The following is a 276,198-nucleotide window of genomic DNA, read 5'->3' as shown; positions in this document are numbered from 1 at the left end:
AACTGGGAAGTACTGGAGTACAGCTTAAGAACATGTTTTAGATTAAGACAGACCTAGATATGAGTCCCTGTAGTACAATCTGATTAGCTTTCTGGTACTGATCAAGTAACTTCTCTAGGTATCAATTTCTCTGTCAGTAAAATTAGGATGAAATATTATCAAATCTCAAAGTTATTGTGAAAAACAGGAGTTCCCGTTCGTGGCTCAGTGGTTAACGAATCTGACTAGGAACCATGAGGTTTCGGGTTCGATCCCTGGCCTCGCTTAGTGGGTTAAGGATCCAGTGTTGCCGTGAGCTGTGGCGTAGGCCGGCAGCTACAGCTCCAATTAGACCCCTAGCCTGGGAACCTCCATATGCCACAGGAGCAGCCCTAGAAAAGGCAAAAATACAAACAAAACAAAACAAACAAAAAAAAAGTTATTGTGAAAAACAAATGAAATAATATATGTAAGGTGCTTAGCATAGTATCTGTCACATAGCAAACATTTACCCCATCGCAGCTGCTACCATTAGGAAAATACTTTGTGGGAAAACCAAAGCGAGAAATCATGGAATAAGATATACACCAATATTTTGTTTAATCATTCCACCTTTAAAATTATGTATTGAGAGTTCTCCTGTGGTATAGTGGGTTAAGGACCTGGTATTGTCACTGCAATGGCTTGGGTCACTGCCGTGGCACAGGTTCAATCTCTGGCCTGGAAACTTCCACATGCCATGGATGCCACAAAAAAACAAACAAACAAACAAAAAAAAAAACAAACAAACAGAAAAACCCCTGTAACTGAGGAGTTCCCGTCATGGTTCAGTGGTTAACAAATCTGACTAGTATCCATGAGGATGCAGGTTTGATCCCTGGCTTTGCTCGGTAGGTTAAGGATCCAGGTGTTACTGTGAGCTATGGTGTAGGTCACAGACACGGCTTGGACTGGACCCCCAGTCTGGGAACCTCCAACATATGCCAAGAGTGCGGCCCTAAAAAAAAAAAAAAAACCAAAACAAACGATCAAACAAACACAAAAACCAAAAACCAAAAAACTCTGAGTGGAAACTCCCCCTAGTGGGGATGGAGAATTTATCATCTAAAAGAAGCCCAAATAGCTTAGCAGACAAGACAGGATGCTAGTTAGTATTGCCAGTGGTTACATAACAAAAACTACCTTCAGAAATTTATGAAAACGTAGATTCAGCTATGTTAACAGGTTTTTAGAAACAAGACAAAACTGTGGTGTATATAAGCAAGTAATTTTCTTTGATTTATTTTCCAAGCTAATCTATTAAAATTTGAGAAGCAATTTATTAATTCCTGAAGTTCTCACTTATCCCAACTGGATTGAGACAAACCCACCTCCATTTTTATGGAAACATTCAGAGTAACATTCAGGATAGATATAATTCAGTAAATAGGACGACAAAGAAATATAAGACATCAGGACTACTAAAATTAAATTTCTAACCGTATTTCAAATTCTTATGGTCAAAATTTCTATCTTCAGGGAGTTCCCGTCTTGGCACAGCGGAAACGAATCTGATTAGGAACCATGAGGTTGCAGGTTTGATCCCTGGCCTTGCTCAGTGAGTTAAGGATCTGGCATTGCTGTGAGTTGTGGTGTAGGTCGCAGACACAGCTCGGATCTGGTGTTGCTGTGGCTCTGGTGTAGGCCGGCAGCAACAGTTCCGATTTGACCCCTAGCCTGGGAACCTCCATATGCCATGGGTGCAGCCCTAAAAAGACAAAAGACCAAAAAAAAAAAGTGTGTAACTGCCATAGACCCCCAAGATGGCACCCCCAAGATGATTTCAATTTTTTTAATAATATGAAAACTGAGAATTGGGTTAGAGAAAATGAACAATATTGAATTTTATTTAACAAAAAGGAGAGAGAAAATGTCAACAAAGCATGAACTTCAGACCAGAATCTCTTTCCGGTCTCTTAATAACAGTTTTAGAAAAAGAACAACTTCATCTTAAAATGTAGGACTGGTTAAGCAATGAAATAAATTAAAGATTTTCCTTTCCATGATTAAAATAACTAGCAAACCAAAGGCACAGTTTAATAACAGTCTTGCTGAACCCAGTGGTTGCCTCTAGCATCAGTTTCTGAAATAGCTATGGCAGTTACACACTTTTTTAGTTTCCTCAAAGTGAAGAAGTGTGCTGAAGTCATGAACTTTCAAGACCACCACATGGTAACTCAAACATCCTATTATTCTCCGAGAAAAACTTGGGTAATACTAAAATAAGATGAAATAACTTTTTCAGTAACTTTCAAAAAGGTGGTTACCATACACTTCTCTACTCTGAAGTGATTTTGGGAACATTTTGTTCTTTAATTCATTAAATATTGATACAGTAAGACTGAATTTTAAACTATACCTATATTAAGCACACACTGGGTTTTCTGAATATGTTTCATTTTATAAAACAGATATAATTCAAAGAAGTGTATCTAAAGCCACCAAGGGAGTTCCCGTCATGGCTCAGTGGTTAATGAATCCAACTAGGGACCAGGGGTTGCGGGTTCGATCCCTGGCCTCGCTCAGTGGGTTGAGGATCTGGCGATGCCATGAGCGCAGATGCGGCTTGGATCTGGCGTTGCTGTGGCTCTGTTGTAGGCCAGCAGCTGTAGCTCTGATTAGACCCCTAGCCTGGGAACCTCCATATGCCACGGGTATGGCCCTAAAAAAGACAAAAAAAAAAAAAAAAAAAAAAAAAAAAGAAAAGAAAAAGAAAAAATTAAACAAATTAAAAATTAAAGCCACAAAGTACTTGTGTGTTTTCAGCTATATTGAAACAGAATACATGAGGAACAGGCTATCCAGAATATGGCCTTAAATCAAGAAATAAAAATCTTGGAGTACCTGTTGTTGTGCATTAGAAATGAATCAGACTAGGAACCATGAGGATGTGGGTTTGATCCCTGGCCTTGCTCAGTAGGTTAAGGATCTGGCACTACTGTGAGCTGTGGTGTAGGTCACAGAGGCAGTGGTGTAGGTCACAGAGGCAGCTGGATCCCACACTGCTGTGGCTGTAGTGTAGGCCAGTGGCTACAGCTCCAATTAGACCCCTAGCCTAGGAACCTCCATGTGCCGAGGGTACAGCCCTAAAAAGCAAAAGTCTCTAGTAACAGAAACTGATGGTTCATAACACTTCATATTTTTAAATAATAATAATATCATTAATCTGGTTTCCCAGTACAAAGTGAATTAGAGGTAGTAAATTAGAAAAAAAGGAATAGAAGAACTGTACCTTTAACGGCACAAAAACTGACAAGTGGATACATGGCCCACAAATTCATCCCTACATTGACTATCGGCTTTATCTCCATTTCCTCATACTTATCAGCTAAGAGTAGAACCCCTTCCCAGTTTTGGTTACTGTTCTAGATGTTTCTCCAGTGAATACCTGTTGGTGATTTAGATTCACCTGTATTCGGGTCCATCAGAAGTCTTGCAAGGCCTGCCTTCCCTCTGCTTCCTTCCCTTCACAACTGCCAATAAATACAGATCTTACACTTTGTTCCCACCATTTTATAGTTCATTGTAGAATTTTTGGTTTTGCTGTCCTAATTTCTCTAGTTATTGTAATTTTTTGTTCTAGAACACTTTTCGATTTATAGAAACGTAAAGATAGAAAGTCCTTTTATATTCTTTTTTTTTTTTTTTTTTTTTTTTGTCTTTTTAGAGCTGCACCTGTGGCATATGGAGGTTCTCAGACTAGGGGTCAAATTGGAGCTGTAGCCAGCTGCCAGCCTACACCACAGCCACAGCAACACCAGATCCGAGCCACATCTGCAACCTACACCACAGCTCACGGCAATGCTGGATCCATCACCCACTAAGTGAGACCAGGGATGGAACCTGTGTGCTCATGGATACTAGTCAGGTTCATTAATCAATGAGTCATGACAGGAACTCCAAAAACTCTTATATATTCTTCATCCAGCTTTCCTTAACGTCAACTTCTTATACAACTAAGGTACATTAGTCAAAACCAATAAATTAACATTGGTACAGTAGTGGTAATTAAACTACAGACTTTTGGGAGTTCCCTTCATGGCTCAGCGGTTAACGAACCCAACTAGGATCCATGAGGATGCGGCTTTGATTCCTGGCCTCACCCAGTATTGCCACGAGCTGTGGTGTAGGTCACAGATGCAGCTCTTATCCCATGTTGCTGCAGCTGTGGTGTAGGCTGGCAGCTGTAGCTCTGATTCAACCCCTAGCCTGGGAACTTCCATATGCGGTGGCCGTGGCCCTAAAAAGAAAAAGAAAAAAAAAAAACAAAACGACAAAAAAAAACCTACAGACTTTTGAGTTTCATCAGTTTTTCACTAACGTCCTTACTCTCTTCCAGGACCTCATCCATGATGCCAAGTTGCATTTAGGCCCCTCCCATCTGTGATAGTGTCTCAGCCTTGACAGTTTGTTGTTGTTATTGTTGTTTTGCTTTATAGGGTTGTACCTGCAGCATATGGAGTTCCCAGGCTAGGGGCCCAATTGGAGCTGCAGCTGCTGGCCTATACCACAGCCACAGCAATGCAGGATCCATGCCCTATCAGTGACCCACGCCACAGTTCACAGCAACGCCAGATCCTTAACCCACTGAGCAAGGCCAGGTATCAAACCTGCAACCTCATGGTTCCTAGTCAGATTCGTTAACCATTGAGCCATGACCACCAATGTCTTTTTTTTTCTTTTTTCTTTTTTTTTAGGGCTGCACTCGAGGAACATGGAGATTCCCAGGCTAGGGGTCAAATTGAAGCTGTAGCTGCTGGCCTATGCCACAGCCACGCCAGATCTAAGCTGTGTTTGCAACCTACATCACAGCTCACAGCAATGTTGGATCCTTAACCCACTGAGCAAGGCCAGGGATCGAACCTGCATCCTCATGGATACTAGGTATCTAGTCAGATTCGTTTCTGCTGAGCCATGACGGGAATTCTGAATGTCCCACAATTTAGATTTGTTTGATGTTTTCTCATTAGACTAGAGTTATGGGTTTTGAAGAATAACATAAATGAAACGCCCTTCTTATCATGCATTTTATGAAGAGTTACTTGGTATCAACATACTCTATTTTTAGGAGGGCGATCTAGGAAGATTTAAAAAGACTGGCTGCCACAATTATTTTACCACAGTTTTCAGCAAATAATTTTTTGAAAGCTTTTTTTTTTTTTTCATTTTTGTCCACACCCGTGGGATATGAAAGTTTCTGAGCCAGGCACTGAATCAAGCTGGAGCTGAAACCTCCACCACAGATGCACCACTGGATCCTTAACCCACTGCCCTGGGCTGGGGATCAAACAGGCGCTTCCAGAGATAAGCTGGATCATTAACCCACTGCACCGCAGCAGGAAATCCCTGAAAGTTTTAAAATAAAGATTAGGTCATCCAAAGTAATTATTTAGGTGGACTCCTCATTCTCTGTGTTTGTATCAGTGGTATGTGTATGTACGTGCATTAAGCTATGATGCTCAACAGCAGATCCTAATTCTTGTTCCCAGTTTTCATTCTTTCTGCCTAAAAGCTATCTGATTTTTGGTCAGGGTAACATGTGCCAGGTTAAAAATATTCTCATTCCCAGATTCCCTTGCAGATAAGAGCAACCAAGTAAAAGGTCTTGGCCAATCAGGTCTAAAACAAAATTGTTGGATAAGACTTTAGAGAAAGCTCTTTAATTGGGAATCATAAGGTTTGCTTCCTCCTCCAGCCTGTCAGGAAAGAGGTCACAATGACCAAAGGTGGAGTGGCTATCTTGCAAGCATGGCAACTGTCCTATACCTAGTAAGCCAAAAGTAAACATGGCTGGGATTCCTACTGTTACCTAGAGCTGCCACACCAACTGTGGACTCACTACCTCCAGACTTCATGTTATGTGAGAACAACAAACCCCTACCAGGTTAAACCACTGCAATAGATTTTCTAGTATATACAGCTATACAGCTAATTGCATTCCTTAACAAAAAAAAAAAAGAAAAAAAGAAAAAAAGAAAGAAAGAAAAGAAAAAAGGAATTATGTCTTTTTTTTTTTTTTTTTGTCTTTTTGCCATTTCTTGGGCTGCTCCTGCGGCATATGGAGCTTCCCAGGCTAGGGGTCGAATTGGAGCTGTAGCCACCGGCCTATGCCAGAGCCACAGCAGCGCAGGATCCAAGCTGCGTCTGCGACCTACACCACAGCTCACAGCAACGCTGGGTCCTTAACCCACTGAGCAAGGGCAGGGACCCAACCCGCAACCTCATGGTTCCTAGTCGGATTCATTAACCACTGCGCCACGACGGGAACTCCAGGAATTATGTCTTCTTAAAGTGAGTCATGACTATACTGGGCATACAAATTTTTCTTGCCTGCAGTCTATGGCTCAGTATGTTCTACCAGTATTTTGTGTCACTATTTTTTGTGTGTGTCAAATTTATGAGAGTCTTTAATTTTTTTTGTCCAACTCCCAGAATTATAAGTGGCTAATAGGCATGTAACAAAAAATCCTGACGATAATTTTACATTAAATTAGACCACACAAGAATAGTGAATAGGCACCAGAAATTGTATTTCCTGCTGCTCCAGAATGCAAGCCCTTGCCAATTCATCAGTGAGTTGTGCTCTACACAAATCCGAATATATACCTTGCTTTTTTCTTTTTCTTTTTTTGACCTGTTGGGGCTGCACCCAGGATATATGGAGGTTCCCAGGCTAGGGGTCGAATCGGAGCTGTAGCTGCTGGCCACCAGACCCGAGCCACGTCTGCGACCTACACACAGCTCATGGCAACGCCAGATCCTTAACCCACTGAGCGAGGCCAGGGATCAAACCCGCAACCTCATGGTTCCTAGTCGGATTCGTTTCTACTGAGCCACGACAGGAACTCCTATACCTTGCTTCTAAACTTATTTCTTCTACATTAAATCTTTCCTGTTATAGATTACCACAGCCAGGCTTGCTTCCTAAAAGAACTGAGATTTGGGCCAAACTTTAAATAATACCTAGGAATTAGCCAGGTGAAGAATGTTGGCAAGGGAAGGGCATCCCAGGCAGAAGGAAGAGTATGATCAGCATAAAGAAATGTAGTGCAGTGTGGGATGATGGTGGAGTAGAAGGAGAAGACGTAGGTGGAGAGATGAACTTCAAAACAGATTATACTATTAGATGCAAGACAGATATTTAAATGACTGATTTTTTAAAAAAGTGATAGTAGAAAGAGTATGGAGCGATGAGCACTTTCATACAACTCCCAGTAGTGTAAGTGCACAAAAGCATATGTCAGGGAAGCAGCATGGCGTGTGTGGGCATGCTGGCAATGTACATTAACTCTTTAAGATGTGACTATTTTTAACCCAGCAAGTATACCTCTAGGAATAAGGACATATGCCAGATACTGTCTTATACTCTGGGGACAGGGGATAGTTGGATATAACTTGGCCATTACAGAGTTTCCTGGGTTCATTATCTCACTAGGAAGACCCAAAATAAAATCAATGAGTATACTATCTGCCCAACAGTTTGTATAATAAAATACAAACAAAAGATTCTAATAAGAGAAGCATAAGAGTTGGGAGGGGAAGTATTAGAAGAAAAAAAATTGAAATATTCTGAGTTATTCCATTAGACAATAGAGATAATAAAAGTCTAAAGGAGGGCAGTGGTTTCCAGGAAAGAGAAAAGCATGGATAAAAAAGCATTTAGGAATTTTAAAAGGCAGGATTTGGTGGCTGAATACAGGCAACTTCAAAAGTTCCTGGGATATAACCAAAACAGCAAGACCACCAGAAATAAGAACAAAAAAGAAGAAATGAATATTTTAAAAAATTTTCAAAGACAGACTAAGGAATTTGCTAAAATTGAATCTAATCCAGCTACTCCACTCCTAGGTATGTAACAAAGAGAACTAAAAACATACATCCACACAAAAACTTGTGCACAAATGCACAAAGCAGCATTAGTCATAATAGCCAAAAAGGAGAAATAACTCAAACGTGTATCAACTGATAAACAGATAAAAAGAATATGGTATACTCACAAAACGAAATGTTTTTTGGCAATAAAAAAGAACGAAGTACTGATACATGCTACAACATGGCTAAACCTTGAAAATATTACGTTAAGTGAAAGAAGCCAACCCCCAAAGACCATATATTGTATGATTCCATTTATAAAAAATGCTCAGAACTGGCAAATCCTTAAAGATGGCAAGTAGATTAGTGGTTATCTTGGACTGGAGATGAGGAGTAAGAATAGGGAATGACGGCTAATGGGCCAAGTGGTGTTTCTTTTTTGGGGTGACGAAAATGTTGTTTGTCTGTTTTTTTAGAGCCACACCTGCAGCCTATGGAAGTTCCCAGGTTAGGGTTAGAATCAGAATTGCAGCTGTTGGCCTACACTACAGCCACAGCCACGTCAGATCCAAGCCAAGTCTGTGACCTACACTGCAGCTCACAGCAATGCCAGATCCTTAATGCACTGAGCAAGGCCAGGGATAAAACCAGAGTCCTCATGGATACTAGTTGGATTCATTACCACTGAGCTACGATGGGAACTCCTTGATGAAATGTCTTTAAATTCGAAGTGTGGTAGTTACACAATTTAGTTTAGTTACAAATATACTAAAATTCCCTAGACTGTACATTTTATTTTTTTGTCTTTTTGCCTTTTCTAGGGCCACTCCCACGGCATATGGAGGTTCCCAGGCTAGGGGTCTAATTGGAACTGTAGCCATAGGCCTATGCCACAGCCACAGCAACGCCAGATCCGAGCCGTGTCTGCAACCTACATCACAGCTCACAGCAACGCCAGATCCTTAACCCACTGAGCAAGGCCAGGGATCAAACCCGCAACCTCATGGTTCCTAGTCGGATTTGTTAACCACTGCGCCAGGACAGGAACTCCCAACTGTACATTTTAAAAGAGTGAATTATAGCGTATATGAACTGTCGCTCAAAAAAGCTGTTTAACAAAGCAAACTATGTGAGTTCTCATCATGGCTCAGCAGTAACAAACCCGACTAGTATCCATGAGTAGGTGGGTTTGATCTCTGGCCTTGCTCAGTGGGTTAAGTAAAGATCTGGTGTTGCTGTGGTGTAGGCAAGCAGCAGCTGCAGCTGATTCGATTCAACCCCTAGCTTGGGAACTTTCATATGCCAAAGGTACAGGCCTATAAAACAAAAGACAAAACAAAACAAAAAAGACCAAACACCAAGCAAACTATAGTTTAAAAAAAGAGACAGAAGGAAAAAAGAAAAGATTTGAAGATGACAATTGGAAAAAAAAAAAAAAAAAAAGGAAACCTACAATGCCAGGAGTAAGAGGAATACAAGAGGAATAGGGAGAAGGAAAATATTTAATTTCATTTATTTATTTTTATTTTTTGCTTTTTAGGGCCGCAGGTGTGGTATATGGAAGTTCCCAGGCTTGGGGTCGAATCAGAGCTGTAGCTGCCAGCCTACACCACAGCCACAGCAACTTGGGATCCAAGCTGCATTTGCAACCTACACAGCTCACTGCAAGGCCAGATCCCCTACCCACTGAGCAAGGACAGCGATTGAACCTACATTCTCATGGATACCAGCTGGATTCATGTGTGCTGTGCCACAACAGGAACTCCCTCTATTTTTATTTTATTTAAATCCCTTTATTTTTTAATGGTCGTGTTTGTGGCATGCAAAAGTTCCCAGGACAGTGATCCCACGCTACAGCATGACAATGCTAGATCCCCAACCACTAGGCCGATAGGGAACTACAATATTTTTATTACTGTACTTACTTATTTTATTATTATATTTTCTTTCTTTCTTTTTTTTTTTTTGTCTTTTTGCCATTTCTAGGGCCGCTCCCGCGGCATATGGAGGTTCCCAGGCTAGGGGTCGAATCGGAGCTGTAGCCTCCCGCCTATGCCAGAGGCACAGCAACAAGGGATCCGAGCCGCGTCTGCAACCTACACCACAGCTCACGGCAACGCCGGGTCATTGACTCACTGAGCAAGGGCAGGGACCGAACCCGCAACCTCATGGTTCCTAGTCGGATTCGTTAACCACTGCGCCATGATGGGAACGCCTATATTTTCTTTTTAAGGCTGCACCTGTGGCATAAGGAAGTTCCCAGGCTGAGTCGAATTGGAGCTGCACATGCTGGCCTATGCCACAGCCATGCCAGATCGCAGCTGCAGCTTGCACTAAAGCCAGGGTCCTCAACCCACTGAGCGAAGCCAGGGATCGATTCCACATCCTCTTGGATGCTAGTCAGATTCTTAACCTGCTGAGCCACTCCCTATTATTTTAATACAAGAAATTTTTATTGCACCTATGTTGTATGCCAAACACTAATATTAGGTGCTAAAGTCAAGGAGCCAAACTCTAGTGAGATAGCATACAAGAGAGAAAAAGGATTTCCAATTGCCTGTGTTTCTGTGGGGGGCATAGGTTTAATCCCCAGCCCCGTGCAGTGAGTTAAGGATCTGGTATTGCTGCAGCCATGGCGTAAACTGCAGCTGCAGCTCAGATTCAATCCCTGGCCCAGGAGCTTCCATATGCCACGGGTGCAGCCATTAAAAAAAGGACATAACAAAAGAAAAGGTCAACTCATTTAACATATAAAAATGAAGTTTCTGTATTAGAAAAAGCTGGCAAGAGCTTCTGAAGTTATTTTCAGCTAATTTTTTAAAAAATTAATTTCTTGGAGTTCCCGTCGTGGCACAGTGGTTAACGAATCCGACTAGGAACCATGAGGTTGCGGGTTCGATCCCTGCCCTTGCTCAGTGGGTTAACGATCCGGCGTTGCCATGAGCTGTGGTGTAGGTTGCAGACGCGGCTCGGATCCCGCGTTGCTGTGGCTCTGGCGTAGGCCGGTGGCTACAGCTCCGATTCGACCCCTAGCCTGGGAACCTCCATATGCCGCGGGAGCGGCCCAAGAAATAGCAACAATAACAACAACAACAACAACAACAAAAAAGACAAAAGACAAAAAATTAATTTCTTTATTTTTTAAAAAAGAGCCCAAGCAACTTCGTAAGAATACTATCATGGAGTAGCCACATAAACTGATAGAAGTTGTAAAAAAGCAGAAGGAAAAATATTCAACTTCACAAATAAGCAAAAATAACATTCATTTGGGGAAAGATGAGAGTCCATAACATGTTCATCATTGAAAAAAATCCAACTACGGAAAAAGTTATTTGAATAGGCATTCATAAAATCATTTACAATAGCAATACAAGAAATAGATTAAAATGTAAATAAAGAAATTGTTAAAGTAAAGCACATGAAAAAATGCTCAACATCACTGATTATGAAAGAAATGCAAAGCAAAACTACCATGAGATACCACCTCTCACCAGTCAGAACGGCCATCATTAATAAGTCCACAAATAACAAATGCTGGAGAGGGTGTGGAGAAAAGGGAACCCTCCTGTACTCTTAGTGGGAAGGTAAACTGGTACAACCACTATGGAAAACAGTGTGGAGGTACCTTAGAAAACTATACATAGAACTACCACATGACCCAGCAATCCCACTCTTGGGCATATATCCAGACAAAACTTTCCTTGAAAAAGACACATGTACCTGTATGTTCACTGCAGCACTATTCACAACAGCCAAGACATGGAAACAACCTAAATGTCCATCGACAGATGAATGGATTAAGAAGATGTGGTACACACACACACACACACACACACACACACAAAATGGAATACTACTCAGCCATAAAAAAGAATGAAATAATGCCATTTGCAGCAACATGGATGGAACTAGAGACTCTCATACTAAGTGAAGTAAGTCAGAAAGAGAAAGACAAATACCATATGATAGCACTTATGTCTGGAATCTAAAATATGGCACAAATGAACCTTTCCACAGAAAAGAAAATCATGGACATAGAGAACAGACTTGTGGTTGCCAAGGGGGAAGGGGAGAGAGTGGGACGGACTGGGAATTTGGGGTTAATAGATGCAAACTACTGCCTTTGGAATGGATAAGCAATGAGATCCTGCTGTATAGCCCTGGGAACTATACCTAGGCACTTATGATGGAGCATGATAATGTGAGAAAAAAGAATGTATTCATGTATGTGTGACTAGGACACCTTGCTGTACAGTAGAAAATTGGCAGAACACTGTAAACCAGTTATAATGGAAAAAAATCATTAAAAGAAAAAAATAAATAAAATTAAAATGTCCTTGGAAACAGGAAAAAAAAAATTGTTAAAGTAACCTGATGGACTAGGCAGTTGTTAAAATTCATGATTAACCGAACTATAATGACTTGGCAAAAAAACACTCATGCTATATTACTGAACAAATTGAGAAACACATTACATATATACTAAGAACAAAGCTATGCTAAAGAAATGCATACATTAAAATTTATATAAAGTAGAAAAAACACCAAATTGCTAACTATATAATTGAGAGTTCTCTAAGTTTTGTTTTTCCCCTTTCTCATAGTTTTCTTTTTTCTTTTTTTTTTGGTCTTTTTGCCTTTTTAGGGCCCCACTTGTGGCATATGGAGGTTCCCAGGCTAGGGGTCCAACCAGAGTTGCAGCCACCAGCCTACACCACAGCCACAGCAACGCCGGATCCTTAACCCACTGAGTGATGTCAGGGATCAAACCTGTGTCCTCATGGATGCTAGGTGGGTTCATTAACCACTGAAACACGATGGAAACTCCTCTATTTTCTAGTGTAATTATTTCACTTTAATCATTAAAAACATCTACATAGAAAGAAAAAAAAAAAAACACAGCCTATGCATCTCCCCACTTTTTGGTATATTAACATCGTTTCACAGATTTAAGAACTGGCTCCTGGGGAGTTCCCATATGGTGTGGCGGGTTAATGATATGGCTCTGCCTCCTTGGTGGCACAGATTCAATCCCCAGCCTGGCGCAGTGGGTTAAGGATCTGGTGTTGCCACAGCTGTGATGTAGGGCACAGCTGCAGCCGAAAAAGAAAAAAAACAAAAAAACAAAAAAAAAACTGGTTCTTCACGTATCAGAAAGCGGGTAGTAGTCTTCCTAAGTATAGGGCAATCAACACAATGATGGCAAAGGCTCTCACCAGGAGGTGTCACTGTAACTAAGTGATAAATAGATGTTTTAAAAGCTCACCCTACCAAGGAAGAAGTTTAAGCAGAAAAAAAGGGGCAAGAGTTGTTGGCATAAATTTTTAATAATTTTAAATAATTCAGACTGTCTCTCCATCAAAACTTCTTCCCCCCCCCCCCCGCCCCCGGTTTTGGTAATGTTTCCTTACTGAACACTCTCCAGTTTCATATTATTATGAATCCAAAGTTATAGGATTCCCGTTGTGGCACAGTGGAAACGAACCCAATAGGAACCATGAGGTTGTGGGTTTGATCCCTGGCCTCGCTCAGTGGGTTAAGGATCTGGCATTGCTATAAAGCTGTGGTGTGGGTTGCAGACGAGGCTCAGATCTGATGTTGCTGTGGCTTTGGCATAGGGCCGGCAGTCACAGCTCCAGTTAGACCCCTAGCCTGGGAACCTCCCTCCATATGCTGAGGGTGCAGCCCTAAAAAGACAAAAGACAAAAAAAAAAAAACTCACAAAGATACAGATTTCCCTATTTTCCATATCTAAGAAAAGTAAGGATTTGAAAATTTGATCACTATTAGTAACATACCACAATTCTCTCTCTCTCTCTCTCTCTTTTTTTTTTTTTTTTTTGTCTTTTTCTAGGGCTGCACCTGTGGCACATGGAGGTTCCCAGGCTAGGGGCCCAATTGGAGCTGTAGCCTCTGGCCCATGCCACAGCCACAGCAACATGGGATCCGAGCTGCGTCTTTAACCTACACCACAGCTCATGGCAACGCTGGATCCTTAACCCACTGAGTGAGGCCAGGGATTGAACCTGAAACCTCATGGTTCCTAGTCGGATTCGTTAACCATTGAGCCATGACGGGAACTCCCATACCACAATGCTTATAAATTCCAAGACTTTTATTACGTACTTCCCATTTCTGTCAACATCATTCCATAGTGAAAATTGTTTTTAAGACAGAGAAATGAATTAGAATTGTCTTAGCTTTTCCCCCAGCTCTCACCAAACTGATGATTTCCTGAGAAAGGGACTCACTTTAACATCACTCCCAAGCTAGCTATAATTACCTATTATTATTTAGACTGGTATGATTTAAAGTCCTTTTAAAATAGATGATATATACCAGAGGAAAGCTGTAGGGGAGGAGCATAAAGGTGAAGAGAATATAGTCATTTGGTTTAACAAGAACAGTAAAGTATAAAACAGGAGAATAATAAAAATGAATTTTGGGAGAGAGGATTAAGATGGCAGAATAGAAGGACTGGAGCTCAACTTCTCTCCTAAAATCAACAAAATTCACAATTAACAGCTGAGCACTCTACACCAAAAAATGAATTTTGGACTTATTTCATGTCTCCATCACCTCCCTGATTAATGGAGAGGTGAATACAATTAATTTTCCCCCTCACAGGTTTTAAATCAAGTTCTTTTGACTGAATTTCAAACTGTTCATATCCAACTGATTTTTTTTTTTTTTTGAAATTTCTTTTTGAGCCATACCATCGGCATATGGAAGTTCCTGGGATGGGGATCCAATCGGAGCTGCAGCTGCCAGCCTACGCCACAGCCATAACAACTCAGGATCCAAGCCTCATCTGCAACCCACACCACAGCTCACAGCAATGCCAGATCCTTAGACCACTGAGTGAGGTCAGGGATCAAACCGCATCCTCATGGGTACTAGCTGGATTTGTTTCCACAGAGCCACAATGGGAACTTCCCAACAACTGACACTTTAAATTACTGAGAGCCTCTGATGATTAAAATTAATAAGGACCATTAGATACACTGTAATGCACTATAATGGTGCAACTGGACAAACCTAGGTATGAATCCTGGTTTCACAACTTACTGGCCAAGGAATTTCTCTAGGAGTTATTTTCCTTACTGGCAAAAAGGTTTCTGGGCTATGTAATAAAAATTAATATACAGCATACCTAGCATTATTTCTGGCACTTAGGTGTACTTAGTAAATCACTGTATATTAGGGAAATAAAAGAAGGGCTGATGTGACTTTTAATTTTTTTTCTCCCATCTATACATGTACCCTTACTACGAACAGTATATTCTTTCGAATTTATCTAGAGGAGTTGTAACATCAAATTCAATCATTAATGTCTAAAACAGCAGCAATAAAAGAATACTGTAAAACAAAGAATAAAATGCACAGTAGTCTAACATTTTGTTTCTAACCACTGGATTTATCATTGAAAAAGAATAAGCACATTCAAGTCTTCAATTATACGTAATTCCTATTAAAAATAGCTTGAGGGTGATTAGCAATGCAGAAATAACTGTTCTGAATGCAGTGTAGTTTTGAAAAGAGAAAGAAAGAGTGTGGATAAGATCTCATGTTTTCAGAAAATTTCCTGGATAAAGTACAACAAGGAGATGCTGTGTGATGATAAAAGCACGCAAGAATGCTGAAGCAAAGTAGAGATGTACATAGGAAAGATAAGGGCCTTAAACTCAAGTATCCTAGAGACTGTCTTTTACTAATAAGACCAAATTAATTTCTCTAGTAGAGCCTGAAGAAAAATGAATAGTATCCATCTATCATATTCTATAAGATTCTAAAAAATATTTATAGTACTATTAATAATGGAAACCAAAAAGGGAATGAAAATATCCAAAATCCTACCATCCCAAGAAGTTAACCATTATCACTTTTTCATCTTCCCCTCAATCACTATTTATCTACACAAAATAAACTTTACCTATTTGTAATCAGAATACAATAAAATTAAGCATAAAAATCTGAATATTAAAGAAGTAACTCTTCAGGAGTTCCCATCGTGGTGCAGCAGAAACAATCCAACTAGGAACCATGAGGTTGTGGGTTCGATCCGTAGCTTTGCTCAGTGGGTTAAGGATCTGGTGTTGCCATGAGCTGTAGTGTAGGTCACAGATGCGGCTCGGATACTGTGTTGCTGTGGCAAAGGCCGGCAACTGTAGCTCCAACTGGACCCCTTGCCTGGGAACCTCCATATGCCTTGGGTGCAGCCTTAAATATATATAAAAAAAGTAACTCTTCAGATCCATACTAGCCTGAGATCCCTGATGTGATCATGTTAAATAGGCACTTACATGTTGGGTATCTTTTAATAACAGGGTTCTCTAAATTTATGCATGAGTAATGCCCCTAGTACAATTACATAATCTGATACAGTAATCTGATATTTTAACTCCTCCCTAAGCATAAACTCCAAGGTAACTTTTTTTTTTTTTAGGGTTGCACCCACAGGGCACATGGAAGTTCCCAGGCTAAGGGTTGAAGTTCCCAGCCACAGCAATGCAGGATCCGAACCACCTCTGTGACCTACACTGCAGCTCACTGCAACACCGGATCCTTAACCCTCTGAGTAAGGCCAGGAATCAAACCTGGATCCTCACGGACACTAGAAGGATTCGTTTCTGCTGCGCCACAGTGGGAACTCCTCCAAGGTAACTTTTTAATATAAAAACTAGACTTCCCATTGTCAGAATTTGTTCAGATTATAGATAAATACTAAAAGCGGATACTCCCATTTATATCTAGTATTATGAAACACCATAGCTTTAAACTGCCAACAACAATATGATAAAAGGATAAAAGATGGAAATGTTATGCCATGAAAATATAAAGGTGCTCATCTATGCATCTGCGTACTCTTTTCCCTAAACTGGTTTCCTTCAACTTTTGCCTTAATATGGTAATGACAAATTCAAATATATGCAATGTATTTAATGTATTTTGAGATTTCTGTTCTTTTTTTGTTTTTGTTTTGTAAATAGTTTATCTGTTGGTTTCCTATTCTTTTAATATTGATTATGCAATGAATGTTAAGACAGTTAAGACAGCCACTATAAAAATTACTGCATGGAGTTCCTGCTGTGGCACAATGGGTTAAGAATACAGTATTGCTACAGCAGTAGCAGAGGTCCCAGCTTCAGTTCAGATCTGATCCCTGGCCCAGGAATTTCCATATGCTGCGGGTGCAGCCAAAAGAAAAAAAAAAAAGAACTAATGCACGTAAGTCGATAGGTTTCCTACATACAAATAAGAGCCAGTTAGAAGTAAAATGGAAGAAAACTATAATATACATATTTAAAAAAAAAGAAATAAAATGGAAAAAAGATTCTATTTGCAATAGCAACAAAAACTATAAAATACTAAGTTTAAACTTAGCAAGAAATGCGTAGGATCAATAAGAAAATAATGCAAATACAGTAGGAGTCAATCAAAATTAAAATTCCAGGAGCTCCCTTGGATCCGGCTGTGTCACTGCAGCGGCTCAGGTCACTGTTGTGGCGTGAGTTCGATCTCTGGTCTAGGAATTTCCACATGCCATGGGAACCGCCAAAAAAACCCAAAAAATAATTCCAGAAAAATTTACCAGGGGAAACTGACAAAATGTGTCCAATTCATCTGTAAGAATATGAGGATAATCAGGAAAAAATTTTTCAAGTAGTAATGAGGGAAAATATTAAAAGTTTCATAAAGGAAAAGATAATAAAACAAAGTATCAAAAATAATAAAATAAAAACAGGCAACTCACAAGAGAAAACAAAAGCAAATTTAAAAAAGATATTTAATTCTCTAATAATCAGACAAGGCTAATTAAACCAAGAATCTTTTTTCCACATCATATTGGTAAAGATTAATATCAATGGAAGAATAAATTGCTAGCTTTTTGAAATCCAGTTTAGTTGTAAATATCAAAACACAAAGGTATAAAAACCACACCACAGCTCATGACAACACCGGATCCATAACCCACTAAGCAGGACCAGGAATTGAACCCCAATCCTCATAGATACCAGTCAGGTTTGCTATTACTGAGCCACAATGGGAACTCCTCAAAAACCTATTTTAAAGTACACAATTCATTGGCACTCAGTGCCTTCACAGTATTGGGCAACTACCACTTCCCTCTATTTTCAAAACTTTCATCACCTCTGAAAAACTCCTATACCCATTAAAGAATCACTCCTCATTCTCCCCTCACTCCACTTCCTGGCAACCACTACTATATGGATCTTCCTATTTTAGGTATAACATGTAAATAGAATCATACAATATGTGACCTTTTTTGGTCTGGTTTCTTTAACTTAGCAGAAGGTTTTCCAGGTTCACTCATACTGTAGGATGTACCACTACTTCATTTCTTTTTATGAAATGGATATATCACTTTTGTTTATCTATTGGACATTTAGGTTACTTCCACCTTTTGGCTATTATGAATTGTGCTGCTACAAACATCTGTGTATAAGATTCTGCATGGACATATGTTTTCATTTCTCTTAGAAATACACCTAAGGAGTTCCCACCATGGCTCAGTAGAAAAAAATCTCACTAGTAACCATGAGGATACAGGTTCAATCCCTGGCCTTGCTCAGTGGGTTAAGGATCTGGTGTGCCATAAGCTGTGGTAAAGATCACAGAAGTGGCCTGGATCCTGTGTTGCTGTGGCTGTGGCACTGGCTGACAGCTGTAGCTCCTATTTGATTCCTAGCCTGGAAACTTCCCTATGCTGCAGGAGCAGCCCTGAAAAAAGGAAAAATACACTCAGGAGTAGAATTATTCACTTACAGAATTTTAATCTAAAAAGTATGAACAAGGATGTTCACCAAAGCATTGCTTATAACACTGAAGAGGAAAAAAAAAAGTACCATTAGTAGGGTTAAGTATACCCTAGTTCAAACATACTATGGAATTCCCAATCATTTAAAGTGATGATGCAGATGTATACTTATCATTATTTATGGAAAAGATTTTTATAGTGTTCAGTAAAAATAAGATTATGGCCCATTGTTGCGAGTTCCCAGCTCTGATTCTACCCCTAGCCTGGGAACTTCCATATGCTGCACGTGCGGCCCTAAAAAGCAAATAAATAAATAAATAAAGTCTCAAACACATCAGAAAAAAAAACAAGAAGGGAGGAGTCCCCATCGTGGCTCAGTGGAAACAAATCTGACTAGCATCCATAAGGACTAAAGTTCCGATCCCTGGCCTCACTCAGTGGGTTAAGGATCTGGCCTTGCTGTGGCTGTGGTGTAGGCCAGCAGCTACAGCTCTGATTTGACCCCTAGCCTGGGAACCTCCATATGCCTTGGGTGCAGCCCTAAAAAGACCAAAAAAAAACAAAAAAGAAAGGAACGGTCAGGGAAATAGATCACATCTTCCTGATTGTAGGGAAAAAAAAAGAAAGAAGGGAGAGTAATACCCCTCCACCCCAATGACACAGCTGACTTTCATGTTTTCAACAGCGAATACTTATGTGTCGGATTCCTTTGTCATTTTGCTCCTTCCTTTCTAATGTACTGATCATATCATTTACAATTCATTTAATTACAGATTAAATTCAAATTAACTGATCTGGTTACAACAAATTCTGATTCATAACTAAGTTTATAAAGAGGATAATTAACCATGCCTTTTACTTCTTTTTTCCCTACTATTTGTCTTAAGTTACAAATTTAACTGAACTAGGTCAAAAACATTATTTTCAGACTTGAGAAAAGTTCTAACAAAAGAAAGTAGGAACATACCTTAACATAATAAAAGCTATTTACAACAAACCCACAGCAAATACAATACTCAGTGGAGAAAAGCTGAAAGCTTTCCCACTAAAATCGAACAAGACAAGGATGCCCATTCTCATCACTGTTATTCAACATAGTATTGCAAGTCCTAGCCACAATAATCAGACAAACAAAAGAAATAAAAGGTATCCAAACTAGAAGAGGTAAAATTGTCACTGTATGCAGATGACATGATACTATATACAGAAAACCCAAAGTACTCAACCCCAAAACTACTCAAACTGATCAATAAATTCCGCAAAGTAGCAGGATATTAACATGCAGAAATCAGTTGCATTTCTGTATACTAACAATGAAATATTAGAAATATACAATACCTTTTGAAATTGCACCCAAAAAAATCAAATACTTGGGAATAAACCTGACCAAGGAGGTGAAAGACATATGCTGAAAACTATAAAATACTAATCAAGGAAATTTTTTTTTTTTTTTAGGGCCACACCCATGGCACACAGAGGTTCCCAGGCTAGGGGTTGAATGGGAGCTGTAGCCTCCAGCCTATGCCAGAGCCAGAGCCACGCCAGATTCAAACCACATCTGCAACCTACACCACAGCTCACGGGGACACCAGATCCTTAACCCACTGAGCAAGGCCAGGGATAGAACCTGCAACCTCATGGTTCCCAGTCGGATTCGATTCCATCGCGCCACGACGGAAACTCCCTGAGGAAGTTAAAGAGGAATCAAAGAAATGGAAAGATACTCCATGCTTCTGGGTTGGAAAAATTAATATTTTAAAAATGGCCATACTACTCAAAGCAATCTACAGATTCAATGCAATCCCTATCAAATTATCCATGTTATTTTTTTCACAGAACTAGAACAAACAATCCAAAAATTTATATGGAACCACAAAAGACCCAGAGTTGCCAAAGCAATCCTGAGGAACAAAAACCAAGAGGAGGCATAACTCTCCCAGACTTCAGGCAATATTACAAAGCCACAGTAATCAAGACAGTGTGGTACTGGTACCAAAACAGACATACAGACCAACGGAACAGAAAAGAGAACCCAGAAATAAACCCAGATACCTATGGCCAATTAATCTTGACAAAGGAGGCAAGGCTATAAAATGGGAAAAAACACAGTCTTTTCATCAGGTGGTGCTGGGAAAACTGGACAGTCGCATGTAAATCAATGAAACTGGAACACACCCTCACACCATTCACAAAAATAAACTCAAAATGGCTTAAAGACTTAAAAGACAAGACACTATTAAACTCCTAGAAGAAAATATAGGCAAACATTCTCTGGTATCAACATTACAAATGTTTTCTCACGTCATTCTCCCAAAGCAACAGAAATAAAAGCAAAAATAGGAGTTCCCGTCATGGCACAGCAGAATCAATCTGACTAGGAACCATGAGGTTACAGGGTCGATCCCTGGCCTCCCTCAGTGTGTTAAGGATCCAGCATTGCTGTGGGCTGTGCTGTAGGTTGCTGACGAGGCTCGGATCCCAAGTTGCTGTGGCTCTGGCGTAGGCCGGCAACCACAGCTCCGATTAGACCCCTAGCCTGGGAACCTCTGTATGCCACGGGTGGCCCCTAAAAGGTCAAAAGACAAAAAAAAAAAAAAGCCAAAATAAACCAATGGGAACTAATCAAGCTGACAAGCTTTTGCACAGCAAAGGAAACCATTAAAAAAAAAAACAAAAAGACAACTTAAAGAATGGGAGAAAATAGTTTCAAATGATGCAACTGACAAGGGCTTAATCTCTAAAATATACAAACAACTTATACAACAACAGCAAAACAGCCAACAACCCAATGGAAAAATGGCAAAAGACCTTAATAGACATTTCTCCCAAAGAAGATATACAGATGGCCAACAAGCACATGAAAAAATGCTCAACATCACTGATTATGAAAGAAATGCAAAGCAAAACTACCATGAGATACCACCTCTCACCAGTCAGAACGGCCATCATTAATAAGTCCACAAATAACAAATGCTGGAGAGGGTGTGGAGAAAAGGGAACCCTCCTGTACTCTTAGTGGGAAGGTAAACTGGTACAACCACTATGGAAAACAGTGTGGAGGTACCTTAGAAAACTATACATAGAACTACCACATGACCCAGCAATCCCACTCTTGGGCATATATCCAGACAAAACTTTCCTTGAAAAAGACACATGTACCTGTATGTTCACTGCAGCACTATTCACAACAGCCAAGACATGGAAACAACCTAAATGTCCATCGACAGATGAATGGATTAAGAAGATGTGGTACACACACACACACACACACACACACACACACACACACACACAAAATGGAATACTACTCAGCCATAAAAAAGAATGAAATAATGCCATTTGCAGCAACATGGATGGAACTAGAGACTCTCATACTAAGTGAAGTAAGTCAGAAAGAGAAAGACAAATACCATATGATAGCACTTATGTCTGGAATCTAAAATATGGCACAAATGAACCTTTCCACAGAAAAGAAAATCATGGACATAGAGAACAGACTTGTGGTTGCCAAGGGGGAAGGGGAGAGAGTGGGACGGACTGGGAATTTGGGGTTAATAGATGCAAACTACTGCCTTTGGAATGGATAAGCAATGAGATCCTGCTGTATAGCCCTGGGAACTATACCTAGGCACTTATGATGGAGCATGATAATGTGAGAAAAAAGAATGTATTCATGTATGTGTGACTAGGACACCTTGCTGTACAGTAGAAAATTGGCAGAACACTGTAAACCAGCTATAATGGAAAAAATAAAAATCATTACCAAAAAAAAGATATAGTAGTATAGTGGAAAGGATACTTACTCATCTGAAGTCAAAAGATAGTCACTTTGTAAATTTTGTCAGTGACCTCTGGCAAGTCACCTAATCTTTCTACACCTGAGGTTGTCAAAAGGATTAGAGGGGATGAGAGTTTCCAGCTCCAGCAACCTGCAGTTTAACCGCTAGTAGAATTGATAGTTTGGTTTAACTATTTTTTTTTTTTTTTGGCCACACCCATAGCATATGAATGTTCCTGGGCCAGGGAAGGAATCTGAGCTGCAGGGACCTATGTTACAGCTGTAGCAACACCGGATCCTTAACCTGCTGCACCTTGGTGGGAACTAACTGTTTTACATTTGCGAAGAGCTGCAGCTTCCGAGCCCACAAGGCCAAGTCAATGAAGAACAAATGGAATAATCTGAAAAGATACATCTCAATAGCATTTAACCTTATTTATATTATCTGCAACAAACTTTCCTTTTCTCCCCACTATAGGGCGGCATCCTTGGGATATGGAAGCTTAGGGGTCAAACATGAGCTACAGCTTCAGGCATACACCACAGCCACAGCAACACCAAATCCAAGCCACACCTGTTACCCTTACACCTCAGCATGCAGCATCGCTGGATCCCACTGAGCAAGGCCAGGGATTGAACCTGCATCCTCATGGATACTAGTCAGGTTCTTAACCCACTGAGCCACAACAGGAACTTCTATTTGCAGCAAATATTTATCATTTAAAATTTTTTTTCAGAGATTTAGATTTTCTAGGATTTTTGTTTTTTGGGTTTTTTTTTTGGTTTTGGGGTTTTTTTTTTTTTTTTTGTCTTTTTAGGGCTGCACCCGCAGCATATGGAAGTCCCAGGCTAGAGGTCAAATCGAAGCTGTAGCCGCCAGTCTATACCACAGCTCAGAGCAATGCCAGATCCTTTAACCCACTGAGCGAGACCAGGGATAGAACCCCATTTCTCATGGATACTAGTCAGGTTCGTTACTGCTGAGCCACAACAGGAACTTCAGAGATTTAGATTTTTAACTGTTTTCTCATCTTGTAAAGGGCAAGTCTTTGTTCTTGACCCCTTCTTCAAAATCAATAAATTATTATTTATTTTGTACATATATATAGGGTGAGAAGGATTCACAGTAAATTAGACAGGCACATCCAAACTTATGAAACAAGTAATACTGCTTGGTTTCCATAACCCATTCAGTTTTAAAACACTGGAGAGAAGTACACATTCAAATTACTACCAAGATTTGCAAACTTTCCTCAAAAATTTTTTCAGGGTCCACCTTCTGCAGCTCCATACCAAAAAAACAAACAACCCCATCAAAAAATGGGCGGAAGATCTAAACAGACAGTTCTCCAAAGAAGACACACAGATGGCTAAAAAACATATGAAAAGATGTTCAACATCACTCATAATCAGAGAAATGCAAATCAAAACCACCATGGGGTACCACCTTACACCAGCCAGAATGGCCATCATCAAAAAGTCTACAAACAATAAGTGCTGGAGAGGGTGTGGAAAAAAAGGAACCCTAGTACACTGTTGGTGGGATTGCAAATTGGTGCAACCACTGTGGAAAACAGTATGGACATTCCTCAGAAAACTAAAGATAGAACTACCATTTGATCCAGCAATCTCACTCCTGGGCAACTATCCAGAGAAAACCACGACTTGCAAAGACACATGTACTCCAATGTTCATTGCAGCACTATTTTCAATAGCCAAGATGTGGAAACAACTTATGTGTCCATCGACAGAGGAGTGGATCAAGAAGATGTGGTACATCAGACACAACTTAGAATAGATATACAAGGAGATCCTGCTGAATAGCATTGAGAACTTTGTTTAGATACTCATGTTGCAACAGAACAAAGGGTGGGGGAAAAAAATGTAATTGTAATGTATACATGTAAGGATAACCTGACCCCCTTCCTGTACAGTGGGAAAAAAAAAAATTAAAAAAAAAAAAAACTAAGACACCCCCTGTGCCTTTAGCTCTATACCTAAAAAAGGAAATGATGAATTCACACATTTGTGTTGTCAATAAAGCATACTGCTAAAAAAAAAAAAAAAAAAAAAAAAAATGTGGTACATATACACAATGGAGTATTACTCAGCCATTAAAATGAACGAAATACCAGCATTTTTAGCAACATGGATGGACCTAGAAATTATCATGCTAAGTGAAGTCAGCCATACGATGAGACACCAACATCAAATGCTTTCAGTGACATGCGGAATCTGAGAAAAGGACAGACTTGAACTTCTTTGCAGAACAGATACTGACTCACAGACATTGAAGAACTTATGGTCTCCAGAGGAGACAGTTTGGGGGTGGGGGATGTGCTTGGGTTATGGGATGGAAATCCTGTGAAATTGGATTGTTATGATCATTACACAACTACAGATGTGATAACTCCATTTGAGTAATAAAAAAAATTTTTTTTTCAGGGTCTTCTACGGGTACCAATTCTTAAAATCCAGCATAGTATTAACAATGTAGGCATAGTGTGGACCTATATCTTTTAAAATAATGCTTTGATGGGGGAGTTCCCATTGTGGTGCAGTGGTTAACGAATCCGACTAGGAACCATGAGGTTGTGGGATCGTTCCCTGACCTCCCTCAGCAGGTTAAGGATCTGGCATTGCTGTGAGCTGTGGTGTAGGTCACAGATGTGGCTCGGATCCTGCATTGCTGTGGCTCTGGCGTAGGCCAGCGGCTACAGCTCCGATTAGACCCCAAGCCTGGGAACCTCCATACTCCTCGGGAGCGGCCCCAGAAGAAAAAAAATTAAAATAAAATAATGCTTTCGGCGGTAGGGGGATTCACTGAGGGTATGGGATGGAACTGCTAAGAAATTTGGTTGTGATGATTGTTGTACACCTGTAAATGTAATAAAACTCACTAATAAAAGAAAATAATGCTTCAGAACACCAAGGCTTCTGTAATAGTGCTAAATGTTAGAAAAAGGAATTAGTACTATTGCAACAAACCTTCTGTAAGAAATATGAAAAATGCTTGTTTTTCAATTAAACAGCAAATTGACAATTTTTAACTATTAATGTTTACAGACACCCAATCAGTAACTCATAAAGCATTATGTAATAAGTCTTTTCTACGAATGTTCATCTTACATTTTAAAACATTTTCAGGGAGGGAAATGTTTTAAAACAATTAGAAGGAATGAGCAGAACTAAATTTTTAGTAGCAAGATTTACACACTGCTTTACAAAGAACACTTAAAGGGAAAGGGAGATAGGAGAACAGATCAGATACTAAATTTTTCTGCAACACTAGTCATTCTTGTGCTCTTGTTATTTAATTAAGAACTAAAATGGCCACATTACACAATGCAACGTGATTTTTGCAATGACGTCATTGACAGAAAGCCACTGGAATGAATAAATAGGAGCAGTTGAAAAGGTCTGAAGACTGCCTTTTCAGTCTTCAAATCAATCAAGGCATCTTAAGTTTTAAAGGAGACCTTTTCTACTTAAACTGAACTCATTCAAAAAACACATAAAATCATGCTAAGAAGCAAATACAATATTAAAGAAAGCAAATGATGCAGAAACATTTGTTATATTTAATAAAAGTATGTTATTTTAAAATAGAAAATTCTCTTATGTGATCTTTTTGCACTAGAATGATAATTTTGAACATTTAAATCATCTAAACTTACTTATCACTAATGTTCAAATGCACTAACTAGTCTAAAATACAACTTTTTTAACAAATTAGAACTCAGCAATCTGACCCCAAGTTTAGTGACACTGCTGGCAAACCAACTCTGGTATCACATTCAACCTAACTTCTAAGAGACACTCTCCTGACCTCGATAAAACCAAGCAGATGTGAAATTTTTATTTTTAGTGCTTGAAATTTGCTTCTTGAGTGAATTATAGCCATCAAGGAAATATGTTCTATTCTCCTGCCAAAGCCAAGCCCTGCACTCTTTATTAGGCAGAACTCCCACTAAGTCTTCCAAACTCAGTCTTTCAAAGTCACTGCCCCCACCCCCCCAACCTGGGGGAAAAGTTTTCTGGATCTAGCAGTGGCTGAAAAAAAAAATCTGAAGCTTTAAACTTAAAAAAAAACTACAAGAGTACAACACCAAAATGAGAGGAAAAGGTGCTGATAAAGGAGAAAAGATATTGATTAAAAAAAAAAGAAAGAAAGAAAAAGCTGCTAACTTAACAACAACAAAAACTAAGAGCCCATAGATCATTTCACTGTCTGGAAACTAAACTCAGTTTACTGGGTGGTCCTTTCTTCACTAACACTCACCCGGGGCAGAGCCAAGAAAAACAGGAATAGAGATGGCTGGCTTATTTTGGTTCTAAATTTGGGCCTTTACCTGTATATTCAGCAAACAAGTAAAAAAAAGTGAAAGTCAACAGGAGAGCTTAGAAGATTTGTATTTACTTATTTGTTTGTTTGGGGGTTTTTTGTTGTTTTGTTTTTGTTTTTGGCCGCACATGGGGGATGTGGAAGTTCTGGGCCAGGGACTCAATCTGAGCCACATCTACAACCTATATGCCACAGCAGTGGCAATGCTGGATCCTTAACCCACTGCACCACAGCAGGAACTGCTTAGAAGATTTTTATTTTTTTAATTAATTTTTTAATTTTTTTTTGTCTTTTTGCCTTTTCTAGGGCCAATCCTGTGGCATATGGAGGTTCCCAGGCTAGGAGTCTAATCGGAGCTGTAGCCACTGGCCTACGCCAGAGCCACAGCAACACAGGATCCGAGTCTGCAACCTACACCTCAACTCACGGCAATGCCAGATCTTTAACCCACTGAGCAAGGCCAGGGCTCGAACCCACAACCTCATGGTTCCTAGTCAGGTTCGTTAACCACTGTGCCATGACGGGAACTCCTGGAAGATTTTTAAAAGATGATTTTTAAAAATAAATGTAGAAGAGTTCTCTGGTGGTGCAGCAGCTTAAAGATCCAGCATGGTGGCTTATGTGGCTCAAGTTTGGTCCCCGGCCCAGGAACTTTCACATGCTGTGGCCCAAAATAAAACAAAATAAAAATAAATAAATGTAAACAAAGTAAACACCATGGAAGCTGCAGTCTTCCACACCATGTAATAACCAAGCCTCACTTTGTAGAGTACTCTCTACCTATCTATATCTTACAACATGACTTCACATCTAAGGCTCTTGCCAGTAGGTTGAGTTCTTCCAATAAAATGACTATATACTAGAAAAGGGGATAAAATGAGATGCTTTGTAGCAGCCAGGCAACAACTTAAGAGCACTAAGCTTCCAGGAAATGACTGTATTATCTTTTATTAAGGATGAAGTCAGATCAATTGAAAGGGGGAAAAAAAACACTCCACAACTATAATTAACCAGAAAGGAGGAAATTTTTACCTTCAGAATCTACTACTGATGAAGCAAACAATCTCAACTCTCACAAAATGGCCTTTTAGAGCCTCATTCTCTCCTTCATGAACATCAAGCTGTTGTTAGCTTATAGAAAGGCATGCGTTTTCTAGACCATCAATAACAGGTAAGTAGCCCTATCCCATGACATATTAAATAGCAGACTTCCCAGTGCATGATTTAGCAATGAGTGTCTCATGATTGTTCTTTAGAGCTTAAGTTATAAACCTTTTAAAAATTGCAAGGATCCAAATTATTACTAACTAGCACAATCTCAGCTTTGCTATCCACTGAAGAGTAAAATTGCTAGATACAACAACCTAAAACCAAAACGGAAACCAACACACAATGTAGATTACCCAGTGTCTTATTTTCCAGGCTGTTGCATTTAGTTTTTATTAAACTTACTCCATTTCTACTCTCATAATTTTTAACCTATAAAACACTTGCCAGTTCTAGAACATTAAATTTCAAAGAACACAGATATCTTTTCTAAGACATTTTTAACAATCTAAAGGATCTCTCATGTCCCAAGTTAAAACAGGTAATTCCTCAGACGAGAACTAACAGCAAGTAGTTTCATCACTTAAATGCTTCTCAGTATCTCAAAATCCTCATCTAGAAAATAAGACAGTTGTATGGAGAGATTCCTCAGGTCCCTTCTAGCTCTAACTTTCTATCCCAAGATCTTCAATTCACTAAGAAAATTACTGTCTGTTAAGGCTCAAATGTAATCGTTTTAAATATACTACAAAGAATCTAAGAAATTTAGGGAATTTGAGCAGACCTCCCCACCAGAGATCTTCCTAAACTGCAGGAGGCAGGAAATAATGGTTGCCTATTTGTTATCCTCTCTTACATAATAACCAGTCTAAATGGGATGAGAACTCCATAATAAAAGTAAAAAATAAGCCCACACATATTCAAAAAAAAAAAGTTTAAGTTCAGTGGTATTAAATTATTTCCCATTATAAACTGCATATATCATGCCTTAGTATAAAAGTGTATACACACAGATATATATCTTTATTGTGCTTTATTAAAGATTAGCTACATCACGACAGAATTTAAGGTGATAAATTCTAAATAACTTCCATCTTTTTATAAACAGATGTTTTAAATTTCAAATTAACCAATAGTGAACGTAGTTCAAAATAAATGACTGAATAGTAACATCAACAGATACATATATACCTCTTTCCAGACTTTTGCCCCCTTGCCCCCTTATTCCCAACTCCTCTCACTTCTACCTCCCCACTTCATTCCAGGCCCCATTCCCTTTTTCTCCCTTCCTTGCACTATACTACTTTCGAAGCAGTCCAGGAAATGGTTCTCTTATCTAGGAAATATCAAAATCACCTAGGAAGCGTATTAAAACTACACATTAGCACAGGGAACTATGTCTAGTCACTCATGATGGAGCATGATTATGTGAGAAAAAAGAACGTATACATGTATGTGTAACTGGGTCACCACGCTGTACAGTAGAAAATTGACAGATCACCATAAACCAGCTATAATGGAAAAAAGTAACAATCATTTTGTAAAAAAACAAAAATAAACATTAGTACTTTCAGGGTAAGTAAGACTTGAAAAAATTAAACCCTGATTAACCAGCTTGCTCAGAAGGTAGGCTATTCTGGTTGACTAAAGATTAACTAGGAAAGTTATTTTGTTGAAAAATCCTTTGGAATCCATTATCATCACTTTTCCCTTGCTTACGGTTCATGAGAAATACCTGATGACTTAACAACCTTAAGTTTATAATCGATTCCTCTCCACAGGAATGAGCCCTCAGGCCAAGTAAAGCCCTCAAGATAAGAATGACTTTACCTTCTTTTTAAAGGATTATAAACAAACAAAAAAGTACATGTAACTGAGACTATAAGTGGCCCGCAACGCCTTAAATATTTACCATCTGGGCCTTTGTAGAAAAAGTTTGCCAATCCTTGCTCTAGAGCATCAAAAGCACTGGAAGTATAGAGACTCCAAGGACACTGCCTAGAAGTGCTCCTTTCTCATCAGATTAACTGAAGGGGAAAAGTTTCCATTAAGTCAGTTCCAAATGATTTAAAGAAAATCATTGCTACTTCTCTGACTTGCCCTCAAGAAAGTGTTACCCTCAAAAGGTTCTACTTCGTTCTTTAGACTCAATAGTTTCAGCTGAGATGCTAGGTAGCTCTGGAAATAAATGCAAAAGATCTGAACTCTTACCTGAGGCATTTGCTATAGCCAAGGGCAGGCTTGGAAGCTGGTGCACCTGGATTCCCGAAGCACCCAATGCACTGAGGTTAATGGTCTGGAGGCCAGGCATGGAGGAGAGTTGAGCAGCATTCACAGTGACTGTGCCAGCAGGGATGGAGGCAGCTGAGGCAATGGGTGTAAGGGTGGTACTGCTGCTGCTGGTCTGCCCCAAGGAAACACCCTGCATTGGGGCCAAGGTGATTGTCTGGGCCTGTGGGTTCTGAACTTGGAGGTTCTGCAGCTGAAGAGTCTGCCAACTGACCTGTCCATTGGGCCCCACTGTTGGTGTCCGGATGATGATGGGGCCAGAGTTTGGAACGGCCTGAAGCTGAAGGTTCTGGAGGGTTTCCTGGGAGATAGCTTGAGTTGTGAAGGTCTGCCCTGACAATGGCGTTGCTTGGAGAGCCTGGAGGGCCTGTCCACCTTGAACTAACTGAGGCTGGATAAGAATTTGTTGTTGTTGCTGGGTCTGCTGGTTTTGCTCTCCCTCTTTTTGCTGACTTGCTTGCAGTGAGCCTCCAGATGTCTGGTTCTGCTGGATGTTCAGAGCATCAGACCCCTGTAGCCCACTGACCCTCTGTGGTGTCTGGCCTTGAGAGTTGGTCCCTGTTGATCCGCTGGTGGTAAAGTTCATAATTCCCATGTTGCTGGTGGTAGTAGTTGTTGAGTAGCTATTGGCATTGGTGAAAAAGGAGCTGGAACTGGCTTGTGATGATACCAAACTGGCAGAACTGATGGCAGTCCCGGAGGTGACAGGCTGTGAGCCACTCTCTTGGGACCCGGAGCTGCTAATCGTGACTGCCTGAGAACTAGGAGTCAAGGTAGCTGCAGAAACGCTGTTGACAGGTAGCAAGGTAATATTACCATTCAGGGCCACTGGTACATTGGTCACATACTGAGTCTGTCCTGAGAGTACATTATTAGCTAGGCCTTGGAGGGGGACAGCCTGCTGGAGTAGATTTGGCATAGCAGCAATGATGTTGCCTCCACTTCCTCGATTTGTGATGATCTGTTGGTTTGCACCTGGTATGATCTGTATCTGACCTGAACCATCCTGCTGTACTTGGGCCCCAGTGGCAGCAAACTGCAGCTGTTGCCCATCAACCGTCTGGAACTGTGGGATTACTTGATACTGAATATTAGGCATCACTCCAGGCAGTCCTGTTAGGACTTGCTGGTTCTGCAGGTTGGATGTGGCAGCCACGACATACTGCCCACCAGAGACAGTGCGATTCTTGGAAGACTCACCACCATTGTTGCCATTGGTACTGCTGCCACTTTGTTCCTTCGAGGTAGGGGTAGCCCCAGAGGAGGAAGAGATGATCTGCCAGCCATTGGCACTCTGGGAGAGCTGTGTGGCTGTGAGGTCAAGCTCACCTGTGCTCCCGGACTGGCCTGGGCCCTGGGAGTTGTTACTGTTTTCATTGGGTGACTCAATTCTGCTGCAGGTTGCTGCCAGCAGAGCCAAAGGGGATGGCTGGGACTCCTGGCCAAAAATAAGGGAGAGGAAAGAGATTAGTTTAGTGACACCAGCTGCCAGCCCTGGGGGCAGTAGAAAAAAATAAACAGTAAAAAAAACCCAAAATAAATAAATAAACAGCAAAACAGTGCCCCCCCCAAGCAAACAAAAAGCCAACCTATCTACACTGCTGAAATTTGAAATTCTCATCTTTGGGGATCTCCAAGTCACTTGTCTCTGTACTTACTTCCCTATCTGTAAATTAGCCCTTTCCTAAAAATTTTTTTGTGAAAAGACAATCATCTAAGAATATTTACATCCTCTCAACACGATGCCCACTCTGTCCAGATGATCACCTACCTGCCCTCCTCCTCCTCCACCGCTGCTGCTACTGCCTGTGCTGCTGCTTCGAGCCTGAGAAAAGGCACCACCATTACCACTGCCCCCATTATTGCCACCAACTCCTTTTTCAATCTTCACCACAGCTGTCATTTCATCCATGGAGTGATCTTGGTCTAAAAAGAATTAAAAGATAACTTAAAGTTGGGGAAAGAAAAAAGATAAAATGAAGAAGGGTAAGGAAGACTAGGATGAAACAAAAATGACTAACAGGAAGGTGAAAGTCCCAGTATTTAAACAAACAAACAAAAAAGGATTGGGGAAGAAGAGACAGCTGTAGGGCTAGGAAGACCTGAACTGGGCCCCTTGGTGCCAAAACTGGGCCGCAGTTCTCCCTCGTACAAAATTAAACTCAGAAAACAATGAAAAGGTGCTTTTGGTATAGACAATGTAAGGGTCCGTGGACATGTTGAAGGAGTTTAAAAGTATCCTGCGGGGAAAAAAAGGAGAAATATAGATAAGGCATAAAACATGTGGGTGGATGGAAAGCTTGCTCAAATTAGGGTCAAAGGAGATGGAGAAAGGGAAGAATTCAAGTGTAGAAAGTCACAAGGGGAAAGGAAGGGGAAGGAGAAAAGATGAGATAAAAAGTTTTGTAGGGGGGAACATTTGTGAATAGTAGAAAGGGGCTAAAGAGGTCCAGGGGTTAGAAATCAGGAGTTTCGGGGCGGACAGAGGGCGGGCCCTAGAAGGAAAGGGCGGTTTCGGGGTGAGGGGCGTGGAAAGGGCGGGACGGTAGGGGGAGGGGTAATCTACGGGGGGGAGGGGTAACCTTCGGGGGGGGTTGGGGGAGGAGGGCCTTGGGGCCGGCGGCGACCAGAGGGCGGACCAGGGAGGCGGTTGGCCCGGGCGGGGCCTGCACTGCTCGGGCCGCCCCCGCGGCTCCAGCCCCCGGCAGGAGGAGCCTCAGGCGGGCGGCCGAGTAGTGGGGGGTAAGGCCCGTCCCCCGTGGCCGGGGCGGGCAGGGGGCGGGCGAGGCCACGCTGCCCCCTCCCCCGGGGCGGGCGGCCCATCCCCCTCCTCCTCCGAGGCCCCGCCACTGCCCCTTCTCCCTCCCTTCCCTCCGCCCCGGGCGGGACCAAGGCCGCCGCCGCCGCCTCCCGCCCGCCCCCCCTCACGGCGGGGACCGCCCGGTCGGCCCTCGCGCGCGCCCCCTCACTCCCCTCCCACCCCTAAGCTTGGAGTGGACTCATCCTTACCGCTCATGGTGGCAGCTGAGGGACGAGCTCAAGGGGGTCCTGTCCGGGGGGGTTGGGGGGGGCCAGGAAAAACGCGGACGCTGACGAGGCAAGCGAACCCGGACCGGACAGGGAGGGGGGGGGTAAAGAGGAGGGAGCAGCGCGCCACAAGCCCGGCCTAGGCCCCGCCCCTCCACTGCTGCCCCGCCCAATAAGGGAGGGTGAAAGGAGGGACTTGCAAAAGAAAGACAGGCAAATTACCCAATGGCGAGACTCGTTTGCTCTCTAAGGCGTGTAAGACAAAGTTGCGTGCGTGGTGTCCGCCCAAAAAGGGCGCCCTCTCAGTTTTAAAAGCCAATGAAAGGTGCAGGAAGTGAAGATAGGCGGGATTTAGAGATGATAGGCTTGGAGAGAAACCAGTCAACTGCCAGGCGGGCTCGCTGAGACGTAGGGATAGGAAGGGTTTTCATTGGAATGACAGAACAGCGACCAACCAAAACCCTGGGCAAGCCTGGGCAAAGTCCTGGTGGGAGGTGGTAAAAAGTAGACAGGAATGGGATAGGATGAAGCTTATCAAAACCAATCAGAAATCAGGCGGGCGGCCAGGAAAATTATGATTGGATTAACACTGAAAAGAGACGCGCTAGGACACAAATTGACGTGAATAAAAGCCAATTGAATGCTGCTTAAACTGTGAGGGCGGGAACCTGGAGTAGGCAGGGGAGAATTGGCGGCTGCTTCAGTCACTCAGCCCAATGAGGCAGCGAGGGAAGCCAGGCACCGCCTCCGGCTTGGCCAATGGGCGTTACTAGAGGCGCCAGTTGTCGGGGAGGTAACAGGGCTGTGCCAAGAGGAGTCCGTCGCCATTTTGGCCCTCCTCTGGGGACGTCTTTACCGTGATTAGGTGGCAAGGCTTCAGCAGAGCCCTGCAATTCAACAAGTGTCAGGGCCGAGCCCCGCGGCGCGTCGCATTTCTTCCTCGACATCAGGGCTTGTTTGAGTCTTCACTTAACCGCTTTTAAAAGTACCTCTCAGGTCTCCCCCCTCCGCGGTGGGCGGACTGGCAGGCGGATGCCTCAGAATATGGTGTAAGCCCTGTGGGTGCTGGCGCAACGAGATCTGGCGAGGGCGCTCATACAGTAGGTTAATAACGCACTGACCAATTTGCAAGGTCTTTGTGAGACTCCAGCAAACGCCATTTTACTAAATTCCCCCAAAGTTGATAGCTACTTAAGGCCGGTTAACTCTTCGAGAGCTTGCTTTTGAGGCTAAAGAGTGTTGGAGGACTTCCTGGAGTTCGAGGTCCTGTAAGCTGCTACCCCACCCCCGCCCCTGCCTCTACCCCGTAATTGTAAATACCGTTTAAACATAAAGCAAGTAGCCAGATAGAGTGCCTGCTTTTTGCAACTGCAAAGGTTAGAGGTGATTTTTCCCGAAACACCTGAATTTCTGGCTACTCATTCTGCCTCTCCTTTACCCTAGTTTTGGTGGAGGCAGCCTGCGTGGCCTGTCAATAACATAAAGCCATTCTCTTTCGCCCTTGTAGGTTCTATGTTGCCACTTCATTATCTACAACTCGGCACTTCTCCATATTACTATCATGTCTTAAAGTATGGATTCCCGAAAACTGAGGCCTCTACTGCTTTGGGCAAAGCCTGAAGAAGGTGAATGTTGGAATTCCCATTGTGGCTCAGTGGGTTATGAAACTGACTAGGATCCATGGGGACGCGGGTTCATTCCCTACCTCGCTCGGTGGGTAAAGGATCCGATCGCGCTTTGCCATGAGCTGTGGTACAGTCACAGACATGGCTTGGATCCCACGTTGCTGTGGCTTTGGCCTAGGCTGGCAGCTGCAACTTCGATTTGACCCCTAGCCTAGGAACTTCCATGTGCAGCAAGTTAGGCCCTAAGAAGCAAAAAAAAAAAAAAAAAGGTGAATTCCTACAGCGTTAGGTACCTAGGGCATCTAGGCATCTTGGCATTCCTTATGTCATTCTCTTAAGGAAGATGTTAGTATTAGAGACAGTATGTATTTTGTAAATGAAGATATGGAGGCTAAGAAGTAACTTGTTCAGGATCACAAGCTGAGATGTAGTGTCAGATTCCAAGCCAGAATAGGCCCACAAAAAGTCTTCTATGAATCCTTAAGTCAATAAAACAATGCCTTGTATAACCATTTATAAAAATGAGCTTAAGGAGTTCCCGTCGTGGCGCAGTGGTTAACGAATCCGACTAGGAACCATGAGGTTGTGGGTTCGGTCCCTGCCCTTGCTCAGTGGGTTAACGATCCGGTGTTGCCGTGAGCTGTGGTGTAGGTCGCAGACGCGGCTCGGATCCCGAGTTGCTGTGGCTCTGGCGTAGGCCGGTGGCTACAGCTCCGATTCAACCCCTAGCCTGGGAACCTCCATATGCCACGGGAGCGGCCCAAGAAATAGCAACAACAACAACAACAACAAAAAGACAAAAGACAAAAAAAAAAAAAAAAAAAAAGAGCTTAATAAAAAGATTTTTATTAAAAAAAAAACTTGGAGTTCCCGTCGTGGCGCAGTGGTTAACGAATCCGACTAGAAACCATGAGGTTGCGGGTTCGGTCCCTGCCCTTGCTCAGTGGGTTAACGATCCGGCGTTGCCGTGAGCTGTGGTGTAGGTTGCAGACGTGGCTCGGATCCCGCGTTGCTGTGCCTCTGGTGTAGGCCGGTGGCTACAGCTCCGATTCAACCCCTAGCCTGGGAACCTCCATATGCCGCAGGAGCGGCCCAAGAAATGGAAAAAAAAAAAAAAAAAACTTATTGTTACCTTCTAGGTCATGAAAGAAAAAAATCCTGCCCATACTTCCAAGACAGCTCAAATAGCATAATCCTCTGGTATGACTTTATTATAAAACATCTCATTACATTTCAATTAATAGCATCTCTCCCTATATGAAAGTTTCTCATAATATCAGGATATCTATCCTATCCTCTGGGTTGCCTTATTATTTATTCATTAATTTTGGCCCCTGCATAAATTCCCCACCTGGGATGGAACCCAAGCCATAGCAGTGGCAACACTGAATCCTTAATGGCCAGGCCACCAGGAAGCTCCAGGCTGCTTTTTTTTTTTTTTTTTTTTTTAAAGTAGATCCCCAGACCCTGTCTCAGACCTAATAAATTAGATTCTCTGGGCTAGGGCTTGAGAATATGCATTTTTCAGTAGCTATTCAAGGGATTGGTCCTGAAATTAAGAGTTTAAGAAACACTAAGGGGAGAAACTGGAGTGAAGAAACTTCCAGAAGGAAAGAAACTTCCTGGAGGGAAGAAGCTGCATTACTCATCTTTGTAAACCAAGCTCTGGAGATTCCAACAGCTGTTTAGTGTATTTAGCAAAAGGCCACACCCAGGCTGGGGGGAAGGGAGGAGGAACTAATACTGTGGAGCAGTCCTCTGAACAAGGCTTTTGTATGTCTAACTTAATCCTTTCAACCAATTTAAGAAATTGTGGCTGTGGTGTAACCAGCAGGGCCCTAAAAAGTGAGAAACATAGCTTGTTTATTGATAGTTTCTGAGAGAAAACGGACATCACCCATCTTGTCCAATTCATCTGGGAAAACCTGAACTAATTTTCTTTAGGCTAAGCAAAAAACAATGAATAAACTTATTTTAAGTCAGTCTTTGTAACCATTTGTGAAATCATTTAAGTAACTCCTAATGACTGTGTTTAAAAGCAATGTGGATTATTTGACAGTCTCCTTCTAAACCACTCATAAGAATATATGCACTTGGAGTTCCCCTTGTGGGGAAATGAGTCCAACTTGTATCCATGGGAATTCAGATTCGATCTTAATTTGTGTGTCGGGGATCCAGTGTTGCTGTGAGCTGTTGTGAAGGTTGCAGTCATGCCTTAGTCCATATGCCACAAGTGTGGTCCTAAAAAGCAAAAAAAAAAAAAAAAAAAAAAAAAAAAAAGGAAGCATATATGCACTGGAGTTCCTGCTGTGACTGCAGTGGGTTAAGAATCTGACTTCATTGGCTAGGGTCACTGCAGAGGCACGGGTTTTATCCTCAGCACAGAGCACTGGATTAAAGGATCTGGTGTTGCCACAGCAGTGGCTTAGGTAGCAGCTGCAGCTCAGATGCAATCCCTGGCCTGGAAACTTCCACATACAGTGGGCCTAAGAAAACAAAACAAAACAAAAAACTAAAAATCACATCTTCAACCAGACAAAGCAGCCTGAGGGCCAGAACAATGCCTTTCCACTTTGTATCCTCAAGGCCTGGAATAAACACTTGATAAATGGAAGAGGAAGCCTGCCTAGTCCCAAAAATCCTGATTAGGTCTCCAGATATTATAATGCCAAAGACTGACTCTTAGCCTTCAATTGGTTGCCTTTTACAAGTTAACCTGATTTTGAAGCTACTCTTTGATCTTAGCAATTTCCCACATAGCAATCTGGTAACTGGAACATTTTACAAATTAAAATACACAAATGATTTGAAACTCTGCTCTTATTAAAAAGAACAAAATAATGCCATTTGCAGCAACATGGATGGAACTAGAGATCATCATAGTAAGTTAGAGAAAGACAAATGCCTTATGATCTCCCATACATGTGGATTCTAAAATATGACACAGGATGGAGTTCTCATCCAGGCACAGTAGAAACAAATCTGACTAGGAACCATGAGGTTTCGGGTTCGATCCCTGGCCTTGCTCAGTGGGTTAAGGATCCAGCATTGCAATGAGCTGTGGTATAGGTCGAAGACACGGCTTGGATCTGGTGTTGCTGTGGCTGTGGTGTAGACTGGCAGCTGTAGCTCCAATTAGACCTCTAAACTGGGAACCTCCATATGCCTCAGGTGCAACCCTAAAAAGACAAAATACAAAAAAAATTTTAAAAATATGACACAGGAGTTCCTGTCATGGCTCAGTGGTTAGAGAATCCAACTAGTATCCATGAGGACAAAGGTTTGATCCCTGGCCTCACTCAGTGGATTAAAGATCTGGTGTCGCCATGAGCCGTGGTGTAGGGCAGACGCGGCTCAGATCCCACTTAATGTAGGCCGGCAGCTACAACTCTGATTCAACCCCTAGCCTGGGAACTTTCATATGCTGAAGGTGTGGCCCTGAAAAGACTAAAATAAATAAATAAGATAAAACATGACACAGGAAGGGTTCCCATTGTGGCTCAGTGGTAACAAATCTAACTAGAATCCATGAGGATGCCAAGTTCGATCCCTGGCCTTGCTCAGTGGGTTAAGGATCAGGTGTTGCCATGAGCTGTGGTATAAGTCACAGACGAGGCTCACTGTGGTGTAGGCTGGCAGCTGTAGCTACTATTTGACCCCTATCCTGGGAACTGTCATGTGCCACCAGTGGGGCCCTAAAAAGACAAAATAAATAAATAAAATAAAATATGACACAGGAGTTCCTTGGTGGCTCAGTGGGTTAAGGAGCCAACATTGTCACTGCTATGGTTCAATTCCTGGCCCTGGAACTTCTGTGCCATGGTACAGCCAAAAAACCAACAAGGGCCTACTGAATAGCATAGGGAACTATATTCAACACGTGAGATGAGCCATAGTGGAAAAGAATATTTAAAAAATGGGAGTTCCCTTTGTGGCTCAGCAGAAATGAACCTGACTAGTATCGATGAGAATGCGGGTTCAATCCCTGGCCTCACTCAGTAGAATAAGTGCTGTGAGCTTGTGGTGTAGGTTACAGACTCAGCTTGGATCTGGTGTTGCTGCGGCTGTAGTGAAGGCCGTCAGGAAGCTGCAGCTCTGTTTGGACTCCTAGCCTGGAAACTTCCATATGCTATGGGTTTAGCCCTTAAAAAAAAAAAAAAGGATGAAAAGTTATGTATAACGAAATCACTTTGTTGTACAGCAGAAGTGAACACATTGTAAATCAACTATATTACAATCAAAAAGAAAACCTGAAAAAAATAATTCTTTTAACTTTAAGATTTTTTAAATGTCCAAAATTTATATCATTCCCTGATAATCATTTCACGATGTATGTAAGTCAAATCATTATGCTGTAATCTTAAACTTGTACAGTGCTGTATGTCAATTATAACTGGATGAAACTGGAAGGTAAAAAGAAAAAACCCCAAATTCTCCTTTTATACCATCATTGTAAACTTCCCATCCAGTAAGCTTTCAACTACAGCTGACTAAAATTTTGTTTACCTGTCCTCTCTCTCTAGGATAAAGGAGCCTAGGAAGAAAAAAATAGTCCCTGACAAAAAAATAATGTCTCAGCAGTCTAATACACTTTCTAGTACTCTGAACAAGAAAACAAACCTAGATTTTTCACATCGTGCAGGCTCAGGTCATTTGAAGGGCAATGGTGACTGGAGAAGCTAAATAGAGCATCACACATCCCTCAAACTTTTCAGGATCCTGGAAGGCAAGAAACTAAGAAAAGAACTCTAACAAGTCAGGTTTCTTTCTGTTTGAAAAGCCCAGGGAGTTTCCATTGTGGCTCAGCACGTTCCGAACCCCACTCATACCCATGAGGATTCGGGTTTGATCCCTGGCCTCACGCTGGGGGTTTAGGATCCTGTAGCTCCAGTTTGACCCCTCAGCCTGGGAAAGTCCATATGCAACAGGTGGGGGCCCTAAAAAGAAAAATAAAAAAGAGGAAGAAGGAAGAGAAGAAGAAGAAACGCCCAGAACCTGTTGATAAGGAAGGATTCCTAATCTTGGAAGGGTTAGATATTTTCTGCACCCACTCCCTGCTGCTGTCCCCTCAGATATTCTGTCCCCTGGCAGAAGTTCCCAGGCCTGGGATAGAACCCTGGCCACAGCAGTAATCAGAGCCCCAGCAGTGACAACAAGGGATCCTTAACCCAGGGAGGTATGGGGGAGCTTCCAGATATTCTTTGCTGCTATTATTACTATAATTATTTAAGATGATTCATTCTGTATTATCTTTGCCAGCTTCGTTTCCTTCACGGAGAAGCACCGCGGTTCATCCCAGCCTAGACGGTACCTGGAAGGAAGGCCTTCTTCCATTTGGTGGCTCTGGTGGTCATGAAGGTGCTGCAGGAGGAAGAAAGCCTGGGAGACATGGGAGGCAGGGTCAAGAACACCATTTGATTATTATTTGAGCTGACCTCGGGCCCAGCCTTCCTGAATATTCTCTTTTCTGAAGAGGCCTGCAAGAAGACAGGCCTGACTATAAACCCAAATGAGCCCCTGCAGCCTGAAGACCCTCCGGCAAAGAAAAGCAGAGGTGATTTGAGGCCTGGTGGGGAAGAGAAAGAAACTGCTGAGAGACTAAATGCCGAGGTCCATCCGCATTCTTGGAAGCCAGAGGAAGCAGGCTGGAGACACCCAGGAGGCCCAGAGAGGAGTCTGGACCCCACAGTGAACCAGCTGAGGGCTTCACGGAACCTTTCATCAGACCCCCAGGGACTCCAGCTCGAAACAAACACATAATCAAAACGTTTCCCTCCCTTCCAAATATCCAAAGCCCTTAGGCTCCTCAGCTCCCCAGACCTGGAAGGAAGCCGGGCGCTTACTGCCAAGGTACCGTCTCCAGTCACCCCCACCCCCACCTGCACCCGGAACTTTGTACCCCAAGGGAGTGCAGCCTTTAAAAAAAAAAAGAAAGTTCCTGTTTTAACCAAAAATGAAGCAGTTGCTCTTTCTCCTTCCTCCCCTGGGACAAGAAGCCCTTGAGTCCCCTCCAGAGTCCAGATGCAAGGAGAGCGCTACTCCACCCCCAGTTTCCAACTCCCAGCAAGGCGAATGGCCCCGACCGGCTCAACAGGTCCCTGGAAAGGACTTGCCCTCCCCAGGCATCCACAGCTGAGGCCGGAGGAAGGAAGGGGAGGGGTGGGCAGGGGGGCTGGCCTGCTTTCCCCCTCCCACAACACTGGGGCCACCCTGAGGGCGGGCAGAGGGCCGGTCTGGAGGAGGAGGGAGCTGGATTCATAAACAAACCCGCCAGGGCCACGAGGTGCCCAGAGGAGCGGGTGGGGTTTGCTGGCCTCTGAGGCCCAGCCTGGAGCTGGGAGACTAGTGTGGGCCGGGCTGGGGCCTCTCCACCCCCAGTTTCCGTCTAGGGGTGGACCATCTGACTCGCCCCAACCACAAACCCCTCCTTCCTGCTTTGCCCTTCCTCCCGGGGAGCCTGAGAAGCCAGCTGAAGTTCATAGAAGACACCTGACTTCTCTCTTCTTCCGGAAGTTTTCACTGTCGCCCAGCCCAGGCGAGTGGGTGGTTCCTGTTGGGGAAAGGCCCTGGAACACCCTGTTTGTGCCTTCTTGGGGTGCTCAGGGAGATGAGAGAGGGCAGGAGCTTCACAGACTTTTGCCTCCAAGAGGGCTTTTCCCAGCACTGCTCTGATGCTGATATCTGGCCTGGTGATGACCTCTTAGCAGGCTCTTCTCTTCTCTCTGCTCTCCCTTCCCCCACCCCTGTAGGTGATCAGAGCTGTCTGGACAAAGGTCCCTGGGCGTCTTCCAGGAAGAACTTACCTTTAGTCACTCACAGCAAGACTGGTAACTAATACCTATAGATAATATGGTGTCTCTTTCTTACTGATTGGGAAATAAACTTAGAACTTGAGGAGTTCCCCTTGTGGCTCAGCTGTAAAGAACCCAACTAGTATCCATGGGGACTCGGTTCAATCCCTGGCCTTGTTCAGTGGGTTAAGGATCCTGCGTTGCCATCACAGACGAGACTCAGATATGGTGTTGCTGTGGCTGTGGTATAGGCCGGCAGTTGCAGCTCCAATTTGAGCCCTGCTGTGGGTTCAGCCCTAAAAGGAAAAAAAAGTTTAAGATCAATCAAGAGTTTTTAAGGCAGACACTGGAAGCCAGAGAACAAGAAAACTGAACTAGAAGAATCAGGAATTTTCTCTGAGCCATACCACCTGGCTCACCACCAAAGGGGCCCAGAGAAGAAGAGGAAGGCTTCCTGCTGTCCACAGTGGAGAGTAAAGGATAAGATGAACAGGTCTTGGAATAGTTAGTCTCCCCCAAGTCTTGGGGAATTGCCTGGTTGGTCTCCTCACTCCTGCAAGGTGCACACAGCAGGGCTGAAGCAACGCACTGCGGCCGTGTGGTATCTCTGTCTAGGACCCTCTGCTCAATCCTGCCCAAGGACTGAGCCAGTCCAAGCTGCCAACATCAAGCTGATGCTTCTCTGAATGCCTCCTCCCCGCCCTCACCCCACACGGTGCTGCTAAGGCCAGCAGCCACGGGGGCTTGGGTCCAGTTGGAGCTTAGCTTCCAGGTCCAGTGGTGGTTGACTGCCTAGACCCCTCAGGCTTAGCCTCCTCCGGGAACTTCAGAAAACACTGAAATAGACCTCCAGCCATGTGCATTATGTGGCCTTGATGGAAGGCAATGTGACGATCACCTAACAAATATTCTTTCCAAGAATGTTGAACCTGAACCTGAGGAAGTCTTTCAATCTCATCTCCAGTTGGCAGAAAATAGAGGGGCTGGAGGAACAAGGTAAGTGAAAACAAAGAAACAAACCAGAAAAATCCAAAAGATAGAACATTCGACAGGGCAGCTGACTCTTTCTTCACAAACCAGTGGCCTGGAAACGGAGGAGGAGGAGCTGCTTCTGCCAAACAGACCCTTAAGAGGCAAAACATGATTCTATTTTGTTTTGATTTTTGCTTTTTAGGGCTGCACCTGCGGCATATGGAGGTTCCCAGGCTAAGTGGGTTAAGGGTCCAACTTTGCCATGAGCTTTGGTCTAGGTTGAAGACATGGCTCAGATCCCACGTTGCTGTGGCTGTGGTGTAGGCCGGTGGCTGCAGCTCTAATTCGACTCCTAGCCTGGGAAACTCCATATGCCGCAGGAGCAGCCTGAAAAAGACAAAAAAATACAATAAAAGGCCCACTAGCTGCTTTCTCCTTTCACATCCCAAGTCTCAGGCCCATGGCCTCCTTTCCTTTCTGCTGGAGTTCTTACCTTCCCTGCTATTCTGTCCTCATTCCCTTGCCATATCAGCCATGGCTCATGCCAAAGGCATGCCACCGCTTGCCATACATCTCAAGGTTTGGTGATTTGTTGAAGAATGGCAGCAAAAGTCTGAGGTTTCTCTCTCTCTTTTTCTTTCTTTCTTTCTTTTTTTTTTTTTTTTTTTTTTGAACTTTTTAGAGCTGCACCCACAGCATATGGAGGTTCCCAGGTTAGGGGTCCAATCAGAGCTACATCTGCTCTCCTACGCCACAGCCACAGCCACATGGGATCCGAGTCTCGCCTGCGACCTACACCACAGCTCATGGCAATGCCAGATCCTTAACCCTGACCGAGGCCAGGGATCAAACCCACAACCTCATGGTTCCTAATTGGATTTGTTTTCGCTGCGCCACGGTGGAAACGCCCCTGAGGCTTCTCTAATGGTACCTTTTTAGAATCTGGGTGGTGGTAGTAGAATTTGGGGGAGAAACTGTTCCCCACACTGAAGCCGTCAGCCTCTGTCACATGGTGTGGCTAGCCCAGAGAAGGAAAGCACTCAGGTCATATGGGAGCAAACTCCCCAGCGACAGACTTCTGACCAAGGCTTCTGATCAAGAGGAGGGAGGCCGTAGGCTGGAGAACTTTCTGCCTCCCAACTACGTGGTTTATTTATCCCCCACCATTCCCTGCTCCCCAACCCGACCCCAGACCAAAGCCGTTGAACACGTTGAACACGTTCTGAAAAAAGCACATCCATGAACGTGTCCGTGTCGAGCATGTTCTGTGTAAGAGGGGGCTCCAGACACTAGACACTGGAGACGAGGAGAGGAGGAAGACACAGTCCTGCCTCAGGAAACTCATGGATGAGCAGAGGAGGCTGACTCATACTCAGCAATGGTAATATCCTGTCTTACAAGCAGTGAAGGAGATACATACACAAGCAGTCCTTTTTTTTTTTTTTTTTTTGGTCTTTTTGTCTTTTCTAGGGCTGCACCCTTGGCATATGGAGGTTCCCAGGCTAGCGGTCTAATCGGAGCTGTAGCCGCTGGCCTATGCCACAGCCACAGCAGCGCGGGATCCGAGCTGCGTCTGTGACCTGCGCCACAGCTCACTGCAATGCCAGATCCTCAACCCACTGAGCAAGGCCAGGGATTGAACCTGCAACGTCGTGCTTCCTAGTCAGATTCTTTAACCACTGAGCCACGATGGGAACCTTCCACCCAGTTTTCCCCCCAACAAATTTATAGCCTCTTCAAACCCTTACCATCTCCACTCATAGCAGTAAGCAGTCAAGTCCAATCAATCTTATTCCATGAATATCTTTCACTTATTTATTTATTTGGGCCACACCCACGGTGTACAGAAGTTCCCAGGCTAGGAGTCTAATTGGAGCTGCAGCTGCTGGCCTGTGCCACAGCCACAGCAATGCCAGATCCGAGTCGAGTCTGCAAATTACACCACAGCTCATGGCAACACCAGATCCTTAACCCACTGAGCAGGGGCAGGGATCAAACCCTCATTCTCATGGATGCTGGTCGGGTTTGTTACCCCTGAGCCACAATGGGAACTCCAAAGATCTTTCAGATTCATCCCTTCCTCCGTCTCCTTATCCCCAGCCATTCTTAGTCAGGAATCCCCTTTTCATTCTTTATTTAATGATGTTACTATAGATAGTGGGTTCTTTGTCTTCAGGTTGATAGTCTTCAAAATAGGCTCCAGGGAGTCTTATCTCATTGATAAGACATAGCTCATCATCTGGTACAAATCAAAAGAAATCTCTCCGGATCCTCCCTTTCACCCAGAGACATAAACAAAGCTCCAGCCTTGCCCACTCAGCTACTTATCCTTCATAAAATAGGCCAAATTATTTCCTCTGGAGTGGAAATAAATGCCTGAAGTGCTCTTACCCTGCAGTAGTTCAAGAACTCATTTTTCGGAGTTCCCTTTTTGGTGCAGCAGGTTAAGAATTTGGCATTGTCACTGCAGTGATTCTGGTCACTGCTGTGGCTCAGGTTCAATCCACATGCCTCGGGCACAATCTGAGCGGCAGCCGAGACCTACACTGCAGCTGCCGGCACCAATGTTGCATCCTTGAACCCACTGTGCCAGGCAAAGGATCAAACCTGCACCCCTGCAGAGACCCGAGTTGCTGCAGTCAGATTCTTAACACACTGTACCACAGTTGGAACTCCTTATCTGTACATTTATAAACACAGTGGAGGGAAGTAGCCCTGGGTCATGGAGCCACAGGTCAAAGTTCACATACAGGCTTAGAAACTGTATAACTTGGAGTTCTCATCATGGTGCAGTGGAAAGAAATCCAAGTAGGAACCATGAGGTTGGGAGTTCAATTCCCGGCCTCGATCAGTAGGTTAAGGATCTGGCATTGCAGCTCTGATTCAGCCCAAAGCCTGGGAACCTCCATATGCCACAGGTGCGGCCCTAAAAAGCAAAATAAGAAAAGAAAAACTGTGCAACTTGAGGCAACTTAACCTCTCTGAGCCTTAGTTGCCTCAACTGAAAAATGAGAATATTGGGAGTTCCCGTCATGGCGCAGTGGTTAACGAATCCGACTAGGAACCATGAGGTTGCGGGTTCGGTCCCTGCCTTTGCTCAGTGGGTTGACGATCCGGTGTTGCCGTGAGCTGTGGTGTAGGTTGCAGATGCGGCTCGGATCCCGCATTGCTGTGGCTCTGGCGTAGGCCGGCAGCTACAGCTCCGATTGGACCCCTAGCCTGGGAACCTCCATATGCCTCGGGAGCGGCCCAAGAAATAGCAAAAAGACCAAAAAATTAAAAAAAATAAAAAATGAGAATATTATTACTTATAAGGAAGGGTTGTAGAGAAATTAAATGGAAATGTCAGTCGTTTTTTGCTTCTGCTGTGGGTTTTTGGGTTTTTTGTTTTGTTTTTTTTGCCTTTTTAGGGCTGCACTCGTGGCATATGAAGGTTCCCAGGCTAGGGGTCCAGTTGGAGCTGTAGCCACTGGCCTATGCAACAGCCACAGCCATGAGGGATCCTTAACTCACTGACCGAGTCCAGGAATCAAACCTGCATCCTCATGGATCCTAGTCGGGTTTGTTAACCGCTGAGCCATGAAGGAAACTCCCTGCTTTGGATTTTTTAAAAAAATCTGTTTGGTTTTTTGTTGTTACTACCCCAATAACAGGAACATCATGTCAAGATTTGAAACGGTCAGAAGTTTAGTGAGTATATGCACATCTCCCATCATTAACCCCCCCCTACACACACACCATTCTCTCTTCTTCCAAGGTAGGGAGCCGCCTTCACCAGTTGACAATTGGTTTGTGGTTTTTCAGTCCCTTTATTTATTTATTTATTTTTTGGTCTTTTTGCCATTTTTAGGGCCGCTCTCGTGGCATATGGAGGTTCCCAGGCTAGGGGTCTAATTGGAGCTGCAGCCGCTGGCCTATGCCAGAGCCACAGCAATGTGGGATCCAAGCCTCGTCTGCAACCTACACCACAGCTCACGGCAACGCCAGATCCTTAACCCACTGAGCAAGGCCAGGGATTGAACCCACAACCTCATGGTTCCTAGTTGGATTCGTTAACCACTGAGCCACAACAGGAACTCCGCCTTTTATTTTATTTTTTATCTTTTTCTTATTTTTCTTTTTTTCCCTTTTTTTTTTCAGTCCCTTTTCTATGCATTTACATATATCTATATACATCCAACAGATATTTACTCAACGTCTACTCTACGCCGGGCACTGACTGTTCTGGTGTGACGATAAAGACACAAGGAACAAAATTGAAAAAAACTTCAGGTGTTCTCTTGTGGCACAGGGGGGTTAAGGATCAGGTGGCTTGGGCTGCTGCTGTGGCCTGCAGGTTCTATCCCTCGCCCAGGGAACTTCCACATACCTCAGTGCAGCCAAAAAAAGAAAAAAAACTTTTTTTCTCCTTCTTTTTCTTCCGCATCCTCAGCATAAGGAGGTTACCAGGTCATGGATTGACACTAAGCTGAAGTTGCAACCTACCCAACACCGGATCCTTAACCCACTCTTCCATAGCAGGAACTCCAAGAAAAAAAAAGGTTGGTCTTTTGAGCTTCCTTGCTATGTTCACACACATTCCTCTTCTTTTTTTCTTTTCTTTTTTTTTTTTTTTGGCCACAGGAGTTCTCAAGGACTTGAGCCACTGCAATGACAACACCAGATCCTTAACCCACACCGCAAGGGAACTTCAATATTTTGGTATTTTTTTATGCAAGTAGGTATTGTAAGTATTATTGTTTGTTTGACTTTAAAAAATTGTGCTGCAGATCTTTTCATTAGTTTATTTCATTCTTTCTTAACTTTTCAAACTCTTCCATAGCAAATATCTTTTTTTTTTTTTTTTTTGTCTTTTTGCCTTTTTTACGGCTGCACCCACGGCATCTGGAGGTTCCCAGACTAGGGGTCTAATCGGAGCAGTAGCCGCCGGCCTACACCACAGCCACAGCAACGCGAGATCTGAGCCGAGTCTTCGACCTGCACCACAGCTCACGGCAGCACTGGATCCTTAATCCACTGAGCAAGGCCGGGGATCGAACCCACAACCTCATGGTTCCTAGTTGGATTCGTTAACCACTGTGCTATGATGGGATCTCCGCAAATATCTTTTTTTTTCCCTATCTTTTTAGGACCACTCCCTTGACATATGGAGGTTCCCAGGCTAGGGGTCGAACCGGAGGATCTGCGCTCTTAACCACTATGCTACATAGCTCTCCACGGTCTCCTAAATGCAATTCACGGCTGCAAGTGTACAAATACAAAAATTTTCTGACCTATGCCACAGCCATAGCAACACCAGATCCGAGCCTCGCCTGGGACCTACACCACAGCTCACAGAAACATCAGATCCTTAACTCACTGAGCAAGGTCAGGGAAACCTGAAACCTCATAGTTCCTAGTCGGATTTGTTCTGCTGTGCCACTATGGGAACTGCTGTATTATTATTTTTTTTTCACTTTTTTTTTTTAGGGCTGCACCTATGGAATATAGAAGTTCCCAGGCTAGGGGTCAAATTAGAGCTACAGCTACCAGCCTACACCACAGCCACAGCAACGGCGGTCCAAACTTCACCTTCAATCTACACCACAGCCCATGGCAAGACCGGAGCCTTAACCCACTGAATGAGGCCAGGCATCGAACCCGCATCCACAGGGATACTAGTTGGATTCCTGTCTGCTGTGCCATAACAGGAACTCCTGTCTTTGTATTTATATATTTATAGCCATGGATGGCATTTAGGAGACAGTGGAGGGCTGTGTAGCATAGTGGTTAAGAGCCCAGATGCTGGAGATAGGTTGGGAATCTTGGCTCTGTCACCTTCTAGGTATATGACCTTGGGCAAGTCATTTAACGTCCTTTCCTTACTTAGCTTATCTATAAAATGAGGAAATAAGAGTATCTACTGGGTGGAAGAGTTGAGGTGTGGTAGGAATCCCAGCACAGTTAAGTACATATCAGTATTATTGGCCTTGATTCTTAGATGGAATTTCAGAGTAAACATTATATACTTTTAGGACTTCCCATTGTGGCTCAGAGGTAGCAAATCTGACTAGTACCCTTGAGTGTGCAGGTTCAATCCCTAGCCTTTCTCAGTGGACTAAGGATCCAGCATTGATGTGAGCTGTGGTGTAGGTCGCAGATTCGGCTTGGATCCTGTATAGCTGTGGCTGTGGCGTCGGCCAGCAGTTGTTGCTTGGATTTGACCCCTACTGAAAACTTCCATATGCTGTGGGTGTGGCCATAAAAAGGAAAAAGAAAAATACAACAACAAATTTTACACATATAAAATTTTGATAAATCGTCAAATTGTCTTCCAAAATGTGTATTATGTGTATTAGATATTAATTCTTTGTCGAAATATGTCATATATTTTCGGTGTTCCCGTTGTGGTGCAGCGGAAACAAATCCAACTATTACTCATGAGGACATATGTTTGATTCCTGGCCGCACTCGGGTTAAGGATCCAGCATTGCTGTCAGCTGTGGTGTAGGTCGCAGGTGCAGCTCAGATCCTGTGTTGCTATGGCTGTGGCATAGCCAGCAGCCAGCGCTCCCCTTAGACCCCTAGCCTGGGAACTTCCATATGCCGAGAGTTTGGCCCTAAAAAGACAAAAAAAAAAAAAAAAAAAAAAAAAAAAAGGTATAGAGTATTACCCTCAAAGGATCACTGTGTCTGTGAGGACACCGATTCCATCCCTGGCCTCGATCAGTGTGTTAAGGATCTGACACTGCCAGAATGGATGCAGCTCCAATTTGACCCCTAGCCCAGCAACTTCCATATGCCACAGGTACAGCCATAAAAGGAAAAAGAAAAAAATCCATGCCAAGACCTTCCCTACTTCAGCCCCCAGGCAGCCACTGACCTGCTTTCTGCTTTCTAGCTTTCGTTCTAGAAAAGAGGGGGAGTTCCCTCTGTAGCACAGCATGTTAAGGACCTGGTATTGTCTCTGCAGCAGCTTGGGTCTGATCTCTGGCCCAGCATAGTGGGTTAAGGATCTGGCATTGTGACTGCTGTGGTTCAGGTTACTGCCGTTGCTTGTGTCCAATCCCTAGCCCAGGAACTTCCACATGCCAAAGACGCTGGATTAATAATCCACTGCACCACATCAGGAACTCCTTACTTTTTTTTTTTTTTTTTTTTTAGGGCTGAACCCTAGGCATATGGATGTTCCCAGGCTAGGGGTCGAATCGGAGCTAAAGCTGCTGGACTACACCACAACTCATGGCAACGCCAGATCTATTCAATAGATTTTTTTTTTTTTTGTAATGGCTGCACCAAAGGCATATGGAAGTTCGCAGGGCCAGGGATCTATTCCCAGCTACAGCTGTGACCTACACCATAGCTGTGACATGCCCGGATCTTTTAACTCACTGTACCAGGGGATTAAACTTATTTTTTAAAGATCAAATCTTTCTTTTTGTACCTTGAGTTGGGCCTTAGTTGCCTTCCTCTCCCCAGAAGCTGGACATGTACCAGGCACAAAATACCACCTCAGTGAGTGTTTATTGAAACCCAACAACAGTGTGGAATTCCCTAGGAGTTTGTAAATGGGGTCACATTCTGATCACTTAGAGAACACAACTAGTAACTGGAAATGAATTTAACCATCAGTAAAACTCCAAAATGTTATCTGCAAAGGAGAGGCTGATGAGATTTGGAAACATTCAAATCCAATTTTTGCTCCACTGTGTACTTACAGAGAGCCTTCTTTAAAGAGCTCATCTGGGAGTTCCCATCTTTTGGCTCAGCAGTAACAACTAGTATCCATGAGAACACGGTTCGATCCCTGGCCTTGCTCAGTGGGTTAAGGAGCCAACGTTGCCATGAACTGTGGTGTAGGTTGCAAATGCACCTCAGATCTGGCGTTGCTGTGGCTGTGGTATAGGCCCGCAGCTGCAGCTCAGATTCCACCTCTAGCCTGGGAACTTCCATATGCTGTGGGTGTGGTCCTAAAGAAAATGAATAAGTAAATGAAATAACAAGCTCAACTGCTGAGTTCCTGTTGTTTTTCAGTGGAAACAAATCCAACTAATATCCATGAGGACTAGGGTTCAATCCCTGGCCTCGATCAGTGGGTTAAGGATCCAGCATTGCCATGAGCCATTCAGATCACAAGTTTCTGTGGCTGTGGTGTATGCCGGCAGCTGCAGCTCTGATTCAACTGCTAGCCTGGAAACTTCCATATGCCGCGGATGCCGCCCTGAAAGGCAAAAAAAGCCTGCCTCATAATAGACATTTGATAAAGTCTGAATGGATGAATGCATTAAAGGTAAGCCAGGAGTAGGAGGAATTATATGATTCATTAAGAAGTCTGGATTTTATCTTGGGGGTAAAGGAAACCATTAAAAGATTTGAAGCAGAAGAATAAAATATAAAAGACTCAATCAATCCCACTAGGCTGAGATGAACTGTTCAGATAATTGGACAATATAAATTGCACAGTGATAGAATAAAAACATAAGGGGACCATAATCCAGCCTGGAAATACCTGAACTGAGTAGGAGATCATGGTTCTTTTTTTTTTTTAATTAAAGTATAGTTGATTTACAATGTCATATTAGTTTCAGGTTGTACACAGTGATTCAGATTTTATATATACATACTGTATATTATAATTATTATATTATATAGTATATATATAATTTTTCAGTTTCTTTTCCCTTATAGGTTATTACAAAATATTGAGTATAGTTCCCTGGGCTTTACGGTAGATACTTGTTAATTATCTTTTTTTTTTTTTCGGTCTTTTGTCTTTTTAGGGCCGCACCACAGCACATGGAGGCTCCCAGGCTAGGGGTCCAGTCAGAGCTATTGCTGCGGGCCAGAGCCACAACAACTCTGGATCCAAGCCACATCTGCGAGCTACACCACAGCTCATGGCAATGCCAGATCCTTAACCCTTTGAGCAAGGCCAGGGATTGAACCTGCAACCTCATGGTTCCTAGTTGGATTTGTTTCCAGCTGCCGCTACATGGGAACTCCCATTTGTTGGTTATCTATTTAATATATAGTGTGTGTATGTTAATCCCATCCTCCAAATTAATCCCTTCCCCCAGGAGATTATGATTCTTAACCTACTTGGGGATCTTTTAAAAAGTACTCATACAGGAATTCTCTGGTGGTACAGTGGGTTAGGGGTCCAGCGCTGTAACTGCTGTGGCAGGAATTCCATCCCTGGAACTTCCACATGCCTCAGATGCAGCCAAAAATAAATAAAATTTTAAAGTAAATAAATAGGAGTTCCCGTCGTGGCTCAGTGGTTAACGAACCTGACTAGGAACCATGAGGTTGTGGGTTCGATCCTTGGCCTTGCTCAGTGGGTTAAGGATCCGGCGTTGACATGAGCTATGGTGTAGGTCGCAGACGTGGCTCGGATCCTGTGTTGCTATAGGCCAGAAGCTACAACTCTGATTCGACCCCTAGCTTGGGAACCTCCATATGTCACGGGTGCAGCCCTAGAAAAGACCAAAAAAAAAAAAAAATTTAAATAAATAAATGTTAAAAATAATTAAAAAAAGGAGTTCCCGTCGTGGCGCAGTGGTTAACGAATCCGACTAGGAACCATGAGGTTGCGGGTTCGGTCCCTGCCTTTGCTCAGTGGGTTAACGATCCGGTGTTGCCGTGAGCTGTGGTGTAGGTTGCAGATGCGGCTCGGATCCCATGTTGCTGTGGCTCTGGTGTAGGCCGGTGGCTACAGCTCCGATTTGACCCCTAGCCTGGGAACCTCCATATGCCGCGGGAGCGGCCCAAGAAATAGCAAAAAAAAAAAAAACCTGCTCCAGTCCAATTAAATCAGTGCCTCTGGGTTTTTTGTTTTGTCTTTTTTTGGTGTTTTTTTTTTTTTTTGCTTTTCAGGGCTGCACCCAAGGCATATTGAGGTTCCCAGGCTAAGGGTAGAATCAGAGCTACAGCTGCCAGCCTACACCACAGCAACACCAGATCCAAGCCATGTCTTCAACCTATGCCACAGCTCACAGCATCACTGGCTCCTTAACCCACAGAGTGAGGCAAAGGATCAAACCCACAACCTCATTGTTCCTAGTTGGGTACGTTTCTGCTGCGCCATAATGGGAACTCCAATACCTCAGGGATTGATTGACATGCATATATTTTTCAAAATTATTTGTTTGTTTGTTTGTTTTTCAGGGCCGCACTCGCGGCATATGGAAGTTCCCAGGCTAGGGCTCTAACCAGAGATATACCTGCCAGCCTACACCGCAGCCACTGCAATGCAGGATCTGAGCCGTGTCTGCGAGCTTACACCACAGCTTCATGACAACGCCGGATCGCCCACCCACTGAACGAGGTCAGGGATCAAACCCATATCCTCATGGATACTGGTCAGGTTCATTACTGGTAAGCCACAATGGGAATTTCCCATTTTTCGAAATTATTATAAAATATTGACTATATGCATTACAACTCCATGACTATATTTATTTATTTATTTTTTGCCAAGATCAAGACATGTGGAAGTTCTTGGTCCAGGGAATCAGATCCATACCACGGCGTGATCCAAGCCACAGCAGTGACAATGCCTGATCCTTAACCCACTGAACCACAAGGGAACTCCCGTGACTTATTTATTATATAACTGATAATTTGAACCTCTTAGTCTCCTTCACCTGTTTCACCCCTCCCCCCAAACCCTTTCTCCTCTGGTAATCAATAGTTTGTTCTCCATATCTGTGAGTCTGTTTCTGTTTTGTTATATTTGTTTTGTTTTTTAGATTTCACATATAAGTGAAAACATACAGTATTTGTGTTTCTCTGCATCTATGCATTTTTAAAGCTCGTAAAGTCATTCCAGAGTTGAAAAACCACTAAGTTACAAGGATATTCCAGACAGAGAGCAAAGGCAAAACAGCTAAATATTGATGGTCATGAGTTATAGACACAGAGAACCTGGGACTTTATCTTCTAGGTGATGGAAAACATTTAAGGACTTTTTTTTTTTTTGGTCTTTTCAGGGCTGTACCTCCCCATATGGAGGCTCCCAGGCTAGGGGTGGAATCAGAACTGTAACCGCTGGCCTACACCACAGCCACAGCTACGCTAGATCCAAGCCGTGTCTCTGACCTACACCACAGGTCACCACAACACCAGATCCTTAACCCACTAAGCAAGGCCAGGGATTGAACCTGCGTCCTCATGGATGCTAGTCAGATTTGTTTCCACTGAGCCACAATGCGAACTCCTTTTTCCATTTTTTTTGAAGTATTTTAAATAAAGAAATGAGGAATTTTTTTCCAATCCAGGTGCAAAGAGTCATTAAGTTAATCTTATTCTTTGCTTCACAGTATTCTGTTGTGAAAATTAATAAAGAGAAATCTCATCCAAAATGGAGCTGGGAAGGAGTTCCCGTTGTGGCATAGTGGTTAACAAATCTGACTAGGAATCATGAGGTTGCAGGTTTGATCCCTGGCCTTGTTCAGTGGGTTAAGGATCTGGCGTTGCTGTGAGCTGTGGTGTAGGTCGCAGACACGACTCAGATCTGGTGTTGCTGTGGCTGTGGTGTAGGCCGGTGGCTACAGCTCTAATTTGACCCCGGGAACCTCCATATGCCGGAGATGGGACCCTAAAGAGACAAAAAGACCAAAAAAAAAAAAAAGAAAGAAAAGCCCCTGCACTTTGAACTCCCAGGTTCCCTCAATAGACTGTTTGTAAAGCCCCTCTCAACTGTCCCTTCTTTATAAAAGAGGGAGCCTCTTCTTTCTTCTCTGGACTGTGGTTTACCATAGATTGCCTGTCCACCACTGCAATTCTTTGCTCTTCTATAAGAAACCCATTTTGCTGGTAAAATACTGGCTTTTGTTTTAGGTTTATACTGTCATCATTTGAGTTCATAAAAGACCCCTCTCTAGTTTTTTTTCCCCCTCTTCATCCCTAAGCCCTTCCTCTCCTCCCTAAAAGCACCACTCTAATGTGTTTATTTGTCCCTGAATATATACACACTTGTTTTGTGGGTTCAATCTCTGTTGTGTTTAATTTGCCTGCAGAATTTAATTGTGCCATAAGTATAATCGTTTTACTTTCTTTCACAGAACACTTTTTTTTTTTTACCTTTTAGGGCTGCACCTGCAGCATATTAAATTTAATCCCAGGCTGGGCGTCAAATTGGAGCTCCACCTGCCCGCCTGCTTCACAGCCGTAGCCACTCAAGATCCAAGCTGCATTTGCAACCTGCACCACAGCTCATGGCAACGCCGGATCCTTAACCCACTGAATGAGGCCAGGGTTTGAACCCGAATCCTCACAGTTACTAGTCCAATTTGTTAACGCTGAGCCACAATGGGAACTCCCTATTTTTTTTTTTTTTTTTTTTTTTTTTGTCTTTTCTAGGGCCACTCCCTCGGCATATGGAGGTTCCCAGGCTAGGGGTCGAATCGGAGCTGTAGCCACTGGCCTACACCACAGCCATAGCAGCTCAGGATCTGAGCTGCGTCTTGGACCTACACCACAGCTCAAGGCAACGCCGGATCCTTAACCCACTGAGCAAGGCCAGGTATTGAACCTGCAACCTCATGGTTCCTAGTCAGATTCGTTAACCACCACGCCACGAAGGGAACTCCAGGCACTCCCTATTTTTATCTTTTTAAATTGAACTATGGTTGATTTACAATGTTGTGTTAGTTTCTGGTTAGCTAGCAGTGATTCAGATATATATTTTTTCCATTATAGTTTATTACAATATATTGAATATAGCTCCCTGTTCTATACAGTAGGATCTTATTTATCTATTTTATATACGGTAGTTTGTGTCTGCTAATCCCAAACTTCTAATTTATTCCTTCCTCTTCCCTCTGCCCTTTGGTAACCATAAATTTGTTTACTATGTCTATGAGTCTGTTTCTGTTTTGCAAATAAGTTCATTTGTATCATTTTTTTTTAGATCTCATATATAAGCGGTATCATGTGATATTTGTCTTTCTCTTCCTTTTAGGAAGTAAGTTTTTTTTTTGCTTTTAGGGCCACACCCACTGCATATAGAGGTTCCCAGGCTAGGGGTCAGATCTGCGCTCTAGCCACAGCAATGCTGGATCCTTAACCTGCTGAGCGAGGCCAGGGATTGAACCCACAAACTCATGGTTCATAGTTGGATTTTCTGCTGAGCCACGATGGGAACTCCTAGGCAGTAAGTTTTTATGTAATTTTTTTTTTTCATCTTCTATGAGAGTTGTTTACCCCCATTTTTTAGACAAGGAAGTTGAGGCCTACAGAATTTGCACATATAGCAAGTGGCGGAGCTTGAATTCACACCTTAGTCTAACTTTCAAGACAGTGCATTTTACTACTCCAAACAGCCTCTATGTCATAAAAGCATGGCTGTTTACCAGGCTCTCTTCCACCAGATTGCACACTTCTTGTTAAATGCTATTTTGGACACTTCTGGCACATACCTGGCACAGCAGATGCTCAGGAAATGTCCGTGAAAGGCTGATAGGCAGGTGCGTGGGGCAGAAAATAGACCCTTGCTTGCTGAATTCCGGCCTGGCAGTCTGGATACTTTTGGAACTTTGACAAAGGTCTTGCCTTCTCTGAGTCAAGACTGGGGAAAGGTGCAGAATTAATACCATAACCCTCTGAGGCTTCTTCCCGCCCCAGCCCTTGCCTCAGCGCTGGCAGCTTTGCCATTGTTACCTTCAAAACGTGCCAACCCTCTGGCCCCAAGAACAAGCTCTGGAGAGCAGGTTCATTGGCGCAGCGGTTGGGTAGCTCACTCCTGCCACCTGGTGGTACTTCGAAGCTTTGCTCCCTCTTCTTTCAGGGTCCCGGATCTAAGAAGGTGTTACCTGAAAAAGTCTAGAAGCTATTTGCACACTGCCCTTCCCTCCAAGAACTTTTCTCTGGAATCCCTTCCCATTTGCAGAACATAGTGAGCTGAGCTGGATGGCGTTAAGACCTTTAAAGATTCTGAGCTCTGAGAAGATTGTGTGTACAAAAATATTTTCTTTTTTTTAAGTCCCCCTGCTTTGCTTCCCTGTGTACTAAGCATCACTGGATATGGACACCACGGACCCGGCTTTGGAGAAGAGAAGCTTCCTAATTTAAGCCTATGGACCACTTGAGAGCAAAGGTTGTTGTGTTTTATAAACATTTGTCTTTCTGGGGACCCCACAGTGCCTGGGAGGTAAGAGGAGATAATCAATGTCCGTTTTTCGGTCTTTACCTGAAATGTAACCCTGGCTGGCCTGTTGTTAGGACCCTTGGAGACCACCTCTGCTTTATCACCACCTTGCAGGGGTGCCTAATGCCTATCTGCCTATCTCTCGCTCTCTTTTTTTTTTTTTTTTGTCTTTTTGCCATTGTTTGGGCCGCTCCCGCGGCATATGGAGGTTCCCAGGTTAGGGGTCTAATCGGAGCTGTAGCCACCAGCCTACGCCACAGCCACAGCAACGCCAGATCTGAGCCGCATCTGCGACCTATACCACAGCTCACAGCAACGCCGGATTCTTTTAACCCACTGATTAAGGCCAGGGATCGAACCCACAACCTCATGGTTCCTAGTCAGATTCGTTAACCTCTAAGCCATGATGGGAACTCCTCGGCCTATCTCTTTGCATCTTTAGTTTTCCTCTTTGCAAGTCTGAACCCTCTCCCCCTGCCCTCCCCTGCTCCAAGAAACCTGATTTTGTTTCCAAGAAAGGATCTCACAACCATAGAACTTTAGAGATGAAAGCAGCCAAAATACTAAGAATCTCTACCATTTGTTGAATCCTATTTTTTTTTAAGTGGCCTTTATTAAGGATAGCCATTTTAGGGGTTCCCTCAAGGCTCAGTGAATTAAGGATCTGGTGTTGTCACTGCTGCCGCTTGGGTTGCTGCTGTGACATGGGTTTGATCCCCGGCCCTGGAACTTCTGATTGATGCAGCCAAAAATGAAGAATAGGCGTTTTTGGAGTTCCCAGCATGGCGCAGGAGGAACAAATCTGATTAGGAACTATGAGGTTGTAGGTTCAAACCCTGGCCTTGATCAGTGAGTTAAGGATCCAGTGTTGCTGTGAGCTGTGGTGTGGCTCCCAGACGCAGCTCAGATCCGGTGTTGCTGTGGCTCCAATTAGACCCCTAGCCTGGGAACCTCCATATGCCACAGGTGTGGCGCAAAAAAAAAAAAAAAAAAAAAAGAATAGGCACTTTCGATTTTGGCAATTATCTTCTTAGAATCTATTAAATTGAAGATGTGACTTTTCTTGTTTGGGGACATATTAATATGCTCTTTATTAATGACATCAATGATTAAAAACCTATTCCAGCATTGCTGAGATAAATTAGAAAGGAACCTTAGCACTCATCAAAGTCAGGGGTTCTCAATTAGATGTAGCCAAATTCGTTTCTTTTCAGATGAAGAAAAGGAGGCAGTGAGCCGGAAAGTGGGTGATCTATGCTTTCAAATATGGCCCCTCACTTTTTCATGTATCTTTTTCCCTTACCCAGATTGCTACAATCCTAAAAAAGCAAGCATTGAAGGTCCTATGTAGCATTTCTACAATATTTCAATCAAGGGACCACTCAATAAATCCTAGTGACTACTAAATTGACGAGTAGCTTTTATACCGGAGCTAGAGTGAGAAGTGGCAGGCTCAATAGGTGGCTGGAAGATGATAAGTATACTAGATAGAGGGCTTCTAGACAGATGGAAGGTAAATCATTAAAAAGTGAAAAGGGAGTTCCCATCATGGCTCAGCAGAAACAAATCTAACTAGTATCCATGAGGATGTAAGTTCGATCCCTAACCTCACTCAGGAGTTAAGGATCAGGCGTTGCCGTGAGCTGTGGTGTAGTTTGCAGACACAGCTCAGATCTGGCATTGCTGTGGCTGTGGAAGCCCTAGTCTGGGAACTTCCATATGCCACAGGTGCGGCTATAAAAAAAAAAAAAGGAAAAAAAGATGAGGCTTGAGGCATCCCCTCCTCTGTGAGCTTGAGATGTGAAAGAGGAGGGTCTGCCTTTTAACTAGGCCACAGGACTGAGGAAAGGACACAGTGATTTTTGACCAGGCTGATTACTTTGTTTTTGGTTTGTTTGTTTGTTTTGTCTTTTTGAGGGTCATACCCTCGGCATATGGAGGTTCCCAAGCTAGGGATCTAATCAGAGCTCTATCTGCTGGCCTCCAGCACACCCACAGCAACGCCAGATCTGAGCCACATCTGCAACCTACACCACAGCTCTGAGCGATGCTGGATTCTTAACCCACTGAGCAAGGCCAGGGATCCAACCTGCAACCTCATGATTATTCCTAGTCGGATTCATTTCTGATGCGCCACGACGGGAATTCCTGATTAGCTTTGGTTCTTTTTTTTTTTTTTTTTTTTTTTTTTTTTGCTATTTCTTGGGCTGCTCCCTCGGCATATGGAGGTTCCCAGGCTAGGGGTTGAATCGAAGCTGCAGCCACCGGCCTACACCAGAGCCACAGCAGCACTGGATCCGAGCCGGGTCTGCAACCTACACCACAGCTCACGGCAATGCCAGGTCCTTAACCCACTGAGCAAGGGCAGGAACTGAACCCGCAACCTCATGGTTCCTAGTCAGATTTGTTAACCACTGAGCCACAACGGGAACTCCAGCTTTGTTTGGTTCTTCGTATGATTCCCTCATCCTTCCACCGTGACCTGGTATCTTAGATCTTCTGGAACTTTACAGCTTCAGATATCTCCTTTAAACCAGTGAGATATTCCAGAAAAGAGCAGACTGCATATCTCCTCCTCCTCAGCTTTTCCTTCCCCTTTTTCTTTCTTTCTTTTTTTTTTTTTTTTGGCCACACCTGCCACATGCGGAAGTTCCCAGGTCAGGGATTGAACTGATGCCACAGCAGCGATCTGAGCCACCACAGTGACAACTTGGGATCCTTAACCTGCTGCACTACAAGAGAACTCCTATCCTCAGCGTTTCCAATACTCTGTCCCATGTTGTATCCATGCCCAAATCTGAACCTTCCCAGCAAAAGACACATAGGCAGGATATAAGAATTAAGCCCCAGAACTTCAAAGGCAGTGGGCAGAATAGGATTAGATTAAAGAGTGGGGAGTTCCCAGTGTGGCTCAGCAGAAATGAATCTGGCTAGCATCTGTGAGGATGCAGGTTCGATCCCTGGCTTTGCTCAGTGGGTTAAGGATCCGGCCTTGCTGTGAGCTGTGGTGTCGGTTGTAGACTCTGCTCAGATCCCAGCTTGCTATAGCTGCGGCCTAGGCTGGTGGCTACAGCTCTGATTCAACCTCTAGCCTGGGAACCTCCATATGCCGCAGGTGTGGCCCTAAAAAAAAAGAATTAAAAAAAAAAAAAAAGAGAGTAAAGAATGGGCTGAGCTGAATATAACAAAAAAAGAAACAGACTCACAGATATAGAGAACAATCTAGTGGTTACCGGGGGGAGAGAGGCACTATAGGGGTAGGAGATTAAGAGCTACAAACTATTATGTATAAAGATACAAAGATATATCTTTGTATATATCTTTGTATATAGGGAATATAGCCAATATTTTACAATGACTATAAATGGAATGTAACCTTTTGGTGAGTCACCAAACTGTTCACCTGAAACTTACATAATATTGGACATCAACTATACTTTCATAAGGACAAAAAAGGAGTTGAGCTAGGGGTACAATTCTCATGCTCTTCTTCTCCACCTGGCTGAGAGAAAAGGGATTGGGGGATCAGAGGTGGGGGGTGGAGGGTCACCAATGAGCCCCAGGTCCCCAGGCTCCTGTGGCGGCCAAAACTGGGTCCACTGGACACCCTATACTTCTTCTGTAGGAATTTGGAATTAACTAGAACATGCTCTGAGAGTAGCACTGAGGAGGAGAATTGCAGACCTCCTCTACCCCAGTCCCCAGAATCTTGGAGAGATGGATCAGGCCTGAGAACCAAGCAGAAATGGACTGGGGTGGTGGGTGCTGTCTGGCAAGGCACAGACAGCCCTAGATGGCTCAGGCTGTCACCTCACCCATTGTTAAGTAGGGCCTGCCCGCTGTCCTATCCCATCCCGTATTCTTGGATTCCTAATGTCTCATTATTGGCAGGGAAGGCCCAGGGCTCAGGGACACTTTCCAGGGGTAAGGGACAGGGTAGAGAAAGAGTGTGGTCATCCCTGTGTGTTGAATGTACTTACTTGACTTCTATGTATGTCTCCTTCTAAGACCTGGCCCCTGCTGCTGTCAGCGTCGTCACCATGAATGCCCATGGGTGTGCAATGGTGGCATGTGGTGCGTGCCTTTGTGTGTCAGGGCAGGGGCTCCCTGTGGTGTGCATGTGTGTTGGGAGGAGGTGATGGCGAGAGCCTGGCTCCCTCTCCTCCTCCCCCAACCCTGCTCCCATCTGGCCTTGATCAGCCGGTCCCTGGGGAGGGAGCCGCGGTTTCGGATACAGGAAAATGTTCCAGGAAGCGGCCACTGTGCTGGGCCCTGCTCAGGCTCCCCCAGCGGAAATTGTTTCAGGAGGGAGGAGGAGAGTGTTGAGATAGGATTAAGGGAGGAGGGGGTGGCTCTTGGCTCCCCTCTCTCCCGGATAAAGTAGGATACGTTGATGGGAAGCTCAGGTCAGCCAGGAACCTGGGGATGCTGCTACCTAACTCACCTAATGTAGGAAAACTGAGAGCCAGCGAAAGAGGATTCCCTTTCTTATCTGGTTCCTTTTCTAGTGACGTTTAAGAATTGGGATCTGGGTGGCCCCTGGGGGTCCTTTTTCTGGCTCTGCTGGCCGTGTACCCAGGCTGAGGACCAGGACACCTGGGTCTTGTCTGAAAGTGGTGTGACTTGATGGGGCTGGGGAGTGGGGGTGGGAGGGGGCATAGGATTCAGCCTCCTCTTCTCCCCACTGAGGGGGCTTTGAAGCTTGGATCCAGGACTGGGAGGGCTGCCTAATTGGGATAATGGAGGTTAATGGGGCGCCTGGAGGGGGTGGCCACGCTCCTAGATCAAAGAGGCCCGCTCTTCCCAACCACCACAGCTGGAGGTCACAGCTGGAGGGGGAGGGGCAGGGGCTTCGGGCCAGCCAGCAGGGGGTGCTCTGGCCCCTGAATGCCCGTCCTCTCGAATCTCTGACCCCTTCTTCGCTTGGAACTACTTTTACCTAGAGAGTGCTGGTGGGGAACGGGGGATAGCGGAATGGGGGGTATCCTGAGATTCAGACTCTTCTTTGTGTGGGTTGATGCCGAAGAGAAAGGGCACGAGAGGCGGGCAGCCTGGGCTCGACGGCATGTTAGCGCCTTTGGGACCTCGGGCACGGCAGGGTCCCGAGGAGAACGCCTGGGATCCAGGTCTCGGGATGGCCGGGGCTGGGGAGGCCGGACTCCAGTCCCAGGTTCAGGCGGTGGAGAAAGGCCTGGGCGGGGCAGCTGGGGGCGCTGGCTCGGGCGGAGGGGAAAGGGGCACACAGAGCTCCCCGCCGCCGCCTACTCCCCCCTCCCCCCGGTTGGCGCTCCCTCTCGGGCTCTAATCGGCGCGGCGGCCGCAGCGGGCAGAGTCAGCGCCGCCAGTCTCCGGGACGCGACTCCCAGCAATTGTGGTCGGGACCGCAGATATGCAGCTGCCTCCTGCCCGGGCGCCCGGCCCGGCCGGCCCCGCCCCCCCGGCCGACCCCGCCCCTCCGCCTCCCGGCCGCGCGCGCGCGCGCGCGCGGGGACACTGAGGCACAGCCGGGAGGCGACGTCTCCTGCCGCCCTGAACCCAGACCTTTGTGCGAGAGCCGGCTGGGGACGCCCTTGGCGTCTCCCTGCAACTCCAGACCTCACGATCTGCTCGTCCTGGGCCACCTATCCCCGGAGTTGCGGGAGCTGGGACTGAGACCACCAGTCTTGCCTTAGCTTAACCGCTGGCCGGGCCTCAAACCTCCAGGCCAAGAAAGTCAAGCAGTGCTTGCTTTGAGATCCAGCGGGGAGCGTCCGACTGAGGGTGTGTGCGGAGGACATGGTAGTGGTGATGGCTGGGTCCCAAGAACCCTCGTTAACCTGGGCAGTGGAAAAAGGCAGGATGGAGAGGGGTGGCCCCTGCTGACTCTGAACCTACAAAGAATTCCTTCCTAGGAGAGGAGAGTGGAGGCGGGGGTGGGGTGGGGTAGGCAGAGTGTGTGTTTTGGGGTTCTCCTGGAAGGCTGGAGGCCAGGCCCTCGGATGCAGCAGGGCCCTTCACTCTGTTGACCAGTCCCAGGGGCTGGCTGTCAAGGGCCATTCTCAGGGAGTTCCCATTGTGGTACAGCGGAAACCAATACCGACTAGCATCCATGAGGATGCAGGTTCTATCCCTGGCCTCGCTCAGTTTAAGGATCCGTCCTTGCAGTGAACTGTGGTGTAGGTTACAGACTCAGCTTGGATCTGGTGTTGCTGTGGCTGTGGTGTAGGCCAGCAGCTGCAGCTCCGATTCAACTCCTAGCCTGGAAACCTCCATATGCCGAGGGTGCGGCCCTAAAAAGTGCGCGTGCGTGTGCGCATGAACACACACACACACACACACACACACACACAAGGCCATTCTCAGAACTGAACAGATGCCTCTAACGTGTGTGTCCCTCTGCACGTGCAAACACCAACACACATATCAAGGGAAGTCATATTTGACTGCTCTGTCTGGCTCACTTCTCACAACCACTCAGTCGCCAAGTCCTCCCTATAGCACCTCCTAAACAGCACCTTTCCAGGGACTCTTCCTCCTCGCCTCTGCTGCTACAGGTCCCATCTTCTCACCTCTTGCCTGGACTGCTGCTGTAAACTGGTCTTGCCTCCAACAATACTAATAAGCACCATTTATGGAACAACTACCAAGTGCCAAACTCTGTGGTAAGAGTTCCACATGTATTATTCCTAATCCTTATAACAACCCTGGGAGGTTGCTGTATTATGTTTCCCCTTTCTAAAGAAGAAGCCTCCAAGGCATCAAAGGTTAAACAGCCTGCCCAACCTTACACCATAGTAAACAGCTGACTTGCCCAGAACTGCCTGGCTCTCACTCCCTATTCCATTCTCTTTTCTGCAGCCAGGGTCATCTTTCTAATATACAAATATTCACATTCGCTGCCCTGAGGGTCAGGTTCAGATGCCTTGCACAGCTGATCAGACCTTCTCCATCAGCCTCTCTGTGCTTTAGTCTCACTCAAATTTCAGCACCTCAGAATGTCAATATTCCCTCAGACCTCTGGGCCTTTCCATACACTCTCCCCCTGCCTACAACACTCTTCTTCTCTTCCCCTGGCAGACTCTTAATTATCCTTCCATTTCTTTACCTAGTCATCCCTTCTTCCAGGAAGCCTTCCTTGATTCCCCCAGCACTGGCTTAGAATCACTTTTCTGTTATTGTTGTTGTTGGTCTTTTCTAGGGCTTCACGGGCGGCATATGGAGGTTCCCAGGCTAGGGGTCGAATCAGAGCTGTAGCCGCTGGCCTGTACCACAGCCACAGCAACATGGGATCGGAGCCACATCTGCGACCTACATCACAGCTCACAGCAACGCAGATCCTTAACCCACTGAGCAAGGTCAGGGATTGAACCTGCAACCTTATGGTTCCTAGTGGGATTCATTTCCGCTGCACCATGACGGGAACTCCCACTTTTTTTTTCTTTTTATGGCCACACCTGTGGCATATGAACGTCCAGTGGGAATTGCAGCTGCCAGCCTACACCACAGCCACAGTAACACGAGATCTGAGCCACATATGCAATCTACACTGCAGCTCGTGGCAACACCAGATCCTTAACCCACGGAGTGAGGCCAGGGATCGAACCCACATCCTCACAGAGACTAGTCAGATTCTTAACAACTGAGCCACAATGGGAACTCCTACATTCACTTTTTTTTTTATCTCCAGTATTTACTCTCTTAAGATACTTCGTGCTCTTTGTGCTGGTTACTGGGTCTGTCTTGTTCACGGTTGTATGCCCGAGCCTAGCCCTGTGTGTGTGGCACAAAGTAGGTGTTTGCTGAGCATTTGTTGAATGAAAGAATGTGCCTCTGGTTCCGTCTGCAGCTTAAAAAAAGCTGTGCTCCCAAGAAGAATCTAAGCAGGTCAGGGGGCGTGGGGTGGAGTATGTCTAAGATTTTGAAGGACCATTGCCTTTGGCTGTTCAGCCCCATTCATTGCTAAGGACAGAAAATGTGAGAGGACCCTATCACCCAAGTTCTCTTTGTTTAAAGAGTAGTATATTTCATGTATCAGATTCCAGGGTATCATTCTTACAAAGAGGCACTTGCTGGAGCTGGCCAAGATGACCAGGGTTTTAATGCCATGCCGACCCTTTTGAGACACTCACCCAGCGCAGGCTCCTCTGTTCCCGGATCAGGCCTCCTGGTCTTTCCTTTCCCTCCATTTTCCTCCTTGTCCCCTGCCATCCTGGCTCCTTCCTCTGCCTCCCAGAGCTCTTCTCCTTCTGATTCTGATCTGCCTCCCCTGGAACTGCTATATTATTTCAGGGCTCAAATGTCAACTAAGGAGACTGAGGCTCAGGGCAGAGGGGTGCCAGGGCCAGCACCACGAGTGGAGTCCTGCCTTGTAGCCCTGGCACTGGGGGGTGGGGTAGGGGGTGACCCAGCGGAGAGGGAGGGAGCCAAGCTATGCACAGACGTGTAAATGTGCACGTGTGGATGTTGCAGCGGGGACCTCCTTTTTCTTTCTTTCTTTCTTTCTTTTTTTTTTTTTTTTTTGCTTTTTAGGGCTGCACCCAAGGCGTATGTGGAGGTTCCCAAGCCAAGGGGTCCAATCGAGCTATAGCTGCTGGCCTACGCCACAGGCGCAGCAACATCAGATCCGAGCCACATCTGTGACCTACACCACAGCTCATGGCAACGCCTGATCCTTAACCCACTGAGCAAGGCCAGGGATCAAACCCACAACCTCACGGTTCCTAGTTGGATTCGTTTCCACTGCGCCCCAATGGGAACTCCGGGAGCTCCTTTTTCAAGCCATCCTAGGCAGAGGTTGCTGGCCCCCTAAAAGCTTCTCTTCTTTCCCGTGTCCTCAGTTTTGCCTCCCAGAATGGGACTCTCTTCCCTAGGCTCCCTGAGCCTCGGCTCAAAATGTCAAGGCACTGGGCAGGGGCCACATCCCAAGGTCATGAGCGGATCTTCCCTCCACCCAAGGAGCCAGTTTCCCTCTTTGCCAGCCCGGTGGCTTTTGGAGGACCCTCCCAGATGAGCAGCTGTCCCTCGAGGTCTCTCCTCTGTGTCCCCCCATCTCAGTTCCCTCTGATGTCTCTCCCTTTGTCTTTCCGTTTCCCTGTCTCGGGGTGCCTTCTTCGTTCCTGTCCCCTCTGTGTTCTCTGTCACTCGTGTCTCCACTGGAGACAAGGGTTGGGCCTGGGTGCCTGGAGGGGTAGTGTGGCCAGAGCAGGGGCCCGGGACATGAGCGCAACTTTCCAAGCTCCTCTTCCAGGCCCCTGTGGTTGGGGAGCTCCACAGAGGGAGAGATGAGTCAGCAGGGCCGCAGCGCAGGGGGGGTCTGGGTGGGGGTGGGGATGCCGGGGTTCCCCAGGGCCGGGGAGTTTGCTGGGGCCATCTGGGTCTCTGAACCCAGGGTGAATATGGGGAGGAAAGATCAGCGAGTCCCCTAAAGGTGCCCTGTAGGTTCCTACACCAGTAGGAATTTCAGGTAGCGCTTTGTAGGACTGGCAGCGCCCTCCACAGCACCCCTATGTCCAGATTCTTTAGGAGGAAGGGTCCCTAAATCCTCTCTGGGAAACCTCAGGGATTCCTGGAGCTGTAACCTTGTCATGATTGACCTGTGTGTATGTGTGTGACATTTGCCATATATGTAAATGTGTGTGATGATGTGGGGCTCTTTGAGTCCCTGCAGGGGGCATTGTAGGTGACCGTGGGTCTATCCGCATGCATGTCTGCTGGTGTGGTCCTTTGGGCGATGGGAGGTTAGGGTGGGCGTCTTGGTATGAGCGTCCTCTGTATAATATCAGTATCTCTACCAGTGTGTGTCCGTGCGTTCATAATTCAGCACGTGTACGAGGGTGCCTCTGAAAGTGTGTCACTCACGAGGTGCGTATTAGGGACGTGTTGATCTGGATCTCAGGGGCTCTGCTGGCTATTCACTCTGTGTCTCTCTCTAGGGTAGCCAAACCCATAACAACAACAAAGGAAGGGTTAGCAGTCCCTTTGGAGCGAGGCTCTCAGAGGAAGCCCAGCCTAGGAGGGTGGGCGGAGGGCAGTGGGGTGGAAGGAGGCGGCTTCCCCGAGGAGAAGGGAGGTAGAAGTCACTTTCCCCAGGGTTCAGTCTCTCCGCCCCCACTGACCTGTCCAGAAAGAGCTAAAGAGGACTGAGGCAGGGTCCAGATTCAACCCCCTCTAACCTAGAAATCCCACCCTGATTCTCCTAGGGGAGGGAGGAGGGAGGGAAGGGAGCGGTCCCTGTGGTTCAGCCCCGTCCTGGGGTTGAAAGATCAGAATGGCACCATCCCACCCCTTCCTTCAGGGGCGTCCATCTCTGGAGCTCAGCGTCTGGGTGGCCATGGGCGGAGGCTGAGGGGCCCCCAGGGTGGTGGGGGGTGGTGGATAGAAACCAGATGCCTAGGGGGTTTATACTGGAAGGACCAGAGCCGCAGCCTCTACCCGCCCTGCCACATGGCGCCTCTGCCTGCACTGCCCCACCCCCTGGGAGGCTGGGCTGAGGGAGGCCTGTGAGGGTGGAGGCAGGTCCTTGGTCAGGGCTCCCAGTTGCTGACCCCAGGCCCTCCCCCCCCGGGGGGGGGTGCTGGGAAGGGGTGGGGGAACAGTGGGGCTTCAGCTGGGCTGCAGGACGATCTTAAAAAAGGGTGTGGAAGAAGTCGGAACCCAGGGTCTTGCAGGAGAGGTCTGGGGGCTGCAGGCAGCCCGTCTGCCCTTGGTGGGGGGGGCTCTGTGTCCAGGACTGTTGTCCCTGGGTTGACACATCAGGGGCCCTGGCTCCCATCTTCCTGGGGACTCTGCCCCTTCCTTGTCTTTCCCTGACACCGCATCCCTTCCCAGGTAGGATGAGGGGTCCAGGTCCCCAGAGGAAGTGAGCAAGGCTGACCTTTCCTACCCTGTCTCCTCTCTCAGCCCCGCATCTCCTTTCATGCTGCCTCCTTTCCTTTCAGCTTCTTCCTTTCCTGCCCCATCTCGTTGGAGCCCCAGCCCCTCTCGCACCCGCCCTCTCTTCTCTTTTCTCCTCTGCCTCAGTGGTCCACCTGATCTAAAAGCAGCTGGCTTTTCCGCTGGCCGCGCCGTCCTTTCTCCACAGCTTCCCCTTTTTCTTCCCAAACTCTGACTGCGGAGGGGGGAGGCGGGGCAGAAATCCATCTGGCAGCTCAGGCTCAGAAGCACCCCCCCACCTGGGGGAGACTTCGAGGTCATGGGACACCCCACCATGGGCACTTCCTCTTGGGCAGACGGGCGGGGTGGCCCTTGTAATCATCGGACACAATTACGCACTATTTATACTCCATCCCCGCCCCCCACCTGCCTGGCCGCTCACCCTCTGCCACTGCTGGACCTGGCCAGGCCTCCGGCTAGTCTCCCTGTCCTGTCCTTCAGAAGCCATTGTCGCCTCATCTTTGTTCCTCTGGGCCAGTTTCTTTTCCTTTTTCATTTTTTCTGCTCTGTTTTCTTTTTTTTTCAAAGCCACATACTAGTCTTCTGTTTTCCTCTCTTCTCTCCCTGTATATCCCATAGCTTCTCTTCTGATTCTCTTAGATTATTTCATTGTTTCTTTGGCTGTGGAGGCCTCTCAATCTTTCTGGGTTTCCTCTTCTTCTTCTTCTTCTTCTTCTTTTTTTTTTTTTTTTTTTGCTTTTTAGGGGCGCACCCGCGGCATATGGAGGTTCCCAGGCTAGGGGTCGATTTGGAGCTGCAGCTGCCGGACTATGCCACACAGCCACAGCAACACAGGATCCAAGCCACGTCTGCAACCTACACCACAGCTCATGCAATGATGGATCCTTCACCCATTGAGTGAGGCTGGGGATTGAACCTGCGCCCTCATGGATGCCAGTCAGATTCGTGAACCGCTGAGCCATGATGGGAACTCCTCTGCGTTTCTTCTTTTGCTGCTTTGCCTTTGACGGCCAGCCACCTTGGCTCCCTAACCCGCTCCTCAAAAACTGGGCCTAAAGGGTTCCTTGAGAGAAGTCAAATCGTGGGGCTGGAATCCCAATACCCCCACCCCATCCTCCCATGAACTTTGATTCTGCCTGCCGGTTAAATGGAAGTTAACTCTCCCTGGACTTCCAGCATCTCCTGCTCCCTCTCTATCTTTTCCTTGGAGAGGTGGGAGAGCAAAAGGAGCCAGAAGTGGGCACCCAGGAAGAGAAAGTGAGGGGACTGGCTGGGGAGTGAGGGAGTGGGGACGGACCAGGCTCCATTCCTCTGACGGGCAGGGCTGGGAGCGGGGAGAGGGGTGTGTTGGGGAATAACTTGCAAAACAACCCCAGCTAGCTGGGCCCCTCACATGCTGGTTCTACCACTCAGCTGCCCTGTACTCTCTTTCCCATAAACTCACCTCAGGGCCCAGGTTTCAGTTAATAGACTTTTTGGATCTCCCTCTTCCAATTGGTTGGCTTTCTTTATCTTCGTCTTCGTTTTGATGAGAAGTCAAAGTTGGGAAGTCCTGCCTAAGCTCTAACTTCAGTTCTCCTTGCTGCAGAGGGAATTAATGCATGGCAAATGAGAAAGGGAAACAGGCCCTCCCTCCCGGGAAAGCAGACCACTCATGAGAAGAACTATCCGTCAAAGGACAGAGATTTGCTATGTGGCCGAGAAGGGCTGAGGAAAGGTAACCAGCAAGGAGTGATGGAGGCTGGGGCCTATCTTTTGGGAAGACGTAATTCAGAGAGGCTAGGATCAGGCATGGAGCAGTTGACCCAATGTTCTTCTACCCCCACCCTCATTCCTGCCTGCCTTAGATGTTCTCAGAGCCAGAAGATCTAGTTTCTGCCCCACAAAGTGAGGTCGGCCCAGGTGTCACTTCCCAAGAATGAAACTGAGGCATTGGAAGAAAGACTGGGGAGCCCCAAGCCTGTGCCAAACCCTCCCCTGCTTCTCTGGCCCTGCCTCAGGGCCTTGCTCTGGAACCTACCTCGGTGACCCTAAAAGCTTGGGCAGCAGAAGCCTCCCCTCCCCACCCCCCCGCCCCTGCCCAGAGCACACCCCCCTCCTGGCTTTCACAACACACGTACACACTGTGCTCCTGATCTAGGGGCGGATGACTGGGGAAGCAAGCATCTCTGTGGTCAGCTCGGGTGTGTGTGTGTGGTGTGTGTGCCTCCAGCCATGTCACTGTGATCATCTGTGTGCGAGTTTGTCTCTGTTCATTCATGACAGCGGCTGTGCCCGTGTGGGTAGCACTGTGTGTGTGGACGTGTGCCTGTATCCTCCTGTGTCTGTCCATGAGTGTGTATGTCATGTCAGTGTGTTCCAGTCTCTCTGTGTGAGTGTCGTCCCCAATCCCCCATCCCCCCCCCTGGATCTCTAATTAGTGGTTTGGGGTTTGTTCCTTTTCCCTCCTGTTCCTTCCCTCAGCAGCAGCGGCGGCGGCAGCAGGAGCAGCAGGAGCAGCAGGAGCAGCAGCAGCAGCCGCCGCCGCCACCGCTGCCGCCGCCGCCGGCCGCCGACCCAGCAGCCAGGACTCTGGAGTCAGAGTAGGATTGGAGGATCAGAGCCTGAGAGGCAGCAGGAGTGGAGCTGGCCTAGGAGAGGAGCGGAGCCCTCCCAGGACCCTCGGGCGACCCCTGGCCAGCACTCCCAGGGCCAGACCTCCAGAGAGGCGAGACCCAGGACACCCAGCCCCAGGCCCCCAGGTACAGGACACAGGAGGGGCTCCCGCAGATGCTAAGGGATGGCCGGGGGCAGGGTGTGGGACACCTGGGCCCACTGTCCCTTCGGCCCTTGGCCTCAGCGGCCCCCAGCGTGCCCTGACAACTTGCCCTGTCCCCACCCCCTCTTGCTTCCACCCCTTCCCTGGGAGCCCCGTTTCTCCTCTCCCGCCCAGAACCCTTCTTTGGGGAGCTCAGCAAATGGAGCAGGAAATTTGGACCCTCTGCCTCCCTCTCTCGCCCTGCTCATTGGATCCGGAGCCTTCTCCGCTGGGAAAGCTGTAATTAGAGGGTGGATCCCTACAGACAGAGAGCAGCCCCCCCACCCCCCACCCCCCAGTCCCTTCTAACTTTAGATCTCTTCTCTCCCATTCTCCCATTCTCCCTCCCTCTCCCTCTCCCTCTCTCTCTCCGGCTCAGCTCTCTCCATCTGCCAGGCTCCTTGGGACCCGTTCCCCAGCCTCAGGATGGCGTCCTCCCTGCTTGAGGTAACTGCCCCCTCCTCCCCCCAGGACACCAGCCACGATCTTAACAGTCCCAATCCCTGTCCACCTCCCACCTCCCAACTCAGGCAGACAGTTGCTGCTGTGCTGCTTGTCACTTCCAGGGGGCAGAGGAAGGGGGGGCAGGGGGCAGGGGAGGAGAGAGCAGGGCCAGGGGTCAGAGAGCAGTCAAAGGAGGACAAGAGAGGGGATTAGGATAGAAGGCAGGGACCCCTAAGGTCAGCCAAGCCCGGCAACTCTGAGGAGTGGAAAAGGGATGGAGAGAGGAGGGAGGGGAGGGGGGCGTGAGGACGGAGGAGTGGGGGACAGATAAGCTGGTGGCAGACAGGGGGAGAGAAAGAAGGCTGGGGACTGGCTGAGCGGCACGGAGTAGCCATGAGTACATGGCTCCCTGGGGGTCCTGGCTCTCGGGGCTCTGAGCCTGAGCAGTATCTTGCCTGGTTTGTAGGTGGGGAGGGGGCTGGGCCTCCAGGCTGGGGCTGGCATGTGCTGGAGAGGAGGTGGGCACTGAGGGAAGGGAGGGGGCTGTCTGTGCGTGGAGGGGGGGGGCTGACCAGAGGAACTGGGCTCAGGCCTGAGAGGCAACCAAGGAGGAGGGCCAGGGTCTGAGGCCGCCTGCCCGGCTCACAAATATTTAGCTTTCAGCCAAAGACAAACTCAGCTCTATTTTGGGAGTGGGAGGCTCCAGGGCGGACTGGGCCACTTCCCCTCCAGGCTGGGACCCCGGCATCCCTTGCCTCTGGCACTGGGGATGGAATGAACTAGGGTACCATGGGGGTCAGGGGTGGGGACTTGGGGGATTCATGGCACGTAGCTGGAAAGGGGGGCTCGGCCACTCAGAGCCTGTTTGAATGTCCTGGGTTCTCCTTGCTTCTGGGTTTCTGACTCTGTCTCTGTCACCACTTTCTGTTCTCTGGGTCCCTCAGCAAGAATTTGGGACCCGAGAGCCCTCCCTTAAGCTCCACTCCCATCAGTAGCCTTGACCGTCTGTGTTTTGGGGCCTCTCCGAAGGCCCCATCTCTGCTCCCAGGGCACTAGCTCAGGTCCAAGAGGTGACAGACCAAACAGGAAGCCGACTCAGCCTGCAGCAAAGGTGTGTGTGAGATGGAGCGGGAGTTTTTTAACACCTGTGTTCATTGGCCTGCGTGTGTCAGAATGAAAGCAGCACACCTGCACGCGTGGCTGGCTTTGGGGGAGCACAGGTGTGTGTGCGTGTGTAAGCTGAGTCACCTGAGTATCTGTTAGTCTAAGTGGGGGATGGCATGTGTAAGGACAGCAAGTTTGCGGTGGAGTTTGAGGGAATGGCATGCCAGCTGAGGTGGATACTGTGACCCAGAGGAAGTCCCCAGGTGCTATGCTCCTACCCCCTGCTGCAAGGAGGGCAGATCGTTCACCCCGCCATCTCCCCAGATTGAGCCATCATCGAAACACTGTGCTTGGTCTTGAGGAAGCTGGAGAACTAAGGTGCATCCTGGGTCCACCCCAGGGACGGGCAGTGTCAGTGGGCGTGGGCTTCATGCCAGAGTTGCCAGCGTGGCGCTGGTGCCTGTGGGAGCGGCTGGGCCAGAGGCCTGCTGGAATGACACGGGATCGGGGTAGCACTTGGCAAGAGGCGTGTGTCGTGGAAACCGGCCTTTCATGTCCCTTGCTTCCCATGAGCCAGAGATGCCCCCAACACCAAGGCTTCCAGGCTCTGTCTCTCTCACCTACTTTTGAGGGGACACCTGGGCCCTCAAGCTTCTTCCCCCACCCCCACCAGGAAGCCCTCCTTGGCAATGAGAAGAACTTGGGGGTTCAGAGAGGGAAGCTTGCTGGGAGGCTCTGCCTGGGCTGAGTTCGGTGCAGAGAAACAGGGGGGAGGGAGAAAGGGGAGTGGGGGCCCCATGGAGATGGAGGCTTGGAAGTTGGGAGAACTAAACTGAGAGCGGAGATCTGGAAAGTGGGGCCTTGGGAGCCTAGAGCCTATGGCAAGTCAGCCCTCCGCAGTGTCCAGCGAGCATTCCAGTGGGAGATCAGCAGAAAGAGGGGGCTCCCCTCCCTGTCTGGGCACAAGAGCTGGGACAGCTCCTTATCTGGTTCCTTCTCTAGAGATTCCCCCTTCGGTCCTTAGAGCCTGTTTTGTGGTGGTGGTGGTTGTTTTTAACGGATGGTGGGTGGAAGTAGGAGGAAAAACAGCTCAAAGGTGGGCTTCTGGGCCCCCGGAAATGTGATACATTTGCCCAGGTACGGGGGCGCGTATTTAGAGCCCTTCCGCAGGACCCCCCTCCCCCGTTCTCTGGAGACCCCAAGCAGCAAGAGAAGGAAACTGAGGCTGTGGCGAAACCTAGCCAGGTGGCCAGCTCTTGGCCTCCAGAACCATCTCAGTGGGTCTGGTGTCCTGTTCCCCCTGTCCCTGCCCTCGGGGGACCCTGGGGATCTCTGCTCCCCAGGGCTGGGGTCTTCTGTTGGCCTGGGGCTGCTTGCCTTCTTTCACCCCTCCTTCCCTCCCCACCGCTGGGTGGGGTCCCTGGGCTTGGCTGAGGCCCCTGTGGCCACAGTGTGAGGGCCGGGCGGGGGGGACGGCGTCGGCGTTTTTAAAAATAAACCGACCGCAGGGAAACCAACGGAGCCGGGCGGGCAGGCAGAGGGGGAGGGGGTGGTCAGGGGGAGAGGGAGGGGGGAGTGGCCTGGTCTGGGGGTTTTCTGGGGCCCAACAGCATGGGGATTTTCTTGTAGGTAGGAATCTGCCTTCCTCCTCCCTCTCCCCCTTCTCTTTTTTCGCCCTTCTTTCTTTTCCTCTGTTTTCCTGTGTCTTCTTTGCCCGTCTCTTTCCATCCCCGCTTTCTTTGTTTATTCTACTTTCCTCTTTTCCTCCTTTTTGTCATCTTTCCCTCCCTTCTCTTTTGGGTCCCTGCCCACTTCTGCCCATTCAGGCCAGCTCCCTCTCTGGTCTCGCTTTCCCCCCGGGGGGCTTTTAGGTCAGGTCTTCCCGCTGTAGGGTCCTTTGCTCAGGAGTCTCCTTGGCACTCCAGGTTTCTGCCTCCTTTCTGCTAGGATTTGCCTCCTGCCCCATCAGCTTCCTTGCCTCACCCACCCCCCCTGCCTGGCTCCAGGGAAGGGTCCAGGGCTTTTACCATGGCCAGATTTGAGGAAACTTGCAGTGGCTCAAACTTGGGGGTATGTGGGGGTCAACAGGACCTCAGAGAGAGGTATCTGGGCAGGGGGAGCAGCAGATTTGCATCTGGAGAGCCATGCAAGACCGATCACTGCACATACTCCTCACTGCAACCCTTAGATCCCAGACCTACCTCTAGGATTCATGTCACAGGCACATACTACCCATACCGCATCGTAGGAGCTGGCAGGCAGGTCTGAGAACCCTGGATTCTTGGGTTCTTTTTCAGTTTTGCCCAGAAGTCACCAGGTGGATGGTTTTCTGAGGACCCCCAGTCAAGAAATTGTACATGCACGGTCGGTTTTTTTTTTTTTTTTTGGTCTTTTTGCTATTTCCTGGGTTGCTCCCGTGGCATATGGAGGTTCCCAGGCTAGGGTCCAATCGGAGCCTACACCAGAGCCACAGCAACTCAGGATCCGAGCCTCGTCTGCAACCTACACCACAGCTCATGGCAACGCTGGATCCTTAACCCACTGAGCAAGGGCAGGGACCGAACCCACAACCTCATGGTTCCTAGTCGGATTCATTAACCACTGCTCCACGACGGGAACTCCTGCACGGTCAGCTTTTGAGGGCATCTTTTTTTTTTTTTTTTTTTTTTTTTAATTTATGGCCATACCCACAGCATATGGAAGTTCCTGGTCCAGGGACTGAATCCGAGCTGCAGCTGAGACCTGTGCCACAGCTGAGATCCTTAATGCACTGCGCCGAGCCAGGGATCGAACCTGTGCTTCCACAGCAACCCAAGCTGATGCATTTGGATTCTTAACCCATTGTGCCAGAGCGGCAACTCCTAGGGCATCTTTTTTCAGTGGGATTCTTAGCAATGGATGTTTGTCTATGCCACCCAGGGATCGAGGAGGGCATCTCCTTGTGGGATGTCCCAAGGCTGACTCAGGGAAGGGTACCATGAGCTCCTGAGGGATGATGATCTCAGGGTGGTTTGGCTTGGTAGCAGCAGCATGATGGGCATGAAGGGAATTTTGTGTTTCTAAAAGACCCCCATGCCCCGCATGTGGTCTCTACATGCTAGGGGATGCTGAGGCACAGAGGAGGGTGGCTGGGAGCCAGGATCTTAGCCACCCCAATTTCCTGCCCCAGAGAGGCACGAGGACCTCGGGCTCCCTGAGCCCTCCCAAAGGGGTCCCAGCTGGCTCCACAAAGCACGAGGTACCCAGTACCCGCTTGAAAGACATTCTTGCCTCAGCCACAGTCCTGGCTTGGCGGCAGCCCTGTTCCCTCTCAATGTCCCAGTGTCTCTGCTGTCGCTTCCTCTTGCTCCCCAGCCCCAGGGTCCCTGCCAAGAGAAAGAGTTTCCTTACCAGGGACATGAGGACGCGGCTTCTGGGAGACCAGGCCACTGCCTGAGTCAGGAGATGAAGCAGAGACAGGAAGTGAATAAGGGGTCAAGCTGGGGAAATCTGGAATGGGGGCAACTACGGTCCCCTAAGACTTGGCCTTCTCTGCCGCCTTCTTTTCGTGCTCTTTCAGCCTCATCTTTCCTCTCCCAGTCCCAGCCATGGCTTCTCCCCACCCACTTCCAGGGATCAGGAGCCCTAATTCTTACCACACCCAGATGCTGCTTCTATCTCTAGTTCTTCTCAAGGCTATTTAAGAAGCATCCCCAGAGTTGCCATTGTGGCTCAGCTGTAATGAATCTGACTAGTATCCATGAGGATGCAGGTTCAATCCCTGGCCTCACTCAGTGGGTTAAGGATCCAGCATTGCTGTGAGCTGTGGTGCAGGTCGCAGGCGTGGTTTGGATCTAGCATTGCTGTGGCTGTGGTGCAGGCTGGCAGCTGCAGCTCCAATTTGACCCCTAGCCTGGGAACATCCTTATGCCACATGTGTGGCCCTGAAAAGAAAGAAAAAAAAAAAAAAGCCAAAAAAGAAGAAGAAGCCTGTCTCATACCTCAGAGAACACCACAGGGAGCCCTGCTCTGCTTCCTGCCTCCTCGGTTGGGTATTAGGCTGCTGTCTTGGTCCTCTGCTCTCCCCCCCACCCCGCCCCATCTTTTTGCCTTTTCTAGGGCTGCTTCCCACAGCATATGGAGGTTCCCAGGCTAGGGGTCTAATCAGAGCTGTAGCCCGCCAGAGCCACAGCAACGCTGGATCTGAGCTGGGTCTGCGACCTACACCACAGCTCACGGCAACACCAGATCCTTAACCCACTGAGCAAGGCCAGGGATGGAACCCCGAAACCTCATGGTTCCTAGTCGGACTCCTTAACCACTGCGCCATGACGGGAACTCCTGGTCCTCTGCTCTTTTTCCAGACTCCTTCTGAGCGTTGTCCTGGGCGCCAGTCCTGCTCCTCCCCCCACCCCCTTCCCTCTGGTTCCCCATCCACTTCAACCTTTCCTTGACCCCTTTGCTCGGTTCTCCAGGTCTCTGGGTTCCGGTCCTGCGCGTTTCCTCCTCTGCTCCTAAGCAATGCTCCCCTCTCTCCACAGGAGGAAGCTCACTATGGCTCCAGTCCCCTGGCCATGCTGACGGCGGCGTGCAGCAAATTTGGTGGCTCCAGCCCTCTGCGGGACTCAACGACTCTGGGCAAAGCAGGCACAAAGAAGCCATACTCTGTGGGCAGTGACCTTTCGGCCCCCAAAACCATGGGGGATGCCTACCCAGCCCCCTTTTCAAGCACCAATGGGCTCCTGTCACCTGCAGGCAGTCCTCCAGCACCCACCTCGGGCTATGCCAATGACTACCCTCCCTTTTCCCACTCATTCCCTGGGCCCACGGGCAGCCAGGACCCTGGGCTACTAGTGCCCAAGGGGCACAGCTCTTCTGACTGCCTGCCCAGTGTCTACACCTCCCTGGACATGGCACACCCCTATGGCTCCTGGTACAAGGCAGGCATCCACGCAGGCATCTCACCAGGCCCAGGCAATGCACCCACGCCTTGGTGGGACATGCACCCTGGGGGCAACTGGCTAGGTGGAGGGCAAGGCCAGGGTGATGGGCTTCAAGGGACACTGCCCACAGGCCCTGCTCAGCCTCCACTGAATCCCCAGCTGCCCACCTACCCTTCCGACTTCGCCCCCCTCAATCCAGCCCCCTACCCAGCTCCCCACCTCCTGCAGCCGGGACCCCAGCATGTCTTGCCCCAAGATGTCTATAAACCCAAGGCGGTGGGCAACAGCGGGCAGCTGGAGGGTAGTGGTGGAGCCAAACCCCCTCGCGGTGCAGGCACAGGGGGCAGTGCTGGCTACGGCGGCAGTGGAGCCGGGCGCTCCTCCTGCGACTGCCCCAACTGCCAGGAGCTAGAGCGCCTGGGGGCGGCAGCGGCCGGGCTGCGGAAGAAGCCGATCCACAGCTGCCACATCCCCGGCTGCGGCAAGGTGTACGGCAAGGCCTCGCATCTGAAGGCCCACTTGCGCTGGCACACGGGCGAGAGGCCCTTCGTCTGCAACTGGCTCTTCTGCGGCAAAAGGTTCACGCGTTCGGACGAGCTGGAGCGCCACGTGCGCACTCATACCCGGGAGAAGAAGTTCACCTGCCTTCTCTGCTCCAAGCGCTTTACCCGAAGCGACCACCTGAGCAAACACCAACGCACCCACGGCGAGCCGGGCCCAGGCCCCCCTCCCAGCGGCCCCAAGGAGCTGGGCGAGGGCCGCAGCGCCGCCGGGGAAGAGGAGGCCAGCCAGACGCCCCGACCTGCGGCCTCGCCGGCACCCCCAGAGAAAGCCCCTGAAGGCAGCCCAGATCAGAGTAACCTGCTGGAGATCTGAGCCCGGTGGAGGTCTCCAGCCCCCCGGGCTGCCTTGCCAGCCCCTCCTGGCTCTGTGGACCACTGCTTGCCCCTCATCTCCTCTGCCCCACGCATGCTGCCCCTCAGGACTCTCTCTGCCTCTTCTCTGGCCCTTTTGGGCCTGGGGGTCTCCCTGCACGCTGCCCCAGCTCACTTCCTCCCCTTGCCCCGAGCCCATTCCGCAGTTCCGCAAACTGCTCTCAGGCCCTCACCTCGTGCCTTCCCAAGCTCTTTCCCCATCGCCACTCTTTCTCTCTCCTCTGCTCTGACCACACCAAGTCACCTTCCCTCCATTTGGGCTCCCAACGGTTTCTTTCTCCATCTCACGAACTCCTTAACCCGCATCCTTTTTGTTTCCCAGGCTTATTTACCACTATCCCTTAGCTTCCAGGCTCCACTCTTCCCAACTTCGAAGTCCACTGCCTTCCATGCTCCAGAGCGTTCTTCCTTTTTTCAAACACAATGATGATGATGATGATAATTTATTGCCCCCTGGTGGCCTCTTCATTAGGGACCAGAGTTGGGGGATTGGGGTAAGTGACCTGGCAGGGAGCAGGGTGCCAAGAGGGGGGCAGACCAGTGGGGATCTGATCCCAAAGATGGGGTGACCCCAGGGTCAGGGAGGCTGCCCCCAGGCCTGTATATTTAACCCCTATATTCCAAGAGAAATGAATAGTAATAATAATAATTCTATTTATCATAAGTTATGATGACAGGTCAGGTAGAGTGAGCTGGGGAGGGAAGGGGGTCCATTTCTGCTATGGAAATTTTAACCAAATGCATCTCTGTCTAGAAAAAGTGATAGTGGAGATCCTGTTAATAGCATTTCTATCTTCAGGGTCTCAGTTAATGGTGTTTCTCTTAATGGAATCTCTGCTAATAGGTTTGATTAGCTAGATCTCTGTTAAAGAGTTGATGGAGTATCTCCCACTTAAGGGATCCCTAAATATTTCTAGCCCCGCCCAGAAGCTGTGAAACCTCAAGTCCTATGGAGGGGAGGACTGGAATGTACCCCAGCTCCCTTGACCCCAGAGCAGGTTCTTCCACTGCCCCTCCCCTGACACCGTGACCCCATCAGGCTAATCCCTCGTTGCCATGGTAACGGAGAGCTTGCAGCTGCCATTTTAGAAATGCTCTTTGGGGAAGCCCACCTAACCGGAGGAGGACATTGGCTTGGAGGTGCCTCTCCTGAAGAATAGGTGGGGAAGGCTGTCTCTGGGATCAGGTCAAGTAAATCAAGTATTTATTGAGCGCCTACTCTGTGCAAGGCACTGTGTTAGGCTGGTGCCTAGAAGCCATGAGAAAGAAGAATTTAGTCAGCTAGAGGTCCCCAAGCTGACTTGGGGGTGCGTCCACAGGCCCCCAACCTGGGACTTATGATGCTTCCAACTCCACCTCCAGTGACTTTTAAAGCCGCTTCGTGCCTTTGAATGCCTTTCCTGTGACTTTGGATCCTCCTTTTCTATCTCTTCCTCCCTAAAGGCCCCAAGTTAAAGGGTTAAGGCCGCTGGAGCTTGGGGAGAGGGTAAAGTGGTGGAAGGGAAGGGATCATGCCCTCATGGAGTCTTTTTTTGTTTTATTTAATAAATAAAAGTTCGATTTTAAATTTTAACCTGGTGAGAAAAGAGGAAGAGGAGGGGAGAAGGGTCAGCCACAGGATTTCTCCTTGGCAAACTGGGGAGTCCCCGCGGGCATTGCGTCGCGCCGGTTTGCATCTTATGCCGCGGGTAGAAAACTTGGGCAGCCCGGTCCCGCGGCGGAGTTCAGTATTTGACAGCCCAGAGCTCTCTGCGAGGGTAGGGAGGTTTCTTCCCCGGCTCTTCCTCGGGCTCGGTACCTGCGGACCTGGCCGGGGCAGCGGAAGGGCCGACCGCGGACCCCGCTGTCGCCGTGCGGACCACCGCGCCGCCCGGGCCGGGCGAGGTGCGGCTCCCGCGGGCAGACCCTCCTGGCACGTAACCCGCCCCCGGCCCCGGGCCTGCAATCAGTCGTGCCCGCCACGGAGTTAGCAGAGGAACAAAAGCCACTCTGTGGCGGCCAGCCCCCAGCCACAATAGGGCTTTGTGCGGCCCCCGCCCCCTAGGGCTCCCCCGCCGGGCGGAGGGGCGCACGGGCTGCTCCCTTAGCCTGGGCCCGACTGCAGGCGGCGCCCGGGTCCGCCGGTGCCCCTCGCGGGCTCGGCGGAGGCGCTGGAGCGGGGGAGGGGTCAGCGGGTCCCTGGCGGCCCCCTCCCCCACCCGCCCCGCTCCAGGTGCGAAACCGCCTGCCCTCCCGCGGGGCGCGGGGCTTCAAAGGTGCTTTGAAGAAGGATCCGAGTTCCGAGGACTCTCAGGCTGGCCGGGGGCCGCGGCGGAAGAGGGACTGGGAGAGGGCGGGGGACGCCGGGGAGCTGGGCTTCGAGTGGGGGCGGCCCGAAGTGGACCCCCGGGCTCGGCCGCCGTCCCGCGGGGCCGGCTCCCCGGGACCCCCCAGGGCCTAGCCCTCTCGCCTCCCGGGTCTCCGCCTGTCCGGTGCCAGTTCCCGCCCGCCGCAGCCTCGCAGTCCCCCACCTCCCCCGCCCCTCGGTCCCTTTCATCTTCTCTAGACTCCGCTTGGGGTTTTGCTGGTTTCTGGGAGATAAAAACCGCCTCAAATAGCGGCGGCGCGCTGCCAGGACAAACAGGGCCGGGCGGGCCATGTGCGCCTGGTTACGGGCCCCGGGCTGGGGCGCCGGGCTTCGGCGCGCCCGGGAAGGGGCGGCGGGCCAAGGTCCAGGCACCCAGGCTCCCGCGATCCTCCCGCCTTCCAAAGTGGGGCATCCACTGGAAAGTTTCAGAGAGCGTCCTGAGCACTGCCTCGGTTTCCTGCCCAGGTCGTAGGGAGGGGCCCCAGTGGAGACCGCCCGCTAAGAGCTCTGCGCCCCCGGGGCGTTGGGTCACAGTCACTGTGTCACTGGGGCCGCCGCGCCCCCTGGTGAAGTTAGTGGGGAGTGCGCTAGGCCCGGACTTAAGTCTCCCAAGAATCTGCCAATTGTGAAAAACCGTTCGGCAAATGTTAAATAAGCTGTACGGGGGAGGCGGAGTATGAATACACAGAGAACTGTTCCTTCTGTCCAGGTGACATTACAGGGTAAGAGGCAGACCCCTAACTGATAATTATAACACGATCTGATGATGAAAATCAGGCTTTTTTTTTTTTTTTTTTTTTAATCTCTCCTGGGGCCACACGAGATTCCCAGGCTAGGGGTCTAATCGGAGCTGTAGCTGCCAGCCTACGCCAGAGCCACAGCAACGCGGGATCTGAGCCGTGTCTGCAACCTACACCACAGCTCAGGGCAACGCTGGATCCTTAACCCACTGAGGGAGGCCAGGGATCAAACCCTCAGCCTCATGGTTCCTAGTCGTTTTCCTTAACCACTGAGCCATGACGGGAACTCCCTGAAAATCAGGCTTTATTGAAGGGAGGGAGGAAGCTGCAGGCCCAGGCTATAATGAGCTCTTGGGGTATCAGTTTGGATGGTTTCATGGCTAAGATACAAACAAAATGGAGTTCCCAGTATGGCTCAGTGGAAATGAATCTGACCAGTATCCATGAGAACAAAGGTTCATCCCTGGCCTCACTCAGTGGGTTAAGTATCCAGTGAGCTGGAGTTCCCATTGTGGCTGAGTGGTTAACAAATCCGACTAGGAACCATGAGGTTTCAGGGTTCAATCCCTGGCCTCGCTCAGTGGGTTAAAGATCCGGCGTTGCCCTGAGCTGTGGTGTAGGTCGCAGACGCGGCTCGGATCCCTCGTTGCTGTGGCTGTGGCCTAGGCCAGCGGCTACAGCTCTGATTAAACTCCTAGCCTGGGAACTTCCATATGCAGCAGGTGCGATGCTAAAAAGACAAAATAAATTTTTTTAATAAATAAAAGAGAATTTCACGTTGTAGCACAGCAGATGTGAATCCGACTAGGAACCACAGGTTTGATTCCTGGCCAGTGGCAACAGCTCTGATTAGACCCGTAGCCTGGGAACCTCCATATGCTGTGGGTGCGGCCCTAAAAAGATAAAAATACAAAATAAATAAATAAATAAATAAAAGATACAAACAAAGAATTTGTGAGTGGCTTTCACTGCACTCCATCAATCTGTCAGAGTTACGGACAACCACTTTTCCTTGAAACCTCTACTGCTTCTCCCTCTCAAGGAGAATTTTCCCAGCCAATTTCTCCAAACTACCCCCAGTTTTTACATTCTGCTTTCTTTTTCTCTTTCTCCCTTTTGTTTTTTTTACGGCCACAGGTGTGTCATATGGAAGTTCCCAGTCCAAGAGTCAAATGGGAGCTGTAGCTGCTGGCCAGATCCGAGCAGTGTCTGTGACCTTCAGGACAGCTCATGGCAGCGACGGATCCTTTAACCCAATGAGCAAGGCCGGGGATCAAACCAGCATTCTCATGGATCCTAGTCAGGTTTGTGACCACTGAACCACGACGGGAACTCCCTCCCTCTCTTTCTTGCTGTGCCCATGGCATGAGGAAACTCCCAGGCCAAGGATCAAACCTGCCCCACAGCAGTGACCAGAGCCACAGCAGTGACGAGGTCAGATCCATAGCTCGCTGAGCCACACAGGAATTCCACTGCTTTTTAAGTTTTCTGTGAATTCCCAAGTGACAGTGAGCTATTTAAGCGGGGGAGATACTCAGTGTTGTCTGTGCAGTATCACCTGGGTCTTTTTGGAAACACAGCCTCAGAGCTCTGCCCCCAAATTTGCATTTTAACAAGTTTCTCAGGTGAATCTTCTGTCCATTAACATTCTGGAGCCCCTTGTTTTCTGACCCAGGAATAATTCTCTTGGAGGGAACGTTTCAGGTAGAAAGGTGGAGCAGACACAGAACTCCTGGGGAGTTCCCCTCGTGGCTCAGTGGTTAACGAACCTGATTAGGAACCTTGAGGCTGCGGGTTCGATCCCTGGCCTCGATCAGTCAGTTGAGGATCCGGTGTTGCCATGAGTGACCTGTGGTGTAGGTTGCAGATGGGGCTCAAATCCCATGTGGCTGTGGCTGTAGGCTGGCAGCTACACTTCTGATTCAACCCCTAGTCTGTCTGGGAACTTCCATATGCTGTGGTGTGGGTGTGGCCCTAAAAAGCAAAAAAAAAAAAAAAAAGTCTCCTGGATTATCCAATGAGACTGGCTGCTTTTGGGAGTGGGGACTGTGCCTTATGCAGTTCTGTGTTCTCAGAACTTGGTCCTTGGAATTGCTCATTAAAATTTGTTAAATGAGTGAACCAATGCCCATGGTCACCTAGTTCATGGCAGAGTTATGGCTAATCCTCACCGATATCTGTTTCGCACTTTACAATTTATTAAATGGCTTCATTTCCATTATTTTTACGGGAAACAACCATGTGTAATAACTAGGACACTGCAAGGGAGGGAGCTGAGGTCCAAAGAATTCAATGATTTTTCTGAAGTTATACAGCTGTAAGAAGAGGACCCCCCCCCCAGGCATTCTCTTGTGGCGCAGCAGGTTAAGGAACTGCCATTGTCACTGCAGTGGCTTAGGTCACTGTTGTGGAGCAGGTTCGATCCCTGGTCTGGGAATGGCCATATGCCTCTGACACGACCAAAGGAAGAAAAGGAAGAGGAGTCTTCATTCTGTATTAGACTCTCCAATTCTAGTTCCATTCTTTGTAGCTACAGTAGGATCAATCTCACTTTTTTTTTTTTTTTTTTTGGAGGGGGGGTGCTGCTGGTGGTTTAGGCACAAGTTCCTGGGCCAGAGACTGAATGTGCAGCACAGTAGCAACCCAAGCCACAGCAGTGACAACACAAGATCCTTAACCTGCTGAATCACAGGAAACTCCAATCTCACTTTTTAAAATATGAGTTTCAGGAGTTCCCGTCATAGCTCAGTGGTTAACGAATCCGACTAGTAACCATGAGGCTGCGGGTACGATCCCTGGCCTTGCTCAGCAGGTTGAGGATCCAGCGTTGCCTGAGCTGTGGTGTAGGTCGCAGACAAGGCTCAGATCCCACGTGGCTGTGGCTGTGGTGTAGCCTGGCAGCTACAGTTCCGATTCAACCCCTAGCCTGGGAACCTCCATATGCTGTGGGTGCAGCCGTCAAAAGACAAAAGACCAAAAAAAAGCACCTAGTTTTGGTATTTTTTGGTCAGATCTCCCTGTGCCTCACTTTCCTCATGGTGACAGAACAGTACCCACCTCATGGGGTTGTTACAAAGATTATACAAGCACTTATAATAAGTGCTCAGGAAATGTTAAGTTTCCCAGCTGTTCCCACTTTTCCTTCCAGGAGGCTTAACTCTCTGGGCTCTAGTTTCGGGCGAGCGCAACACTCTCCCTCCCAAGGCGCTCCACCTGACCTTCCTTCAGCTTTCCAGCCAGCTAGCTGCCCGTAACACAGCGGGTATTTTCCTCTGGGCGATCCACAGTCCTAGGAGGGTTTAATTAGGTACTTCCCTGAACGTGGCTTATTTTGGGCTTTCCGAGAGCTGAGAGTGAGTGGGGGACGGTGTTTGGGAATTCGGAACTGGGAAAAACAGCAGTCTCATAGGAAAAAAAGAAAACAAAGCAAACCAACACTCCGACCTTCAACTAGGGGTCGGCTCTACGGACTGCCTGCGTCTCTCCCCCTCCGGCCGCCAGGCGGCGCGCGAGGACGCCCCGGAAGTCTGTCCTGGGACTGCGCGTGCGTCCTCTTTCTCCGTTGCCCTTCCACTCACTTCCGTTGAGCTTTGCAACGTCTTTTGTCCCAGGCGGCTACCCGTACGCATCCGAATCTAGCCCGGGAACTAAGAGACGGAGGAGCGGGATCCGCGAGTTTACTGATTCCGGACCTCCTGGGGACCTGCAAGATGTGCTCCTTGGGGTTGTTCCCTCCGCCGCCGCCTAGGGGACAAGTCACCCTATACGAGCACAATAACGAGCTGGTGACAGGCAGTAGCTATGAGAGTCCGCCTCCTGACTTCCGGGGCCAGGTGGCCGGGGCGAGGAGGGAGGGGACCTACAGGCATGGGGGGCGGAGTCGGAGAGAATCGGGGAGCAGAGGCTGTGTGACAGGGGCGGGGTTGCGGTCCCCAGACTGGAGGGCTGGAAATAGTCTGGCCCCGGCTGGAGAAGAATAGAAGGGCTGAAATGTATTTTAGTGGGATTGTTGGATGAAGGATGCTGAGAAGCTGTGGGGCAGGCCCAGAAAGAACGGAGAGAGTGAATGTAGGGGATGTGAGGGTGCAAGAGAACTTCGGAAAAGTTGGAGACGGTGTCTGGGAGAACTAGGAAGGCACAACCGCAACCTGGGGAGTTTTTCCGCTGCGCTTTTCCTGGGAAGGAAAAGGAAGAGAAACTGACGTTTATTGAGATTTTGCTATGTAAGGTGGAGGCTCCGAGTCAGGTGTTCTCCACAGATGTTTTAATAATATGTTTTTTTGCTTTTTAGGGCCGCACCCTAGGCATATGGAAGTTCTCAGGCTAGGGGTTGAATTGGAGCTGCAGCTGCTGGCCTACACTACAGCCACTGCAATGCAGCATCGGACACACGTCTGTGCCCTACACCACAGCTCATGGCAACGCCAGATCCATATCCCACTGAGTAAGGCCAAGGATCAAACCTGCATCTTCATGGGTACTAGTCGGATTTGTTCCTGCTGTGCCACAATGGGAACTCTTTTAATAATGTGATTTAATAATCACAACAACCCTATGAAATATTATTGTAGTTTTACAGATAAGGGAGCTAAGACCTGTTTCCCAGTCCCACAAGTGTATTTGTGGACCTGGAAACGGGTCCCTGGGGCCTCTTCCCCTCAGCCCAGCTATAGGTCCAGTAGGGAGTTCAGTAGAGATCTGGGGAAGAGACTAACTCAGTGTTATACCTCTCACTTCTGGCTCCAGTGGATCAATCTACCTGTCCTAAACCTGACCAAGGATCCCTTGAAGACCCCCGGAAGGCTGGACCATGGCACAAGAACTGCTTTCATCCACCACCGGGAGCAAGTGTGGAAGAGATGCATCAACATTTGGTGAGACATGGCCCCGGGTCTCCTGGGCCATGGTCTGCAGATCCTGGAGGAAATGAGGTCACCATCCCTCTCCCTCCGCCTTGGGCTTCCTGGCCCTCTCTAGCTCACAGCTGTCTCTCATTCAGCGTATTGGGTCATCAGTCCCTTGTGTGGAACTGAAGGCTGTGCATTTCATCTCCAGTGTCTTGCCTGCCTTTCTGGTTTGATTTTGTGAACCTGCTCCCTCATGTGATTATCACTTTCAGAGCCTTTACCTGAAACTCAGCAAGGTATAAGATTGGAGCCAATAACCTCATGTGTAGGTCATTCTTTTTTTTTTTTCAGGGCCGCACCTGCAGCATGTGGAAGTTCCCAGGCTAGGGGTTGAATCAGAGCTACAGCAGCTGCTGACCTACACCATAGCCGCAGCAACTCGGGATCCGAGCCGCACCTGTGACCTGCACCACAGCTCATGGCAGTGCCGGATCCTTAACCCACTGAGCAAGGCCAGGGAGCAAACCTGTATCCTCATGGATACTAGTTGGGTTCCTTACCGCTGAGCCACAACAGGAACTCCAAAGTCATTTGTTTTTCATGTGTATCGACAGAGCCATACTGCCTGGAGTCAATTCCTGGCTGTGCCGCTCTAGCTGTGTGACCTTGGGCAAGTTACTTAATCACTCTGTTCCTCAGTTTCATCTTCCATAAAATGGAACCTATCTTACAAGGTTGTAGTGATGATTTTGTTTGTTTGTTTTTTAGGGCCGCACCTGCGGGATATGGAGGTTCCCAGGCTAGGGGTCCAATGGGAGCTACAGCTGCAAGCCACAGCCACAGCAATGCTAGATCCGAGCTGCGTCTTTAACCTACATCACAGCTCACAGCAACACTGGATCCTTAACCCACTGAGGGAGGCCAGGGATCAAACCTGCAACCTCATGGTTCCTAGTTGGATTCATTTCCGCTGTGCCATGACGGGAACTCCTATAGTGATGATTAATTGAGTAAAACACTTAGAGAACCGTGCTTGGCCCATGTTAATCCCTTCAAGAGTTAGCCTTTGTTATTATCATTGTCACGTGTCGGATGAATTCCTATAAGTGAAGTAGCTGGATTCAAAGGGTATGTTCATTTGTAATTTCATGAACTGTTACCATATAGTCCCTTTTTTAAGCTGTACATATTTACACACCCATCAGCAGTGTATGAGAGTGCCTGTTTCCCAGCACGTGTGCTGTTGAACTTTGCTATCTGGTACTGCGTTGCAGTTTAATTCACGTGTCTCTCCTTGTGTGATGTTTTCATGGTCTGAGAAGTCATTCTCATTTCCTGCCTGTCTAGCTGCTGCTTCTCTTCCTGATGTGTCTCTCTTTGGCCACACGTGTGACATGCAGAAGTTCCCAGGCCAGGAATTGAACCCGAGCCACAGCAGTGGCAAAAGCCACAGCCGTGACAATGCCAAATCCTTAACCTCTAGGCCAGCAGGGAGCGCCCCTGATGTTTCTTAAATGTTGGGGTCCTGTGCTGGCCTTGTGATTGACGCGCCACACCTGGGTGTTCCCTCGTCTGCCCAACACCCCCACTCGGATCATCCACAGGCTTCACACACTCAGTGTGTTCACAATCAGTCTCTTCATTTCTCTTCAAACCAGCTTTTTTTTTTTTTTTTTTTTTTTTTAGGGCTGCACCCGCGGCATATGGAGGTTCCCAGGCTAGGGGTCGAATTGGGGCTACAGCCTCTGGCCTACGTCACAGCCGTGGCAACCTACACCACAGCTCATGGCAATGCCCGGATCTTTAACCCACTGAGCGAGGCCAGGGATCAAACCCGAAACCTCATGGTTCCTAGTCGGATTCATTTCTGCTGTGCCACAACAGGAACTCCCCAAACCAGCTCCTTCCTTGTGTTTTTCATCTCACGGAATAGCCTTTCTAGTCTTCCAGGAGCAAGCAGTTTGAGTGTAGGCTCTGGGGCAGACAGACAGGTTGAATCCTGACTCTGCTTCTTCTTACCTAGTTCACCTTGGTAATTAACCTCTACACGCTCTGTTCTCTCATCTAAACATGCAGATGATAACGATATCTGTTTTGTGGGGTTGTGATAATGGCTGCATTAGATGATGCCTGTGAAGCACCTGGCCAGCCCCGGCACACTGTCAGCAGTATTAGCTGCTATAATTATCACCCCCGTGTTTTCCTTGATATTACTCTTTACCTTACTAATTTCTGATTAGTTCCTCAAAGCCTGTCTATTCTTCTTCCTCAAGCTCTTAAATCTGTAATCTTTTTTCTGTCTTCAGTGGCCGAGGCCACATTGGCCTTTTCTTCTGGATTCCTGAAGTAGCCTCTTAACCCATCTCTTTCTCTCCATTCTTGTCCTCTTTTAATCTGCAGCCAGAGTGATCTTTCTAAAATGCCAGCATGATCAGCTTATTCCTCTGCTTAAACGGCTACTGTGGCTTTTCATTCACTGTCTTAGGGCAAGTCTCGTTTTTTTGTTTTTTGTCTTTCTGTCATTTCTAGGGCCACTCCTACGGCACATGGAGGTTCCCAGGCTAGGGGTCAAATCAGAGCTGCAGCCACCAGCCTACGCCACAGCAACGCCAGATCGGAGCCGCGTCTGCAACCTACACCACAGCTCACGGGAACACTGGATCCTTAACCCACTGAGCAAGGCCAGGGATCGAACCCGCAACCTCATGGTTCCTAGTCGGATTCGTTAACCACTGAGCCACGACGGGAACTCCAAGTCTCGGTTTTTTGATATGTGCACAAAGCTCTAAAAGACCTCTAAGACTTGCTTGTCTCTTTGGTGAAATGGGCAGAATTAAAGGACAATAGGGAATTCCTGTGGCTCAGCAATAACAAACCCATCTGGTGTTCTCAAGGATGTGGGTTCCATCCCTGTCCTCACTCGGTAGGTTAAAGATCCTGCTGTTGCTGTGGTGTGGGCCAGCAGGTGCAGCTCTGATTTGAGCCCTAGCTTGGGAACCTCTTTATGCTGCAGATGCGGCCCTAAAAAGCAAAAAAAAAAAAAAAAAAGAAAAGAAAAGAAAAGGGATCTATACTACAGCTCACGGCAATGTCAGATCCTTAACCCACTGAGCAAGGCCAGGGATTGAACCTGCAACCTCATGGTTCCTAATTGGTTCGTTTCCACTGCGCCACGACAGGAACTCGTAAGTGTTCTTATTTTTAAAACTGTTTATTGAACGAGTGGATGAACTTAGAGGGGAGACTGAAGGGATGAGAGTAATCTGACTCACAGCTTCCTTTTCAGGCGCGATGTGGGTGTTTTTGGGGTGCTGAATGAAATTGCAAACTCGGAGGAGGAGGGTGAGTAGGTTCGCCTCGATCCTTCTCTAGTTTTATGGTTGCCATCTCCCCTCCGTATTCTCCCTAATTCATCCCCATACCTGTTGGTCCTACCTTTCCCTTTAGCCCCATGTGGCTTGGCCCTGTTATCTCCGCTGGCAGCATCTTCTCTTTCCCCCTGTAGTTACCCCATGTACCCCAGAGTGGTGTCCAGAGCACTCGTTGGGTGGAAGGATGTGGGGAGGGCTTGCCTTCGCTCGAGGGCGCTTGCCCTCGGAGGGTGCCCAGCGAGAGCCCTGCGAATGGGTCAATCATAGCTGCCTCCTCAACCCCGCAGTGTTTGAGTGGGTGAAGACGGCATCCAGCTGGGCCCTGGCCCTCTGTCGATGGGCCTCCTCGCTCCATGGCTCCCTGTTCCCCCATCTGTCTGTAAGTTCGCTTCCTCCCCTGGCCCGCCCCGGCGGCTACTCCCCCCTCCCGCCCCCTCTCCACTTTCTGCCCCTTAAGGTGGTGGCGGGGGGAGGATGGGAAGACCGCACGTGGTGGGAAGAGTCCGGCTGTCCTGTGGGACACGGAGAGGTTAACTCCCTTCCTCCCACCGCATCCTCTGTCCACTTTGTTATGGCAGCTCAGGAGCGAAGATCTGATTGCTGAATTTGCCCAAGTCACAAACTGGTGAGTGGACACACTCTGGGGCTTTGGTGGGGAGGCAGCCCTGAACTCCGGAACTTCTCTGGGGAAGTCAAGGCAGAGACTCCTTCAGCCCCCTCCCAGCTGCTTCCCACATTCTCACTCCTTCTACCTCCCCCAAAAGAAGTACAAGACACAGCGAAAGAGTTTCGTTGTGGCACAGTGGAAACAAGTCCGACTAGTATACAGGAGGATGCGGGTTTGATTGATCCCTGGCCTCGCTCAGTGGGTTAAGGATCCGGCATTGCCATGAGCTGAGCTGTAGGTCGAAGATGTGGCTTGGATCCAGTGTTGCTGTGGCTGTGGCACAGGCTGGCAGCTGCAGCTTCAATTCGACCCCTAGCCTGGGGACTTCCATATGCCACAGATGCGGCCCTAAAAAGCAAAAGAAAACAAAGGAACTGTGAAAAATAATAATGTCCTCACGTGAAAGAAAATCTGGGTCGAGTATGGTGAAGTGTAAGTTCCAACTCTTCACTCCCACCCCAGGTCCAGCTGCTGCTTGCGGGTCTTTGCGTGGCACCCGCACACCAACAAGTTTGCAGTGGCCCTGCTAGATGACTCAATCCGTGTGTACAATGCCAACAGGTATGTGGGGGTGTACAGGGTGGGCTCTGACTCTTCAGTCTGCAAGGTCAGTGCCCCGTCCCTCTCCAGCCCTGGAGCCTGGGGAGTCCTGCACTTCCTGGGCCGGGGGTCAGGGAGGCCCCACAACTGCGTGCTTCCTCTTTCCAGACCCAGCCTTCATCCTGTCCTGTCCCACAGTAGCCCAGGCCCTGGACGATCAACTTTCTCCCCTGGATTTCCCGTCCTCTCCCGCACTCGGCTCCCCTGAGCCTCAGTGTCCCTTCTTTGATTCGGTCTCCTCCCCCTTCGCCCCAGCACCATAGTCCCCTCCCTGAAGCACCGGCTGCAGAGGAACGTGGCGGCGCTGGCCTGGAAGCCCCTCAGCGCCTCCGTCCTGGCGGTGGCCTGCCAGAGCTGCATTCTCATCTGGACTCTGGACCCCACCTCTCTGTCTACCCGGTGAGTGCCGGCTCTCTCAGTCTTAGCTTGGCAAGGGCTGTGGCCATGCCGGGGTGGTGAGGAGGCCTGGGAGATGTTCTTTGTCCTCGTAGCACTTCCCAGGGCTCTGGAAGAGGCGCACCTAAGGCCACCTTGGAGGTGCTGAGAAGCTCTAATCTAGAGGAAGGGCAGAACTAGGGGCTTCTGGGATTGTGGGGAGTGTGTTCCTATGGATGATGGAGTGGAAAGGCTGTCTCTTTTGTTTTGGTTTTTTTGCTTTTTAGGGCCACACCTTCGGCATATGAAAGTTCCCAGGCGAGGGGTCAAGTTGAAGCTGCAGCTGCCTGCCTACACCACAGCCACAGCCATGCAGGATCTGGGCTGTGTCTGCAATCTACACACAGCTCACGGCAACACCAGATCCTTAACCCACTGAGGGATCGAACCCGTGTCCTCACAGATGCTAGTCTGGTTCCTTACCACTGAGCCACAATGAGAACTTCCAAAACTGTCTCTCTCTCTTTTTTTTTTTTTTTTTTTGTCTTTTGTCTTTTTAGGGCCATACTTGCGGCATATGGAGGTTTCCAGGCTAGGGGTCTAATCGGAGCTTCAGCCGCCGGCCTACACCAGAGCCACAGCAATGCAGGATCTGAGCCATGTCTGCGACCTGCACCACAGCTCACGGCAACGCAGGATCCTAACCCACTGAGCGAGGCCAGGGATCAAACCCGAAACTTCATGGTTCCTAGTCGGATTTGTTTCTGCTGTGCCACAACTGGAACACCTTTTTTTTTTTTTTTTTTTTTTTTGCTATACCCATGGCATGCATCAGTTCCCAGGCCAGGGATCAACCTGTGCCACAGCAGGGACAACGCCAGTTCCTTAACCCACTGCACCACAAAAGAACTTGCCCACAATTCTGTTTTAATATTCTAGTCTGCACAAATAATGAATGAGTACATAAAGATATAGTGAATATTTTTTCAACACTGTTTGTAATAATAAAAAATTATAGGGAGTTCCTGCCGTGGTGTGGTGGGTTAAGAATCTGGCTACAGCGGCCCAGGCTGATGTAGAGGTACAAGTCCAAGCCCCAGCCTGGCATGGTGGCTAAAGGATCCAGCATTACTGCAGCTCAGATTCAATCCCTGGCCTGGAACTTCCACATGTCTTGGGTGCAGCCATAAAAAAAAGCATTATAAACAGCTGAAATGTCCATTTGTGGAGGTGCGACTGAATAAATTATAGTTCATCTATTTAGTTGAGCCACTGAAAAGAATGAGATGGATGTCTATGAACTGATTTATTGTAAAGTTAATAAGTTGTAGAAGGTCCTTTGTGGCGCAGCAGGTTAAGGATCCGGCATTGTCACCGCACTGGCTCAGGTTGCTGCTGTGGGGAGGTTTGATCCCTGGCCCGGGAATGAAGAAAAAAAGAAAAAAAGTTGAAAAAAAAAAAAGAAAAAAAGTTGTAGACAGTGGTGCAGTGGGTTAAGAATCTGACTGCAGTGGCCCAGGTCAGTGTGGAGGTGCAGGTTCAAGCCCCAGCCTGGCATAGTGGAGTGACTTAAACCTCATTAGAGCTAAAGGTGGTTACTGTTGAGAGAAAAGGGACAGGGTGACATTAATTCAGATTGTAGCCTCTACCTACTGGAGCCCAGTATGTGGCTCTGGAGATAGAAAGCTGACGACCACAGCTGGTGCCTTCAGCTGGCTCCCAGCCTAGGGAGGTCCCTCCCCACACGCGCCACCTTTGACCAGCAAAAGGCGATAATGGGAGCACAGAGGAGGGACAAGGAAAGGGACAAAGATGGCTTTGGGAGTTCTGGGGAGTGACAGATGGCTCTAGAAAGAGAAGTCATTGGAAACTTGAGGTGGTGTCGTGGACGACTTCAGGCTCCAGGCAGCATGGCCCTCTGGGAGAGGGCTCTCATCCAGAGCAGAGCGTGCAATTCCCTAGCTCCACACCTTCTAGCTTTACTGGTCAGAAGTTTTTTTTTTTGTTTTTTTTTTTTTGTCTTTGCCTTTGCTAGGGCTGCACCTGTGGCATATGGAGGTTCCCAAGCTAGGGGTCGAAATGGAGCTGTGGCCGTTGGCCTACACCACAGCCACAGCAGCTCGGGATCCCAGCCGCATCTGCAACCTACATACCACAGGAGTTCCCGTCGTGGCGCAGCAGAAATGAATCTGACTAGGAACCTGACATTTCGGGTTTGATCTCTGGCCTTGCTCACTGGGTTAAGGATCCGGCGTTGCCATGAGCTGTGGTATAGGTCTCAGATGCAGTTCAGATCTAGTGTTGCTGTGGCTGTGGTGTAGGCTGGCGGCTATGGCTCAGATTCGACCCCTAGCCTGGGAACCTCTGTATGCCGCAGGAGCGGCCCTTAAAAACAAAACAAACAAAAAAAATCCTACACCAAAGCTTGTGGCAACACCACATCCCCAACCCACTAAGTGAGGCCAGGGATCGAACCTGCATCCTCATAGATACTAGTTGGATTCGTTTCCACTGAGCCACAATGGGAACTCCCTGGTCAGAAGCTTTTTTTCTGTCTTTTTTTAAGGGCTGCACCTGTGGCATATGGAGGTTCCCAGGATAGGGGTCGAATTGAAGCTACAGCTGCCAGCCTGTGCCACAGCCACAGCAACACCGGATCTTTAACCCACTGAGCAAGGCCAGGGATCGAACCTGCATCCTCATGGATACTAGTCAGATTGTTTCTGCTGAGCCGTGACAGGAACTCCCTGGTCAGAAGTTTTTATCTTTTCAGGCTTACTCCCTTTCATCCTGTTTCTTCTCTGGACCTCCTCCTGGTGACGGCTCTTCCTTTTTTTTTTCCCCTTTTTTAAACTCCATGATCCTTATTCGTGTTTCCCAGCCTGGACTTGAGCTCAGAGTGGTCGCTGGGATTGGGAAGTTCTAGCAGGAGGAGGCACGGGGAGAGAATCACAGGGCTTTCTCTCTGTGGCCTTCTGACTCCGCACCCCCTTTCCCCTCGGCAGACCCTCTTCTGGCTGCGCCCAAGTGCTCTCTCACCCTGGGCACACACCTGTCACCAGCTTGGCCTGGGCCCCCAGCGGGGGGCGGCTGCTCTCAGCTTCTCCTGTGGATGCTGCCATCCTGGTGAGTTGAGCCCCTTCCCTCTTTCGGTCACTTCTGCCACCCCTCAGACTGGAGGAAGGAGCCGCCTTTGCCTGGTGGCGGGAGATACGCCAGGGGAAGGAGACTTTGAACTTAGGCAGGGAGGGCGCTGCAGCCGCTTTTCCCCTCAGATGTAAAATCTCGCCTGCTGTCCTTGTAAATATGAAGCTGTTTCCTCCTGGTGTCCCAGTCCCTTTCCTGCTTCCTCCCCTCTCTGGTCCTCTGCATCCTGAGGAAGGGTAGCCCCCTCTGGGGGGATAGGGATGCCCGAGCTTCCTGTCTCCTGCCCGTCTCTTAGGTGTGGGACGTCTCAACAGAGACCTGTGTTCCGCTTCCCTGGTTTCGGGGAGGCGGGGTCACCAACCTGCTCTGGTCCCCAGATGGCAGCAAAGTCCTGGCTACCACGCCTTCAGCGGTCTTTCGGTGAGTGGGGCCGGGCAGGGCAGGTGGGAATCAGTAACCACTGACCTAGAGAAAGGCAGTAGGCTCCTGGAACAGCCAGTGGCAGCAGCCTTCTGTCCCTGGTCCCATCTTTGACCTGAACCTGGGACGGGCGAGTAAGTTCAAGCTGCGGCCGGCTTCTCTCTGGCGCAGGGTCTGGGAGGCCCAGATGTGGACCTGCGAGAGGTGGCCTACTCTGTCCGGGCGATGTCAGGTAGGAGGGGACTGCGTCAGGCCAGCGGGGTAGGCCAGGCCCGCTCCCTTGAGCCTGCGCCCCCTCCTCTGCTTCTCTTCCTCCCGCTCGCCCCGCTATATTCCATAGACACCCCCCCTCCCCCCGCCCCCGCTCTGCTTTTTGCTCCTGACCCCAGACTGGCTGCTGGAGCCCTGATGGAAGCCGCCTGCTGTTCACTGTGTTGGGGGACCCGCTGATTTACTCCTTGTTGTTCCCAGAACACGGTGAGTCAGGCAGACCCTTCGGATGCAGAGTATTTGGGGTGGTTGGAGGAGGCGGAGACCCTCTGGAATATGTTGCTCTGAAGCATAAAGGGAAGCAAGGAGCTTGGGAGACCTGAGAGGCGTGGATGCCTGTGGTGGCGAGGAGGCCCTTCCCTGCCCCTAAGAGCCTCTGCCTGACCTGCAGGTGAGGGGAAGGGCTGTGTCGGGGGTGCGAAGTCAGCAACCATCGTGGCAGATCTGTCCGAGACAACTGTACAGACACCAGATGGAGAGGAAAGGTGAGCTGCGTAGGTGAGGGGACAGTGAGCCGAAGGTGGCGGGGCCATGCCGAGCCCTCCCAACCTGCTGTTCACCCCGCAGGCTTGGGGGAGAGGCTCACTCCATGGTCTGGGACCCCAGCGGGGAGCGGCTGGCTGTGCTCATGAAAGGTAAGGGGTGGGCAGGAAGGCCTTTGCTCAGCCGCAGGCGTCTTCCATCGGTTTGTTGTATCCGTGGCCTGGCTGCAGTTCCTCCAGCCCCCGCCCCAGGATTCTGCCTCTAGAATGTCCTCCTGCCCTCGCATCCATTTACAGGAAATCCACGGGTCCAGAATGGTAAACCAGTCATCCTCCTTTTTCGCACTCGAAACAGCCCTGTGTTTGAGCTACTTCCTTGGTAAGTGCTGGGCAGGTTACTGGGTGTGGGCTCCTCACTGGCCTTCCCACCCCAAACCGAGAGGACTGCACCTGCTTCTGCCACCAGCAGCCCCCGACCTTTCCTTCTTCCCCCAGTGGCATCATCCAGGGGGAGCCCGGAGCCCAGGCCCAGCTCATCACTTTCCATCCTTCCTTCAATAAAGGAGCTCTGCTCAGCGTGGTGAGTAGGCCAGGCTGCTGGGGTTTGGGGAGCCAAGGGCCATGGCTGCAGGGTTGCTCTGCCTGTGGCCTTCTTTGGGCCCAGGCTCTGATGGAGTCTTCTTTCCCTTCTCTCTGCAGTGCTGGTCCACAGGCCGGATTGCCCACATCCCTCTGTACTTTGTCAATGCCCAGTTTCCACGGTTTAGCCCAGTGTTTGGCCGAACCCAAGAGCCCCCAGCTGGGGCTGGAGGCTCTATTCATGACCTGCCCCTCTTTACTGAGTTGTCCCCAGTCTCTGCCCCTTGGGACCCTCTCCCAGGACCACCCCCTGCTCGGGCTCACTCCCCTCACTCCCACTTCCAATAAAAAAGGTCCTTGGAGGTCCGTGGTGGCTCGGCAGGTTAAGGGTCCAGTACTATCACTGCTGTGGTATGGGTTGGATCCCTGGCCCGGGAACTTCTGCGTGCTGTGGGCTTGGCCAACCTCTCCCCCAACCCCAGAAAACACCAAAACCAATGTCCCGTTTTGTTTTCCACTCAACTATAAGATTCTACCTTTTCTAGAGAGTTGCACTGGGGTATAGTGAAGAAAAAAAAAAAGGCACAGACTTTAGGTTAAAATCTTGTCTCTCACTTTTTAGTCACTTCTTGTGAACGTGGTCAAGTTATTTACCCTTAGGAGATGATGGTTTTCAAATGACTGGGAAAGCAAAGCCGAGAAAATACCCAGTATAATAGATGTACATTCCCCAAGTTTCAGCAAGTTCCCAGAATGGTGCGGGGCAAAACCGGAGCAATACTTAGTCAGTATGAGATGGAAAACATTTTATTGGCCGAGGGGATTTGTGGGAGGTAGAGGTGCTGAGTGAAGGGCCAAGGTGGTCCGGGCCATGCTCAGGGCACCCTCTCGGGTACGGTGCCCACCGATGAAGCCACTGGCATGGACAAAGACGCAGCCAGGAATCCCACTGACCTGGTCCAGGGCCTCATCCCGAAGACCCCGCCATGGCTCTGGCAGGGGCAGCCTACAAGTGAGCAGAAAGACAGAGGTGCTGGGGGGCAAATGGAGGCCTCGAGGAACAGGGCGGGGAGAGGGGGAAGCAGAGGTCAAGGTTAGTGGCCTCCTCCTCTGATAGGGTCAAAACAGGCCTGAGGGCTGCAGGGTGGTCCCCCTAGGGCCTCACCTGCTCTGGAATGAATGGAGCTCCTTAGGCACACACTGTACCCGCCACTGTCCAGCCTGGTCAGTGTAGATGACAAAGGAGATGGCCACCGGGGGGGACAGATCCAATTCCAGGTGGTAGAGGTGCTCCTTCCAGGGGCATCCACCCTTTGCCAGTTCTATTATCTTCCCACTTGCATCCACCTGGGAGGGAAGCGTGGCAGGGCGAGAAGGTTTAGGTGGGAGCAGGAGCCTGCCGGCAGTCCCTAACCCCTGAGCCACAGTGCCTCCTCCCAGCCCCGTACCTGGAACCGCTGGGCCAGGGCCTCTTCCACCAGGGCCCGGGCTGGCAGCCAGCTGTGCTGGTAGAAGTCTAGTCTCTGTAGAAACTCCTCTCGAACCAGATCCATTGCACGCTTGAACCCGGCCTGGGAATCACATGGGCATGAGAACCACGGTGCGGGTTAGAACTTCCGACTTTGCTACGGCTTGACGGGAGCAACCCCTCTCATCTCCTCCCCTGAGGTTCACACTCGCTTCATGGGCTCTTTCTCCCCTGGGGCCCTGCTCACCTCAGTGTCTTGGTTGGGCTGGTTCCAGGTGGGATTGAGCCGAGCAACCCGGGCACTCAGGGTCGTGGTCAGCGCGTACCGAGGCTCTCCCTCCTCCCACTGGGCGATCCCATTGTCCACCGCATCCACCTCCTCCACGAAGTTCTCATACATCTAAGGCAGCAGTGGGAGAAATGCTCTGCCTACCAAAGCTTTCTAGGGGTCAGAGTTTGCACAGACAGTCTTTAATCTGCACAACAGCCCTGCGAGGAGCTCCAGCAGTAACTGCATGAGGAAGGGGCGAGTGGGGCAGCTTGCTCAAGGTCAGAGAGCATTCGGTGCTGGCGCTGGAAGTCAGGCCACCTGACTGCTCATCCAGTGCTCACTCTACTGCCTCTCAAAGCCCAAGCCAAGGCGGCAGGTGTGGGGAGGCAGCTGCCGCCTTCTGAACAAGGAGGGTCTCGCATTCCATCCAAGGCTCTGTGGGAGCGGATTCCATGCTGAGGGAGGTTAAGTCTCCAGGTAGGCTGAATAGGCTGTTCACAAGGTACAGGGGGGTCTGGCCAAGCACACAAGTCAGAGGTGGGGGGAGATGCGTACTGGACATCAAGAGCTGGGCTGTGGTCCAGGCAAGCCCACGGTGTGCCACATGGCATCAGCAGCTGCTGCATCTGCTGAGCCTAAAGAAATGGGAGGATAGTGCCTCAAGAATCTGGAGGCAGAAAGGATATGGGATATCAGTGTTTAATGCAAAACTGCCCTACAAAAAGGCCTACGAATCAACACATCTGGGGTATGTAAAAGTGCTACTCTCAGGGAGAGCTGAAGGAGACTCCTATGCCCAGAACTTCCTGGTCTGGACCCCAACCTGAGACTCAGGTAAAACTTGGTTGTAATTTATTTTTCATTAAAAAATTTTTTTTGGCTGTACCTGTGGCATGTGGAAGTTCCCAGGCCAGGGATTGAACCCAAGTCACAGTCGCAACCTGTGTCATAGCTGCGGCAATGCCAGATTCTTAACCTGCTGCACCGCATGGGAACTTCCAATTTGGGTGTAATTTTAATATCCAAAAGATATAAACAGCTCATACAACTTAACATCAAAAAAAAAAAAAAAAGGCAAAAAAACCAACTGGAGTTCCCTTGTAGTTTATTGGGTTAAGGATCTGGTGCTGTCACTGCTGTGGCTCTGGTTACAGCTGTGCAGGTTTGACCCCTGGCCTGGGAACTTCTGCATGCTGCAAGTGCAGCCAAAAGAAAAATACAAGTAACCCAAATAAAGGGCAGAAGAACTGAATAGGTATTTTCCCAAAGACAACATATGGTGGATGGCCAATAGGCCATCAACATCAACTAATCATCAGATAAATACAAATTAAAACCACAACGATATATCACCTCACATCTGTCAGAACAGCTGTCATCAAAAATACCACAAGTTGGAGTTCCCGTCTTGGCTTAGCTGCTAATGAATCTGACTAGTATCCATGAGGGTGCAGGTTCAATCCCTGGCCTCGCTCAGTGGGTCAAAGATCTGGCGTTGCCGTGAGCTATGGTATATAGGTTGCAGACGTGGTTCAGATCCCACATTGCTGTGGCTGTGGTGTAGGCTGGCAGGTGTAGCTCTGATTTGACCCCTAGCCTAGGAACCTCCATATGCTGCGAATGTCACCCTAAAAAGCAAAAAACAAAAAACAAAACAAGAAAACCACCACAAGCTAAAGGAGTTCCCTGGTAGCTCAGGGATCAAAGGATCTGGCTTTGTCATTGCTATGGCTCAGGTTTGAGCCCTGGCCTGAGAACTTCTGCATGTTGTGGGTGTGGCCAAAAACAAGAAATAAAAACAAAAAAACTGCAAGTAACAAATGTTGGTGAGGATGCTAGGAAAAGGGAACCCTTGTACTCTGCTGCAGGGAAGGTATGTGGGTTCAGCCACTATGGAGAGCCATAGGGAGGTTCCTCAAAAGTTAAAAGATAGAACTACAGTATGACCCAGCAATTAGTTTTTTTTTGTTTGTTTGTTTTTTTTTTGGTCTTTTGTCTTTTTAGGGCCATATCCGAGGCATATGGAGGTTCCCAAGCCAGAGGTTGAACTGGAGCTGTAGCTGCCAGCCTACACCACAGCCACAGCAATGCCAGATCTGAGCCCCATCTGTGACCCATACCACAGCTCATGGCAATGCCGGATCCTTAGCCCACTGAGTGAGGCCAGGGATCGAACCTGTGTCCTCATGGATACCAGTCAGAGTCCTTTCCATTGAGCCACGCTGGGAACTCCTGACCCAGCAATTCTACTCCTGGGTATATAATTGAAAAAAAATCAAAAAGACTAAATTTGAAAAGATACATGTACCCCAATGTTCACAGCAGCATTACAACAGCCAAGATACGGAAGCAACCTAAGCGTCTATCAACACATGAATGGGTAAAGATGATGTGGTAAACAATAGAGTATTACTGAGCCATAAAACAAAAAAATGAAAACTTACCACTTGCAGCAACATGGACGGACTTGGAGGGCATTATGCTTAGTGATGTAAGTTAAAGACAAATACTATATGACATCACTTATATGTGGAATCTCAAAAATACAACAAACTAGCGAATATAACAAAAAAGCAGACTCACAGACACAGAGAACAAATTAGTGGTTACCAGTGGGGAGAAAGAAGGGGGAGGGGCAAGATAGGGGGAGGAGATTGAGAAGCACAAACTGGAATGCCTGGCTGGCTACAGGCAGCAGTTTCAAGAGCCAGTGTTGGAGGTCTCTTTGTGGCGCAGTGGTTGACAAATCCGACTAGGAACCATGAGGTTGCAGGTTCGATCCCTGGCCTTGCTCAGTGGGTTAAGGATCCAGCATTGCTGTGAGCTGTGGAGTAGGTCACAGACATGGCTCGGATCCTGAGTTGCTGTGGCTCTGACCCCTAGTCTGGGAATTTCCGTAGGCTGTGGGTGCAGCCATAAAATAAAATAAAGACCCAGTGTTGTCTTTGTGGCAGTGGGTTAAGGATCCAGCATTGCTGCCACTATGGCTAGGATTTGATTCTTGGCCCAGGAACTTCCATCTGCCACAAGAAAAAAAAAAAAAAAGGTAGGTACAAACTATTGAGTATAAAGATAAATAAACTATAGGGATATACTGTATAGCACAGGGAATATAGCCAATATTGTACATAAATTATACCTAAATAAAAGTAAAGATCTTGGGTGTAATTTAGTTCTCAGTTCAATCGTTTAGAAACCCCTCACAGTAGAAGGGAAAATTGACCCAGTCTTGGAGTTCCATTCGTGGCTCAGTGGTTAAAACCAACTAGCATCCATGGGGACTAAGGTTCAATCCCTGGCCTCGCTCAGTGGGTTAAGGATCCAGTGTTAGCCTGAGCTGTGGTGTACGTTGCAGACTCAGCTCGGATCTCACGTTGCTGTGGCTGTGGTGTAGGCGGGCAGCTACAGCTCCGATTTGACCCCTAGACCTGGGAACCTCCGTATGCAGCAAGTGCAGCCCTAAAAAAAGACAAAAGGCATGCATGCATATATACATACATACATACAATACATACAACTGACCCAGTCCAAAACCTTAGTATTCCAAGAGCTGCAGTTTTTTTCACCTTTTTGGATCCCACTAATGCTGCGTCATAAGGGAAAACAGGCAAACCAAGACAGAACTGAACTCAACAGCCTAACTGCAAAAAACAGAGTTGACTGAATCTGAAATTTGACTCGTGAACTTCACAGGAGTAGAGTCAAGCAGGTGTCCAGCGACACGCATGTCAGGGCCAAGAGCCTTGCTTCTTTCTTCCACAAGCACAGGCACCTGCTAAACTGCCTGCAAGGGGCGCTGGTGGAACCTCAAGAGGTTTTTATAATCCAACCCTTCCTAGTTCCCAACTCACGTGCTTCTAGTGAATTTAGTGGTGCCTAAAATAGGCTGCCCTTCACCTCAGGGCAGCCAGAACCTCAGCCACACGCAACCAAACATAAGCAGCCTTCTCAATTACTAAGTTGTTAAATAATCATTTTTTGTGCATCAGTCATGCTTTATGGTGTTTCAAAGCCCTTCCCCATACTTTAGCTCATGTACTTCTCACTGCCACCTCAGATGGAGGCAGGGGAGAGTAAGACCCCTGTGAGAAGATGAGCCTGACTGAGGGAGAGGGCAGAGGGCCAGCAAGGGTCAGGAACCCTAACCTGAGCCCAGTTTCATGTGCCACTCTAACCGGCCTGGTGGAGATGCTTGTGCAGGGCATCTCTTGTCCTCAGGTCCCCACCTTGTCATAGAGGATGCCCACCACGCTGTCCTCTTCGCTAGTGCCCAGCAACTGGGCCAGCAGCTTGTGCCCGAAGTGCAGATAGATGAGTCCCGCACTGCTCAGCTTGGTCTGCCACGGCTTCCCAGGGGACAGGGAGCTCATGGTCTCTGTGAAAGACCTGAGGAGCACAGGGAGGTGGGGCTGAGGCAGAGCTGCCCCAGTTCACTCCCAGTGTGTGCGCACGGGGGTCGGGGGGTGGGGGAATACTGAGGGAGATGGAAGAAGGCCCAGCTGGGGAAGCTTTGGCTTGACCTCAGGGGTCAACGTGGACTTGAACTTGGAGTCTCCATTCATGCATTCATTCGACCATGGTTAACGCAGTGGTTACCACATGTCAGGCTTTGTGTTGTAGATATTAGAGATGAAAAAACTAAGACCCTGTCCCTGCCTTCAAGTTCATTCACCTAAGGCCGACACGCACACCCACCCACCCACCCACACAGTGACGTGAATGCTTTAGCCAGTTATAAATAAGGAAAGGGGGAGGGTGAGGAAAGGGTTCAGGAGGAGAGCCTTCGGGTCACTCCTGAAAGTTGAATTAGTGGGTGTGAGCCAGACAGACAAAGGGTGAGAAGGAGAAAAGGCATTCCAGGTAGAGAGAACTACATGTACAATGGCTAAGGGACAGATCTCTTGACAGAACTGCAAGAAAGGAGCTTGGCTTGAGGAGTGAGCAGCAAATGACAAAGCTGGATGGAGAAGCAGGGTCTGGACCATGGCAGGCTTTGTATGCTGCAGATGAAGTTTGGCTCTTATCTGTGGGTAAAGGGGAGCCATCAAAAGAGTGTAAGCAGACCAGTGTGTGTCAGAAAGAGCACTGTGCCAGCTAGCATGGAGATGAGATGCAAGGAGATGCAAGGACAGAGCATGGGGGACAGGTATGACAGCTGTTAGAGCAGAAGAAACTACAGCTGCAATTTCTAAATACCAATCCATACGAAGGATCAAGGGAGTTCATTTTTTTTTTCTAATGATTTTTTTTTCCCTTACTGGCCATTCTAATGATTATTATTAAATATTGAGTAAATACAAAAATATTTATAAAATATTCATAAGGTATAAAGACTAATAACAATAACCCTCCAGAGGGATTGGCTGCGTCTTTGGACACAGGTTCGATCACCAGGCATGTGGCTGCAGCTAGGATCTGATTCCTGGCCCAGGAACTCCATATGCTGCAGGGCAGCCAAAAAAACCCCAAAAACCAAAACAAAACAAAGATTCAGACAGAAGGAAAACTAAACAGTTGATGGAAACAAACATAGGTGCTACACTGTACACAAGAACAAGGATATGATGAACACAAAATTCAGGATGCCGCTCATTCCTGGGGGATGTGGGGGGATGCGGACGGGAAGCGGTGCCCAGTGTAGATACAAAGGTAATAGTAATGTTCTCGTTCCTAGGCTGGGAGATCAGTGCACGGGTATTTATGTTTTATATTCCAGAAATGTTACATATAGTGATTTATGTGTCAACTACTGCATAGCTTTTTTTTAAAAAAAGGTGTATACAATAATTAGAAAAAAAGAAAGCTGTCAATAGTGTCAAGTGCCATAAAGAAGTCAGTTAAGGTGAGACCCTCAGCCAGCAACCTGAGTTTGGTATTGAGGTCACTGTGCCCTTTCCACAAGCATTTCTAGTAGAGAGACTGGGAGAGAGTTGGCTGAATGAATGACTGAATGGATGGATGAACGGAATGAACTGGAAGGGATGTGGAGCCAGGTCAGCTCTTTTGTTGAAAAGTGGCTGAGAAGTGAGGGTGAGAGGTTAGGCTCTAAGTACAGGGAGCATTCCTCTAACATCATTTATGAAAGTAACGCATATACTTAAACAAAAAGGAGAGAGAGAGGGAGGGAGGGAAAGAGGCAGGGGGAGAGAAATAAACTTAAAACCTCTTCATGAACCCTCAGAGACAACTGCTTTAAACTCTGTGGTGTATGTGAGGGAAAGTTTTGGGGTCTTTTCACTCCTTTGTTTTCAAGATGTGAGAGGCTCAAGCAGAGTTTCTTGCTGTAGGCAAGAAGTAGAAACCTGGAGTTTCCGTTGTGGCTCAGTGGTTAATGAACCCAATCCATGAGGACGCAGGTTCCATCCCTGGCCTTGCTAGGTGGGTTAAGGATCCGGGATTGCCGTGAGCCGTGGTGTGGGTCACAGACATGGCTCGGATCCCGCATTGCTGTGGCTGTGGCATAGGCCAGTGGCTACAGCTCCAATTTGACCCCTAGCCTGGGAACCTCCATATGCTGCAGGTGCAACCCTAAAAAAGCGAAGGAAAAAAAAAAAAAAGTAGAGGGAGCTTAGAGGGAGCTCCTGTTGTGGCTCAGTGGTTAACGAATCCAACTAGGAACCATGGGGTTGCGGATTTGATCCCTGACCTTGCTCAGTGGGTTAAGGATCCGGCGTTGCCGTGAGCTGTGGTGTAGGTTGCAGATGCAGATCGGATCCCACGTTGCTGTGGCTCTGGCATAGGCCAGTGGCTACAGCTCCGATTGGACCCCTAGCCTGGGAACCTCCATATGCCACGGGATCGGCCCAAGAAATGGCAAAAAGACAAAAAAAAAAAAAAAAAAAAAGGTAGAAACCTGGCGGAGAATTGTGATGTGAGGTCCCAGAGCAGAAAGTGACACATTGGATGAGGGCAGACAGAAGGAAATGTTTGCTGAATTGGAAGGAGGGAGCTGACATGTTCAGGAGTGAGAAAGTGCGGATGTGCACGCAGGAAAAGCTCAATTTCCTTAGAAAGGAAAGGAAATTCCTCACTGAGGGAGTCTGATGAGGCAGGGACTTGAGGACGGGAAAAGGACTGGAATGGTACTATGGATAAAGGGTTACAAGAAGAGTTCTCAGTGGAAGACAACACAGCCCAGCAGTCTAAGGTGGGGCAGCAAGGGCACCTGAAAGGATTAATCCTGGGTGGAGTATTCAGTGGGGTGATGATGGTCCGGGTAGAAGAAAAGCCCGACTGCGCCAAACTGGGACGTGAGTCAAGAGGGGCCTGGGGACTGACGGGGGCCACCAGAGGCCTAAGACCAGATATGAGCGCCGGGCAGTGGGAAAGGATGGAAGACGCTAGTCCCATAGAATTCAGTTTGCTTTCCAGGGCGAGGCACTTCCCTTCGCTGACACGGACGATGGTGGACTGGAGCGCTGAGTAAAGTTGACATCAAGGAAGTTGAAGAAATGGTATGTGGGAACCTACCTCTGGTGATGGTCATATCGGTGTCTCTGAGGGTCGTACTCTCCACCCACGTCTACCACGATGTCACAAGAAGCCAGTTTCTCGGGGTCCCGGGTCCGCACAATCTCTGCATCCTGCAGGGGACAGAAGAGGCGACGGGGCTGCTAAGGTCGCACGGGTAGAGGGTTAACGTTGGGCTTCCAGGGAACCAGGGAGGAGAGAAGGGGAACTCAGGCCACGCGAACTACCACAGGGACCCCTCAAGGAGGAGGACGTGCACCGCCCCAAGACTCGCCAGCTGCCCCCAGGTCAGTTTGGGTGAATCGTACCCGGTACTCGGGCAGGAGGCGCAGCAACGCGCAGGCCAGCGCCTCGTCGCAGTGGAAGGTGCCATTGTGCGTCCCGATTCGGGGTGGAGCCATGAGGTGGCTGCGGGGCCTTTTGGAGGGCAAGACGAACTCCAGGCTGAGCGTGCGATGCGGACCCCAAAGGGTTGGCACCGGCGGCAGCGGGAGCAGCAGAGGTAGGAGACCGCGCAGGAAGCGCTGTCCCATGCAGCTTACCCAGAAGGAGGGCGCTGAACCGGAAGGGGAAATGCTGGCACCGCCTTCCGCTTGCCACCGTTCCCACAGCAACCAGCCTTGCCCGGAAGTGTGGGAGCTGAATTCCCATACCTGCTCTTCCAAGGGCCCAGGGTGAAGCCGCCAAGATGAGCACTGCATCACACCTGCTTATTAGGCACTGGGAAGGGACGCGCCCTCTCACCACCGCCCTCCCATCTCATCACTCGTCTTGTGCTTAAGGCAAGAAAAGACCAACACTCTGCCCAGCTGGCACATTTATTAGTTAATACACAAGACCCTCCTCCTCCCCAATTCTAGGAAACCACGCTCAGAAAGTCCAAGGCTCCTGAAGCAGGAACCCCCATCCCATTTCTGAAACAAGCTCTCAGGCTTTGGCAGTTGCCTGAGCTGCTCCCAGGGCTGTGAGCTGCTGAATCTTCTGGCTCATCATCTCCATGACAGCTGTCGGGAAAAAATCAGATCTTGGTCAGAAGCTAAAGGGGAGAACCCAAAGTTCAGGAAAAGTGACAGGCAGACAGCATACCATAGTTAATAAAACCTTTAACTCAGTGAGCCGCTGTGGAGGACACACATAACACAAATTTATAGAGTCTAAGATGTGTCAGTAAAGATGATAACCACTGGGATATAAAAATGAACAAACACAGGAGTTCCCGTCATGGCGCAGTGGTTGACGAATCTGACCAGGAACCATGAGGTTGCAGGTTCAATCCCTGGCCTTGCTCAGTGGGTTAAGGATTTGGCGTGGCCGTGAGCTGTAGTGTAGGTTGCAGACACGGCTCAGATCTCGCGTTGTTGTGGCTCTGGTGTAGGCCAGTGGCTACAGCTCCGATTCGACCCCTAGCCTGGGAACCTCCATATGCCGCAGGAGCAGCCCTAGAAAAGGCTCAGAGACAAAAAAAAAAAAAAAAAAAAAAAAAAAAGAACAAAAATGAAAAAAATACATATAAAGAGTCACATATAACCAGAAAATTATAACACTGAAAAGATTTCTGCCTTTATAACAGTGATTCTCAATCCTGACTATACAATAGAATCACCTGGGGAACTTTTTAAAAAGCACTGCTGGAGTTCCTGTTGTGGCACAGCAGAAGTGAATCTGACTGGTATCTACAAGGATGTGGGTTTGATCCCTGGCCTTAATCAGTGGGTGGTGGATCTGGCGTTGCTGTGAGCTGTGATGTAGGACACAGATGAGGCACAGATCCTGAATTGCTGTGGCTGTGGTGTAGGCTGGCAGCTGCAGCTCTGATCAGCCCCTAGCCTGCAAACTTCCATATACCTTGCATGCGGCCCTAAAAAAGAGAAAAGAAAAAAAACAAAAAACAAAAAACATTGCTTCTTGGAACACGCCCCCACGCCCACAGATGGATTTACAGTTGACTTGAACAACATGGGTTTGAACTGTGCTGGTCTACTTACACATGGGTTTTTTTCAATAGTAAATACTATAGCACTACATGATCCTTGAGTGGCAAACGCAGAACTGAATTTCTTCTACTTTTTGAAGCGCTGGTGCCCAAAGCCCAACTCTGTTCAAGGGTCAACTGCAGCTGATTTGGAGTAGGCCCAGGTTTTCTTTTTAAATTCTCCAGGTGATTCTAAGGCACAGCCAAAGCTTTACTTGCCAGTAGATAGCTAGTTAGGGCTTTATTTCTTTCCTGTGTGTTCATTTACATGCATCTTTTTCCCTATTCCATCTACATTAAATAGGATCTCAAACACAAAAACACAGATGGGATTTCCTTTCTCTAAATTTCTCAAGCACTGAACCCAGGAATCTAGAAATAGCGGATATGTGATGCACAGCATCTAAAGAATAATACATCCAGACACCAAAGAGAAAACCATGGTTTTAATCCAACAAAGGGGACACCCGCCATGGTTCACGCTGCAATTCATGTTCTTGATTATTATGGAGGTAGAAATGGTGAAGAGGTGCCCAAGGCCAAGCTTACCCTGTTTCATGGCATGCTTCTCCTGCAGAGCTGGCTGGATTTTCTCCATTTGCTTGGTGAGGAAGTCTATCTTCCTCTTGAAGAAGTCCTTGGCATCTTCAGCTGTCTGGAAGGTCAGAGGTGAAGGAGGGGCTAAGAGGAGACCTCTTTGTGCACTCCGGATCTCTCCCTAAACTCCCTCTGCCTCCTCAGCGGGGCATCCATACGCTTCCTTCCACTCACCTTCTCTACATAGTAGCCAGTTCCCACATCGATGAGCACATGTTCCACATCATGCAACTTCCCAGGGACGTACATCTGAGAAGCGAGGATTAAGGGAAAACTAGCCCAGCATGAGTCATGATTTCCTGTCGGCTCATCTGCTTGACCTCCTAAGAACCCCTTTTTCTAAAAACTTAAAAGGTACCGGGATCAGATAATCTGGAGGCCTACACACTCCAAGGGGGAGACACAGGGAAGTTGGTTCCTTATGGAGAAAATTACACATGCTGATCTTGCCCTGATCTCACTGCCACCCTCCAAGAAGTTCTTAGAGTTCTTCCCATTAGCCCTTCCAGAAAGACTAGATGGCTTTTTTTATTGTCTTTTTTAGGCTGCACCCGCGGCATATGGAGGTTCCCAGGCTAGGGGTCAAATCGGAGCTGTAGCCGCCGGCCTATGCCAGAGCCACAGCAACGCAGGATCCCAGCCGCGTCTGCAACCTACACCACAGCTCACGGCCACGCCGAATCCTTAACCCACTGAGCAAGGCCAGGGACCAAATCCGCAACCTCATGGTTCCTAGTCGGATTCATCAACCACTGAGTCATGATGGGAACTCCATAAAGACTAGATGCAGTGTTTCTTTTTTCTTTTTAGGGCCACACCTGCAGCATATGGAAGATCCTAGGCTAGGGGTTGATTCGGAGCTGCAGCTGCCAGCCTACACCACAGCTCACGGCAACACCAGATCCCCAACCCAGCGAGGGAGGCCAGGGTTAGTAGTGGATTGTTTCTGCTGCACCACAATGGGAACTCCTGGAATGATTTTTCCTGATGCTGTTAAATAGTAAAAGTGATAAGCCAGCCTCATTTCTCCTTTAACACTCCCAACCATGAAGTAGGTCATTCCCAATAGATTTGATGTTCCTTATCTAAGCAGTCCCTACTATGCGGCTATTCCTGTGTTTCCTTTTCAGCCTATCAATTCTCAGGTGCAGTTTATAGGTGCCCTGTTAACACAATTGGCTCATTCAAGTAAAACACTCAACAGATAGACACAATCCAGGTTTCTCAGGAACAACGGATTAGGAATAAGATCCACAATTAAACTAAAATTGAGGATTAATAAACAGAGCCAAACCCCTTGTCTCTATATCCTCTCTTCTTCCACTGCTTCTGTTTTCTAAGTTATTAGTAAAAAGGGTAGGGAGCTCCTGCTGCGGTGCAGCAGATTAAAGACCCAGTGTTGTCTCTGAGGTGGCTCAGATTCAATCCCTGGCCCCGGAACTTCCACATGCTGCGGGTGAGGCAAAAGAACCCAAAAAACAAGTCAAAAGTGTAAACCACCAGTTTTATCTCCCTATTAGATTATATCCTCAAACAGCGAAGGAAAAAAAATCACACCTCAATTCTACATACACCTTGGTGCTTACCAAACATTAGCTGGATGTTGGCTCCAATGAGATAGCAGAGCTATGAAGTGTGTTCTGAGTATTCTCAGAATCTCTGGAGCAATTAGAACCTCTGCCCTTTTTTGCAGGGTCGGGGGTGAGGGAGAAAAGGAGTGGGCGGGGAAACAGTTCCTGCAGAAAGGATACAGAACTCGTCAGTGGGACGAGTAATTCTTTCCCTGTGAAAGCAATTAAGACAAACATGTAGGGAAGGTGGACTTCTCCAGCCTTTACACGTTCAAGGGAGTTTCAGCACCGCACAGAGCCCAGAGACTGTGCAATAAGTATGGAAATAGGGGCAACAGGAGAAGAATGTCCTGTACATTTCAAGTCTTCCAAGGCAACATGCAAAGGGCTCCTGCAGCAGTATGCAATACGTAAAGGACTGTTCTCTCGTCTCAGGTAAGGACAACTGGATAAGGAAGAGAGAGGAAAAGCCGGCTCGCCCCAACCCCCAGCTTGCCTTCACGCGCCTACCGCATACCCTCGTTGCTCTTGTTCAGCACGTTCAGACAGTCCTTGGCTTCCACATACTTGGTCTGTACCACCTTGAGCTGGGCAATGGACGTGGACAAGAACTCCACTTCCTAGAGAGAAGAGGAATGAGGGTTAGTACGGGGGCTGGTGGGAGAGGAGGGCACCGCCGGGAAGGGGCGGGTGCTGGGACCGAGTCGGGGTTTTGCCTGGGAAGGGAAACCTCCTCCCTCGGCTGGGGAAGAATGGGGAGCGAGGGAGTACGCGTGGCGGGAAGGAAGTGAGGTGGAAAGGGGTGTCTTTGGGGGCCTATTCCCACCTGGTCCAGCTGGTTCTTGAGCATTTCCAGCTGCGGCAGATTCAGCTCGGTAATGTTAACCGACTGCGCCATGTTGGGAAGGAGGACTAACGAAGCGGAAGCCGCCGGGTGAGCAACGCTCTAGCCGTCCTCTGCGCCTCTCGATGGCTACGCCGGGAGGCCTCGCTGCCCCCGACATCTCTATGGTCCTCCGTCCGGAAGCGGAGGAAGAGCTGGGTCTTCTCTGTGATTTACTTGCGTTGGAGTGGAAGAGATAGCGGCGCTTTCTTTTTTAAAGACCGAACTGGAGGCATATGGAGGTTCGTAAGCTGGGGGTCGAACTGGAACTGCAGCTACCGGCTTAAGCCACAGCAGCGCGGGATCCGAGCTGTGTCTGCGACCTACACCACAGCTCACTGCAGCGGCCGATTCTTAACCCACTAAAGTAAGGAGAGGGATCGAGCCCTCATCCTCATGGATACTAGTCCGTTTCCTTATCGCTGAGCCACGATAGGAACTCCCAGGAGCGCTTTCATTACACAAAACATCCCAAGCCTAGCGGCGACAAGTTGCAGCAAACAGGATTCCTGTGAATTTAAGAATCTTAAAAAGAGTTCCCGTCGTGGCTCAGCAGAAACGAGTCTGGCTAGCATCTATGAGGACGCTGGTTCGCTCCCTGGTCTCGCTCAGCGGGTTAAAGATCCAGCATTGCCGTGAGCTGTGATGTAGGTCTCAGACGCGGCTGGGATCCCACGTTACTGTGGCTGTGGTCCGCAGCTACAGCTCCAGTTTGACCCTTAGCCTGGGAACCTCCAAATGCTGCGGGTGCGCCCCCAAAAAGACCAAAAAAAAAAAAAAAAGTAAACCATGTGGGTGATATAAACCCTAGTGACAACTGGCAAGGAAGGAAGAAGCTTGTTAAGTTCTCTGGTCGTAAAAGGAGGCTTTGGGCAGATGAAGCGGGACTAGAGTTGGAGTGGAGATGAGTTGGTGGAGAGAACACAAAGGAGGTACCTCATCAACCAACAAACACAGCAACAGGTTTGTTACTCAATAGTGTTACCATGTGCTAGAAGTGAGGAATACTGCTAAAGTGTATAGCACTGACAGCTTTAACAGTTGTATGTGGGGAGAACAGCAGCCTCTAGCATCCAGTTAGAAAGGGGACAGGACAACTGAGGCATTACAGCTAGTGTCACTCCCCAGATTCTGGAGGGCAGGAGCACAGGATAGACGTCAGAGTACCTGGCCAAGACTCTCTCTCGCTTTTTTTTTTTTTTTTTTTTGTCTTTTTTTTTAGGTCCACACCTGCAGCATAATGGAAAAGCTGTAGCCACAGCTGAGCCACACCTGCAACCTACATTGCGACTCACAGCAACACTGATCCTTAACCCACTGAGCAAGGCCAGGGATCCACCTTGTGTCCTTATGGATACTAGTAGTTAGGTTCATTACCGAGACACAAGGGGAACTCCTCTTTTTTCTTTGGCTGCACCTGTGGCCTATGAAGTTCCTGGGGCGGGAATTGAATCCAAGGGGAGGGGCTTCGACTACACCACAGATGCAGCAACACCAGATCTTTTTAACCCACTGGGCCAGGCCAGGGATCAAACTCTCAACACAGCAAAGACAACACCCAATCCTTAACCAGCTGTTCCACAGCAGGAACTCCAAGGCACTCGATGGATTTCTCTCTACCTTTCCTTGGGCCTTTGTACCCATACACTGAATTTGTATGCTCCTCTCTCCCTCAGCTTTGTCTGCTGAGGCCAAGCCAGGCCCAGCTTTGTCCCATGGTTTTACGTTCTTTCCAACAATCTCAAACACTTTTTGCTTTTCAGGGCCACACCTGTGACATATGGAAGTTCCCAGGCTAGGGGTCGAATTGGAGCTGCAGCTGCTGGCCTATACCACCGCCACAGCTATGCCAGCTCCAAGCCTTGTTTGCAACTTACACCGCAGCTCGTGGCAACGCTGGATCCTTAACCCACTGAGTGAGACCAGGGATTGAACCCGCATCCCCATGAATACCAGTCAGGTTTGTTACCGCTGAGCCACAACAGGGACTCCCCTCAGACTTGAACTCTTGCAAGCTATTCTTATTTATAGTACCGCATAGTAGGAATTGAGCAATGGTCCTTTTTCTTTTGCCCATACCCACAGCATATGGAAGTTCCCAGGCCAGGGATCAAATCCAAGCCACAGCTGTGACCCACACCACAGCTATGGCAACACTGGATCCTTAACCTACTGTGCCACAGTGGGAACTCCAAGTGAACAATATTTTTTTTTTTTTTTTCTGCCTTTTTGCCTTTTCTAGGGCCACTCCCATAGCATATGGAGGTTCCCAGGCTAGGGGTCTAATCAGAGCTGTAGCCCGCCAGAGTCACAGCAACGCTGGATCTGAGCTGCGTCTGCGACCTACACCACAGCTCGCGGCAATGCCAGATCCTTAACCCACTGAGCAAGGCCAGGGATCACCACGCAACCTCATGGTTCCTAGTCGGATTCACTAACCACTGCGCCACGACAGGAACTCCTCCAAGTGAGCAATAGTCTTGTCTTCAAATGTTCTCAGAGGAATTACACAAAAGAAGGTTTAAATGGTATATCTTTATTATATTAAGATTAAATCAAAAGGAAACATTTCATAAAACACTGGGGAAATCACTTAAAATATCCTCAGGGCCAAATCTAGGTTTGGAGGTAGAACAGGCACCTGGCTTCCATCAGCAACAGAAAAGCCCCACCACAGGGTCATCGCAGGGAGACAGGCAAGCCATAGGCTACCGGTGCAGCCCCAATGAGATACTTGAGTCGGGGAGCCTGGCGGGCCTGGTTGACGTAGTACAGAAGGGGGGCTCCTGAACCTGCCCCAAGCCAGCCCTGCAGCAGAGCCTCCGTGTAGCGGTCAATGTCACGGTCAGTTACATCCCAGAGGTTACCTAGAAACAGGGGGCTGGGGAAAGAGACGGAAGCAAGGCAAAGTAAGGGCTCTAAAACAGACTACTTGGGAAAACTCCATTGGTGGTGGTGGTGGTGGTGGTGGTGATTAAGTCGAGAGGGACTGAACCAATGAGGAAGTCCCTTGACACCCAGAGGTAGGGGGTAAGAGAGAAGAGGGCCACGAGTTCAAGGCCCAGGCATGCCAGGGAACTGGGGCGGGAGGAAGGTGGGGCACAAAAGAGGAAGGATTTCGGGTTCAGACTTGGGAAAGCACTTAGAGTGGGGACCTAGGATGGACTTTGCCGCTCGAGACTCACCAGCCAGCCATGATATACTTGAGCACGATGCCAGCCCCCTCCAGGTTTCCATGCACAGCCAGGGCTGCACTGCTGCAGCCAAAGAGCAGGGCCACAGCCCTGCAGCTCAGCCGCAGGACAGCCTGGCCATCCAGGAAGCGGGCACCAGCCCCATGCCCTGCGTAGCTGAAGCAGAAGGAGGCGAGATGAGCCTGATTTAGCAGTGCCAGGCCTCTGCTGTGTCTCCGGAGGTGTCCTGAGTCAGGGGCTCCCAAGCCCCGAAGCAAACTGTGGTGGTACCCACCCTCTGGGGCTGCCCCTCTCCCCACCTCCCTGTGCTAAGCACTCACATGTATAAGTCATGCTCCGTCAGGGCTGCCTGCACCTGTTCCGGGCTCGGCACCTCCCCGACCACCCCTTTCCAGCCAGCTTCACTGCAGGGAAAAGGCAGGCGTTAAGGAGGCTCATGGGGCCAAGGGGGCAGAAGGAACACCAAGGAGAAGGTGAACTGCAGCAGCTGACTCCGGAGAGCAGGAGATTTGCCCTTGTGTTGTGCCTACCCTTCCCCACCCCCTTTTTACTCTCCTCCCCCTGACCTGCTAAAATGGGCTCGGAACTGCTCCTCTGTGCTTGACAGGTTATTGTGAGGGTTCAGGACGTAGAAGGTACTGCGAGGATTCACCCCTTGGTTCAGCACTGACGAGGCCCCACACTGAGGGAGAGACACTGGTGATGAGGCTCCTGGTCTGGCCAGAGGGCCCCAGCTCCAGCAACCCCCAAGCCCCTTTCCACGGCGGATCCATTCCCCAGACCTCCTCGCCCCCAACCCCCCAGCTCTCTGCCTTTTCTTGCCCCATCGCCAGTCACCCCCAGTCCCCAGACCTCTTTGATGATGGAGTAGCTGAGGAGGAATCGGAAGGAGGGCAGCCGAGTGACGGGCAGGGCGCGGAGGCTGGGCATGCTCTCCCACGGCAGCTTCTGCAGGTCCTGGGCAAAGAGTGCTCAGAGGTCAGGGGTCGGGGGAGCCAGAAGGGGCGTGGCCGTCAGTGCCCACTGCCCACCAGACGCCGCTCCTCCAGGCCTTGGCTCCTTACTTTGTCCAGCACTAGGACAAGGTGCCTGCTGCTTGCTACTGTCTGGTGCTGTAGGCGCCCTACTGCCTCACTCAGGAGCTCCTGGGCTCGTTCTGGCTGGGCCGGGCACAGCCCATAGGCCAGGGCCTGAATGTCCTGTGGGGTGAGCGTACTGGCACTGCTGAGGATGATCTGCAGAGGGACAGTGGGCAGTGAGTACCATAGCTCCCACCTCCACCCGCAGTGGCAGGTGGGACAGAGTTAAGGCTGGCTTCTTCCCCTTCCCTGATCTCTCAACTCACTTTCAGCAGAGTGGGGTCAGGGTATTTCCAGCCACATTCTTGCAGCAACTCTTGTAGACGGGAGGCCTCCTGGGAAGGGCCGGGGTCCTCACTGGATGGCAGCAGCAGTCCCCTCCAGCAGCCTAACACGTGCTTCTCTAGGGAAGTGGTGAGAACCTGGATGCAGGACAGAACCTTCAGTCAGAGAGGAAGCTGCATTTCTTTCCCCACAGGCACCGACATTTTGGAGACAGGAAAGTGGGCCTTCCCATGAGTGGCTCTGTCTTACATGTCTTACTGCCAGTCATAAAAGGCGAGAAGCGAGAAACATTTTCTATTTGCTGAGACTACAACCAGGATGCTGATAACTTGGGCTTCGATTTTTTTTGCATGTGTTTATCCTCAACAGTCCATTGCTATAACCCCTTCACATCTTGGGCTCTTGTTTAAAGTCTTCCCCAAGCGACAGATTTTTTTTTTTTTTAACTTTTTTTTTCTTTAGAGCCGCAAATGCAGCATATGGAGGCTCCCAGGCTAGGGGTTGAATGGGAGCTGCAACTGCTGGCCTACACCACAGCCACAGCAACGCTGGATCCAAGCTACATCTGTAACCTAGGCCACTGCTTACAGCAGTGCTGGATCCTTTCTTCTTTTTTTTTTGGTCTTTTTTTTTTTTGTCTTCTAGGGCTACTCCCTCGGCATATGGAGGTTCCCAGACTAGGGGTCCAATCGGAGCTGCAGCCGCCGGCCTATACAAGAGCCACAGCAAGGCAGGATCCGAGCCATGTCTGCGACCTACACCACAGCTCCAGTGCTGGATCCTTTAACCCACTGAGTGAGGCCAGGGATTGAACCCACATCCTCGAGGATACTAGTCAGGTTCTTAACCTGCTGAGCCACAATGAGAACTCCCCAAGTGATAGAATTTCTTATTTAGGCCTACACTTCCAGAAAGGACTTGAGGTAGCTCAGCACAGACCTGGGACCCCTGAGAGAGAAGATATTCCTCGGGCGGGCCCAACCCCACCCTACCCCACCGCACCCCACTGTGGGGGCACACCTCCATCCTATGGTCCAGTTCCAGCCGCCCTGTCCACCATTCTCGCTTGTCGGTACAGCTGCTGTTCTCCTTCTGTTCTTTCTGGATGGCATCAAATTCCTTCAGGGCTGAACTCAGAGAAAGCTTTGGGAGATGGGCTTATGAGATTTCTGCTTGTCCATGTGATCGCCGTCTCTCCACCCCCAGCCACACCTTGCCCAGAAGCCTGCTTCAGCCCCTCTTCGCTCCCTGGTCTGGAAAACCTACCTTGTTCTGGGCCGTGGGGATCTGCATGGTGACCGGAGGATTGTCTTTTTCCAGCCGGGTCAGCAGGAGGGTGTTGCCCACGGTTCCAGGCTGGAGGGTGGCCAGGGCCAACACACACACAGTCACCCCTGACACAGGACATGTCCAGTTATTCCAGCTCTTACAAGAATTCCTCTCCCTGCCTCCTGCACTCAATCCCTATCTATCGCTCAAGACAACATGCACAAGGATGCGGGTTCGATCCCTGGCCTCGCTCAGTTAAGGATCTGGCGTTGCCTTGAGCTGTGGCGTGGGTCGCAGACATGGCTTGGATCCCGCATTGCTGTGGCTGTGGTACAGGCTGGCAGCTGTAGCTCCAATTCGACCCCTAGCCTGTAAACATCCATATGCTGCTAGTATGGCCCTAAAATGCAAAAAAAAACAAAAAGACAAAAAAACCCCCCCACAACTCCTAGAAGTCTCCCCTGGCCACTGAAGTTCAAGGTGCAACCTCTTGCCCTAACAGCTTCCTCTGGACAGAGACCGTGTCTTGGACTTCTTTGTGTCCCTACAGAAGCTAACAAAGGGCCCTGCACACATCGAACATTCAAATCATCCATTAACATGTTGCACATTGTCACAGGAAGACCCCAGACACCCAAACTTACCCTAAGCTTGCTGGTAATTCAAAGTTGAAATTCAAAAACAAAAACAAAAATACTTCTAGATTTAGGGAGTTCCTGTTGTGGCTCAGCAGTAATGAACCTGACTAGAGTTCAATCCCCGGCCTTGCTCAGTGGGTTAAGGATCCGGCATTGCTGTGAGCTGTGGTGTACGTCAAAAGATGTGGCTGTGGCCGGCAGCTGCAGCTCCGGTAAGGCCTCTAGCCTAGGAACTTCCCTATGCCACACACGCAGCCCCAAAAAGCAAAAAAATAAAAATTAAAAAAAAAATATCTAGATTTAAGGTATGTCTCTTTGGTGATAGTAACAAAACAACTAATCAGTAGAAAAGTATGACTTGTCCTTCCCTAAGGATTATAAATCTGTGTGGGAACTAATGACTTAAACTCCTTCAGCCAACTCCTCCCTAAGCAGATGCATGCATAAAAAGACCACGGAGCCAGCAATGCCCACTACCATACCACCAGGGATCAGAGCCAGGCGCTCCTGGAAACGCTCTTTCTCGGGCTGGGGGAAGTGGCCAGATCCCAAAGCTCTGAAGGAAAAGAGGTGCTGGATGTGGGCCAGGGGGGTGTCTCCAGGCCTCTCCTGGAGGCTCAGCCCTTGCAGCTGGTCTGCTATTTCCAGAGATCCTTGGCGCTTCTGGGCCTTGCTGCAGGCAACACAAGTGAGGGGTGAGTTCTTCCTCCTTCAAAGTCTGGACCCTCCCCTCCAGTCTGTCCCAGCCTGAGCCTTGGGAATGGTGGGCACTCACCTGAGCCTCCTGTGGAGGTGGATGAGCAGCTGGTGGCGACAGGTGATGGAGACAGACTCAGTGACAAGGCAGGCAGTGGCATAGGGATCCCGGTGGCCCAGGCATAAGGCTAGGAGGCGGCAGAGGTGAGCGTAGAGCCCACTAGGAGGGCAGTGACTGACCCCACGGAAAGCAATGCTCAGTGAGGCACAAATGGAATCCAGGGTAGAGAGACCTAGAGGAAGGTCAAGAAGCTTGGTACAGAGGAATCCCCCACTTCCTGGCTGATGGGAGCTGTCCAAGAACAAGCACCTAGCCCTTCTCCCACAGGGAAAAATAGCTGCTACTGTTTATGAAGGGCAGGGGGCCACGTGGGTTCCACATCAGTTACATGCATCAGCTTGCGCCACCCTCCCCCAATGCCATTTTACAATTAAGTAAATTGAAGCTCAGAGAGGTGGAGTGACTGGCACACAGCCAGCAGAGGGAGTGCTCAGGTTCAAACCCACATTCAAAGGCTCCTGGGTCCAGTTGGGGATCCAAAAGCCAGAAAAAAAAAATCAGACTGGGGAGTTCCCATTGTGCTTTAGCAGTAATGAATCCAACTAGTATCCATGAGGATGTGGGTTTGATCCCTGGCCTTACTCAGTGGGTTAAGGATCCAGCATTGCTGTGAGCTGTGGTATAGGTCACGGACATGGCTCGGATCCCACGTTGCTGTGGCTGTGGTGTAGGCTGGCGGCAACAGCTCCAATTCGACCCCTAGCCTGGGAACCTCCATATGCTGTAGGTGCAGCCCTAAAAAAAAGACAAAAAAAAAGACAAAAAAAAAAAAAGAGCCAAGGACAGACTGGAAAAGCACTGGGATCAAGAAACCTCATGGCTTGCCCCCTCTAAGCAACCAGACCTTGGTGGTCAGCAGACTTACTGATGGCCATGGGGGCTGAGGGGAGTCGGTGCCGAGGACCGAGAGCCTTGTCTGGGCACGGGACGGGCAGCTCCTCTTTGCCGGCATCCCGTCTCAACACCTCACACTCTCCTATAGCTGTATCAGGGCCTGGAGCTGGGGTCTTCACACCTGGGCAGAGAGCACAACTTTTCTGTAGAGTTCCCCCCTGCCAACCCCTAAGCTCCCCCTTCTAGGGTCCAGTCGCAGAGCTAGCAAAAGAACTTTCTTTCGCTCCATCCTTGGCACCAGTTATCTCTTGGGTTTTCGTCCCAGGGCAACCTTGAAAAAACACGGACCTCTTCCTCCCAGCTTTGCCATCACTCCTGAGGCCGAGTCTTCCCCGTCTGAGCCCCTGAGGATCTCAAAGCTCATTTCCATCTGGTTGTCCATCAGTTCCTCCTCAGGGATGGTTCGCATCATCTCAGGGCCCAGCTCCTCACAGTGTCCTGATGCCACCTTCTTGGCCCTCCGGCTCCTGCCACTGAGACGGGGGTGCTCAGGGCCACTAGCTGGGGCGGCCTCTGCACGAGTCTTCACGCTCAGGACCTTCCTAGCCTGGCCCCGGCCCCGAGAAGCAGTGCTCCGTTTCTTGGGCCCCTCTGCACACTGTGCCTCCACCGCGACAGGGTCTTCCAAGTCACTGTCATCGCTGAAGTTCACCTAGGAGGGTGGGAAAGGGAGAAGGGCCAAGGGGCCGTCAGTGACAACTGTCCGCCAGCAGGTGGCGCTGTGGAGGCACCATCACAGAGGCCCTTGGGTTAGATTTAAGACTTAACTTCCCACCTGCAGTCCACACAATCTGGGGCAGTAACTGGGGTGTGGAAGGAGGGAGGGGTGAAAGGATGAAGGATGAAAAGGGAAAGGAACTGTAGAGTTAAGAAGGAAAAAGTCCCTTCTGTCTGAAACAACGGTGGACCTGAACTAGGTCTTGAAGGAGATGCAGGGGTCCTATGGTAACAGGAGAGCTAAAGGGGCCAGTAAGGCCCTGGGAAGCTATTCCGGTGAGACAGCTGCTCTGCAAAACTCTCCTCCAGGGCCACCCCCACCCGACGCCAGTCCCACCTCACCTTGAGGCGTGTCTGGACTCTTTGTTGTACCCTGGGGGCCTTGGGAACCTCAGGCTTGCTCTTTGTAAGGAGGACTTCCTCAAACACGGTGAAGGGAACACGAGGGCCAGCCTGCCTGACCCGGCCTGCGGGCTTAGGTGTACAGGGTGGTCCGCCGCCTTCCAGACCCTTCAGAGAGGTGTTTGAGAGGGGCAGAGCAGCAGAGACTGCTTGCTGGCGCCCTCGTCCAGAATGTTTTTGGCTCCGAGGCTTAGAGGGTTCTGAGCCAGTGGGGGTCTTTACTGATGGGGGCTGCCAGCCCCAGGAGCTTGCAAAAAGCTGGGCAGTGCAGCAGCTGAGGCCAGCCAGCTTTGCAAGGGCCTGAACCCAGAGGAGGCTGGCTCGCCAGGGCTCTAGGTGGGGTATCCGCGCTGCCACAAACTTCAGCCCCGACTCCAGGACCTTCCCCAGGCTCTTGTTTGAGGGTTGGCTCAGCCCTTCTAGTGCCAGCTGAGTGTGGGCCTGGGCCAAGATCTCATCAAAGAGGCCCGGGACAGGGGATGGGCGTGCTTCTCGATTCAAGGAAGCTTGTAGAGCTTGGGTGAGGCGCTCCGTGGCTGCGGGGCAACCCTTCAGCACAACCTGCAGCAGATCGAGACCCTGGGCCTGATGGCCCACGGCCAGCTTCACCCCCGCGGTGACCAACGCCCAGCGCAGACAGACCATTGAGAGGACAGGGCTGGCGCAGAGCGAGCAGTCACAGGTGGGCAAATGGGTCAGGAAGCCGGGGCTGGGCTGGGGCTTTGTTTTCAGGACTGGTGAGGAGTTAGTTGAAGGTGCTATGGGGCCAGGCTCCTTGGCTACAGTAGCCACCAGCTCGAGGGCAGGGCCTCTTAGGACAAGCTCTTCCTCCGGGAGCTCTGGAGGACGGGGCACCCGGGCCTGCTGCTTCCCCTTCTGCAAGTGGACCTTCTTCACGGAGTCCGGCTGCTGCCCTAGTCCGACAAACTCTGAGGAGGGAGTGGAACAAGAATGAGAAAACTGGGAGAAATGGTATCAGTGCTTCCTGAGCCACCCCAGTGGCCAGTGCCCTAATGTGTGTCACTTCCTTACTAACGGCTTGTATATAGTACTAGCTAACATACTAAATATTAGCACGGCTTATTATTTTTTTATAAAATCCTAATGTTTTCTCAGAGTTCCCATAATGGCTCAGTGGTTAACGAATCTGACTAGGAACCATGAGGTTGCGGGTTTGATCCCTGGACTCGCTCAGTGGGTTAAGGATCCAGTGTTGCCGTGAGCTATGGTGTAGGTCGCAGACTCGGCTCGGATCCTGCCTTGCTGTGGCTCTGGTGTAGGCCGGTGGCTACAGCTCCAATTAGACCCCTACCCTGGGAACCTCCACATGCTGCGGGTGCAGCCCTAGAAAAGACAGAAAGACCAAAAAAAAAAACCAAAAACCTAATATTTTCTTAATTCTAACAAAGGATCCATGTAGCCCACAGCATCCCCGTAGCCAGCACCCAGAGGCCCAAGTCTTAATCCTGACTCCTGCCCCTAACTAGCCCTGTGATCCTGGCCCAAAACATTCAATTTCTCAACTTTGTCATTTTACAAATGAAAAAACTCTTTTATGTTCCCACTTTCCATGGTTTTGTGTGGGTCCAATGAAATAGTATAGGTAAAAGTGTATAAGAGAAAAATGTACCATAAATACATATTTTAAGCTTAAGCCCTTCTTTTCAAGTTTTTTTTTGTGTGTGCACCGACACATGCAGAAGTTCCTGGGCCAGGGATTAGACCTGTGCCACAACAGCAACCTGAGCCACAGCACCGGATCCTTAACCTGCTGAGCCACAGGGGAACTCCAAGCTTAAGGCCTTCTGAGGACGCTACATTTGTGCTGCCCAATACAGTAGCCACAGCTACTGAACACAGGAAGTGTGGCAAGTATTTAAGGCCCTGAATACTAAATTTTATTTAAGTTAAAATTTAGGGAGTTCCCATCGTGGCTCAGAGGAAACAAATCTAACTAGTATCACATGAGGACACAGGTTCAATCCCTTGGCCTCGCTCAGTTAAAGATCCAGTGTTGCTGTGAGCTGTGGTGTAGGTCGCAGACAAGGCGTGGATCCCGCATTGTTGTGGCTGTGGCTGTGCCTGGCAGCTGTAGCTCCGATTCAACCTCTAGCCTGGGAACCTCCATAGGCCGCAGGTGCAACCCTATTTAAAAAAAAAAAAAAAATTAAATATCTAGAATATGTTAGTGCTGACCACTAGAGGCAGGCAGGATAAGTGCTGGACAGGCCCTCTGAAGGAGGGACACCAAGGGTCTGACTGAAGCGAAGGGAGCTTTGCCAAGTCTGTGACTGAGAAGGGAACCGTGACATATAAAGAGGTGTTATAGTGCGAGCGTCACTCTCACCACCGCTCACGGGCGTGCAGGCCTGGCTGCTCACCTGTGCAAGACTCCAGCAAGAACAGAACCTGCTGCAGGTCTGACTGACAGAGGTCAACGTCGTTGCGCGCCAGCTCCAGCTCCCCCTTCAGCACCAGGAACAAGGCACACCTTGTTGGAGGCAAGGTGATGACCCATGAGTGGAGACCCTTGTTTTCCTGGAGAATCTTTCTTCCTGCCCCCTTCCCAGGCAGAGCCATCAGTCTTTCCAGGCTCCGGAAGGCCTTTACCTCCTAAAGCTGACCTCAAGTGCTCCCTGCAGAAAATCTTCCACACGCCTCTCTCAAACCAACTCACCCCTTTACCTGAGGGCAGGATTTCCCATTTCCCAAATTGCAGTCCTCACAAGGAGGGGGCCTCCGGGCAAAGCAATTTCTAGAAACACTGAACACTGGATCTCCCGTCTGGAGATTTATAATGTGTATTATTAGCATAGTGGAGGACATGAGAAGTCCTACAGCAATAAAAACATCTAATTTTTTTTTTTCTTTTGGCCCACACCTGTGGCATATGGAGGTTTCCAGGCTAGGGGTCGAATCAGAGCTGCAGCTGCCAGCCTACATTACAGCCATGACAACACGGGATCCGAGCCGAAACCATGTCACAGCTCATGGCAACGCCGGATCCTTAACCCACTGAGCGAGGCCAGGGATCAAACCCACATCCTCATAGATAATAGCTGGGGGAGAAATATGTCTAATCTTGATTAAGTCAGTGTCTCCCACATATTTAGCCACAGAATGCATCCTTCCAAACACAACATGATACTCTGTGGAACAGCTTGGGAACTCGTGATCAAACACGCAGGCACTCCGGTTTGGGAATCAGCATCCTCTCAGGCCCTGTACTCACTGGCGCGGTATCTGCAGCTTCATCGTCAGTTTCAGGGCCTCCAAGCAAAAGGCCTTGGCTTCGCTCACACTACCCAGGCGGCCCAGGCGGCAGACCAGCTTCTCGGAGCAGCTCAGCACCTCAGTAAGAACCTGCCATTTCTGTACCAGATTTTCACCTGTGGCAAAGGAGAGACGAGACCATCATCACGTGGATGGATCCAGGATCCAGTCTGGATCCCCTGGAGACAAAACTGCCAGCCTCACCATCACCATCCAGCCTGTTCAGTTCATGATAGCGCTCCTCCCGGGACTCACCATAGTCCAGGAACGGCGTCTCCACAGCTGTTTTTTGAATTGAGAGCACATCACTGCCCATGAGCAGAAGGATGATGCTTCGGAGGAGCTTGTGGGAGTCGATGAGCGCTATCTCAGGTGTCTGCCAACCTGTGCAAGTGTTGGGGGGAGGTGGAAGGGGCAAGAGGGGAGATGATATGGCCAGAACTTCCAGCACCTTCAATTACTAAGACATCAAATGCAGAGTACACTCTCACCCTCTCCAACTGTACCTAAGGCAGACATAGCTAATCAATCACAGAACTCTTTCCCCTTGAGACCACATGGGGTCTCAGAATCCTTGTCAGTGCAGTATTCTGGGCAGTCACTAAGCGATCAGAGTCAGCAAGCGAAATGAAACATGTTTGCTATCCCTGGCCTACTCTGGCAGCTTCTAGTGGGCTCGTCCACACGAATGGACAGCAGAGGGGAGGAGGACTGAGCAGAGCTGACAGCAGACACACAGCATGCATTGGGCAAGGAGGGCCATCCACCCTCTTCTTTCACCTTGAGCACAGAGCTGCTCCCACAGCGGGGCCGGGAGGCTGTCTGATGAGAGGCTAAGGCAGACCGCCACCAGCTGCAGGGCCTGGACCCGTAGCAAGTACCAAGCCTTGGACGACCTCTGGAGGGCAGGGTTCCGAAGCACAGACAGCAACAGAGAGACGCCCTCAGCCACCTGGTGGGAGAGAGGGGAGCAGTGAGTGAGGTCAAATTGGCAGCTGAGATGCCCCTGGAGATCGTGGGGTTTTTTTTGTTGTTGTTGTTTTTTTTTTGTCTTTTTGCCATTTCTTGGGCCGCTTCCGCGGCATATGGGAGGTTCCCAGGCTAGGGGTCAAATCGGAGCTGTAGCCACCAGCCTACGCCAGAGCCACAGCAACACGGGATCCGAACCGCGTCTGCGACCTACACCACAGCTCACAGCAACGCCGGATCGTTAACCCACTGAGCAAGGGCAGGGATCGAACCCGCAACCTCATGGTTCCTCATCGGATTCGTTAACCACTGCGCCACGACAGGAACTCCCGGAGATCGTGTTTTCAGATTATAAAAGCTGGAGAGAAACCTACAGCCTGAGAGGGCACAAGACTCGGCCAAGTCACATGTCTAGTGTGTGAGAAAGCCCAGGCTTTTGGATCCCACTAGATTTCCAGTGTTATCCCAGCTTCTAGTCATGGGACAGACCTTCCCCTTTGCCCCTGAGGGAGCCGGGAAAGGATGAAAGGATGGAATGGTTCCTAGAGAAGCACCAGGCGATCCACGGGAGGGGGCATGGCCAGGAGACAGCTCTGTTTCTCAAGGCCAGGAATGTCCTCCCCACCCCTGGGGAAACCTCAGGGGCCAGATAGATATCTGGAGAATCCTCGCACCCTGCCAGTGCTAGGACCTTCGCCAGTTAAGAAACAGAGATGCACCTTCTGGCAAGCACAGTAGACTTGACTTCTCAGTAGGTCACAAGTCAGGGAAAGGAGCAGGTATGTGTCTGTGGTGCGATCCAGAAGCTTCAGACTTGATTCTGCCTCTGCCAGGTACACCTGAGGAAGTGACCAGGGGTGCATGAGCATACTGGTGAGGGGAGGCAGTCAGACCTCCAAATTAAAGCTGATGAAAACACTGGTAAGCAAAATATTGACTACTCCTGATTAAATATTATTTCAAATATCATAATCCATGTAGGAATTATTCTCACTCACTAAAACTTAGTACCTTTCAGTTAACCACTAGAGAGACAAAGCTGAATAAGCAGTAAGTAGGCCCTTCCATCCAACGGCTTGCAATGTAGTTGGGGGACGGGCATACCTATGTGACATGACACAATGCCACTGGCGGTGTGGGGTCCCAGGGAAAGTGGTTGATTTTGCCCTTGCAGAAGAGGACATATAAAATACGTCATGAAGGAGGAGACAACTGAGCTAAGCCTTAAAAAGAAAGCACAGGTTTGCTGAATGAAACAAAAGGTGAGGGATATCACAACACTGTAAATCAGCTATACCTCCATAAAACTTAAAAAAAAATGAAAAAGGTTACAGCAGAAATTATCACAACATTGTAAATCAACTCTACTTCAATACAGCTTTTTTTTGAGGGGGGTCTTTTCAGGGCTGCACCCTCAGCTAGGGGTTGAATTGGAGCTGCAGCTGCCAGCCTATACAACTCACAGCGATGCCGGACCCTTAACCCACTGAGTGAGGCCAGGGATCGATCCCGCATCCTCATGGATACTAGTCGGATTCACTACTAGGCCACAATAGGAACTCCCAACAAAACTTTAAAAAAAAAAAAAGGGGGTGAGGGAGGAGTTCCAGCGGTGGCACAGCAGATTAAAGATCTGGTGTTGTCTCTGTGGCAGCATGGGCTTGATCCCCAGCCTGGCACAGTGTGTTAAAGGATCTGGTGTTGCCAAATCTGTGGCAGCTGTGGCTCAGATTTGATCCATGGCCTGGGAACTTACATATGTCATGGGTGTGGTAAAAAAAAAAAAAAATGGTGAGGGAGAGGATGGTGAGGGACTAACACACCCAAAGACAGAGAGAAGTAAGAAGAACATAAAGTAACTGGTACGGACTGGCATATGGCTCATGTGGAGCAGCAAGAAAAAAAGTGAACCAGAATATAGATGTGCAATCCAGAGTGAAGGATCTGGACAGTATCCTTCAGGCAACGGAGAAGCCAATGAAATCCTTTAAGCAGGCAAGAGATAAGATCAGAGCTGCGCCTAGAAAGATCACGCTAGCAGATGAAAGGGAAAAGGGAGGAAGTGGAGGCCAGGAGACCAGCTAGGAGGCACTGTAAGAGCCCTAAGTGAGCCAAGAAGCATCAATCAACTAGGGCAGGAACAATGGTTGGGAAATACAGGCTTAACCATGTCCTGCTGGTGCAGACTGTGTAAGACCTAATGGACAGTTGGTTTTGCAGTGAGAAGGAGAAAGACACCCCTCTTCCCACAGCCACCCCTACTCCACACTTTATGATCCTTTGGCCAAATGTGGTGGGAGAAGGCAGAGGCGCCCCTTCAGTAGCCTATCTTCTTAAAGAAAAGATGGGTCACCAAACCCAGGTTCCCCTGCAACCCCCAGGCCAGGGCAGCTAGGCACTCACCTGGGCATAGCTGGGACAGCGGAGCGTCAGGAGGAGCTGGGTGATGCGGCAGGAGGTGCCAGCTGCCTTTCCGTGGTCCTCCAGTCTCTGGGACACCATTCGCACGAGCAGGAGGACCTCCAGAGCCTGCAGGGGCTGGTTGGCCAGGAGCAACAAGTTTACCCAGCTCAGGCTCAACCCTCCATTTCCACCCCCCCCCCTCCAGTCTTTTGGGACCTTGGATGGACCTGACGACCTGGCTGGAATGTGGCCACCCAGACAGAGCAACCATCAGCCAGCTTCAAAGGGCAGGAAGTGAGAACAGTGAGGGTATCTGCAAACCATCCTAGGGCCTCCCTTCTGTCATAAAGTCCACGTGCCAGTCCTCATCAATAGCCAGGATTTACTGAGAGCTTACTATGTGCCAAGCACTGTGCCAACTCACTTTATCTTCATAGGAATTCTAATCCCAATTTTACAGGTGAGGAAACTAAAACTTACATAGGTTAAGCTGCTTGTCTAACTTCCCGTAAGAGGTATGCAGTTAGAGCCAAGGCTCAAATCAGGCAGCTTCCCAGGCTCCCTGCTAGAAACATGGCCCAATGCTCATAGTAACAAAGATCCTTGATGTGCACATATTCTTTCTGAGGTTCCTGATGTGGGGTCCAGGAAAGAGCTTCAGGGAGTTCTTAAAATTCCTATCACTGCATGTAAAACTGTAAAATTATGTCTATAGGCATTTTTGTCTTTTTTCTGAGTATACAGGCCTCAAATTATCTGACAATTACTAATAATTATGGCTGATTTGAGTATTCTGTCTACACACACCATCTTCCATGCATTATCTCATTGAATGCTAACAAGGCTATGAGCTAGTATTATTGCCCTCATTTTAGAAATAAGGGAACTTGGGCCTGAAAGATTATAAACAACTGACCCTAAGCCCACAGACAGTAAACGATGGAGCTTGGACTTAAAACTCAGGGAGATTGGTGACAGAGCCCCTGCTGGATATGACTTCTCAGCAGGGGACACAGGCAAAGAAGGAGAAGGAGCTGGGCTTCTGATCTGTGACCCTTCCCTGCCCCGTTACCTTTGCCACCAGCTGATAGAGGGCCGCCAGGATCTGCAGGGAGGCTGCTGTCTGCTGGAGACACCGCACGGCGGGGGCCTGCCCCTTTGTAAGCACCTCCTTCCACAGGGCTAGGGCTTGGTCCAGGCATTTGGACTGAGCTGTAAGTCAGAAGAAAGGCACCGGCCATTCTCTCAAGGGTGGGCCACTTGGGAAACGTGATCATCTTCTCCATGACAGCTTCCGTCCCTGTGCCCACCTCCCACTCCACAGGGCAGCCTCTCCTACCCCCGGGGTACCTGTCCTGCTCTCAGGAAGCCCCAGAGAAGGCCCTATCCCAGCACACTACATTCACAGCCCTCACCAGCATCCGCAGCCAGGTTGAAGGCAATGTTACTATATAGGAAACGATCTTCCTGGAGTTTATCTTCATAGTTCAGGTCGTTGACTTCAAATTCCTCCAGGTTACTAGGCGCCTGGGCTCTCCGATCCCGCTCAATACCCTGGATGGGGCGATCGGGGTGCAAAACCGGGTTGGTACCAGCTTACTAGGGTTCAGGGAAAATAATCCCTGTACCCAGTTCTGCTCAGCCCCGCAGCAGCCAACTCACCTCCTGCATTTTGGCCTCTAGGGTGCAGATATAGAGCCACAGGAGGGCCTGTGCTTTATCATCCAGAAGTCGATCCTTGGCCTGAGGCTCGGGCCTCACAGACTCCAGAAGCTGCAGAGCTTCTCGGATAGCATCCAGGGCCGAGCTAGAGGGAGAAGAGGCACTTGAGCTTGGCTACCACTGAGTACCTGCCATGGTATCCTGGGAAGGGCCTTCTGCAGCACAGCTGGCCTCATCCTCTGAATGAGTTTCCATGGCCACAAGCCAAAGTGGGTGCTCAGGGAGGTGGAGAGGGAAACAGGCTCTGAAAACGGTATGAGGACCTAGGGCAAGAAGCAAGAGGGGCCTCCCCAGCCCTTCCTCCTCACCAGTCAGTCTGCTGGGCAAAGTCATGGTAGCAGAGCACCTGAGCCAGTTCCACCAGGTGGGTGGCTCGGGCCCAGGCCCCGGCCGGCGTCTCCTCGGGGCTCAGCTCCATCAGGTCGCAGATGACGTTGAACCGTTCCTGCCCTGTGTCAGCCCGCACTGCCTTGTAGGCCTGCAGCTCCTCCCTGAGCAGGAGGGCCAGGGTCTCCGGGTCCCAGCCGCTCAGGCTGTCTCGAAGTGTCCTGAGAAAGAGCAGGCTCAGCACCCGGGATGCCCGTGAAGCACGGTGCCTCTGCCCCATGCCAAGGAGTCCCTGCCTCAGCTTGCTGAGAGCTCAGTCTCCAGCGGTGAAAGCAGGAACACTGCCCGTCACTGCTGTGCCCCTCCCCCCGTACCCAGCACATTGGCTGGCACACAGTGGGCGCTCAATGAATAACGATGAATGGAGGCAACAGTGCCTTTTTCAGACATGAGGATGAATATGACCATGAACCAAAAGCAGCCCTAGCCAGGGGGCAGCCATGGTTGTCCCCCCCGCCCGCCCAACTCACTTCAGCTGTAGCTCCTTGTCTCCGGCTCTGGCTGCATCCATCTTGACCCGGACCCAGAAGGTGACCGGCTCAGTCATGTGTTCGGGGCCAGAGGGCTGCAGGGCTGCCAGCCACAAAGTCACCATCTTGCAGCCCTGGGCCTGTTTACCCAGTTTCTTCAAACTTTCTACATGCAGCCGGAAGCATCTGTGCAACTGACCAGAGAAAGAAAACAGACCAAACTGGAGAAAGGAACCAGGGAGTCCGTACTTGGGGAGGCCGTGGGGGAGCATGGGCGTGCACAAGGCGCTCCTGCCCCTGGCCCTGACCGAAGCAGGAGACAGCGAAGAACTAATTATCCTGGCTGCTCTCAATGTGAGGTTTCCGCCCATCCTACCCACACAGCCATCACCCACACCCTGGCAAACCTGCTCCTCCTCCTGATCCTTCTCTCAGCAAATGACCACCTTCTCCCAAGTTGGAAAGGCGAGACCATCCTGGCCTCTTCCTTTTCCCTTCCTCACAGCCAGTCACTTTCTGAGCTAATCATTGACTTCTTGCCCCTACTCACTTCTTTCCATCCCTCTGGAAGCTGCTTCACTCCAGACACCCACCCTTTCCTGCCTGGGCTGCGAGAGCTGCTCCATGTATTCACCACAGTGATGCTGAGAAACTCGAGATGCCAATCTGACATCAAGCCTCCACTTAGATCCTTGAGAGGCTCGCCAGAAGAAACCAAGACGCTCTATGACCTAGCTCGCCCACCAATCCAGCCATCCCATCCTTTCGTGGGTATTTTTAGTCTATGACAGTGGTTCTCACCCTGGGTTGCCCAAAGGACCACCTAGGGGAACTTTTTAAAAAAATATTCAGGAGTTTCTGTTGGGGCGCAGTGGGAACAAATCCGACTAGGAACCATGAGGTTGTGGGTTTGATCCCTGGCCTCGCTCAGTGGACTAAGGGTCTGGCATTGCCATGAGCTGTGGTGTAGGTTGCAGATGTGGTTTGGACCCTGTGTTGCTATGGCTGTTGCGTAGGCTGGCAGGTGCAGCTCCCATTTGACCCCTAGCCTGGGAACCTCCATGTGCTGTGTGTGCAGCCCTAAGGAAAAAAAAAAGGAAAAGAAAAGCAATCCAGATGCCTGGGCTCCAGTACCAGTTCTTGATGCAATTACCTGGAGACAGGCTTCAGATTCTTTTTTTTTTTGCTTTTTAGGGCCGTACTTGTGGCATATGGAAGTTCCCAGCCTAGGGGTCGAATTGGAGCTGCTGGCCTACACCACAGCCACAGCAACGCCAGATCCAAGCCACATCTGCAACCTCAGCTTATGGCAATGCCAGATCCTTAACCCAATGAGCAGGGCCAGGGATCAAACCCTCATCCACATGGATACTTGTCAAGTTTGTTACTGCTGAGCCACAACAGGAACTCCCAGAATTTTTTTTTTTTTTTTAATGGCCACACCCATGGTATATGGAAGTTCCCAGGTCAGGAAATGAATCTGAGCCACAGCTCGAACCTACATCACAATGGCGGCAACGCCAGATCCTTTAACCCACTGCGCCAGGTGGGGGATTGAACACATGCCTCTGCAGTGACCTGAGCTGCTTGCAGTCATAATCTAAATCCACTGTGCCACAGCAGGAACTCCCAGAATTTTTTTAGGTTAACTCAGATGATGCTAATGTATTGCCAGATTGAGAACCACTGGCTTAGGCAAAGCTAAATATACAAAATGAGTCAATTGAAAAAAAATTAATAAAAGCACAGGTGAGGTCTGAGAAACACCACCCCGGGCCACTGGTGCCAATGTGCAGCTGCTAACACCTTACTCCAAGACAGGGTCCTGGCCAGGCCCTTTCACGCTATGCCAACTCCTTCCTCCCCGCCACATAACCTGCCCTCCTACCTTCTCAGGAGGCACCTCAGGATAGGTGCCCGGCTTTGCCAAGCCCAGGTGCTGACAGAGGGGCTCGGAGATGGCACAGGCCTCGGCATAGAGCTTGTGACTATAGAAGCTGTAGGCCAAGTTACTGGTGTGAGAGGCTGCAGGAGAGAAAGGACAGATGACTGCAGGAAGGGTTCCAGTGCCCTCTCCTGTTGGAGGGCCAGTAGAGAGATGCGTGACCTGTGGTCAGCTCAGCAGCTCCCAGATCAGACAGGAACCCCCATGACTAGGAGTGAGAAGGGGGCAGTTCTCCCCTTCCTGCTCCAAGTCAGCCCACGCCCTCCATTCCAGGAAGGTAAAACCACAAGAGCCAGCCCCTCTGCACTTGTTTTACAAGAGTCTTCAGTCCCACACAGGGCCCATCTCTCCTTACGTGCCAATCTGTCTGCATCTTGCTCCGAAGGTCAGCATTTTAGGGGAAACACTCTGGCCCGTCCCTTACCTTCCTCTCCTTCCCTCATTCCACTGAAGCCACACTAGCCTCCCTGCTATTCCTTAAACACACCAGTCCCTCTCCTGCCACAGGGCCTTGGCACTGGCTGTTTCCTCTGCCAGGGATGTCCTTTCCCAGGCATCTACATGGCCAACTCTCTCAACCCTCCAGGTTTCCCTCATGTCACACTCTCTCTGAGGCCTACCCTGACCATCTCTCTAAATGCCAACTTGCCCCTCTCACCAACTCTGACCTCCTAGTTCTTTCTTATCCTGCTCTACTTTTCCTTTCTCCCCATATTTCTGATCACTTTCTAACATGCTTTTGGTTTTGCTTTTTAGGGCTGCACCTGTGGCATGTGGAAGTTCCCAGGCTAGGAGTCGAATTGGAGCTACAGCTGCCAGCCTACGCCACAGCCATAGCCACGCCAGATCCGAGCCACATCTGTGACCTACACCACAGCTCATGGCAATGCCGGATCCTTAACCCACTGAGCAAGGCCAGGGATCAAACCAGATCCTCATGGACCCTAGTTGGGTTCGTTAACCACTGAGCCACGAAGGGAACTCCCTCTAACAAGTCGATACATCAATTATCCTATTGTTTATGATCCTTCTCCCCTAACCAGAATGTGGCTCCATGAGAGGAGAGATCTTTATGTCACTGTTTTGAGTACTGATATATCCAAGTACTCAGAACAGTGCTTAGCACATAGTAAGTCCTCAATAAATAAAATGAATAAAATTTTCCTAAATTCTAGTTTAGCCAGCCTCCTGGCTATCTATGTAGACGGCTGGGAGAAGAAAATAAAGTAGGTCTTCAGTATTCTGCAGGAAGAATTCTCATGCTATTAATTTTTCTGATGCCTGATATTTTCACTGCTGTGGCTAGGTTCAATCCGAAAATATGCATGTGAAAAGTTTTCCAAAATCTTGTAGTGACTGGACTCATCAGGTTTATATAATTTAAACTAGAGGGCCATGCTTTTTGTCAAATGAGGGGAAACTTTATTATGAAGTACAAAAACAGGCAAAACTAATCGATGCTATTAGGATAGGTAGTGAGTGCTGTTGGAGTGTGGGAACCAGAGGAGGCACAAGGAGGGTTTCTGGGGGGTTAAGTCATGCTCTGTTACTTGACCTAGGCATTGGCTACTAAGTATGTTCACTTCATAAAATCTGTAAAGCTGTCTGCTTATGATCTTAGAATTTTTCTGCATGTAGATCTCAATAAAAAGAGAAGTATATATGTCTGTTAGTCCATACACGTATACACAGTTTATATTTACATATATCGGTATACATAGTATATCTCTAGAAGGATACGTAAGAAATTGACCATATTAGTTGCCTCTGCAGAGGGGGACTTGGGTGACTAGGATTAGGAACAGCAGAGGAACTTCTCACTGCTTGCCTTTTTTTTTTTTTTTTTTTTTTTTTGCTTTGTAGGGCTGCACTTGCAGCACATGGAGGTTCCCAGGCGAGGGGTCGAATCAGAACCACAGCTGCCAGGCTACACCACAGCCACAGCAATGCAGGATCCAAGCCGCATCTGTGAGCTACACCGCATCTCACAGCGATGCCAGATCCTGAACCCGCTGAGCGAGGGCAGGGATTGAACCCACAACCTCATGGTTCCTCGTCGGATTTGTTTCCGCTGTGCCACAACAGGAACTCCTCACTATATGCCCTTTCGTGCATTTTGAATTTTGAACCATGTGCACATTTTACCTGGTTTAAACAAGTTTAAATTATAAATGTTCTGCATTTTTATGAAACAAATACCAAACAGATTTCAAAGTCAATGAGAAAGAATTTGTGTCTGTTATGGTATGTTAGCCTCATGACTTCTCCACTGCTGTTAAATACAGAGGTCCTTATAAACATCTTTTTCATTGCCTCTGTAAACCCCCGGGAGCCTCCCTAGTGGTCAGAACTAACCAGCAAGTGCTACTTACCTGCCTAAGAAGGGATGACCCTCCCAAGAACCCTCTATCTGAGCCCCAGGGCACTAACCAGTCATCCCCAGGTAGTCGGTCAGCTCTTGGCCTGACAGGCTCTTTAAGGCCTCCAGCATCCAGACAACAGCAGATCTGCAACTTTCCACTAGCTGGGCCAAGTCAGACATGTCAGCTACCTGAAGGGACAAGAAAAGTGAGAGGAGACATACCAGGTCCAAGGCGATGTCCACCCCACCCCATGCCCAAAGCCAATGCAACCCTGAAGCTCTACCCGGGGCAGTCAAGCAACTCCGGACCCTAGGACCTGAACAGGTTTTTTTGATTCCAGATGGTACCTGACAGCCTTGGGCAAAGTCATAGACCACCACGGTGTAGAGGTGAAGTCCCTGAAAGTGCATCTGAACCAAAGCCTGCTGCTGCTTGGAGGAGTCCCCACAGACCTGAGGAAGGAAGGGGAGGGTTGGTTTGAGGGACAGGGAGCTCTGGGCTCAGAGTCCTGGATAGTGGATAACAGCCTAGGAAGGAGGACGTCAGGAAGGGCCACTGTGCTCTCAGCATGTACTAGGCTGCTGGCTGGCTGGCCAGGTAGAGTCCAGACAGCAGCTTACGGAGGCGGGAGCTGGGCTCCCAGATCTTATCAAAGATCAGAGCCTGACAGAAAGTCCACAGAGCCACCTTCCCACCCTACCTCCTGGTCCTTAACTCACACCATCCTGCAGCTGCCGGATGAGGGAACAGTAGCTTCCAAGAAAAGCAAAGAGGCTGAGTACAGCATCAGGTCCATAGCACCTCTTCGTGCCTCGCTCCAAGGCTGAGAGGAAGAACTGGCAGCTGTCACACAATGCTCGCAGCGGGGGTGACGGTGCCTCCATACAGTTCTTTAGGACAGCTGATGCCTTGATCAGAAGCTTGGCCACCGCCTGGGGTCCTCCCTCTCCAACCTGCAGCAGTTCGACTGCCAGCTGGCATAGCTGGAGGCTGGGGGCCAGACTGGTGTTCTTTAGGTAATCGTGGGCCTTCTCCACTGCCCTGGTGGCCTTGGCATAGTGGTGGCTCCAGGAGAAGCGACGGCAGTGTTCCAGGGTGAGCTCCAAGAGACAGAGGGCCTTCTGGGAGGAAAGGGGACCAGGAGAGTCCCCTCCCTCACCCACCAAGGCTCTGATCACATGTCTGGAGAGCAGGTCATCTAGGAAATCCGCATCTGCTTCATTCAGACCATGTCCACTGGTATCAAATAACTGATGGGCAGCTACCACTCGACAGGCTGTTGGAGAAGCAAAGTGGGGAACTTCGCAAGGGGTGCTTTCATCCTCCAAGAGTACTAGAAAGCTCAAGGCCTTCAGCCGAGCTGAGAACGCCACTCGCGGCTCCACCAGGGCTTCTGCCCCCTTCCAAAGCAGAGAAAAGCTACCCCGAGCCACAGCTTCATAGTCCTGAGGAGCAGCTTGGCGAGAGCACTGCACCATGCAGGCATGGAGGGGCTGAGCAAGCCGGAGTGTGGCCTCTGGGATTCCCTGTGCGGCAACGTTTCGCAGAAAGATGAAAAGAATTCGTTCCAGATAGAGGGGTGGGCGCTGGGGGGTAGACCTCAAGTAGCCATCGCAAGCCAGCTCTGCCAGCTCCAGCAGGCTCCCTAGGTGCTCAGGGCAAGCCAGCCTGACAGTCAGCTGCTGGTTGCAAGCCCTCAGGACAGCATCACAAGTCTGTCTCCTCTCGGCATCAGACCGACAGCTGGGAGAACCAACTGGAAGCTTGGACAGGAACTCCTAGGAGAAGAGGAAGATGTGAATGGGGCTACCAAAGGAGAAAAAGAGATAGGGAAGGGAACTAGAAATGGGATTGCTCAGAAGAGGATCTCCTATTCATCCGTCTCTTCAAACCAGTTAAAAAACAAACAGCGCAGCTTGGGAAGCCAGGTGTATGTACCCACAGCCAGCCAGCACGCCCACCTTCAAGTCAGGCAGCAACTCTTCAGCCTCCTTTGGACTGCTTAGCAAAGTCCCAAAGTTGACTCCTTTGAAGCTCCTCATGGTGCCGAGGGGGCTAGGAGAAAGGAAACGGATTAAGGAAGGCTGAGAAGATTTGTAAAGGAGGTAAATGAAGGGCGGGCGAAGGGCTGGAAGGCCTCGGAAGGCGGCGGCGGGGCGGGCGGGGGCGCAAAGAATCCCCTCAGAAATCCTATCGGAAAAAAAGCCCATGCCAGGACTCCAGGCTCCCGTTATAAACCGACGCTTCCTCTCTTCCTTCCTCTTGGCCGGTCCCCAGCCTCACTACCCTTCCCACCAACCTACGGCCCACACCGGAGGCCTCCACCCAGCTCTTCAGCGCCCACCAGGACTTGCGGCGGGCTCCCGACCCTCCTGACGCCCGGCCTCTTCCTCAAGTCAGCGCTGGGACCCCACTCACCTCAGCGCATACACACGCTCATGAGGCCTTCAGGCCTTCGGGTCTCAGAGACCGTCCTCCTTCCCAGAAGCAGGACTTACCCACTACACAGAGAACTCGGTAAGGATCCAAAATGCACCCTTCGTTTTCCGCGCCAGCCCCTCCTTTCAAATATTCCCAGCGACCAATCAGCGAGAGCTGCGTAACGCCGGCGGGCCGCGCGGCACGCTGGGAGTTGTAGTTTACCCGCCGCGGTGCGTCGTCACGTGACTCCGGCTGGCGGTGTCCCAATGCCGTGGGAGTTAAGGCCTCTTGGGGGCGCGGGTTTTCTCTCTTTTTTTTTTTTTCGTTTTTTTTTCCCCCTTCTGGTCAGCTGCTGGTTGCCCCTACAGTGAAGTCCAGCCCCTTCAGTGAAGGCCAGCGCCCCCCTGTCTCCTTCTCTTTCCCTTTATCTTCAGAGCTGGGAAAAAGTTTAAATTTCCAGAAGAGAGAAATAGGTTAGACAACAAAAAGAACTTAGTGGGGGGGTTACCTTGGTGGCTCAGGGGAAACGAATCTGGAATCTGACTAGCATCCATGAGGACGCAAGTTCCATCCCTAGCCTGGCTCAGTGGGTTAGGGATCCAGCGTTGCAGTGAACTGTGGTGTAGGTCGCAGACACTGCTGGAGTCTGGCAATGATGTGGCTGTGGTGTAGGCCAGCAGCTACAGCTCAGATTTGACCCCTAGCCTGGGAACTTCTGTATGCCTGGGTGCGGCCCTAAAAAGACAAAAAAAAAAAAAAAAGAAAGAAAGAAAAAGAACTTACTTGGAAACTTGTGGTTTGGGTTACTAAGAAAAAAGGGTGTAGCCTTTCAAGGAATTCTGTTAAAATACAGTTTTCCGGGGGTACTGGCATGAGTACTGTGGCGACTAACAACTCTCTCTGCGGTCCAGCCTTGCTCCTCTCATCAGTTGAATTGTTTGAGCGAGGCAGAGGATCTTCTTGATGGGGGTAGAGGGTAGAGGGGTGGGGTAGAAGATTGTGAGTGATGATGGGAAGAATTAGGAAAACTCACTCACTTGAATATTGCACAGTTTTTAATGCCTTATATTGGATGAGTACTCTTTTCCCGAACACACACATCAGTTGGCTCTGCATCTCTTCCCTTCCTCCACTAAACAATCAGTTCAAAACTCTGGGTCTTCCAATTAACTTTTTCCTGATGAACTCCATTGGATAACTCATCCTTCACTATTATTATTATCATTCATCATCTTTAGCCTCTTTTAGGAGCTGGAACTCTAGCAGGGAAGACTATTTAAAACAACCAGAAAAACAATGACAAAGAATTTCAGTGTTGGCGTTCCTGTCCTGGCTCAGCAGTTAATGAACCTGACAAGTATGAGGACAGAGGTTCAATCCCTGGCCTCGCTTAGTGGGTTGAGGACCCAGCATTGCTGTGACTGTGGTGTAGGCTGGCAGCTACAGCTCCAATTTGACCCCTAGCCTGGGAACCTCCATATGCCTCAGGTGCAGTCCTAAAAAGACCAAAAAAAAAAAAAAAAAAAAAAAAAAAAGAGAGAGAGAGAGATGATCATGTGTTTTTTTAAACTAATGTTTGTTTTTATTTATTTGTTTATTTTTACATCCACACCTGCAGCATATGGAAGTTCCTGGGCTAGGGATTGAGTCAGTGCTGTAGCTGCCAGCCTACACCACAGCAGCAGCAACACCAGATTAAAGCTGAATCTGAAACCTACAGCACAGCTTGTGGCAACGCCGGATCTTTTTTTTTTTTTTTTTGTCTTTTTGCTATTTCTTTGAGCCGCTCCTGCGGCATATGGAGGTTCCCAGGCTAGGAGTCTAATCAGAGCTGTAGCCACCTGCCTACACCAGAGCCACAGCAACGCGGGATCCGAGCCGCATCTGCAACCTACACCACAGCTCACGGCAACGCTGGATCGTTAACCCACTGAGCAAGGGCAGGGACCGAACCCTCAACCTCATGGTTCCTAGTCGGATTCGTTAACCACTGCGCCACAACGGGAACTCCGCAACGCTGGATCTTTAACCCACTGAGAGAGACCACATCCTCATGGCCACTTTCAGGTTCTTAACCCACTAAGCTACAGCAGGAACTCCCTCAGTTTATTTTTAATCTGTGAAATGGGATAGGACCATCAAGGCTCACTCTCTCCTAGAGGTTCTGCCAGCCTCAAATAGAGCAGCCCTGAAATTCTTTGAAGGCTCGAACAGTTCTTTGCAGCCATTAAAAAGCATGTCATATATGGGAATTCCCGCTGTGGCGCAGTGGTTAACGAATCCGACTAGGAACCATGAGGTTGCGGGTTCGGTCCCTGGCCTTGCTCAGTGGGTTAAGGATCTGGCTGTGGTGAGCTTAGGTGTAGGTTGCTAGACTCGGCTCGGATTCCGCATTGCTGTGGCTCTGGCATAGGCTGGTGGCTATGGCTCCGATTCGACCCCTAGCCTGGGAACCTCCATGTGCCGCAGGAGCGGCCCAAGAAATAGCAAAAAGACAAAAAAAGTTGCAGAACGATACGAATATGATTCAATTTTTTTTTGTCTTTTTTTGGTAAGACTTTTATTTTTTCTATTATAGTTGATTTTTTTTTAATTGGTCTTTTAATGGCCGCACCAGTGGCACATGGAAGTTCTCAGGCTAGGGGTCCAATTGGAGCCACAGCTGCCAGTCTGCAGCACAACTACAGCCACGCCAGATCCAAGCTGCCTTTGCAAACTACACCACAGCTCACAGCAACACTGGATCGCCAACCCACTAGCAAGGCCAGGGATCAAACCCAAGTGCTCATGGATCCTCCTTGGGTTTGTTACTGCTGAGCCACGATTCCATGGGAACGCCATGTTTCAATTTTTATCTTAAAAAATATTATATCTATGCCCTAGACTACAAATGTACAATGTTATGAAAAGTGGGCTTAAGGGAGACTACCATTTTTTACATTTTTAATTTCCTTATATACTAATATTTATAATGTATTTATGTGTCGGCATAAATATGTTTTTTCTTATCACTTAAAATTTTTATCTCATGGTGGAGTTCCCATCGTGGTGCAGTGGAAACAAATCTGACTAGGAACCTTGAGGTTGCGGGTTAGATTCCTGGCCTTGCTCAGAGGGTTAAGGATACAGCATTGCTGTGAGCTGTGGTGTAGGTCACAGATGCGGCTCGGATCTCTTGTTGCTGTGGCTTTGTTGGAGGCCGGCAGCTGTAGCTCTGATTAGACCCCTAGCCTGGGAACTTCCATGTGCTTCACATGCGGGCCTAAAAAGCAAAAAAAAAAAAAAAAAAAAAAAAAAAAATTATTTCATGGAGTTCCTGTCATGGCTCTGCGGTTAATGAACCCAACTAGCATCTCTGAGGATGGAGGTTTGATCGCTGGCCTCCATCTGTGGGTTAAGGATCTGGTGTAGCCAAGAACTGTGGTGTGGGTCACAGATGCAGCTTGGATCTGGCTTTACTGGCTGCGGCGCCAGTGGCTACAGTTCCAATTCAACCCCCAGCTTGGGAACTTCCATATGCCACAAGTACAGCCTTAAAAAGACAAAAAAAAATTTTTTTCCCATAACTTTAAAAATGCATATAGTTTAATGTAATGTTACAGATTAAACATATCTATATTCACATATTTATATTAAATTTTTTGGGGGCCACACCATGGCATAAGGAAGTTCCTGGGCCAGGGATTGAATCCAAGTTGCAGCTGCATCAATGCTGTGGAATCCTTCAACCCATTACACTGGGTTGGGGATCCAACCCAAGTCTTCACAGGGACCTGAGCTGCTGCTGCATTAGGATTCTTAACCCACTGGCTACAGCAGGAACGCCTGTATCTCTATCTTTGTATTTGATAATTTGATACAATTTACAATGAGCCTGTATAACTTCATTTTTTTTAAAAAAATCTTAAAACAGGAGTTCCCGTCGTGGCACAGTGGTTAACGAATCCGACTAGGAACCATGAGGTTGAGGGTTCGGTCCCTGACCTTGCTCAGTGGGTTAACGATCCGGCGTTGCCGTGAGCTGTGGTGTAGGTCGCAGACACGGCTCGGATCCTGCGTTGCTATGGCTCTGGCATAGGCCGGTGGCCACAGCTCTGATTCAACCCCTAGCCTGGGAACCTCCATATGCCGTGGGAGCGGCCCAAGAAATAGCAGCAACAACAACAACAAAAAGACAAAAGATAGAAAAAAAAAAAAATCTTAAAACAAATGCGAAGTATTTTTGTTTTTTTTTTTTGGGGGGGCCACACCTAGGGCATATGGAAGTTCCCAGGCTAGGGGTTGAATCAGAGCCACAGCTGCCGGCCCACACCACAGCCGCAGCAGCAACGATGGATCCTTTTCCCACTGAGCGAGACCGAGGACCAAATCCACATCCTCATGGATACTAGTCAGTTCTTAACCCACTGAGCCGCAACGGGAACTCTGTGAAGTATTTTTATAATATTAGGTCTGATCTCAAGCATGACATATTTTGTCTTATAATTCTAGTCTGTGGTTCTTTGGGGAAGTGGTGGCAAAATATAACAAAAGGGACAGGGAGAACCACAGGATTGGGGTGATGGGGACTGGAACGTGGACCCAGCCAAAGGGTCATGGCCATTCGTTGGGAATAGCCCTCTCCCCTCCCTGAGCAGGAACTGAATTCACAGGAAAAGGTCAGCCTCAAAACCCTGCACTGTTCCCATGCCCCAGTCCTCCTGCCCTCTTAGCACTGGCTCCTGGTCCCTTGGGCTGCTTCTGTTCTCTTCAGGATCCCTTAAAAGCTCCAGATAAAATAATCATGTATCCAGCTGCATGGAAAGTCGGAAAATCAGAAGCCTCTTAGTGAAAGATGGTGGTGTGTATCGAGTCTGACACCAAGCTGACCTTCCCACTTGAAGAGGAAATGAGTTCAAGTGGAACACACTGACACCCTCCTCAGCTGCTCGCATACCCCAAAGCAGAAGGCCTCTCAGATGGCTTGATCCTGCTCTCTGGGCCAGGACCAAAGATAAACACTGCTGGAAATCACCCGACCACTGGGATGCATTGGAAAGTTCTACACCCTGTGACAGCCCCATCCACTCATTCTCACACCCAAATCTGGATAGGCTCAGCTGGATCAAAAAAGTTAAAAAATAAAATATGAAAGCAAACACTTATGTAGTGCTTACACTGGGGGCCAAGTGCTGTTCTGAGCACTTGATTTAATCCTCATAAGAGCCCTGTGGGTGGAAACTATACCACAATCCCCATTTTATAGATGAGGAACCTGAGGCGCAAATTTGAACCAGGGAGTCAGGCTCCAGCGCCATGCTCCTGACCTGTTCCCACGGCTGCCTGTCCGCAGGGCATCACAAGCAGCGTTTTGCACGCAGGGGGCACCTGGTGAAGTATCCCTTGTTTGATCCATCTGGGCCAACACCCAAAAGTGGGCCATGTAGGCAGAGCTAAGTGCTCCCACTCGCTTGCCCTCCTCCAGGGACAGGGCTTGGGAGGGAGCAGGGCTAGAGGGGTAGGTGCAAGATTTAGCCTTGGCTTTGCCATCCACTTGCTATGTGCCCTTTAAACGTGGATTCTTTTCCCCAGGTGAAAAAAAATTTCACCAGCACCCCGTAATACAATGCATGGTATACAGTAGGTGCTCAGTAAAGATATGTTTACGGCTAAATGGACAATGCCTTTGAGCTCTTAACAGCTGGTGAGACTGACAGGAAGAAACTTCCCCCCCCATTACCTGGCACCAATTCCTTTGAAGAAAGCTCTGTGGGGAGAAAATTAAAGGAACCTCATTAGTCTGTCTCCTCTACCCCCCCATTTCCTTATCACTTGGGAATATGGGCCCCCCTCATACTTCCATCAGTAATAATCACTGTCATCCCAAACAGGTCACTCAGTAGCCTCTGAATTCTTGTCTAGTAGCTTTCCCAAATGGGCAGCTTTGTTTTTGCTTTTTAGGGCCGCACCTGAGGCATATGGAGGTTCCCAGGTTAGGGGTCTAATCAGAGCTACAGCTGCTGGCCTACACCACAGCCACAGCAACGCGGGATCCGAGCTGCATCTGCGACCTACACCACAGCTCACGGCAACGCCAGATCCTTAACCCACTGAGTGAGGCCAGGGATCAAACCTGCAACCTCATGGTTCCTAGTCGAATTTGTTTCTGCTGTACCACAAAGGGAACTCCCCAAATGCATAGCCCTTGAACTCCTCTCCAGACATCTACTGAGCACAGCCATGGGCCAAAGTACCCACTGGTGTGTCCATAAAGAGATCACAGCATGGTAGAGATGGAATGTCTACAAATAACTATAAAATATATCTAGGTCCAGAGCCACAGGACAGAAAGGGGAAGTAAAGTTATTGCAACAGACTGTTTTAGCCTCAAGATGGGGGAAGGAAAAGCTATGTTTTTTCATACTTAACCTCAACTTTTATTCCCTGCAGGCTGGGTAGGGGAATGTGTTTTTCTCCTTTTCTGAGTAGGGACCGGAGACCACCACCCGCCCCTCCCCCAGGCCTCACCCTGCAGGGCCCATCCAGGCCACATTCCTCCCGCACAGGTTTGAACTTGCAGGTCTTGGAAAGTCTTGCATTGTCCTGTCTGGGAAGTAAGTCTGGGACCCAACGAAAGGTCATCAACCTCTTTTCCAGAACAGGTAGGTCCCCCATGCCCACCTCAAGCACATTCCAGAACACACCCTGGAGCCTACCCTCCTTTCATCCCCACCCTTTATAACTACTGGCTCTGCTTACCTTGAGAAGCCCAGGTTTTGGTGGGAGGAGGTAAGGCAGATACAATCAGAGGTGAGGCAGGGAGGGGCCCACAGAACTGGTGTTCCCACTGGTCCTGTTTCCTGCCCTGATGGCTCCCTCACCCTCACTCACTCTGGGTGGGGAAGAGTCAGGTACAGACAAGATGCCCCAATCCCTCAGCCATTCAGTGCTCTCTCCTTGGCAGCCCTCCACTTGGGTTTCATGCAAAGATACAGGACCTGGTGGTCCCAAGCGTTGCTGGACAAATGGTGTGTCCATAGCCACAAAGGCAGAAGGCAGGCAGCACGCACGTGCTGAGCTGCAAGCTTGGTTCCCGCAGGAAGGCTCAGGATTTGCCCCAAGGGGTGGTCACAGAAGCAGCTTGAGCCCCTGGAATCTTTGCTCAGTGGCTTGGGCACCACCTCATAAACTCCAGAGCTGGCCTCACCTTGGATGTGGAGCAAGGGTTTGGCTTGGCAACTGGGGAAGGTGTCTGTCCCCAGAGAAACAAGATGCAGAAGACTAAGGAGCCGCTGGCATATCCCACCCATTTCTGCTGCCAGACAATTAATTTAAGCTCTCAATTTAAGCTGAAGGCAGTCTTGGAGAGGCTAGAAATAAAAGCTTTCAGCTGGGAGTTTCCCTCGTGGCACGGTGGAAACGAATCTGAGGAGAATCCATGAGGATGCAGGTATGATCCCTGGCCTCAGCCAGTGGGTCAGGAATCCGGCACTGCTGTGACATGTGGTGTAGATCGTGGACTTGGCTCTGATCCCGCGTTGCTGTGGCTGTGGTGTAGGCCTGCAGCTGCAGCTCCAATTGGACCCCTAGCCTGGGAACTTCCACGTTGTGGGTGTGGCCCTAAAAAGCAAAAAAAATATATATATATATAAATAATAATAACCTCCAGCTGGTAACCCCACCTCTCTCCTCACAACCTCCAGCTGCCCCCTCACCAGCAACTACTGAGGTGGGTACAGGTGAGGATGAGTAAACCAAATCAATGATCAACCCAAAGTGTTTATTTTTAGGTGGAAAAGGGGAAGGGAGTAACACAGAGGCAACTTTTGGCATCTTTTTTCCAGGCCATCACCCCATGTGCTCCCCAACCCAAAGCACTGGCAGGAGGGCCCCCAGGACAGGCTGAGGGGCCAGATAGTCACACGGTCAGTCAGAGAGATCTGTACAACCCTGGAGGGCCGGGATTCAAGGGTCCGTCCCAGCTCCCTTGTCCTGGAACAGGGTTAGAGCTCAGGGGCATAGGGCTCCCCGGTGGGTGAGGGCACCCGCAGCTCAGCATCGTGCCTCACCACGGTGAAGAGCCCCACCACCGCCAGCAGAGCCATCACCATAACAGCCGAGCAGATGCTGAACATGTTCCGAGTGCCTGTTTTGCGATCGCTGTCATGGAGGACCAGGAGCCCCAGGCAGGCCAGTAAGTGCAGGGGCACCCGGAACCAGTTGAGCACACCCGTTTGCTCTGTGTCAGGGATCACCTTTCTCCGCAGGAAGCTCATGCTGGGAAAATACAGCCCACAGGCCAGTTCGATGAGGAGGAAGGCGATGAAGGACTCCACTGGACTCTCCTGGCCTGGGCTGGTGGAGAAAGTCAACATGAAGAGGGAGAAGACGACGATGAGCACGGCAAAGGAGAGAAGGTGCATAGGCTGTAGGTGGTACCTCTTGGAGGTAGCGATGCGGTACAGGGACGAGCCGAGCAGGCTGGCTGCCATGAAGCTGGAGAAGATGATGCCCAGCGGGGCCCCGTGTGGGTCCAGCACAGGCGTCCAGAGGAAGACGAAGATGAAGATGACACTCTCGAACAGGGCCTGGATGGTGCCTAGCAGCAGCACACGACGGTCCGACAGGAGGCAGCGTAGGCCTCCAGCACAGGTCCTTGAGAAGGCACGCTGCCGATCATAGTTTTCTCCCCAGCTGTGAAGGGCCAAGGCCCCAGCCAGAGCCAAGAGCGGGATGGCGGCCACGAAGGGCGCTACGGGCCCCAGGCCCATCCAGCAGGCCACGGCCTCAGCTGCCACACCTGCCATGACAGCCAGCACGTGGTTCCAGAAGGCAGCTCGGGCGAAGGTAGCTGGGATCCACTCAGCAGGGAAGTCATGCCGTTCCACATGCTCATGGATGTACCAGGCCTCAAAGGCCGAGAAGAGCAGGGCTGTGGACAGCCCACCAAGTGCTCGGCCTACCAGCAGCACAAAGTAATCCTGGGAGAGTTTGGTTAAGCAGCAGAGAGAGTAAGTGAGGGAGAAGAGGACACAAGACTTCTTGCGACCCAGCCAATCCACAAGGGAGGAGGCCACTAGTCCAAAGAGAACTGTGGAGGCAAGGCCACACACGTAGAGAATGGCAATTTGTCCCTCCAGGAAGTGGTAATGCTGATAGAGTTTGTAGAGGTAGGGGGCCTGGAGCCAGTCCGCTGCCAGGGCCAGGAAGTAGACCTGATAGAAGTCCAGTTGAAATCGAAGGAAGGAGGGATTGCTGCAAGCCCTTCCAGAGGGCTTAGCCCGGCATCTTGACAGCTCCAATCCCAGACAGGAGGCCAGAAGGACCACAAAGGCAAGATAGGCAGTCACCAGCATGGCCGGCCCCCGGACGACCTGGGGCGAGAAGCGGGGTTCAGAGACACATCCATTGCCCTGGTGATGCTGTCAAGGGGCTGGGTGTGTAAGCAGAAGGCAGCTCCACCTAACCCCCCTGCCAAATATACTTCCCCACCCCTCAACTCCACTCCCCCAGAGCTCAGACCGGAGGGACCAGTTGGGTGGGTGGGAGGAGTGGCCCGCCGGAGCGGTCTCCTAGGACACTGTGGAGCAGGGAGGGGTAAGAGGCGAGGGGAGAAGGCTGAGCAGTCGCTCCACCCTGGCCGGGCATAGAAAAGAGGGAGTTCCCGCACCAATCCCAGCCCGGCAAGTTAAGGGGCTGCTGCCCTCTCCCACAACAGCTTCTGCACACAGTACTTCCTTCTGTTACCTCCCATGCTCTTTGGGGAGCCCGTTTTTCCCCTCAATGTCTCGTCATCTGTCCGGGGCATCCCTTCCGCCCGCGCCCGCGCGCGGGCCTCTCGTCTTGCTTCAGGGTCATGGGCGTGCATCTCGGATTCCCCTTCCTCCAGGTCAGAACACCCTCCCTGCGCCCCCTAGCCCTCGTCCAGCGCCGCCACACCCGCTCGCGCGTCGCCCAGACCCCGTCTCACCTGCTGCCCCGTCTGCGGGGACGCTCCGGACACGTCCGGCTCCAGGCCGCCGGGCCGCCCTGCCCGCTCTACCTCCGGCTCCGGCGCGGGTTCCAGCTGCGCGCCCGCCCCTCACAGCCTGCTTCCGGGAGCCCGGGAGGCCTCTGGCCGCCGCCATGATAGGCCCCGTCACGTGACGGGGGCGCGGCGCTCAAACCCCGCCCCTGTCCAGCTCCCTTGCTTCCTCCCCGGCACCGACCTCCAAAAACCGGCGGAGGCTCGATTGAAGCCGGTCGCGGTCACCGCCTCCGGTTCGGCCCCTCTCGTGAAACCCGCTCCATCGACTCCTGGATACCTGTGGGGCCACCTGAAAACAAAGGCCCATTTTCCCTCTTTTCCTCCGTGCGGTGGTTAGGGAGCGCAGCCGTGCCTGGGAAAAGGCCAGCAGTCCCACGGAGCCGGGGCTCGAGCTTCCGAAGGAACATAGCTGTCCGAAGCCGAGCCGGGCTCCTCGCTCTCCCTCCTTCCCCACTGGAGTGACCTCCAGGCCAGAAGTCAGTATGGCCCGGATATCTGAGGGAGGCAGTGTGGTGTAAAGGACTTGGACTTGGGCTTGCAGACAGCAGAGGCTCAAATCCCGCCCCTGTCACTTTCTACAGTGTGGCCTTGGGCAAGCCACATGATTTCTCAGGGTCCCAATTTCTTTCTCCTCAGTCATGGGAGAGTAGCTCCCAGTTTAAAAAAAGGCTAAAGTTCAATGGCAGTTAAGGGTTAAGAACTTCAGCCTTGGACCTTGACTCCCACCCTCTGCTGCTTACCAGCTGTGTTAGCTTGGAAAGGGTCTGTAACTTCTCTCCAGCTTTAGTATCATCTCCTCGGAAACCCTGCTATGGCTTCCTATCTCACTAAGACATAAAAGCCAAAGTCATAATGACCTAGAAAACCCTCTGCCTTCTGGTTCTCTGCTGCTTCTCTGACCTCATCTACCGCCATTCGTCCTCCTACTCCTTCTATCCATTTGTACTGGCTACTGCCAGGGCCTTTGCACACTGTGCCCTGTAAAGTTCGGGGCACATGACATCCACATGGTTCTCTCCCTCAGTCACTGCAGTTCTCTGTTCAAGTGTCACCTTATCAGAGAGGCCTTCCTTGGCCATCCTGTTTGAAATAGCAGCACCACCTCTGCCACAGTGATCTACCTCCTTCGAGCCCAACTCTCTACTCTCCTCTGCTGCTTTTTCTACATAGCACTTAATGCCATCTGGCACTATGTATTTTACTTATTAACTATCTCTTCTCCCTACAGATTTTATTCTGTTTTGTTTACTTCTATTCCCAGTATTAAAAACAGTTATTGGGGAATTCCCGTCGTGGCTCAGTGGTAAACGAACCTGATTAGGGACCATGAAGTTGCGGGTTCGATCCCTGGCTGTGCTCAGTGGGTTAAGGATCTGGCGTTGCCGTGAGCTGTGATGTAGGTCGAAGACGCAGCTTGGATCCTGCGTTGCTGTGGCTCTGGCGTAGGCCAGTGGCTACAACTTCGATTCGACCCCTGGCCTGGGAACCTCCATATGCCTCGGGAGCAGCCCTAGAAAAGGCAAAAAGACAACAAAAAAACAAACGAAAAACAAACAAACAAAAAAAACCCAGTTATTGGTACATAAAAAAAAATCAATAAATATTTGATGAAAAAATGAATAAGTTAATCCATGTAAATTACCTAAAAAGTGTTGGCCTCTATTAGCTGCTAACACTTACAGAAGTTTACCCGCTAGGGGTCAAATCAGAGCTGCATCTGGAGCCTATGCCACAGCCATGGCAACACCGGCTTGAGCCACATATGCAATCTGCTCTTCAGCTTGCAGTAACACCAGATCCTTAACCCACTTAGTGAGACCAGGGGTCAAACCCGCATCCTCAGGGATATTATGTCAGGTTGTAAACCCGCTGAGCCACAACAGGAATTCCTCAACAGCTGTGTTCTTCTTGTTTGTTTTTTTGGTTTTTTTGAGGGGGTGGGGTGTTAGGGCCACACCTGTGACATATGGAAGTTCTCAAGCTAGGGGTTGAATCAGAGCTGCAGCTGCCAGCCTACACCACAGCCACACTGGATCCCAGCCAGATCTGGCAATTATGCCGCCGCTCACAGCAACACCGGATCCTTAACCCAAAAAGCAAGGCCAGGGATCAAACCCACATCCTCATGGATAATAGTCGGGTTCTTAACCCACTGAGCAACAACAGGAACGCCCAAATTTTGGTTTTCTTTAGACTAATGTTGAAAGGTAGAGGGTGGGAGAGTCTGGAATCACATCACCATGAGGAAGAATTTCTTATGATAAATTCAACAGCTTGAAATATCCTGCAAGTTTCAAGGTGCCTTTATTCCTAACTGGCAAACTTCTAGAGAGTAGAGAGGGGTATTGGTTCCCATGCATTTGTGTAAACACAGCAAGACTCGAAAATCATGGTGTCCCCAGGATTGTTTAGTGAGTGAGGGTGTGGGGGACCCAAATGCCCTCCATCCTATCCTGGTTCTGAACTGAAACCCCTTGAACACCTGACACTCAATCTCTCAGTTTCTGGTGGTCTTCGAGGGAGGAGGTCACCCTGAGTGAAGGCGGGGAGTGGGACAGGATACTCTTACACGACTTGCCTTCTGTTTTCCAGAATGGAGGCCACTGTTCACTACTCTGGAGTTGCATTTTTCTCAGAAGCACCTGACAAAGAGCGACCTCAAGGAAAATCGAATTATTTTGGATTATGTTACTGTAGGACCTATTCAAAATATGTTTGTTTGGTTTTTTTTTGTCTTTTTAAGGCCACGCCCATTGCATATGGAGGTTCCCATGCTAGGGGTCCAATTGGAGCTGCAGTTGCCAACCTACACCACAGTCACAGCAACCCCAGATCCGAGCTGCATCTGCAACCTACTCCGCAGCTCACGGCAAGGCGGGATCCTTTAACCCACCGAGCGAGGCCAGGGATTGAACCCACATCTTCATGGATCCTAGTTGGGTTCTTAACCCGCTGAGCCACAACAGGAACTCCCAAAATATGTTTACTCTTTAAGGTTCCCTTGGCCCCTCACAGCTGGGAAAGTACAGCTGGGAAAGATCCTACACACGGGACACTTGCCAGCAGAGGATGGGAAGGGATAAAGGACAGTCTGGAATGCAGTTCATCTCCAGGACACACTTCTAGTGGAGGGCAAGGAGCACTGGCATCTGTCACAGGGGAAGTCCTGGCTTTCAGGGCAGGTGGGGAGGATGCTCTGGGGTTACTCAGAACCACGCTTACCACAGTAGCATCATTTAAACTTTTATTATGAAAAGGTTCAAACATACCCAAAGGTAGAGAGCACAGTTCTGTGACACCCTATACCCTTCCTTCAGCAATATTGATTTTGTCCCTTGGTTCCTTCTACTCCTTTCTTTTCTTTCCTTTTTTCAGTATTAAATAATTATTTATTAATTTATTATTTATTTTTTGTCTTTTTGTCTTTTCTAGGGCCACATCTGCTGCATATAGAGGTTCCCAGGCTAGGGGTCAGATCGGAGCTGTAGCCACCGGACTACGCCACAGCCGCAGCGACATGGGATCCGAGCCACGTCTGCAACCTACACCACAGCCCACGGCAACGCTGGATCCTTAACCCACTGAGCAAGGCCAGGGATCAAACCTGCAACCTCATTGTTCCTCGTTGGATTTGTTAACCTCTGCGCCACCACGGAAACTCCAATAATTTTTTATTTATTAAATAATGTATTAAAATTAACTATATCATTTCACTCCATGCTTCAGTACGCAGTTCTCGGAAATAAGGACCCTTTCTTGCATCATCTCAAAGCCGTTTTTACATTTAACAAAATCGACACTGATTCGTTGGCATCGCAAGTACCCAGTTCAAAATTAAATGTTAGCAACCGTCTAAAAATGTCTTTTTTTCCAATTGGGTGGTCCCAATCAGGAACCAGACAAGCCCCACCTGTCCCATGTCGTAGCTGTCTTCTTATGTCACTTCTCACTTTTCCCCTCAGCCATTGACTAGTTGAAGAAATTGGCTCAGATTTCCTCTAGAATGCCCCAAGTTCTGGATATGTTTCCTTACTTCTTTGTTGGGTCATTTAATTTGTCCCTCTGTCCCCCCACATTTCCTATTTAATGGAGGGCATTAAGGAGAGAGCTCTAGAGCTTTGGTTAGAAGCATGCTCAGTTTTTTTGTTTAAGTGTCCTTCCCAGGTGGTGCCGAGAGCTTCAGGCTGCATTATATCAGAAGATACATCATATGTGGTTGTCCCTTTTTAGTGATGCTAGAATTCTTCAGTGGGGACAGCTTGATTCCTCCATTGTAAAGTCCTCCATCAACCACCATGCTTGGTTTTATCCATTTATGATTCTTGCTTTTCTCAGTCATTTCATTAGGGCTTGCAAAATGGTGATTTTTCTAATTCCACATTCCTTCTACATTAGCTGGAGTTCTGTAAATAAGTTTTCTCCACCACTTAGAGCTATTTGGCCACCCTGAAATATAGTTTACACAGGACAGGCAGCATAAATGCGTAATTCTTTTTCTTTTTAGTGGCTAATTTTCAGAATAAGAAAAACATCTTTTTAAAATTTTTTTCTAAATTTTTTGCTTTTTAGGGCCATACCTGTGGCATATGGAAGTTCCCAGGCAAGGGGTCAAATCGGAACTACAGCTGCTGGCCTACACTGCAGCCACAGCAACACAAGATCCCAGCCACGTCTGAGACCTACACCACAGTTCATGGCAATGCGGGATCCTCAACTCACCGAGCAAGGTCAGAGATTGAACCCGCATCCTCATAGATACTAGTTGGATTTGTTTCCGCTGTGCCACAACAGAAACTCCAAAAAACATCATTTCTAAAAAGGTTTGGGCTTAGAGCTGAGAAGGGATGGATGGCCTAGACAGTGGGTAGTGAAGGAAGGGACTCTTCTGGTAGCTGTGTCCAGCCCTTGCTCACTCCAGCACATGGGGTGTGTGGGGGACAGATAGACAATGGAGGACCTGGTGTCCTGGCCCTTGGGCAGCATTGAGATGGGCTTGACACAGGCTTGGTGTGCCGGCAGCTGCAGAACCCAGGGAGAGAGAGAGAGAAAGCCAGATATTGGGGAGGCAGAAAGAGAGATAGGGAGTGAAAGAACAGCTAGACCCAGAAGACAGGAAAAGAGACACAGGCAGAAAGGGAAATAGAAAAGGAAGAGATGGAGAATGACTTGTAGACGAAGCAGAAGCAGAATAGGACAGAAAAGGAGAGAGACAGGAGGTGGATCAAAAGACCAAGGAGTGACTCGGCAAGTGAAGGATCCAGCATTGTCACTGCGTGGCCCAGGGGTCACTGCTGTGGCCCAGGTTCGATCCCTGGCCGCAGAACTTCCGGATGTTTCTGGTGTAGCCAAAAAAAAAAAAAAAGACCAAGGAATAAAACAAACATAAGGACAGGGAAGGGGGAGAGAAAAAGATATATGTGTTAAGTAGATTTTAAATTAGATGGGGAGGAGTTCCCTTCGTGGCTTTGCAGAATCGAATCTGACCAGCATCCATGAGGACATGGGTTCAGTCTCTGGCCTTGCTCAGTGGGTTAAGGATCCGGTGAGCTGTGGTGTAGGTCACAGATGTGGCTCAGACCTGCGTTGCTCTGGCTGTGGCATAGGCCATCGGCTACAGCTCCAATTCGACCCCTACCCTGGGAATCTCCATATGCCATGGGTGTGGACCTAAAAAGACAGAAAAAAAAAAAAGAATTAGATGGGAAAATAGAAGGACAGAGAGAGGGGGAACTAGATATAGAGACACAAGTTAAGTGAAGGCAGAATGTCCAGATGATAGAAAGAAGGAAACAGAAATGGAGAGAGTGGTATAGAATGAGAGAAGGAAAGAGAAGAATAAACAAGTAGACGGGAGTTCCCATTGTGGCACAGTGGTTAACGAATCCGACTAGGAACCATGAGGTTGCAGGTTCGATCCCTGGCCTTGCTCAGAGGGTTAAGGATCCGGCGTTGCTGTGAGCTGTGGTGTAGGTCGCAGACGCGGCTGGGATCCCGCGTTGCTGTGGGTCTGGCATAGGCTGGTGGCTACAGCTCCAATTAGACCCCTAGCCTGGGAACCTCCATATGCCGAGGGAGCGGCCCTAGACAAGGCAAAAAAAAATAAAAATAAAAAAAATAAACAGGTAGAAAGTAAAGAACAGAGGGTCCCAGAGAAGGAAGCCAAGAAAGACTGAAGCAGCCTAGTGTCAGAGCACTTAGGACGTGGAGGGGTGGTGGGCGCCTAGGGGCTTTCAGCTCAGGACCCAGCCCCAGTTCGATACCTGAGTTTATCACATCCAGCTCCCTCTTGGTCGCTTCTCCAAACTCCCAGCCCCACCCCCAAGGACAGGGATTTACCACTAGCAACTAACTAGGTGTGGATGGGATCTTTAGGAGCCTGATCCATTGTCCCCCTGGCAGATGAGCATGGATGTAAGAGATGGGATTATTGCTGGAGGATTGAGGTCATGAGGCTGGCGAGCACTCAGGGATTTGAGATAAGACCTTCAGGTAGAGAGCACCAGGTTCTAGAAGCAAAGGACCATAAAGGATGTCAGGATATCCAGGAGGAGGGAGGAACCCAGAATCCTCTGCTCAGCCTCTTCTTCTGGTCCAAGAGCCACTGACCTTCCTTATGAGACTCATGATGAGAAGGAAGGGGTCCAGAGACTCTTGGGTCAGTCAGGGATATGGGTAGAGGTCCAGGGGGCAAGAGAAGTAGCCCCTGGACAAAGGATCCCCTCTCACCTCTGGAAGAAGAATCCATCTTATCCATGCAAACCGCCGAGAAGATGAAGCAAGAAGGGTCTTCAGGGGAGGCTGACTAGAGAGAAAATGGCCAACTTGCTCATCGCCTTCAGGGGCCATGGGGGAGGCTCTCAGAAGAACACTTTCCATTCCAGAAGCTGCAGAAGAGGAGATTCTGGAACCAGCAGGAGAACGCCCAGAATCTAACTTCGAAACAGATGCCCTGCTCTCACTCCCAGGACAGAGGAAGGGGCTGAGGGCACTGAGCAGCCTGCCGCCGCCCCCTGCCTGGGCGAGGGGTCCAGCTGACCCCTCCAGAGCTTCCATGTCTTCCTGAAGAAGCCACTGCAAAAGTGCTCTGGCAGATTGTCAGTCTCTGAGGGGGCGACAGGCCAGCTAGACTATCAGACAGTGCCAAGAGGTTCGTTGTCCCCTGAAGCAGCAGCTGCAGCGGCCAGTGGAGCCTGGAGGTCCCCAGGCAGCCCCTCGGCCATAGCCACAGTTGTCACTGCAGCCCAAGCAGGAGCTGGGACAGGTGGCTTGGCCCTTGGAGCAAGAGTACATGGGACAAGGAGAGGGATGGCAACAGGTCAAGTATGGACCAGAGCATGGGGTGCAGGGACTGCGGGGACAAGTCAGGGGGGGACAGGCAGGGCAGGGAGGGCAGGAGCAGGTACAGGGTGGGCCAGGGAGGCCGGGACAGGAGGGGCAGTTTGTTGCATAAGAGGCAGAGCAGGAGCAGGTGGGAGGGGGACAGCCGGGGCAGGGGCAGGGGCAGTGGCAGGCAGAAGGAGGGCAGGACAGACAAGGAGAGGCGGCTGGTGGGCTGTGCCCCGGAGGTGGAGGGGGCTGGTGGTGGCTGGCCTTCTTGTTCCGGGGCCCCAAGCGTAGGCCAAGAGAGAAGTCCATGCAGCAGCAGGGGCGGCCAGGCTGGGGTTGGGTAAAGGGGAGGGCAGGGGTGGAGTCAGAGAGGCAGGCTGTGGGGAGCAGGGGTGGGGGCAGGATTAAACCTAAGACAGTGCTGAGCCTTGCTGATCCTGCAGGAGCTCAGACCTCCCCACCTCACCCACCTCTTCTGGGCTGCCTGGCAGGGCTCTCCTGTTGCCTGCCCCGCCCTGCTGAAAACCCCCTCAAGGGCACCAGACCCAAACATGTTCTCCAAAAATGCCTGAAGTCCTTTGGTTTTTTTTTTTTTTTTTCGTCTTTTTTTGTCTTTTCGTTGTTGTTGTTGTTGTTGTTGTTGTTGTTGCTATTTCTTGGGCCGCGCCCGCAGCATATGGAGGTTCCCAGGCTAGGGGTTTAATCGGAGCTGTAGCCACCGGCCTATGCCAGAGCCACAGCAACGCGGGATCCGAGCCGCGTCTGCAACCTACACCACAGCTCACGGCAATGCCGAATCGTTAACCCACTGAGCAAGGGCAGGGACCGAACCCACAACCTCATGGTTCCTAGTCGGATTCGTTAACCACTGCGCCACGACGGGAACGCCAGTCCTTTGTTTTTTGTCTTTCTTCCTTCCTTCCATCCATCCATCCTTCCTTCCTTTGCCACCCTGCAGCCTATGGAGTTCCCAGGCCACGGACTAGATCTGAGCCGGAGTTGCAACCTACACCACAGCTGTGGCAACACTGGCTGCTTAACCCACTGTGCTGGGCCGGGGATTGAACCCGTGTCCCTGCTGCCGCAGAGATGCTGTCAATCCTGTTGCGCCACAGCAGGAAATCCACACCTCCAGTCCTTTGTTTACACTGTTCCTTCTGCTCTGAGTATCCTTTCTCTTTTCATCCCCTGACAAGGTCCTATCATCTCTGAAGTCGTCCCCTTTATTTAATTAAAAAGTATTTCTTGAGCTCTGGCACCTGGCGCCTGCCTGGGCAAGGACCCCTGCCCGTCACTCTCCAGTCCTGATGGCCAGAATGGCTGCTTCAGGCTCCCAGACAGGCCCCATGGGACACGTAGGGACGCAGCAGCAGCCGCCGCCGCAGATGCGCTCTGAGACTGAGCCAGGGATGTTGGTAGGAGCTGGCAGGGGAGGGAGGAGGCCTAAACTTCTGGGAGTTTCCAGACAGGGCAAGTCCCGGGTGTAGGGGCAGGGGTGCCTGGTTGTCTCTGGGAGACTGACAACCAGCTTGGACAATTATTATTTGAGGGCCTATCATGCAGCAGGAATTGGACACAGGGCAGAACAAGACAGCTAAGTTCTCTCTCTTATGGAGCGCCCATAAAAGTCAGGAGTGGCTAGGGTGGAGACAAAAAACAAACAGATAAACAAACAATTAGCTTATTTCAGAGGATGAAATTGGCTATGAAAGAAACCAGGGTGAAAAAAAAAAAAAAAAGGAGTTTGAATCTGACTGCAAAAAAAATTAAATAAATAAATAATAAAAAAGAGGAGTTCCTGTCGTAGCGTAGCGGAAAGGAATCCAACTAGGAGCCACGAAGTTGCGGGTTTGATCCCTGGCCTCGCTCAATGGGTTAAGGTTCCAGTGTTGATGTGGCTGTGGTGTATTCGACTCCTAGCCTGGGAACCTCCATATGCCCCAGGTGAGGCCCTAAAAAGACAAAAAGACAAAAAAAAAAAAAAAAAAAAAAAAAGAATCCAACTGCAGTGGCTCTGGCCCCTGCAGAAGGTGTTCGATTCCCAGCCTGGCACAGTGGGTTAAAGGATCTGGTGTTGCCATAGCTGTGACCTAGGCATAGGTCACAGCAGAGGCTCAGATTCAATCCCTGGCCAGGGAACTTCCATATATCACAGGTGCAGTCATAAAACAAACAAACAAACAAAAACAGGGTGATGCGATAAAAAGTGACTCAGAAAGGTGGATCCTTCAGAAGGGGCAACTAGACAGCCCCCAAACAGTCAGGTATGATGGAACTTAAGGGTTCCTCGGGGAGCCTATTAAGCCCTGCAGACAAGGGAAGAGCTGCTGAGGCTGCATGGAGCCCAGGTGGCTGGACTATGGAGAAGACTAAAGCTGAGAAGGGGATAAGGAGAGCTGGATGCTGCAGGCAAAAATTTGGTGGTCAGGGGAGTTCCCATCATGGCTCAGCAACCAACCAGAACTAGTATCCATGAGGATGTGGCTTCGATCCCTGGTCTCACTCAGTGGGTTAAGGATCCAGTGTTGCCTTAAGCTGTGGTGTAGGTTGCAGACAAGGCTCGGGTCCCGCGCTGCCATGGCTATGGCTCTGGCGTAGACTGGCAGCTCCAGCTCCGATTTGACCCCTAGCCTGAGAACCTCCATATGCCACAGGTGCAACCCTAAAAAGACAAAAAGAAAAAATCAGTGGTCAGGAAAGTGCCACCGAGAAGTGACATTTTAGCAAGGAGCTGAAGAAAGTGAGGGAGAGAGCCATGGAGATAGCTGGTGGCCAAACATTCTAGAGAAGTGGGACAGCAAGTACAAAGAGCAATGAGGAGAGACATAATGGCACAGGTAGAGAGCCAGGCAGAAGCTCTGGGGGCCACAGCGCTGACTTGGGTCTTATTCCAAGGAAAAAGGAAAACCACTGAGGGTTTTAGGCAAGAAAGGTGTGTGGGTCATCTTGAACCCTTGAACCCATACCTGCCCCTATCTAGAATGTTCTATTTCCTGTGTAACTGGTACAATTATTTTGGAAAACAGTCTGGCATTATCTGACAAAACTGAGATGGCCTGTCCATCATTTTTTCTTTTTCTTTTTTCTTTCTAGGGCTGCACCTGCAGCATATGGAAGTTCCTAGGCTAGGGGTCAAATTGGAGCTGCAGCTGCTGGCCTACGCCACAGCCAGAGCAATGCCAGATACAAGCTGCATCTGCAGCCTGTGGCAATGCCAGATCCTTAAGCTACTGAGTGAGGCCAAGGAACAAACCTGAATCCTCCTGGATACTGATTGGGTCCTTAACCAACTGAGCCACAATGGGAACTCCTGTATATCCACTCTGACCCTTAGTTTTATAGTCTAGAAAAGCTCTTGTATGTATGTACTGGGAAGCATGTACTAGGAGTTCCCTGGTGGCTCAGTGGGTTAAGGATCCAGTATTGCCACTGCTTTGGCTCTGGTTACTGCTGTGGCTTGGGTTTGATCCCAGGCCTGGGAATTTCTGCATGCCACGGGCACAGCCAAAAAAAAAATTTTTTTTTAATTAAAAACATAGTTTTGTGCAACAATTTATATCTTGTACCTTCCTGTCAATTTTGTTGTGAAGCTAAAACTGCTTTAAAAAGACAAAAAGGGGAGTTCCCTTTGTGGCGCGGTGGTTAACGAATCCGACTAGGAACCATGAGGTTGTAGGTTGTAGGTTGTAGAATCCAGCGTTGCCGAGAGCTGTGGTGTAGACTGCAGATTTGGCTCAGATCTGGCATTGCTGTGGCTGTGGTGTGGGCCAGCGGCTGCAGCTCTGATTCGACCCCTAGCCTGGGAAACTCCATATGCCACAGGTGCAGCCCTAAAAAAAAAAGGAGTCTTTTTTTTTTTTTTTTTTTTTTTTTTTTTTTTTTTGCTTTTTAGGGCCATACCTGAGGCACATGGAGGTTCCCAAGCTAGGGGTTGAATCAGAGCTATAGCCATCGGCCCACACCACAGCCACAGCAACACAGGATCTGAGCCGTGTCTGTGACCTACAGCACAGCTCACCACAACATCCATCCTTAACCCACTGAGCGAGGCCAGGGATCGAACCTGCAAGCTCATGGTTCCTAGTCAGATTCGTTTCTGCTGTGCCATGGCAGGAACTCCAGAAAAAAAGTCTTAAAATTAAAATGAAAGAAAAAGAAGGAAATAATTATCATAAAAGTCAGGATGGTGAGTTCTTCTTAGGAGAGGGGGGGAATGATGGGAGGGACACATGGGAAGTCCTGGAGTACAGGAAATACTCTACTTCTTTTCTTTTCCTTTTTAGGGCCATAACCTGCAGCATATGGAAGTTCCTAGGCTAGGGAGTGAATCAGAGCTGCGGCTGCCAACCTACACCACAGCCACAGCAACACCAGATCCAAGCTGCATCTTCAACCTAGGCTGGCAGCAACACTGGATCCTTAAGCCACTGGGCAAGGCCTGGGATGAAACCCGCATCCTCATGGATACTAGTCACGTTCTTAACCTGCTGAGCCACAATGGGAACTCTGAAATACTTGACCCCAATGGCAGCCGAATAGGTATTCCCTTTGTTCCAATTTATTCTATACATCGTTCATAGTATATTTATATACTCTTTCAGAAAGAGAAAACGTAAGTACTATTTTTTTCTCTACTCCACGCCACCTTGTTCAAATCCTCATGCTGAAGTTAGACAACCCATAGTCCATACGCCCACCTTTCCCATCTGACCTCAAGGACAGTGATTTGCCCTGTATTTCTGCCTGGCACAGAGTAGATGCTCAATAAGATAACTGTTTTCTGAACTAGATGGAATTGAATTGAATCCCCTAGGTCTCTAATCCCATGGAGAGGTGGGCAGCTGTAGAAGAAGAAGCCTGCCTCGGTGAAGAGAGCTCAGGACCACCAAGACCTGGGTGCCCATCTTAGCTCTGCCATGTCCTAGCTGTGTGATACTGGGTAAGTCGCTTAACATCTCTGGGTCTCCCCTACCTCCTCTGTGAAATGGGGGTGATAACTGCTACTTCTCTGGACGGCTGTGTGGATTAAGCGAGTAACGTACATGCCTAGCACAACGCCTGGAAGATTGTAGGTGTTCAACGAAGGGTAGAGGGATAGTTTCCCACCTCCTCCCCCCAGCCCCACATCTTTTCTTCAAAGGAGTCTATTAGAAAGGGCAGCCAGGGAGTTCTTGTTGTGCTTCAGCAGTAATAAATTCAACTAGTATCCGAGAGGATGTGGGTTCAATCCCTGGCCTCACTCTGTGGGTTAAGGCTCCGGCATTGGTGTAGGTCACAGACGTGGCTCCGATCTGGTGTTGCTGTGGCCGTGGTGGAGGCTGGCAGCTGTAGCTCTGATTGAACCCCTAGCCTGGGAACTTCCATATGCCATGGGTGTGGCCCTTAAAAAAAAAAAGAAAGAAAGAAAGAAACGAAAGGGCAGCCAGATAGCAAAGATGGTCCCAGAGAGTGGGCCCACCTCCGTGAGCCCCCTCGGGGCCAAGGCAGAGATGTAGCCTGCTAGAGAGCTGGCAGATGGGGAGACCCCACTGTAGGTGAACAGAACCCAGGCAGCTGGTGGGAGCTGGCCAAGGAGGCAGGACACCAGAGTTCTGGGAGTTTCCATCCAGGGGAAGTCCCAGGTGTGGGTGTAGAGGTGCCAGGTTGGCCCCACCCAGCACTCTGGCCCCAGGGGATGTGGGTCCAGGGAGGTAAATGGGTCAGAGCAGGGCTGGAACTTACCTCCCTTGGTCCCATGACTCCCTTGCCTTGTGGAGGAGGCAGAGTCACAGAGAAACTGCTCTCTCCTCCAAAGGACCCTCTACTTCTCTTCTTCTTTCCTTGGGAACCTAAGAACCTCGGAAGCTCAGTGTCTGAGCAGGAGGAGCTGGGAGACCCCCCCCCCAGTGGACAGAGGAGAGAGAACCTCATAAGCCAGGGTGGAGGTTCTGTACAAAAGAATCTGCTCCACCCACCCCCATGGGACGGCAGGACCCCTGGAGCGCTCACCTCACACATGCCAGGCAACTGTGGAGGCAGATGGAGGCAGACGTGCTCCTCCTTGTTCCAGGGAGTGGGACAGGTCAGGGCTGGATCCCAGAGGGGAGGGTGCACAGTGGAACAGCTCAGAGCAGAAGGCTTTTCTGTCTGGTGTGGCTCCAGCTGGGCAAATCCAGGAATCCCTCACCCCGAGGGATTTGCCTGCAACATGGGCCTTGTGTTCTGTTTATAATCTCAGGCCTAGGCCTGTGGATTCCTCTTCCCCATCTGTGCCTCTGTGTCCCTTTCTGGAGGAACGATGGAGAAATGGGTAGAATCACTCCAGGACAGGGGCACCAGGTGTCTCTAGGTCCCGCTTCGGCCATGAGGAGGTGTTTACCCTCCCTCCCTTGTAGCCTATCAAAATCCAGGTGAGGGAGTTCCCATTGTGGCTCAGCGGTAACGATCCCAACTAGTATCCATGAGGATGTGGCTTCGATGGCCTCGGCCAGTGGGTGAAGGATCCGGCATTGCCATGAGCTGTAGGTCTCCGAGGCAGCTGGGATTTCACATGGCTGTGGCTGACTTGATCCCTAGCCTGGGAACTTCCAGGTGCTGCAGGTGCAGCCCTAAAAAGCAAAAAAAGTAAATAAGAATAATAATAAAAGCGACTTCCATTAAAAAAAAATCCAGGTAAGGAGCAGGTATGGGAGGACCCTGTCCTTTCTGGAGGAGCGGAGTGGCTGTGAGCCAGGACCCTGGCCTTTGCACAAACTCTTCTGCTGCCCTCCCTTCTCACCACTCTCCTCCTCACTCCCCCGCCCTCCAGAGTTTTTCCTCATCTCTTTATCTGGGGGCGGAAATCCTCCTACCATCCATTCTCACAGTACCTTAGGCCTCTCCATGCTGCTTATCACTTTCAATTGGGTAGCTTTTTTTTTTTTTTTTGTCATTTTAGGCCCGCACCCATGACAATGGAGGTCCCCAGGCTAGGGGTCGAATTGGAGTTGTAGTGGCTGGCCCTCACCACAGCCTCAGCAACGCCACATCCGAGCCATGTCTGCAACCTACACCGCAGCTCACGGCAGCGCCAGATCCTCAAGCCACTGAGCGAGGCCAGGGATCGAACCTGCATCCTCGTGGATCCCAGTCAGATTCGTTTCTGCTGCGCCACGACAGGAACTCCATCACTTGCAATTTTGTGCCTTATCTGGTTAATGTCTGCCTCCTCCACCAGCTGATGAGCCTGAACGGGAAGGGATCATACCTGGCAATTCCCAGGGCCTAAGACAGGGCCTGGCGCACCACGGATGCTTAACCGTTTGTTGAATTAATGAATGGTGCGTGTTCAGAGAAGACATTCCTAGAGTTCTTTAGGCGAGTCCTCAAATCTTGTGTTTCAAAATCAAGGCCTTATTTATTCTGTGTGGGGAACTGGGCAGCTCCGAGGCTGGTTAGGACTTTCCACACACAAACCCACTTACCAGGAGAGCCACAAACTGGCCAGCACAGAACAGGCTCGATTCAAGGGGTGGACCTAAGCAAGCACCCAGAGCCAGGCTGGCACCAGCCCTGGCACAGAGCAGGCCCGTGGGGAGGAGGTGGGCAAGAAGGGGAGGAAGGGAAAGAAGACACGTGTCGTACAAAACATGTTTTCATCACTCTCCCTGGGTGCCCTGGTCTCCAAGCCCCGATGGCACCTCTGTGCCTTAATGATGTCCTTGGGGGTTGTAACATAGCTCCCCCCATCTCCTGAAGACATCTGCCAGCCACTTCTGAGCATGGCATAGGACATCCGCCAGTACCAGACTGGGCATGCGGAAATTACCTATTCAGTGTCCCGAGGCTGAAGGGGAGGGGGCAAGGGTGACAATGAGGGGTGGGGGATACAGTCAATCAGGGCAGATAGGACAGAGGTCTGGATCCTTTTCTCCTCATCACAAGCTCTCTTTTCTGTCTTTGTGATGAAGGGAGCAAAGGAAGCCTGGTCCTAGGGCCCCCAAGCTATCGTTTCTCCAAGTTGCCAGGGTGACCAAGTGGAGCAACCACAAACAGAGCAAAGCCTAGAACCAGGGATGACCCAAGAGAAAGAGAAATGAGGGGAGCTCTTTCCACCAGTTTCCAGAGTGGGAGGCCCTCTTCTCAAGCTTCCTTCTGGAATCCTTGGACAGAGCACAGGCTCCAGTGCCAGAGGGAGAGAAGAAGCTGAACCCCTCACAATGCCCTTCTTCTCTGCTCTTCAATCTGCCTGTCTGGTTTGACTTCCAAAGCGCTGCAGCAGGCAGACCCCAGTCACTGGGTCCCGGGGAGGGGCGGGGGCGGAGCCGCGGCAGCCCCGAGGGGAGGGGCCGGCGCAGGGCGGGTCTTCCTGGGCATCGCCCCCTGGCTGCTGTCGTTGGCTAGGGACCCAAAAGGCCGCCAGAAGGGCGGAGCCACAGTTACCAAGACCGATGGATGGACAAACACCCACTAGAGACAAAGGCAGAGGCGGACTGACAGACAGACCAAGAGAAGGGGGAGGGTAGAGACGGATGGAATTCCAGACCCTCTCTCTCTTTCCAAGCTACCCAAGCGTTTTGTCCCCCGTTTTAGTTGCCCTGTCCCCATTTGCTACCCCAGCTGCATAGTCTCAGAGCTCTAGCTCTTGGGGCACTAGCCCCTGAGCGCCCTCTAAGAAGAAGAGAGAGGGCTACTGAGCAGGGAGAGCTTTCCCCGGGTGGGTGGTGCCTGGTTCTGTGTCAGGATGCCCGGCCAGGGGCCAGGGAGGGAGTGGTGCCCTTGCCCGGTTCATGAGGACAGGAGACTCATTCACTGTAAACCAAGTACAGATGTGCTGGGAGGGGGAGGGGGAGGGGGAATCAGGGAACGTTCACAAACCGCAGCTGGGCTAGCCCTTCTTCTGCCAGCCACCACCACCGCCAGGGCAAGAGGGGTTAACTTCACAGCCTCCTGGCAAGATCTCTGCCACCCAGGCAGGGTGCCATCCTACCCCTGCCTGGACGCCTGGGTCCAACTCCCCGACACCCGCCCCTGCCACACTGCTGAGAGCTGCTCCCAGGGTAACCAAGCAAAGTCAACAGCAGCCAGGCCACCTGGGGACGGGACCCTGGAGTACCTATTCCCAGCTCTTCCCACCCCTGGAGTGAAAGGGAGGGCCTTGTCTGCACCCCATCAACAGCTCCCGTTCACCCAAGAGAGCCCCAGCGTGCCCGGTCTTCTCCCTCCCCTTCACCTGACTCTGGCTACCACCGAAAGTGGCTTTTCCCTTTCCGGGGAGGAAGGATACCTGGTCCCCAGGGTGGCAATGAGGACAGAGCAAGGTAATTTCAGTATGGAAAATGTGATGTGACCACGAGTGGGTGTCTCCAGGGCTGGCCTCCCTGGGACTGTGGCTGGGGAGTGTCTTTGGGGTGCATGTCTCCAGCCTAGCCCAGCCCCCACTACTACTGCTGCCCTTCCCCACTTTCTCACTCCCCCCCTAGTCCCATGGAGCCTGGACTTCAGACCCCTTCTCTCCTCTCACTCTGTCCTCCGTAGAATGGACAGTCTAGTGCTGAGAGTCTGTGGCGGTCACACTGAAGTCAGAGAATGTCCCCATCAGACACTGCATTGACTCTGGGCGCACGCACACACAGGCGCGCGCGCGTGTGCGCGCACACACGCGCACACACACACACACACACACACACACAGACCTAGAGTCAACAACATTCGTGGCGCATCCACCAGGCAGGCAGGCAGGCAGGCAGGCAGGCAGGCACTAGTTAAGGCAGACACACACCCTCAGCTTGGGCTTCCTCCCTCACACCCAGCCCAAGGCTCCTCCCACTCCCAGCTAGGGATCCTTCTGCCCTCCTCCCCAGCCTCTCCCCTCCAGACCCAAGCCTGAAGGTGGGGACAGTCTCAGCAGCCAGGGACCCAGGAGCCCTAACTCCCACTCCCAGGTGATCAAGGCAGGGTGAGAGGGAGGAGGTCTTTAAGGCCAGGCCTTAGCACCCCCCACAGCCTCCACTAGTTAAACCAGTTTGCTCCTGGGACCAAAGGACCGGCTGCGGTAGGCAAGGGGAAGTGGAGACTACTTTGACCTGCAGGTGAAGGCTCAGCAAAGGGTAAAGACAGTGGCATCTGCTCTGGCATATCCCTGCGTGGTCACTCCACCCCTAGGAAGACGTGGATGCGCCCCTACCGCCTACCCTGCAGAGGTGCAGAGACTGGCCTCCCTGAACCACAGTCTGGCCAGAGAACTCACCCAGTCCCCCCAAACGGCAGGAAAGGGAAAAGTGCCAGAGAGAAAGGGTGGCATCCCGGGCCCAGGACACTGACCTCTCCTGCCAGCCTTGCCCGGCCTCCCGGGGACGCAGCCACGGAAGCCCAGCAAATGGGAGGGGCAGAGACCCAGGCGTCCCGGGCCGCCCCGCCCAGCCCCCCCCTCCTACCCACCCACCCCCGCCCCCCAGCCCCAGGGCACCGAGGAGGGAGCCGGGCAGGGGCAGGCGGCAGGGGAGGGAGGAGCGAGGGCGGGAGGGGGAGGAGGGAGCCGGGCTGGGAGGGAGGTGGGGGGGTGGGGAGGGAGAAAAAGAAAGAAAATATTTTCCGTGTCCCCGCCTGCAGAGTCAGTGTGCGGTTTGGGAGAAAATGTGTCGGATATTTTGGGGCGGTCACGTGGGCGGGCGGGCTCCGAGAGGCCCCGGGACCGTCCCAGCCTAGAGTCCGTGCCCCCCGCCCCAGAGCCCCCCATCACCGGGAGCCCCTGCCACTGCGACGCTCCATCCTCGCGACCGCCCGACGCCGGGACCTCGGGGCTCGGCGGCCTCCCTTCCCCCTCCCTCCCCCTCCAGGTGAGTCAGGCGGGGAAGCAGGCTCGGCGCCACGGACGGACGCCCGGGTCCCCCGGCGAGCTTGGGCCGGGGGCGGGGGCGCCGGGGAGCCACGCCGGCTCCGTCCCTCCCCGGGCTGGTCCGGCTGTCCGCACGGGTGGAGGGGGGCTGACTTGGGGGTCAGCCCTGACGTGGGAAGGGAATGGGGACGATTTTAGACAGGCTGGGCTGGGCTGGGCTTTATCCACCCTTTCGTCGCGAGGAGTAGTGAGCGAGCTTTACGGGGGGGGCGGGGGGAGTCTTGGGCCAGGGGGTTCCTATCCTACTCTTGTGCCTGGAGTGGGAGGGGAGACAGGGTCCGCTCCTGTGGGGAAAGTCCACCGACGGCCTGCCCTCTGGCTTCCCCTGGGGAATCTAAGGAGAGGACTTTTGGTCCGCGCTGGTCCAAGTTCCTCCTTCCCTAGCGGAATGGCTCAGCCTGGACATCAGAAGGGCGAAGGAAAGGTCCAGAGGCAAGTGATCCTGGCCCACTGGGTCCAGAAGCTTGGAGAGACAAGTGGATAAGATAGGGGTCAGTGAAGTTCCCCTCTCTCATATCCCCAATTTTGGGTGTGAGTCTTGGCAGTATTCTCTGAGAGGAGCCCAAATTGAACAAAGGAAGGGCAGGGATTCAGGGGCAGGGACCCCAGAGTCCCCGTTCTGGGGCCCTACTGACGCTGCTGCCTCACGGTCTCCGGCATTTAGAGCCCAGGTCCCTCAACTTGACCCAGCGGGTAGGAGAGAATCTCTGCAGGTGGCCAGAGGGTAAGAGTGTGCAAAGGTGGGGGCGGGGCAGGGGCGCCTGAGGAGGGGTCTGGAGGGCAAGAAGCTGAGATGGCTGTGCCCCTTTGGGGCCCATGTTCAGAGCAGCTGCCATCCCAGTCTTCACGTTTGAGGCTCCTGCCCTGACCGTCCCTCCTCAGATGTCGATCGGGGTTGAGGACTGCAGGCAGTGTCCCTTATCCTTGAGGCCAGAAAAGAGAGGACAGGGGGCAGGAGGCGGCATGTGCGGGGTGCCTGGGGCTTGGGTATCCCAAACAGAGAAACACATACTCACACCCACACACATGCACACACACGCTGTGGCTTAGAGCCTAGTAAGCAGCACAGGGCACACACCCCCACCCCGGCACACCCCCACCCCTGGCTCAGAAAGCCACCTAACTGGCACCTCCAGTTCCCCCCTCTGCCCCACCCTCCCCGTGCCCTCCGATGCCCACACACATTCCACTGGCATTGCCTGCCTGCCTCCTGGGCACTGCCCCTCCCTGGGACCAGTGAGGTAGAGGGAGGGGCACCTGGGGATGGGAGGTGGAGACTCCAGGGTCTGGACTCCCCCAAGGGTGGCACCAGGCCAGGGAGACCTGGCCCACCGCTGCCTCCTGGGGAGCAGGCTGGGGGCCCAGGCTAGAGCAGAGGATGCCTGGGTTCTCCGCCCAGGCTGGGGATGGGGTCATGGAAAAAGGTGGTCGTGTTTATACAGAGGGGAGGGGGGCAGCGGGTGGAGAGCAGCCGACAAGAGCAGCTTTGTTCCCGACTCTGGAGCGGGGCAGGGCGGCAGAGACGTCCCCCCCTATCCGGCAGCCCCCTTCATCCATGCCCTCCCCTCAACTCCACCTCAGCTCTAAGAGCAGCAGAGGGCCCCTTTCCCCTGGTCAGCCCCCTTCTGTCTGAGGTGGCATCTTGGTAGGAGAAATGTGTTCTGTTCCTCAGGTCCCCCAAAGTACCAAGGCCTCTGGGTCCCTAGTTTAGGCTTTCCTTTTACTCTCCGTGGGTACCACCATCTTCAGTTCTTTGGTCCCTTCCTCTACCCTGGACTTAAGACCTTCCTCTTCCCTTTCCAGCCAAGGCAGAGAAACCTGGGCTCAGAACGGAGATGAATCTCTGTCCCCTTTTCACTGTGTTCACTCAACTTTCTCGGGCTCCTTCTTTGAGGCAGACTAGGAAGGAGGAAGGCCAGGGAGAGTTGGGCTGTCCTTAGCTCACTCACAGCTTCATTCCTGGGCAAGGACCAGGAGCCTGAGCATCCCTCTCTGGGACCCCTGAAGTCCTCCTGCCCCTCCCTCAGGTCTCTGTTCCCCGCTTGCAGATGAGACGCAAAGACAGTGAGTGCTGGAGCACGGAGCTGGGTTCCCAGTCTAAGCCGGTCTGGGGAAGATGGGGGGACCTTTCGTAGCTTCTCACCCTTGGCATTCGAGGGGTTAATCCACCTGGAATGTGGCCCAGCCTGTTGAGCTATGGCCCAGGGGCCTCAGGGGCCCGGACTCCTGGCTCTACCTGGGCTTAACTGGGGATGAGGACTCCAGGGGATCGGGGAAGGAAAAGGACAGGGACCCTGGGGGCTTGGAGCTCAGACTTTTAGGGCTTGGGGAGCCACTGGGCTGAAGAGTCAGGGTGCCTGGGATCTGGCTGGTGTCCATTGAGGGGCAGGGGCTGCTTTAAGCGCTAGGGCTGAGTGAAGGGTGGTGGATCGGGGTCTGAGTTCCTGTAACCTCCACGACAATTTACCCTCGGGAGCTTGAAGGCCAAGGCAGATGAGAGATAGAAAAGAAAGGAAGAAAAAAAGCAGAGGTACAAAGACTGAGAGATAATGATCTTAGCAGCAAAGACTGATGGAAAGAGATACAGAAACACCCATCACTTACCTCTGGGCCTGCCCACCTGGAAGACTGTGTTTCCCTTTCTCTCGGTCCTTCTCTGACCTTCTTCATCTAGTCCATTAAGGTTCGGGCTGGGCTGACTCTCCTTCCCCAGTCCCTAACTCCCTAGACAGGCGAGTGGTTTGGGGGCTCCTGGGAAAGCCAACATTTCCCTTGTCAGAGCAACAGAACAGGAACCACCTGCCTGGCCCTAGGATCCCCACCTGCTCTTTCACTCCTTCCCCTTCCCCTCCGCCTCCCCTGGGCTCAGCTTAAAAGTCTCTGGGAGCAGGCTATATTTGAGGGAGTGGGGGATGCAGAGAGGGCATCCTAGAAGTAGAGGGCTCAGGGAAGAGAAAGAAGAGATGGAGAAGCAGGAGTTCCGGTCGGGGCGCAGCGGAAATGAATCCGACTGGGAACCATGACGTTGCGGGTTTGATCCCTGGCCTCGCTCAGTGGGTTAAGGATCTGGTGTTGCCGTGAGCTGTGGCGTAGGTCGCAGACACGGCTTGGATCCCGTGTTGCTGTGGTTCTGGCGTAGGCCAGCAGCTAAAGCTCCAACTGGACCCCTAGCCTGGGAACCTCCATATGTTGCAGGTGCGGCTCTCAAAAGACAAAAAGACAAAAAAAAAAAAAAGAATTGGGAGGGGAAACCGGGAGAGGGAGTATTCAGGAAGATGGAAAGTGAAGGAAATGCAAATTAAAAGAGAGGTATGAAGGTATGAAGGAAGAGAAGATACAGAGAAATACCAGGGGATGCTTACAAAGCGTGTGGTATGTGCCACACATATCATTCTTCACCTACGGTAAAATGTTTAATTCTCGTAACAACTTATGGAGTGGGCCCTCTTATGATTTCCAGTGACAAAGGAGGGAACTGAGGCCCAGAGGGAGTAACACCAGTCCAAGATCCCACAGCTGGCAAGTGGTGGGCTCAATTCAGGTAGTCTGACTGCAGAGTCCGGGTTCCAAAGAGGCTGAGGGCCCAAATGTTACATACAACAGAGATATGTTTGCTTTCTCCAGGGTGGCAGAAAGTTTGCATCTTGGCTCCACCATTGACAGCCATGTGACCTTAAACCCGTCACTTCACCTCAGTTTCCTCATCCGTGGAATGGGAATCATAATTTCTACCTCAGAGGATTGAGGTGAGGGTTAAAATCGAGTGTCCAGCCCAGTGGCGGTGCTTAATGGTCACTTCTCAGCTTAGGAGTCCTCTCTGCCAGCACTCTGAGGGTCATCATTCACCTTGGAAACTCAGTTTACCCTTCTGGGAGAGCGTCTCTGAGCTTGCCTGAGCACCTGCCCTCCCCAGCATGGGGCAGAGGCCCCTGAGCCAGGCAGTCCAAACCCTCAGAGCCAAGAGGGAAAAGACTCCAGCTAGGAGAGGGCCATGGGGCTTCGAACCTCAGAGTGACCATTCTCTCATTCCTCCTTTTCCTCTCTTTCTCCTTAGGACTCTTGGAGACCCAGTGAGCAGGCCAGGCAGGGCGGGCACGGAGCCTCCCAGGCCAGGGCAGTGGGCATGGGCGGGGGCTGTGGCTGAAGAAGTCCCCCGCCCACCACAGACCCCAGGGGATTCAGCCTCCCACACTGCAGCTGCCATGGCCACCAATAAGGAGCGACTCTTTGCGCCCGGTGCCCTGGGGCCTGGCTCTGGCTACCCAGGGGCTGGCTTCCCCTTCGCCTTCCCAGGGGCCCTCAGGGGGTCGCCCCCTTTCGAGATGCTGAGCCCTAGCTTCCGGGGCCTGGGCCAGCCTGACCTCCCCAAGGAGATGGCCTCTCTGTGTGAGTCTCAGGGATCTCGGGGGACAAGGGCAGGTGGAAACAGGAGGGCATTTGGTGGGTGGATGAGAGTGCAAATTGGCACCTGAGTTTGGAAGGCAGGTAGGGCTGGGGGTCTGATCCAATGGAGTAGGTGACCAGGGTGGCCAGGAGGGGGTTTGGATGTAGAGCAAATGGAAGTGTTTGCAAATGAAATTTCTCCTGTGCAAATAGGATGGAAAAGTAGCATGCCTAAAATCTGGGGCTCTGAAATTGCCTCCCAAGTGAGTCAGCTAGCAGGGGAGCACCTTTGTATGGATGGCCCAGGGTGGGGCTGCTGAAGTCTGAGGCTACTGACTGCCTGCATGCAGTGGGGGGGGGTGTGCGGAGCCAGGCTGGGAAGTAGAGGAGTCTGGGAGCCCAAACCTCTGACAGATCAAGAGGTGAAACTGGTGTTCCTGTTGAGGCTCAGTGGTTAACAAATCTGACTAGAAACCATGAGGTTTCGGGTTCGATCCCTGGCCTTGCTCAGTGGGTTAAGGATCCAGCATTGCCGTGAGCTGTGGTGTAGGTCGCAGACATGGCTTGGATCCTGCGTTGCTGTGGCTCTGGCGTAGGCCGGCGGCTACAGCTCCGATTAGATAGATCCCTAGCCTGGGAACCTCCAAATGCTGCAGGTGCGGCCCTAGAAAAGACAGAAAAAAAAAAAAAAAAAAAAAAAAGAGGTGAAACTGTTGTGAATTAGGGGAAGGCTGCAAAAAGGAGAAGGGGATCTAGTGCCAGGTGACCAAAGATGTGTGGGGACAGGAAACTTTCCTCTTGGTCTGGGGAGGGTGGAAACAGCACAAAGAAGGTAACTCTTGTACCAGAGGTAATCGGGGGAGGTGGAGGGGCTGTTCCAGAAGCATCCTCGCCTCCAGCCACATGGGTTTGGACTCCTCCTCTCTCTCGAGGTCTGGCAAGGTGCCCACACACTCTGCAGATCCCTACTTGTCCCTCAGGCCTGCCCTCCTTGGGTGAAGCCTTTGAGTGCTGACAGCAGGCAAGCCTTAGGCCTCTTCTCTTCCCTTCGGATCCCCTCTCTTCCCACCTGGTAGTTCTCTTCCTTGCTGGGCCCTGCATTACAGGCATTGGTGCCCATGAGCGAGGGCTGGGATGCTGGCCTCTGGGGTGAAGGGCCAGCAGGGGAGCTGGTACAGAGAAGGCCTCACCTGGAAAGAAGAGAGATAAAAACACAGAAGGAGTTCCTGCTGTGGGGCAATGCAGTCGGTGGCATCTTGGGAGCGCTGGGATGAAGGTTCCATCCCAGCCAGGCAGAGTAGGTTAAGGACCTGGCATTGAGGCAACTGCAGCTTAGGTTGCAGCTGTGGGTTGGATCTGATCCCTGGCCCGGGAACTCCATACGCTGCATGGGGCAGCCAAAAAAGAAAAAAAAAAAAAAAAAAAGAAAGAAAAAAAAAAGAAAAAAGAAAAAGAAAAGAAAGAGAGAAGGAGAAGAAAATACCAAAAGATAAAGAAACATCCTTTTCTGGAGTTCCCGTCATGGCGTAGCAGAAACGAGTCAGACTAGGAACCAGGAGGCTGTGGGTTCGATCCCTAGCCTCGCTCAGTGGGTTAAGGATCCAGTGTTGCATGAGCTGTGGTGTAGGCTGAAGACACAGCTCGGATCTGGCATCGCTGTGGCTGTGGTGTAGGCCGCTGGCTATAGCTCTGATTCAACCCCTAGCCTGGGACCCTCCATATGCCTTGGGTGCGGCCCTAAAAAGCAAAAAGAAAAAAAAGAAACATTCTTTATAGGTCCACAAGCTGAGGGTGGGTCAGAGAGGAAGAGAGGCAGAGAGAAGGGTCCTGTCTTCAGAAGCTGGCAATTGGAGGGGTGCATGTGTGTGTGTGTGTGTGTGTGTGTGTGTGTGTGTGTGTGTGTGTGTGTGAAGGGGTGACTAGTGGGGCTGGCAGCTCTGCTGGAAAGAGTGTGCTCATCTGGAGAAGGCAAGTGTGTGTGTGTGTGTGTGTGTGTGATTGCCATATGCATTTGTGTGTGCACAGTGCGTCCCTGAGACTCTGCTCATATACAGAATTCCAGGGTGTGCAACAAAAGGTGTGAGGACTGAGGCGGTCTTTAATAGGGCTGCTGACGGTGTGTCTGGTATTTAGTGAGGCCTGCCAGGGGCCTGTCTGTAGTCCAACAGGAGTTATTTGGGTGACACGCAGGTGAACGTGAGAGCACAAAGCTCCCCCCGCCTCGCCCCGGAAACCTCAGCTGGGCTTCCCCTCCCTCATTTATACCCATGAATCTACCCTGGGGTCTGGGAGGTGGGCAGGAACCACCCTCCCCACGCGAATGTACTTCTTACAGAAAACCTTACAACTCAGTCTCTTGGGACTCGATTTTCCCAAGTTCTGGGCTAGGCAGCTAAGGGAATGGGGATTTGAGGAGAGAGAATGGTAGCAGGGAGAATGCTGAGAGCCAGTAGCCGGTCCCCAGGAAAGTTCTCCATGTGCCCCTGTGCCCTGGACACATTGAGATCAAGGTCAGGGTTCAAAGGGAGGTCAAGGTAGGGGAAGGGTTCAGACTAGACTCCATCTCCAAAGGCTGTCCTGAAGGAGGGGGGCTGAAGAAAAACTCCAAGGAAGGAGCCAGAACCAGGGCAGGGAACTGGGGAGGGTGTGGCTGGCAGCTGGGGACAGGCCTGGGCAGAGAGGTGGCGGTGGGGCCAGGGGGAGGGGAAGGCCTGGGTCCAGAAAGCTTGCCTGGGAGTGGGGCAGGCAGCACCTAGTGGTGAATGAGAGGGAGACAGGGGGGAGAGGAAGGGATGCTGAGTCTGGGAGAATACGCTCTCTTAGCTCTCCGCGCAGCGCAGCGTATGGAGTTCCCGGGCCAGGGAGCAGATCCAGGAGAGAGGCTGGAGGGGGATGTGTAGTCTCTCATTTCTCTGACCCACTGTCCCTGTTTTGGCTGGGCCATCTAATGGAGGAGGACTGGAGGCCTAAGTCTGATGCCAAAGCCACCATCACCTGGATCTCTCTTCAGCCTCTCGTGCCTGATCTGGGGGCGGGGGGATGGTCTCCCTGGGGCTGGCTCCCGGATCCTACTGTTGGGTCCCTAGCACCTTGGAGCTCTCCCTGAAAAGGGGCACCTCTTGGGGTTGCTGCGGGGCCTGAGTGGGTAAGGAGGCATCTCACAACTTTGTGGTGGAGGAGGGGAGCGGGAAGGGGAGCACGTGCCGCCCAGGCAAGCACAGGCCTGTGTGCTGCACGCGTGGGAAAGCAAAGGGGTGTGTGTGTGTGTGCATGTACACGCAATGTAGGTTCAGGTGTGCTTGCTTACACACGTGCATAGAACCCTGGTGTCTGCCTCCCCGTGTATCTCCGTGTTTATGAACACTGGTGTGTGGTGTGTTTGCTTTATCAAGACTGCAGGGAACAGAGTGTGATGGGTGGGAAGGGAAGTCTTGCCGTCCCCCTCCCCCCGCCCCCCTTTGAGGAGACAGCCATGGTCCCCAGGACCTAGCCCCGCTTGTCCTCTGAACTTGGTGGCAGTGTCTCTGGGCCAAGGAGCCCAGCCTCCACCTTACTAAGTCCCATGGAGAAACTGAGGGCAGGCTGGCACAGGAAGAAAAAGAGTTCTATTTAGACTGAGAAAGAGAGACTCTAAGACCTAAATGAGATGAGAGGCAACTGCACCGGCTGAGAGGCACAGACTCGGAGAGGACCCAGACTCTGGGAGAGGCAAGGGGAAGGAGCGGGCGGTCCCGGTGGTGAGCAGGCGGCAGCGAGGCCTCCTCCAGGAAAAAACCCCAGCCGACTGCCTCCTTCCCCTCCCCTCCCGGGTCTCTCCTGCTCCGGCTTGGGCTCCAGCTCCAGGCTGACACAAACGGGGCTTTGATTGCAACAGGAAACCTCTCCGGCGGGGGGAGCTGGGCAAGCCGCCGCTGCTGGGGCCCAGGCTGCACCCCCCTCTCCTGGCCCCCTACCCGGTCCCAGCCCCCATCCTGCCCAGCGCTCCTCACCCGCCCGCCCCGCATTGGGCCCGGTCCCTCATTCACACCTCCCTGTTCCTGGGCTCCAAGGCCGCCCCTTCTCCAAGACCCCTCCCATTGCCTGTCAGGTGGGACTCCCAAGTTAGGACTTACCCTTGGGGTGGGGCCTTCTTTGCTTTGCAATGGCCCTCTTCAGGTTTTTGAGGGAAGGTTTGGGAAGAAAAGGAGAATTGAGCATGAGGAATTCAGAGCCGGTTGTCCTCAAACCCCTTCCAGAAGGTGGCAGGAGGGGAGGAAAGGAGAGATGCAGAAGCAGTCAGCTGTCCCTCCCCCCACGGGCCCTGGTTGGCCAAATTCATCCTTGCCAGGGTGGTAGAGGCTCTGAGGGGTGACCAAGCAGGACTCAGCTGGAATGTCCCCCTTGTTAAGGGGGGAGGGGTACACTTTTCCTTGCCTTGGGGCCATGTCTTTGTGGGGCTCTAGCTGGGAGGGGTGCGCCTGTGGTGGTGGGGATCATAGGGAAAGGGGTGAGTCAGGCAGCAGCCCCCCCTCGTACTCCCACCAGGCTGGTGGTGAACATCTGGTTCCCATGAAATGCTAGAAGGCTAATGGGTCTAATTGCTGCAATAAGGGCTGGGGGGGACTTTGGGGAAAAGAGGGGGCACTAGATTCCCCGAATCCCCTTACCTTCTCTCCAAGGCTATACTAAGACTTTCAGAATGGGGGGTTGGGTTTGGGGGTTAGGGTGGGTCTGACACCCCAGTGCCTGGTCCCTTCTAAGGACCCCTCTCCCTATAATGCCTGGGAAGCATACACAGATGGGGCAATGAGAAGTGGGGTGCACCTGGTGAAGAGAAAGGGGAGCTACTGAGGACTCCTGACTTTCTGGAGTCCCCCCCCCACTCCTCCTGTGCCCCACTCCCAACCCCCCTCCCTGTGGCCTGGCCACTTCTGGTTCTAATTACCCACCAGGCAGGCCTGACTTAATTGGGACCTTTCAGATTTCGGAGGGGGAAGGGGGGGGCGGACTGACAGCCTGGAGTTGACTAATCAGGGCTCTTTCCCCTTGTTTTTGGGGTGCTACCCATTTTGCACTTAATTGACTTTTTTGCCACTCGCCAGATTCTGATTCCGAAATCTATAACCGCTTTTTTCTTTTTTTGTGGGAGAATGGCTGGATTCAGAAGTGGGGTATTCGGGGTTGGGGGCAAGAGCAGGGACCTCAGGCTGGACTGGAAAGCGCAGTGCATTCCCTCCTCATCCCTGCTTGGAGCCCCCAAGTCGGCCCTGCCACCCCGCGCCGCCGCATCCGCCAGCCAAGCCCTCCTTCCCAGCCCTGCCCCCCTTAGTCCCCGGCAGCCACCCCGGCCCCTCCTCCGCGCCTGCCTTCCCTTCCCTCGCCTACTCTGGCACCCCTTCCTGCTCTTTATTCTTCCAAACTGGCGCCCCACTCCTGCGGCACCCCAGTGCGCCCCCCACCCCGTACAACAGATTCTTAGAAAAGCGCGCCCCGCCCTGGCCCAGCCACCGCCGCCGGGCGGGGGAAGGGGCCGGGCGGGGCGCCGCTCCCGCTCCCCCGGCGCTCCCCGTGTGAGCGGCGCTGACAGAGCCGGCTGGGCCGGCCCGCCGGGCGGCCGGCGGCCGGCGGCGGCCGGCGGGCGGGGCGCGGGGGAGGGGGCGGTTTCCGGGAGTCGCCGCCGCTGGCGCTGTCCCGGGGCCAGGGTCCCCGACTCGGCCCGGCCCGGCCGGGCGAGGGCAAACTCTTGACGTGGCCAACCCCCCGCCCCCCTCAACCCCTTCTCGGCCGGGCGAGGGCGCTCAGTGCCCGGAAGGGGCCCGCGAGGGAGCGGGGCGGCCCTCGGAGATCCGAAGGGCACTAAGTGTGGCACTGAAGGGGAGAAGGGGCAGTTTGCCACTGGCGGGGGTATTTAATGGCTCTGAGAACAGCTACCGACCAGACTCGCAGTTATGGCCGAGAGGGGCATTTGGCACTTGGGGGCGATTGGCACAGTAGCGACTCCTGGGGGGAGGGGAGTTGGCACTCAGAAGGGGAGTGTCGTTGGAGGCGCAGTTGGCACGGCAGGAACAGTTTGGGGTGGGAGTCTTCTGCTCTGAAAGTGAAGGCAGGTTCGAGGAAGGGGCACTACGAGAGGCAGTGGAGGCGCTCCGGGAGTGTCAGCCGTGGGATGGGGCTTGGGAGACCCGGAGGGAGGCGGCCCAGGCCGCGGCGGAGGGAGGACCGCTCGGGCTAGGAGGGGTAGACTCCGGCTGCGCTGGAGGGGCGGGGGGACTCCGCGGCGGCGCTGGCGACGGCCTGGGCGGGGTGGGGCGGGGCCGGGTCAGGAGGAGGTGAGCGCGCCCGGCCACCCGCCCCGAGGGGGGTTCCCGGAGAGTTCACGGCGGGAGCGCGCTCCGGCCCTCCGACCGGGGGTGGGGAGGACGGGAAGGAAGGAGCAGGCCGCGCGCGCCGAGCCGCAGGAATGTACTGTTCGGCCCTGCAGCGCGCGCGCAGAGAGAGAGAGGGAGGAGCCAGGCCTGGGAATGAGGGGGTGGAGGTAGTGCAGGTCCTCGAGCTCTGGAGAACTGCGGCGCGCAGGGAACCTCCATGTTCCCTCCTCCCCGGTCCGTCACGACCCCCCTGCTTGTATTGACTTGTGCGAAAAAGGGAGTGTTGGGAGGAGGGGAAACTCGAAAGGAAATGCTTGTGCTCCATTCCTCCACTCCTTCCCCCAACCCCGACCCGGGCACGCGCCTAAATGCAAACGCCTGCAAGCCTCCGGGCTGTGGGGAGAGAATCCTTACAAACATCCTCCCGAGCCAGGTGTGCTTGCACAGACGTGGGTGCACCTCTGCTTTTATGCGCGTGCAGACATGCACGTGCACTAGTGCATATTTGCAAATGCATGGTGCCTGCCAAGATAAATGCATGTACGGATGTGTGTCTAAGCAAGCAAGCGCGCCGCGGCGCGAGTGTGTGTGTGTGTGTGTATGTGTGTGTGTGAGAGAGAGTTCCACTCCCAGCTCTGCTCATCTTGGTGCCCGGCCCCCTTCGCTCTCCAAGCCCCACCCCCCACCCCTCCGGGCTTCGCTTTTACAAAAGGTCTCCCAGTGCTGGCCGCCGAGGCGCCCAGAGTGAGCCGGACCGCGGCTGGAGCGGCAGCCCCGGCTCTGCGCCCCGCCCAGTCCCTTTCCCCTGCTGGGGATCCCTCTCTTCCCCGCCCACCCCTTAGCCCCCATGCAGCCCGGCGCCCTATGCTAGCCCTCCCCCTCCCCCCCTCCAGGAGCGGGGCGCCGCCGGGGGAGGAGGGGGAATCGGCTGCGGGTCCTCGGTGTTCCTAGCACCCAGCTTCCCTCCAAGCCGGGTCGCGATGTACGACTGCATGGAAACGTTTGCCCCGGGTCCGCGACGGCTGTATGGGGCGGCCGGGCCCGGGGCCGGCTTGCTGCGCAGAGCCACCGGCAGCTCCTGTTTCGCCGGACTCGAGTCTTTTGCCTGGCCGCAACCCGCCAGTCTGCAGTGTAGGTACCCAAGCCCGAGGGAGGGGTGTGGGGCGCAGGGCAGGCAGTGGGTCGCTCTTTCCGTGTGTAAAAAAGGTGGTCCTGGGGTGCAAGCGGAGATTCCGACCCTTTCCATGTGAGGGCCGGGTGTGCAGGAAAGAGAGGTACTGGCCCTTTAAACGTGGGGGCCTCAGCGACTCCTTTGGGTGTGTGCATAGTGTTTGGACTGTGTGTGTGGTTTTTATGGTGGGTGTTTAGCTAGGACCTGTGGATGATGCCCCTCCAGAGTTCCCAGGGATAGGGAGAGGCCGAGGTGCGTTGGTAGTTTGTGCCGGCAGGTCCGTGGACCCGGAGGGTTGGGGCACCCAGGACTGTGGGTGGCGTTTGTAAAGTCCATGTGGGAAGTTGGGAGTGTAAAAAAATACGATTTGCACAGCGTGTGCACCCCTGGAGTGTGCCAGCGCCGAGCCTAGAGGGTGCGGGTGTGGGTGTAGGGGTCCCTCCACGCAGTGTCGCCCTCTGCCAGCGTTGGCAGGTCCGCATGGCCCGGTGTGGGGATGTTTGTGGCGTGAGGCCGGGAGGGCGTGTGCCCTGCGTGGCTGCGGAGGCGGTTTTGGAAAGTGCTGTGTTCGAGCGTGCATCCTGTGTGTGCTGCATGCCGGGTGGAAGGGGTTGTGCACACAAGCGGGACCAGGCTGAGTTCTGGCGCCCCCCCCCCTGTGGAAAAAAGAAATATTGGGAAATGTGTATAGGGTTGTGTGCACTTTTTCCTATGGCTCCAGCCCACTACTTCAGTAGGAAGCAAAAAGTTTCAAGCAAAGGCTGTGTAGGGTGGGGGGGGGGTGGCGTGGAGGTGGCAGCGGCCCAGGGAGCACGACTCTTGGGTCCCCAAATATCCATCTTCCCCTCTCTGTGAAATGGGAGATGCCAGGCCTGGGGCCCTGGAACCCCTTTCCAGAGCGGTAATAAAAAGCCGGGGACTGAGAGGCAGTAAAAATGAAGTCCAGATGAGAGGCGGCTTTGAAGCCCGGGCCGAAGTGCCTGGCGGGCGTGGGGGGTGGGGAGGGGCCGGGAGGGGAGCCTGGAACACCCCCAGAATCTCCCTGGGGCTGGGAGCGCGCTCAGAGCCCGGGGACGCGGGGCTGGGGGGCACACTGGGAAGGGGCGGGCGGCGGGCGCCCGGGGAGTGCGCGCGCGGGGTCACCGAGCCCCCGCCAACGCGCCTCGCTCCTTGGCACTCGGCAGCGCTGTTTACGAGATCGGCTTTTTTTTTTTTTTTTTTTTTTTTTTTGTCTTTTGGTTCCAGGGCAGAGCTGCTCAGATTTAACAACTGGGAGAGACTGGAAGAGGGAGGTGGCAAACAGGAGAGCTCACTGTGGGGTAGGGTGGGGCAAGTATGAACAGTGTAGCATTTAAAGGGCCGAGAAACATGAACGATTGCCTTGCACCAAATCCTCGTGAATTCGTCACCTTCCTTTCAGGGCCCAATAGGATGGGGACTTGGGGTATGTTGGGAGGGGTGCTGGGATGGAGATAATCTCCCAGGAAGGGTTTTTTGTGGGTCCCGAGGTGGGGACCTCCTCTGTTTCAGGCGGCTTGGGGAAGCCCCTGGGACTTGAATGGCAGTATATTTTTGCATTTCAGTTTGGACCAACAATTGTGGCCTCCAGGGTCTGGGTGGGCTTCAGGCCTGCTCCACACACTTTTAGAAAGTAGTTTAGACCTGTGTGTCCCAACCAGGGAAGAAAAAGGTCCTTTGAGGGGAAGGCCACTGGGTGTGTTTGTATTTGGCGGCTTTGGTGTCCTGGTGCTGCGTTGGCAGGCGGTGGGTGTTTGTCTGGTGGCAGAGCTGCTCACTTGCAGCTGTGAAGGGAGTGCTGCGTGTTGTGTGTCGGGTTTATGACTTGTGCATCCACCTCCGTGTGGCTGGAGCGAGTATGCCTCTGTGCCCGTTTGGGTGTTCTGTGCCAGGGTCCCCTTGGGGTATAGGAGCCCAGTGGTAACGTGCCTGCTTTTGTGCCCTGCATGTTGACAACATGTGAGAGTGTCTCCAAGGAGGTGTGTGTCAGATTGTGAGTCCAGGCTTCGCAGCCCTGGGCCTCGCAGCTGGGAGTGTTTACAGCCGGTTATAAAGAGTTTGTTTGAAGCTCCGCTCAGCCTGGCCAGGAATTTCCTCAATTTCAGCAATTTGGGCTTTAAAAGGAGAAAAACCCAGAGCCCACCCCCCTCCTCCCCAGCAGGGGCCCCTGCTTAGCCCAGGAGCGGCATCCCCCGTGGTGGGCTCTCTGCCCAGGGCTGAGAAGGGAATCTGAGTGGAGTTGACCCGATTAGCCTTCCTGCGCCCTTGGCCCCCAGACTGACCCAGACTGGGCTGCACTTTAGGGTTCGGGGGTGGGAGTGTGCCAGAGGGGTGCTGAGAAGGGGTGACAGTACCATGTAGATGAGAAAAGCTGCCCCTGGGGGGCCTCTCTCCCTGCCACTGCCGCTGCCCCCAGTCTCCTAATTGGCTGGCACTGGCCCATGCCAGTCTGACCGCACCCAGGTCCTTTCGCAAGAGAGGAAGTGAGGCAGCGCTCTGCGGGCAGGGAGGGCGTCAGCGCCAAGTGAGCACCACCCCACGCAATGGCCTGTGGGCAGCTCAGTGCCCTCGGCACCATCCTGAAAGGATTCCAGCACCCCACCCCCCACCCCCCAGCTCTCCGCACCAGGCCCCCTGGGACCTCCCACCCGGTCCTGAATAGACTCTGGGCACCCTTCTTACGTTCCCTCCTCTCTCTCCCTTTTCATGGGGGAATCTCACTCCAGCTGGATTCTTATGCTAATCGAGTGTCTGGTGTGTTGGGGGGCGGGGAGGGCTTCCCTCCTGTGGGGAGGGTGGAGCTAGCCCGGAACCCCAGCATCCCGGGCATTCCTTCTGTCCTGCTGGAGGCCGGGGTGGACTTCTGACCAGGTGGGCTGCAGCGGGCTAGAAGGAGGAAGGTGTTCCTGAGGTGGGTACAAGCCAGGGACACTCCTGAGGGCGGGTCTTAGGGTTTTCTTGCCTTAACTTGGCCCCTCCAGGTTTGGGCAACTGGTCCTACAGGTTGAATAATGTATAGATTTTTTTTTTCTAGCCTCTGGTGATCAACTCACACCCCAAAATGGTTTACTCAGCAGCCTCCCAAACAGAGGGTGCCCTCCCCCCCCACCACCGACACTGCATGACATGGGCTGAGATCTCTTTAGAGGCGTGATCGGGTATTTGCCGGGGGGGGGGGGGGCTTTTAGGAGTGTGGACGCCCTCAGAGAGTGTCCAGAGGGAGCTCCCCTCCCCCATCAGCCCTGTTTACCCACTGTCACCTGACTGCTCTGGTTTGCTACTCCCCCACCAGCTTCTGGACCTGAGACTCTGAGCACATAGCTGCCTCCCCTTCCTACCTTCTCTAACTTCAGGCTAAGCCACTTAGATCTAGTCCGAAGACCCAAGGACCTTGGCTCCACTGCCTGGCGGGGTGGCCCTAGCTGGTCACGTCCCTCTCTTGGCCTCAGCGTCTTCAGGTGTAGAAGGAGCCTGTTGCAGATGCCTTAACCTACTTTCCCAATACCTGGGTCCCATGGGCTCCCCTGTCTCGGTGGTTTCTGGGGAAAAGGACATGGGCAGTTATTTGGTGGGGTGGTCGGAAGGGGAAGAGCTCAAGGCTGGTCCACCCCGTAGTGCTTGAGGGACAGGACTGCTCAGGTCCCCCCACTGAGTCTCCCAGCAGGGCCTTTAGCCAGGTGCCCGCCACAGGTGGCCTGGAACTGCCTCCTCCCCCAGATCTATGGCCTCATGAGGGAGAGAATGGAGACTACGTGACAGGGACCCGATGTGATGGAGTGAGGAGAGAGTTCAGAACCATGGGCCATAACGACCCCCCACTCTGCCCCACACACCCACTTTGTAACTGGGGAAACTGAGGCCCAGAGAATTTAACTTCCGGAATGTCCTGGACCTGGAATTTGGGGACTTGAGCGTGGCATGGAGGGCGTTATTGTAGGGGGAGATGGCCAGACTGTATAAAGTCTCATACTGGTCGTGTGGGGTTTTCTGGAGGTGTTTACCGTGGGGCTGTGGATCCCTGTGTTGGCGATGGTGTTGTCACCGCTGAGCCAGAGGAAGAAGTGGGAATAGGGGCCGGGTGTATATCTGATAAGGATGCCTAGAGAGCCCCCCCCCCCAGAGGGGGTCCTTCTCTCCTGACCCTCACGTCGCTGCTTCCCCCCAGCGGTGGAGACGCAGAGCACTAGCTCAGAGGAGATGGTGCCCAGCTCGCCCTCGCCCCCTCCACCTCCCCGGGTCTACAAGCCGTGCTTCGTGTGCAATGACAAGTCCTCTGGCTACCACTACGGGGTCAGCTCTTGTGAAGGCTGCAAGGTGTGTATGTGGTGGGGGCGGGCACACTGGGCATCCAGAGTTAGCTGGGCGAGATCAGAGATTCATTGTGCGTGTGTGTGTGTGTGTGTGTGTGTGTGTGTGTGTGTGTGTGTGTGTGTGTGTGTATCCCTCTGGGGTGGGAGGCGGCTGGCTGCTTTGCACAGAGGTGGTTAAGAGATTAGGGCAGGCCTGGGGCAACCTGCGAAGCCCAGGAGAGGCTGGCACTCCCAGCATCCTGCTTCACTGATCCTCCGCCACCCCCCCACCCCCGCCCCCCAACTCCAGGGCTTCTTCCGCCGCAGCATCCAGAAGAACATGGTGTATACATGTCACCGCGACAAAAACTGTATCATCAACAAGGTGACCCGGAATCGTTGCCAGTACTGCCGGCTACAGAAGTGCTTTGAAGTTGGCATGTCCAAGGAAGGTAGGCTCTTCGGCCTGCCTGGGCAGAGCGCTCCTGTCCTAGCCTGTGGTTGCCACCCTCTTCCCACTGCCACCCCCACTTCCCTGACCTCCCAGATCCAGCCTGCCCTGGAGTGCTGCCTCCACCACAGGGCCAGTCCTATTTGATTAGCTCCATTCACCCAGGAGACCCCACCCCTTCCCCTTCTCCCTTCTCAGAGCTTAACCCTTCCTCTGAATGAGGGAATGGGGGTGAGCACTGCACATTCCCTGTTTCATGGGGAAGTTGGGGGGGCTTGCCAGTCCCCTCCCCTGCTCCCAGGACTAAGCCCGAGGTGGATCTGGGGTGCCCCCCCTCCCCTGCGCCATTGTGCTGCCAAGGCTATAAGTGGATATCCTGCTGCCTGCATATCCTGCCCCCCCCCTCCCCAGCTCCTGCAGGGTGACAGGAAGGGCAGGATGGAGCCGAATGGCCTGGGGAGGGAGCAGGGGCTGCAGGCCCTGGGTGGGGCTGGGGAGAGCCAGCTGGGGAATGGGAGCTAGGTTGGGAGACAGTGTAACGGAGGCCCTGCCTAGGGTCCCAGGGGCGGAACCTTCCTGAGAAGGACTGAGCACATTCGATCAGGGTGAGAGGGGATATCTGGAGGGAGGTTCTTAGGGTCCTGACCCTCTCCTGGCGCCTCTGCCTCCAAGCTGTGCGGAATGATCGGAACAAGAAGAAGAAAGAGGTGAAGGAAGAAGGGTCGCTTGACAGCTATGAACTGAGCCCCCAGTTAGAAGAGCTCATCACCAAGGTCAGCAAAGCCCATCAAGAGACGTTCCCCTCGCTCTGCCAGCTGGGCAAATACACCACGGTGAGGAGTGGGCAGGGCCCCCCTGCGGGAAGGGACCGTTGACTTCAGAGAATAGGTGGGGGGGATTGGTGTTGGAGCCACGGTCTGGTGCTGATGACAAGGAGGGCATCCGAATGCAGGAGGGAGAGCCTGGGCTATTGGCAGGAAGAGAGCCCCCCAGGGTGGGCCTTAGCTCATGTTCTAACATCCTTCCTGCAGAACTCCAGTGCAGACCACCGCGTGCAGCTGGATCTGGGGCTGTGGGACAAGTTCAGTGAGCTGGCCACCAAGTGCATCATTAAGATCGTGGAGTTTGCCAAGCGGCTGCCCGGCTTTACAGGGCTCAGCATTGCTGACCAGATCACTCTGCTCAAGGCTGCCTGCCTGGACATCCTGGTAAGTTAAGCCCTGTGGCCCGTCTTCTGCCACAGCCTGACCCTCATGTAAGACCAAGGAGTTGATCCACACAAAGATTTCATTACCTCGCATTCCGCCTGCAGTCTGGGACTCCCCAGATTTCCTCAAACTCCCAAACTGAAGCTCTCTCTCTTTTTTCTTTTTTGGCCACCCCGCGGCATATGAAGTTCCTTGGCCAGGGATCAGATTGGAGCCGCAGTTGTGACCTACCCCGCAGCTGCAGCAATGCCGGATCCCTGACTCACTATCCCAGGCTGGGGATTGAACCTGCATCCTGGTGCTGCTGCATCCTGGCACTGCAGAGCACTGCTGATTACGTTATGCCACAGTGGGAACTCCACGGCCCTTAAAAGCTGATCTTAAGACTCCTGGAAGCCCTGCCTCCTTCTGACTTCTCTTTCCTCTCCCAGCTTCAGAACCTCCACCTCGCTGCCTCCCTCCTCCTCCCTGCTCAGGCAGCCCTTCTTGGGACCTAACCTCCTCACCTTGCGCCTGTACCTCATTCCCTCTTTTCCTCACCCCCATAAGCACGCCTCCCCAGAGAGAGCACTAAGCCTCCACCCCCCACCCACCTCCAGATGCTGCGGATCTGCACAAGGTACACCCCGGAGCAGGACACCATGACCTTCTCTGATGGGCTGACCCTGAACCGGACCCAGATGCACAATGCTGGCTTCGGGCCCCTCACAGACCTCGTCTTTGCCTTTGCTGGGCAGCTCCTGCCACTGGAGATGGATGACACAGAGACAGGGCTGCTCAGCGCCATCTGCCTCATCTGCGGAGGTGCGCGGGCGCCCCCTGGCGTTTACTTGGGCTCCTTTCCTATCATACCCCACACCTTATCTCCCACCAGGCGGGAGACCTTGGTCCCATCCACAGACTTCTCAGCTCCTGTACAGACTCCCTGGTGGCTTGGAACAAAGAACAAAAAGAAGGGTAGAGCCAGGGGAAGCTGAGGAGACCCCAGATACTAGTGCTGACATAGAGGTCCGGGCAGGAGTGATTTACCAGAGAAAACCTCCTGCCGAAGAGGGGGCGGGACAGGGCTTGGAGCAGTGGAAATGGCCTGGGTTAAAGTTTGGGCCCTGAAAGCTCCCGCTGGTACAAGATGGTCAGTGGTGTCTTGGGAGCGCTGGGACGCAGGTTCAATCCCCGGCCTGGCACAGTGGGTTAAGTAAGGATCTGGCATTGCCCCATCTTTGGCTTAGGTCGCAACTGCAGCTCAGATCTGATCCCTGGCCTGGAAACTCTCTATGTCACGGGGCGGCCAAAAGTGGAACGTAAACAAACAAACAAGCAAACAAACAAAAACCCCAAAAGTTTGGGGCCCAGAGGGCCATAGGGCAGGGCCTCTTGGGATCAGCCATTTGTCACTGTCTTCCCCATCTCTTCCCCGCTCTCTCCCCTGTGCTCATCCCCACAGACCGCATGGACCTGGAGGAACCCGAGAAAGTGGACAAGCTGCAGGAGCCATTGCTGGAAGCCCTGAGGCTCTATGCCCGGCGGCGGCGGCCCAGCCAGCCCTACATGTTCCCGAGGATGCTCATGAAGATTACCGACCTCCGGGGCATCAGCACCAAGGGTTAGTTGGGAGCGAGCCTCCCCTCTCTCTTCCCAGAGCTGCCGGTCTCCCAGTTCAGGCAGAGACGAGTACAGAGGGGCTGAGACCCAGGCCGCCTACGCGGGCCTCCCAGCTCTGCCACACGCTAGTGGGGATGCTTTGGGCAAACGCCTTTCCTTTTTTCCTTGTTTTCCTGTTTGTAAACTGAGCTAGACTGAAATCTACCTTCTAAGTGTTGTGAAGGAAAAGTGAGTCAACCTCCAATGGACTTAGAACTGCACTGAATTACAAATTCAGTTCCTCCGTTGCGGTAGCCACGCTGCCAGTGCTCAGCAGCCACATGCGCGGCCAGTGCCTACTGCACAGGATGGAAGAGATATTTCCATCATCCCAGAAAGTTCTATTGGACTGTGCTGGGGTTTTTTTTGTTGTTGTTGTTGTTGTCTTTTTTTTTGCTATTTCTTGGGCTGCTCCCGAGACATATGGAGGTTCCCAGGCTAGGGGTCGAATAGGAGCTGCAGCTGCCAGCCTACACCACAGCCACAGCAACGCCAGATCCGAGCTGCATCTGTGACCTGCGCCACAGCTTGTGGCAACGCCAGATCCTTAACCCACTGAGCGAGGCCAGGGATCGAACCTGTGTCCTCATGGATATTAGCCAGGTTCTTAACCCACTGAGCCACAGTGGGAACTCCCGGACAGTCTGGTTTAGAAGGATGCCTGGCAGATAGTGTTTGCATGTTAGTTCTAATTATAGACATTATTGGAGTTCCCGTCGTGGTGCAGTGGTTAATGAATCCGACTAGGAACCATGAGGTTGTGGGTTCGATCCCTGGCCTTGCTCAGTGGGTTAAGGATCCGCCATTGCTATGAGCTGTGGTGTAGGTTGCAGATGCAGCTCGGATCCTGCGTTGCTGTGGCTCTGGCCTAGGCCGGCGGCTACAGCTCCAATTCGACCCCTAGCCTGGGAACCTCCACATGCCGTGAGAGCGGCCCAAGAAATGGCAAAAAGACCAAAAAAAAAAAAAAAAAATTATAGTCGTTATTAAAAACAGCCCTAGGAACAACTGACAAGCTATAGTTATTAAGGGAGAGGAGTGTCTTGGAGGTTGAGGCTGGCAGTTGGACACCTTGTGATCTTTGAGGAGACAGCCTGAAAGGGTGAGATGCATGGGCAGCAGGCTTGGCAGAGAAGACAGGCAGAGGAGTGGACCACCCCAGGATCCCTAGACCAGGGAGAGGGTGACAGACAGGTGGCGGGCCTGGGCTGGGAGCCCCCAGAGCGGCGTCAGAGGGTGGTTGAGCAAGGCTAGGGAGGTGCCCTTAGGGGCCGTGCTTCAGCCCCCTCCAAATCTCATTACTCCTCTATTGCAGGAGCGGAAAGGGCCATTACCCTGAAGATGGAGATTCCAGGCCCAATGCCTCCCCTGATCCGAGAAATGCTGGAGAACCCCGAAATGTTTGAGGACGACTCCTCGCAGCCTGGCCCCCACCCCAAGTCCTCCAGTGAGGACGAGGTTGCCAGGGGCCCGGGCAAAGGGGGCCGCAGCCCCCACCCCGACCAGGGCCCCTGACTTCCCCTGCCGCGGGGTTTGGGGCTCCAGGCAGCAGACTGACCATCTCCCAGACGCGGCCGGTGCCTGGGGGAGGACCTGCTCTGCCCTCTCCCCGCCCCTTCCAATGAGCTCCTTGTTTTTGCCAAAGTTTCCAGGGGTGCCTCTGTGTTCATCCCCTTCCTGCTCTGACCGGCTCCCTCTGCAGACTTGGGGGCCTGCCCTGGTCCCTCCAGGAGAGCGGTCAGGGGGCGAGCCTGGGTTTGGACTCTCAAATCGCAACACTGCCCCACAGACCCCAGGGTCCCAGGCTCCCCAGGGCAGGAGGGCGACCCTGCCATTCCACAGCCCCTCCCTCTGCCAGGTGCTTAGGCCTCTGGGAGCAAACAGGAACACTAGACACCAAAAGGGAGCGGGGGCTGGGGGGGGGCTGAGCCCACCCTCTTGCCCTTGGTGCCTAATGCTGCATAAGGCACCTGCCAGGTGCACGCTGCCCGCTATGCCCCATCCTCGTGCCAGTCAGGGTGGGGCGGGCCGGGCCCTGCGTGTCTGTGGGGGCGGGGGGTAGGGGTGCAGAGGGTGAAGGGACCGATGCAGGTCCGTTCTGCACCTCTTTGCTTGGGCCCGGCCTTTACCGTTACAAGCCCCTACCCCAGTCCTGTCATGTGCCTTGGGCTCCCCCTGCCCCCCATCTCAGCCATGGGGCAGGGACCCTCCTACACTACAGAGGGGCCAGGGGAATCCCTCTCCCCCTAGTGCCTTCCCCCTTGACCCCAGAGCAGCTTGGTCCAGGGAGAGGGGGGTGGGCACTGCTTAGCTGATCCCGCCCTGACCCAGAGGAAGCCTCTATTTATTTATTAGCTTTTGTTTACACCCTGGAATTGACCCCTTCCTCCGGGGGTCTTGGGAGGGGGAGCCCAGGGCCCCTGTGACCCCTCCCTTCTCCCTCCAGTCCCCAGTTTGTATTTAGCTGCCAAATAAGAGTCCCACTGGCTCCCCTTTTTTCTCTGGGGGGTCAGGGTGCTGTCCCCTCCCCTCTGTTTACATCTCCCCCCTTCACCGCGCTGTATCGCATATTGCTGAGTTTTCTATTTTTGCAAAATAAAGTGATGGAAACTCACGGGCTGTGGCTCCCTCTAGGAAGAAGCAGGGGAAATGGCCCGCCGACCCGGAGAGGGACTGGCGAGGAGGGTGGATTCTGCAGCTTTCTTAGGGGAACTAAGGAAACAGAATGCAACCTATCAGGTGGGGGAAAGGGAGCCTCTGGTTGTGCATAAGTACAGTGGGTATCTGCTCTTCTCTGGGGGCGGCGGGGAGGCTGGGGATGCCATTGAAATTTCATTTGATTTCCATGAGGTGTCCCCCTGACCCCCCCGGGCCCCAGAAGAAAAGAACCCCAGCATGCATCTGAGTTACAGTGTTTCTGTTTTATGCCAATAGCTCAGGCTGTGAGCCACTCACTCTGTGACCCCACTTTCACCTTCTGAAAAGGCCCCACCCTTCTCCCCATGACATCCCCCTGTTACCTTTGGTCCTAATAGCTCTCCTTGCCCTGCATGCCTTAACCTCTGCAACACCCCAGTGTCAGCCCCACTGCCTTTGGCCTCTGCCCCTGTGCCCCTGGACTTGCCCCCTGTGACTCCCATCAGCATCTATCCCACCCCGCCCACCTTCCTCCCTGGGACAGTGGCCTACCTGCTGTCTTCACCGGTGACCTGTGCCTGTGGGGGAGGGAGATGGAGGATGTGGGAGAAGGGGAGGAGTGGGAAAAGCAGAAGAAGAAAGTGAAAGAAGCTCTAGAGGAAACCACAGGGCCTATGGGGAAGGAGGGGTCATTGCCATGGCAACCTTGCTTGTGGGGGAAGGGCAGAGGTCTCAGAGCCAGAGGCCTGGCTGAAGCCCACCCAGAGAAAGGACCCCCTTCTCTCCAGGGGCTCCTCCAGCAGCTACCCTCCTACACCCCATATGATGGGCCCTGAACACCTGCTGGGGGACAGGGCGCCTTGGCCTCTTAGCAGGGAAGACAGACCTGTGGACACAGCCATCACATCCAGTTCCTTTCCAAAACTCCCTGTGGTCAAGTGTGGGCCTCAACCCCTTGGCCCTGTGGGCCTTCTCCCTGACCCACTCCAGCTGCCAGACCGGTGCTCAGCTTCAGCCAGTTTGCCGCCTCCACCCCTGTCTTGGGGTCCACTACCGTTCTGGCTCCTTGGCTCCCCAATCGCGTTCTCTGAGCCTGGCCCTGGGCCTGTCTCTCCAACTTTCCAGTTGTCTGGACCTTGATTCCCTCAAAGTCTCCCGCCCCCATTACTTCTCGTCCACCGACTGACTTATTGAACCCTTCGTAAGTGCCACGTTCTCCTCTAAGCAATCAGTACAAATTCCCTCATTTACTTCTCACAACCATCCTATGAGTGCCACTTGACCGATGAGAAAAGAGCCACAGGCACGGTAAGCAACTGACTAGGTCCCCACTACCCATGAGTAACAGAGCCAGGATTGGAACTTGGGGCCTTTGGCCCCAGAGCCCACAGAGCTGAGCACCCGTTGCAAGACAGTGGTTTTCAGAATGAACAATAGTCGCTAACCTCCCGCCACAGGACTTCTTGCCTCCAAATTTTTTCTTCCTTATCACGGTCCTATATGAGGAAGTGGAGATACTATCAATTTGGGAGGCAGGCAGACCTCGATTTAAATCCAGACCAGCTAATTGCTGCCTATGTGACCTTGGGCAAAATTCTTCGTATTGCTAAACCTCTACGTCTGTAAAATCAGGGGGCTGCGAGGAGGTTCACACCTATGTCCGAAAATTGTTGTGACGATTAATTCTAACATTTCGATGCACCTGGCACATAACAGGGGCTCCGCAGATGAGCTTCCTTGCTTCCTTCTTCCAGACACCTGTATCTTCAACTCCCTCGGCCCAGTTTCACCCTTATCTGCTCCACCTTCTAGATCAGTCACCCCCACCACCCTCCAGTCTCCCCCACCCGGGGCGTGTCACTTCCTCCTCTGCAGCCTCCCAGATCAGTACACAAAGGCTGCCGCTACCACTGGAGGAAGGGCTGCTCCTCATCCACCTGTGAGTACCAGGGCCTAAGCCCTCCTGCCTCCTCTCCTTCCCAGCCAGGCCCCACCTGGTCCCACCCTCCTGGGAAGAGGGCTCTCACCTGAAGACACTCCGTTGAGTCTGGAGAAAGCCTCTGAAGTCCTTTCTGCATCCCAAGATCTCCTGTCTCTGTTCCTTCCTCAGAAGCACTCCCCCTCCCGCGCCTCCCCCCAGCCTCTGCTCCCCCCTCCCATCTCTTTTACATTCGTTTCCCACTGGAGAGAGGAAAAGGAGGAAGGGGATGCCTGAGTGCTAGCATTTGCCTGCTGCCCAGCATTTGCCTGCTGCCCCGGTGCCAAGGATTACAAGGTAAGGGTCTCCCAATATTACTCCCCAGCTGCCTATTGCCTGGTGCTTGGCTCAGACCTCCATTCCGTCGGCACCTTGGTCACAGAGCCCACACTCCTGGGAGACCGTGGCTCAGAGGCTTGGTTCTGCCCCCTCCTTGTGATTCTGGGTGGGCAGCAGAGGATGCCGTCTGACTTGAAAGATCTGGATGGGTCCGGAAGACATTCTGTTTCTCAGCAGCTGAGGGGGCTTTAGGGTGTGTACTGAAGTCAGAATGAAGTCCAGGAAAATTGTCAACCCCAGAGGGAGGGAAGGAAAAACTGGCCAAGACCTCGAGGAAGGAGAAAGGCGAGGAGCTAGAGCCCACAGGGGCTGGTGGGGAGAAGGCACAATTTTCCATGAAGATGGTGCCTGGGTTGGATGGGGAGGAAAGCAGCCAAGCAAGAGGTCTGGCCTATGTCAGTCCCTGCTCAGCTCAAGGTCACTGGAGGACCTTGGACAAGTCACTTACCCACTCTGGGTTTCCCGTTGCAAAAAAAGGGGGGTTGAAAGAGAAGGTTCTGCCATTCTATGGCTAGGATCAGAGGGGAAAAGGAAGAAAAACAAAGAACTCAAGTTCCCGTCATGGCTCTGTGGTTAACGAATCTGACTCGGAACCATGAGATGGCAGGTTCGATCCCTGGCCTCGCTCAGTGGGTTAAGGATCCAGCATTGCTGTGAGCTGTGGTGTAGGTTGCAGACGCAGCTCGGATCTGGCGTTTTTGCTGTGGCTCTGGTGTAGGCCGGTGGCTAAAGCTCCAATTAGACCCCTAGCCTAGGAACCTCCATATGCCTTGGGTGCGGCCCTAGAAAAGACAGAAAGACCAAAAAAAAAAAAAAAAAAAAAAACCAAAAAAAACAAAAACACATACACACACACAGCAACAACAAAAAAGTAAAACAAAGAACTGTGAATAAATGGAGAAGAGGCCAAGGGATGTAATCAGATTTTTTAAGAGGAAGAAGAGACAGAGACAGAGAAAGACAGATTGAAGATTAAAAGAAATTGCTGGCAGGTCAGGTATCCCAAGAAGGGGAGAAGGGGTTAGGGGAGGAGGGTCCAAGGGACCCCTTTAGGGGAGATGAGCCACTCCTTTGCTCTCCTTGGGACTGTTCTATCCTGGGGAACCAGGGTGGCCCGGAGCCCCACCTATGAGAGATGAGTCCAAGCTGGGCTTTGTGCTGCAGCATCCCCAGCCTCCCCACCACAGGCGTGCAGAGTGAGTGGGGCTTGAGGTTACACCAAGGCTGGGCCCTGGGCCGCCTCTCATTGGAGGGTGGAGGCTTTGTTAATTATATATCTACTCCCTCCGCCTGAGGCCGCAGGTGGTGGGGAGCAGGATGGGGGTGGTCAGAGGCTTGGTACTCCACCCTTCCCCACACTCCGCACAGAGCATCTGGTACTGCGTCTCAGCCCAGATGCTCCCGACAAGGAGTGAGCTGGTCTTTCAAATTCACCGCCGCTGGAGATGTGAACTGGCACAGACCCTCAGGGGGTTATGTAGGCACCACATGCCGATATTATAAATGATACCTATTGAGTAACTCTGCACATCCTCTTCCAGGGCTTTACCCTACAACCTGCATGCATGAGAAATGATAAATACATGATTTTTATTGTTTACAATTGTGAACAAATTAGAAACGACGTAAATTCCCACCATGAGAGACTAAGTACATCCATGCAATGGAAATGTGGCTGTAAAGATGAACAAGGGTGTTCCTCATTTTCATTTTCTTCGGTAGCAGGAACTTCCAAGAAAAGAAGCAGTTAAAGCAAGTAAAACGTTAAAAAAAAAAAAAAAAAAAAAAAAAGGCGGGAGTTCATGGTGCAGCAGCAATGCATCTGACTAGGAACCATGAGGTTACAGGTTCCATCCCTGGCCTCATCTCAGTGGGTTAAGGATCCAGTGTTGCTGTGAGCTGTGGTGTAGGTGGCAGACGTGGCTTGGATCCGGCGTTGCTGGGGCTGTGGTGTAGACCGGCAACTGTAGCTCCGATTAGACCCCTAGCCTGGGAACCTTCACGTGCCACAAGTGCAGCCCTAAAAAAAAAAAAAAAAAAAAAAAAGACATAATACTGGATATTAAGTATTCTATCACTTGTAGAATTCTATCATTTGAAGAGAATATATATGTTCTTTTTTATTTTTTTTGGCCTTACCCACAGCATGTGGAAGTTCCCCAGTGGGGGATCAAGCCCTCGCCACAGCAGGGATAATGCCAGATCCTTAACCTGCTGAGCCACCAGGGAAGTCCAGGATATAAGTGTTCATATTAGTTTGTATGTGCACTAAAAATCTCTAGAAAGATCCTAAGCAATAGAAGATAATAATAAATAAAGGTTATTTATTTGGAGTATATCGGATAGGAGCGTGGGAGATTTCTCACTTTCTGATTTTTTTTTTTTTTGATTGTGATGACATATACATCCAGTGTATCATTTTAACCATTTTAAGCGTACAATTCAGTGGCATTTAGGACATTCGCCATGTTGTGCAACCATAACCACGATCTAGTTCCAGAAATTTTTCTTACCCCAAAAGGAAACTGCCCATTAAGCAGCCACTCCCCATCTTCCCTTCCTCACCAGCTCTTGGCAACTACGAATCGACTTTCCATCTCCATGGAGTTGTCCAGGCGGGTTCTTTCACATAAATTGCATTGAACAATATGTAGTCTTTGGTGACTGGTCTGGTTCCTTTAGCCTGTTTTCAAGGTTCATCCACACTGTAGTACATATGACTACTTCATTCCTTTTTATGGCCAAATAATATTTCATGGTGTGGATATGCCTCATTTTATTCATCCAGTTAGCAGGTGATGGGCATTTGGGTTGTTTCTACATTTTCGCTGCTGTGAATGGTACTGTGATGAACATTCTTGGGCAAGTTTGTGTTTGTCTACACACCCTTTTTCAGTTCTCTTAGGGATAAACCTACGGGTGAAATCGTCAAGTCCCAGGGTAATCCTGTGTTTTAACTTCTTAAAGAATCACCAAACTGTTTTCCACAGTGGTTGTACTATTTTACATATGTTTGAAGGTTCTATTTTCTCCTTATCCTCATCAACGCTTATTTTCTGTTTTTTTGATTTGGGCCATCCAAGCCGGTGCGAAGTAGTCTCTCACTGTGGTTTTGATTTGCATTTCCTGATGACTAATTTGGTCGAGCATCTTTTTATCTGTTGTTAGCCACTTGTCTACGTTCTTTAAAGAAATGTCTATTTAAGTCCTTTGCCCATTTTAAAATAGGGTTGTTTCTCTTTCTGCTGCTGAGTTATAAGAAGATGTTTTTTGTTTTTTTGGTAAGAGTTTAAAAAAATTTTTTTAATTGAAGTATAACTGACATAATGTTGTGTGCCAGTTTTGGCTGTAAAGAGCTTTTTTTAAAAAAATATTTTGGATACTTAACAGATATGTGATTTGCAGGATATAGAGGTTCCCAGGCCAGGGGTCTAATCAGAGCTGTAGCCAGAGCCACAGCAACGCAGGATCCGAGCTGCGTCTGCGACCTACACCACAGCTCATGGCAATGCCGGATCCTTAACCCGCTGAGTGAGGCCAGAGATCGAACCTGCAACCTCATGGTTCCTAGTCAGATTTGTTAACCACTGCGCCATGATGGGAACTCTGACTTTTATATATGTTGTGCAGTAGGAGTCCAACTTCATTCTTTTCCATGTGGATAGCCACTCATCCCAGCACAATGTTGAAGAATGTTCTTTCCTTATGGAATGATTTGGCATCTTTGTTGAAAAGCAATTGGTCATAAAAGGATGGATTTTTTTCTGGACTCAATTCTATTCCACTGATCGATATGCCTATCCTTATGGCAATACCATACTGTCTTGATTACTGCAGATTTGTAGTAAGTTTTGAAAGTGAGAAGTGTGAGTCCTCCAAGAAGTGTGAGTTCTTTTTTAGGATTTTTTTCAGCTATTCATCAATTCCTAAGAATTTTAGGATTTAACTTTTTGATTCTGAAGCATGGCAGTGGATTGTATATATATATATTTGGCTGTGACCATAGCATGTGGAAGTTCCTGGGTCCGGGATTGAACCCACACCACAGCAGTGACACAAGCAGCTACAGTGACAACACCAGATCCTTAACCCATTTCACCACATGAGAATGCTCAGATTTTTTTTTTTTTTTTGGCCTTTTCTAGGGCCACACCTCACACCTATGGAGGTTCCCAGGCTAGGGGTCAAATCAGAGCTGTAGCCGCCAGCCTATGCCAGAGCCACAGCAACACAGGATCGGAGCTGCATCTGCGACCTACACCACAGCTCATGGCAACACTGGATCCTTAACCCACTGAGCGAGGCCAGGGATTGAACCTGCAACTTCATGGTTCCTAGTCGGATACGTTAACCACTGAGCCACGACGGGAACTCCCTCCAGACTTCTGATTAGGCCATTTTTCCTACTCAGGTCTTGTGACATCTGCACACAGTAGGGACAGGTCTTCTCCAAGACCCCTATCCCAGCCTGGTACCTGCCCCTCCCTGTCACATTGAAGAAACTGCTGAATCCACAAGGGGAACTGAAACTATGGGGGGAGATAAAGAATTAGGGCAGAATTTTGAGAGCAACAACCACAGGCTAAGTTTAGAGGGTCGAGAGCATGGGGCCCCTCCCTAAGGACAAACATGTGCCCCTCTATCTTCTATTACAGACCATGGTGGCTTTGTCAATTGTCCTGGTTTTCCTGCTGGCCCTGAGCAGAGGCGAGAGTGAGCTGGACGCCAAGACCTCATCCCCACAGGAGGCCACACAACGGGGGAGTCCTGATCTGTCCCTACCAGGGTCCTGCCAGCCAGCTCCCTCCTGCCAGAAATGCATCCTCTCACACCCAAGCTGCGCGTGGTGCAAGCAACTGGTAAAGATGGGCCTGTGGCCTTTGAACCGTCTGTGTGTGTGTGTGTGTGTGTGTGCCGCCTGGATACATGTGTGATTGTGTGGGCACATATATGACTTTCTGGGTACCCTCTGCAGTCCTGTGCATGCCCAAGTGTGTGTACATGGGACTGTGTGTTGTGTGGTTGTGTGTGATTGTGTGTGTGTGTGTGTGCATATACATGCACGCAAGTTTCCTGTGCATATACTTTATGTCTGTATCTGCGTATTTGTGTATATATGGAGAAGACTTGTGACCATGCATTTGGAGGAAGTATGTTCTTATTGGAACTCATGCTTGTGCACAGGGAGAGGGAACTTCTGTTTGCGTGCACATGTGAAATACACTTGTATTTGTCAGCTTGGGTTTCCATAACAAAATACCATAGACTAAGGAGTTTAAGCAACAGGAATCTATTTATTAGTTTGTTCTGAAAGATGTGAAATCCAAGGTCAAGGTGCTGGCTGATTCCTGGTAAGAGCTCTCTTCCTGGCTTGCAGATGGGCTGTGGACAAGCTCTCTTGGTGTCTCTTCTAATCCTCTCATGAGGATTCTCTCCTCATGACCTCATCTAACCCTGATTTCTTCTCAAAGGCTCCATCTCCAAATAGCATCATGCTGGGGTCAGTCCTCTGCAGAAGGTGTGTGGCTGGGTGTCTGAATCTATGTTGGGGGCGGGGGTGTGTTCCTGGGTATGCAGCAGCCTGTGACTCGCAGGGAAGAAAGGAAGGAGCTGGAAGCCTGTGGGCTTTGAGGGAAAGGCTTGAGCTACTTAAGTGGTAAGAAGGATGCTGAGGATCAAGTGTCTCCCTGGCTGGTCAAACAAGGCTGTTTTCTTTGTTTATGCTTTAAAGAAACAGAGCTCATGGTGTGGCAGAGCATGAGGGATGCCTGACCTGGGTCTGGGTGTGTGTGTGTGTGTGTGTGTGTGTGTGTGTGTGTGCGCGCGAGCGCGCAGAACTGTATCTCTCGCAGGAAGAAGGCGAATTAGATAAGAAGTGAGAGCAAACTCACTTGGGGGCAGAGCTACAGAGCTGAGTGGGTCCAGAGAAAAGGTGCATAGTGAGTCTGGGAGGACAGGAAGGGGGAGACTCCGAGTTAGGAGGAGGCAGAGAGCCAGATGCCAGGCCAGAGATGCCAGGTGGGGGCTCTTGGGACAGCTGGGTATATGTCTGTCTCCTCCAATCCCTAGACCAGAGGCTGGCACCCTGACCAGCTGACAAGCTGCTCTAACCATTTCCTTCCCCTGCGACTGGCTGTGAAGCATCAGGGGTACCAGGCACGTTGAGGAGGGAGGGGGTCTCCTCTTCGGGCCCTGTCTTTCCTCTTCCCAAGAAATTCATCTGACCCCCTTCCCATTTTGGCCTGAGCGCGCGGAGGAGGTTGGACTGGGATCTCAGGCTCCTCCTTTTTAGTGGTAGTGAGGTCCCTGAGATCTCAAACAGGAAGCCTGCGGCACTAGGGGGCCGGGGGAGGTAGGGATGGGGTAAAGGGGGTGTTGAGATAAGGGGGGGAGAAGGGGGTGCGCTAGGAAGTGGGTTTTGATGAGGAAGAAAGGACGTGGCTCAAGGGTGGCTGTGGAAGGAAGGGAGGGGAGGGAATCAGAGGGGCGCAGGGAGTGGACAGAGAGGGGAGGACTTGGAAGTGGCCGGGGGGATGGGGTGCTTCTGGGAGTAGGGCTGAGGGGTGGGGGTGGGGATGGGGACCTAGGGTCCCGATGCTCCTTCCCTTGCCGTGCAGAACTTCACTGCGTCCGGGGAGGCGGAGGCGCGGCGCTGCGCCAGCCGAGAGGAACTGCTGGCCCGGGGCTGTCCTCCCGAGGAGCTGGAGGAGCCCCGTGGCCGGCAGGAGGTGCTGCAGGACGAGCCGCTCAGCCAGGACACCCGCGGCGAGGGGGCCACCCAGCTGGCGCCGCAGCGGGTCCGGGTCACACTGCGACTTGGTGAGTTAGCCAGTGACGGCAGCGGAGCTGGGGTTGGGCTGGGATTCCACGGCGCCCCGCTGACCGCCCCCCACCGCCTCCCCTAGGGGAGCCCCAGCAGCTCCGGGTCCGCTTCCGCCGAGCCGAGGGATACCCGGTGGACCTGTACTACCTTATGGATCTGAGCTACTCCATGAAGGATGACCTGGAGCGCGTGCGTCAGCTGGGGCACGCGCTGCTGGTGCGACTGCAGGAGGTCACCCACTCTGTGCGCATCGGTGAGCGGAGCAAGCGAGTGAAGCGCTGCCCTGCACCTGCCCGTCCCCTGCCTCTAACCAACCACCGCCGTAGGCTCTGCCAACATCCAGGACTCGCAAGGGCCCCGCTTACCCTCTCCTGATTTTTAGCAGACTTGGCCAGGCCGCGGGTTCCTGATATCTCTCTCCAAAGGCATCTATTTTCTAGGTCAGAGCTGGAGGGCGTTTAAGAGACTGTCCAGTAGGACCACTCATTTTACACGAAGGGCAACTGAGGCCCCAGTGTCTGGAGAGACTGTGTTCCAACAGCTCCCAGGGTCAGACACTGCCATGATGCCACTGTCTCAGACCTGTGTCTCCTGGATAAGGTCTAAATGCTATTATCCCACCAACTATTTTCTGCTCATCCTCCCCCTGTTCAAGATCCCCTCCATCTGGAGTTCCCTCTGTGGCGCAAAGGGATGGGCGGAGTCTTGGGAGCCCTGGGACATAGGTTCCATCCTATGCCTGGCACAGTGAATTAAGGATCCAGTGTTGTTGCTGCTGCGGCTTAGGTCCCAACTGTGGCTAGGCTCTGATCGCAGGCCTGGGAATTCCGTATGCCCTAGGGCGACCAGAAAAGGAAAAAAAGAAAAAGATCCCTTCCTTCTTGTGTTGCTGGAACACGGCACAGCTGTGCCTTCTTCTCCAGCCTTTGGGAAACCCCTGCCTGCCCACCTCTGTGTCCTTCTCCTCATCCTGCTCATCACTATCCCCACTCCCCTGAGCCGCCCGTAGTCTCACCTCTTGGCCGCTGCTGGATCCTGGGTTCCTGCCCTCCAGGAGCACCTCTCCCATCACTTCCTCTAGGAATGGCCTGCACCCCCGATTCCCACAAACTCCCCCCATAGACTCCCCTCCTGGGTCCTCAACAGTGGTCCCCTCGTCCCACTGCTGTCTAGTCACTCCTGGCACCGCCTTCGTGCCTTCCCTCCCCAGGCTTTGGCTCCTTTGTGGACAAAACAGTGCTGCCCTTCGTGAGCACAGTGCCCTCCAAGCTTCGCCACCCCTGTCCCACCCGACTGGAGCGCTGCCAGCCGCCCTTCAGCTTTCGCCACGTGCTGTCCCTCACAGGGGATGCTAAGGCCTTCGAGCAGGAAGTGGGGCGCCAGAGTGTGTCTGGCAACCTGGACTCCCCCGAAGGTGGCTTCGATGCCATTCTGCAGGCTGCCCTCTGCCAGGTGAGGGGGCAGGACAGGGTTCTGTGACTGAAGAGCTGCTTGGGGCCACCTTTGGTTGTGCAGGGCACAATTCTAGGAGGTGCTCTTTGTATCATAGTCTCTGTAGTTTGCGAATTTCTTTTAATCATTTCATGGTGGATTCGTAACACATCTTGAGGAAGAGGCGTGTTTTTCTGGGTCCCAAGAAAGCCTCCACTAGCAGCTACTCTGTTTGGGGGAGCTGGAGACAGGGGGATTCAGAATGAGGCTGGCCAAATCCCTGGCTCATAGAACTGGCTGGGGTGGCTCACGGGTCAGCCATGCCCAGGTGCACAGCCTACCCACCCCCACCCCACCCCAGGAGCAGATTGGCTGGAGAAATGTGTCCCGGCTACTGGTGTTCACTTCTGATGACACATTCCACACCGCTGGGGATGGGAAGTTGGGTGGCATTTTCATGCCCAGCGATGGGCACTGCCACTTGGACAGCGATGGCCTCTACAGTCGCAGCCCAGAGTTTGTGAGTCCCCACCCTCACTTTGTCCCTCCCCATAGGAGCCGCACCTTCAGGAACCCCCCCGCTGCCCCCGCCTCACTGTCCTTACCAGTGACCACCCTGCCCTCTTCCCCAGCAGTTCCTCCCTCAGACAAACTTTAGCCACTCAACTCTCTAGCCCTTCCCTCCTCTAGCTGGTGGACCCCTGCTTCCTGGATTTTCTGGGGCACCTGGGGCGTTGTGAGGGTGACCTGGGGTGCTCACCTTGTTCCCACTCCCTGCTCCAGGACTACCCCTCCGTGGGTCAGGTAGCCCAGGCCCTCTCTGCGGCAAACATCCAGCCCATCTTTGCTGTCACCAGTGCCACATTGCCTGTCTACCAGGTAAGAGCTGTCTGTTTGCCAAACCCTCCAACCCCAAGCCTTTCTCACTTTCCTCCTCCTGCCATATGCCCTCCTTCCAGAACCCCCAGAAGGCCATTTCCCAGGAGGTGTGGACCCACCATTTCCCTCTATTCCTCTGTTGCAGGAGCTGAGTAAGCTGATTCCTAAGTCCGCAGTGGGGGAGCTGAGTGAGGACTCCAGCAATGTGGTGCAGCTCATCATGGATGCTTATAATGTGAGTAGCCGGGGTGGTGGGGGGAGGGTGGGCACTGGGGAAAGGTGGAGAGGGACCCTCAGGTGCAGTGGCAGAACTGGGGGGGGGCTCACTTTTTAGAGTGCCACTCCTCAGGTCCTACCTCCAGTTTGCATTTGGCTGTCATTGATAGCTCAATGGTCTCGCACTCATAAATCTAAGTGTCGAGTTCCCGTTGTGGCGCAGTGGTTAACGAATCTGACTAGGAACCATGAGGTTGTGGGTTCGATCCCTGGCCTTGCTCAGTGGGTTAAGGATCTGGCGTTGCCGTGAGCTGTGGTGTAGATCGCAGACGTGGCTCGGATCCTGCGTTGCTGTGGCTCTGGCATAGGCTGGCAGCTACAGCTCCGATTCGACCCCTAGCCTGGGAACCTCCATATACCGTAGGAGCGGCCCAAGAAATGGCAAAAAGACCAAAAAAAAAAAAAAAAAAAAAAGGAAAAAATAAATCTAAGTGCCTGATTTGTGCAGGTCATGGAGCCCTGCTCTAGGTGAGGAAGGGAATTGACATGGATTGAGCTTTTATTTCATGCCAAGCACTGTCCTGAGTTCACACATTCTGTACTGTCTCATGTACACCACTAAACCTCCTGCTTGGAAACTATTATTCCTATCTTATCGATGGGGATACAGACACAGGGAGGCTAAGTGACTTGTCCAAGGTCCCACAGATAACAGATGGAAGCCTGGCACTTGTCCCCCAGTCTGTACATAAAGGGTGTGACATCTGGAGACTGTCTTCACTAAGCTTATAAATAATTCAGAGGTGTTCTTCACAGCAACCATAGAATTTTACAGGTAGAAGAAACGATAGGCAGAGCTTCCGTGCCTGCCTGCTTGCATCTCTCACAAGTGTCCTATCTTAATAAATCTATTTCTTGCATATCCAAAAAAAAAAAAAAAGAGTTCCCGTTGTGGTGCAGTGGAAACAAATCCGAGGTTATGGGTTCGATCCCTGGCCTCACTCAGTGGGTTAAGGATCTGGTGTTGCTGTGAGCTGTGGTGTAGGTCGAAGATGCGGCTCGGATCTGGTGTTGCTGTGGCTGTGGTGTAGGCCAGAGGCTACAGCGCCGATTAGACCCCTAGCCTGGGAACCTCCACATGCCGTGGGTGAGGCCCTAAAAAAGACAAAAATACAAAAAAAAAAAAATAAAGAAAGAAACGATAAAAATTTTTATTTCCTGGGCTTAGTTCTTATCTCTGCCACTAGACTTGATGACAGGGACCATGTTCTAAATCCATGGTGAGAAAATCTGAGGCAATATCAAATTTCCCAGGACAAACTCAAGTGAAAGAATCTGCCTTTTTTTTTTTTTAAATTTTTGGCTGTGCCCATGGCATGTGGAAGTTCCTGGGTCAGGGATTGAATCCGCACCAAACCAGTGACCTCAGCCACAACAGCAACAACATGGGATTCTTAACCCACAGAGCCACCAGGGAACTCCCCAAGAATCTGCCCTTAGACCTTGTATATACACAGGTTACATGTCCCGATTTGGGGTTTGAAAAACGTAGTCACTGCATGTTTACAGTGCCTGGCCAGCCCCTGATCCCCAGTGGGCTCTCGCTGCAGCTGCATCGAAATGCTCCTGTGTTCCCACTCCAGGTTATCACAGGTCCTTTCTGCAGAAACTCCTCCTGACTGGGCAGAATAGAAGGAGCCCCCAGGTGGGCTGAGGGCAGGACTCTGGAAGAATTTGGCACAGGTGGAGAGGGCCCGAGGCGGGGTTGCAGTCCTGCCTTCCGGTGGGGGTTACTCTTTTTCCACAGAGGCTGTCGTCCACTGTGACCCTTGAACATGAACACGCTCTACTCCCTTCTGGGGTCCACATCTCTTACGAGTCCCAGTGTGGGGATCCTGAGAAGAGACAGGGGGAGACTGGCGACCGGGGCCAGTGCAACCATGTCCGAATCAACCAGACGGTGAGAAGGAAGGGTGGGGGGGCTGGGAGTGGGATATTGAGCAGGCAGGCAGGAGGAGACCTGGGACAGGCCCAGGAAACAATATAAAAAGTATGGGGTAGGAGTTCCCGTCGTGGCGCAGTGGTTAATGAACTTGACTAGTACCCATGAGGACATGGGTTTGATCCTTGGTCTAGCTCAGTGGGTTAAGGATTCAGTGTTGATGTGAGCTGTGGTGTAGGTCACAGATGCGGCTTGGATCCAGTGTTGCTGTGGCTGTGGTGCAGGCCGGCAGCTGTAGCTCTGATTCCACTCCTAGCCTGGGAACCTCCATATGCTGTGGGTGCGGCCCTGAAAAAAAAAAAAAAAAGCCTGGGGTAGCCCTCCACCAATTCTTGCTGAGGCGCTTTAATGAGCAGCTTCCTCTAGTCGTTTCTAGAGGATTGTATTGGCACAACTTCATCTCTTCATTTACTAAGGAATCAGATTCTAGATGACCAGCAGGGTTTGGTGCATGCGTGTCCCTCTGTGTACACAGTAACACATGTGATCTTAGTCTGACTTCTGCCTACTCTGTCCTCAGGTGAATTTTCTGGTTACTCTCCAAGCAACCCACTGCCTCACAGAGCCCCATCTGCTGAGGTTCCGAGCCCGTGGCTTCTCGGAGGAGCTGACTGTGGAGCTGCACACACTGTGCGATTGTAATTGCAATGACACTCAGCTCCAGGCTCCTCATTGCAGTGATGGCTTGGGGCACCTACAATGTGGGGTGTGCAGGTGAGGGCCTCTCGCTTCCCTTCACCCACGTGGCTCCCCACCAACCGCCAGCCCCATCCTCTCACTGGCGTCTCTAGGCGTCTTTTTCACAGATATCCCAAGATGCCACCCTGATTTTCACCTCCTGAAGCGTCCCGGATACGCCAAACCCTCCATCTACTAGAACCCCCTCTGCCCCTCTCGTGCTCGGTGCTCCTTTATAGACGCCAGGCCCCTGTCAGCCACGCCTCACCCTCCAACTCTCGCGAGATCTCGGGTTTAGAGGGTTCTGGGAAAGACAGGTCGAGCGATGGTCAGACTATCTGACTGCCCTTTCGCCTTTCTGGCTGTCTGCTCTCAGCTGTGTCCCCGGCCGTCTGGGTCGACTCTGTGAGTGCTCTGAGGCTGAACTGTCCTCCCCGGATCTGGAATCTGGGTGCCGGGCCTCCAATGGCACAGGACCTCTGTGCAGCGGGAGGGGACGGTGCCAGTGTGGACGCTGCACCTGCAGTGGACAGAGCTCTGGACGTCTGTGCGAGTGTGATGATGCCAGCTGTGAGCGACATGAGGGCATCCTCTGTGGAGGTACCTGGAGACTTTGGGGAAAAGTGTGGGGTCAGAGTGGGCTCCCCCAAGAAAATTTAGGGTCTAGGAACTTTGAGGCACTAATGGCAGGAATCAAAGTGGTTGGAGGGGGTCTGGCTCATTTGAGAGGGAACTGGATGCACGGGAACAGGTCAGCTCTAGGCGGCTTGTGGTGGCACGTGGTGTCAATTGCATGTGGGAAATATGGTCATCACCCTGGATGTGGCTCTGCCTCAGGTTTTGGTCACTGCCAATGTGGGGTGTGTCACTGTCATGCCAACCGTACGGGCAGAGCATGCGAATGCAGTGGAGACATGGACGGCTGTGTCAGTCCTGAGGGAGGGCTCTGCAATGGGCATGGACACTGCAAGTGCAACCGCTGTGAATGCTTTGCCGGCTATTATGGTGCTCTGTGTGATCAGTGCTCAGGTTGCAAGACGCCATGCGAGAGACACAGGTGAACCCTCAGGCCTTGCACTTTGGGAACAGGGGCACAGGGCTCACTGAGCCCCTCCCACCTGCCTGCTTTTTCTGCATATGGTTTGGGTTACAACTGCCTAGCGGGTAACTTATTGTCACCCGCTGGACAGGGACTGCGCAGAGTGTAAGGCCTTTGGGACTGGTCCTCTGGCAACGAATTGCAGCGTGGACTGTGCCCGTGCCAACGTGACTCTGGCCTTGGCCCCTATCCTGGATGACAGCTGGTGCAAAGAGAGGACCCAGGACAACCAGCTCTTCTTCTTCCTGATAGAGGATGAGGCTGGAAGCATGGTCATGCTGAGAGTGAGACCCCCAGAGAGTAAGTGGGCAGGGATGCTGTGGACATGCCAGATGGGGAAGTCTGATAGGTAAGGGCCTCAGAACTCTGGAGGTAAAGATAATGGGAAACCAGACTGGGGCTTGAAGCAGAGCTACTAATCCAGGCAAAAGTGCAGGTGCTGGACCAAGTGGACAAGCTAAGGCCCTGAGTACTGGGGTGACTTTTTAGCCTGTGGGGTTCCCTTTGTTTTCAGTGACAGGCAGGGCTGGGGAGGTTGGATGGGGCTGGACACATTGAGGGCAGACTGGTGAGCAATCCCTAGTCTCCAGCCCCAAGAAGTCTGCTGTTTCTTCCCCACAGAAGGAGCGGATCACACCCAAATCATTGTGCTGAGCTGCGTGGGGGGCATCGTGGCGGTGGGCCTAGGGCTGGTCCTGGCTTATCGGCTCTCAGTGGAAATCTATGACCGCCGGGAATACAGACGTTTCGAAAAGGAACAGCAGCAGCTCAAATGGAAGCAGGTGAAGGCCTCCTAGTCGCCTGGGCGGGGTTTTCCTTGCTTCCTCTGGTTAGGGGGGCTTTACTTTCCGCCTCACCGTCCTGCCCCGCCCCCTCACAGGCCCCGCCCATCCCGCCAAGGCCCCGCCTCCTCACTGGGTCTGTGTTGCCTCTGCGCTCATATGTCTCGGTTCCTCTGCTAACTTCCATCAGCTGCTGGAGTCCTGCTCAAGTTCTAGGCTGGCCTTTGAGGCCTAGATAAGAAGAGTCCTAGAACTTTCCCTTCTCATTTCCGACTTCCTTCCCCAGGACAAAAATCCTCTCTACAAAAGCGCCATCACGACCACTGTCAACCCTCGCTTTCAGCAGGCAGACAGTCCCACTCTCTGAAGTGCGGAGGGACACACCGCAGGGCTCTTCTCTGGGATGGAGACATTGGGCGTGCGGGGTCTACCAGGCAGCAGCTTGGTAGGGGGCGAATCCACTGCTGAGTGACTACCACGTACTTCATTCTCAAGCGTGACACCCAGGAGGGCTGCCTCCCGCGGCAGCCTCGCTTCCCTACCTCAGAGCGGGGGCTACCCCACCCGGGTGTACAATAAAGTGTCTTACCTCAGAGCACAGGCTGTCAAGGCTCGTTCTATCCCAAGGCCAACGCTGGCTGGGGAGCCAGGGCCTCGGGAAAGCTCACGTGCACGCTTCCTCCTGCCACCTGAGGGCAGGGAGAGGTTCTCCAACTTGAAGAGCCGATCAGGCAGTAGGTGCTGCCAGGCGAGCAGCAGGCTGGGCTGGGATACAGACCACACCTGCAGAAACACGGCCTTTGCTGATGTCCAACCTCCTTCTGCCCTGCTGTGCAGGCTTTTTTGTTCCCCCTCTTCTTCGGAAGCGATACCCTGTTTTTACTTCCTTGTTGCTCCTCCGCAGAGAAGGGGAGCTTCCAGGGTGCTGGAAGTTGTGGGGTGGTTGGTTACATTCGGTGGAGAAAAAGGAAAACGACTCTGGCCCCAGTGAAAAAGCTTCTCCCAAGGTAGTCTTCCCAAAGAGGAGATAGTATGTACAAAAGCCCCATTTTCTTTTTATTTAAATATCCTAAATATATCACGAAGGAACATACACTGCACTTTAATGGTAAAAAGATACAAGTTTATAACATCTTATAAAAACTACCATTTAAAAGTGATCTTGTTCATTTAATATTCCCCTCCCCCAATAGCAAAATAAGTATATTAAAAAAAAAGAGAAGAAGGGTAGGAGGGATTGTTAAGATAAAAGCCCCAGGGCCACACAGAGGCAAAGAACATCTGGGGAGAGGGTTAAAAGTTGTGGGGGACTCCACACCACACCTCATTTAACCCTCCAAAATCAAGCCATGGGGCACAATCAGTAGCTAAGTGACAACAAGAGGCTGTTGGGGGGGGCGGACGGAAAAGACTGGGGGTGCTGGGAAGGGCAGGGCTGGTGGGGCCTGGTACAGCAGCCCACCCAGGAACTGGCGCTACTTTTTCCCAGGTCCCTGAATCCCACATCCCATCTCCGAGAGCCGGCCCTGTTTCCCTTTCCCTCCACTCCGGACACACCTGAGGCTTCTTTCCAGTGCTAGAACCCCCCACCCCTGCCCCAGCAGAGGAGGGGTGGGACATTGGACCCAGGAGCCTTCGCAGCGGTCTCAGTCTGCGATTTCCCTGGGGTGTTAAGTGGGACTCCTAAGCCCCCTGGGCACTAAGTCACTCCTTTTGCTTCTCTGCTCCTCTCTCCTCGCATAGTCATGACCCCAGAACATCAGCACCTGGACAACTGAGCTAACCACCTGCTCCTGAGTTTCCCCGCACCCAGTCCTTGGCAGGGGTGGTTCTGGTATGGCTCTTTGCACATATGCTTTGAAGTTCTCTCTCTCCTGTCCACCCAGGCAGGAAGCAGAGGCCTGTAGGGGGCCAGGGCACATTTTGACCTAAGCACATATTCGCACACGCAGGGGCACAGAGCACTCACGTGATTCTCCACGCATTCCCCCAAACCCATCTCAACTCTAGACAGGTTAGCCACAGGTGGCAGGGAGGGAAGCTTCCCATTTTCCAAAGCACTCGTGAAAGGACAGTTTTTCTAAAGGTATCCTAGACCAATCCCAGCCCCCAGTAGAACCCTCTAACAGGGAAGGGGCTGGCTCACATGCAGAAAGACGCCCCACTTGCAGGGACCACGGGCAGGTTCAAGGACTTGTGGTCTAGTTTCTGGAGTGCCAGCATAAAATTAGAGGAGCACAGGCGGCAAAGACATCCCCCAGCGTCTCCCCAACAGGATCTTGGATGCTGTCAGGGAAGACGGCTAAGGTGCCAGGCCTCCTTTCTTTCTTCCCCCCAAAATCCTCGCACCTCAGAGGTATGGAGACCACCCCCGAACCTGTTATTTCCTCCAGAACAGGCAACAGCTGGGAGTTTGCTGCTGCCATTCCCTCCACTTTCTGGGAAATGAAACCACACCTCCTGGAGAATGCTAGCTCAGATCCCCACTGACAGCTTGGTCAGGTTCACCGAGTTTCCATGATTACTCCATAACTACCCCCCAGCCCAGTAGGTCAGGGCAGGTCACAACCTGGGGGGTCCACCAAACCCCAGAACCTCCCACAGGATCCTTTCCTAAGCAGGAGGAAAGAGGGTTTTTATTTCACTTTAGAAAATTCATATTCACAAGCCCTGGTTTGGGTCAGAAACATCCTAACCAGCAGTCTGTTGAATTAAAAAAACAAAACACAACACAACACCTCCAAAACAAAGCCCTCCAGTCCCCTGAATTGAGCTCTTCAGCTCCTGCTGGGACCTCAAGCACCCTTCAGGCTGAGGGGGCTGAGGAGAGGCTGTTTCATGCTCATCCTCCCCTGAGTTGAGGGCTGGAGAAGGGTTTGGCTCAATAATATGCCACCTCCAAGCATACAAACATCAACACTCACATACTACACACACACACACACACACACACACACACACACACTGATCACTTTCTGGGGGGGGTGGTGGATATCGGGTGGTGGCGCTGGGAGCAGAGAGGAGCAGAGAACAGACTTAAGAATCACACCTATGTTAGGTCTCTCCCTCAGTTTTTTCTCTGCAGCGCCCCCACCCCCCCGCAATTCTTTGTCAGGTAGGGATGGCCATCAAGGAGGAAGCCAAGATCTTGCTCTTTGGGACCAAAGGCCAGACCCCTATCTGCTCTACCCAGATACAGTGACGGGACTTGGGCAGGAGAACAGCTCACATGACTCAACAGCCACGTCAGGGGACACCAACTTCCTTTGCTGCATCAACAGCTGTTACCCAGCTTGGGACCAGCCTGGGTGGTTCCTAAGGGGACACAAGGACAGAACCCACTCTGACGGCCACGACCCCCTGCTCAACACCTCTGTCTGGCTTAGGAGTCCACATCAGCGAGGTAGCCAAAAACTATCCCCAAGACCAGCTGCCCAAAGAGAGAAAGGAAAGGGGTTTCACGGGCCGCTCTCACCCAAGTTTCCTCCAGAAGGCACTTGAGCTGACCCCCTAGGTACCAGTGTGGCGTGGGCCGGTACAACACCGTAGCTGCAACTCTCGCTCTTCCCCGAAGGAAACGAGAGGTACCTGTCCACTCTTTTTGGATCCAGTCCTTCTCTGCTCCTCCCACTGTTCTTTCTTTTGTCCCTACAGTGTACACAGAGGCCAAAGGAAGCTCAGCTGCCATCCCTGCTCCTATTCTCCTTCAAACAGGAGGTGAGGTCCAGGGCTATGGAACATTGAGGATCAACTGCAACTAAAAACTCAATTTCGGGGGAGGGCTGGAGCAGCCAGTCCCTGCTTTGACCAGGACTCTATACCTCCATACTACCTGTTTCCACAGTGCACCTGCTGAAATTGCTTTTGGATAAACAAAAACAAGAACAGAACAAACAAATCCCTCTCCCCAGTCTTTTCCATTTCAGCTGCCAGCTGGGGTCCAAGGTTGCGGGAGCCACACTTCAGTCTTGGTCCTGTACCTTGAATCCCCACCTATGACCTCAGCCAAGGGTCCAGGGACTAGCTTCCCTACCCGGGAATGCTGTAGGAACTTCCCCGAGATACTCATAGTCTCAGACTATTTACAGAGCTGACGCTCTGGGGCCTGCTGTCCCCTGATGCACTCTTCCGGTCTCCTGGGTCCACTCCTCCAGGAGGGGAACAGGTACAGATGGGGTGGTGGTGGGACCATCAGACCAGAGGGGGTGCGCTCTTCGGTAGATTCTGCTGATCACTCCCACCACCTGGGGCCCCTTGCGCTTATAGAGAAAACTGCCCATCGGAAGTCTTGGACTGGCACCCTTGGCACATCCGTTTGTGTCTGAGTAATCGATCTGTCCGAGAAAAACACTGCGAAGAAAGGGAGGGTTAAGTGCCGAGAAGAGAAACTCAGTTACCTATCGGCTAGAGCTGTCTTCCTCACACAGGAGAGATACACGCACCACTCCACACGCCCCAGCGCATACACAGACTGCAAAGTGCGCGGGAGTGAAGAACGCAAGCTCTGAAGTCTGAATTCTCCCTCTAGTGCTTAGTAGCTGTGCGACCTTGGGCAAGTTATCTGACAGCTGTGTAAAACGGGGCTAAAGGTACCTACTCCCGGAGTGGCTTCATTCCCATCACGTGTTTGTTGAGTCTCTAACTCAAGGCAAGTACAGTTCTTAGGGCTGAGGACAAGAGAGGAGAACCAGAGGGACAAAGCCTCTGACTCACGGAGCTTCCATTCTAGTGTCTGCAGATTCCACATGAGAGCATATGGAGCAAAGCTTGAGACCCAGCAAAGTCCAGGAAGTGTCGGTTGTTATCATTTCTCATCTCTTGTTCTTGTCTTGTTTTGGTCCTGGCTCTTACATTCTAAACAGATCAGATACTGACCCCCAAGGGCAGAGATGATATCTCTTCCTCCAAAGTGCACCTGCTCTAAAGTTCGACTGAATCTGACTCTGCCCCCGATCTCCTGTGTCCTTGGGAAACTCAACGTCTCTGAATCTTGATTTCCCCATGGGTGAAATAAGGCAACACAGCTATCTCATGGAGTTAATGTGAAGGTTAAACAAAACAAGGTCAAATACGCTCTCAACGTGCCTGGCACAGAGTAAGTACTCGGAAGAAATGCTATTATTACAATCATTCTAATGGCCCATCTCCATGACAAGCGGCATAAGGCCAGAGGGAGTTTCCTCACCCCAGGTACTGACTCCATCCTGGCTGGGAATGCTTGGTGGCCCCTTGCAAGCCAGGCAGGGAGTAGGGGCGGGCCTAGTTCTCAGGGAAGAAAGTCTGTGTCTGGCTGTGAGTGGATGACACGTGAGCTTACCTGGTGACACCGTTCACACTGGTAGGGCTTCTCCCCACTGTGTACACGCTTGTGACGCTCCAGGTGGTACTTCTGGATGAAGCGCATATCACATATATCACACTCGAAGGGCTTCTCACCTGGCCCAGGTGGAGAGAGAAGCTAACAGTGGGAGGTATACACGGCAAGGACCTCGTTCCAGGTGTTTCTCCAGAAATTTTTAACTTTTGGCAGCGTGAAGACATGTAATGGGAAAAGGGTCCCCAGAACTGCTGGTCTCAGTGACCCTAGATACATACAATCTCTCTGTCTCATTCACCCACCTTCTTCCACTATTTCAAATACTTGCCCTTAAAATAAACCCAATAAGAGCTACACACAAAGATAATACAAACTATAGACTCTTCTGCACCTTTGAATGGGAGCAAAAGACTTACCAGTATGAATAAGGATGTGCCTCTTGAGGTGGTAACTGCTCCTAAAGGCTCCAAAGCAGTGTTCACAAACAAAATTTTTGGGAATCTTTACTTGAAAAGAACCATTTTGCTCCACTACCACCACCTGGAGGCAAGAGTCAGGCATGTCATGAGGCCACCCCTCTGCCCCCTTCCTGCCCCCATTCTCCTGTGGATCTATTTCCAACTGCTGGACAAAGTAACCTGATACTGTCATCTCCCACAGCCCTCTGAGGAGGGAGGTGCGGTGGGTAAGCCGTCTGCCTCGTCAATCCCAACATGCGGAAGTGACTTGAGCAGGAGTCTGCCTGCCCTTTGCCTCACGATCTCATGCTCCCCTGACTCTCCTTCCCTCACCAAGGATGTTCCACAGAGGGCAGAGATCAACTACCACAGAGGTCTCTGGATGGAATCAGGGGGACACACTCACGGCCATGAGTGCGCCACGCATCTAGGGGGAGCTACGGTTTGAGACAGAGAGGGAGGAAAGAGGAGGACTTCCTACGGTTTGGGGGTTACCCCATTACCTGCCTTTTTAACAGTCTTTTTTGAATGAGAGGCCTCAGTCAAGCTGTCATCGTCTTTGCGGCTCCGGGACTTATCACTCTCTTTTCGGTGGCCCTTTGAACACAAATCAAATCTAAATTCACGGTCCGTCTCAGGAGAGGCCAAAAGCAGCTTTGAAACAACTTATAAATGAGAGCAAACCACCTGCCCCAAAGGTTTAGGGAAAGTACTCCTCCATTTCCTCTCCAAGGCCTCTGGCTTCGAGGGGCTGCAGAACAGAAAAGACCTTCCTTTTCTGTCTCCTCTCAAATACCCCCATTCACTCACTCCCCAGCTGGACCCCCTTTCCCCATTTCCCTAAACAGAAGCACTGAGGAAGCCAAACTTGGCATCTCCTGGCAGAGAGCTCGGGCCACCCGACCCCCAGGTGCCGCAATGGACTCAAGTGCTGTATGTACCTGACTCGAGCACCTCAGCACATCAGGGCTACCCGCCCGCTCTCCATTCTCGGCCTGCTTGCTGGCAATCTGGCTCAGCATCATCTTCTTGCTGGCTGCAGTGGGAACCAAACTCACACCTGCTAGGCCTTCACAAGCCAGGAGACTTGCCTAAGTTGAAAGGAGATGAGGTGTCAGGTCACCTGGCGGGGCAGGCAAAGACAGGCTGCCACCCTCTGGAGCACTACCTTTCACCCCTGGCTACTGCCACGCTGCTCCTCTCTAGGGAGTGTCCCTCCTCACCACAAAACCCCGCTTCCTTCCAGAGTCCTCATCTCACCAGGAACTAGTCACTCATTTTGTCATCTGTCAGCATTTAGATACAGACCAAGTAAATAATCAAATGTTCTGGACAATTCTGTCATTAGCACTGTGCTGAGAAGAGCGGGTCTACATATCCCTCTGAAGTAGTCCTAAGCCTCTATGTGGGCATGTGGTTCCATCCTCTTGAGCCACCAAAGTGGGACATTTCTAGACGAACTTCCTTCTTCCTCTCTCAGTGGCATTCAGCCTCACAGAGTCTACTTCTAACGGGCACACCTCACTGGTGCCCAAAACGATCCCATCAGGTCCCACGAACATGTTTATCAGTAAAATTGGATCATTTCTCCCCTTAGATTTTAAATTCCCTAAGTGTTGTTATAAAAGATAAAAAAATTAAACCACCGGGGAAGATTCTGGGGTTGAATATACAATTTCTCTTGTGCCCCTCCACTCCCCCCTAGGCCATTTATATATGTGCATCTCCGTATTTTTTCACATTCTCTGCTCTACATAAAGTTTAAAGATTACCTAAGAAAGGGATATTTGGGAAGAGTCTCCCTTTTCACTGCTATATTCTTCAAACTGACTTTATTTCGCCAGCACTAGACACCTGCGCTTTGTACTGGAGAAACGTCTTTAAGAAAGACTTGGTCAGCCAACTTCCACAAGCAATTTATACAGAAATTCCTTTCACGTAATCCGTATATCCTGGGATGCCCCCCTCCCCCCAAGGGCTTTGGACTGAAAGGTCCAGAAGTAAAAAAAATTCTGTTGATAATTGTACAATGCTGGGCAAGTGACCCCACCTCTTTAAGTCTCAGTTGCCCTAAATGCAAAATATTTATCATGGTATTCAACCTCACAGGGCTGATGACAGTTAAGCCAAGATATAAAATGCTCAGCAGTGCCCTGTACAAAGTTAGCAATTTGTTCAGTCAGAGCAAAAGTGAACACAATACTGTGGAGTGGGTTGCAAACAAAGGAAGAAGAAACCGAAGGGCTCCTACTCGGCATGGAAAGGAGGAAGCTATGCGTGCAGCTGGAAAAAAGCCAATTAAACCGTAATCAGGCTGCCATCCCGGTGAGATTGGTAGGGAAGGGTCCCTGGAAGGAAGCTGGGACAAGCTCTGGGAATGCCTGCATATAGCTTTTCTACTCAGATGACAACAATGAACTATCAAGTCATCCTTTCTCTCCAATCCATCCTGTATCCTCACAGTGACAATTACCTTCCAAATACAAACACACCGATCTGATATCACTCTGCTGCCTAACATTCTTCAGAGCGTTCCCTTTCCCTATAGAATAAAGTCTAATTCTCAGTAAGGCATAAAAGGCCCTCAAGGCACACTCCGCTTCCTTCTCCAGGAAACACCTCCCTCACCCTAACATTCCCATATTCCCCTAACGAGCCCCCATTTAAATGCTTTCCTCCTTAACTGGCAAACCATCTACAATACTCCCAACCTTACCACGTGTGCCCATGCCTCTAAGCTTTGCCCATGCAGTTCTCCTTGTCTGAATACCCTGTTCTGGTTGTTTATTTAGCAAAATCCTATGCATCCTTCAAGCTTCAACTGTTTTTTCATCGAGGCAGAAAGATCATTCCCTCCTCTGCAATGCACATTCCCTACCTCTATGACTGCACATTCCTTCAATCAACAGACTCATTGAGCCTGTACTACCAGCCAGCCACTTCGCAAGGTGTTGGGAATATAAAGACAAATGACAGACTATGTCTTCATCTCCCCCCACCCCCAACCCAACTAGCCTGGAAGCTTGCTGGGGACAGGGACAGTTTTATTCATCTTTGTCTCCCCAGTACAATGCCTTGCATAAAAAGGGAGCTCAATAAACTCCTGTTGATAAAGACAAATGAAGCTTTCACCAGACTGTTCACTCCCTCACGCCCCTCAGCAGTTAATGCACCAAGTGTACACTGAGTACATGCTGCTTTGCAAATGTCCCATCAGGGCCTGTGATGCAGTATAGCCTACCTCCTTCATTTGACTGGAAGCTCCCTGAAGGCAGGGGCTGTGGCCTGTCTCCTTTCCTTCCTCTAGATCTCCCCCTGGTGCTTAATACAGAGCTTGGCTCACTGTGTTGGTCAATATGTTGACTAAGGCAGCATTCAAGAGTGAAACTGCAAACACGCTTCCCAGAGATCTTGAAGGAGGAGGACTCTAGAGCTTTTTACCTGAGCCATGCTGATTTCTCACTTAATGCAACACAAAAGTTCAGGAGCTTCTTGATCCACCTTTCTTTAAGACACTGTTGTTTGAAGAACTGTCACCAAATCCCTGTAACAACTCCTTCGTGTCCCTTCAGTCCTGCTGCCATATTGAACTGCCTTTGTCTTCACATAGAATTTAGTGTCCTCCAAAGGGAAGATAGATGTTCCAAGAATCCCTGGTCTCTGCCTGGTTCCTGCCTATTGTCTGAAGAAAAAGAGTCTGCCAGTCTTGGTTTTCCAGCTGAATTCCCTGGATGAAATTCACATCTGTTTCACAAACCTAAAACCGAAAAGGGAGATAGGGCTGTTAGGTGCAACATCCACGGGCCCATACCACCAGTCGTGGGCTGAACTTTTGCCAGGCGCTCTTTGTGCAACTCAAAAAAAGGAAGACATCAGTCAAGCAGTTTTTCTTTCTGGGTCATAAGAAACTGGTCTCCGGATAGCCAACAGGAGCAAATGTAACTGGGGCCTCTGGTGAAGGAACTGCACCCGGCCAACTGCTTGGATTTGTCATTTTTGGACGGGAAGAAGGGGGCGGCGGCCCTTTGGGGCTTTTGTGTCCAGTGGGCCGGCCCGCGAAGCTCGCACTCTATTAAGGCGATCAGAAGTAGGGTAGAGAAAAGCTCAAGGCCTATGGCTGGGCCCTTGGCAAGCAGGCAGAAACCGGAACGGCAGTTCGCGCCAGGGCAGGCCCACACGTGCGTGTTCTCCGAGTCCCCCCCCAAGGTACGTAAACTCGCTGCGGAGGTGGAAAGCAAGGAGGCGAAGCCCAGCGCTGAGCGTTCCCACCCACCTTCCCTCCCTCCCTCCCGCCAGCCAGCCAGCCAGCCAGCCAGCCGCTGCGCCCGCCGCACGCACCCGAAGAAGACAGCCGAGGAGCGCGCAAGGTGCGTGCTCGCGCCCGCGTCCCTTCCGAGCAAGCCCCCACTGCCCGACCGGGGACGCGGCCGGACCGCGGAGCGCGCGCGGTCCTAGCTCTCCCCGTGAGCCCCCTCCCTTCGCCACGCGCCCCTCCTCCCTTCCCCTCCCCCTTCCCGCGCGGCGCCCCACGGCCTGCGAGCTGCTGAAGCGCTGCCGTCTACCCGGACGACGTTGCGCTCCCCGGGGCGTGCTCTTACCTGCCAGGCGCGGCCTTCCACTGTCTCCCCAGCCGCGCGGCGCCTCCTCCAGGCCCCAGCACGCCGTGCCAACCCCGTGGCCACCGCTGTCCCCGCCGGGACCGAGGCAAGTTTACAAACACCAACCCGGGGCCCGTTTCCCCGGAAGCACTTCCCCCTCCCCCCCTCGGCCTCTCCGCTGAGCAGCACTATCCACTTCCGCCTCGGGAGTCTGGACGGGCGGGGGCACCCAGAAAAGGGGGTGAAGCTGAGGGCGCACGGAGGGAGTGCAGCTGGTGAGTGGGCGGTACCGGCGCTCAGAAGGACGGGAAGAAGGCGGAGCAGAGGTACGGCGCGTGCGCCGTTGTGTGGGCGCGCCGCGGCGGCCATCTTGATTGAGGGCAGGCGCGAGGGCCGTGAAATGTTGGTTCGCTGAGTGTTCCCTGAGGGGTGTTGCTGGATGAGCTGGTTAAGACTTCTGGAAGAAGCGTCATCACTCTCCCTTCCTCGCAGTTATTCTCCCTATCGCGTCTAAGCCTGGAACCACAAATAGAGCCAGAATAGTTCGTGCCAGGTCTTTTCGCGTAACTTGGTCCAGGTCATCTTTCCCTGAGCCTTCCATCAGGCCCAGGTCTGCATATTCTGAGGGCCGCCTCGTCAGCAGAGAGGGGAGTTAACTTTTTTTGCACGTTTTTGTTGAGTACTCTCAACCCCAATCTGAGAAGGGATGCCCTAGTATGATCCGAGCGCCCGAAGTCAATCTGGTTTCTTTATACCGCTTCCACCTTTATTCCAAACGGTCCAGCCTCTAACATTGGCCTTCTTGCCTGGAAAAAGCCATAGAACTACCCCTCAGTAGGAAGTAGACTGTAGTCTTTGTTGGAGACTTGGCGATGCAGGGTGGCCCTTGGGCCCAGCTACGTTAGGAGCATGGGAACCTGAGCCTTTCTTTTTTGTTTTTTAGGGCTGCACCTGCGGTACATGGAAGTTCCCAGGCAAGGGGTCTAATCAGAGTCATAGCTGCCAGCCTAAGCCACAGCCACAGTAGGGAACCTACTCAGGGAGGCCAGGAATCAAACCCACATCCTCATGGACACTAGTAGGGTTCGTTATTGCTGAGCCACAACTGGAACTCTTCTTGAGCCTTTCTTTAAATTCTGTTTGCGGGAGTTCCCGTCGTGGCACAGCAGAAACAAACTGACTAGGAACCAGGAGGTTGCGGGTTCGATCCCTGGCCTTGCTCTGCAGGCTGAGGATCCGGTGTTGCTTTGAGCTGTGGTGTAGGTCTGTAGGTCCCAGATGCGGCTCGGATCTGGCGTGGCTGTGGTGTAGGCCAGTGGCTACAGCTCGGATTGGACCCCTAGCCTGCGAACCTCCATATGCTGCAAGTGCAGCCCTAAAAAGACAAAAAATTCTGTTTCCAACTTTAGCTATTAGGAAGGGATTCTGCCAAAGATGGATAATGCATTAGTGCACTTGATGGAAGGAAATGTTAATTCCGTTTAGGTCCCAGCTTCTGTAGTGCTGTAAGGTTGTGAGTTTAGGAGAATTAAAGGAGATACCAAAAGAAAAAAAAATTATGAAAGAAGACAAGAATTCTCAGCCACTTTTGGTATACAGATTTTATTTCCCTGAACACTCCCATTTTTGGAGCAATTGTCAGCAAATCTTTGTGCTCTTAAGATTGTCATAGAACAGTCAAAACTAACAGGAGATCACCAGGAATAAATAATTAAAAGTTTAGCTCATGCTTATTTTAATAAATCCACATAACACAAAAGAATAAGAGGCAGAAAATGTTTAGTTCCCTCATCTACTATTCCATGCTCCTGAAGGTAGTCACTTTTATCAGTTTGGTGTGTATACCTACAGGCTTTTTTGTGAGTTCCAAAAACCTTTTTTTTCATGCAGAACATATTTTTGAGCACCTACAGTGCACCTCACAAGTGTATTTTAGACATCTTCTAAGTCATTTCACATTTTAAAAATTGTTGCATAGCACTCACATTTGTCTAGACCCACCCTAATGAACATTTAGCATAGTTCCAGTTTTTTAATGAACAATGCCATAATGAACATCCTTATATAATTATCCTTTTGTATTTATAGATAGACATGTAGATGGGATAGGTGCATTTTAAATTTTAATAGAGTCTGTGAAATTGAATTTCAAAAGTTTGTAACATTCAGAGCCACTTGTGAATGTCCCCATTTCCTACAACCTTGGTGATACTGCAAGCTATGAATTTTTTAATACACTGCCAATTTTTTTTTTTTTTTTTTTTTTTTGTTCTTTTCTAGGGCTGCACCCGCTGCATGTGAAGGTTCCCGGGCTAGGGGTCTAATCGGAGCTACAGCTGCTGACCAGAGCCAAAGCAACTCGGGATCCAAGCCTCGTCTTCGACCTACACCACAGCTCAGGGGAATGTCGGGTCCTTAAGCCACTGATGGAGGCCAGGGATCGAACCCGCAACCTCATGGATTCTAGTCAGATTCCTTAACCACTGAGCCATGATGGGAACTTGAACATTGCCAATTTGATAGGTGAAAAATAGTAATTTAAATTGGATTGTGATGATCATTGTACAACTATAAATGTAATAAATTCATTGAGTAATAAACAGTAATTTTATTGTTTTAATTTGCATGTCATTAATAGTGAAGTTGAGCATTTGTTGTTGCTTTTTTTTTTTTTTTTGCTTTTTAGGGCTGCACCTGATGCATATATGGAAGTTCCCAGGCTAGGGGTCAAATCGGAGCTATAGCTGCTGGCCTATACCTCAGCCACAGCAACACCAGATCCCAGATCCGAGCCCCATCTGCCCACCTACACTACAGCTCACAGCAGTGCTGGATCTCTGACCCACTGAGCAAGGCCGGGGATTCAGTCCAAATCCTCATGGATACTAGTCGGATCATTTCCACTGCACCACAGCAGGAACTCCTCTTGTTGCATTTTGACTATTTTAATTGTTTTCGTAAACTACCTATTTGCATCTTTTGCCTGTTAAGGGAAAAAGTAGATCATTTGTCTCTTTCATGTTAATTTGTAGAAATGTCTATGTTGTATTAACTTTTTTTTTCTAAGGGGCCGAACCTGCACCATATGGAAGTGCCCAGGCTAGAGGTTGAATCAGAGCTGTACCTGCAGGCCTACGCCACAGCCACAGCAACATCAGATCTGAACTGCGTCTGTGACCTACACCAGAGCTTATGGCAAAGCTGGATCTTTAACCCACTGAGCAAGGCCGTGGGTTGCACCTAGATCCTCATGAATACTAGTTGGGTTCATTACCCACTGAGCCAAAATGGGAACTCCCTGTATTAACTTTTCATTTGTCATATGCTTGTAAAATATTTTCTCTTAGTTCTCCATTTATTTTTCAGCTATTTTTAGGGTGAAAATTATGCTTTATGGGAAAATGTTTGAAACATGCTTATGAAAATAGGAACAAGACAAGAATGTTTACAGTTAGAACTAATATTCTGTTAGCACACCTGGCCAAAAGTCATTATTATTTTCATATTATATTCACATGAGATATCCACCTGCCAGATGTATGAGTAACAAACAGAAATTATATAAGTAAAACATTAGAACAATAACCAACCATAAAGATGTCATAGAATAAGTGACCTCACTTGCAATACGAAATATTACATTTCTTGGAGTTCCCTAGTGGCTTGGCATTTAAGGATTTGGCATTGCCACTGCTGTGGCTCAGGTTCAGTCCCTGGCCTCGGAACTTCCGCATGCTGTGGGTGCAGCCAAAAAAAACCCTGCATTTCTAGATATAAACTTAATAGGAAGTTGCAAATCATGCATTAAGGAAATCAGATTATTTTAGTGAAAGACAAAAAAAGGACTTGATTAGAAAGAGAGTTTTACTGTGTCTGCGTAAGAAGCCAATATTGTAGACATAAGTTTTTACTGTAAAGTTAAATTCTTATTAAGTCAGGACTTTGCATGGAACTTAACCTGATTTTTAAATTTACCTGGAAATAAATAGTTGCAAAGAGAGCAAAATCTATTTTTGGGAAACAACGAGTAGGTAAAATAATGAAGAGGGAACAAAGCCCTGGGTTATCTGTAACCACTTTAATGGTGTCTTTTTTTACACAGAATTTTGAAAGTTTTGTGTAGTCACATTTGCCCGAGTTTTGGGGGTTTTGTATATTGCTGTATTTCCTTCTGGTATTCTTATAGTGGTATATTTTCAGTTTGTCTTTATCTCAGCTGCAGTTTATTTTTGTGTGTGGTGAGAGGTAGTGAGAAATGCCAGACCAATAATGCGGTAGGGGAGGTACTAGCCTATAGATGTCAGAAAATCAGCCGTCTAGGCTTGCTCTTGGGTGACCTTTGTAATTTTGGGCAAATTAATTTCAGTCTTTCTGGCCCAAGAGTCCTTGAAAATGAAGGTGAATAAATAAATACCTTTTCAGTCTAGTTTCTAGCTCGACTGTGAGGATTGAATGAGATTATAGATGAGAAAAGGCTTTAAGAAGGAAAAAAATTCCCTTGTACCTCTAAGTTATCATTAATACAGATTTGTGGTTTATGCAAATCAAATGTAAGTGGAATGCAGCATCATTTTTCAGTACCTGGAAATAGTTTATTCACCAAATGTTTTTGAGTGCCTTCGTGCAAGATCTTGGGGGAAGGGAGAGGAGAGTGGAAGAGATAAAAACTAACTTTTTGTTTTTTTTGTCTTTTTGCCTTTTCTAGGGCCGATCCTGTGGCATATAGAGATTCCCAGGCTAGGGGTCTAATCGGAGCTGTAGCCACCTACCTGCACCAGAGCCACAGCAACGCGGGATCCGAGCTGCGTCTGCGACCTACACCACAGCTCATGGTAACGCCGGATTCTTAACCCACTGAGCAAGGCCAGGGATCGAACCCACAGCCTCATGGTTCCTAGTCGGATTCGTTAACCACTGAGCAATGTTGGGAACTCCCTTTTTCTTTCTTTGCATGCCTATTTTGAACTTGGTGCTTTACTTAAAGAAGGGTAAGACTTAGTCCTCTCTCCCCAGGAATTTACATCTAGAAGGGGAGAAAACACGTGAAGTGGGGCGCCTATTAATGAGGGGGTTGAGTCAGTGGGGTTTGTTAACAGACAGAAGGCATGGAGGTCAGCGTTTCCTCTTTCTAACAATAAGCCTGGCTGAAAGTGCTTTAAGAAGCAACTGCCCTGGAGTTCCTGTCCTGGCTCAGTGGTAACAAACCTGACTAGGATCCATGAGGATGTGAGTTCGATTCCTGGCCTTGCTCAGTGGGTTAAGGATCCAGCATTGCTGTGGCTGTGGTGTAGGGCCTGCAGCTGTAGCTCTGATTCGACCCCTAGCCTGGGAACTTCCGTCTGCCACAGGTGCAGCCCTAAAAAGCAAAAAAAAAGCAGCAGCAGCAGCAGCAGCAGCAGCAGCTGCCCTAATCTCCTTGCCCTGAGGGGGGCCTCCTCCCTCCTGACCTTCCCCAACTTCCTGGGCGAACTCTCCCTTCAGGCCCACCCCATCTTATTCAAATAGCATTGCAGTGATTACTGATTAGTCTTTTCCTGCACCAGCTCTCTATCGCCTTGAGGGGAGCTTCTCTTTGAAGGCTGCCCTGGGCCAATTGAACTGCGCTGTTAACCAGCCTTCCCTTTCCTTGGTGATCGTGCCTTTATTTTACAAGCCTCCCTCCTAGCTGGAGTGCACTAGGCAGACACAGCAGCTGGGGTGGTGCCAGGCAACAGATACTGAGTCAATGTCTGCCAAACTAGCTGAACCCGTTCCTCTCCCTGAGAGCCAGAGCATAACAGAAATGAGCAGTATGTGGCTACATCTGTCACCTGGTGGACCTTTTAGATGGGAGGGGAGTGAGGTGTTGGGAACCCACATGATGGAATAGGGTCATTCCTTGGCGATTTGTATATTTTGGAATTCTTCTTGCCCCTTCATTCCTCCTTAATCTTTTATGTTGCTTACAAATAACCTTATTTATTTTTTATTTTTTATTTTTTTTTTGTCTTTTTGCCATTTCTTGGGCTGCTCCTACGGCATGTGGAGGTTCCCAGGCTAGGGGTCCAGTCAGAGCTGTAGCTGCTGGCCTATGCCAGAGCCACAGCAACATGGGATCCGGGCCGCATCTGCAACCTACACCACAGCTCACGGCAACGCCGGATCCCTAACCCACTGAGCAAGGGCAGGGATCGAACCCGCAACCTCACGGTTCCTAGTCGGATTCGTTAACCACTGCGCCACGACGGGAACTCCATAAATAAGCTTATTTTAATTACACAAGTCAATGGCGTTATCATATAAAATTATAAAAATATGGAAGTGTTTAAGAAAATGAAAACCGTCTGTAATTCCAATACCCAGAAATAACCACAGTTACTATTTTGAAGACTTTTCCCATCTTTTCCAGGTTTTTGGTTTTTTTTAAATACTTGACCTGTTAAGGATTTGGCATTTGTCACTGCTGTGGCTCGGGATCGATCCCTGGCCTGGGAACTTCCTCATGCTGCAGAAGTGGCAAAACAAACAAACAAACAAACAAAAAAACCATGGGGAGTGACTGATAATAGATACGGGGTTTCTTTTTGGGATGATGAAAGTGTTCTGAAATTAAATAGTGTGATTGGTGTACAACTTTGTGACTATACTAAAAACCACTGAATTGTACACTTTATTTATTTATTTATTGCTTTTTATGGCCACACCTGCAGCATATGGAGGTTCCTGGGCTAGGGGTCAAATCAGAGCTACAGCTGCCAGCCGCAGCAACATCACATCCAGGCCATGTCTGCTACCTACACCACAGCTCTTGGCAAGGCCAGATCCTTAACCCACTGTTCAAGGCCGGGGATTGAGCCTACAACCTCATGGTTCCTAGTCGGATTTGTTTCCACTGCGCCACAACGGGAACTCCTGAATTGTACACTTTAAAAGGGTGATCTCTGTGGTGTGTGAATCATATCTCAATAAAGCTGTTACTTTTCTAAAAATTCTTATAGTTACCTCTACACAGTATTGTTTTCTGGTCGGAGAGAAAGTGCATCTATCATGCTCCTTTACGGCTGTGTTTCACCATATGTTTTCTTTTTTCTTTTTTTGTCTTTTTGCCATTTCTTGGGCTGCTCCCGTGGCATATGGAGGTTCCCAGGCTAGGGGTCAAATTGGAGCTGTAGCCGCCAGCCTATGCCCGAGCCACAGCAACTCGGGGATCCGAGCTGAGTCTGCAGCCTACACCACAGCTTACAGCAACGCCGGATCCCTAACCCACTGAGCAAGGCCAGGGATCGAACCCGCAACCTCATGGTTCCTAGTCGGATTCGTTAACCACTGCGCCATGACGGGAACTCCCACCATGTGTTTTCTAAGAACAAGAACATTCTCTTACCTAACTGTGATGCAGTGATCAGATTCAGGAAATATAACACTGATAGAAGAATGCTAATATTTATGATGCCATTCATAGTCAGATTCCACCAGTTCTTCCAATAATATTCTTCACTGCAGGCTTTTTTTCTTCCTTACCCAGGAGCCCATTAAGATCACACAATTCTTTTTGGTTATAATGTCTCTAGTTTCCTTCAGTCTGGAATAGTTCCTCAGTCTTTCTTTCGTTATCATGACACTGACTTTTTTGGGGGGCTATGCTTGTGGCACGCTGAGGTTTCCAGGCCAGGGGTTGAACCTGCACTGGAGCAGTGACAATGCCAGATCCTTAACCTGCTGTGCTACAAGAGGACTCCTGACCTTGACAGTTTTGACGATTACAGGCTATGTTGTTTTGTGGAATGACCCTCCATTTAGATATGTCTGGTTTTCCTCCAATTAAATTCAGGTTGTGCATTTTTTGGCAGAAATATCACATAAGTGACATTGAGCACTTTCCTGTGCCTCACGTTAGGAGGCCCACGATGTCTGTCTGTCCCATTACTGGTGATATTAACCTTGATGACTTGGGTCTGGTGGTGTTTACCAGGTTTTTCTGCTGTCAAGTTACCACATACCTTTAAAGGGTTTTTAAGGAGGAGTTCCTGCCGTGGCACAACGGGATTGGTGGGCTGAGCATCCTGATCTGATCCCTGGCCTGGGAACTGAAAAATGCTGCTGGGCAGCCGAAAAAGGAAAAAAAAAAAAGTTTTTAAGGAAAATAATTTTAAAACATAGCACAGAAGAAAAAAAGGAAAGCTTTGTCCAGGTTTTAGTTTGCACTGATGTTTTCAAAGAAGCGAGAAAGAAGAACATAACATTTGAAGATTAAGCAAAAAGGAGAAAAATCAGTCAAGGATGAGGAGGCAGGAAATAAGTTAGAATCTAGAGTTCAGGAATTCCCATGTGGCTCTGGGGTATCAAACCCGACTAGTATCTGTGAGGACAAGGGTTCTATCCTTGGCCTGGCTCAGTGGATTAAGGATCCAGTGTTGCCGTGAGCTGTGGTGTAGGTCGCAGATTCGGCTCAGATCCTGGGTTGCTGTGGCTGTGGCGTAAGCCAGCAGCTCTAATTTGACCCCTAGCCTGGGAACTTCCATGTGTGGCCCTAAAAGAGAAAAAAAATCCATAGATTTCAGAAGATGGTGCCATTTACCTAACCAGGGAAGTCCAGGAGAAGAGCAGATTGATTGGTTGAGTTTTTACAACCGCACCTGTGGCACATGGAAGTTTCCAGGCTAAGTAAGGGTAACGGGAGCTGCAGCGGGCCGACCTACATCGCAGCTTGTGGCAACACTGGACCCTTAACCCACTGAACAAGGCCAGGGATCGGACCTGCATCCTCACCAACGCTATGTCGGGGAACTCCGGAAGAGCAGATCTGAGAGGACTGATGATGAGTTCAAATTTGGACCTACTGAGTGTGAAGTCCTATGAGACTTCCAGATGCGGCAGGTGGCATCATGGATCCGGGCTCAGAAGAGGGGTTTGCGATGGAGGAACGGCCAGCATGTAGCCCTGGGAACAGATGAGATTGTCTAGGGAGGGGTGCAGAACACAAATGAAAGAGACCCTGGGATAGAACTCTCAGGAACTCCAGCATTTGAGGGAGGGCCGGAGGAAGGTGAAGATGCAAAGGGAACTAAGAGATGGTCAGGGGGTAGCCATATGGAAGCCAGCGAAAGAAAATGTTTCAAGACGGGATGGCCCGCTCTGTCCGATGGCTTCAGAGGAGTCAAGTAGGATAAAGGTGACACGTGTTCCTTGGCTTCGGGAGCAGGCACGTTCTTGGTGGCCTTGAAGGTGGAAGCTACTTGGCTGCGGAAAGTGTGAGAGGAGAGGAAGTGATGATGGAGTGGAGACAAGCTTTTAAGAAGGTTGGCTGAGAAGAGGTGGTGGCTGGAGTGGGAACGTATTGTGAGATGTCTAGACAATTTAAAACGCCAGGAGGGGAGTTCCCGTCGTGGTGCAGTGGTTAACGAATCTGACTAGGAACCATGAGGTTGCGGGTTCGATCCCTGGCCTCGCTCAGCGGGTTGAGGATCCGGCGTTGCCGTGAGCTGCGGGGTAGGTTGCAGACGCGGCTCGGATCCTGTGTTGCTGTGGCTGTGGTGTAGGCTGGTGGCTACAGCTCTGATTAGACCCCTAGCCTGCGAACCTCCATATGTCGAGGGAGCGGCCCTAGAAAAGGCAGAAAGACCAAAAACAAACAAAAACAAAAACGCCGTGAGGAAGAGGCTGTGGGCAGGAGAGTTGAAACAATGGGGAGCTGGGACGACAAAGAGGGTATCCCTGAGCAGGAGAAGAACCCTTAGACCAGCGGTTCCACCTCAGATGTCTGCAAGGCCAGGAGGTAAAGCAGATGAGTCAAGTGGACTGGTGGGGACTGAGGGGAAACAGAAGGCAGAATCCTAAGGGCCTGTGGCCAGTTCTCTTGTATGAGATTCTACATGTCCTCCATTGCCCTGCACTTCACAGCGTCTCCTGGTGGGAGGATATGCATCCTTGCCCCACTGCCCCAGGGCTTGCTTCGGTCAACTGGGATCTGAGCAGATAGGGCACATGCTAGGTTGGCGCTTGGTTTTCTTTGCCTTTTGCTGTTTTCCCTCTGCCATGAGAACATCGTGTTCCAAGTACAGGCTGTTCCTTCAGCCTGGGTCTTGGAATAAAGGCACACAAATCAGAGCTTTAGCCCACACCACCACCAACATAAACCATGAAAGAGAAATAAATCTCTATTGTTGGAAGCGAGTGGGGTTTTGAAGCCATTAGTTACCACAGCAAAACTGACTAATACGAGAGTTCCACTAAAATAAAACTGTACTGGAGTTCCCTGGTGGCTCAATGGGTTAAGGATCTGGCATTGTCATTGCTGTGGCTTAGGTCACTGCTGTGGTGTGGGTTTGATCCCTGGCCTTTTGCAAGCTTCAGGCATGGCCAGAAAAATTAAAAATAAAATAAAGCTCTTCCCAGACATGTTTTTGCTCCTCAAATTTAAAAAATTCCACAGTTTGACACCATACTCTGTTACTGAGGCTGAGAACACAGGGACTTTCCTACATTGGTACAGCCTCCGTGGATGTTGGCAGTCCTTATCAAAATTACAAATGCAGATGGCTGAAATCAAAAAGACAGACAACGACAAGTCGGGAAAGGATATGGAGAAATGGGAGTCCTCATACATGGCGGATGGGAACATAAAATGGTAATAGCCGTTTTGGAAGACAGTGTGCCAGTTCCTCAAAGTTAAATATAAAGTTACTGTATGATCCAGCGGTTCCACTGCCAAGTACGTACCCAAGATAAGTGAAAACATGTCCACACACAAACCTGCATATTAATCTCCATAGCATGATTTACACTAGCCAGGAAGTGGAAGCAGCCTCAAGGTCCATCAGTTGGTGAATGAATGATTTTTTTTTTTTTTTTTTTTTTTTGTCTTTTTGCCATTTCTTGGGCTGCTCCTACGGCATGTGGAGGTTCCCAGGCTAGGGGTCCAGTCAGAGCTGTAGCTGCTGGCCTATGCCAGAGCCACAGCAACATGGGATCCGGGCCGCATCTGCAACCTACACCACAGCTCACGGCAACGCCGGATCCCTAACCCACTGAGCAAGGGCAGGGATCGAACCCGCAACCTCACGGTTCCTAGTCGGATTCGTTAACCACTGCACCACGACGGACACTCTCAAATGAATGATTAAAATGTGATATATCCATACAATGGAATACTGTCTGACCATAAAAGGGAATGCAGTTCTTTTACAGGTTGCAACATGAATGAACCTTGAAAACCTTATGCTAAGTAAAGGAAGCCAGTCACAGAAGATCACATTCCGTGTGTTTCCATTTCTATGAAACGGTTAGAATAGGCAGGTCTTTAGGGGCAGAAAATAGATCAGTGGTTGCCAGGGGTGGGGGGAGGGGAGAATGGGGAGCAACTGCTCGTGAGTTTCTTTTTGTGGTGATGAAAATGTTCTGGAATTAGATTGTGTGTGATGCTTGCACAATTTTGTTACTATACGAAAAACCACTGAATTGTACCCTTGGATATGTTTCAGAGCATGTAAATTATCTCGATGGAGCTGTTACATTAAAAAAAGATGAGGAAGCTCTATATATGTTCTAAGATTGCCCATATATTGTTAATTTAAAGAAGCAAGGTACACAAGTGATTATATTGCTATCTTTTATGTAAAAAAAATGAGGAAATAATGTATATTCACTTTTTATTTTTATTTTTATTTTTTAGGGCTGTACCCACAGCACATGGAAGTTCTCAGGCTAGGGGTCCAATTGGAGCTGCAGCCACCAGTCTACACCACAGCCACAGCAATGCGGGATCTGAGCCACATCTGTGACCTACACCACAGCTCAAGGGAACGCTGGATCCTTAACCCACTGAGTGAGGCCATGGATTGAACCCACATCCTCACAGATCCTAGTTGGGTTCGTTAGCCGCTGAGCCACAAAGGGAACTCTTGTATATTCTCATTTGTTAGTATTCACATTAAAAATTCTGAAAGGTTGCCTGAGAAACTTAATACAAATGCTTACCTGGAATGGGGTAGAAATTAGATTTTTTGCTATTAATATTTTTCTATATTTTGTTTTTTGAAGTAACTGCCTAAATGTTGCTTGATCAAAAATTTAAAAATTGGGAGTTCCCCTGTGGCACAGTGGGTTTCGAATCTGACTGCAGTGGCTCAGGTTGCTGCAAAGGCATGGGTTGGATCCACCACCCAGTGCAGTGGGTGAAAGGATCTGGCATCGTGGCAGCTGTGGCATAGGTCACAGCTACAGCTCGGATTCAATTCCTGGCCCAAGAACTTCTATGTGATGGGTATGGCTATAAACAAAAATTAAAATTGGAAAGAACACATAATGAATGCCAAACTATAATAATAAAATGGATCTTCCTTCTGATTGTTTTCATAAGAAGCTGGAAGTTTTGGTATGACAATTATTTTTTACTTATTACTTTTAAAGTTTTAAAATGCACTATTCAGAGTTCCCTGGTGGCCTAGTGGGTTGAGGATCTGGCATTGTCACCGCTGTGGTGTGGGTTTGATGGCTGGCCCAGGAGCTTCCGAATGCCATCGCCAAACAACAACAAACACACTCTTCAGGCCAAACAAAACTCTATCTGGGGGTAGGAGTTGGTCCTCTGTCTTCCAGTTTGTGACCTGTGCTATACAGACTGCGAACCTCATGAGGGCAGGTATGCGGTCTTTTGCTCTCCATTATGACCTCTAGTGGCCACCAAAGTGCTTGGCACATACCTACCAGATGCTGAGTAAATATTGAAGGGTGGGAGGGATCCAGAGTGCAGGTGACCAAAAGTTGAGTAGGTTTTGATGGCTTTTTTTTGGCCACCTGCCAGATCCGTAACCCACAAAGCCACAAGAGAACTCTGGGAAGTTCTCGGGGCCAGGGATTGAACCCGTGCCACAGTAGCCACCTGAACTGCTGCAGGGACAGCACCGGATCCTTAACCCACTGCTCCACCAGGGAACTCCTTTATCTTCTATAAGATATTTGAAATGAGAGAAGGAAACTGGGAGAAGGTTGATAGGTAAATAATTTGAGAGGTATGGGGAAATTGATGAAGGAATTGCTAACAGAGAATTAGAGAGCGAGGTGACAGTAGAAGAATAGTATTGTTGCCAGGCAGTGTTGCACGTCCAGTGGAGCAGAGTCACTGCTGCATTTTGCCTCTGAAGATGGTACTACCTTGATTACAGTCCTGGAAGTTCCCTTTGCCTCTCTCTTGAGTTGGGAGAAGCTTGATGTGGTCTGATGCTCTATTCTTTATCTATGACCTGGTCTTGGCTGATTGGTTGGTTTGTTTAGTTTCATCTCTGAAAGTCTTTGGATCCTCCGTTGTTCTGAAACAATATTATAATCTGTCTTCCTGAAAGTCATTCGGTGGATCCTTTTGATTTGTTCTTTTCTATGAAGCTTTTTAAAAAAACTTCCTTTCCTCCTTTTTCCCCTTCTCTTTCTGAAACCTCTTTGGTTGACTCTTAGGCCTTTTGATCTTCCATAGTTCTTTTTTGTTTTTTGGGTTTTTTTTGTGAGTGTTTTCTAGGGCCACATCTGCGGCATATGGAGGTTCCTGGGCTAGGGGTCAAATCTACACCGGCCTACACCACAGCTCACAGCAATGCTGAATCCTTAACCCACTGAGCAAGGCCAAGGATTGAACCTGCAACCTCATGGTTCTTAGTTGGATTGTTTCCACTGCGCCACGACAGGAACTCCTTCCATCGTTCTCTTTTATTGTCCATTTCTTTTAATATTTGTCTTTCTGTGTGGTTTTCTTCACTTTATTTATGATTTTTCATTTCTGTTTTCATGGATTTTTAAAATCCTAGAGCTCCTTATTTTTCTTTGAGTATTCCTTTTTGAGAGCAACCTATTTTTGTGTGTGTGTGGATATAATATCGTCTTTAATTTTTAAAGCTTTCTTCTGCTCCCTGCATTTCTCCTCCTCCATCAAGTGCTTTTGTCCATTTGTCTGCTTTCACCTCTGTGGTTCATGTTACAGGCTTTCCTCAAGTGTCTGGTAGTCCTCGGCTTGTGTTCTGCTCACATTTAAGAGTGGGGCACTAGGAGTTCCTGATGTGGCGCAGGGGGGTTGGGGACATCTTGGGAGTGCTAGGATGCAGGTTCTATCCCCGGCCTGGCACCGGGGTTAATAAGGATCTAGCATTGCTGCAGCTTCGGCTTAAGTTGTGACTGCGGCTTGGATCTGATCTCAGGCCCAGCAATTCCATATGCCTTGGGACGGCCAAAAATGGAAGGAAAAAAAAAAAAAAAAGAGTGTGGCACTAAGGCCTATTGGAAGACCCAAGTGCGTGGACAGGCTGTTATTTATTGACTAGATCGTGGGCGTCACTGACTAGATGATTGGGCAAGGACTGGGACAAGAGTGTCAGGTCTTTCTCTGGGGCTGTTAGTCACTTTCTCCAGAAAGGCAAATGAACCTATCTACAGAAAAGAAACAAACTCCTGGACTTGGAGAACAGACTTGTGGTTGCCAAAGGGGAGGGGAGGGAGTGGGATGGCCTGGGAGTCTGAGGTCAGTAGATGCAAACCATTGCATTTGGAGTGGATAAGCAATGAAATCCTGCTGGGTAGCGCAGGGAACTATATCTAGTCACTTGTGATGGAACATGATAGACAATGATGTGAGAAAAAGAATGTGTGTGCATATATATGTGTGTATATATATGTATGTGTGACTGGGTCCCTTTGCTGTACAGTAGAAAATTAACAGAACACTGTAAGCCAAGTATAATGGAAAAAATAAAAATTATTTAAAATGCCAAAAAAAGGAGTTCCCATCGTGGCGCAGTGGTTAATGAATCTGACTAGGAACCACGAGGTTGCGGGTTTGGTCCCTGGCCTCGCTCAGTGGGTTAAAGGATCCGGCGTTGCCGTGAGCTGTGGTGTAGGTCGCAGACGCGGCTCGGATCCCGAGTTGCAGTGGCTCTGGCATAGGCCAGTGGCTACAGCTCCCACTCGACCCCTAGCCTGGGAACCTCCATATGCCACAGGAGCAGCCCTAGAAAAGGCAAAAAGCCAAAAAAAAAAAAAAAAAAAAAAAAACCCCAAAAAAGATATTTCTCCAGAAAGGAATCCTCCAGTCTCCTGGTTCTGGATGGTTTACCCCTGGCCACTGGTTCTGAATAACAATTGGGAGGGAGGAATTGACTCAATAAATAACTTCCTCCTAATCCTCCTGGATTCAGTACAGTGTCTCATCATCGCCTTCTGCACTGCTGCCTGGCTTTCCTAAGTCCTGGCCTCTCTGTTTCAGTTTCTCTAGAAATCAGACTTCCTACTTTGGAAGTAAGTGGAGGAGAGGGGTGTTGCTGAATGGGAAGGGGGAGGAAAGTCAGGGTCTAAATATTCCTTATATAAATTTTCATCTGATTTCCATGTTTTTTTTTTTTTTTTTTGTCTTTTGTCCTTTTAGGGCTGCACCCTCTGCATATGGAGGTTCCCAGGCTAAGGGTCGAATTGGAGCTGTTGCTGCCTACACCACAGCAACACCAGATCCGAGTCACATCTGTGACCTACACCATAGCTCATGGCAACGCCAGATCCTTAACCCACTGAGCGAGGCCAGGGATTGAACCCACAATCTCATGGTTCCCAGTCGGATTCGTTTCTGCTGCGCCACGATGGGAACTCCCTGATTTCCATGTTTTTAGCTGTGCCTCTCCCTCCTGTCTTCCACGGTAGCTAGTGCTTTTAATTCCTGAGCCTTTCTGGGCTTCTGCCCTAAGAACCTTGTATCCCATTGGCATAGCCCTCTGCAGACAGACCAGCTTTGGTTTTCTGCCGTTTGCTAATGAACCAGTTATCGCTTCTCATCTGCTTTCCATCTTTTACAGCTATTGACACCGCTCACCTCTCGTCTCTCTTCTCATTTGCTTTATTCTTCTGGATTTAAAATTCAACCGATGTAATTCTAGGGGGCGTTTCAGGAAGGAGCAGTGGTACACATACGTGTTTAATCTGCCCAGTTTAATTGGAATGAGCACAGAGAACATGAATTCGTAGCAAAACCAATTTGAATGGTTAGGTAGTTTTCACTAGCAGAATCCAGCAGTCTTGGTGGGTTTGGTAAGAGAAGAACTGGCCAGTTCGATCGGGGTTTTGCCAGGGGAATTTGGTGGGAGGACAGTAGGGCCAGGGAGTTGAGGATTTTGAGAGTGGTTGAAACAACAGATCATGCAGTCTAGATTGTGTAAGTGAAGGAAAGGAAGATAAGAGGGCGTTGATGGTTAAAGGAGTTTGTAGACTAGAGATCCCACAAAGTCAGAAAAACTTGTCAATTTTATTTTATTTTATTTTATGTTATTTTATTTTATTTTAATCTTATTTTATTTTTGCCTTTTAGGGCCACATCTGTGGCATATGGAAGTTCCCAGGCTCAGGGTTGAATCAGAGCTGCAGCTGCCAGACTACAGCACAGCCACAGTAACTCGGGATCCGAGCTCGTCTGCCACCTACGCTACAGCTCACAGCAGCTCTGGATCCCTGACCCACTGAGCAAGGCCAGGGATCGAACCTGCATCCTCATGGATGCTAGTCAGATTCATTTCCCCTGAGCCACGATGGGAACTCCCCCTTTTCATTTCTGAGCCGTGACTTTGGTGGAATGGATACGGAAGGGGCCGAGTGGACAGAGCCATGGTCTTCCCTGCAGATCTCTCTTTAGAGCTTTGGGAACAGCCTTGCTCCAATCAGGGGTCTCCTTTCTTCATCAATCAGTCCTTGCTCGCAGTCTGCTTTCCACTCCCCTGGCCGGCTTGCCATATCCATCGGCCTGAGCTAATGAACGGCCAGCACATGCCCAGGAGATGCTCTCTTTCAGCCTCTCATTTTACAGAAACTGAGCCCCTGAGGTGTCCTCACTCTTGGACAGAGAGGTCTTTGCACCACAGCAGGCTCAGGGACCCAGGAAGCCCCAGATAAGGTGGTCGAACCTGGTAATCAGGTGGGGAAGTGGCTTCAGAGTCCCAAATGCCATGGTCCGGGCCCAGCTGGGGTGTATACTGGCTGCATGACCCAGACATGTTACCTAGTAGTGGCTCTGAAATCTCAGTTTCCTCATCTTTAAATGTGGCGATTAAACTTGCCCTCCATGGCTGTGCAGACTAGGATAATGCATATTAAGTACTTAGTGAGGCGTGTGGTAAGTACTTCAAAGGTACCTATTTTTATTAGCCTCGGTCCTTCTAGTCTTTCCACCTAAAATGCCACTGCCGCCATGCACTGGGGGAGCCAGAGTGAGCCCTGATGAGGGATCGAGTCTCCTTGTCAAAGTTATGCTCCCCTAGTTTCCCCAAACCGAATCTGCTGAGAAATTCAAGGGTAGGACCACTAGGGTCCTTCGGACCTGTGTTTTCGACCAGCATGGGTTCCAGTGGCTGTGGGCAGTGGATTACATCAGAGCAGCCCCCTTTGAGGAAGGTTCCTCCCCTCTCGTTAGGGGTTCCCCACACCTTGGTGTTGCCCCTCTCTCCCTGGGCATCTCTGAGCATCCTCTTCCATGGGGAGTAGAGCCCATCCAAGGCTTGAGCTGTGCCCTGACTCTCGAATCTGCTTTTCATTCTCTCATCTCATCAGACCCCTGGACCCGATTTCTTCCCACACAAGTGTCTGTAGCCTTGGACACCTCCCCTTGGACGAGTACTTCCAAGAAATAACCATTTTACTTGCCATCCAGCCTCCCCTTTGTGTGTCCCTATTTCTTTCAGGGGCACCATTATTTTTCCAGTCACCTGGACTTGAAACCCCGGGGTCATCTTTGACCCTTCCTCCAGTGTAGATTCCCTAAGTGTTGAATTCGGCGTAATCCAGCAAGTGGTAGAGCCTGCAGATTCCCCTGTTACGGCAGATACCCAGCAGCCCTGCGCTGCAGCGTATCAGCTCTGGTGACAGCCCCGTGGCTGTAGTGTACCAGCTCCGGCAGCTTTGTGGCTGTAGTGGATCAGCTCTTTTACCCGGCGAGAAACCAAGCGAGCACTCGGAGAGTTGGAGAACTCAGGTTTATGACACCTGCGGGCTCAGAGGAGATTGCTCTCCAGAGTCTGAGCCCGGAAGAAGGGTTTCACAAGGCTTTTATGGGCTACGTCTTCCAGGTCCAAGCTTGGCTAGTTGGACTGGAGTGACGTCAGGCAAGGTAGTAGATGCGGAAACAAATTTACAGAAGCAGATGCATGGGGGAGGACTGGTTGGGGCAGTTGGCTAGACTTTGCTTAGTCATCATGGCTGGGGTCTCTCCTTTCTACATTTTATTGGGACATTTTTCTCCTATACCCCTACCTGTCCTTTCCTGCCGAGACCACCTTTCCTCACTTGTGGATCACGTCTGACCTGGTTACAGCAGAGGCCTCTTCATTCTGCTCCTGTGCACGGGTCTTCTGAGAGCATCGATTGCATGACATTTTTCCTAGCCACAGAATCTTGCAGTGGCTTCCCATTTTCTGCAGGATCTCGGTTCTCGGCCTGGCTGGCACTCAAGGCTCCCCATGGTCTCGTGCAGCTCTGCCCACCCTGCCTTTGCTTCCATATCGTCCTCGCAGACCTTCTCTCCAGCCAGCCAGGTACCTTCACAGACCTTAGAACCAGCCATTCTCATTCTTTTTTTTTTTTTTTTTTTTTTTATGTCTTTTTAGGGCTGTACCTGCGGCATATGGAACTTCAGGCTAAGGGTTGAATTGGAGCTGTAGCTGCCGGCCTACACCACAGCCACAGCCATGCCAGATCCGAGCCACATCTGCACCCTACACTGCAGCTCACGGCAGTGCTGGATCCTTTAACCCGCTGAGCAAGTCCAGGGATCAAACCCAAATCCTCATGGATACTAGTACTACAAAGGGAACTCCAAGTTTGTTTATTTGTTTTCCTACTCATTCTTGATGTAAGCCCATGGCATTCCTCCCCTGCTCCTGAATGCCTCTTCCTCCATTTCGGCAGTCCCATTTCTCCTGCCTGCTGTCACCATTCAGCCCCTGTTCCCGTCCACATCTTGCCCAGTCCTCGTCTTCCTCTCCTCTTCTGCATAGCGCCTGGGGAGTTCCTGTCATGGCGCAGCAGAAACAAATCTGACTAGGAACCATGACGTTGCAGGTTCGATCCCTGGCCTCGCTCAGTGGGTAAAGGATCCAGCTTTGCCGTGAGCTGTGGTGTAGGTTGAAGATGCGGCTCGGATCCTGAGTTGCTGTGGCTGTGGTGTAGGCCAGCAGCTACAGCTACGATTTGACCCCTAGCCTGGGAACCTCCATATTGCAGGGGGTGGGGCCCTAAAAAGCAGAAAAGAAAAAAAAAAAAAAAAGAATAGCATCTGGGCTGTAACAACTGCATGTGCATCTGTCACCCTAGGGCCCTGCAAAGGCCACTCCATGTTTCTTAAGCACTCTCAGGCTGCAAGGAACAGGGTTACACTTGTTTAACAAACTGTTTCCTCAGGGTAGCCTCCTTTCCTTCCTGCTCTTCTTTAGAGGAGAGGGCTTGAGAAATCAGGACAGCTCTGAGAAGACTCTGGGGGTGGGGATGCAAAGATTGGCCCGAGACTTCTGCCTGAGCCATTTCACCTCTCTAGTCTCCTCCAGGCTCCCTGCCCCCTCTGTCTCCAGGGTCACCTGCCACAGTTTCCTGCCTCTGGCCCCCACTGCTCTTGGCCCTCTGCCAAACACCCCTCTGGTCCCCACTCCGGGCCCTTTGGTTCGTGGTTGGAAGCCCCTCTTCCAGCTGCCTCTCCCCTCTGCTCCTCTCCAGTCTGGGGCGAATACAGCATGTGTTTCTGCCTTACATTCTCATCTCCCCGCTTCTTCATGCCAGCTAATGATTATTCAGGAAACTTCTCTCAACCTGCTGGCCTTGACCCAAATCTTTAGGGCAAGGGTCATGAGAGTGATGTCATGGGTCATGTGACTGCTGCCTATACCTCTCTCCCTCTGCTGCCCTGGTCCTAACATTCTAGAAAGCTAATTGTGTCCCCTGCCTCCAGCTCTCTTGGACAGAAGCCTGAGCTGAAAGGTAAGCCTCTCAATCTGTGCCTTAGGTGGGCAGTGGCTGCTGGATTCCACCTGCTCAGCACAAACCGCCTTTTTTCTTTCCCACCTGTTTCTCCTGGCCCTCTCCTCGGAAGCTCTCACTTGCCCTTGTCTGCACCGTGAAGGCTGGGGCTGAGCCGCACGACTGCGCCCCTCATGGAGTTGGGGTTCTTGGCTGGTTAGGTTCAGATGGGGTCCACAGGCTGAGTGCAGAATAACTCCTGCTCTGCTCACAGACCTTATCCTGATGGCTGACTCCAAACCACTCCTCTCCCTTGATGGGGACCCCGCGGCTGCAGAAGCTTTGCTCCAGGATGTGTTTGGCATCGTGGTGGATGAGGTCATTAGGAAAGGGACCAGCGCCTCCGAGAAGGTGGGTCTTTTCTCCCTTCTCCTCCTGCCCATCAAACCCGGCTCAGAACATTCCTCCTCTATCCAGGCTTCTCCCTAGAATTCATCACTGTCTCACTGTGCCTCGGGGATTATACACTGGGTCAGACGGTGTTTATTTACCCATGTTCTGCTGTTGCTTTGAAAATTATTCCCATCTTGCTGGAAGTGCAAGTTGGTGGTGCCTTGTGTCTGTCGAGACGTGGTTTGGGCAGCCAGTCCGTGGGGTGTCTCAGGGCCCCCAGGATCTCCCGCTCCTTCTAGGTCTGCGAGTGGAAGGAGCCAGAGGAGCTGAAACAGCTGCTGGACTTGGAGCTGCGCAGCGAGGGGGAGTCACAGGAGCAGATCCTAGAGCGGTGCCGGGCTGTGATCCGCTACAGCGTGAAGACCTGTGGGTCCTGGGTCCCGGAGGGAGGAGTGTCTGGGATTCATCCTCAGCTCCACCCTGAGCCCCCTGCCCGCTTCTCCAGGTCACCCTCGTTTCTTCAACCAGCTCTTCTCAGGGTTGGATCCCCATGCCCTAGCTGGGCGCATTGTCACCGAGAGCCTCAACACCAGCCAGTGAGCCATCCCTGGGCCCCCTCTCCCACCCCACAAAGGACTTGGGTCTGCAGGGGGCACACCTGGCATGGGGAGAGAATGGGGATTGCCCCCTCTCTTTGCTGCCAATCTCTGCTGGCAGAGTCTTCACCCTCGTACCCTTTGGGCTCCCTTTCTCCAGGCTTTCTTATACCTCCGGGCTCCCGTTGTTTCTCCTCCTTCCCTGGTTCTTTGTCCTCAGCCCAGTCCTCTCTTTGGACCCTCCCCTCGCTCCCTCTCTCCCCCACTCCTCTAAGAGTCCCTCCAGTTCTCATTATCCCCTCTCCTGGCAGGTACACGTATGAAATCGCCCCCGTGTTTGTACTCATGGAAGAAGAGGTGCTGAAGAAACTCCGGGCCCTGGTGGGCTGGAGCTCTGGGGATGGGGTCTTTTGCCCTGGTATGTGACCAGGAGGGGGGGTGCCTGTCTTTGGTCTTTTCAAGTGTTCCTCCTCTCCCGCTGTTCTCTGGCTCTCAGCTGGCAGCGAGGGGCACGTCCTCTTTGTTTCTTCTCCAGCTGGGCTCGGGCCAAACCTGAGAAAAGCTGTCCAATCCCCCGTATCCTGGTGTTTGCCCAACAGTCCGTGGGATCAGCACTTCAGTGACCTGATGGGGGGTGGGGGTGGATCCTGGGATCGGCCCAGGATAAGGAGGGGTAGTCCAGGGAATCTGCAGATCCCGCTTCTGGCTTGCTGGCTTGCCATTGGTCGAGCCCTTAGAACTCATGGCCTGAGAGCCAATCACTCTGCTTCTTTGATCAGTTCTGGGTGGAGAGGTCAGGAGAGCCGCACTCCAGTTCTGACCCACTGCCCCTCCCTCTCGCTACCACCTCTTCCCTGTGACAGGTGGCTCCATCTCCAACATGTATGCTATGAACCTGGCCCGCTATCAGCGCTACCCGGATTGCAAACAGAGGGGCCTCCGGGCACTGCCACCCCTGGCCCTCTTCACATCCAAGGAGGTGAGAAGTGGCACGAGCCTTCCCGGGGCTCCTAATTCTAACCTCCACCCAGCTGAGTCTGAGACCCGTCAGGTTCTCTGCCTGCCCAGACCTACCTCTGCTGAGGCCAGCCTGCCCCCCCCCCCCCCCCGGCAGATCTGCCTCCTTCTAACCAGGGGGATGGAGGAAACACTTCCATTCACCTTGGCTTCTGTCTGGGGGTAGTGGAGGGGCAGCCAGGAACGCTTTCTACTAAGAGTATGGTTCACAGCGGTGTCTGTATAACCTGGGAGCTTGTTAGAAATTCAGATTCTTGGAGCTCCCATCAGAAATCAGCAGAAATGAATCTGACTAGCATCCATGAGGACACAGGTTCAATCCCTGGCCTTGCCCAGTGGGTTAAGGATCCGGCGTTGCCGTGAGCTGTAGTGTAGGTCGCAGACACGGCTTGGATCTGGCATTGCTGTGGCTGTGGTGTAGGCCAGCTATAGCTCCAATTCGACCCCTAGCCTGGGAACCTCCCTATGCTGTGGATGCGGCCCTAAAAAGATGCACCCCCCCAAAAAAAAGAAAAAGAAATGCAGAGTCTCGGGTCCCAGCCCAGACCTACTGAATAGGAATCTGCATTTTAACCAGACCCACCGGGGATGCGAGAACATCGGAGAAGCCCTGGTGTCCAGGATCTCGTGTATTTCACCAGTCTCTCTCCACTCCTCCCCCGGCCCTCTGCCTTCCTCCACAGTGTCATTACTCCATCAAGAAGGGAGCTGCCTTTCTGGGACTTGGCACCGACAGTGTCCGAATAGTCCAGGCAGATGAGAGGTGAAGGTCCTTCTGTCTGCGTGGCTCAGACCCAGCCTGGCTTAGCGTGCCCTCCCGCTGCCAGAGGCTCTGGCCTGGGGCCCACACCCCAGTGGACTTCTCTCCCTAGTCTGTTCCCCCAGAATTGCTGCTTCATGCCTACCAGTGCCTGCTTAGAGTCTCCGCCCTGTCCCTGAGATCTGTTTACCCCTCTTAGGGAAAAATCAACATTGTGGCCTCTGCATTGCTAAGCTCACATTACCCTGCTCTCGACAGTTCTGCCGCCTAGTCTAGAGAGTCTGTTACTTCTCTACCTACTCAGTTTTCTTTTCCAGAGGGAAAATGATCCCTGAGGATCTGGAGCAGCAGATCAGACTGGCTGAGGCTGAGGTGAGTGAGTGAAGGGGGCTGGAGCAGTGGAGCAGGACAACCCCCCCCCACCCCCGCCCCAGTCCCTTTCTTAGAGGATTCTTTGGCCTGTCCCTACTCAAGGCATCCTTTCCCCACCCCCATCTCCACAGCTGTGTCCTCCCCCACCATGGGCTGCATTGATCCCTGGGGAGGCTGGGGAGCGAGGACACTACAGTCCGAGACCCATGGGCAGGATTGAGCTCGAGGCAGCTGCAGGACCAAGTCACTGAGTGGAGTCCCAAGGAGCACTGCCCGGAGGGTGTGGGGGACCCGAAGTGTAGCGCAGGTTTCTGGGAGCTGGGAGGGCCTGTGCAGGAAGATGTGCGGGCTTGGAGCGGTGGGAAGTGTGGAGGCTCCCGGATGGCCCTCCACCCCCCACCACCAACTGGGGGACCTGGAAACCGCTACAGCCATCCTAGAGGGCATTTGGGCACAATCTGTACAATTTTTTTTTTTTTTTTTTTAATGGCTGCACCCATGGCGTATGGAAGTTCTCAAGCTAGGAGTCGAGTTGGAGCTGCAACTGCCGGCCTCCACCACAGCTCCCGGCCTACACCACAGCCACAGCAACTCAGGATCCAAGCCGCATCTGTGACCTCTGCTGCAGCTCACAGCAATGCCAGATCCTTACTGCCGTGAGTGGGCCCAGGGATAGAACCAATATCCTTAAGGACACTATGTTGGGTTCTTAACCCACTGAGCCACAACGGGAACTCCTGAACAATTGTTAAATATAGTAGATTCCTTAGACTTTTCTAGATACAATGTCATGTAATTTGAAAACAGAGATAATATTGCCTTTTCTCTTTCCAATCTGGATGCCTCTTATTTTTTTTACCTCATTGCCCTACTAGAACCTCGGCACAGGGTTGAAAAGAAATGCAGAGACTGAACAAACATCTTGTCTTGTTCCTGATCTTGGGGGAGACGCTTTCCGTCTGTCACTCTTTTTTTTTTTTTTTTTTTTTTTTTTTTTGTCTTTTTGCCTTTTCTAGGGCCGCTTCTGCGGCACATGGAGATTCCCAGGTTAGGGGTCGAATCGGAGCTGTAGCCACCAGCCTACGCCAGAGCCACAGCAACGCGGGGTCCGAGCCGCATCTGCAGCCTACACCACAGCTCACCGCAACGCCGGATCCCCAACCCACTGAGCAAGGCCAGGGACCAAACCTGCAACCTCATGGTTCCTAGTGGGATTCATTAACCACTGCGCCACGACAGGACCTCCCGTCTGTCACTCTTGAGTGTGATGGTAGCTATGGAGTTTTTGTAGTTGCCCTTTATCCGGTTGAGGGATTTTTAGTTTTTGAAGTGTTTTTACCATGAAGGAGTATTGGATTTTGTCGAAAGTCTTCTGTGTCTATTGAGATGATCAATAGACCGCACTGAGATGTGGGTTTTTTCCCTTTATTCTGTTGGTAAGGTTGTATCACATTAATTGATATATATATTTTTTTGTCTTTTTGTCTTTTTGCCTTTTCTAGGCTGCTCCTGCGGCATATGGAGGTTCCCAGGCTAGGGGTGGAATCCGAGCTATAGCCACTGGCCTACGCCACAGCCACAGCAATGCCAGATCCAAGCTGAGTCTGTAACCTACACCACAGTTCACGGCAACGCCAGATCCCTAACCCACTGAGCAAGGCCAGGGATTGAACCCGCAACCTCATGGTTCCTAGTCAGATTCGTTAACCACTGAGCCATGACAGGAACTCCGACATTAATTGATTTTTGGATTGTTATACCAGCTTACACTCCTGGAACAAATCCCACTTTATCATGGCATATAATTCTTTTTATATATTGCTGCAAATTTGGTTTGCTAGTGTTTTGTAGATTTTTATGTCTGTATTTATTTATAAGATATGTATATATGTATATATATAACCATTGGGCTAAGATGGGAACTCCTTAGATATATTTTGTAGTTTTCTTGTGATGTTTTGTCTGGTTTTAGTATCAGGGTAATATGTACCTCATAGGATGAATATGGAAGTGTTTCTTCCTCTTCTTTTTTTTTCTTTTGGAAGTTTACGAAGAGCTGATATCAGTTCTCTTTTATATGTTTTGTAGAATTTATCAGTGAAGCCATCTGAGCCTGTGCTTTCTTCATTGTAATTATTATTATTATTATTATTATTATTATTATTATTTTGCCTTCTAGGGCTGCATCTGCAACATATAGAGGTTCCCAGGCTAGGGGTTGAATCAGAGCTGTAGCTGCTAGCCTACGCCACAGCCACAGCAATGCCAGATCCCCGGCCCACTGACCAAGGCCAGGGATGGAACCCACATCCTCATGGATACTAGTTGGATTCATTTCTGCTGTGCCACAACGGGAACTTCCCATAGTAGTTTTTTAAACACGAATTCAGTTTCTTCATAAACTTTTGTCCTATAAGGGCATTTTAAATAGTATTTTGATCATCCAGTAAGATATTAAACTTTTTTGAAAGAATATAAGCTTTGGGGAGTCCCCTGGTGGTCTAGTGGTTGGGACTCGGTGCTTTCACTGCTGCAGTGCAGGTTCAGTCCCTGGTCTGGGAACTGAGATCCCACATCAAGCTGCTGCATGCCTTGGCAAAAAAAAGCAAGCAAAAGGGAGGGAGGAATGAAGGAAGGAAGGAAGAAAAACAAAACAAAAAGAATATGAGCTTTGGAAATAGACCACCAGACAGTCCTCTGTTTAAATTCCATCTCTGGGGGGATGAATCAAGATGGCAGAGGAGTAAGACATGGCCCTCACCTTCTCCCACAAACACATCAAATTCCATCTCTGGGAGTTCCTATCATGGCTCAGTAGTTAACGAATCCGACTAGGAACCATGAGGTTGCAGGTTCGATCCCTGGCCTCGCTCAGTGGGTTATGGATCTGGAGTTGCCCTGAGCTGTGGTGTAGGTCGCAGATGTGGCTCGGATCCCGAGTTGCTGTGGCTCTGGTGTAGGCCGGTGGCTATAGCTCGGATTAGACCCCTAGCCTGGGAACCTCCATATGCTGCAGGTGTGGCCCTAGAAAGGATAAAAAGATAAAATTCCATCTCTGGAGCTTTGGCTGGGGACAGGTTTCTTAACACCTCTGACTCTCTGTGTCCTCACTTGCAAGTGAAGGGGGACAGTAACACACTGCGAGGTTGAAAGGGCGCAGGTCAGGCATGCAGAGCATTTAGAGCGGGGTCTCAGCAGGCGCTGGGTAGCTCTTGAGATGATTTCACAGCCTCTTTGTCCCTCTCCCTTTTTGCCGCAGGGTGCTGTGCCATTTCTGGTCAGTGCCACCTCTGGCACTACCGTGCTGGGGGCCTTTGACCCCCTGGAGGCCATTGCTGATGTGTGCCAGCGTCACGGGCTGTGGCTGCACGTGGATGTGAGTGGGACTCAGGCCTGGGGGTGAGGCGGGCTGAGCCGAGGCCAAAGCCAAGGCCCACGTTGTTCCTTCTGCTCCACAGGCCGCCTGGGGGGGGAGTGTTCTGCTGTCACAGACCCATCGACATCTTCTGGATGGGATCCAGAGGTTCGTACCACCCCTTCCTTCCTGAGTCTCATCCTTCAGGTCCTTGATCCAGAGCAGTCTCAGACCGGGAGCTGGGATGAGAGTAGGGGGAGGAGGCTGGTAGGAGGGAGGGTTAGAGAGATGGTTGATTGGGGCTGGGAGGTCAGATGTCAGACTTGGGAATTCTGCTAGGCTGGGGAGAAACTAAAGCCCCTTTTATTGGAGATCCAGAAGGTGGGGGGCAGGAAGGGGGCTTGCTCTGGTTGGGCAGTTTGACAGGGAGCCAGCTGACCCTGCTTTGCTGTGCCCACCCCAGGGCTGACTCCGTGGCCTGGAATCCCCACAAGCTCCTCTCCGTAGGCCTGCAGTGTTCGGCTCTCCTTCTCCGAGACACGTCGGTGGGTCCGCCCCTGCCCGCCCCCCGCCCTGCCTCCCACCCTGGACCTCTGTCTCCCACCCCACCTGAGAGGGGCTCCTGGCCTCACTGTGTTCTCCTGACCATCCTTCCGAAGCCAAATATCTGCCACTGCCCTAATCTCCCTGTTGTGGGCTCCCTCTCTCCCCCTGACTTAGCGCAAAGGAAATAGTTCCCCGCTTGAGGCTGTGATCGGAGGGATCCCGAGTTGTTTGGGAAGAACTCTGTGGATAGAAACACCAGAGAGAGGGTCTCAGTCAGCTGGCAGCCATGCTGTCAGTGCCGCCTGGTTCTAGGGACAGAAATGCGTGGACTGAGCTAAGACATCGCCCTGAGCTAAGGCATCGCCCAGTGCAGGGCCCTGGAAGAAACCTCGGTGGAGAGGGTGGGTCTGACCATCTCCCCACCCTCCGCAGAACCTGCTCAAGCGCTGCCACGGGTCCCAGGCCAGCTACCTCTTCCAGCAGGACAAGTTCTACGACGTGACCCTGGACACGGGGGACAAGGTGGTGCAGTGTGGCCGCCGCGTGGACTGTCTGAAGCTGTGGCTCATGTGGAAGGCACAGGGCGGGCAGGGGCTGGAGCGGCGAGTGGACCAGGCCTTTGCCCTTGCCCGGTAGGAGTGGGGGCGGTCCTGGTTCCCTTCCCCCTGGGGTCCAGCCCCTGCACCCCTTTCCTCAGGGTCTCTGGGCTCACTCTCTGGGTCGCTTCTGTTTGTGGCATCTCTGCCTTTCCGCCTCCACCCGTGAGTTCTCACTGTCTGTTCACAGGTACCTGGCGGAGGAATTGAAGAAGCGGGAGGGGTTTGAGTTGGTCATGGAGGTATGACGACCTCGTGCCGTTTCGCATCCCTCCACCCCCTGCCTGTCCCACTCGCAAAGCCCTGATGAGGAAAGAGGGGGCAGTGAGAGGAGAATGGTCCCCCTGCCTCAGCTCACACCTTCCTATCCCTCATTCCTCCCAGCCTGAATTTGTCAATGTGTGTTTCTGGTTCGTGCCCCCCAGTCTGCGGGGAAAGAAGGGGAGTCCGGATTACAATGAAAGGCTGGCTAAGGTAGGCAGTCTCTTCCCGGCGCTGATGAACTGGTTGGGAACTGACGCAGCTGGTGCGTTTCCGCCCCCTGCTGGCTGTGAGTGAGATGGCAGGTCCCTTTGCTAGACTGGCCGCTGAGGTGGGGCTGTAACCCAGAAGAGGACGCCCACTTGTCCTCATTTCTTTGAGGTTGAAGATGGGGAATAAGGTATCTCTTTCTGGGAAAGAAGAAGGCAGAGAGGGGCCTCACAAGAGAAGTCACCCGTACAGTACATAGATCTCTTGTGCAGGGCGTTCTGCTGAGAGCTCAGCCCCAGGATGGAGGTGTCAGGCAGAAAGATCTTGGAAATTTTACTCACTGATGCTGGGGACAGAACAGCCCAGTCAGGCCAAGAGACCCTTCGTCCCTAAGGGTAGATCAGTAAGGGGCTGCAGTTGGTCTGAAAGGATCAGAGTGTTCTCGCTCTTGAGGAGTATTTATTTATTTATTTGCTTTGCTTTGCTTTTTAGGGCCACACCTGCAGCATATGGAAGCTCCTAGGCCAGGGGTCGAATGGGAGCTGTAGCTGCCAGCCTATGCCACAGCATGTGGGATCCAAACCATGTCTGTGACCTAGACCACAGCTCACGGCAATGCCGAATCCTTAACCCACTGAGTGAGGCCAGGGATTAAACCCGCACCCTAGTGGATACTAGTCGGGTTCATTACCACTGAGCCCCAGCAGGAACTCCAAGGAGTCATTATTTTACAGAACAGGAGTTACCTATTTGAAGCCACTGTGTTCAAGGCAGTCTTGGAAATTACATATTAGATCACAGGGTGCAGATCAAAAATATTACAGGAGTTCAGAGAAGGGAGAAGAAGGTGTTAAGGATGACGAAAGCTTGAAGTTAGACAGAAAGAGCAGTGTAGAGATTCAGCGAAGCGTCAGGATTTAGCAGAAAACGGCCCATGTGACAACTTGAAGATTGGTGAGATGGAAAGAACCCAGGGGGTAGAGAGGGCCCAGCAGGCTGGACGGGGTGGCGAAGGTAAGCTGGGGCCGCGGTCAGGATCCGGGCAGCGAGTGCTGCCTCTGGAAGGAGGCTGGGCGGAGGGACATGCAAGTCCAAGTCCGGGAGCCCACCCCGCCGCCTGACCCCACCCGGGCCGCTGCTGGCAGCTCGCGCCCCTCCTCCCCCAGGTGGCGCCCATCCTCAAGGAGAGCATGGTGAAGAAGGGCTCCATGATGATCGGCTACCAGCCCCACGGCACCCGGGGCAACTTCTTCCGCATGGTCGTGGCCAACCCTGCACTGACCCGGGTTGATATGGACTTCCTGCTGAACGAGCTGGAACAGCTGGGCCAGGACCTCTGAGCCGCTCCTTCTGGCTGCTGGCCTGGACCCCCCCACGCACCCCACCGTCTCCGTCTCCCTAAATCCCCTCCCTGTGTTCTCAAGAACAACCTCTCAACAGCCTCTTTAGGAAACAATTCTAGGAAACAAAGTCGTCTTAATTTTTTTTTTTTTTTCCCTTTTAGGGCTGCACCTGCGGCATATGGAGGTTCCCAGGCTAGGGGTCAAACCGGAGCTATAGCTGCCAGCCTACTCCCCACAGCAATGTGGGATCCAAGCCGCACCTGCGACCTACACCTCAGGTCACTGCCAAGCTGGCCCCTTAACCCACTGAGCGAGGCCAGGGATCGAACCTGCAACCTCATGGTTATTGGTCAGGTTCATTTCTGCTGTGCCACAATGGGAACCCCAAAGTCATTTTAACTTTTATGTACTTTGACCCACTCACTCTCCTTTAAGTATTTGATGTTAGGAGAATGTTGAAATAAACCATAGCATATCCAAATCATGGAATCTTACTCTGCCATTAAAATTATGTTTACAAAGAGGATTTTTATAGATAAGAGAAAAATAACTTCAATATAGTGTTACATTGAGAAAGCTGGGTGTAAGACTTTATATATAGTAATATCTGAGCTGTATTCAAAAATACATAGGAGTTCCCTTGTGGCACAGCAGGTCCAGGGTCCAGTGTTGTCACTGCAGTGGCTTAGATCACTGCTGTGGCACAGGTTCAGTCCCTGGCCCAGGAATTTCCACATGCTGCAGGTATGGCCAAAAAAAATTTAAAAAGTAGGAAGAGACTGATGAAATGAAATATGCTGAAATGTTAATAGTCTTCCCTGGGATGGGAGTATAGGCAATTTAAAGATTAACTTCTTTATACATTTTGTGCTTTCCCCTTTTATGGTATAATGAATATCTATTACTTTTATGGTAGGAAAATAATAAAGTTTAAATTTCAGCTGTTGTCTTTTGGTATGTTTTGAAGTTTGTTACCTGTAAACAAAAGAGTAGAGAATGCAGATTTATAAAAGAGTAATGAAAGGTATGAGAGGCTAAAAATAGGAAAAATTTTTCCCAAAAATCTTGAGTAGGAAGGGAAAGATCAAAAATGGAGTCACTCTCGGAGTTCCCGTCATGGTTCAGTGGAAACAAATCTGACTAGCATCCATGAGGACCCAGGTTCCATCCCTGGCCTCGCTCAGTGGGCTAAGGATCCGGCGTCGCCATGAGCTGTGGTGTAGGTCGCAGACGTGACTCAGATCTGGTGTTGCTGTGGCTGTGGCATAGGCCAGCGGGTTTAGCTGCAATTTGACCCCTAACCTGGGAACCTCCATATGCCGTGGGTGTGGCCCTAAAAAGAGAAAAAGAAAAAAAAAATGGAGTCACTTTGAAATTAACTGTGCTTTCATGACACTGAAAGCAAAATGGGTACTGATTGTATGACGAGAACAGAGCCTTGTCTGCTTATCATTCTTGAAAATCTTCACACACAAAACAGAAAAGTAAGAATGTTTCTTCTGTAATTTAAACAACAGAAACCAAGTTAAAAAAAAAGAGAGAGAGCCCAGCAACCAAACCAACCACTGTTACATCTTCTGTTATTGCTTCTGTCTTACATAAAACCATCCATTTAACACTTAATCCTGGGCTGGTGTTGCTTCTCAGTCACTTTTGGGGAAAGAAGCATTTAGCTGCACAAATTATTTAGGACAAGTGGCAAGTCTACCAGAACTTTCTGTTATTTCCAATACCTAAAAATACCATTTATGAAAACAATAATGTGGTCGTGTAAAAGTCATCCAGAGTTATTTGAAGAGGCAAATACAGACTGTACAAACCATAGCAAAAGAACATCCAAATCTCAAGCCCAATTCTCTAGACCATTTGGGGGAAAAAGGGTTTTTCTATTCATAAATTACTAATAATTCCCCTATAAACTTGTTATTCTTCTTATAAATGGTATCTAATTTCTTCCAAATAATATCTTTCAAGAGTACTCATAATCTGAGCTCCAAGGCCTAATCTTTTTTTTGTTTTGTTTTTTTTTGGTCTTTTTGCCTTTTCTAGGGCCGCTCCCATGGCATATGGACCATATGGAGGTTCCCAGGCTAGGGGTCTAATTAGAGCTGTAGCCACTGGCCTACACCAGAACCACAGCAACGTGGGATCCGAGCCACGTCTGTGACCTATACCACAGCTCACAGCAACGCCAGATCCTTAACCCACTGGGCAAGGCCAGGGACCGAACCTGCAACCTCATGCTTCCTAGTCGGATTCGTTAACCACTGAGCCATGATGGAAACTCCACCAAGGCCTAATCTTAAAGAGTTTTATTTATCTGAAAAATAACTTAAACAACAGTAAAAAAAAAAAAAAGCAATTAAAAAAAGTCCTTATTTTCAACTCGAGGCAAAGCCAGAAAGCAAAAACAAAAATAAAATCTTCAAATTCCTTGCATTATCTCCATCTGAGAAGTATTTTTAAGAGCGAGCTAGAAAGACAGGCCATAAAACACATAATTACCTGTTTTTCTCCAGCTCTATAAAACTGATGCTTCTTTTCTTCCAGTCCCAAAATTTAGCCTCAGAATCTCTGGATACAATATGGTGGTCTCTTGCTTCTTCTCTTCCATCAACAAGCCGCACAGCTCCTGCTATGTGTAAGTCCTTTCCCTGCCTTCAAAAAGCCTACCTAAGAAGTTCTCTTGTGGCCCAGTGGGTTGGGGACCTGGCATTGTCACTGCAATGGCTTGAGTCACTGCTGTGGTGCAGGTTTGATCCCTAGCTCAGGAACTTCCACGTGCTGTAGGTTTGGCAAAAAAACAAAACAAAAAACCTGCCTAAGATTGAGGCAGTCACCCTTCAGCTGGGGCCTGACCCTGCTCCAGGGCCTTTGCACCTGCTGTCCCCTTTGGCCTCAGTGTTCATCCATCTGCACGGTTCCCTTTCTCATTGCCTTTAGGGTATTTTTTATTTTATTCTTTATTTTTAAAAAATTTTTTGTCTTTTTGCTTTTTCTAGGGCCACACCCATGGCAGATGGAGGTTCCCAGGCCAGGGGTCTAATTGGAGCTACAGCTGCCGGCCTACACCACAGCCACAGCAAAGTGGGATCCGAGCCGCATCTGAGACCTACACCACAGCTCACGGCAACGCCGGATCTTTAACCCACTGAGCAAGGCCAAGGATTGAACCTGCAACCTCATGGTTCCTAGTTGGATTCATTATTTTATTTTTTTTTATTTTATTTTTTGTCTTTTTGCTATTTCTTGGGCCGCTCCCGTGGCATATGGAGGTTCCCAGGCTAGGGGTCGAATCGGAGCTGTAGCCACCGGCCTACACCAGAGCCACAGCAACACAGGATCTGAGCCGTGTCTGCAACCTACACCATAGCTCACGGCAACGCCGGATCGTTAACCCACTGAGCAAGGGCAGGGATTGAACCCGCAACCTCATTGTTCCTAGTCGGATTCATTAAGCACTGAGCCACGACGGGAACTCCGCCTTTAGGTTTTTGTTCAACTGCCATCTCCTTAGTGAAGCCTTCCTTGAATATTTAATTTAAAATTACAGTTTCAGAGTCGCCTGTTGTTGTTTAGCAGGTTAAGAACCCGACTAGTATCCAAGAGGATGCAGGTTGGATCCCTGGCCTCACTCGGTAGGTTAAGGGTCCGGCATTGCTGTGAGCTGCAGCGTAGGTTGAAGATGGGGCTCGGATCTGGCTTTGCCATGGCTGTGGTATAGGCTGGGAGGTGCAGCTCTCATTCGACCTCTAGCCTGGAAACTTCCATATGCTGCAGGTGCGGCTGTTAAAGAAAAAAATAAAATTACGTTTTCACCATCTAGCACTTGCGGTTCCTTTATCTGCTCTGGTTTTTGTTGTTGTTGTTGTTCGGCTGCGCTTGTACGATGTGGAAGTTCCTGGGCCAGAGATCGAATCTGAGCCACAGCTGCCACCTATACCTCAGCATCCACCTGAGCCTCAGCAGTACAAAGCTAGATCCTTAACTGTTGGGCCAGCAGGGAACTCCTGCATAGCCTGTTTTTCTCCCCAGCATGTATAGGCATCTGGCATACTTTAAATTTTATTTAATATATATGTACTTAGTTAGTTATTCACTTTTTTACTTACTCTCTTCACCCCCTGCCCAGTCTCACCCGACTAGAATGTAAGGAATACCATCATCATTATTGTTGTTATTATTATTTTGCTTTTTAGGGTCACACCTGCAGCATGTGGGAGTTCCTGAGCTAAGGGTTGAATCGGAACTGCAGCTGCCAGCCTACACCAACAGCCACAGCTTGGCCGTCCGAGCCACATCTGCTACCTACATCTTTAACCCACTGAGCGAGGCCGGGCTCATAGATACTCGTTGGTTTCATTACAGCTGATCCACAACAGGAACTCCAAGAATGCCGTTTCTACAAGTCACCGTCTCCCTAATTTTATGCCCCAAATGCAATGATTCTGTGCTTTCTCTTCTAGACTGATGGACTTTTGGTTCTTGCAATCCAGCTTCCACATGTTAGAGAAATCCAGTAGTCTGATGGCCTAGTTTTAATAAAATAATAAATTCATTTTTAGCAAATTCTCTGGTGCCAAGGCCAATTAGCTTGCACATTTCCTTAGTTTGTAACGCGTTATTGTTAGCTTTTTCTTACGACCATATACATTTTATTTTAAAATTTTATTTTATTTTTTGCCTTTTCTAGGGCCATACCCGTGACATATGGAGGTTCCCAGGCTAGGGGTCTAATCAGAGCTGTAGCCACCGGCCTACACCACAGCCACAGCAACACAGAATCTGAGCCGTGTCTGCAACCTACACCACAGCTCAGGGCAACGCTGGATCCTTCACCCACTGAGCGAGGCCAGGGATCAAACCTGCATCTTCATGGACACTATGTCGGGTTCTTAACCCACGGAGCCACAGCAGGAACTCCGTCTTTCTTTTTTGGCCACCCCATGGCAGGGTTCTGAGGTGCAGTTGCAGAATGCTGGATCCTTTAACCCACTGTGCCGGGCCAGGCATCGAACTTCTATCTTGGTGCTGCAAGGATGCTGATGATCCCTTTGCATCACAGCGGGAACTCTGGTTTGATGTATTCTAATGCAGTGGTTCTCAAAGTATGGCTCATAGTTCGGCAGCATCAGTACTCCCTGGGAACTGGTTAGTAATGCGAATTCTCAAGTCCCACCCCAGAGCTCATGAATCAGAAACTCCTAGGGTGGGGTTCAGCCATCCATATTTACAAGCCCCGGAGGTGGTTCTAATGCATGCTCAATTGTGAGAACCATGTTCGAAGGGGATTTTTCACTCCCATCTCTAGCATTTGCCTCTCTCTTTTTGTTTTTGTTTTTTTAGGGCTGCACCTGCAGCCTATGGAAGTTCCCAGGCTGGTCAATGGTCAAATCAGAGCTGCAGCTGCCAGCCTACACCACAGCCACAGCAATGTGAAATCCAAGCTGTGTCTGTGATCAACTCCATAGCTCACAGCAACACTGGATCCTTAACCCTCTGAGCGAGGCCAGGGATTGAACCTGCGTCCTCATGGATACTAGTTGGGTTTGTAACCCACTGAGCCACGATGGGAGCTCCAACATGTGCCTCTCTTTAGCCATATTGCTGTTGGGCCCAGTGGAAAGCATACACAAATGAAGGCTTGGACTTGGGATTTACCATGGGGAAGGCCTGGTGTGGAAACCCAGGGAGGAGCTTCCTCATTCTCACCACCCAGGAGCCTGGAGACCAGCTCCGGAGAGTCCCTGAGCAGAGGTCAGGACTGTGGGGATACTGGAAGACCATGACTCAGACGGCCTTGGCCCTACAGGGATGAGGTCATAGAGTTGGTTTTCCTGCCTACCAGACGGCACAGGAGCCACCAAAGAGTATGACAACTTAAGAAAATATTGAGAGCAGTTAAAGAGATCCGAGACCAGAAAATACTTTCTGGAACTAAAAACCATCATTTTCAACAACAAAAAAATCAGCCTATTTATTGAAAGCAAGAAGTCTGGTCCCTGCCGGCACTCAAATTAGTGGCTTGGAAGAATAAGTGGAAAAATATTTCAAAGCACAGAGCGAATAATACGAAGAGATGGAAATAAATAATGAGGAAAATATGAGACTTGGAGAATACATCCAGTAGTCTTAACATTCGAATATGTTCGTTCCAAAAGAAAGAAAAGGCATAAATGGAGGAGAGGCAATAATTTAAAAATAGAGGAATATTTTGCCAACCTGAAGAAAATTCTGAGCTTGCCCAGAAAGAGCACCAAAGATACAAAAAGAGAAGACAAACATCAAAGCACAGAATTCCTGAATTCCAAGATTAAAGATATTTTCAAGCATCTAGACAGAAGGAGCAAGTTATTGACAAAGGGAAAAGAATCAGATTAACACACTTTTTGTCTGTAACACCAGAAGCTAAAAGTGAGTATACAGGAGAAAAGGAGGGCTCCTTAGGATCTCATATCCAGTTAAGGAAGCATTCACCTTCCATTAGTGCAAAAGAAAGGTACAGGGAGATATAAAGGATTCAAGGAATATACCAACCCCATAGCTCACCTGAGGGAAACACTCCAGAAAAATTGAGAGAACAGAGAAGTCAGGATGGAGGAAAATGAAAAGGAGAAAAGACAAGGAGTGAAACAAACGTGGCAAAATAGTATTCTGTTAAACGTTCATGGACAGGAGTTCCCGTCGTGGCTCAGCAGAAAGGAATCCGACTAGGAACCATGAGATTGTGGGTTCTACCCCTGGCCTCGCTCAGTGGGTTAAGGATCTGGCATCACCATGAGCTGTGGTGTAGGTCATAGATGTGGCTCGGATCTGATGTGGCTGTGGCTGTGGCGTAGGCCGGCAGCTGTAGCTCTGATTTGACCCCTAACCTGGGAAAAGCCACATGCCGCAAGTGTGGCCCTTAAAAAGCAAAAAACAAAACAAAACAACAGAACAGAACAACAGTTCACGTACATTGATGGGCATCTAATTCTATCTAGAACTGCAGATACTATGCTCTTTCTGCAAGACCTAGGAATTGGTGGGAGAGGTAAGTAGAAGTATTCTAAAGGTTTCTCTTATTGAGGTGGATGTGGCAGGAAATCAGATATCTTAATGGAAGAAATAATTGGTATATTTTCAAATGATAGTGAAGAAATATGTATTTGGGGGTTCCTGTTGTGGCTCAGGGGGTTAAGAACCCGACTAGTGTCCACGAGTATGTGGGTTCGATCCCTGGCGTCTCTCAGTGTGTTAAGGGTCTGGTGTTGCCGCAAGGTGAGGTGTAGTTTGCAGTGTGGCTCAGATCTGGCGTAGCTGTGGCTGTGATGTAGCTCCAATTCGACCCCTAGCCCAGGAATTCTATATGCCACAGGTATGGCCATACAAGGAAAAAAAAAAAAATCAAACAGTAAAAACATAGAATGATTCAAGAACATACAATAGGAGTTGCCATCGTGGCTCATCGGTTATCAAAACCAACTGACATCCTTGAGGACTTAGGTTTGATCCCCGGCCTCGCTCAGTGTTAAGGATCTGGCATTGCCATGAGCTATGGTGTAGGTCACTGGTGTGACTCGGATCCTGCGTTGCTGTGGCTCTGGTGTGGTTCTGGTTTAGGCTAGTGGCTACAGATCCGATTTGACCCCTAGCCTGGGAATCTCCATATGTCACAGGTATGACCCTAAAAAGACAAAAATAAAAAAAAATGAAAAAGAAAAGAACTGAAATAAAATGTGCCATTCATTCCATTTGTGGAATCATAATTAATTCAGAATATGATATAAAGGAGGGAAAGGGAACAAAGAATAGATGGGACAAATAGAAAATGATAGAAAGATGGTAGGTTTAAACCATATCAATAATCTTATTAAGAAGAAAAAAAGACACTCAGGAGTTCCTGTTATTGCTCAGCTGGTTAAGAACCTGGCATAGTGTCCGTGAGGATGCAGGTTCAATCCCTGGCCTTGCTCATTGGGTTAAGGATCCGGTGTTGCTGCAAGCTCTGGCGTAGGTCACAGAAGCAGCTCAGATCCCAAGTTGCTGTGGCTGTGGCTTAGGCCTGCAGCTGCAGCTCTGATTCGACTCCCAGCCTGGGAACTTCCATATGACACAAGCATGGCTGTTAAAAAAAAAAAAAAAAGAAGAGAGAGAGAGAGAGATACTCCCAACCTCTTTTATTTATTTTTATTTTTTTATTTTTTTGGCTGCCCTACAGTATGTGAAGTTCCCCGGCCAGAGATCAGATCTGAGCCACAATTTCGACCTGTGCCACAGCTGCAACAATGCTAGATCCTCAGCCCACTGTGCTGGGGATCAAACTTGTGTCTCAGTGCTACAGAGACGCCGCCAGTCCTGTTGTACCACACCAGAACTCCAAGACAGTCCTAATTTAAATGCCCATTTTATAGCTGTGGAGACTGAGGCTCGTGAAGTTTAAAGAGTTGGCTAAGGTCTTACAGGACGTTCTCTCTTGGGTCTGCTGCAGGAGGGGAGGGCTATGTGCTCTCTCAAAATGTGCTAGAAAATTCCAAGAACAGAAGGATTAAAGGGTTGCGGAAACGTAAGCTGAAGGAATAGAGGAGGCGTGTGTGAGGCTGGGGTTTGGAGGGATGGGGGTGGCACAGAAAAGGTCAGGGAGGATGTCACCCAAGACCCTCAGCCCCTCGCATCACAAAACCTACCCTCTGCAGACCCAAGCCTACAATCATGCCTGTCAAAAGCGGGTCTTCAGAGTTCCCATCATGGCTCAGTGGTTAATGAATCAGACTAGGAACCATGAGGTTTCGGGTTCAGTCCCTGGCCTTGCTCAGTGGGTTAAGGATCGGCGTTGCCATGAGCTGTGGTGTGGGTCGCAGACATGGCTCAGATCTCATGTTGCTGTGGCTGTGGCATAGGCCGGTGGCTACAGCTCTGATTTGACCCCTAGCCTGGGAACCTCCATATGCCACGGGAGCGGCCCTAAAAAGACAAAAAGACGGAGAAAAAAAAAAAAAAAGAGTGGGTCTTCAACAAATGATGAATGAAGAAATAAACAAGTGAATACAAATAGACAGTTTATTATTGCTTTGGAGAGAGTACAAAGAAAAAACCCATCCCAGTTGCTCTAAGTCACCCCACATTCACCCGTTCTGTGAGGTCCTTCAAGTCTCCCCAACTCTGAACAGCCATGAAGTGAGAGGGGGCCCTTGCCCCATCCATGGATGGGGGCTCAAGAACCACCATTCTGAGCCTGTGCTCGCCTGTCCACAGGTCCACAGAGCTCAGTCCCTGGAGTTCCCTGGGGGAGGGGGGCAGGCATGGCAGGCCCCCTTGACCCAGAGCTAGGTCTGGGGATGCAGAGAGGAACCCCGGTCCCAGGCTTTACAGGCTCAGAAGAACTTGGTGGTGTCCTCTGGGCAGTGAGGATGCTCTGACCTCTAGGTATGGCAGGACCAGGATCGAGGGGTCACCAGCCCCCAGAAGGTTGTCTGTGTCAGAGAAAGATGAGTGTGAATAAGGTCCTTCCTTGTGCCACCCTGCACATCTCAGACCTGGGTGCCCATTACCTCCAAACCAGCACCTAGCCCCTGACTATGGCTGTTGAGTTGGACCATATAGGGGGCTGGCTGCTGGGAAGGGCAGATGTGTCCTCCTGGGTGGGGAGTGGAGTGAAGGTCACGGTTCCTTACCTGGGTCAGGGGGCAGTGACGCCGTGCGTACCACTCCTGGCAGTACAGGCTGACCAGGATGCCCTGGCCCAGAAAGAGCATGGTCCATATGAGCACGTTCCACGCCGGGCCGGTGTGCTGGTCGTGCATCGTGAAGTTCAGCAGCCCTGATGCAGAGGAAAGGTTGTCACCCCAGCCCCAGACACCTGCATCTTATCTTCCTGGCTGCTTTCCCGTCTCAGGGCACAGGGAAGAGTTGGAACAGGAAGGCATCACTGGGGAAGATCTTGAACCCAGCTCCGGAAACCCACAGAGGTCTCAAGCATCTCATTTAAAACCGGGAAAGGATTGGAGTTCCCATCGTGGCGCAGTGGTTAATGAATCTGACTAGGAACCATGAGGTTGCGGGTTTGATCCCTAGCCTTGCTCAGTGGGTTAAGGATCCGGCGTTGCCATGAGCTGCGGTGTGGGTCGCAGACGTGGCTCAGATCCCACGTTGCTGTGGCTGTGGCACAGGCTGGTGGCTACAGCTCTGATTAGACCCCTAGCCTGGGAATCTCCATATGCCATGGGAGCGGCTCAAGAAAAAACAGGCAAAGAGACAAAAAACAAACAGAAAAAACAGGAAAGGATTCCTCAGCTTACAGGTCAATATCCTGGATCTCATACTAAACTTTCCTCCAGTTTCCTCCCCTTTGGCTCCCTTTATGGGTGCCCTGCTCAGATGCTCCCCTCCAGCCAGAAACCTTCCCCCACATCCCCCAGGATATGCCTTGCTGCCTCCTGAGGCTGCCTCCCTCCCCGATCCCAAGTACTTCCTACCCCAGCTCTCACACAAAACGCTCATGCCTTTCCCCGGAAGGCACACGCATCCCCTTCTGAACTGGGTACATGGCCTCCCCCATCAGCCTGGAATCTTCAGGACTCCAGGCCTCCTCCCTCTGGATGTCTCTCCCTCCAGTGGCACACAGAGGCCAAGCTCACCTCCAAAGACAAGGAAGAGCACCAGCATGACAGGGTAGAAGAATCCCAGGACGAAGCAGAAGATGTACTCATGGACCAGGGCAGAGACCAGGAACACGCTCAGCATGGCTGCCCCTCGGGCACGGCCACCGAGGAGCTGGCAGGGGCCAGAGAGGAGGGAGGAGTGAGTCTCCCTAAGCCCTTTCCACAAAGAGCCCTCTCCCTAAAGAAGCCAGGAGGGTGTGTATTATGATGGAAAGAATGCAAAATTTGGGGTCAGAAAGGCTGACGTCATTTAAGAGCATTAAGGTCCATTGGTCTTAGATGCAATTTTTTGGGGCTGCATCATGGGATTCAAAAGCTCCCAGGCCAGGGATCAAACCCCTGCCATAGCAGCGACCCAAGTCGCTGCAGTGACAACACCAAATCCTTAACCTGCTGGGCCACCAGCCATCTCCTTCAGATGCAATTTTCAAAAGAAGCCATAATAATATGTACTTCTCAGGATTTATGTACCACTTACGTAGTATGTGAAAATACTTGGTAACTGAAAATTGCTATATGCATATTTCTTAGGAGGCTAAGGAAGGGAGACATGCCCTGTGGAGGAGACTGAGGACCAGGAGGGAGGATATTTGATCACAGGAAAGGGCTTTCTGCCTATTGGGCTGGGGAGACTCCGGGCAGAGGGACGTCAAAGGGATCCTTGGATCTGGAGAAGATGCGTGGTGCGGACGGAGGGAAGGAGAGGCTGTCCCAGAGAGGGTCCCTTAACTGTGACAGTGGAGGGGGTCCGTACCCACAGCGCATCCTGATACACGTAGCTGTACAGCCAGTCATGGACCACCACGTTCCAAGTGCGGTAATAGTTCGAGAAGGAGGTTGAGTTCCACCAGTCCTGGGGAGGTGGTGGGGGGGGGTCGGTGAGCATCCCGGCCCTGTCTCTGCCCCAGCCCCAGCCGCTTCCCCCTGCTTCCTGCTCCCCAGCCCCAGCGCAATGTTCTCCGCCAGGGCTGGCTCCCGGCAGGAGAGAGACAGCAAGACTCCCCCCTGATTCCCTCTTCAGGACAGGGGGTCCCTGCCCGCCTCCTAGTCTCCCTCTCAGGAGAAGAAGTTTCCCAAGGACCACCCACAAATCAGCTGTGGTCAGGAGGTGGAGGGGTGACCTGAGAACCGCAGGAGCACACTGGATGGCACAGCTGAGACTGAAACCATGCCCCCCCCCCAGGGCTAACAGAAACTGCTGACCAACAGACCTTCTCCAGCTTGTCTTACAGAACAGCAGGTAAGGGAGCAGCTTGTGAAAAACCCTTCTGCCGGAGTTCCCATTGTGGCTCAGTGGTTAACGAATCTGACTAGGAACCATGAGGTTGCGGGTTTGATCCCTGGCCTTGCTCAGTGGGTTAAGGATCGGCATTGCTGTGAGCTGTGGTGCAGGTCACAGACGTGACTCAGATCCCACGTTGCTGTGGATGTGGCATAGGCCGGCAGCTATAGCTCTGATTAGACCCCTAACCTGGGAACCTCCATATGCCTAGGGAGCAGCTCTAGAAAAGGCAAAAAGACAAAAAACGACAACAAAAAAACCCTTCTGCCTTCACTGACCAACCCTTCATTTTTTTTTTTTTTTGACTCCCTACCCCCCCACCCCACCCCTGCCAATAGATAACACATCTATGTATGGGTCATTTCCAGGAATTTGAAGTTGGCACCTGTCTACTTCAAGCCGGCTAAGACTGGTTGGGACCACCAAAATAAACTGGGCCTGAAATGGGGCCTGTGCAGGTGTCTGATGACCTTTTGACATCAGCGGGCCTAAAACTCCATCCTTAGATTATGCTGACTGCCTCCATTTTTTTTCTTTTTTTTGGCCACCCCTTGGCACATGGGCCAGATCTCAGCCACAGCCTCGACCCACGTCACAGCTGTGGCAACACCAGATTCTTTAACCCACTGTGCCAGGCCAGGGATTGAACCTGCGTCCTGGTGTTGCAGAGAAGCAGCTGATCCTGTTGTGCCACAGTGGGAACTCCAAAGTGCTTCCATTTTTTTTTTTTTTTTAACATGGCTGCCGTGAAAAAGCATGCTGTAAATCAGATCATGATTGGAGTTCCGTTGTGGTGCAGCGGGAATGAATCCTACTAGTATCCATGAGGGTGCAGGTTGGATCCTTGGCCTCGCTCAGTGGGTTGGGGATCCAGTGTTGCTGTGGCTGTGGCTGTGGTGTAGGCTGACAGCTGTAGCTCCAAATCCAACCCCCATATGTCACAGGTGTGGCCCTAAAAAGCAAAAATAAGTACATAAATAGGTAAAAATTAAAAAAAAAAAATCAGGAGTTCCTGTCATGGCGCAGCAGTTAACGAATCCGACTACGAACCATGAGGTTGCAGGTTCGATCCCTGACCTTGCTCAGTGGGTTAGGGATCCGGCATTGCCATGAGCTGTGGTGTAGGTTGCAGATGCGGCTCAGATCCCTGTGTTGCTGTGGCTCTGGCGTAGGCTGGTGGCTATAGCTCGGATTAGACCCCTAGCCTGGGAACCTCCATATGCCAAGGGAGCGGCCCAAGAAACGGCAAAAAGACAAAAAAAAAAGGGGGGGGGAATCAGATCATGATTATCTCACCTTTTCTTTCCCTCCAGTCACTTTCCCCCACACCTAAGACCATCTTCCCTTCTTTAACCCATAAATATGGCAAGGCCCTGGCCTTTGAAGAGGCAAGTCTGAGTGGGTTCTCCCTTCTCCTCACTTGGCTGCGTGGTAAAGGAATCCTTTCTCGGCTGCAGATCTTGACATCTCAGCGTTTGGCCTACTGCATATTAGGCAAATGAACCTGGTTCGGTAACAACGTGACAGCCGGCATAGCCACCATCCTCCCCACAGCCTGCCCCAGCCCTTCCTGCATCCACCTCCCAAGTGTCCCAGGTCCAGGCCCCACCCGATAAAACATTCTGTCTCCAAATCGTAGCATCTCTGCGAAGGCGTTGAGCCAGCAGTGGAGGAAGGCAAAGAAGATGAGTAGCAGCATGAAAATGCCTGGAAGGTAGAGATCGGGGGCAGAGGGGAGGTGCTGTAGATCAGACTGGCCCACCCGGACCCCCCACCCCTCCCTGATCCAGGAATCCCGCAGCCAGCCACCAGGGCCCCAACTGCTGTCAATCATTTATTAATCATTCACAGATTACATTCCCTCATTCAATCCATTTGCTTGCGAGCTCCATGCCAGATGTTAGGGATATAGAGGGGAATGTCAAGGCCTCTGACCATTGGGAGCTGGCGGTGTGGTGAGAAGGTGGGGAGCGGATGGCAATCTGAAGGGAGACCTTGACAACGAGCAACCATAGGAGCTGACAGATGCAGGGGAGAGTCAGAGCGAGGTGTTGAAACTAAGAGGGAGGGGAGGGAGGAGTCCCCTGGAGGGAAGAGTTCCCTGCTAAGCCTTCCCCAGGGTGCAGCCTCCCGCAGCCCTGCCTCTGGTGGGCATACCTGGCAGGGTGGCATGCATGACGGAGAGCACCAGGGCACGAGTGCTGAAGGGCTCCCGGCTCATGTTGGCAAAAACAGGAACGCAGAGGCGGCCCAGGATGAAGCAGGCATAGAGCACGCAGCCCAGGGCCTGGGGAGGGGGTGGAGGACACATAACTTTGGAAGGAGTCACTGGCAGCTGCTGCTCTCCTTCTGGAATTGGAGTCTGGCCCAGCATCTGCCGCCACTTCCCTTCGCCCCACCCTCTGGCTTCTTCCCCAGGCCTCCCCTACTCCACTCCCAGAGATGCCCCTTCAGCCACCGTGAGTCACAGGTAGTCCTCCCTTCGAACCCATCTTCTAACCTGGGCAAAGTTCTTGGCCACATAATTCCACCTGACGTTGGGTGTCCTGCAGCAGCAATGGGGACAGTATGTTTCTCATCCTTTAATCTTGTTCCTGCCCAGGGCCGGGGCCCAGCCCCTGGGGCCCTCTCTCCTCAGCTCCCACAGGACCTGCTCAGGCCTGGGAGCAATATCTGGGGAGGTGGGGTCGAGAACTCTTTGGACCTTCCATAACAGGGATGACAAATGGATTTTTAGCCTGAGTGTCCGCTAAAGCGAGGAACCAACTGGAGTCTGCTATGGACTGAGGGCTGTCCCAGGATGCAAGAATTTCAGGGCTAAACCCGGGGCAGTCCTGGGCAAACCAGGACAGTCGGTCACCATTGTGTCACCATGGGCTGGGCAAGGAGAAAGGTAGTCTACCTGGCCCTGTTTCCCCATCTTTCTTTTGGGGTGCCTCCTGAGAAAATGGCCAGCTTCTGGGATGAGGCTGCAGACCTCAGGGAGAGGAGAGGAGAGGAGAGGGGCTGGGTCCCTGATGGGCCTGGGCATTTGGGGGAGAGGGTGCAGGGTCTTACCTGGGGTAAGTCTCCCTGTAGATGAGAGTGGGGCAGAAGAGGAAATAGAGGTAGCTGGAGAAACTGGGGGTCCGGACGCCCTCACCTGGGGAAGAGCAAGAGGGGTCCATCCGTGAGGGGGAGAGGACACAGGTGAGTGGGACACTGGGGGTGGGCAGTGGGACCAGTGAATTGGGCTGGATGGGACAGAGGTGGGGGGTGGGGTGAGGAGCTGGATCCTGAGGTGGGTTGGGGAGGTGAAACGGGGCAGGAGCTGAATCTACTAACACCCCTCTTTTGCTTCCATTCCAGGCACCCCATTTTCTGGCACATGACCCGCTGTGGCTGGAGCTTCATTTGGTGCCCACAAGGCGCACCACCCATACTCTCTCCTTCTTCTTTCTCTTTTTGCTTTTTTATTTATTTATTTTTGCTTGCTTTTTAGGCCTGCACCTGTGGCCCATAGAGGTTCCCAGGCTGGGGGTCAAATTGGAGCAGCAGCTGCTGGCCTACACCACAGCCACAGCAACACCACATCTGAGCCATGTCTGCAACCTACATCACAAATCACAGTAACACCAGATCCTTAACCCACTGAGCGAGGCCACGAATCAAACCTGCATCCTCATGGATACTAGTCAGATTCATTACTGCTGAGCCACAACGGGAGCTCCGCATTCTCTCTCCTTCCGTTTCGACTTTCTAATATAAGGCTTTCATACCATGGGTCTTTCCAGGCTAGACCTGACGATAAGAATGAACCAGAAGTCCTGGGCAGCAGAGGTGCCATCTCAAAGGTGGGACCTAAGATTACACCTAATGACTAAGGTCCACAGAGCCCCGTTGGAGGCCAGAGCTGCCCTGTGGGCAAGACGGGCTTAGGAAGTTGGAGCTTTTTTGAAGATCCTGCGCCAGCTTCATTCAAGCACTTAAGAGGACTGAGTTCACAGCAGGGCCAGTTGAAAGCCTCACCTCTTCCCGTGCCAAGCGTCCCAGGTACCGTCTCTCTCAGGAAGGAGTAGCTTTTCATCAGAAACCTGACCTGAGATGGAATGGAAAAGAGGTTAAGGTACTGTGTGGCTTCGAGCAGATCACTTAATCTCTCTGTGCTCTCATTTATGGGAGAAAGGCTGGCTGACTGTAAAATCTGTACGGCCATAGCACATACTTTATCTTTTGGTCGGACAGCAGTCAACAGTCGAACACAGGCGGCTGCTGGGATGAATCGAGGGTAAATGGGTACCGGAAAGGCTGGGACCTCGGGCCAGCCAACCTCTTGTGACTCTGCGTAGTCGGATAATATTTGCGTAGTACTGTCCGTTCGTTTACATTTCCTTGCAGCTTATTGGTTGGCTCAAATCCCTCTCAAAGGACTCCACCCCCGGTAACTAGCTCCGCCCCCACCAATAGAGTGTCCAATGCCTTCCCTCCCAGCTGCCCCACCCCACCATTGGTCCCACCCATCACCTGCTCAAAGACTAGGACACAGCGCGATGCCGGGGGGAGCTGATACTCCACAGCTACGTGGACCGGGAGGATGCCTAGCACCGCAGTGTGGGCGGCCAGCAGCACGCAGCCCAGGGCCACCCGCAGCATCCTGGCCCCTCCGGCCTGGGGCCTTGCCCACAGCCGCAGGGTCTGGTAGGGAACCAGCAGAGTGGACAGGAACATGGGGACCCATGTCATCAGCGCCAAGGGCAGCTGTCCGAAGTTGAAGATCAGTAGGTCAAATTCCAGCATCAGCCTTGGAGAGGGAAGGAGAAAAGTAGACAAATGTGAGGCCCATCCTCGTCCCTTTCCTCTGCAGCCAAAGCTCTTGGAAGATACATTGAGGCAACTTGCCAAGGTTGTCAGCTCCCCATCTCTGAAGGTGTTTAAGATGGTACTTCTGGAGTTCCCGTTGTGGCTCAACGGTTAATGAACCCGACTAGCATCCATGAAGACGCAGGTTCGATCCCTGGCCTCGCTCAGTGGGTTAAGGATCCAGCGTTGCCGTGAGCTCTGGTGTAGGTTGCAGACGCGGCTCGGATCCCGCGTTGCTGTGGCTCTGGCGTGGGCCGGCGACTACAGCTCCGATTGGACCCCAAGCCTGGGAACCCCCATATGCTGTGAGTGCAGCCTTAAAAAGACAAAAAGACAGAAAAAAAAAAAAAAGATGGCACCTCTGTTGCTCAGGACTTTTAGCACAGGGCATTGCCTAAGGAGACTCAGTCATGAGATGGTTTTGCTTCCAAATGACCTTTAGAGCCTTCTGTGGCAGTTACGGTGTTGCAGAAGGATTCAGTATTTTGCATATGCCACCAGTGTTAGGTTATGAGGTATTTAGAATTTAACTTGGGTTTTTTGTTAGTTTTGTACTTCTGGAGCTTCTGGAGCTGTAGGCTTGAGTTAATAGAAAGCAGGTGGCTTTTTGTTTGGCCGCACCTGTAGCATGAGGAAGTTCCCTGGCCAGGGATTGAACCCATGCCACAGCAGCGACCCGAGCCCCTGCAGTGGCAATGCCAGACCCTTAACCTGCTGAGCCAAAGAGAACTCCTGAAAGCAGGTTTTTGAGTGTTTTGTTCGCTTAGGTTAAGAGTGTATAGTTTATAACGGTGAAAAATTAGAAACAACCTACATATTCCTCAGGAAAGGACTAAATGAACAAAAGCTGGCACTTCCAGACTCTGCAGTCATTAAAAAACAATGGACCTACACAGATCTCTAAGATGGGTCATTAGGGAGTGAAAAGGAAACAATAGGTACAGAAAGTGTCTTATTAATGTAGACTTCCACGAAATACATCCTCCTGGTTTTTATATACATCTGGATGTGGATGCATGGAAACTGCCCTGGAGGAAAACTCAAAACCGTAAAAAATGTTATCTCTGGGGGCAGTCTGGAATGGAGGGGCTGGTCAAGAAGGACGGTCACTTTACAGGTATTTGCTTCTTTCACGGAGATTTGTTCCGTAGCATATTCGTGTAATTAACAACAATTTCACCAAATTTTACCAAAGTGCTTTGGCTGAACCTGTAGATCCTTGGTCCTTTTTTCACCACTTCTTAAGCCATGTGTGGTGTGAGGTGGGGGCCATGCACATCCAGACCCCCAGGGGTCTACAGCCCCCTGAGGCTCATCTCTAGAGTGGGGAGGTGCTTTGTGGGGGAAGCGATCCACCAAGGCACTTTCGTGTTGTGTCCATCTTCCTCCCAAGATGGGGAGCGCCTTACACCCAGGGTGCAGGTAGCCCCTCAGCTCTCTGCCCCCCACGGCTGATACTTAGGACAGTCTCAATGAAGCTTATCTGAACTGACCAGTGCTGACTTGGAAAGGGGTGTGGGAGAGGACGGGGCGGGCCAGTGTGTTTATATGTGCACATATATCTGCCTTAGGACGAAGGTCCAATTGAGAAGTATTTGAGTGCAGTGCAGTGTCCCCAGAGGGCGGACCCTGGGAAGACAGACCAAAGCCCATGCAAAGCTATGGAAGGAAGAAGTCCAAGAGGGCCTTTGGGGTGGGAAGGTTGTCGGAAGCCATGTTGATGCATGTCCCGTAATCCGAAGGGGCCTGTGCTGTCTCGGGCCAGTGGCTGGTAGAGCGCTAGGGACCCAGGTGGCCGGATCTGATCTGTGTGTCTATTCGGAGCGGGAACGGTGCCTACCTGCCCTCATCAATGAGGTCGATGGCCAAGGTGCTGATGATGAAGACACACAGGCCGGCAATGAACATGTGGTAGATGGTCCGGAAATGCTGCACCTCCATCAGCTCGCTGGAGGGACAGGGGCCCGAGGGTCAGTGGGAGACTCCTCAAGTTCATGCACACCAGCTCAGGCACTGATACCTGTGGGGGTGGGGCCTAGCGGTTGGGAACTTCTAGCTCAGGGCTGGGATATGGCTGGGACGTCTGTCCAAAGCCATTTCTAACCCGGACCCTTCTCATCCTGATGGCCTTTCTTCCACAGTCATACGTGGGGCAAATGGAGACACTGAACCTTAGAAGCCACCTCCAAGCCCTCCCCCAACCCCCCTAGAGCCTGAGGATGATAGATGGGGTGTCTTGGACCGTCAGCCAAAGCCCTTTCTTTTCTTCCCCTCCCCCTCCCCCTTCTTCACCCCTGACTTACTCAAGCAGGGACTTGCGGATGATGAAAACTTTTCGTTTCCCCAAGGATGGCTCCCGGGTCCTGAATTGACACAGTTGTTCTGGGTCAGGACCCAAAGGGAGAAGGCGGCGGGCAGAGGGCAGGGCCTTGCAGAAGGTCCATACTTAGGAGCCAAGGGCACTAGTAGCAGAAGGTGAGGGTTAGGGCCAGGGGGCAGGACCAGCTGGAAAGGCAGTGTCAGGAAGGCCGAGGCGATAAGAGGAGGAGAGGAAAAGCTGAACTCGGGGTCACGTGAGATGATGTCTGTGGCTCATAATCCTTACGGTGGAGGAGGCTGCTTAACTGTTCCCCAGCCCCCTGGCCCATCAGACGCTTACTTGCTCAAGGACCCTGCAGGGATGGAGGGCATCGGGCCGCCTTGTGGTGGGTAGGATTGAACAGCCTCCCACATGGCTCGATCCAGCAGCTCGGTCAGCTGGCCCTGCGCCTGCTCCAGCAACTGCGTCTTCACAGCCTATGAGACAAAGCAGGGCAGAGCCCACGGTCCCTCCATCCAGTTAGCCATCCTCTCATTCACCAGACGTTTCCTAAGCCTCCTTCTACGCCAGGCACGTTGCTAAGTGCTAGCGATGGACCGATGACAAGTACGGTTGCCGCCCAGAGGTTCCCCCCAAACTCAACTCCCTCTGGCTTCTCAGGGCAGCAGTGAGGATCCAGGAAAGATACTCCCAGTCCCTGGGTCTGAAACCCAACCACTGCATTATCTCTGACCCCACTCTCTTCCCTGTCCTGACCTCTAGCCCTGCCATCAGAAGACTGTTCACAGGCTGACTTTGGACCCCTGCCCTGATAACCTGCCTTTCAAACTCTTCCGTCTTAACCCCGGATCCGCGAGGGCTGAACCCAAAAACAAATTGTCTTTATCACCCAGCCAGTCCCCACCCCTTCCTCCCTTTACTCTAGGACCTGTCCATGTTGACCTCTGACCTCACCTGCATATGCCGGGTCCATTGTACCAAATCTGGGCCTCTGTGTGTCTCATTGTTTCCTAGGAGATGGGGTCAAAGGGGAAGAGTTAGGGTTCTGTTGCCTTGTGCAAACCCAGAGGCATCCTGTGTCCAGGCAGTGCTTTCTGTGTGCTCAGCAGCCTCCCCGCCTCCCAGCCAACAGTCAATATCTAGTATCATCAGAGGGGGGTGGCAGGCAATCAGAAGGGGAAGTTTTCGTTTGTTTGCTTTTTGCTTTTTAGGGCCAAATTTGTGGCATATGGAAGTTCCTGGGGCTAAGGGTTGAATCAGAGCTGCAGCAGCCAGCCTACACTACAGCCACAGCAACACCAGATCCTTAACCCACTGATCGAGGCCAGGGATCGAACCCACATCCTCTTGGATACCAGTCGGGTTCTTAACCTGCTGAGCCACAATGGGAACTCTGGGGAAGTTATTTTTGCAGGGGGATGAGGAGGCCCCTGGCAAGCAAGGAGCCTGATCACATTACTAGAAACGGGGACCCAGGGAGCAGGAAGCTATTCTCGCTCTCTCTCTTTTTTATCTCTTGTCGCTTTAGGGCTGCACTCGCAGTATATGGAGGTTCCCAGGCTAAGGGTAGAATCAGAGCTGTAGCTACCAGCCTACGCCACAGCCACAACAACTCAAATCTGAACCACGTCTGCCACCTACACCACAGCTCAGGGCAACGCTGGATCTTTAACCCACTGAGAAAGGCCAGGGATCGAACCGGCATCCTCATGGATTCTAGTCGGGTTTGTTAGCCTCTGAGCCAGAGCGGAAACTCCAGGAAGCTATTCTGATCACCCACTCAGGTGAAAGAGTCAAAAAGATACGGCAAAGCACTGAATATCCCTTCTCTCCTCCCCTCCCCAACTGGCTCGTTAGGTGGCAGAAGCTGGGTCGTTAGGGGGCAGAAGCTGGGTCTGTCCCAGAACAGCAAGAAGGAGTGAAGATAAACAGCAGGAGCCCCCTCTGACAGCGTATGCCCACCTCCAACCCCACCTGGGCGATCTGCACTCCCAGATCGGGGCTCCCCTTCTCTGCAGGGCTGGTCCTCCTGCTCTTTTCCTAGCCCTCCTCTCTGCCGCAGCTGGGCTGCCCTGGGCTCCATGATGTGTCTTCACCAGGCAGTGGTGGCCAGTGAGCGTTCCCTCCCTTCCTTCAAGCTTGCCTGGCCACGCTCTTATCTCCCTCGGCTCCTCTAACAGCTCCAAAGTCCTTTCAGGAGGAGGGGTTTAGAGGTTATCCAGGAAGTCAGCACCATCTCAGCCCTGGCTCCGCTCTGCTGGCTGTCACAGGCATGGACACAACCCCCCAACAAATAGCCCAACCTCCGCCCATGGGCCCATCTCCCTCCCACAGGAATGGTGGGCTCTCGACACCCATGCAAGTCGTGGGGAGGCGACCTCGCCTCTCTGAGGCTTATCACCTGGCCTGGCATCCTTCCAATCTCTTTCCAGTAGGCTGAAGGTCAGGAAGGAGCCAGAAATATCTGCAGGGATCGGTGCTCTCAGCTCCCTTAGACCATGATAAGGTGTGTGCAAGAAACTTGCTGATGACTCTGACTCTTTGTGTACGTGGGGTTTCTATCCTGATGAGCTTGGCACCTGTGACAACAGGTGGTGCCGTGGCCCCTCCAGGAAGTGCTAGGTACCAGGGCCCCTTGCACAATGGCTCCTCCCTCCACCTGCTGAGCTTAGGCGGTAGGCCAACAGGAGGCAAAACAAGCACTTATTCAGCACCTGAGGAATACCAGGTGCACTTATTCAGCACCTGAGGAATACCAGGTGCTGTCACATATGGAAGAACCAGATTTAAATCCTCCCTCGTTGATCATTTACTGGCTGTGGATCTTCAGGCAAATAACCCATATAGTTTAAGCTACGGGTTTCTCCTGTGAAAAACAGGCACCAGTCTCTACCTCACGGGGCTACTGTAAGCACCAACTGAGGTAGTCCAAGGAAAAGCAGGCAGTCCAGGGCCTGGTTCAGGGCAAGAGCTCAATAAATAATAGTTTCCTTCCTACCTTAGAAATCTATACATAGAACTTCCATATGACCCCGCAATCCCACTCTTGGGCATCTATCCGGACAAAACTCTACTTAAAAGAGACACGTGCACCCGCATGTTCATTGCAGCACTATTCACAATAGCCAAGACATGGAAACAACCCAAATGTCCATCGACAGATGATTGGATTCGGAAGATGTGGTATATATACACAATGGAATACTACTCAGCCATAAAAAAGAATGAAATAATGCCATTTGCAGCAACATGGATGGAACTAGAGAATCTCATCCTGAGTGAAATGAGCCAGAAAGACAAAGACAAATACCATATGATATCACTTATAACTGGAATCTAATATCCAGCACAAATGAACATCTCCTCAGAAAAGAAAATCATGGACTTGGAGAAGAGACTTGTGGCTGCCTGATGGGAGGGGGAGGGATCGGGAGCTTGGGCTTATCAGACACAACTTAGAATAGATTTACAAGGAGATCCTGCTGAATAGCATTGAGAACTTTGTCTAGATACTCATGTTGCAACAGAAGAAAGGGTGGGGGGAAAAATGTAATTGTAATGTATACATGTAAGGATAACCTGACCCCCTTGCTGTACAGTGGGAAAAAAAAAAAAATAGTTTCCTTCCCCTTGAGAGTTCCTCTTTGTTGGGCTCCTGCTGGGGATTAACTATTAATCCTTCCTCTCCCTTTGTGTCCAAAGATCAGTCTTAGAAACAAGGTCAGGACCTCAGACCAAGGCCATGGCCTCTCCCTGCCCCCACCTTCGGCCTCTCCCTCCGTGGTGGTGGGTGGTTGGATGAGACGTGAGGCCAGGAAACCTCTGCCAGTGGCTGTCCCTGCCATTCCAAGTGTGGTGGGAAGGACCAAATGCAGTCCACAGGAGAAGAGGGTGGCTGCGGGGGCTGGATGGGATGGGGGTGATGTAGGGAGGAGGGACAGCGACTCCAGAAATGTGGGAGGTGAACACAGAAGAGACATAAGCCAGAGACCCCAACACGGCTTTATTAATACCCCACGCCAACACCAACAATCTTTCCATGCGTGAGGTCCTGGGGTGAGGGGGACAATGTGGCAGGGCCAGAAGGTAGAGTGCTGGGCCTCCGAGTTACTCATCACTCAACAAATAACCCAAGATGATGGCCCCACGCTCCTGCCGGTGGCCCTGCAGCCTCCCACCCAGCCTTAGCCGCTGCTCCCGGAGGGGCAGGGGGCGTTTCCATCACCGTCTGGGGACCCGGCCAGGGGCTGGCCCATCCGATCCACACACCAGCAGGGACCTCGGCGCTGTCCCTGGGAGGAGCGGCACTGGAGAGAGAGGCGCAGGGATCAGAGGTTTGGCCAAGGCTCTGGCAGGAGGGAGGGGAGGGGCCCCATGGGTTGGGGATTCTCCTTGGACTCCTGAGCCTGGGTCGTAGTCTAAGTCTGAGCCTTCTCAGGACAGGGAGGCCCGCTGGGTTCCCTCCCTTGGCTTCTCTTCCCCACCCACCAAACTGTGGCCATACTTCTAGGCCAAAAGAGCAGTTCTCCAAGCGTGGTTCCCAAGCATCAGCATCACTAGAGACTGCCTTAGAATGTAAATTCTCATAGTTTCTGCTGTAGCTCAAGGGATCGGCAGTCTTGGGAGTGCTAGGACACAGGTTCAATCCCTGGCCTGGCACAGGGGGTTACGGATCCGGCATTGGCGCAGCTTTGGCTTAGGTTGCAACTGCAGCTTGGATCATCTGCTCTCTGGCCGGGAACTCCATGTGCCATGGGGGCGGCCAAAAAAGAAAAAAAAAAAAATGTAAATTCTCCAGCTCTGCAGGCAGGGCTCAGCCATTTGTGTTCACAGCCCTCTAAGTGGGTTCTCAGGCCCCTCGAGTTTGTGAGCCTCTGAGTCAGGCACTACTTAGGCAGTCTAACTCCTCTCCTACTGCTGCTGTTGGTTATTCTCTATGTCTGTGTGGGCCCTAAAGTTGGGAGATTCCTAAAATAGGGGCTGTGTCTTATTTCTGTCACTCCATAAGCCCCCCACCCCATGCATCCAACCCCAGGTAGGAGCTGGGATGAACAGATGGACCAAGAGAGGAGAGAAATGGCCTCACCTGCCGCTTCCGATAGAAGCCCCGGTGGTCACAATTAGGCACGTAGAGGGTGTGGGCCCCTCGGAAGACCTCGGTCTGGAGTTGCTGCAGCACTGAGTCCAGATGTCTGCGGCAAGGGCCCTGGAAGAAGCAACAGCTCCACTGCAGCGCCTGCTGGCCTCCCCCAACCAGGCTCCCAGGATCCACATGAGTGACTTCTCCAAGCCCAAGGGATCAGTCTCAGATGGGACTCTCCAGGGCTCCCCACCCCTCCTGCTCCTTCCCAGCCCCAAACGCACCATCTCAGTGTCTTGGACGCCCCCAGGATTGGGCCGGGAGGGAGTGGTAGAGGTCCCCGGACTCTTCTGTGGGTCCCTGCGGTTCACGTCCTGCGAGCGCGTGGTCCCTGCTTGGGGCTTACTCTCCTTAGGATTCTCCCCTACAGCCACAAGATGAACGGAGGAAGAAGAGGCTGGAAATCAACCAGATGTCAAAGACCACAGCCAAGTGGAAACTAGCAGGGCTTCCAGAGTAGTGATGGGGTTAAGAAGTTGGCTTCACCCCCTCCTGGCCTCAGTTTCTTTTTCTGACAAATGGTGACATTACCTTTCCTGACAATATCTCCAGACTAGTGTTAAGGTTTATAAGGGAAAAGCCTTTCGAAAAGCAAAAAATCAATTAAAAGTCAATTTTTAAAAAATCAAAGAAATATAAATCAGAATAAAAAAAAATTGAGAGGCCCTGAGCTTTGGGTGGAAAGACCTGGCAGTTCCACCAGACGCCAGCAGGGGGTGCCCCAAGCCAGGGAGATGGGGCAGAAGAGCAATGGCCGCCAGAGGGGGTCAGCAGGGACCCAAGTGGAATGTGTGTCCCCGCTGTGACCCTGCTGTGATTCAGCCCACCCTTCCCAGGCCTGAGACATGGTTACTTTGGGGGCGCTGCAGTGGGGCCTCTCTCTTCTGGTTTCCTGAGGCTCAGCCCAGCTCAACCCCACTGGTCCCAGGAGCCTGTGTGATTCAGCCCTTAAGGGGGGGGGGGGAGGGCGCAGGCAAGTTGCAAAAGTGCAGGGATGAGGGGCTTCCAGCCTTCAGGCTGTTTCTGACTCTGGAGAAAGTTTCACACATGGTACTGGGGGGCTTGGGGAGAGCTTGGGATGGGAGGGGAGAGTCCGGGAGTAGGATGAAGAAAAGACAGGGAGAAGAGCAGGCACGGCTTGGAATTTGCCCCAGCTGTAAAATGAGATCGTATGAGCCCTGAAGTGACCGACTTTCCCTCTCCAGGTCCAAAGACAAGCTCTGCTCAGTCGCCGACCCTCAAACCTGGACAGTTGCTCCCCCTACTCCTCCAAACCCAAGAACCACTTCTGCTGCAAATCCTGAGTCTGACCCCTCATCCTCCACACTCCTCAGACTTTGTCCCTCATTCCCTCTATTCAGCATCCTACTGTGACCATGCTCCGGGTCCCTCCTTTGACCCACCCAGATCAACCCTTTCTAGGAGGACCCCTAGCAGCCTGGACCCAAGCCTTTCGGAATGAAAGAAAAATCAAGTTGATTTGCCATCCTTTCCCTTCAAAGAAACCCCAGATGCCCCTGGGGTGGGGGCCATTCTCATTTCCTGCTCTCCCCAACTCCCTGCTTCCCCCCATCTTTCAGGTTCTGACTCACTTCTGTCCCACCCACCCAATGACTCAGCCTTCTATTCTCCTGTCTGGGTTAGGGTGGGGTGGGATGGGTGGAGGGTTATGAGAAGCTTTAAATCATAACTCTGGATCTGGCAGATTCCTTCTTTTCCCACCTCTATCCTAGCCTCCCCCCTTCCGCCCCCTCCCTGTAGGGGTCCCCAGCCCCTGCCCTCTGTCCCTAGTCTAGTCTGAAACAACTCTGGATTTGAGCCATCTTCTATTCTCTATCCCATGTCCAGGTGCTTTGGCCCCTCTGATATTAAGAGGAGATATCTTTCAGTGTGTGCAGGATTTGGGAGCCTGGAGTTATCTTCCCTCTTTCTCTAAGTGGAACCTGGAAACAATATCGGGGTCCTTTCTCCAGCTTGGAGGTCTAGGGCTGAAGGAGCTGGGCCGCTGTGGTATGTCCCTAAACCTTTCTCCTCAAGAGACAATAGAGGGGACAAAAAAAGCATTGGTGGCTGACACCTCCCTGCTTTATCCGCAGGGCCCCTGGCCGCACCCTAGACCTCTAGCTTCTCCCGGAAAAATGTGCGCTCCAGGATTGGAGGAGGAAGCATCATTCTGCAGACTTGCAAGACACTGAGGCTTGCAGTAGTGCCGTCGTGCATCCCTCCAGGACCCTGTCTGCAGATCTGCGGGTCTCACGTGGGCGGGGCAGGGGCGGGGCGCGGACTCACCCGAGGGCGTGCGAGCCCGGCGACAGCGGCCCCGGCCCAGCAGCAGCGCCCGCAAAGGCGCCTGATCTTCCTCCGGCGGCTGGCACTGCAGTCCTGGAGCGCAGTTAGGAGTGTAGACCCCGCACTGCTGCCCTTCCCTCCTGAGACAGCCCCCAGCTTCCGCACAGCCCTCCGTTGGCGGTCCCCCGTCCTCCTCCTCCGCGCAGCCCCCTGGACAACCCGTCTGCACCCCCTGCCCACAGCCCGGGCACTGTGCCAGGGCGCCTCCTGGGCGGGCAGCGAGCAACAGAGTTAGCAGCAGTGGCGGCAGCAGCCTGTGGGGGATCATGATCGGGATTTTTGCCCCTTCCACTCTTCCCAGAGCAGCCGAAGCGCAGCTGCTGCCCGCCGCCGCCCCTCTGCCTTAAGTAGCCGCCGGCGGGGGCCGGGCCCTTTAAGAGCCAGGTGAAGGGGGGGTGGAGAAGGCAGGGGCATTCCCTAAACTGGGTGGGACTGGAGAGGCCCCCCCTCCACCTGGGTCCTCCCCACTCTTCTCTACCTCCTCCCTTCCCAGCTTCTGTTTATTTCCCAAATTACGCTGATTTTTCTTGCTTTGTTCCCGGGAATCTCGCCCGGAATTTGGGAGCTGGACAGCTGGCTGGCGGCACTGGAGCGTGGGGAGGGGTGGAAGAAGAGGATGGGAGTTGGGATGAAGGGGAAAACCTGAAACCCGTTTCGAGTGGTCTGTGTGTCGAGGCTGAAGGAGACACTGGGGATTCCGGTGGGGAGTGAGAAGGTGACGGATTTAAGTGGACGGAGAAGCCATGGTGTGGGGGGGTCATGAGAGGGACGTGGGCGAAAGGAAAGAAAGAGGCGCAGATGATGGAGAAAGGACTCTTGGGAGAACCAACTGCTGATGGGAGAAAGTAAACCGAGGGAGAGGAGAGGAAGAGCAAAGCGGAGGGAGGGGCTAGGGAAGGTCTCCCAGAGAGGTGACTGAGGGGGAGGCGGGTGTTGGGGACCAGACTGGGGTAAGATGCTGGAAGGGGTCGGGGGAAGCAAAGGGTGGCGTGGGGGGATGGAGGGGGAGGCACGTCTTGAATGAACTGTCGGAAATCCCAGCCTGGTGGTGGGGCGGGGGAAGCCTGGAAGGATTGCAGCCCCCTCCCCGCCCCCGCCCCCTAGTGTGCAGCAGAACTGGCTGAACCTTTGGGAGGTAGGGACACGGAGTATAGGGGGAGGGATTTAGAAGAACCCATCCTCTGGGGGCTCTTAGGGACAGCGGCCAGAGAGCAGCCCTCACCCCACCCCCGTCCTTCATCCAGGTCAGCCCGCCCCTCGGTTCCTCTCCTTTCCTCGAATCTGCCCCCGCCCCCCGCCCTCACCCGGTATCACCGGTTGGGTTTTCTGGACTATTGAGGCTGTGTTGTGCCCAGGAGGCACGTGGGACGGGGACTGGCCTGTGCGTTCCTGTCTGCCCGCTCCCGGGGCTCTCTCTCCCGGGGTCCGTCTACCCCACCGCCCCCACCCCGCCCCGCCCAGCTCCAGGCGGTGCCCCGCCCACCCCAGCCCTCCTTGCGGAGCCTTCGTTCCTAGAGGGAGGAGGAAGGAAGGTTTCCTTGGGCAGCCCACATCCCCCCGCAGGCCTGGGTTACGCAACAGCGGCCATCTCATTCTTTCCTAAAACAAGGGCTCTGGGCAATGACTAAGTTTAAATTCTGGGCCCCCAAGCAAGCATGTCAGCAAGGGCTTCCTGAACTTTTAGGTAAATACAGAACAAAAAGAACTTCACTCCCAGCCCCGTCCCCGCCCCCCGGGCTACCCTGGGAATTTAGGACAGGCCTTTGGGAAGCAGCGTCTTCCACTGAGACTGGGAAGCAGATTGGGCAGGCAGGGAGGAGGGGGCGCTGGGACCTCCTGCTCGGAGCTCTGACCCCAGGGTGGCAAGCGCCATCCTGGCCCTCCTCCTTATCACAATTGATTGTGCCCTGCGCATGCTTCTGGCTAGGGCTTTTCTCCCTGCTCCCACTTGTTGCTCCCACAAAGGGCTGTGGGAAGTTGGGATGGGGAAGAGATGGTCATGCTCCCTGCAGGATCTCCGTGTGGCTTTTTTTGGGGGGCGGGGGTCTTTTTAGGGCCCCACTCGGGCACATGGAGATTCCCATACTAGGGGTCTAATTGGAGCCATAGACACCAGCTTAAGCCACAGCCACAGCCATGCCAGACGTGATGCATCTGGGATCTATGCCAAAGCTTGTGGCAACGCCAGATCCTTTAACCCACTGAGTGAGGCCAGGTATCGAACCTGCATCCTCATGGATACTAGCCGGGTTCTTAATCGGCTGAACCACAATAGGATCTCCTCAGTGTGGCTTTATAAATAAATCTGTGCTTCTCTTTTGTAGGTAATATTGCAGAGGAGCCTGTTACTTTGCTAGCCTGTCATGTCCACACTCCCTTCCCAAATCCCCCCTTCCCTCCTCCCACATCAACACCGCCACCCCCTGGTTACTGCTCCCACTTGCCTGGCTTGGTCCCTTGTTGCAGGCCAAGCTGGGCCACAGAGCCCAGTCCTACCTGCCACTCCTACCCCAGCACTGCTCTTCCCTCTTCCCCATGCATCCAGCACGCATGTCCAGAGCGCCTTGCTGTCAGTGCTGGTGTCTAACCAGGTTCTCTCTTGCAGACTGAGACTCTTGAACCCTGCTTTTCCTCCTTTTGGGACAGCCTTCACCTTCGCACCCAGAGCAGGGATCTGAAGTACACAGTGAATGCTCAGGATGGAGTGTGGATCAAGGTGAGACTCTGGCTGCCCAGGTGAGTAGAGTGTGTGGAAAGTTTCTGCCAGGACTGTGAAAAGGCTAAAGAGCTTGGGCTGTTAGTTAGGTTTTTTTGTTTTGTTTTTGTTTGTTTGTTTGTTTGTTTTTTGCTTTTTTAGGGCCACACTCGCCGCATATGGAAGTTCCCAGGCTAGGGGTTGAATCAGAGCTGCAGCTGCTGGCCTACACCACAGCCACAGCAGTGTCAGATCCGGGCTGCCTCTGTGACCTACACCGCAGTTCATGGCAATGCCGGATCCTTTAACCCACTGAGAAAGGCTAGGAATCAAACCTGAATCCTCATGGATACTAGTTGGGTTCATTACTGCTGAGCCATAATGGGAACGCCAGTTAGGACTTTTATTTTCTTTTATTTTTATTATTATTATTTTTGTCTTTTCTAAGGCTGCAACCACGGCATATGGAGGTTCCCAGGCCAAGGGTTGAACTGTAGCTGTACCCGCCGGCCTACACCACAGCCACAGCAACTCAGGATCCTTAACCCACTGAGTAAGGCCAGGGATCGAACCCACAACCTCATGGTTCCTAGTCGGATTCGTTAACCACTGAACCATGATGGGAATGCCCAGTTAGACTTTTTACAAATAAACTTTGGTGGGACTTCCTCTTCCTCTTGCAGGTTACACTCTGTTTTCCTAATCCATTCATTAGGCTCTGCCTCCCTCACACCCAGCCCATCCCTCCAAATCCACAGCACCCCTAGGTGCTGACTTCCTTTTGATCACAAGGTGTCAAAGAGGGGGTTGGCCTGGATCCTTTTGAGCTTTGAGTCTGAGGAAAAACAAGTGGTGGCACAGTCCACGGATGGAAAGTTCCAGAGAGGAGGCTCAATGACTGCATGATGACATGGCCTAAATTTCCCGTGGGCCTGATGGGAACTGTTGTAATAACCTCAGCTGGTTTCCAGCTTCTGGTTTCTGCCATCTGTCCCACACATGGCCTCCCAACTGCCCTGCTGAGATACAGTCCTTCTCCTGGGTGTGACTCCCTCCTCCTCAAAGGCCTGTGTCCCCCAACCCCACCCCTTTAAAAACCTGTGCTCCCATAAGGCTCGCATGGCCCTATGGGCCTGGAGGTACCCTCTGGTCCAGCCAGCTGGTGGAATCACCGTCCCCAGAACACCTTGGCAGTTTCCCATCTCTGGGTCCAAACTGAGATCAGGGGAAGTGAAGGTGGTGCTCAGAGGTAATTTCTTCCCCTGAATTCCAGGTTTGCAGCTCACAAAGGATAAAATTTTCCCTTCATACCCCTTCCCACCAGCCAAATTCTGCTACTGTTACCCCACCTTCTTGGCCAGCTGTCTGTCTGTCTCTGAATTCATCCACATTGCTGCGTGGTGCTAGCTTAAATTTTTACTTGTCTTTTTTGGTGTCTTATTTTTCCAGTTAGATTGTGAGTGGTGATGGGTTGTGTTGCTGTTGGGTATTTTTTTTTTCTTTCTTTTTAGGGCTGCACCCATGGCATATGGAAGTTCCCACGCTAGGGGTCAAATCAGAGCTACAGCTGCCACCTACGCCACAGCCACACAGAATCTATGACACAGAATCTGAGCCTATACACCACAGCTCACGGCAACACCAGATCCTCAACCCACTGAGCAAGGTCAGGGATCGAACTCGCATCCTCATGGGTACTAGTCGGTTTCTTTACTGCTGAGCCATGACAGGAACTCCTTGTTTTTTTTTGCTTTTTTAGGCCGATGAGGCATATGGAAGTTCCCTTCTAGGGGTCCAATTGGAGCTGCAGCTGTTGGCATACACCACAGCCATGCCAATGCCAGATCCAAGCCACGCCTAGCCTGGCTGTGGCGTAGGCTGGCAGCTACAGCACCAATTGGACCCCTAGCTTGGGGACCTCCACATCCCGCAGGTGCAGCCCTAATAAGACAAAAAGACAAGAAAACAAACAAACAAATATGCAGATGGGTAGATACAGAAACAAGTATAGATGTACATATACATGAGTTAGTTACATGCAAATATTGCCTAACTCTGTTCACTGAGAGGATCTAGGAGTAGTGACACCCCAATAGCAGTGAGCCCACCTAGCACCCAGATCTTGGTTTCTCAATACCAGTAAAAAGAAGCAGAACTCCTTCTAGAGAGGGATACTTCTTCTAAGTCTGGAGCGGGGGAAATACAAGATGAGCTGGAGCATGCTGTAGTCTCAGAAAGGAAGGAAGTGTTCAAAAAAAGTGTAAAGATGGAAGTATATCAAAGGGATGTAAGAACAAAGTTGAAAGAGTTGTCAATGCTCAAAGCAATTTGTGCAACAGAATAAATAATAAAGTATTTGATTATAACCCAAGCTAGAAAATAAATATACTTGAGTACATACTGATTATATTAGTTTGCTAGGGTTGCTGTAACACAGTATCATAAATTGGGCTGCTTAAAATAACAGAGATGGGAGGTCCCTGGAGGCTCAGTGGGTTAAGGATCTGGCATTGTCACTGCTATGGCTTGGGATGCTGCTGTGGTGTGGGTTGGATCCCTAGCCCTGGAACTTCTGTATATGCTGCAGGTGCAGCCGAAAAAAGAAAAAACCCAAACCAAAACAAACAAACAAAAACACCCAAACTAAAATGGAGATGTATTTGTTGTTTCACAGTGCTGGAAGCTAGAAGTCCAAAAATCCTTTGAAACGCCTTTCTTGTCTCTTCCCAGCTTCTTTTGGTGGACTTGAGTCTAGTCTAGTCTCTGTCTCTGTCATCGTATGGCCACCTTCTCATTGTCTTCCTTCTGTGTGTCTGTCCAAATCTCTTCTTTCTATAGGGACGTTAGTCATATCGGGTTAAGGCCCACCCTAATCAGCTCATTTTAACTTGGGTAAATATGCAAAAGCCCTATTTCCAAATAAGGTCCTATTCTGAAGTACTGGGGTTAGGACTTCAACACTTCTTTATTTTTATTTTTTGGTCTTTTTGCCATTTCTTCGGCCGCTCCCGCAGCATATGGAGGTTCCCAGGCTAGGGGTCGAATCGGAGCTGTAGCCACCGGCCTACGCCAGAGCCATGGCAACTCGGGATCCGAGCCGCGTCTGTAACCTACACCACAGCTCGTGGCAACGCCGGATCCTTAAGCCACTGAGCAAGGCTAGGGATCGAACCCGAAACCTCGTGGTTCCTAGTTGGATTCGTTAACTACTGAGCCACGATGGGAACTCCCAACATTTCTTCTTTTGAGGGATACAATTCAACCCATAACATTGGTGTTAATAATTGATTAAGTAAATAAACAGGGAAGAGGAGACAGATCTTCCTTTGAAAAGATTTCCAAATAACTTATGTAGATGCTCTGCCTTCCAGAAGGCGGAGCTTAATACTTCTCACCCCCTTGGGCTCAACTTGGTGATTGGCTTCCAATGGATAGAGTACAGGAAGGAAAATAGTAACTTTGCAGGGGAGACACCTGGCAAACATCCCCTTAACCGTATGATTAACGTTAACCTCACCAGTGACATCGTGCGAGCATCCTGCGCCCCCTGATACGATGAGATGAGAAGCACTTCGCCTCTCTCGATTTCTTTCCACAAACCCATACACTCTAATCATGGCAAATCTAAATCAAGGGATCATTTACAAACTACCTGGCCTATACTTCTTCTTTTTTTTTTTTTTTTTTTTGTCTTTTTGCGAGAGGCATATGGAGGTTCCCAGGCTAGGGGTCAAATCGGAGCTGTAGCCACCGGCCTACGCCAGAGCCACAGCAACACGGGATCCGAGCCGCGTCTGCAACCTACACCACAGCTCGCGGCAACGCCGGATCCTTAACCCACTGAGCAAGGGCAGGGATCGAACCCGCAACCTCATGGTTCCTAGTCGGATTCGTTAACCACTGTGCCACAGTGGGAACTCCCGTGGCCTATACTTCTTAAGACTATCAAGGTTATGAAAAACAAAGACTGAGACACCTCAGTCTCAGCGGAAGGTTCAGACCAGGGAAGACTGGGGGAGAGATGACAACTAAAACAGTATGGACCTTGGAATGGATCCCAGAACAAAAAGAAGACATCAATGGAAAGTGAGTAAATCCAAATAAAGTCTGGAGTTTAGCTAAAAGTCATGTACCAATGTTGGTTCTTAGTTTTGGCAAATGTACAATGAACATGTAAAATATTATTGGTGGGAAGAAGCGGTTGAGGGTTATTTGGGAACTCTCCACACTATCTGCAACTTTTCTGTAAAACTAAAATTATTCCAAAATAAAGAGCTTATTTAAAAGAATATATACATATATATGTATATCATAAATATCATACACATATATGTATATAATCTTTTAAATCATAAAGGTTTGACCTCAGTTTTGTTTTTTTTTTTTTTTGGCTGCATCTGTGGCATTCAGAAGTTTCCAGGCCAAGGCTCAAACCCACTCCACAGCAGCGACCTCAGCCACAGCAGTGCCAAACCAGATCCTTAACCTGCTGTGCAACAAGGGAACTCATGTAATACTTTCTTTGTGCTAAGAACTGTTAAGCACTTTCTATTTAATCCTCACTGTAAGTTTACAAGGTGGGTGATATTATCATTCCTATTATTCTTTCCAAAGAAGAGTACCAAGGCTTCAAAGAGAAATGATGGAGCAGAGATTTGAACCCAAATACCACTTGAGCCCTCTATGACCTGCCTCATGGTCACCAGCCTCCTTGTCATCTTTGGGAGTGTTGTTGGAGGACTTTGCTTAGAACCATTTGCTAGGCAAATCCATCTCCAAAAGGCCTCTTCATGGGCTGTAGGTTGTCACTCTCAAGAGCTTTTAAGCATGATCCCTTGGACTGAGAAAAGGGACATTCCGCACAGTATCTGTGGTTAAATTCTGAGGCATTAATATATTGTCATGGCCAACATGGCTCTCAGACTATTAGGCATTAGAAAGAAGAATACAGGACAAATACCAGAAGACATATCCTAAGGTCCCAAGGGAACTTTCCCGCTGCCATTATTAATTTTTTTTGGCCACACCCAAAGCACGTGGAATTTCCTGGGCCAGGGATCGAACACTTGCCAACGTGGCATTGGCCCAAGCCGCTGCAATGAAAACACCGGATTCTTTTTTTTTGCTTTTTAGGGCTGAACCCACGGCATATGGAAGTTCCCAAGCTAGGGATCAAATCCGAGCTAGAGATGCCGGCCACAGCCACGGCCACAGCAATGTGGGATCCAAGCCGAGTCTGCGACCCACACCACAGCTCAAGGCAACACCGGATCCTTAACCCATTGAGCAAGGCCAGGAATTGAACCTGCAACCTCATGGTTCCTAGTTGGATTCGTTTCTGCTGCACCACCATGGGAGCTCCAAAACACCGGATCCTTAACCCCCTGCATCGGAAGGGAATTCTCTGCCTGCCATTATTTCAAACTCAACATATCCAAAGCCATATTATCATCTCCCCCCACAAACTATACTTCATCTTTTCTATTTTTGTCAGTGGTCTCATCACGTTCCCAATTTCCTGGTCATCCTCTACTCTTTTCTCTTTTCTCATGAAATTTCTCGTGAAATTACCTATTCCTGTTGGTCAGTCCTTCCTAATGATT

The 276,198-nt window shown here is 50.7% G+C and overlaps 13 protein-coding genes and 3 long non-coding RNA genes across 81 annotated transcripts in view; 6 read left to right on the top strand and 10 right to left on the bottom strand.

Moving 5' to 3' along the window:
- SP1 (Sp1 transcription factor) overlaps positions 1-33,183 on the bottom strand; it is a 45,911-nt gene extending 12,728 nt beyond the window's left edge. Inside the window, exons 1-3 of one of the 2 annotated variants that reach the window (XM_005652567.4) lie at positions 33,079-33,183; positions 31,841-31,995; positions 29,992-31,507 (exon numbers count right to left, since the gene is read on the bottom strand). In XM_005652567.4, the coding sequence (XP_005652624.1) occupies positions 29,992-31,507; positions 31,841-31,995; positions 33,079-33,085 (1,678 nt within the window). In that variant the 5' untranslated portion in view covers positions 33,086-33,183. Of the gene's footprint in view, positions 1-29,991; positions 31,508-31,840; positions 31,996-32,171; positions 32,580-33,078 lie in introns of those variants that run through there. The other variant, XM_005652569.4, reaches the window with a different exon arrangement.
- A 2,364-nt stretch (positions 33,184-35,547) lies between these two features.
- Positions 35,548-40,597, bottom strand: LOC146403190 (uncharacterized). The gene is made up of 3 exons (XR_014803281.1): positions 40,542-40,597; positions 35,844-40,100; positions 35,548-35,581 (listed from the first exon to the last, which is right to left on the bottom strand). It is a non-coding gene; the product is annotated as an uncharacterized LOC146403190 (long non-coding RNA).
- On the top strand, positions 40,086-79,259 carry SP7 (Sp7 transcription factor). Of its 6 annotated transcripts, XM_084955813.1 has the most exons (7): positions 40,086-42,508; positions 47,108-47,201; positions 56,448-56,561; positions 69,073-69,201; positions 69,948-70,225; positions 70,661-70,728; positions 76,350-79,259. In XM_084955813.1, exons 4-7 carry the CDS (start codon positions 69,176-69,178, stop codon positions 77,625-77,627), a joined length of 1,650 nt encoding a protein of 549 aa, XP_084811939.1. In that variant the 5' UTR covers positions 40,086-42,508; positions 47,108-47,201; positions 56,448-56,561; positions 69,073-69,175; the 3' UTR covers positions 77,628-79,259. The 6 variants fall into 6 exon arrangements, with proteins under 6 accessions (XP_084811939.1, XP_084811940.1, XP_084811938.1 ...); XM_084955814.1 differs by lacking the exon at positions 56,448-56,561 and having other exon boundaries at positions 41,263-42,508; positions 47,108-47,210; XM_084955816.1 differs by lacking the exons at positions 40,086-42,508; positions 47,108-47,201; positions 56,448-56,561 and adding an exon at positions 62,158-62,372 and having other exon boundaries at positions 69,951-70,225.
- Positions 79,260-84,417: 5,158 nt separating this feature from the next.
- On the top strand, positions 84,418-96,133 carry AAAS (aladin WD repeat nucleoporin). The gene is made up of 16 exons (XM_003355403.5): positions 84,418-84,606; positions 85,520-85,647; positions 88,907-88,962; positions 89,279-89,370; positions 89,570-89,616; positions 90,121-90,219; positions 90,514-90,657; positions 93,639-93,759; positions 94,076-94,200; positions 94,372-94,432; positions 94,590-94,677; positions 94,862-94,955; positions 95,038-95,105; positions 95,250-95,331; positions 95,448-95,532; positions 95,652-96,133. Exons 1-16 carry the CDS (start codon positions 84,484-84,486, stop codon positions 95,877-95,879), a joined length of 1,641 nt encoding a protein of 546 aa, XP_003355451.2. The 5' UTR covers positions 84,418-84,483; the 3' UTR covers positions 95,880-96,133.
- A 189-nt stretch (positions 96,134-96,322) lies between these two features.
- MYG1 (MYG1 exonuclease) lies at positions 96,323-105,292 on the bottom strand. Of its 10 annotated transcripts, none has more exons than XM_084955767.1 (8): positions 105,049-105,292; positions 104,741-104,853; positions 100,519-101,656; positions 98,530-98,835; positions 97,247-98,171; positions 96,980-97,102; positions 96,697-96,878; positions 96,323-96,537 (listed from the first exon to the last, which is right to left on the bottom strand). In XM_084955767.1, exons 5-8 carry the CDS (start codon positions 97,397-97,399, stop codon positions 96,339-96,341), a joined length of 657 nt encoding a protein of 218 aa, XP_084811893.1. In that variant the 5' UTR covers positions 97,400-98,171; positions 98,530-98,835; positions 100,519-101,656; positions 104,741-104,853; positions 105,049-105,292; the 3' UTR covers positions 96,323-96,338. The 10 variants fall into 10 exon arrangements, with proteins under 10 accessions (XP_084811893.1, XP_084811892.1, XP_084811891.1 ...); XM_084955766.1 differs by having other exon boundaries at positions 98,530-99,338; positions 100,729-101,656; XM_084955765.1 differs by having other exon boundaries at positions 97,247-98,738; positions 100,058-101,656.
- A 250-nt stretch (positions 105,293-105,542) lies between these two features.
- On the bottom strand, positions 105,543-109,797 carry PFDN5 (prefoldin subunit 5). Of its 4 annotated transcripts, none has more exons than XM_084955775.1 (6): positions 109,707-109,797; positions 109,377-109,500; positions 109,061-109,092; positions 107,484-107,558; positions 107,262-107,367; positions 105,543-105,744 (listed from the first exon to the last, which is right to left on the bottom strand). In XM_084955775.1, exons 4-6 carry the CDS (start codon positions 107,556-107,558, stop codon positions 105,668-105,670), a joined length of 258 nt encoding a protein of 85 aa, XP_084811901.1. In that variant the 5' UTR covers positions 109,061-109,092; positions 109,377-109,500; positions 109,707-109,797; the 3' UTR covers positions 105,543-105,667. The 4 variants fall into 4 exon arrangements, with proteins under 4 accessions (XP_084811901.1, XP_005652622.1, XP_084811900.1 ...); XM_005652565.4 differs by having other exon boundaries at positions 109,398-109,500; XM_084955774.1 differs by lacking the exon at positions 105,543-105,744 and having other exon boundaries at positions 106,878-107,367; positions 109,398-109,500.
- Positions 109,798-112,279: 2,482 nt separating this feature from the next.
- ESPL1 (extra spindle pole bodies like 1, separase) lies at positions 112,280-135,162 on the bottom strand. Of its 2 annotated transcripts, none has more exons than XM_013986230.3 (31): positions 135,009-135,162; positions 134,552-134,645; positions 133,310-134,368; positions 132,938-133,042; positions 132,658-132,778; positions 130,171-130,307; positions 128,283-128,476; positions 127,734-127,973; positions 127,366-127,510; positions 127,119-127,257; positions 126,776-126,915; positions 125,704-125,838; positions 124,020-124,139; positions 123,112-123,283; positions 122,587-122,715; positions 122,291-122,447; positions 121,440-121,549; positions 118,999-119,987; positions 118,228-118,591; positions 117,911-118,060; positions 117,004-117,217; positions 116,711-116,901; positions 115,588-115,715; positions 115,342-115,464; positions 114,303-114,458; positions 114,022-114,192; positions 113,810-113,914; positions 113,524-113,639; positions 113,278-113,361; positions 112,949-113,113; positions 112,280-112,644 (listed from the first exon to the last, which is right to left on the bottom strand). In XM_013986230.3, the coding sequence occupies exons 2-31, from the start codon at positions 134,630-134,632 to the stop codon at positions 112,443-112,445; spliced, it is 6,342 nt and encodes a 2,113-aa protein (XP_013841684.3). In that variant the 5' UTR covers positions 134,633-134,645; positions 135,009-135,162; the 3' UTR covers positions 112,280-112,442. The 2 variants fall into 2 exon arrangements, with proteins under 2 accessions (XP_013841684.3, XP_084811889.1); XM_084955763.1 differs by having other exon boundaries at positions 135,089-135,162.
- Positions 135,163-142,753: 7,591 nt separating this feature from the next.
- Positions 142,754-145,066, bottom strand: MFSD5 (major facilitator superfamily domain containing 5). Of its 2 annotated transcripts, none has more exons than XM_001926510.8 (2): positions 144,961-145,066; positions 142,754-144,364 (listed from the first exon to the last, which is right to left on the bottom strand). In XM_001926510.8, exon 2 carries the CDS (start codon positions 144,344-144,346, stop codon positions 142,994-142,996), a length of 1,353 nt encoding a protein of 450 aa, XP_001926545.3. In that variant the 5' UTR covers positions 144,347-144,364; positions 144,961-145,066; the 3' UTR covers positions 142,754-142,993. The 2 variants fall into 2 exon arrangements, with proteins under 2 accessions (XP_001926545.3, XP_005652620.1); XM_005652563.4 differs by lacking the exon at positions 144,961-145,066 and adding an exon at positions 144,738-144,870.
- A 3,182-nt stretch (positions 145,067-148,248) lies between these two features.
- On the bottom strand, positions 148,249-162,673 carry LOC102161895 (uncharacterized). 3 transcript variants are annotated; one of them, XR_297140.4, is made up of 4 exons: positions 162,625-162,673; positions 158,332-158,523; positions 151,744-151,901; positions 148,249-149,463 (listed from the first exon to the last, which is right to left on the bottom strand). XR_297140.4 is itself a non-coding variant. In XM_084955762.1 (2 exons), the coding sequence occupies exon 1, from the start codon at positions 152,650-152,652 to the stop codon at positions 152,140-152,142; it is 513 nt and encodes a 170-aa protein (XP_084811888.1). In that variant the 5' UTR covers positions 152,653-152,794; the 3' UTR covers positions 148,249-149,463; positions 151,744-152,139. The 3 variants fall into 3 exon arrangements, 1 of the variants encoding a protein (XP_084811888.1); XR_014803259.1 differs by lacking the exon at positions 158,332-158,523; XM_084955762.1 differs by lacking the exons at positions 158,332-158,523; positions 162,625-162,673 and having other exon boundaries at positions 151,744-152,794.
- Positions 162,674-162,908: 235 nt separating this feature from the next.
- RARG (retinoic acid receptor gamma) lies at positions 162,909-185,320 on the top strand. 7 transcript variants are annotated; one of them, XR_002343955.2, is made up of 10 exons: positions 162,909-163,139; positions 166,823-166,944; positions 167,253-167,584; positions 179,283-179,431; positions 179,717-179,858; positions 180,530-180,690; positions 180,889-181,065; positions 181,665-181,869; positions 182,510-182,668; positions 184,022-185,320. It is a non-coding gene; the product is annotated as a retinoic acid receptor gamma (long non-coding RNA). The 7 variants fall into 7 exon arrangements; XR_002343956.2 differs by lacking the exon at positions 166,823-166,944; XR_014803258.1 differs by lacking the exons at positions 162,909-163,139; positions 166,823-166,944; positions 167,253-167,584 and adding exons at positions 177,566-177,641; positions 177,892-178,028.
- A 1,912-nt stretch (positions 185,321-187,232) lies between these two features.
- Positions 187,233-202,165, top strand: ITGB7 (integrin subunit beta 7). 4 transcript variants are annotated; one of them, XM_003355416.6, is made up of 16 exons: positions 187,233-187,282; positions 187,454-187,618; positions 192,316-192,519; positions 194,278-194,479; positions 194,566-194,736; positions 195,694-195,935; positions 196,276-196,434; positions 196,698-196,793; positions 196,939-197,028; positions 198,817-198,969; positions 199,532-199,725; positions 200,066-200,289; positions 200,527-200,746; positions 200,880-201,088; positions 201,410-201,570; positions 201,857-202,165. In XM_003355416.6, the coding sequence occupies exons 3-16, from the start codon at positions 192,319-192,321 to the stop codon at positions 201,935-201,937; spliced, it is 2,403 nt and encodes an 800-aa protein (XP_003355464.3). In that variant the 5' UTR covers positions 187,233-187,282; positions 187,454-187,618; positions 192,316-192,318; the 3' UTR covers positions 201,938-202,165. The 4 variants fall into 4 exon arrangements, with proteins under 4 accessions (XP_003355464.3, XP_005652617.2, XP_084811875.1 ...); XM_005652560.4 differs by having other exon boundaries at positions 187,233-187,618; XM_084955749.1 differs by lacking the exons at positions 187,233-187,282; positions 187,454-187,618; positions 192,316-192,519 and adding an exon at positions 193,132-194,032 and having other exon boundaries at positions 194,130-194,479.
- Positions 202,166-202,605: 440 nt separating this feature from the next.
- Positions 202,606-212,108, bottom strand: ZNF740 (zinc finger protein 740). Of its 8 annotated transcripts, none has more exons than XM_021091710.2 (7): positions 211,944-212,108; positions 210,587-211,102; positions 208,287-208,436; positions 207,853-207,942; positions 207,304-207,427; positions 206,888-207,006; positions 202,606-205,920 (listed from the first exon to the last, which is right to left on the bottom strand). In XM_021091710.2, the coding sequence occupies exons 2-7, from the start codon at positions 210,593-210,595 to the stop codon at positions 205,831-205,833; spliced, it is 582 nt and encodes a 193-aa protein (XP_020947369.1). In that variant the 5' UTR covers positions 210,596-211,102; positions 211,944-212,108; the 3' UTR covers positions 202,606-205,830. The 8 variants fall into 8 exon arrangements, with proteins under 8 accessions (XP_020947369.1, XP_020947368.1, XP_084811883.1 ...); XM_021091709.2 differs by having other exon boundaries at positions 210,787-211,102; XM_084955757.1 differs by lacking the exon at positions 211,944-212,108 and adding an exon at positions 211,684-211,825.
- Positions 211,382-242,275, top strand: CSAD (cysteine sulfinic acid decarboxylase). Of its 21 annotated transcripts, none has more exons than XR_014803250.1 (17): positions 211,382-211,551; positions 211,646-211,712; positions 230,354-230,467; positions 232,156-232,292; positions 232,574-232,700; positions 232,780-232,870; positions 233,182-233,288; positions 233,734-233,849; positions 234,571-234,650; positions 234,965-235,019; positions 238,279-238,395; positions 238,478-238,542; positions 238,838-238,919; positions 239,353-239,442; positions 239,707-239,758; positions 239,901-239,990; positions 241,154-242,275. XR_014803250.1 is itself a non-coding variant. In XM_021091701.2 (17 exons), the coding sequence occupies exons 1-17, from the start codon at positions 211,459-211,461 to the stop codon at positions 241,325-241,327; spliced, it is 1,767 nt and encodes a 588-aa protein (XP_020947360.1). In that variant the 5' UTR covers positions 211,382-211,458; the 3' UTR covers positions 241,328-242,275. The 21 variants fall into 21 exon arrangements, 14 of the variants coding, with proteins under 14 accessions (XP_020947360.1, XP_020947359.1, XP_084811881.1 ...); XR_014803256.1 differs by having other exon boundaries at positions 234,465-234,650; XR_014803254.1 differs by having other exon boundaries at positions 234,465-234,650; positions 239,353-239,552.
- On the top strand, positions 214,663-226,680 carry LOC146403189 (uncharacterized). The gene is made up of 2 exons (XR_014803257.1): positions 214,663-214,831; positions 222,994-226,680. It is a non-coding gene; the product is annotated as an uncharacterized LOC146403189 (long non-coding RNA).
- Positions 242,276-250,355: 8,080 nt separating the features above from the next.
- On the bottom strand, positions 250,356-262,571 carry SOAT2 (sterol O-acyltransferase 2). Of its 7 annotated transcripts, none has more exons than XM_021091697.2 (15): positions 262,374-262,571; positions 261,366-261,421; positions 260,751-260,887; positions 260,395-260,454; positions 259,932-260,039; positions 257,756-258,032; positions 257,261-257,330; positions 256,310-256,394; positions 255,753-255,798; positions 255,410-255,539; positions 254,862-254,959; positions 252,725-252,823; positions 251,947-252,082; positions 250,984-251,129; positions 250,356-250,782 (listed from the first exon to the last, which is right to left on the bottom strand). In XM_021091697.2, the coding sequence occupies exons 1-15, from the start codon at positions 262,492-262,494 to the stop codon at positions 250,732-250,734; spliced, it is 1,620 nt and encodes a 539-aa protein (XP_020947356.1). In that variant the 5' UTR covers positions 262,495-262,571; the 3' UTR covers positions 250,356-250,731. The 7 variants fall into 7 exon arrangements, 2 of the variants coding, with proteins under 2 accessions (XP_020947356.1, XP_003126232.3); XM_003126184.6 differs by having other exon boundaries at positions 262,386-262,571; XR_014803242.1 differs by lacking the exon at positions 254,862-254,959.
- A 1,824-nt stretch (positions 262,572-264,395) lies between these two features.
- IGFBP6 (insulin like growth factor binding protein 6) lies at positions 264,396-268,329 on the bottom strand. Of its 2 annotated transcripts, none has more exons than XM_005652513.4 (4): positions 267,841-268,249; positions 265,776-265,948; positions 265,498-265,617; positions 264,396-264,718 (listed from the first exon to the last, which is right to left on the bottom strand). In XM_005652513.4, exons 1-4 carry the CDS (start codon positions 268,166-268,168, stop codon positions 264,596-264,598), a joined length of 744 nt encoding a protein of 247 aa, XP_005652570.1. In that variant the 5' UTR covers positions 268,169-268,249; the 3' UTR covers positions 264,396-264,595.
- Between the last annotated feature and the right edge of the window lie 7,869 nt (positions 268,330-276,198).

Source organism: Sus scrofa, chromosome 5 (genome assembly GCF_054392235.1).
Source record: "Sus scrofa isolate SSC_HxYL_T2T_F1_AM1 chromosome 5, Sscrofa_HxYL_maternal_Yorkshire_Landrace_v2.0, whole genome shotgun sequence".
NCBI classification, from domain to species: Eukaryota; Metazoa; Chordata; class Mammalia; order Artiodactyla; family Suidae; genus Sus; species Sus scrofa.
The sequence above is the reverse complement of the archived record's forward strand: the minus strand, read 5'-3'. Positions and strand labels throughout refer to the sequence as shown.

Excerpts from the sequence above, each read along its gene's own strand:
- SP7 (XM_084955812.1), top strand. The coding sequence starts at position 69,093 with ATGAGAAAGGGAAACAGGCCCTCCCTCCCGGGAAAGCAGACCACTCAT. Across the intron at positions 69,202-69,947 it reads CCGAGAAGGGCTGAGGAAAG|CAGCAGCGGCGGCGGCAGCA; the intron begins GTAACCAGCAAG and ends TCCTTCCCTCAG. Across the intron at positions 70,226-76,349 it reads ACCCAGCCCCAGGCCCCCAG|GAGGAAGCTCACTATGGCTC; the intron begins GTACAGGACACA and ends CTCTCTCCACAG.
- AAAS (XM_003355403.5), top strand. The coding sequence starts at position 84,484 with ATGTGCTCCTTGGGGTTGTTCCCTCCGCCGCCGCCTAGGGGACAAGTC. Across the intron at positions 89,371-89,569 it reads CCCTGTTCCCCCATCTGTCT|CTCAGGAGCGAAGATCTGAT; the intron begins GTAAGTTCGCTT and ends TTGTTATGGCAG. Across the intron at positions 95,332-95,447 it reads GTGTTTGAGCTACTTCCTTG|TGGCATCATCCAGGGGGAGC; the intron begins GTAAGTGCTGGG and ends TTCTTCCCCCAG.
- MYG1 (XM_013986326.3), bottom strand. The coding sequence starts at position 105,273 with ATGGGACAGCGCTTCCTGCGCGGTCTCCTACCTCTGCTGCTCCCGCTG. Across the intron at positions 101,657-104,740 it reads CGATATGACCATCACCAGAG|GTCTTTCACAGAGACCATGA; the intron begins GTAGGTTCCCAC and ends TGTGCTCCTCAG. Across the intron at positions 97,400-101,496 it reads TGGGCATCCTCTATGACAAG|ATGTATGAGAACTTCGTGGA; the intron begins GTGGGGACCTGA and ends CTGCTGCCTTAG.
- PFDN5 (XM_084955774.1), bottom strand. The coding sequence starts at position 109,778 with ATGGCGCAGTCGGTTAACATTACCGAGCTGAATCTGCCGCAGCTGGAA. Across the intron at positions 107,559-109,060 it reads TCGTCCCACTGACGAGTTCT|ATGTACGTCCCTGGGAAGTT; the intron begins GTATCCTTTCTG and ends CTCGCTTCTCAG. Across the intron at positions 107,368-107,483 it reads CTGGCTACTATGTAGAGAAG|ACAGCTGAAGATGCCAAGGA; the intron begins GTGAGTGGAAGG and ends CTGACCTTCCAG.
- ESPL1 (XM_013986230.3), bottom strand. The coding sequence starts at position 134,632 with ATGAGGAGCTTCAAAGGAGTCAACTTTGGGACTTTGCTAAGCAGTCCA. Across the intron at positions 118,061-118,227 it reads GGCAAAGCTGGGAGGAAGAG|GTGTGAAGACCCCAGCTCCA; the intron begins GTCCGTGTTTTT and ends CTCTCTGCCCAG. Across the intron at positions 112,645-112,948 it reads AAGTATATCATGGCTGGCTG|CCCCCTGTTTCTAGGTAACC; the intron begins GTGAGTCTCGAG and ends CTCTTTCCCCAG.
- MFSD5 (XM_001926510.8), bottom strand. The coding sequence starts at position 144,346 with ATGCTGGTGACTGCCTATCTTGCCTTTGTGGTCCTTCTGGCCTCCTGT.
- LOC102161895 (XM_084955762.1), bottom strand. The coding sequence starts at position 152,652 with ATGGACTTCTCTCTTGGCCTACGCTTGGGGCCCCGGAACAAGAAGGCC.
- ITGB7 (XM_003355416.6), top strand. The coding sequence starts at position 192,319 with ATGGTGGCTTTGTCAATTGTCCTGGTTTTCCTGCTGGCCCTGAGCAGA. Across the intron at positions 194,480-194,565 it reads CCGGGTCACACTGCGACTTG|GGGAGCCCCAGCAGCTCCGG; the intron begins GTGAGTTAGCCA and ends CGCCTCCCCTAG. Across the intron at positions 196,794-196,938 it reads CCACATTGCCTGTCTACCAG|GAGCTGAGTAAGCTGATTCC; the intron begins GTAAGAGCTGTC and ends CCTCTGTTGCAG.
- ZNF740 (XM_021091710.2), bottom strand. Across the intron at positions 207,943-208,286 it reads TGCTGAGGTGCTCGAGTCAG|GGCCACCGAAAAGAGAGTGA; the intron begins GTACATACAGCA and ends TTGTGTTCAAAG. Across the intron at positions 207,007-207,303 it reads GCACATCCTTATTCATACTG|GTGAGAAGCCCTTCGAGTGT; the intron begins GTAAGTCTTTTG and ends CACCTGGGCCAG.
- CSAD (XM_021091700.2), top strand. The coding sequence starts at position 211,459 with ATGGCTGGGCCCTTGGCAAGCAGGCAGAAACCGGAACGGCAGTTCGCG. Across the intron at positions 232,701-232,779 it reads CCGCTACAGCGTGAAGACCT|GTCACCCTCGTTTCTTCAAC; the intron begins GTGGGTCCTGGG and ends CCGCTTCTCCAG. Across the intron at positions 239,553-239,706 it reads CAGGCCTTTGCCCTTGCCCG|GTACCTGGCGGAGGAATTGA; the intron begins GTAGGAGTGGGG and ends GTCTGTTCACAG.
- SOAT2 (XM_021091697.2), bottom strand. The coding sequence starts at position 262,494 with ATGGAGCCCAGGGCAGCCCAGCTGCGGCAGAGAGGAGGGCTAGGAAAA. Across the intron at positions 257,331-257,755 it reads GTGTCCTAGTCTTTGAGCAG|GTCAGGTTTCTGATGAAAAG; the intron begins GTGATGGGTGGG and ends ATTCCATCTCAG. Across the intron at positions 255,540-255,752 it reads TGGCCAAGAACTTTGCCCAG|GCCCTGGGCTGCGTGCTCTA; the intron begins GTTAGAAGATGG and ends CCCCCTCCCCAG.
- IGFBP6 (XM_005652513.4), bottom strand. The coding sequence starts at position 268,168 with ATGATCCCCCACAGGCTGCTGCCGCCACTGCTGCTAACTCTGTTGCTC. Across the intron at positions 265,949-267,840 it reads CCGGGCTCGCACGCCCTCGG|CCTCTTCTTCCTCCGTTCAT; the intron begins GTGAGTCCGCGC and ends GTTGATTTCCAG. Across the intron at positions 265,618-265,775 it reads GCGTCCAAGACACTGAGATG|GGCCCTTGCCGCAGACATCT; the intron begins GTGCGTTTGGGG and ends TGCTTCTTCCAG.